The following is a 282,522-nucleotide window of genomic DNA, read 5'->3' as shown; positions in this document are numbered from 1 at the left end:
TGTTCACCTAACTGCTACGCTAGAAGAACACAGTGCAGCTCAGCAACTTTGCCAGACCCCTTCTGAAAACACGGCCAAGAGAAAACTAGCAAGAGTCACAATCCTAGGGTGACACCAAAGAGCAGCTGCAATTACCAGTCACTTGGGAGCTCATATTCTGCCTGCAGCTTAACTGCACTGCGGATGCAGGGAGCTTAGCTGGCTCCATGCAGAGTCTGGCTGGGTTTATGAGCTGAGGCACAGCACTGCCTGCTCCGGCCTGGAAACGTTACAAACACTTTCACAGGTCACCAAGCCTAAGCTAACAAGGACCAGATGTGCCTAGAGAGATTGCTTCAGAGACTCTGCAGACACGTTCCTGAGACTAGGAGCCCAGGGGAGCAGGGGGCTATGACACCCGAGTGACGCCCCACAGACCCATGAAGGGACCAGCTCTGCCTCAGGGTGAGCCATGCCACACTCTGTGTGCCAGCAGCACTCTGTGGTCCAGGAGGGCAGGCAACCTCAGGCTCAACACTGCTTGGATGCACAGAGCCAGCTTTGGCCTAGTACAGTGACAGAGCTATTTGGCCCTTCAGGAACTGGCCTTGGTTTTTTTTTCCATTACGTGGGATATCCCCAAACTCCATGAGTTGACATGTATGAGGATTTTGGTTTCCATTTCTCTTTTTATGGAGTACCTGAAGAAAATTGCTGAGCCATCTCTTCTGAGGGACAAGGAGCTTCAGTGATTTCAGGGCTGATGCTGGAGCTAGTGCCAGGTGTTGGCATGAGCTTGTCAAACTCTCTTGGCTTGAGTGCTGGCTGCCTCAGAAATCGCCTCTCTCCATGAGGGACCAAGTGAGCACTGTGGTCTATTGGCTAACCAATGTACGCCACCCTAACCTGATGGGCAAATTTTGTGTGTGGCTTGGAAGAGGATGTAAAGACATGCATGACCCGTGTGTTCATTTTGACATGGTTGGTTGTGCATGCATTGTAAGTATCTGTGGCAACAGTGCAACTTTCCGAAAGCTGGAAAAGATCACAGATACTACCAGAAAAGGTCTGCTAGGAATGCACACATGTGAAATATTAAATATGCTACTTCTGTCATAAAAAAATACAAATGGAAGTTCATGGTGGAAATTCATAAAGCTCAAGGTTGTGATAAACTCACCTACCTCTAACTGAAAAACTTACATTACTAAGGAATAGGCCTCTTTGGAGATTTCAAATTGAGACGTAGAACACTCTTAAGATACGATGGTGACACTCAGCTTGCAATGGACCAAGTGGAGATTTGACGGGAAAGTTTCCTACAGGATAATGTGCAGTATGCATTTGTTTACATGCTCCATTCCAGTGACCCGGCTCTGACAGCAGTAAACGTCACCTGAGATAAAGTCAAGACATGGGATGGTACTTTCCTAAACTGCAGCAGCTCTGTTCACTAGAATGTGCCTGTCAACAACTTCCTCCAAAGACGTAAGCCATATGTGACAGGCTGACCCTAAGCAATGCCTGTATCTCTTCTCCAGAAGCCATTTCCCGTCCTACGTATTACTTCACCTCTAACTCCACAAACAATATTGCTTATACCTGTGACCCCTGAAAGCCCATAGTGAATGGACACACACTCATTGCAACAGCTATAATTTCTTTAACCTGTGATTCTCAGTCACATACTCCCCATCATGCAACCAACATCAGTGAATGGCACAGGGGTATAAAACTAACACAGCTTGAGATATAAGAACATAGCATTTCCTGGGTCAGGTTCTCTTTCAGTCTGCCAGAGATTGCTTTTCCTGCTCCAGGCTTCATCATCTCCTGTGTACTGCAACAGCAACATGGCATGCTGATCTGGATTTCCCACAGTTTGGGAAAAGAGATGCTTTTGCTGTGCTGTGACAGCTTCACATCGTGTTGTCAAGCCACAGGTTAACCTTCTCTGAGTGAGCTGGCAACAGAAAGCTGGATGTTGACGGCTTCCAGTTTCCAAACACCCAGGGCTTGAACTGCCTCCTCCTGCTGCTGCAGTGTCCTAGGACTGGATGAAAATGGCATGCTGCACTGCTGAGATAACACGTCAGCCCTCCCATCACAGAGTGGGAAGTCTTTACTTAAGGCCATATCCTGGGATGGTGGTTGCCCTAAGAAACAGCCAGTCCCTTCCTGGGAAGCTGCCCAAACATCTGCTCTGTGCGACAGGAGTGCATCCTTGCAATGCACAGCACGAGCCACGCTCAGCACCACCTGGAGCACCAGCTTCACACATGCAGGGCATATACTGCCACAAAATCACAGCTGGGGGGAGTCGGCAGAGCCCTGTCAGAATGTGGCTGTGGGCCCACACCTGAGCTAGAACAAATCTGCAGCATCTACCGATGACCAACAGGACTGCCTGGGTCTGCCATTAATGGTCAGGGGTCTGCTGGGTAATTAATAAGTATTATTAATTACAGGGGTCTGATGGGGTTATAGAGGAAGCAGGTTAGGTAACTAGATTGGTAGACACCCAACGAAGAAAAGAAGAAAACTGATGACTTTGATTGATGTGTCCACAGTCATTTTGCCTTTTGAGCACTCTGGCCATATTTGTTATTTCAGTGAAAGATTAGATACCATGATGAAAAACATGATGAGAGATCATCAGCAGGTAGGTAACTCAACCAGGAATGCAAAACATCTTGTTCTGACAGCTCAGTCATGGGACATATGAGTCATAATGTTTTAGTTCCATTTATCTCATTCAGTATGCTGCTCTTTATTAGTCAATGAAATAGAAACGATAACATAACTGCATTTTTGTGATTCATTTTCCTCTTTTAAAAGCTTGCAGAGTATCAGGGAATGTTTCCTATGCACATATTGGATGTTCGTCCCCCAACAGCTGGGCCTTTCTGTCCCCCATATCTATTTGGGATCTTATTAAGAAGCCTTTATCACCTCCCAGAGTTGAATAGGATAGGAGAATCTGTACCAGCCAGAAGCTTTATAGGAAACAATTGTCACCAAAACCAGTGTATCACAAAACTACAGCACTCCCTAGCACATCTCTCTGTAGCTTCTTGGATGCTGTTGACCTTTGCTGTCAGGTTCTGAAGTTTTTCCTTATATCTCAGCCCCTCTAGCCTCAGACCTGCGTCACAGCCGCTCATCTGACATTATATATTTGTCCAGGCCCCCGGGACAAAGAACAGGAGGGACAATTCAGAGCTCAAAATAAATACTCCAGGAAAGTTACCGGTTCCTGTTATTAAGCTTGTTTCCTTGTTTTATAAGGCACATGCTGCCCTAATGATTTTCAAAGAGTTTGAATTGGATGACAATGGGAGCAGACAGTGAAATAGCTTCTGTTTCGAAAGCTGATGTTTGAAGAAAAAAAAAAGGGAATGGGAAAAGTCTGCCTGAGCAGTGCAATAACATAAAGGATTTCCCTCACTCTTTAAAGGAGATCTCTCTTTTCTGCATCATCCATGTGCCATCTAGACACTTCTCTCCTCACTGCCAAGAGACTGCCCTGAACGGTGACACTGCCCTTCGGTTGCTCCACCTCAATTAGCTGGTCAAGGAAACTCTTCCCATTAAGAGGGAACATGAGTCAGACAGAGGCAAAGAAAGCCAGGGTGGGATACAACACATCTCTGTGCAGCTCTAGTTGTCCATTTGCAAGGCCCTTCCATTACCAGAGGAACTTCTTGGAGACATTTGTGGTAACAGAAGCCAGTCCGCCCCTCAGCACTGCACAGCTTCCTCCGTGCCACCCCAGAGGCAGCAGGCAGCTGCCTACACATCCGTGGCACGGCAGTATGAGGGATGGGCCAGCAGAGCTGAGGAGACCCGGGCAGGATTGGCCCCTGCTATAGCCTGTGGGATAGCCTGCACCAGGCACAGCCGGTGGGGAATCTGCCTCCGCATGCTGGGGCCATCGCTGCTCCTATCCCCAGCCTGAAAATGCCCCATCTCATTCCAGCCCATGGACAGCCCTTTGCTGCACCAGCACCTGGGGAAACCCTGCCTGCCCTGTGCTTCAACTCCAGTGTCTGCAGGCCTCTTGTCGGACACAAATACACGAGCATCGCAGAGGCAATGTAGCTAGGCAGTAGAATTTGTCTCTGATCTCTGTCCCCAAGTCAGCCCTGTGTCCATCTCCTCTCTTGAATCTGTGTGTCTCCAGAAGGAAAATTCAAGCTTCAGCAGTGGGTAGTAGATGAGTGAAAGGCGAGATGGGGATAAGGAGGTTCTCTAAGGGCATGGTGGCTGTGCAGGGGATGGTAGGGCCAAGGGTTTTGGCAAAAGCCCAGGGCGAGGGAAAAAAATCCCAATTCAGGTCAAATCTACTGTGAGACAGGGAATGAGAAAAACTTCATTTTCTTCTCTCTGGCACAAGGTTGTCCTGGGTCTTTAGCCTTAGAAAGATACAATATGAGCCAGGACAGCTTTATCTTGACTTCAAGCAACAGACTGTGTCTATACTGGGATTTTGTAGTGATGCCTAAAGGAGAAGGAACAGGTGAGTTGTGAAATGGGCTCAAGTCCAAATCCCAAAACAACAGTCAAAGTTGCTTTATTGGGCTTGCATCATATTTTTGCAGATGGTTTGAAGCAGGATAGCTCCACTTACTACAGCACAAGTTGTTCATAGGGCTGCAGCAGGACTATCCCTGGCTGTCTGTTATTGCTGTTCTGCTGCCAGTTACCACCCTTGCAGTTCTGTTATTGGGAAGGACAACATGAACGGTCTCTCTGTAGATTTTTTTTAATGTTTAATTCTAATCCAGTTCTGCAAGAGGCAGTGAAAGAGCTTGGAGAGCAGCTCTGCAAAGGAACAGATCGATTTTGGCCAAAAATAAGCAGGCACACAAGCAAACCAAAATGGAAAGCTGCAACGTGATATGAAATAAGGCATCACAAACTTGGGAAATTCCATTTTCCCAGAAATACCTTTCCTGACTGACTTCAGCCAAGCTTGAAGACAGCTGGCCAGAAATCAGCAATTCTGTTTCCTGAAAAGCATCACCCTGATGAGATGTCTTTGTTATGACTCACAACACAAACAGGGTCCCTCCTTCCCTTCCCTCCCAGTTTCACTGGCTTCTCACCCACACACTGTGCTGTCCTCTGAAACAGCTGATAGCCTGTGGCATGCAGCTGGGATGCCACAGAGCCAGGTTTAAAAAGGGGTGTGAACCTGAGTCTCACCTAGGAATGGCTACCCAATTAATATCTTTCTTTTCAGCCTAGAGAACCCTTCCCAAAGAAAAAAAAAAAAAATGAAAACCAAAACTTTTCACAGAAACCTTTTGGTTCTGTCCAAGCAACCTTTCCCTATGGAAGCCAAAGAATCCTGGCCAGCTCAGCCCGCATTCCTGCATGCACTGCTGTGTCTCCAAGATAGAAACCAACTCAAAGGGCTTCAGAAACAGATTGTCCTTAACTGAGGAGAAAAAAAGCTAGGACTAAGCACATGCAGGGGATTTACGTCCTGACAGCTTCATCTTCAGAAGGCGGAGGCTCTTCTTAAGCACTGTATCGGACTCTGCTGCTGTAGCCAGTACAGCTCCTACCTTTTCTTCTCCTGCTGTCCCCCACCCCTACTGTCTGTCGCTGCTACTGGGGCAGGAGGGCACAGTTCCCTGAGGTGAGTCTCTGAGTTTTAAATAAGGGGTGAGCACTGCCAAGGCCAAAGGGACTGCTAAGCTGGTTAGTGTCCATGGCACACTGAAAATAGTATGGATATTCAGCATGATAGTGTAGGAAAGTCCTCCTGTCCTCAACAGTGAATGGCCATGAACTAAACCTCACTGTGCCACAGCCACAGAACCTCTGCTTTGTTGGTGCTAACGGATACTCTTGTCTCCTCCAGTCTGGGATCCTGTCATCCTTACCATCAGGCAGGGGCTGTGACAGGTGTATTGAGCTTTCTTCTAAGACACAACATGTTTTGACACAAAGAGCATCTGCAAACATTGAAACACCTGGAAGTTGAAGATTAAAAAACTATTGTTACTTTGGCTCCTGTGAGCATGCAAAGAAGCCTGATGCAATCTGACTGTGATTTGGGAGGCAGAGTTGGAAAGCAGATGAAGCTGCCAGGTTGATACCATCCCCTGGTTTGCTTGGAGAGATTGCCACCATGCCAGAGAGACTGTCACAGCAGCATGGTTGGTGGAAAGTTCTCAGCACTGATGCCCTTGACAGTGCCCTCAGTGGTGCCAATACCGTGCACGCTGAGAGTACCTAACTATCCCCACAATATAAACGGAAAATAATGAAGGAGAATCATAAAACAGAACAAGAGAATTCTCCCTCTCCATAAGGAAAAAAACAAACAAACAAACATTAATGAAAAGAAAACAGAGCAGAAGGGAGCAAAGCAGAAGTCTGCTCTACACTGGTACGGTGCCTGCATCGTTGTAGCTGATGGCAGCTACAATTACAGTCATATGGGTGCAAGCAATGGGTGCATCAAAATCAACTCTATCAGCAGCTATGTTCGTCTTCAAATGAAGTTTGCTTTGGTTACTGGCCAGAGACTGCTGCACATCACACAGAAGCAAGGAAACAGAGCAAGGAGATACAGAGTCATGAAGGAAAAAAATACGGGGAGATGAGAATTTAAAATGGCAGGCTATCTGGAGAACGAAATGAACAGGAAAAAATGCATGAGAGAAATAAAAGCAAATAAGAAAGAGAACAAGAATAAGTAGAAAAACCTGAGATGGGCCAGGCACAGGAGGCTCTCGTGGAATGCCACGCTTCCATCCTTTCTGTGCGAGGGGAAGAAAATGCTGGATACCCCATGCTACAAGGCTCACTCATCCCACGCGCAGAGAAGACAGATCAGAAGAGCATGATGGGTGGTGGAGGAGAAGGAAATCCTTCTCCTAGCTCAGCTGAAGCCTTTATTCTTTGCCAGCCTGGCTTCTGGCATACGTCCCAGCCCTGCCAGGAACTCTGTTAGCAACAACATCATCCTAAAGCAGGGGAAGTTTGGCCTCATTTCATATAGCCTGCTTGATTCCCAGACTAATGAGCCCTCCAGGAGCTCAGGCCACGCTCCCTCGTGGTTTACAGCCTACAGATTAAGATCTTCAGAACACATTTTAGCTGAAGGGCTTATTTGCACAGGAAATTTCCCCCAGTCGTGGCCTTTATTGTACAGGTATCTGTCTAGTGGAAACTCTAGTGCATGAGTCACTTACCTGCAGCACGGGTAGCAAAAACAGCACCCACAGAGAATTTGAATGGCCTGCAGCAAAGCGAGGAGCTGGTAACTCTGTCATGCTGAAAGAAACACAAGTAAAGAGTAGTGAGTCTCAGCTGCCACTGAGAACAGAACAGCTGAGTCAACACCTCTGCAAGATTTCTAGTGGCACGTTCAGCCTTTCCTTTGCAAAAAGACAGTTACAGTCTGGCATGTCACCCTAGAAAGGATGCTAGTCCCTCCCTGTGCAAACAAGCAAAGATGTGCATTTTGCACCAATTAAGCTAGGCCCAGCTTCCAATGCAAATACCAGTTTATAGAGGTTGTGTCTGGCACTTGCTGCCAGCAACAGAAACCATGTCCAAAACACACATGCAGGTGAGTGCTGTGAGCCTGGAGAAGAGAAATCAAGCTGGGGAAGAGCAGAAAGGCACAAGAACCATTGTGCAGGGGGGGAAGCTATGTTTTCAAGCTTTTTAGCTTGGATGCAAAATGAGTAAGTAGAATTTCCTGGATTTATGTGCTGTCACGGCTGATATCACAGCATATCTTGTTCAGGTTCACAACACTCTCCGGATGTCTTGTGAAGGTACCTGAAATTGTCCTCTCAGGAATGGTCTTCAGGAGCCAATCCTGTTATGAATGAATACACAAAACAAGAGGAGAATAAAGGAAGAAAGCTCACGCCACTAAATTCCCCAAGATTTTCCTCACATGATAGCAGTGGAGAATGCCATGAGAGAAAATGCACAGCATTCCCCCTTCCCAGGAGAGGGACTTCTTCATCTGGATGATGTTTCCCCATTTGTCCTGTCCCTCAGCAGCAACTCAGCTCTTGTTTTGAGGCCTGGAAAGAGTTGTGTGTGGGGAGAGAGGCCCAAGTTTGTAAAAGACCTCTGCAGTTCAAGCCTGTCTTACCCTATGTATGGAGCAGCCGTTACGGAGGTCTGTGTCCATGGTGCCTTGCTGTGGTGTTCATTGCAAGCCGGTGGCCAAGAAGAATTTCTCAGTTGCTGAAGCAGGGAGTAGTTTTCCTTCAGGAAGCTGCCAGCTTGGGATCTCCTGGAGACTGTCATTGAAAGATGGGAAGGAGGGAGGCAGGACAAACGCTCCCAGCGTATCTCAGCCCTGTGTCCAAAAGGCGCTGGGGCACCCAGAGCGAGCCCACTGTCACTCTGAGCTCTCTGCATCCACTCTCACTTGGCACCACCTTGCCCTGCAGTAGTCAGGGGGGTAACCTACTGTCATGGTTTAACCTCAGCCGGCAACCGAGTACCACCCAGCCGCTCACTCACTCCCTCCTGGTGGGATGGGGGAGAGAATCGGAAGAGTAAAAGTGAGAAAACTCGTGGGTTGAGATAGAGAGAGCTTAAAAGGTAAAGCAAAAGCCACGCACGCAAGCAAAGCAAAGCAAGGAATTCATTCACTGCTTCCCATCGGCAGGCAGGTGTTCAGCCATCCCCAGGAAAGCAGGGCTCCATCACGCGTAACGGATACTTGGGAAGACAAACGCCATCATGCCAAGCGTCCCCCCCCCTTCCTTCTTCTTCCCCCAGCTTTATATACTGGGCATGACGCCATACGGTATGGAGCAGCCCCTTGGCCAGTCTGGGTCAGCTGTCCCGGCCGTGCCCCCTCCCAGCTTCTTGTGCACCCGGCAGAGCATGGGAAGCTGAAAAGTCCTTGACTGGTGTAAACTCTACCTAGCAACAACTAAAACATCAGTGTGTTATCACATTATTCTCATACTAAATCCAAAACACAGCACTCTACCAGCTCCTAGGAAGAAAATGAACTCCATCCCAGCTGAAACCAGGACGCCTACCCCTCCCAGCTCACTGCCCCTGCCTTGTCCAGTCCTTCTCCCCCGGCGGGACACCGCCAGCTCCCAGTCCCCTCACCGGCTTTGCTTCCAGCCCCTGCCCACCTCACTTGCCACATACTCAGCGACGACGAAGGTGGCGGCGGCTCTAAAAACGCCCTCGCCACCTCCGAGGCCGCAGGTCAGCGGCCCGCCGGCGGCGGGCGGGCGGGAGAAGGGGGCCGGGCCGGGCCGGCGCCTGCCCCGCCGCTCGGCGGCCGCCGCGGCCGTCTGCTGCCCCTCGGTGGCCGCCTGAGAGCGGAGCAGGGAGGGCCGGGGGGAGCCCGCGCCCCCGAGTTCATCCTCCCCGCGGTCTGCCCCAGAAACCCGCTGCCGCGGGCGGCCGGAGGGTGCGCCGGCTTCCCAGAGCGACCCGTCTGCGGAAAGCTGGCCTCGGGCACCTTCGCCCCCCTGCCCCATCCCTGCGCCCCAGGCTGCCCCTCACGGCAGGGCCACCGTCACCGGGCCCGGGCAGGCTCCGAGCCGCGGGGCCGGTCTGCGGACGGGGCTCCACCGCCTTCTGTTGGGGCGTGAGATGGAGCTGACTCCGAGGAGCTGCTTGCTCGGGCGAGCGCAGCTATGCGGCGCGGTGCGCGGCGACTGGCGCCCTGCCTGAAACGGCGTCCGTTCCCCCGGGCTCCGACGGGACGCGAGCGCCGCCGCGCCGCGCCCGGGTGGGGGCAGCTCCCGCAGCAGGCGGGAGCGCCGGAGGGGTGCGCGGCGGCTCCCTGCGGCTGCCTTTGGGGACAGGGAGCGGCCGGCTGCCACCCTGCCCTCCCGGCGGGGCATCCCTCCCAGCGGCCCAGCGAAGGTCTGTGGGCCTTGTACGTGAGGAGCCCAGGCAGCCTCCTGCCCCGCTCCGGGCCGGGCCTGCGGCTGCGGCACAGAAAGCGGCAGTGTCACGGCCTGCACGGCCTGCACGCTCTTTCTCTAAATGCAAGCAGCAGCCTGGGCAGGGGGCATTGCCAGCGTGTGGTCCTCAGGCCAGACGTTCACCTCTTCTCAGCGTGAGAAGGCAAGGTGTCAGAGACACAGGGATCACCCGATGCTTGCTCCAGGCCTGGCGGGCCACCGCGAAGCCTTGTGCCTCAGTTTTCTGCCATCTGGGGAAAACAAAAAAAAAAAATAGCAATAGCAGTTACCCACTGCTATGTGCACTGCTGAGGGTGGGGTGGGGAGGTGGACAGAGACCTGTTGTGGGAAGTGATTAATTAGGACTGTATTTTCCTTTTGTCGGCTATACTGAGGAGATAATGTTGTGCTATTTTCAATCCTTCCCCTAACCTGATAATTTAGGTCACACCAAGCCAGGCCATGGGTAGATCATTTTGCCACAGAACTACCCAATGTAATTGCATTGCATTTGTTTGCATTTTGGACACCACTCCTTCAGGTCACTGCCAGAGTACCTAACCAGCATCTCAGCCGGGTTTTACAGCTTCTTAGCTTCCAACTGCCCAAACTCCACCATTAGCCATAACCAAGCCACGGAGTTAAGTGCTGGCTTGGAGATGTACCCTAGAACAGCAGTCCCTGTGGTAAGGTAAGGTCTTTCCCTGATATGAAAAGCTGCCTGGAGCTGAGTCTGTTGATGAACGGGGGTTTGTGATGGACCCAGCACAGTGGGATGGTGAAGATCTCTCAGTTAGCCTGGACATTTACTGCATTCTAAGTACACCACTTCCTAAAATACTGGATCAGACCAGCTGGCCAGTTATCTTCTTCTGGCAACTCATACAAAGAGAAACCCTCCTCTCCTAACTAACCATCAGTTAGCAAACAGTGTTGGCAGCCTCCAAAGTCAACTGACCACAGCACCAGGACAGAGCTGGGGAATGTTTCCCCTACCCCTGTTGACCTGCTTTTCTTTGTATGCGACCCACGTTTTCTAACTGAGGCTGCCTTCTACTTACCAAACTGCCCAGTTCACGGTCTCCTCGATGTACCCAGCAGCTTCAGACCAGCATACAGAGACTCCTTTAAGGCTCTAAAGGTAACTGCTGGCATCTGCTGGTGTCAGCAGTTCCACTTTACTGGTACAGGGGAGCTCTCTAACCCTGTGAAAATCTAGTCTAAGCAGGAGGCAGAGTTGTCTCTGGAGTCATAGTAAGGCTGTGCTACAACATACCCTGATCTCTCCGCTTTGCTTTCCAAGTAGAAGGTGCACTTCTCCAACACATACCTCGAATACAAACAGCTGTGAGCACGTTATGAACAAGCCCTAAACCAAGCCAGCTAGCCCAAAGTGAAATCCTCCACAACATGTGCAGTTCTCTCCCTGCGGAGAGGATGAGCAAGAGACAACGAACCGCATGTGGCAGATCTGAGTCAGGGCACTGAATACTCCACCGGAAAATGCTCAGACACCATAACGATGAAGGCAATCTAGGAACCTAGACGGAATAGACTCATTTTCTGTTCTCTTTTTCTCTTTCCTCCCCTCTGCTTAATGTGGCCCATCTTTTTCTCACTGTGTTTAACTTTATTTCTTTGTCCAGGAATGCATGTATTGTTGCATTTAAATAAAGGGTCAGATTGTGCACTCAGGTACACTGTTACAAGCACAGAAAAATTTCAAACCTCAGTGCCGCCCAAGCCGATGTGAAACTGTCTTTGACTGTCATGGGACCAGAATCCATCCCTGCTGAGGAATTCTTCCGGTTACACAGAGGGGAACAGAAATCAGCACCTGGCCCACTGGGCTAATCCCCTCTCTTTTGGCCTTAACTTCAGGAGGCTGAAACCAGACGTTCATGTGTTTCACCATAGGGGAGGTTTTAAAGCTAGGAAGAGGATGTTACATAGAACAGCCTGATTGCGAGCATTTTCTTTTCCTCCTGTTTCCTGGTGCTACAGCAGATTGCTGTCAAGCAGGCTGCCAGCAGCCCTTGGCATTTCCATGACTGCATCATTCAATGCTGCAAGGGACAGGTTCAGGTGCCCCAAGCAGATCCCTCAAGCCACTGGAATGTCAGTACACAAACGACACATGCAGGGGACAGGCGTTGAATCCCATGACCAGCGTACACCTGTTCTCTGGGGATGAAATCATGGAAGAGGAGTGCAACAGGGGTTGGCCTTCATCACTGAGCTGTGCTGGGGAACATGCTGTTCAGTAGCCTGCTCTGGCTGCAGGGCAACGCTGCTGCCTTGTCCCCGTACTGGGTGCAGCTGGTGGACGGATCAGAGATCAGACCTCCAGCTGGGACCTGCACATGGCTTCACGGAGCAGATGGGTACTGACAGAAACTGAAATCTTCAGTGGTTTGTGTCAACGTGCTGTCTGTGAACTGCAGTGGCTGCGGAGAGATGAACTACATTCGGCTTGACCATTTCTGCTGCAGAGGTGGGTAAGTCTGGTGGGTGCAATAAGTGAAGAGAGACAGCTGAGGTGTTACCATGTCAGAGGGTCCTGCTGGATCACAAGTCAACACGTGCATCTTTGCACCAAAGCCATGCAACAGTCTGCAAGGTTACTTTGCATCTGCAGGCACTTTTGACACTATTATTAGGCTGTTTACAACTATAGTAAAGCAACTTAGTCATGAGTGGGGTTAAGAGAAGGTGTTCTCAGGCCTATCTTAGCCCCAGAGTTTGCATGGAGGACACAACAGGGGTTAGAACGGGAATTTTTAGCAAGATGTTGTTCCCAACACAGACAGTCATGGCTGCCGCTCCTCCTTTATGACTAAGCTGTGCTGGGGAAGAATTTTTATTTTGTCACAGCAGAGTCTGGGGGTCTGGAGTTCTTTCACTGTATGAGTCTGTGGCTTTTTCTGATCTCTCAGCCTGGGCAGAGACACAGTCAATAATACAGTCTCTTTGATTCTTTCTTTGCTGCCCCAAAAGATGTGCTTTCACAGCCTAATATGAGCTGGTTCTCCATGGACAATCTGAAGGAGATGAAGTACAGATCATTTTTACCTTTATGCCACTAGCTGATGTCAATGCTATATTCCCCTCCCCAGCCTCCACCCTTCACTGAATTCAATTCCTAGACAAATGACATACAGTTAAAAAAGCTACAGCCTCTCACTGTTGGTCTCTTCTTTGTCTCTTTTTCTTTCCATCTCAGCCAAGCCGGCCATCTAAATATTGTCAGACAAAAGCAGGTAAATCTTTTTCTTCCGTCAGTCCCAGACAACATCCACTTGCAGATCCCATTCCACAGCCCTGGGCTTCACCAGCTCTACCATTCAGATGTAGAGCAGGTGCCAGCCAGGGAGCCTCACGCTCTAACACTTGCTAATCACGCATGAATGCATGTGCAAGAGCCAGCCTTGGAGAAAAGGAGAGGGTGGACAAGTGGGGGTAAGGGCCAGGCAACATGAGGATCCCTGTCTCAACCCCTGACAGATTTGAAAGATGAGCACCCTTTTCCCTAATCCCAGCCTTCCCTGTAATTAGACACGTGCCTCACAGGTGATCTGCTCTTATGGGGACTTTCTGGGGCTTAAAAAATCCAGGTGGCACAGAATGGGCACAGGGACCTGCCTGAAAAGTATGTGCTAACTTGGAAGAGCTTGGTTAGTGGGATGTATTAGCAGCACTTGCGGACTGTGTGGCCACTTACAACCTGCACAAGTGTAATTACAGTCACCCACTTGCCACCTAATCCTCATTAGTTCTGTTCTGATATGCATTAACAATGGTGAAATACATGGGATCAGCATCAGATGAGAGCTGTGGAAGGAAGCAGGTGACACAATACACAGTGAACTCGAGAGAGACTTCAACAGGCATGGAACCTAGCTGCCACTGCAGCGTCCCGCTCGAACCGAGGCCTCTGGCAGCTGTGGATTTTGCAGAGGCTTTTCCCGCTGGATGAGTGGTAGGAAACTGTCCCCACCAGAATGGGGAAGACGAGCAAAGAAGCCTCAGGAAAAAAGAGCTTCTGCTTCATTTCGAAGTTCATAAGCCGTGTGTGCTTGGGGAACAAAAGGCGAACTGCCTGATACAGAGCATCCTTTCGGAGGAGATGTGGGAGGTGACTCATGTTTTGAGGCTACCTAGAGCCTTTGTACACTGAGAAACACAGGACTTGCTATTCCCCTCTGGTGGTGGAAACGGCAGAAAGCATTTGGACACAGCTATGTCGGCGCTGCTTGCTTGTAATAAGAGGACCTCTAACTGAGCCTGTAGGAGCAACCACACTATGGCTGGAGGGAAGAGGGGAGAATTCGAGCAGAGAGGATGCTTGGAAGGTTTTTGCCCAATATGCACAATCTCTCCATGTTCCCCAGGACTTTGCACAATCCTGGCTGCGAGCTGTGCTGCTTGCAAGTCTTCCCTTGGGGAGACTATTCCATGTTGCAGCTGATGGGCACTGGTAGGGAATGCTTCTTGAGATGAGCGCTTACAACTGTAGCACTCCAGCATCATGTGAGTGGCAGGCATGGATGAAGCATTGAAAAGAAAGAGCAGACCCACCAAACTCTAGAAATTTGGGCTGGCTTGCTAGCCTCCTTCCCACCTGTTTTTTGACACTCAGCTTTCCTGCCTTTTCAGGGAGTCGCTTGGTTTTGTGCCATGGCTCCTCGGTCCCAGTCTGCCTCTCGCTGCTAACAAAGGGCCACATCATCCAGTAATTCTCAGGTGATTGAGAGACTGGGTTGTTAATGCCAGGGACAAGCTTTGTCCTTTTCTCGACCTGCTCCCCTAAAGAGTCAAGAGAAAGGAAAACTGTATTTTAATATGAATGAGGGTCTGATTTTTGTTATTCTTGCTTGGCCGCCTTCTTTCCACAAACATGACATCTTGGGTCCAGACCGTGAGCTGTGACCACGCTACAGGGGGCAGGCTGTCTGGAGCCAAGCGCTGGGCCAGCACTGAGGGCTGCAGGGCAGGAGTGTTTTCGTACACCTAACTTGAGGAGTGTTCGATTTAAAAAAAAAAAAAATTAAAAAAATCAAAGGTTCCTGCTTGGGAGAAAAGACAGACAAGCTCAACAGAATACAAGGGAGGGATTTCTGCCTGCCTTCCCCGGCCACGCACATCCCTGAAAGAGGAGGATGGCTCCCAGGGAAACCTCTGAGGGGCAATCAGTGGGGCTCAGGCCACGGTTCCTTGTTCACTAATACCAAGCCTGCACCCTGCCGCCTCGCTGAGCCCCGCCAGCACAGAATGACACAGCGACACTCAGTGACACTTCACAGTATTCTCCGAAACACAGACGACCCACGTTTGAGATAGCTACAGGACAGAAGAGCACCTAATTTACATAAAATTTGAGACAACCCCTACCGCTATAACATTAACCTGCCGAAGAAAACGAGTTTAGCAATGCTCTGAGGTAGGAACCCATAGCATTTCTGACCCAGTGGTATGAGCTCCAGAGCTGGATTTACAGTATCAGCCAGCTGCTGCTTCCCCAGCACCAGTCTATGTAAACTGGTGTGTTTGCACCACTTCAGCACAAGGTTGAGCTCCAGCCCTCTGAAGGTAGTGACCCTGCTGACACTAACGGGGGATCCCTTGTAGGGGGAACTTGCTGGATGAAAACATCTTCCAGTCACAGTCCTGTCTTGCCTGTGCTTAGGCCAAGACTGCTTTAGACCTGAGCTTCTATCTTTGCTGCTGAGGGACTATGGAAAAGGCTTGTTAGGGCATGCTTCAGCCCAGTGAGTGGCTCCATTCACTTCCATATACTTAATGAGCCAACTTATGCTTACTCACCTGACATGCTCCACAGCATTAGGCACGGGATGAACTGAGGACTGCAAAAGAGGGGGGTGGCCACAGCATGGAGGGAGACAGGGACACAACCTTGGGCTAAAAACCAAATTGTTGCTGCTATTTGGCCCTGCTGGGAAGAACAGGACTAGATGAGATCTGGACTGTGTTGCTGTTCCAGCTGAAAACAGCTCCCAAAGAAACACGAGTGGATACTTGCATCTGCTCTATGAGTCATTACCAACAGGTATTTTTTTAAAAGCACATCAGCTCTAGGCATTCATGGGCGGTATATCCAGGTTGCAGGCTGAAGGTGCCACAGGGCAGATGTCCCGGACCTAGCACCCTGGGGAGCCTCTCAAACGTCCACATTGTGCTTCCCATAGCATCCTCTGTGGCTGTATGACTTCTGGATTTATCTTCCCAAGTGTTTTTATGTGTATCATTTATTTGGCGGGAAATAACTGGATTTCTTTTCCTAAATAAATTCTGACTTTAGATGGTATGGTTTTATGCACTCACACAAGTCTTATTTCTCTCACAAAGACATTAAAAAGGATGTGTTTGGTCACCTGATTCGAGGTGTGGCTGGGGAGAGGGAGCAAATTATCCTCACTGGAAGGGGATATATGGAAAAGGAGAGAGATTTGGTGGTTAAAGCATAAAAACAAAGGGAATGGAAGACAAGTGGGATGAGAAAATCAGGATATGAACAAAGACAGAAAAAAAAAAAAAAAAGAAAAAGGAGAGGAGAGACGAAATCGGTTCCACACACACTACAAAGCAGGTCTGTCTCTGGCAGGGAATCCGATCTATACCTGAAAACTGATCCATAGACGAAAATTGCGAACCGCGAGCAGTCCTGCCCACAGACAGACACGCAGCTCCCCGCGGGAGGACGCGCCGGCGGAGGCGGCGTTACTCCGGCTGCAGCATGCCCACCCCTTTGCCCGGGTGTCCCCGCCAGCCGTGCCCCCTCCGGCGGCTGGGGGGTCCCCGCTCCGGCGGGGCGGCCGCCCCCGGCCGGGCCCCGTGCCGACAGCAGGGCGTCAGCGCAGGTGATGCGGCCCGGGGCGCCCCTTCAGCTGTCACTGCCGAGAGACCACCAAGGACAAGGGCTTTGGTTTGCGGACACCGCCGTCCCGTCGCACCCCGACCCTGCAGCCCTGTGCGTTTTTCTCCGTCTTTGCAAAGGGCTGGTTTGGGTGAGCTCGGGGAGCCCCCGCGGGGAGCCCCCGGGGCCGCCCCGTCCGTGGGGACCGGCAGCGCCACGGCTTCGCGTCCGAGGGGGAAATCCCTCCCCGTGCGGGCCCCAGCGGGGCCGACGGCCGCGGGCAAGCGGCCTGCCCGAAAGCCCCAGCCCGGGGCTGCGAGGGCAGGGGCAGCCCCCCGGGGCGGCGAGCAGCCCCCCGAGCTTCGGGGGGAGAAGCAGGCCCTGGCTCTGGCGCTGCATTTCGTCACTCTCGCCCGATTACGGTCCCTTTCCCCGGCATTCCTAATCGTCTCTCCCTCTGGATCCTGTCCCGATTCTAACTGGGAAATGGGATCACCGTAACTGGGAGGCGATCAAAGGCAGGCCCCAGAAGGAGCCCTCCAGGCGAGCGGGCCGCTGCTGTGGGGCGGCGGGCTCAGGGCAGCAGCTGGGGCTCGTTCCCCTGATGACTCAAGAGGGAGGAGGAGATATATGGCAGTCAGAGAGGCCCTTCTTTGTCATCTCCAAAAGATTTTTAACAGTGCAAGAGGTTAGTAGCGACTCCCCTGCCTTTGCAGACAGGTAGGTGCCTGTGCCTTCTTTCCTTGCGCTGGGGGAGGTGTGTCACATGCCCTCGTTTGTACTTCTTCCAGGTGGTTTTCCAGGTTTTGTAACTCCCGGGCTGTGAGATCCTCCCAATGAGCTTTTAATTTCCTTAAAGGAAGCAGTAACAGTTGGGGGAGGGGGGGGAAGGAGTTTATCTTCCCCAAGCAGAGTGTAGGCCCTAGCTTCAAATCCTTAAGCTCTATAAGGCTCTTTTATAGCTGCACTGCTCTCGTTTCCTTTGGGATCTGATTGGGTGATTCCCGCCTCTCCCTGCTACATAGCAAAAATAAACTTTTTTTTTTTTTAAGCTACCCCTTCTTTCAAAAAGAAAAAAAAAAAAAAAGGCGTCAAATGGCGAAGGAAAGAGGCTTGAAAAACGTGAAGTGCCACTTCTCTGTGCCCCTGCGAAACAGGCCTGCCTGTCTCAGCCTTGGGCTAGCCGCTGGAGACGCAGCTTGCCTTTCTTTGAGTCTTCTTCCCCGCACTGCAGACACCGCTCCGTAGCGCCGTGCCCCCTGCCCCCAGTCTGTATTCACTCGCGGGGAGGTGGAGGGCTTATCTGCGTGGCGATGATGGTGGCGATCTGCAATGCAGACGCGCAGAGCCTCCGCATGCCCCGGGGCAGGCTCCGGGTTCCCCTCCATTCTTTGCATTTGGGTGGGGACCGGTGAGGAGGCGGAGGGGGGGAGAAAGAGTGCTAAACGCGGGGGCGGGGGTGCCCGCCAAGCCCCCTCCCGCTCACCCGGCGGCTCTGCCCAGGCCTCCCGGCCCCGAGGGGGAAGGCGGCTCTTCTCCCGCCCCCCGCGGGCACCCGGGAGCCACGCTGGGAAGCGGGGCCCGGTGTCCCTGCCCTCCCCCACTCCCTGAATGCCCCCAAGGCCCCTCCCCTCCAATCAACCGACTTTTAACATGACAATGGCCATGACAATCCCTTCTAGCCAAGGCCAGGCTGGGGAGGACATAAAGCATCCCCCCCACCCCCGCCTAATGGGGTACCTGCCTGCGGGCCGCCTGCAGCCTTCACCGCCCGCTCGCCGCCTGCTCGGGGGCTGGGGGTCCCGGCCCGGCCATGAGTGCCCACCTGGCCATGCCGCCCTGCCTGCCCTACCCCGGCGCCGTCAGGTATGGGGACTATTGCTGGCTCTCCCCAGGGAGCATGGACAGCGTGCCCGCCGAGGAGGCCCCGGCGGCGGACGCCCTCCCCTTCCCCGCGGCGGAGAAGACGCCCAGCCAGCCAGGTACGCGGCCCCGGCCCGCCCGACAGCGGGGAGCGATCGGGCTGCCCTCGGCTGGGGGGTGGCTGTGTCCCTTGTGTCCCTCCGGGGGTGGGGGGCGATGCCGGTGCTGCCGGCGGCCCCCCGCCCCGGCCAGGGTGCGACGGGCGCTGCGCCCCCGGCCGCTCCGCTGGAAGCGGCGGCGGGAGCCGGGCGCGGCCCCTGCGTCCAGACGGGACGGGGCAGAGGGGCGAGCAGAGGGGGGGTCTGGGTTCCGCTGCCCCAGGGTGCCTGCCCCCACCTCTCCGCGCCGCGCTGCCTGCGGCTGCCGAGCCCCTGCAAGTCCCCAGGGCACCCGCAATCTTAAATTCTCCCGAGAAGCTGGACTTCGAGGTCTTTGAGTCTTCTCCACCTGACCCTGCTCACCCCAGTTCTCTCTTTTCTCCTCAGATGTCTCTCCGGCTTCCTCCAGCTCTGGGACGCTCATCCAGTACACCCCCGACTCTGCCACTAGCCCCACCGCAGAGCGCCCATCTCCCCATCCCTCTTTCCAGAAGGCCAAGGAGGAAGGTGAGGGTGTGGTGAAGAAGGCCAAGAGCCGCACAGCCTTCTCCAAGGAGCAGCTGCAAATCCTGCACCAGCGGTTCCAGAGCCAGAAGTACCTCAGCCCCCAGCAGATCCGGGAGCTGGCTGCTGCCCTGGGGCTCACCTACAAGCAGGTGAACATCTTGCTCTGGGCAGCTGAATCGCATCCCTGCTGTGAAGTGATCTTGGGAGCAGTGGTTTTTTTGGTGGTTTTTCTTATTTCTTAGACCCCCAAGATGAGTTTCTTTAGTTGCATTTATGCCATTGCTTACGTGAGAGAGCAGAGGGTGTGAAAACTTATGACTCAGGCTTCCTCTTGGTTCCAGCACTACCCACCCACTCCGTGCAGGTGTTTGAAAGTGCGTACAGAGCAGGGCTGTGCAGTCAGGTTACTGTTCTGTGTGGACATGTGTTGTCTCTGAACGTGGAAAGTCAGATACTTGGGCACTGCCATGCAAGTTGCCTTTCTTAGTCAGGGTGGCACCTGGGTCTCTCCCTAGAGAGAGGGTCCTTGCCCCGCCAGCTACTCGTCTCTGACTGAAGGAATGACTCGCTTCTGAGTCAGCACGGATCTTGGCGCAGCAGTGAGATGCTGCTGCTGCTGCTGTACAAGCTGCGTTTCTGCAGTTGTCTTGGCCTGCCTTTCAGGTAGGGTTTTTGATGTCATGAAGGATCCCATGGTGATCTGAGGAGTAAGAGTGTTTAGTTTTCAAGTCTCGGCTCTGTGATTCTATGGCTACCTGGGTCTGCTGCATATTCTTAGCTGCTGAAATTATGTACAGTATTCGAAGCCAAGCAGCAAATGGGTTGTAGTAGAAGGCAAAACATCTTGAGGACGTGTCGTAAGCTCTCAGAATGAATTTCTAACGCCTTATGTCCTTTCCCCATCACTTCTAGGTGAAAACATGGTTTCAGAATCAACGGATGAAATTTAAACGTTGCCAGAAGGAGAGCCAGTGGGTGGAAAAAGGGGTATATCTACCACAGGTGAGAGAATTCCCCTGTCCCCCATCACCACCAGTCATGGTTCCTCCGGTCTGTGGGGAGAAGTGCATCATGTCCGATCTGTGAACTCGAATGATGCACAGGACTCGATATTGCCAAGCCAGTTGTATTTCTCGTAATAGGGCTTGCAGTGGCATCTATTTTAAGCCTGCCCTGGCACTGAAAGAGCTTTGTTTCCAGTCCACTAATCTCCCAGTTGAGACTAGATAGAAAACAAAATAGCCAAAGAGAGCCAGCAAGGCTACTCATGCTGTTTTTCTCCCCAGCATGGTGCTCCCAGACACGTTGAGTTGGAGATTACTAACTGAAGATCACCGCTATTATTAGTCTATAGCGAGGACAATGAGTACAAAAAAGACACTATTGTTTGGCTTGGGGAAAGGGGTGGGGGAGAAAGGAGGACTCATCCAAAAAAAATGGGCACAGTTGGTGTGGTGCTCTGCATTACTGAACAGCCTTCTCTGTCTCTCCTAGAATGGGTTTCATCAGGCTGTGTACCTGGACATAACCCCCACATTTCACCAGAGCTTCCCTGTCAGTGCCAGCAGAAACCTTCAGGCTGTGACCAACGTGCACCAGGCTTACAGCAGCGGCCAGACTTATGGGAATGGGCAGAGCCTGTACTCGTTCATGGCCGTGGAGGACGAGGGGCTCTTTGGAAAAGGTGGGACAAGCTGCAATACCCAGCAAGCCATGGGTTTATTAAGCCAGCAGATGAACTTCTATCACGGCTACCCTGCTGATACGGATTATGTCAGCCTGGAGTCAGAAGACACCTATGGCTTCCAGAGCACGTCTGACAGTGTCACGCCATTCTCGAGCTCTCCTGTACGGCATCAGTACCAGGCCCCCTGGCATCCCCTGGGGACCCAGAGTGGTTATGAGTCTTAGGTCTAATTACTTTTTTCTCTCTTCTCCTGTTTTCTCTCATGGGGTTTCTAGGGTCTTGACTCAGGGATCCAGTTTCTGTTCCTTTCTCTTGCCCCTCCTCCCCTACCCCTGTTTTAACTATTGGTGGGGCTCAGCACCCTGCTGCCTTGGGCTAGTTTTCTGTTTAAAGGCATCTGTCTGTTCATAGCTAACCTCTGGCAAGGGTGTTTTGTGTGTGGATAGACGAAACTTCATTCATGGAGGGGAACGTGCAATGCCACAGCCAGGAGCAGCACAGGTGGTAAAGGTCTGTGTTTGCTGTCCAAGTCTCACCTTCCTCTGCTGCCTCTTTACCATGTGGTCTCTGATCCTTGCCCTGTGTGTCTTGCAGCAGAGCTTTGCTGGAGAAGAAAACCCTGTACTTCAGCATATTTCTGCTAGAAATACCCTGTTGTAGCCCAGAATCTTTCCTGCTGTCTTGCCTGTTTGTGTTTCTACCTTAGTCAGCTAACTGCTAACAGGCTTTTCACCTGCATCCTCTCCTCCCTCACCAAAAAGCTACATGAGATCATCTGATTTCAGATGACTTGATCCAGTTACTCTCAGCAACTCCACCTGGAGGGGTCAGCACCTGCCTACCCCTTGCCTGCTGCCCTCCTGTGTACATAGGGCAGAGGAGAGAAAGCGGGGTAGAGTATTGTCCGTATCTCACATGGAAACTTTGGTTTCCAAAGCTGCTAACTTACTTGTGCCTGTCAGCTCTCTCAGGATGGTGTCTCTGGGACTGTCCCCACCCAGTTTAGATCTTGGCTTTCTACATCTCTCTGCTGAGAGACTGTTGACTTGTCCGCAACCTGCAAATTGCAGCAGAGGGTAGGCCAAAGTGCCACTGTTGGAAGTGGGAGGAGTGGCTGTGTCTAGTCATCTTTGGAGTGGTGAGAACAGCCTGCTTATCTGTACATGATGGTCCCCTAGCACTTCACAAAGACAGCACCACTACAGTGCAGCTTTCTCTGGGCAGCTAGGTAAAGGACTCGGTTATTTTAAAGGTGATGTTTTAATGTCGTTTATCCTGGAACCCGGATGCTGGGTGTGGGCAATCCTGTTGGGTCCCAGTGGAGTTGTCATCCAAGGGGCTACAGCAGGATGGTTCCCCACTCTCTCGTCTAATCCCAGTTTTAAGAGTATAAGCTAGTAGGATTTTAGTCCCTTCCCCAGGGCTAGTTGGATCTCTTCTGTATTATTCTGCTGAAAAGGGGCACTGGCTGCCTCGTCTGACATAAGTATCCAAGCTCTGGGGGAGGCGAGAAGTTTAGAGAAACCTAGTTAGCCAAAATGAGGAAAATGCCAATTTAAACTTTCAGTTTCTTTTTTAAAATAACTGAATCCTTTCCAGTATGGAGGAACTGGAAGTCAGCTCTGACCTATGTGAAACAGACTTTTTTTTTTTTTACAAGATGTGGAATTGCAGAGTCCAGTCTGCCACTGCCCAAGAATACAAAATGACATGAGCTGGCAAGAGTAAATGAGATGGTAAAAGCATAAGTATTTCTGTGGCAGTGTTGTTTGGTTGTTTGTTTTTTTTTTTTGTGGTTACTGCACAATTTTTACTGCAACCCTGTCTTCAAATGTCTGCACAAGGGTTGTATGTTGTAGTTAAACTTTCACTGCAGAGGAGGTGAACATTTGTTGTTCCAGAATAATTTTTCTTAAAGTGTATTTTCTTGCAGTGATCTCAATCATGTTATGTTATGTGCATGTTGTCTTTTATTACTTGTTTCTGCTTAATGTTCTTACAAACTTGTTTGAATTGAAAATAAATTACTTTATTTTTAAATGTTGAAACAGTGTCACCAGCTTGCATTGGAACAGCCTGCTACGAGAATGGTTATTCTGCACAGGTTAGACCAGCAGTACTCAGGAAAGGAGGAAAAAAAAAAGTAACCCTACTGTGTTTCTCCCAGGAGTAGGATCAAGCAACTGTTTAAAAGGAGTAGGTCACAGAAGTCCATCCGCCTTGTTTGTCATGTGCAGGTGTGTTGCCTGGTGCAAGGAGGGGGCTCCAGGGGCAGGCAACTGAACTGCTAGCTTGCAGTAATGTGTGGCCCCATTACATGCTTGTATTAGTCCTTAAACTGCAATGGTTCAAACTAACTACTTAAATATGAGGGTAGGAGCAAAAGAAAGTGTCTTCTGAGATTGTGTGGCCACCCGCCGCTGCTCCAGAAGGTCAGAGTTAGAGGTCTGGAAGTCCTGCTTCATTGAGGCTGCAGCTCTCCTGGGGTTCTTGCGCTAACCTCAAATGGCAGCGGAAGCTTGTGTGTAAGTAACTGAATCCTGCCTCCAGCACTGAAACAAAAACTTATTTCTTTCCCTGCTTTGCCCCAAGACTGCATTTGTTTCCTCTTAGCAGCTGGGAGCAACACTTAAAAGGTACCGAAACATGTGAGACAGACACATTGGGACTGAAGCAGTGCATCAGCAGCCACCAATTTAGAGACTTGATGAACCTCTTTCTGCTCAGTGAGCTTGGGTTCATCAGAGCCTTGCTTTCCTTATATACCTCTTAGTTTGAACACGTGTGCAACTTGCATGCAGGCAAGGGCTGCAAGTGTCCATGGACAGCAGCACTAATGGAACAAAGGAGCTGTCTGTGTTCAACGGCCGATGGATCTGCTGACACAGCAGTAGCAAACTTCTGTTAAATAGCCATAGTTTAAACTAGCAAAAGTGATCTGTTTGGGTTTAATTCCATATTCCTTAAGCTACAGTACACCGCTAAAGCCTTTTTATCTGTCTGAAAGGGGTAGTTCAATAGGTACTCCCACTGAGCACAGTTAGCTCAACTGGCAGCTGGCTGCTCAGTCTCAAACTGCTACAGGTCCTTTGCTGACCAGAACCTGCTGGTGTGGGTGCCAAAGCCTGTCTGCTTTCCTTTGGCAATACTGGAATGCTCTGCTTCCTCGGGTGAGGTGGAATATGTGCAGGAAGGAGAGGCAGTGGAGGTGTTTGAGCCTGTAGAGGAAGAAGAAGGGCTGAGTTGTCCATGTGTGGATTGCCAACCTTGAACAGTAGAAAAACGCAAATCTGTCCTGGAAGAGGGAGAAATGCCAGGTTCACATGGTTTCCTGTATTACAAAACAGACATCCTTTCTCATCCTGACTTGAGCCTCGCGTCTCAACAGCATTCTGGATGAATTCTGGGTAATGCTCTAGTAGCAGTGTTAATTTCAACAATTCCCTTGAAAAAACAATGCTGAACCATATACCTATAAAAGTCATAGATACTAAAGCCTTGCCTTTCAGCTTTAAAATTAGCAGATTCCATTTTTAATTTTTTTTTTTTAAGATGCAAACTTAAGCTCTAAAGAAATAAACAAAGTGTGCAGGTCTTTGCAGAATGATTGCAGAGGATGCTTGCTACAGATTACTTGTGTTGCTTGTGCGTGTTTCTCTTCCATGTTTCTGCCACAAGGGTAAGGAGGTAGCCAGAGCTCTGCTGGCAGATACCCTCCTGCAGAAACAGATATTGTTGCTATCACAGCCCTGGGACTGAGATGTCTTGCTCTGCATGTTCTGGTTTCTGTTACTGCACTTACCATGGGACCATTCTGCAGAAATGGAGTGTTCCTTCACAGGTGTCTTATTCCCCTGGTTGCTCAGCCTGGGTTGCACGCAGGTTTGGCAGGCCCACGCAGTTGCAGAGCTGGAAGGAACATGTAGAGTGGCTGCTGTTGGAATTTTGGCAGGTGGATTTTGGAATTTTGGCTAGCAGATCAGGAGGGGTTTCTAGAAGCTGTGGAATGAAGTAGGACTCTGCCTCTCCACAGTGCTGGAGATAGGTTACCTGAGTCACCTCAGCGTGTGAAACAGCTGCACAGGTAATTGCAGCACTACTACCAAAACGGTGGAGCTGCAGCTACTCCCTCCAGACTAGTACTTTCAAAAGGGTTTATATCAGTTCCTCAGAGGAAGTAAGTGCCTGTGAGCAAAGGCTCTTTCTGCTGTGATAATTACATCTCTGTTAGGACTGCTGCTTCTTGTGACTGTGCTGTGTAACAGTGATTTCTGCACACTGCAAACATGATTCACCTTGCCAGCAAATCTTTTTAGGCTCAAGCTGTAAGCTCATATGGAGCTCTTTATATGTATTATAGCTTGTGGGAATACACTGCGCTTTCACATTGTCTCTGCAGTGTCAACACTCCAGTATGTCAGTGCTGCAGATGAAGCTCCAGTGGCACACAGAATCCCACTCAAACAGAAATTAGATCTAGTACAGGCTATGTAGACCAGGGTTTGTGCTCTAGTTCACTGCGTTCCAGCCTTTGCTGTCCCATAGGCAAAATACCAAGCAAGCAGAGTGGTGCAAGCAACCTCATTCCTTGATCTCTGTGTCAATGTGGCCTGCAGCAATGTTTTACAAGCTACATATTTCTTCTGAGTGGCCCATGAGCAAGGGCTCACAGCCCCAGTTGTCTCTCCAGTGCAGATAAAAGGCGTGATCTTTGCTTTAATAGGGTGTTCACTACAGGCCTGTGTAAACATTATATTTGGTTATCTAACTACACTGCATGACTCAAATGCTGAGCTAACAGGGTTTTGGAAATTTTCAGTAAAGCATTGCCACACATCTCTTGCTTCGCCCATCAGCAGTGGCCAGCAGCATCTTGGTTGATACTGAGCGGTCAAGAGGTATGAAGGACCAAAAATCATGGTGCTGGTCTCAGACAAAAAAAAAAAAAAAGTTCTTCCTTTCCTGTGATGGCCATGTTATTTTCATGCTGTCCGAAGTTTTGAAGTACACCCTCAGGTCTTATCTGTAAATCTCTTTCATAACCAGGCTAGAATTGATTTCTCACATTTCATGGAAGTCCATTTGCTCACAGACAGGGTGTGTCTCTAGCAGCTGGGCTGTGTCTGAATCACTAAATCTTTTACAAATTATAACATCGGGACTGCTGCATCTTTGTGAGCCCCAAGATCCACCCAAGTCATTGCTAGATACTAGGGAAAGACCAGAATAGAAAGCAAGTCCCCAGTGTCCTTCTCCAGCTGGCGGTGGTTGAGGGACTGCTTGCAACAGGAGCTGCATTCCTGCTGTTACTCCACAGAGCATTGGGAATGCAGCTGCTGATACAGCAGACATCAGTGTGCTCCCTTCATGGAAGTTGCTTACTTGTGTGTTTGAATTGCTGCAGGCTTTTGGTCTCCAGAACCACCTGTGGCAATAAGCTCTGTCTTTGAATGATGAAAAATTTACGGGTCTCTTGAGGAAACTGCAAGATTTGGTAGTGTTTGTTAGCACAGCTTTGCTGAAGGTCAATCACAGGGAGATCATAACTGTTGCTCTTACGGCCAGCATCCTTCTGCAAGCCAGTCCCAGAGACTTCACACCAAGATCCTGCCTGTCCTAAAGCATCCCTGAAGGAACAGGGCGTAACAGGTGACTCCTTTTCCAGAAAATTATTAGTGAGGAGCAGTCACAAGCTCAACTTTTTCACCTACAGCAGCCTTTGATGGGGTGGCATGCAAAGGTTCCAGATGATATTTAGGTCAGTAGCAGCACGGTTGGCTCCAAAGGAGCTGAAAAACTCCTTCCACTCATGTGAGAGCCCTGATAATTGCTGCTGTTGTAGTCCACCTTCAGATGTTAACTAGCACCTTTCAGTTAAGTTAACCCAATCGATCCCCACCCCTCTGACGGTGCAATGGTTGCAAGAACATATCAGTTCCCAAGCTTAGGCACTTGTTGGGTGTAAGACATGTGTGTTTGGACTGTGCTTTCAAATGAATCTCCAAAATGATATGACTTAGAAGTTTGCCCTCCAGAAGGCCTTATTTTTTCCCAAATCATGCTGGTCATATGGTTTACAGTACAGCTCTATAAACAGTGTAGCTGAACAACCAAAGGGTCAAAGAGTGGCTGCATGAGGCAGTGGGGGTGGGAACAAACAGCTGTGAGGCACAGGAACATAAACCAGCTTTGCCAATAAAAGACCACGCCAGTTGCAGGCATCAATTGCCTTCATTTTATGCTCATTTTTTTTAACCATGACAGCAACTTCATTAAGATAAAGTCATTGTCGTCATCAAAGAGTGATAGAAAACCTGTGACTCAGGGAACTGAAGCTTTGTTATTAAATATATTTTGATACACACATCTGGTTTTAGGTACTTAAACTCTTTCTTACATAGTATTAAGTTTAGAAATTATGGTACCTCTATGTTTTAGCCAGTGCCAGTATTAAATATTGCTGGGTAGGGGAAATTTCTTAAGGTGAGTGGTATTTACTCACCTCGTCCTTTGACTCTAGATATCTGGCATTGCCAAGAGTCATGAAGCTGATCCAATAATAACACAGAAAAATCTGTTTATAGTTTCAGAGTCAAATCAGTAATAACAATGACATACGGTTGCTACGGCTATTTATGCTCCATCTGGATTTCATATTGCAATGCTCTCTTACAGTGGAAAAAAAGATACAGAAAAATACATAATCCATCTTAAAAAATATTTTATTATTTGCCAAATTGAATGCACTGTTTGGTTTTCTTGTGGGGAGGCACAGAAAGATACAGACTAGAACAAAGGGCTTATTTATCATTTTGATGCTTCTAAGATCATCTTACCAGCCTTTCTGCAAGCTACTTGTCACATCTCCCTTCACTAGACACTTCATCAATTCTGTACTTCGTGGCTGACCCACAGAACTGGTGGTCTAACCATCAGATGGATGCCTGGCGTGTGACAATAACTTCTGCAAATTCAGTGAAAGGTATGTATGTGACCAGCACCTCTCCATATAGTCCATGGCTTCACGTGTTATGTATACACAACTGTACAGCAATATGTATAAATGAGATCCCCAAAGGACCCTCTGCCTCATCTGAGACAAGTTACAATCATTTAGAAGATCCAGGGGATAATCTAGGTAGCCAGATCTTGGGTCTTGCTATAAAGGAACTTAGTTGTCTGTGCCAACAGTTGTGTGCAGGTGTAAGGACATACAAATGAAGGGCTGTATGTACGTATATGGGCAAACTGGCATCTGCATGTCTGTGTGTCTGTGCATGCTTGCAGGTGCATATTTGGATGCCAAAACAGGTTCTAGCTACATGATGCCCCTGAGTTGGAGGGCACATGAATAACAAAGGGAGAGATGAGAGTAAGATTTCATTCCCAGGTGCCCAAGTACCCCACATCCACAGTGCTTAGGAATGATAGAGATGGTGGCCAGCAGTGGTTGGGAAAGGAGCCCCCACGGTGGCCAAGTGGTGAAAGTTACAGTCATCACCTGTCTTTGTGCCCGGATATTCCACACTGCCAGGACAGCTGTGGTAAAAGTCTACTTTGTGCTGGGCAATGAAGCCCACTGTCTGCTGGACGCTGCAGGTGCCCCCGCCTTTTCCAAAGACTCCTCCATCCTCGCTGGTCACGATTGTGTAAGCGTTCTGCCCTGCTCCGTAGTGCTGACGGGGGGGAGGCAAGGGCTGGATGTTGCTGGCTGTGGTGATCGGGTAGCCCTGGTGGAATTTGGGGTGTACGTCCAGGTAAGTACTTGGCTGGAAGCCACTCTGAAAGGGAAAGACAGTGAGTCAGAACACATAGCTTCTCCACTGGTGCCCACAGGTCTGACACGTACTGGGGCTCTGTCCCTTCACATTTCATGTCGTCTCTTGATCAGCAGCAATGGCATGGGAGGGCAAGAAGAATCATATCCATCCCCATAGCTCAGGGGTGGTTACACAGTCATACCTATATATATATATATATCATACCTATATATATATATGTATATATATATGAGGAAAACAGCTTTTCTCTGGAAGCATTTCAGTGGCATAGTCAGCCCATTGCTAGGCTACCTACAGAACATGGAGAGTCGTGCCAAGTCTGTGCCTCTGTGCTGAACAAAGCAGAAGGCAGGGTACACGGATACTTGTGTGCTTACATTGCTCCCTGTGGAGGAAATACATCACAGGACATATCTGCCCAGACAGAAGGGCCATGCTGGGCCATGTGCTATGTTCTTACTTGCGTAAGGCACTGAGCCCGTTCAGTCCATAGGCTATGCTTCTGGCACCTTTTCAGCTTCATCCTCCGGTTCTGGAACCAAGTCTTCACCTGGGTGGGGAAGGGAGAGCAGAGAAAACATCAGCAAAGGAGAGGGAAGAGCAAATGTTATCAGATGCACAAGCAGCAAAGAGTGACCAGATGGCATAGATATATGGGCAGCAGCAGATAAAGCCCTTTAAGAGCTCCCTGGGGTTGTTGCCAAGGGGAGATGTCTGTCTAGCAGCCTCAGCAGGTGGCTAGTGCATCTGCATGGCGGGGGGAGGGAGCCGCATTATGTCCATGGGACGGTTATAGCTGTGACAAATTGCCTCATTTCAATCATGGAGAGAAATCACTGGCGCATATTAGACCACCCAGGTCTCTACAAGCCCCCTGCACTACAGGTAAACTTCGCAGACACTGTTTCTGCACGTTTGTGAGCGGAGAAGGGAGAGGCTTGCTTCTTGTACCCAGCAGTTCCCAAATTCAAAGCTCCTTGCTGGGGTGAATTCCAGAGCCTTTTCCCCCCAGGGCTGTGTCTGCGCTGTGAGAGCAGCCTTTGCAGGGATGTGGATTGAAGGAAAGAGCAGATTGTCTCACCCATCTTGCTCCTGACAGAACCAGTTCAGTGTGTGCGTGTGTATGTGTGCACGGACAACGCATACGTAACTTTTTTAGTCCCAGGACATCCTGGGGCACCCAGGCCATCACGCCCAGCTCTGAGATCCAAATTCCACGCAGATTTTGGACTTGTAACTGCAAGCACTTGTGCCCCATTGCCCAGCCCCCTCTGCTTTAGGAAGGCATCATTTGAGCCAGCACCAGTTCACTACACAAAACCTACCTGGAGATCTGCAGAGACCCTGAAGGGCTGCAATGTATGAACCTAGCAGTAACCACATGGAGGGGGAAGCAGGTGTCAAGCAGCCAGGCAGTGCTGAGTGTGGGACATTATTAGATATTGGACAAGATCAGCCCTGGGAAATGTTAGCAATAGCTTTCAGCAGGTTGCAGCCCTGGGATTCAGAGAACTGATGCATGCCAGGGTTTCTGTGAAGTCCACCAGTTCATGGAAAAAGTCTGTGAAGTGCTGTCAAGCCCAGGGTAGAGGCTGTTTGTGGCAAACAACATATTCATCACTGTGTTTGCAATTCTATTACAAGTGTTGGCAACAGTACCCTTAACTGACCCCTCACTGTGGAGGCCCAAATCAGATGCCACTGACTCTCCTGTCCCCCAGGAGTGCTTCAGATCTCTGGGCATGAAAAGGCAGGAGAGCAACTGTTAGCTGGCACCTTTGCCTCTACTCTCTGCTAGGGACTCATCTTTCCATCCCACTGGCTTATTTGACCATTCAGCTGCTGTGTGACAGATATACCATGGGTCAAAGTCTCCATGTTCACCTGCTTGTAGGTGAGCCCCAGAGCAGCAGCCAGCTCCCGGATCTGCTGGGGGCTGAGGTACTTCTGGCTCTGGAACCGCTGGTGCAGGGTTTGCAGCTGCTCCTTGGAGAAAGCCGTGCGGCTCTTGGCCTTCCTCACCCCCTCCACGCCATCTTCTCTGCCCGTCTGAGACTTAGACGCAGGTTGTGGGGATGAGGATGCCGAATGTGGACTGGTGGCGGAATCTGGTGTGAACTGGCTGAAATTCCCAGAACTGGACGAAGCTGGGGATAATTCTAGAAATAAAAAGACAGTGGGAAAATGTATACAAGACATAATGCACAGCTGTATGGTTATGAGCATGCTCCCTGCCTGCTGTAGGGCTCCTTGCCTACCAGACAGGGGCTTTCTTGAAGCAAAGGCTTGTGTCACCCTCCTTCCTTCATGGATCTGTGAGCACAGACAAGCCCACTGACAGCAAGCAGCTTCCCAGCTCAGTCCTCTGGGATGCAGTGGCTCCCTTTCGCCAAGTGGAAAAGTCAGGGCAGGGAGGGGAGAATGGTGCACATCATTGGCTCACAGTGTTACTATCCTCCTCCAAAAGGCCCTGGTAATATTTTGGTCCCAGTGTGGTGTAAAGAGGCCTGGTCATGACTGCAAGCATAGCTTTGGGTTGGTGACTGGGCTCCCTGAAACTGCCTGCCCAGCAATCTCAAAGCATTTGGTAGACAGTGGCAAAGCAACCTCCAGCCAGGGTGTATGGTGGGGCAGAGCAGTCGGTGCTTACAACAGTGGGGTGGCAGGTGAGAGCATCAGTCAGGCCTTGGGTATTGACTCAATCCTGTCTGCTTGTGGGTCCCACCACAGACCATCCCACTGCTGGAAACACGTGTGTAGATAGAGGGACCTATTTGGCTGAGGGGGGCTTCTGGCAAGAGAAGAATGAAGGAGGGAAATTTGACATGGAAGTGGGGAGGCAGAGAGGAAAGGTGGATGTGTGGGACAGGTGAGAAGAGCCAGTAATCCTGTACCAGGGACATAGGGGACAAAATTCAAGAGTGCAGAGGAAGGTGTCCAAGCCCCTTCGCATTTGTCTGGTACGTGTCTTAAGGGAGTCTCAGCTGAGGGCAAAGTTGAGATAAAGATCTAAAGGAAAAACTTCCTAAACAATCTGGGCTACTAGTCCAGACAAAAGCTGCCAAGATGCGAAGTCATTCAGGCTGCCTGAATAGGAAAATGCTAACAAGAGAGATTACCCCAGCACCTTTCTGTCAGGTGCCTGGTTGCTGGGGTCTGTGAGAGGCTGAGACCTTCTCAAGCCAGCCCTGACTGAAGGGCTGCAATGCCAGTCTCCCCCCTTCCCCATAACTGCAATGGTAAATCTGATGATAACCACCCAGAGTACGGGCTGTGTGAAGAGGCAGGTGTGTAGCGGGGCAGGTTTCTGGTGGTGCTGAGCAGGGCCATGAGGATTACAAAGGGATTCTGCCTACACGGAGAAAGGGGCTGTCAACAGAAGAGGTGCAAGGGCCTGAGGTGTTACGTGCATGGGGGTAGACTGCAGAGCCTGAGAGGAAGCTGAACATCTGTGACCTGGATGCACGGGAAGCTAAAATTTCGTGTGGGACCACAGGATGCTTGGCTCCTGCAAGCTGTGCAATAAAAACCTTATAGGTAGGAAATGAGCATGCTGAGAATGTGGGCTTGGAAAACAGGAAAGTCTTCTGTTAGACAGGAACCACAGCAAGACACCATAGAGCTAAAAGTCCCACACGTTCCTGCTCGGCCTGGCATCCCAAAGCCCCAAATAATTTACCACCTGCAGCTCAAGACAAAGGCGCTCCCTCTCCCATGAGAAGAGAGTGAAGGAAAGAGGAAGCAAGAAACATAAACAGCAGTGCAACAGACATAAACACAAAAACCTAAGACAGACCCACTCCAACAAGTCCTTGACATCCATGGGCCTCTGCTTCCACGACTGGGTTCTCTCTGTAGAGACAGGCACCAGAGGAGAGTGTTTGAAGACAGGTTTTAAGTCTATATACCAGACCCGTTGGGGGCACGAATGAGTCAGTCTGCCTGCTGCCTTTGTGGAGCAGGCGGCATGCAGAGAACCTAAGCCTTTCTCCAAACTACATGGCAAGTAGCCACGTGTCAAGTAGCCACTAGTCACTCTGCCCGAGCCCATAGCTCTCTATAGCATCTGACAGCTTGAAACCAGCACTCCAAAAGCTCACTCTCCTCCCACCCATTAACCTTACAAGAGCTTTATCCTGCTGACCACACAATGGGGCTGGGCAAAAACCTGCTTTCATCAGCCATTCTATTGCCACTCACTGGAGTGGGAGAGGAATGGCAGGAACAGAAAATGCCACCGTGGTGGGGCCTAGGACTTTTCTGCAGAGAGGGAAAGGCAAGGCAACAAGAGCACAGAAAGGAGAGGGAAACAGAGAGAGGAAAATCGCAAACTAAAAGAAGCAGAGAGTAACAACGCTGCATTTAAAGGGAGCAGATTTCCTGGCACAGTGATTCAGAGCACGCCTTGGCTCAAGTTTAATGAGCACATGAAGGGCACGAGGAGTTTGTAAGGGGATAAGGGATGCCACAAGCAGAATTTCCTTCAGGATTTGTTTCTCTCCATAGCACACATGACAGCATTTGACTAAAAGGAGGCCCAGACATTCCTGCCCCAAGAACCATGAACTTCCATGAGACCATGTTGCCACACTGCCCTCCAGCCTGGAGCACAGACCTGCCCATGCCTGGATTCTCGCAGGGTCTGTGGAGGTTTAGGAAACCAGTTCACAGTCACCAAAGAAAAGTGGCATGGAAAGGTGGTGTGACTGCCCAAAATCAACCATCCTCCTAGTCTACTACATCGCACTTTGCCCAGCTCACACATTAGGAAACCTAAGGCGGCAGGGAGAGAGAAAAATCTGCTCAAGGTCATTAAACGAGTGGCTGACCTCGGACCACAGGTACCCTGGGGATCATCTCTAGGACTTAGCTGAAATGCCTTACCTGCTGTCTGCCTCTTCCCTCCTGCCTCCGAAGACTGGCTGGCACTGGTGGCTCCCGCTGGCCCAGCCAAAGCAGGGGCATGTCCTGCCTCCCCCGCCGAGTTCCAGTAAAACTCCAGGTACCCCATGCCAGACCCGCTGGGGTAAGCCTGGTGGTAGGGGGGCAGAGCCAAGTGTGCACACATGAGGGGCAGATGAAGGGGTGGTTCCCCCACCTTCCAATAGATGCCACCTCCACCTGGGGGGGGGCAGGTCTCACCAGCAAGCTGAGGTAGCCCCAAAGTGTAGACAGGTAGTCACCTTTATAGCTGGCTATACCCTGCCTGGGACTGCAATATCCACCATCGTCCTTCAGGCTCTTTGTCATGTTAAAGAGGCTGATGGGTGGGGTGGGGACAGAGCAGGGTGGAGTGGGGGGAGAGAAAGCCACACATGGCATCAGGGCTAAAATATGCCCCCTCTGAATTCTTCCCATTCTGCAGGTTCCTCAGTCACACCTGAGCAGGGTTCTGACCCAGAGCCCCAGGAAACCTCTTCCTGCTTGTTTCTTTGGGCTCAGCTCAAATCGTCCTGTCACAAAATAATCCCATGAGTGCAGATGTCCTGTAGAAGAGACCTGTTCGCTGCACTGGGAGAACAAACCCCAACCAATCTCCACCACATGAGAGCAGACAGGAGGTAGATCTGGTGCTGAACTGCACAGTACCATGCCAAGCAAACCCAAGCCCTGGCTCCAGGTTATGGGGAGGGTTCTGAGACCTTTGCTTCTTGGCTTGTGTCACACTGACACCCCTACAAGACCCACACACACATGCACACACCCTCCCCACCTGGCAGCACTTCCCACACTCTTGGTGCAGATGTCAGAGATGGAGCAAGGGGGGCCTGGGGGCTAGAAACCACATTTTTTTTGAAACTGAGAAGGAATTTCCTTCACACAGGCATTTGAGGGAGCCAGCTGAAAATGTGTCTGGCCCATCTTCCGCATGTCTGCCAGAGCAAGCTCAGAAACACTGGACAAGTCAGATGCAACACCAGATCTCATTTTGCAGAGCAGACTCAGAAATCTCAGCTGATTGGTCTACAGAGGGACAATCGTCAGAGACTTTTTCACTATGGAGGCAGGAAAAGGTTTAGTGCAGATGAGGTCCATAGCTAACAGATTTGGTCCCCCATGGCCTTTCAAAGACACATTTCATTTGTATAGTCTTGGCCTTTGCCAGGCTGTCCCAGGCTGTCTGTAATAAAGAAGACGAAGTGTTTCCTTTAAGGTAGCGTTAGCTGATGTTTGCTGACATACGGCCCACCCAAGGGGGACAAGCACCTGCAGAGCTGTTCACTAATAACTAGAGGTAAGTGAGCGAGCCACAGAATTCAGCTATGGGCCTGCAGGTTGGTCTGCTCTATGGGCTTGCTCCAGTTCCTTCCCCTCAGGAGGTTTTGCCTGTGTTTAGGAAGATTTTAGTAGTTTCATCTCTAGAGACATTGCAAGTCTCTAGCTAATGTCTGTATTTCTCAATGCGCAGACAGAAGCCCCAGAGTTCATTCAAATATTTTTTGCTAGAACCAGCTCTGCCTTGGCACCAGGACACGTGCATGTCTCATGTCAGAAGCTCAGAGCTGGGGGTGCAGATCCACAGAAGTGTAAAATGATTTAATCTGGAATGTCCGTGCACCCCTCTGCACCTCATTGCTCCACACGTTCTTGTTGCTGCCTTCTTCCCAAGCCTGAGCTAGCACCCAGTACCTGCCCAACAGGCCAGAGAGGGCAACCTGCTTGCTGTGAGAGTGTTCAAGTATCAGCAGGGAAAAGAAACAGAGAGGTGAGGGTGAGCAAGACCATAGGAAATAGGATTTAGATCATTTTAAAAAGAGGCAGAGCACCACTTCTACCAGCACTTCTGCTGCTGCTCTGTGTCCCATGGCAGGTTACTAGTCCTGGCTTCCCTGTCTGTAAAGCAGAGGCAACTTGGGAGCGTTCTGAGAACCTGCATGGGAAGCCAAAAGGAACATCAGGACTGGCCTGTGAGTGAACCTGAAAACCAATGCAGCTGCTCTTGAGCTGTCACGGGCAGACTATTCAACTCACTTACCACATCACAGTATGATTCTGCTGCCTTGGGACCAGCTACTTTCCCATGAGGTGCAGACTGTAGGGAAATAAGGGCCTTGCTAGGGTGTCTTTAACTTGACATTCGATATTATGCTTTCTGTTTGTATGAAATACTTTTCTATGCCTACAAACTGCAGGGACTGACATCTCTCTGCACAAGAAATGCAGTTTTAAATACGAAAGTCACTTGAAAAACTTAAAAATAAGAAAGGGCTTTTGAGTACATCTGCCCTGATGGAATCCCAAGAGCATCCTGAATATGGCAATTACTCTGCAACAGCCTCTACATGGTGGTTTTGGCTCGTGCCTCACTTCTGAATCATTCCATGTTTCAGAGCTCCAGTGCCACAGATCACAGTCCCTCATATCTGCCCTCGGTCCCTAGCTAATTAAGCAAAGGGAGAGACACCAATGACATGAGCTGTACAGAGCTTGGGACCCCACTGGGCAGCTCCAGTGCCACCAGTCAAGGAGAATGACATGTGCTCCTTTATGGTCATGTCTGGCTTGTTTCTTGGTGTTCAAGTTTTCATGGCCTTAGGTGCAGTTAGAAAATGAAAACAAGGTAGTAGACCTGGAGGATACCAACATATCTTCTAAGACTGTTTAATCTGAAGACCTGGCAGAAAACATGGCAAAGGTCTGGGGTGCTGGCATTAGTGGCAGTGGGTATCTGTGGCTTCACAGTGCTTGTCTGGAGTCTCACTGGCTTAGCACTTCGCACTTGATCTCCTTGATTTCAGCTACTTCTGAAGGTGTCTGGGATCTTTCTTGCAAAGTGCCCTGAGGCCATAATAAACTAGCATAGTCACCGGCACTACAAAGTCCCGCTGGGCAGAAGCCAGAAGCCAGGGATGAGGGTGGTGCTCCCCCCTGGAGCAGAGCCACCCACCCAACTGGACCAGTGAGTGGGGCAGCACAGAGCGGGTCACCTCCCCAGGGGCAGGAGGGGGACTGAGAGGTAGAGGAGCTGAAGGAACCTCAGGGCATCACCCCCCAACCCGTGGTTTCAGAGCAGCACCACCTCTCTCTCACGGGGCAGCTTATCTCCCCCGTGCAGCACGTGATGCAGCCTGTGGCGCAGGGAGCAGCTCCCTAAAACCGGCACTGCAGGCAGCTGACACATGTGGCTTGGCATCAAACTGAGCCAGACCCTGGTTGATTTGCTACTGTGTTATTCCAGGCTGGGCCTGGCTACTCACTGTTGTCCCACAATAATCTCCATGAGAGCCTTCCCAGGCTCAGGCTCTTGGCTCAGAGGACTTTCTAGTATCTTAGCCTTTATCTGCTCTTCTGTACCATGAACCTGAAAGCACATTCCACTAAAAAGAGGGTAAATTATTCACAGGCATGTTAGTAACATGATCTTTCATCAACAGCTAAGTCCTTTGCTTTTTCTGAGATGGCACAGGACTGTGCAACAGTCACAACAAATTAAATAGTAGCTTGTAAAGGACCAGATTTCCTCCATAAAGGCAGTGAGGTAGGAAGACTAGCAGTTAGAGAGAGGAGGGGGAAAGAGGAAAAGTCCTCATTTTCTGTCCCCATGCCCTCCACAATGTGATTGTAGCTCGTGCTGCCTTGCCCAAGATAGCCACAAACCAGTGAACGCAGGTGCTACTGAGAGGGTAACTGCAGTGACATGGAAGGCAGGAGAGGCTGCAAAAACAACCTTGAAAACTAGGCTGGGATTATGGACATCATTCAGAAAGTGCACAAGCAGAGCAGAAGATGGTGAACATGCTCACAGAAATGGTTTCTGTAACTAGCCCCTTTCACTGGCACAGTCCATATGGTTGTGACAACCTGATTTTCTTATAACAATCCCTGCCTAGCCATGTGTTGTCACTGCCCCAATGTCTTCTACACCTTTCATAGGTGTCCTCAGGAAAATCATCCTTCCAGGCAACAGCTTTTGATTTGTTTGGGGTTTTTTTTTTTTGCTTCTGCTTTTCACTGGGGTTTTAGGTAATAAATTACCTTTCAGACCTCTTCATTTGTCAGTTGCTGCTCTTTTGTCCTAAAAGAGGAATCAGACAGGGTCAAATGAGAAAGCTCAACTCTGGATAAAGACACCGGATGGACCTGACTCTGAGATGTCTGTGCTCTGGCAAAGTGTCCCATGACAGCTAACACGCAAACAAGGCTTGACGTGTACAGCATGAATGTAACAGAGCAAGAACTGAAAGTTAAAGCTGAGAGCATCCTGACTCGGCTCAGGTGTTCAGTCACAGCTTGAGCCCTTTTGGCTCACCTCTTGTTGGTGTAGCTCTGCTCAACAGCGTCTTCAGTGAAGATACAGCTGATGCCACCAACAGGAGTATTGCTACATCTGCATTCAGGTTTAGCTGGCAGAGCTTTGGCAGTTTGGGCTGCAACAGTTTAGAAGTCCTTATTGCTACCACTATACCAGGAAAACGGCAAGTTTCTTGGAGGCTTGGTCTCACCAGACCCGACTCGAGGGGTGCGTGGGGAGTACGTCTGCCCAGAGGGACCTGCGCTGCAGGCTCACTTGCTGCTAGCAGCAGGCGAGCACCTGGAAACCCTCCGGAGGCTTTCTGAGCCATACAATCACTTTCTGCGACTAGTAATATTGGCAAACAAGCATTTTTTTCTGTCCGAGTTGGCTTTTAAAAAAAGTATGCTTTTCAGTCCTTGAACTTGTTGAATGTGGTTTTGGTTAGATATTGAAAGATAATTAATAAAGTTGTTTTAAGAAAAAGGCTTTGACAGTCTTATTTTGTCTCCTTTCTTTGAAGCCTTAAACAAATTATCTGCTTTGTTTGAAAATTTGCGGGGTTTTGTGATTGACATTGATAGTAATGGCTTAATCTAAAGACATTTTTAAAAGCAAAAAAGTGGAACAGTAATACAGTTTGAATGATAGGAAGCAAAATAGCTGAAACATTCCCACATTACAACATTCCCACTGTCTCCCTTTTAACCACTTAGATCAGCATGTTAATTCTTTAATTGTGACTTGAACTTGAATTTACTTCTCTTAAAGCACCATATTTTTCTCCAAAGACTTTTCTTTTTTGGTGATTGATCACTTTCTACATTTTTTTCTTTGCTTTGTGTGAGACTGTGCTGTAATCTAGTCAGATCCATGTGTGTGTTTGCCTGTTCTCACAATGGCCTTGTCCTCCTTGCAAATACTGTTAATGCGTCTGTACAAGAAAAGGAGGGGTTTTTTACCCCTAACACATACTGTTTTGCTGTACTGAGGATAGGCAGTGGAAAGGAAAAATCATAAACATGCTGCTGCTTTTTTTTTTTTTTAATGTGTGTCGTGACGGGCTGAAAAATTTCTGAAAGGGGTAAAATGTATTCCCAGTGAGAGAATATAACCAAGTTTCAGCTGGGTAATAAAAAAGAAAAAGGAAAAGGATTCCCTTCTCTTCTTAGGCTATTCTGGGCCTAGAGCTAAATAGGGTCAGAGCTGGTACTTCACTGTACATAACAGCCATCCAGAGCCACAAAAAAGTAAGTTAAGACCTCTCAGGGCTGGAAGATGTAAGGGGAGCTATGGTAACACCTACCTAAAAAAGACTGGGGGAGGGGCTAGGAAGTCTGCAAACCTTAAATAACATTCATCAGTATTTCCTAGCTGCCTTCCACTTTTCCTTCTGTAAATGTAATTTAGGAGTCAATTTCCCATGTTAAGTGGTTTTGGTTCATGAAGGAAGGGAACAGTCTGCAGAGGCCCCTTCTCTTAAATTATTCAGAGTAACAAAAGCCCAACTTATTTTGCTGTGCAAAATTTTTCAGTAAAATCAACAAAAGGTAAAAGTGAAAACCTGTGACACGCATACACATATATATATTTAAATCCTCTCTCTGTCTCTCTCTCTCTCTTTTAAAAAATCTGCCCACTGGAAAAAAAATGTAAGGGCCAAGAAATGAATGGGTTTAGTTTCCAACAAAGTGGTTTAGGACAAGTTGTTGATCATTATCATGAGACAGATTTTTCTGCTCATCATATATCCTTCCTGAAGTCTTTCACACAGTGAGGCTCTCCAGAAGTGTAACTTGACCCTGACGCCAAGAGGAAGGTGAAATCGGAAGAAAAGAACCTGCCAGTGTTGCCAGCACTCCCACAGTCTCCTGGGTCTCACCTTTAAGATTTTACTTCTCTGATCTGCTAAAAAAATTGTGATGAGAGTAGGTTGAAAAGAAGGCCCTGGACAGTGTTGCCATGTCTACCACTTTTAGCCTCATTCCAATATCTTTTGGAATGTAGTGGATGATTCCTCTGCTCTCAGCAATTGCTCACAAAGCTTTTTCTACCTACCTTCTGTCTCTTGACTTCATGTTTAAAAGTCATCTGTGGTAACTGGCCAAAGCAACTTCTCTGGCTATATGGCTACAAGCTTATGGGCAGTGTGCAAGTACAGCAAATTCTCGGCCAGCCTGATGCTGCTATGTGTTTCCCACTTGCCAAAGTGCCTGTCCATGCAATGTGTGTGCCACCAGCAGAAAGTGGTGCGGGAGTCCAGCATCTGAAATAGAAGGTGCACTTTCCTCCTTTGTTGGTCTGTCTTTCCCTACTCAATGTGTGTTTTGTCTTTGAAGTTTGTATATAAAGTATCAGCAAGGTTATGCTCCAGGTCAGTCATGACTAACTCCCCTGGAATAATGGATCTTAACTGTTGTTAATGTTCTGTGATATATTTTCTCCCTAAAAAAGAAAGGGGATGAGGGATTTTTCTAATAAATACTTACATTTTTTTAGTACTTGAACTGTTTCTCCTTCTCTTTAACAAAAGCTATGAAGATTTTTAATGGTGGTTATTGCCATGGCTCCAAGCTGTCTGAGGTCTTGAAATCTCAAATCTTGTTTAACCATTTCATGTAATGCAGAGCATTTTAATCAAAATGTGCACATAGAGAAAACACTCTCCCACCACTGGAAACCCTACTTGGTCCTACAGAGATGTGGTCCCTGTGTGACCCCCCCCAACTTGTTCCTAGGCAAATCTTCCAAAGAATTCCCACTTAAGCCCAGTTTGCAAAACCATGGGTCTCCATGGCCCCTCTTTCAGCTCAGCTGTCAATAGCTGGGAATCCATCCCACTCATCCAACCCTTTGATATTAGGCTTGTGACCAAGGTATTTGAGATAGGCTAGGCTCAAGCTAGGCTTTCCATGCTCCTTTCATTGTTTTCACTCATCCTGCTTCATGACCAGTGGATCAGTGCACAGTCTCATAAAGGAATGATGAAAGGGTCCTCAATATCTTGTGAGCTTGTGACACACAAGCAGAGGATGAGCTGGTAGGGAAATCTGCCCACAGAACGAGGCAGGAGGAAGATGAAACTGTTGGGACACCTCTGCAGGGGTATAAGATACAGAGAGAGCAGGTGACGGATTTTGGCAGGTGGAAGAAAGTTAGAGGTTTCTCAGTTGCATTAAATGCAGACAAAAGCTATCTTAAGGGGTTTATAGGCCCTGGAGCATCAAACCTTACAGACTCTTTCACATATCTAAGAGTTGGAGAAGAATGCAGTGTGCTCCTTTTCCAGTCACCGGCTCTGGTATCTGGGATTCCACCAGCCCAAATGTGCCAGGAATTAAGTCTCCCCAGACAAACAGAGATAACATAGCAGAGCTCTGATCAAGGGACTGATATCAAAGGAGCAAATCTCTCAGCCCCAGGGATGAATCATCAGAGCAGTTTATTCCAACCTTTTCTCCTCCTTTCAAGTATCAGGTTCAATTGCAGCAACAGCAGCACAAAAGGCTTCGTCATTCTAGGTGCTGCAAAGACAGGGAAAACACAAGCAGGAGGAATGGAATTCACAGGTGATACAAGTCTGGGAGGGTGTTGCAAATACCACAGAGAACAAAGAAGTAATGCAAAAGGAACCTATCTTGCTTGGGCAGAGAGGAAGAAGGAAAGATGGGGGCTAGTCATGCACCTGGGGAGAAAGAATCCCAAAGGTAAGTAATCAAAGCAAGATGTCTAGAAAGCACAGCGTGGGGAAAAAAAGAAAAAAGAAAAAAAAAAAGGAAAAAAAAAGAAGGAAAAAAAGAAAGAAGGAAAAAAAAGACAGGCAAAAGAGATGTATGTTTGCCAGCTGAGGTATACCAAATTAAAGCAACAGCGATACTATTTTGCAGGCATGCAAGCACTTGACAAATATCCATATAATCTCATTTTCATGGGTGGGGAAACTGAGGCACCACATGAGCTCAGTAAAGGGCCTGTTATTGTGCAGCACTGGCCACACCTCGGCTGCAGAGAAAGACCAGGTTGTCAATGCAGAAAACTTTTGTCTTAGAGCTAAAGGGCAGTATTATGCGCAGTTATGGTGAGATTACATGAAGAAGGTTACATTCTGGTTTGTGTGCCCTGCAAAATGAGAGGAATGAGGAGGAGAGGGAGGCCCCAGGGAAGAGCAGCAAGCACAGCTTCTCTCTGCCAAGCGCATATCAAACCAGAATTGCAACATCTCATCCTCTCTGCTTCTCAGCAATCTGTGGATCTAATCTCTGTGTACATGTAGGGGGAGATCTGTTTTGTCTGAAGGCATTCCTGCTCCTAGCTCCACTCAGGCTGTCCTTCCCACAAAGCAGGTGAGGACAGGTGGAAAGGGCTGAACTGGCAGACACAATGCCAGAGACAGGGCTGTGATGAAAGTAAATAAGGTTGTGTGTCACTTCAGCTCCACCAGTTCTTCACAATCATCATCTCACCTGTGTACCAGCCCACTCTGTAACAGAGACGAGCTGGAGAGCCAAGGCGGGTCTGGTCCTCTGCCTCATCACCATTAGTAACAGTTATGTTGGATGATCCTCCAGCAGGCCTTACCAGGGCATTAGTCACATCATTGCTGGATCTTAATGAGAAATGTTGTTAATGAGTCTGCTTCCCCACTGTGAGCTGTGCTAGCTCTGCAGGGCGAACAGGAGCAAGACTGTCAACTGTAGAAAAATCAGTTGATCTCTGAAGCCAGTAGCTCTGGCTCAGGTGGACACCAGGAGCCACAGAAATGTTGCTGAGCCATAGTCTGCTTTGGGTTGTGGTTTGGAGTCTGGGGATTTGGTGGGGAGGGGTGAGGGAAGGGGTTGCATGTTTTGTGGGGTGGTGGCATGGCATTCATATTTCAGAGTAGCCCTGTGCTTTGGCATGTCAAGATTTACCTCTTTGAGCTATCAGTTACTCTAAAAAATTGTTACTGATAATTACATTGCAGATGAATCTAAGCTTTGCAAGGAGAATTGTGGGATGTGGGTGGATGGCAACCACCTATTAGGACTATTTGCTAAGGGGGAGGCACCTGTGAGGTGAGGCATGTTTCCATGCTACAGACAGGGTAACACAAAGTCAGCACCCTCCACTGAGGCTGCACTTGGCAGCTTGTGTTTCCCTCTGGGCGCTGTGCTCTAGCAGGAGTGAGAGACCTCAGGAACAAGGAAGAAATTCATGGCAATTCATGGTGATCAGTTTTGGAGAGGTAATGTTCACTCATTGGGAAGACAACAGAGAGAGTGGGAGACTGGTGGCCTGTGGAAATGTCAGCATGAAAAAAAAAGCAGGAGAGAGTTTTTAAAAGGTTGTGATATTCTTTTGGAACCCACGTGAAGAAACAGGTTTTGCTCACAGCAGAAGAGGCATGTGGCAAAAGTAGCCTGGGCTCACCACAGAAAGCAGAGCCCTCAGGTTTCTCCCAGCCCCAGGCTTGGGGGCTTTACTGGAGCGGTGCCCAAGGAACTGCGGGCTGCAGAGCCACCTGGGTGGCACGGCCACACAACGAGCTGCAAGGCCAGCACAGCATGCACCCCCGCCTCCAGCGGCAGCCCTGCCGGCATCCCCGCCGGGCATTTCCCTCTCCAGCAGAGCAGAAGCCATCGTAAGGTAACTGTGCACCAGGGCAGGACTTGAAGTATGGAAGGATGGCAGTAGGGGTATCCACTGGGCCATGGTCCCTGTGAGACAAGGCTTTGGTTTGGATTTAAGCTCAGCAACTCCCCTGTGTCATGCAGAGTTTGGGATGGGATTAACGCAAGTTTAGTCACTGCCGAGGATAACGTGCCTCAAACCTCCACACCCTCCCCCAAAGCTTTGTCCACAGAGCTATACATCTTGAAGAAAACCTGAGGCAGGGGAAGGACAGAAGCATGAAGAGGGGCTTAAAGAATGGCTCTTTAAGGGGAGATAGGGAAGAGAAGGGAGGAAGCAGAAAAGTGGGGAAGAGCAGGAGGAATGGGCTGAAACATGAGGGAAAATACAGAGAATCCCAAAAGCGTGGAGTGTGACACCAGGTCACCTTCAGCTCTGTATACAGGCAGACCATGCAACACAGGGCACGAGGCAGAAGGAGCTACAGGAGAAATGGGGCCATCAGAAAGCAGCGGGAAAATGCCATGTGGTAGAAGGAAGAACCAAGTGAGGTTCAGGGGCACAAGAGAGGCCTTGAGGTATGAGAGAGAGCCCGGAGCTAGCCAGATAATGCAAGCCCAGCTCCATCTACACTTTCAGTCTACCCATCTCTGCCCTTCCTACGGCTGAGAGTTGTCAGCCTGCTGAAAGTGGACAGCGATCACCCCAAAGGTGTATTGGTCCCTAGTTCTGGGCATGCACAAGGTTCAGAGGCAGGTATATCAGAGAGCCTGTGAGGAGCAAGAAAAGCCACTATGAGCTGGAAGGAGGAGAGGAGGTTAGTGAAATTCTAGCTACTTCCAAGGCCCTGGGACATCATGGAAAGGAGAGGAAGGGCCCTGTTGGTGCCAAGGAGCATACATCATGTTCAGCTTATAGTGACTCTGGTGATGCTTGTGGCGTTGGAGAAAAGACCCTGCTCCACTGAACGGAAAGAGAACCTCCATCACCCTCACTGTGCTGTTTCACTCCTTTTCTTTGTGGTAGCTGGGTCCCTGATGGAGACAAACAACCTAAGACAGTGTTAGTAAGGTGCATGCGGTCTTTTCAACTCTGGTAATTGAGGCTTCCACATGGAAAGACATGATCTCAGGTCTCTGGCTGCTGCTGGAAGAGAGTTTGGCACTGCATTGCACTCTTCCTGCAAGTCACCACATACATCAGAGGTGAACCACAGCCTTGGCAGCAATTTTGTGGCCCCCTTGCCACAGAGACCTGCCAGGCTGTGGTGCGGGGGCTAGGTCATCACTGGAGCTGGGCAAAAAACCCCTTGATTTTCTCTGCTGCAAAGCTGGGCATGTGTGCGTGGCTGTATGATTACAGTGATTCAGCTTTTGACTTACTTTCCCCTGCAGGAGAAAGGAGGATGCAGACCTGCAAGCTGTGATCAAGGCTCTCAGAAGGCCTCACTAGAGCTGGCTGGGTGTGTGGACACTTTGCACCTGTTTATTACATTGCTGGGGAGAATCAAGCATACTGTATGTGTGCAAACAAAGTGCTCACACCCACAGATCACACATCAGATATGTGGTCATCACGGCTATGCCCCAAAACCTTCCTGGGAACACTCAGTTCTGAGAGCCCAGACCTGCCCAGTCACCCTGCAGCCCTTTGCACTGGCACCAGGGACAGTACAGCCCCCTTCCTTGTGCCCCCCTGGCACCACCTTGCCCTTCCATGCCAGGCAACATAAGGGGATGATGAATCATAGAATCATAGAATTGTTAAGATTGTTAAGAAAAGACCCTTAAGATCATCAAGTCCAACCGTTAACCTAGCACTGCCAAGTCCACCACTAAACCATCTCCTCAAGCACCACATCTACCCGTCTTTTAAATACCTCCAGGGATGGAGACTCAACCACTTCCCTGGGCAGCCTGTTCCAATGCCTCACTACCCTTTCGGTGAAGAAGTTCTTCCTAATATCCAACCTAAACCTCCCCTGGCGCAGCTTGAGGCCGTTTCCTCTCGTCCTATTGCTTGTTACTAGGGAGAAGAGACCGACACTGGCCTCACTACAACCTCCTTTCAGGCAGTTGTAGAGAGCAATAAGGTCTCCCCTCAGCCTCCTTTTCTCCAGACTAAACAACCCCAGTTCCCTCAGCCGCTCCTCATAAGACTTGTGCTCTAGACCCTTCACCAGCCTCATTGCTCTTCTTTGGACACGTTCCAGCACCTCGACGTCCTTCTTGTAGTGAGGGGCCAAAACTGAACACAATATTAGAGGTGCAGCCTCACCAGTGCTGAGTACAGGGGGACGATCACTTCCCTGATCCTGCTGGCCACACTATTCCTGATACAAGCCAGGATGCTATTGGCCTTCTTCGCCACTTGGGCACACTGCTGGCTCATGTTCAGCAAGCTGTCGACCAACACCCCAGGTCCTTTTCCACCAGGCAGCTCTCCAGCCACTCCTCCCCCAGCCTGTAGCGTTGCATGGGGTTGTTGTGACCCAAGGGCAGGACCCGGCACTGAGCCTTGTTGAACCTCATACAGCTGGCCCCAGCCCAACGACCCAGCCTGTCCAGGTCCCTCTGCAGGGCCTTCCTACCCCCCAGCAGATCAACACTTCCACCCAACTTGGTGTCATCTGCAAACTTACTGAGGGTGCACTCAATCCCCTCATCCAGATCATCAATGAAGATGTTGAACAGGACCGGCCCCAACACTGAGCCCTGGGGAACAAGCCGTGCTATGCCTCCACAGTCTCCTTCGTGTTGGGGCACTGCACAAGCAAATACACCTGGTGTCTGTGCATCTGGTGTCAAGTGAGTGCATTTGGGTGTGACCATTCCTGTGTACCTTTTGGCCTCCAGTCCAGCGAGGGTGCACATCACTCCTTTAAGGCTTCCCACGAGCTTTAGATTTTCTCGGTCTCCACTTTTAAAGTGTTACTAATTCGGCCTGACCTTCCTTCAGCAGGAGAAAATGTGCTCTCTCAGCTCACTTTACTTAACAAAAGGTTAAGTCCCAGCAAAGGGAAAAACCCCAAAACTATCTTTTCATGAGCCACCACTGTGCACTGAATCTTTGCTAAAGCTTAATTTCTAGCCAGCCCCGCCTCTGTGCTTTGGCTGCTCTGTCCTCACACACATAGCCCGTCAGGACGTGGACCTTCCATACCCAAGGGAAAATGTCTCTGTTTACTTCTACTTCTTTTTTTTTTCTTCCCCCCTTTTTTTTTTCCTTACTAGTTTATTTTTTTGGCTTCAATTGCACTTGGAAAAAGAAATTAGACTTGCTCACACAGCAAAATTGCCCTAGACGATGTTTTTGGAAACACTGAAGCCTTCCAATAATACAATCCTTTTAACCTTTTTTCTTTTTATGTGACCAAAACAATACAACATAGATGATTGATTACCTATGAGCTACGTATGATCAGTGTGAATATTATTCTTGCATCAGAATGAGAAAAATTCAAACAGGAAAGGTGGTGTGATGCCACTCCATCACTCCCAAAAGTTTTGACTGTGGCACGAAAGAAGGAAGCTGGAAAGCATTTCTTTCAACACTTCTGCACTGACAGTTTTTCTCAGGTGGATGAACCCCTGCAGATTTGAATGCAGTGGTGGTATCTGTCCAAACTGGGCTTTGCTGACATTTGTCTTGGCTGGTGCTGTTTCTCAGGACCTTGTCTTGCATTACCTAATGCAGTTAGGAATATGCCTTTATGGAAAGGCCGCTTCTGATGTGCTACTCTGCTAACTTTAGCCTGGAGGAGCCAGCTGTATTTTGCATGCCCATCAGTTCTTCCTGGCTGTGGCACTTAATAGGTCCTGAGCATTTATCAGTTTGCCCTGAGCCCTTTATGTCGGAAGCTCTGAATGGTGGCTGACAATAAATTCCAGCAGTTGCTGCTGTGTGAAAAGTGTGTGTTTTAGTCGTGTTTCTCTTTGAGTTCATGTGAAAAATCTCCTTCTGCAGGCAATCGGGCATCCTAATTTCTAGTCTGCAGGATGTGAGTAACGTTCTGCAGAGGTTGATTGCTTATATCCTGTGGGGCAGTTGTAATCTAGCCTGCAGGGAGGGTAAGGTACAATCTTGAAGGTGTTTCTTTCATAACCCAGTGAAAATATAACTGTGGTGTGTTTAGTCTAAATTTTCAAAGGCCACTCATCGCCTTCCACCACACCCAGCTCCCTTATCAGTGATGGTTGTTAAAATTTGGCAGTGCTGAATTTATCAAATCAAGTACAATTTCTGTGGGAACATGATGCAACTACATTACTGAAGAACTCCGCTGTGATGTAGCTGGAGATAGGACCAGGACAGGTCCTTCAGAAAGCCCCCAGTTAATAAGCACCACAACCGAGAAATGTGTCATGCCTGTGTGCAGAAACCCAGTGAGAAAGATGTGAAAAGATCCAGACAATATTTGTCCTTCTCCCTCCAGCAGTGACCATCACCTGAGTGTAGCTCTGCACTTTTATTGGACGATGTCAAGATTTAATTTAGATGGGCATGAACTTCGCTCACCGACTTCCCTAGGGTCATGATTTTGTTCACAAAAATACCCAGGTGCCAGGAGGGGAAGTGGTTTGCTCGAGATCACTCAGCCCGTCAGCAGCAGAGCGGAACGCGAGCTCTGCAGCTCACGGCCCCGGCTCTGCCCGGGAGATGGCACTGCCAGCTTTGCTGGCTGAAGCTGGCCAGACTTTTGCGCAACCACGCTGCATGGCCAGCAGCTCCAGTTCGACCCCTGCATGCCGAGCACCACCCCATGATAAGACCTAGGCGATCTACCTTGCTCTGTTTGCTAAACTTTCACCCTGATTGTTGCTTCTTCCAATGACGTCGCTCAGGTCAAAAGCCCAGAGAAGAAAACGCACGCTGGCACATTTTGCTATAGCCAAAATACCCAGTCACCCCTCCTCTCCCTATCCATGCCAGCCCCTTCCCTGTCCCTGTTTTCCCCCGCTTCTCATCTCAGACCTGTCGGAAGAAGTGCGTAGACTCTCCAAACAAGTGCTGTGTCATGTAGTATTGCTGTCTGCTTTTAACCAGCGGACTCAGCACTGCACTTGCATATCCAATGTATTTGCAAGCACAGTGGCGTTTTCCCACCCTTCTCATCAACTGCTGTCAAGCTCTGCTTTAGCCACAGGATAAAGAGTCCCAGAGCACATCAAGTCCTGTTTCTAGCTGCTGAAACAAGATTAGCCTTCAGTATATCCCATACTGCAAAGCTGTCTGCATTTTTTTGTTCATTCCCACCACCTCAGTATGCTTGGCAGCCATCTCTTTGTACCCACAGAGCACTGTTGGATGGGCATGAAAGAACTCTTTTGGATGGAGCATGGTGACAAAAAGACAAAGATTGCTGGGTGATAGCAAGTGCTAAGCTGCACATTCTTGGAGGATATTTGATCTCTTCAAAGATCTGCTCAGAAGAGTACTATAGGATAAAGCCCTGGAGGGAAGAGGGACCCAAGAAAGCTGGTTAATATTCAAGGGTTACCTCCTCCAAGCTCAGGAGCGATGTATCGCAACAAAGAGGAAGTCAGGCAAAAACGCCAGAAGGCCTGCATGGATGAACAAGGAGCTCCTGGACAAACTCAAACTCAGAAAGGAAGCCTACAGAGGGTGGAAGCAAGGACGTGTAGCCTGGTAGGAATACAAAGAAATTGTCCGAGCAGCCAGGGATCAGGTTAGGAAAGCTAAAGCCCTGATAGAATTAAGTCTGGCCAGGGATGTCAAGGGCAACAAAAAAAGCTTCTAGAAGTATGTCAGTGATAAAAGGAAGACTAGGGAAAATATGGGCCCTCTCCAGAAGGAAACGGGAGATCTGGTTACCCAGGATATGGAGAAGGCTGAGAATGACTTCTTTGCCTCAGTCTTCACCAGCAAGTGTTCTAGCCACACCACCCAAGTCACAGAATGTGAAGGCAGGGACTGTGAGAATGAAGAACTGCCCACTGTAGGAGAAGATCATGTTCAAGACCATCTGAGGACCCTGAAGGTGCACAAGTCCATGGGACCTGATGAGGTGCATCTGTGGGTCATAAGGGAATTGGCAGATGAAGTTGCTAAGCCACTATCCATCATATTTGAGAAGTCATGGCAGTCCCGTGAAGTTCCTACTGACTGGAAAAGGGGAAACATAACGCCCATTTTTAAAGAGGGAAAAAAGGAAGACCCAGGGAACTACAGGCCAGTCAGCCTCATCTCTGTGCCTGGCAAGATCATGGAGCAGATTCTCCTGGAAACTATGCTAAGGCACATGGAAAATATGGAGGTGATTGGTGAAAGCCAACATGGCTTCACTAAGGGCAAATCGTGCCTGACAAATTTGGTGTCATTCTACGACAGGGTTACAGCGTTGGTGGATAAGGGAAGAGCAACAGATGTCATTTACCTGGATTTATGCAAAGCATTTGACACTGTCCCACATGACATCCTTGTGTCTAAAATGGAGAGGCATGGATTCGATGGATGGACCACTCAGTGGACGAGGAATTGTCTCTCAATCCCTTCATCCCCCAGCCTGTACTGATACCGGGGATTGCCCCGACCCATGTGCAGGACCTTGCACTTGGCCTTGTTGAACCTCATGACATTCACACAGGCCCACTTCTCAAGCTTGTCCAGGTCCCTCTGGATGGCATCCCGTCCCTCAGGCGTGTCGACTGCACCACTCAGCTTGGTGTCAGCTGCAAACTTGCGGAGGGTGCACTCGATCCCGCTGTCCATGTCATTGATGAAGATATTGAACAGCACTGGCCCCAGTACAGTACGGACCCCTGAGGGACACCACTTGTCGCTGATCTCCATCTGGACATCAAACCATTGACCCGTGTCGCTCTGGATGCAACCATCCAGCCAGTTTGCCATCCACCAAACAATCCGCCCATCAAATCCATATCCTTCCAGTTTAGAGAGAAGGATATTGTGGGGGACCGTGTCAAAGGCTTTACAGAAGTCCAGATAAATGGCATCCATAGCTCTTCCCTTGTCCGCTGATGCAGTCACTCCATCATAGAAGGCCACTAGGTGGGTCAGGCAGGACTTGCCCTTGGTGAAGCCACGCTGGCTGTCTCAAATCACCTCCCTGTCCTCCATGTGCCTTAGCATAGCTTCTAGGAGGATCTGCTCAATGATCTTCCCAGGCACAGAGGTGAGGCTGACACGTCGGTAGTTCCCAGGGTCCTCCTTTTTACCCTTTTTAAAAATGGGTGCAATATTTCCCTTTTTCCAGTCCCCAGGGACTTCACCTGACTGCCATGACTTTTCAAGTAACATGGCGAGTGGCTTGGCAACTACATCAGCCAATTCCCTCAGGACTCTGGGATGCATCTCATCGGGACCCATAGACTTGTGTATGTTCACGTTCCTCAGGTGGTTGTGAACCTGATCTTCACTTACAGTGGGAGGACCTTTGCCCCCCTGACCCCCGTCAAATGGCCCATTGACTCGGGAGGTGCGAGGAGAGAGGTTGCCAGTGAAGATGGAGGCAAAAAAGTTGTTGAGTACCTCAGCCTTCTCCTCGTCTGTTGTTACCAGCTTGCCAGTTTTGCTCATCAGAGGGGGTACGCTTTCTTTAACCTTCCTTTTCTGGTTGACGTACCTGTAGAAGCCCTCCTTATTCTTCTTTGCGTTTCAGCCGAGCCTTGGCCTTCCTGATCCCATCCTTACACAACCGGGCAGTGTGCCTGTACTCTTCCCAGGATACCAGTCCCTGCTTCCACTGCCCGTGCATTCTCTTTCTGCCCTTTAGTTTGACCCACAGGTCATGGCTCAGCCATACCGGCCTCTTCCCTTCCTTGCCTGATTTCTTACACCTGTGGCTCAAGAGCTCTTGCGCTCTATGGAAAGCGTCCTTGAAGACCTGCCAGCTCTGTTCTGCTCCCTTGTCCCTGAGGGCCATTTCCCAGGGGGTCCTGTTGATTAACTCCTTGAAGAGCTGGAAGTTTGCTTTCCTAAAATTCAGGGTCCTGGCTATACTCTTCACCTGACCCTTATCTCTCAGGACTGCGAACTCCACCAGCGCGTGATCACCGCAGCCGAGGCTGCCTCCAATCCTGACATCACCGATGAGCTCACTTGCACTGGTAACCACCAGGTCCAGTATTACATCCCCTCTGGTAGGGCTGTCTATTACCTGCCTTAAGAAGTTGTCCTCCATGCACTCCAGGAGTCTCCTAGATATTGCCTATCACCTGCCGTGTTACTTTCCCAGCAGATGTCGCGGTGGTTGAAATCTCCCAGCAGGACAAGAGCCTGTGAGCACGAAGCTTCCTGTAGTTGGAGGAAAAAAGGCTTCATCAATAGGCTCCCCTTGATCAGGCTGCCTGTAGTAGACACCAACTACGAGGTTCCCTTTGTTTTCTTGGTCTCTGATTCTTCATAGTATGCTGCTGGGAGGAGACAGTACTCAGGGAAATTAGGCTTGCTTTAGACTAGGAAAGACAATAATTTTGTTTCCTAAAATACATTGCTAACACAGTTCAATGGGTGCTACTTAAAAGCATGCCATATCTGGTGGTGGCAGGCTGTGTAGCTTTTAAAACAATTCACTTGCTGTGGTAAACCTTGTTTCTATGCTATACCCCACTGAAACACACAGTGTTTACAAGAACTGTCTTTTCCTTCTCTGTGAGGCACAGCTTCAGTATGTCTGATAGACACATGACTGACCTGCTAAGTCTGTTTTCTGTTCGTGTTGCACAACCATTTTTTGTTTAGCAAATGGTCACATGGATTTATGTAAGGCAGTCACATTGGTGCACCAGTCACTGTGGCATGCAGTATGGGACCACTGCAGATCGTGTTCTGAACAAGTAACCAGTCATTCATCCACGCAATGATCGACCTGAACAAACATCACCCAGTCTTTCATCTCTGCTCTGGTCTCTGTTTCATCCTGTTCTCTTCTCCATCACGAACAAATTTGCCATCAAGTACTCAGATGTTTATTGCTTCTTTTATATTCCTGTCACCAACTGCTATTGTCACCCAGACGGCATATTAACTTGGTTTTAACTTGTATTCATATGTAAAGTACTTTGTGGTCTGGACTATCTTTGTTCCCCTCTGCTTTGCTTATTTCTTTCAAAGTGCTCTCTCTGATATGGATCAAAGCTCTCAGTGACATGTCTTAACCTCATAGTTCTGCTTTGAGTCTAGTCTATGACACAAGTCTATGACCTAAAGAGGCCACAAGGTTTAGGACAGAGTCACCAGAATAATTTTCCACTGAGCAAAACATAGGGATGCAGAGCCAGGAGAGGATGAAAGCTGGGAGCAGTGGTGAAGGTGTGGAGGCATACATATGCAGCAGGGTGGCTGGAGAAGCTTACAATGTATGGAAGAGCCTGTAGGAGGCTGAATACAGAAGGGAAACAGCGAAGATAATGAGGATGTACTGAAGCAATCAGTAAAAACAGAACACTGGGTTGCTGACCTCCAAGGAAAGGAGGAATGAGATGCAAGCTAAAAAAAACCCAAAATCTCAAAGGGAAGTGGGGCATTCAGAAGCATGAGAAGGTAGAACAGGGCTGAGAGAGAGGAGTATGAACTTTGACAGAAGCAGGTGAGAGAGCGAGGAAGAGAAGGACCGAAGAGAATGTGCGGTAGAAAGGCAACAGCCGCAGCACCAAAGTATGGGCCTTTGAGCAGCATGCAAAATAACCTGAAGCCTCATAGGACTCTGGTAGCTCTGGTAGTGATGACCTCAGGCAGCAGGTCATCGGCTCTTGAGGGAAAGGGAAATTCAGGTGTCCTCTCCGCCAATAATGCCCATGAGAACCTTTGCAGATGAAGCAAATAGCTATGTCAGAGCCACAGCCTTCCTAGCAGTGGGACCTCACATCTTGGTCCACAAATTTGGGGTTCTGCTTGCTTGAAGGAGGGCATTAAAAATGCCTATTAAGTGCCACAGCCAGGAAGAACTGATGGGCATGCAAAATACAGCTGGCTCCTCCAGGCTAAAGTTAGCAGAGTAGCACATCAGAAGCGGCCTTTCCATAAAGGCATATTCCTAACTGCATTAGGTAATGCAAGACAAGGTCCTGAGAAACAGCACCAGCCAAGACAAATGTCAGCAAAGCCCAGTTTGGACAGATACCACCACTGCATTCAAATCTGCAGGGGTTCATCCACCTGAGAAAAACTGTCAGTGCAGAAGTGTTGAAAGAAATGCTTTCCAGCTTCCTTCTTTCGTGCCACAGTCAAAACTTTTGGGAGTGATGGAGTGGCATCACACCACCTTTCCTGTTTGAATTTTTCTCATTCTGATGCAAGAATAATATTCACACTGATCATACGTAGCTCATAGGTAATCAATCATCTATGTTGTATTGTTTTGGTCACATAAAAAGAAAAAAGGTTAAAAGGATTGTATTATTGGAAGGCTTCAGTGTTTCCAAAAACATCGTCTAGGGCAATTTTGCTGTGTGAGCAAGTCTAATTTCTTTTTCCAAGTGCAATTGAAGCCAAAAAAATAAACTAGTAAGGAAAAAAAAAAGGGGGGAAGAAAAAAAAAAGAAGTAGAAGTAAACAGAGACATTTTCCCTTGGGTATGGAAGGTCCACGTCCTGACGGGCTATGTGTGTGAGGACAGAGCAGCCAAAGCACAGAGGCTGGGGCTGGCTAGAAATTAAGCTTTAGCAAAGATTCAGTGCACAGTGGTGGCTCATGAAAAGATAGTTTTGGGGTTTTTCCCTTTGCTGGGACTTAACCTTTTGTTAAGTAAAGTGAGCTGAGAGAGCACATTTTCTCCTGCTGAAGGAAGGTCAGGCCGAATTAGTAACACTTTAAAAGTGGAGACCGAGAAAATCTAAAGCTCGTGGGAAGCCTTAAAGGAGTGATGTGCACCCTTGCTGGACTGGAGGCCAAAAGGTACACAGGAATGGTCACACCCAAATGCACTCACTTGACACCAGATGCACAGACACCAGGTGTATTTGCTTGTGCAGTGCCCCAACACGAAGGAGACTGCAGAGGCATAGCACGGCTTGTGGTTCATCATCCCCTTATGTTACCTGGCATGGAAGGGCAAGGTGGTGCCAGGGGGGCACAAGGAAGGGGGTTGTACTGTCCCCGGTGCCAGTGCAAAGGGCTGCAGGAGGTGCTGGGTGACTGGGAAGGTCTGGGAGCCAAAGGTGACGTGTCCCCTGCTCCCAGGCTCTCAGAACTGGGTGTTCCCAGGAAGGTTTTGGTGCATAGCCATGATAACCGTGTTTGAAATGGCTTCCCACCAACACTGCAAAACTCAGTTCAGACTCATATTAGAGGCCAAGTCTTTCTTCTGAGATAAAAAAATATCTGATGTGTGATTTGTGGGTGTGAACACTTTGGTTGCACACATACAGTGTGCTTGATTACTTGCTCAAGGTAAGGCATTAAAAGTGCAGGTCAAGGTAGTTGGGATAGAAGATATTTCTGTGTTTAAACCAGACTTTCATTTTGAAATAACATCATCTAAAATTATGTCCCCTTGCCTCCTGCCCTTGATCCACACCGAAACTTTGACAGACAGGTATAAAACTCTCAGAACTGTTTTTATCTCTTTTCTTACAGAACTCTAGAGACTGAGAGGTGCCAATGTCCTGCTGGAGGAGGCAAACGAGACAGCAGAGGAATCAGTCACACTGAAAGACACAAAGACCAGCTGCATATGGCCCATTACCATCCCTCCCAGCCTCAGTGCCAACACTGCACTGGTAGAGTTCAGTGCTGTAGGTGGCTGTGGTGTGACCAGTAGTCTAATGGGCAGAGAGGGAGCAAGTGTCTCAGGGGGTGAGGAGGGACTGGCCATGAGTTTTTAGCAGCTAGATCTGTGCTGATCATGAAGAAAAATAGTGTTTCTGGAAGGTAAGCTTAAGAGGGACAGGTGATGGGTTTTTATGAGTGAATTGTGGGGAGGTCTCAACACTGGAGAAAACTTTGTCATCACCCTGCTCTGCCTCCTTCTCCCTATTTGCCTTTTAAAATCAAATGTTCCTCCAAAATAGTCCTGCTACCTGGGGTTTTCCATTCTACCTTGATCACCCTAGAACTGGGAGCCATAAGCTCCCTCCTCTCCATATTTCCTGTCTGTGCCTTTAATGCCGGCTCCTCATTGTCAATGGAGTGGGACAGAAATCTGAGCACAGGGTTTCTTTGCTCTAAGGAAACTACATTGCCTTATTCTCTGAAGCAGCCTGTCACGTGGGTCAGAAAATGGACCAGTAGCTACTATGGGGTCCCATCTCCAGCTATTCAAGATCCATACTAATCTGCAGATATTGGCACACTGCTCTTTGCCCTTCTACCTCACAGTGTCTGACCCATCTCTTCTAGTATTGCTCTAGCCTGTTCCACACCCCAGTACACAGAAAAATGCTAGTCAACCTGCATGGCCTGCTATCTTAGTTCTTGCCTTCTGCACTGAAGCATCGTGTCCTGCACTGAAGCTGTCCCACCATGGCCATCACTGTACCAGAATAGGCTACTGGGCCCAGCAGCTTGTGCCTAGATAGATGCACTGCTGGATTTTTCTTAAGGAATAGCCTGTGACCATTATGCATGAGCAGAAGCTAGTGTGAAATCTTTCTTCCTCACTCTGTCTCCCTGGTTATGAATTCTTCACTGACATATCCTCTGGCCTCATGGAGCTGCCAAATGTTTCATGGACAAATGCATCCCTACAAATTACATGCTCAAGAAAAACAGCATTTAGTGGATGTACATCAGCAGAACATCAGAAGTATGTGGTGGAAATAGATGTGGGATGCTTCTTCCATTTCCATATATTGCTCATGAAAAGGTTGGGAGAAATCTGCTAATATTTGTTCAGTTAGTTATGGCTTTGTACATGAAAAGGTTGGGAGAAATCTGCTAATATTTGCTCAGTTAGTTATGGCTTTGTATAGTCTATCTAGCTTTTCCTCTGCCTCCAGTTCAACCTTCAGTGCTACAGAATACTTTAATGGACAATCAGCTGGTGTAGGTGCCACGCTTAGTCTTTCTGCTGTATTCTACTCTGTGTCAGGGTACTGAAGAGTGTGATGGGTTGCTCAGGGCACTCTTTAGGCAATGTCACGTTGCCAGGACACACACACATGGAATTAGGAAGAGCCAGTCTGCTGGTGGTGTCATTCTTCTTCACTGGGATATTTTACATCTTCATATTTCCTAGTATGCTGAGCAGTGGTTTGCTGCCATACCTCCCCCTCCTTCCAAAGGAGCATGCTGTGGGAGACAGTACCTACAATGTAACTCCAGTCAAAGTATATTACATCAGCCACTCTCTCCTATTCCATATAGCCAGCCCTTTCATTTTAAAAGGCAGTCAGTTTTCCCTTGGTAAACCAGTATCAACGTTTCCTGATTACATTCTTGTCTTTTGCATGTTTGGCACTGGGTGCCAGTAGGACGTACTACTGAGGTAAGGATGGCTGGTCTGGAGTTCTCCAAGTCATCCTGCTTGCTTTCCGTACAGTTGGGCACAATATCGCCCTTTTCCAGCTGTCAGGGATGACAGATGAAAGACTGTAGCCTCATAATCACATCAGGCAATTCTTTCAGCAGCTTCAGGTGTATCGCAGCACCTTTGAAGTGTATCCTATCTGATCCCATGCATTGTGATACATCCAGGCTCTCTAAGTAGTACCAAAACTGTCACTGCCCCAGTCCTGGCTGTGCCTCAACTTTTCAAACCATTATGATATGTTTGGAGAGCTGGGAGCTGGCTTTGCTTCTACAGACTGTTGCAAGGAAGGCTTTGAGTGCCTCAGCCTCTTCTAAGGCTGAGGCATCCATCACTAGTTTTTCCCTCATTCTTCAGCAGACCTGTATTTTCCCTGGACTGGCTACTAGGATAATTACAGAATAACCTCTTGTCACCCATCCTATCCCATGCAAGTTTTTGCTCCAGCTGGGCTCTGAGAGGTCTTTCTGATTTTGTCCTTCAGTACCCAAGCAGTGCTTCTGTCCTCCTCCTCCATAGCCTATCCTTTGTTTCCACCTCTTGCATACACAGTTTTTGCATTTGAATTCATTGTGAAACTCCTTCCTTAGCCAGGATAGCTTTCATCCAGAATTCCCAGACTCCCTGCACAACAAAATGGTTTGAAGATGCTGTCTTTCATTTCTCATCTCCCTGTACCCAACAGGATGTTAGGCCAGGGTAAACGGATGCTGCTGCTGTGTTACTGTCTCTTTACAACTCTCTGATGCTGCAAATCAGTGGAAGAGTGACTAATGCCACAACTGGAACTATGGATTTCTGGGACACAAACAGTTGGCTACCTTCCTTCCCTGCTGTTATATGAATGTGGACAAAAGGGAGACTCTCCATGCCGAAGGACAGTGCGTTCCCAAAGCCCAGCGAGCACTTTCCACTGTCTCAGAGCAGTCAAAAGAATACATCAGGCTCAGAGAGGCAGCACAGAGCTGGTGGAGCAGGGGCAAGGTTGAACTGAAATTGAAGGTGATGTTTAGGGAACGGAACAAGAGGAAGCCAAGGAAGGATGGAATGGAGCGAAGCACTGAGAGATGATGCGGCAAGAAGGCCTGCAGAGACAGCAAGTGACTCCAGAAGGGAATCCTAGAGCAGGCAGGAGGTGGTTACTAGTGAACTAGCCAGGAGGATCATCATATAGCCAGAGCATGTCACTTGCTGGCAGTGTGGCTAGCAGTTAAAGCAGGAGACAAGACAAAGCTGTGTGTGATAAGGAGAGGGAAGAAGTATGCAGTGAAGAGTGGTCAGGTCTCTGAAGGCAAAAGTGATTGATTGAAAAGATCTCATATGGGAGAATCCTTGAAAGCATTGTGGCTGTGAGGGTTGCTGAATGAAGCGAGGTGGAGTGGCTACCAGGTTGTGTTAGCTAGCTATTAGGTGTCTCAGTAGGAGACCCCACCTTTTAGTCATGGGATCATGACTACAAGCTGGATTGGGAGCAGGCAGCTGCAAGGCAGAGGAGGTAGGTAAACAAACTCTAGCCTATATCATAGAATCATATGGTTTGGGTTGGAACGGACATTAAAGATCATCTGGTTCTAACCCCCTTGCCATGGGCAGAGATACCTTCCACTAGACCAGGTTGCTCGAGGCCCCATCCAACTTCTTGAACACTTCCAGGGATGGGGCATCCACAGCTTCTCTGGGCAACCTGTTCCAGTGTCTCACCATCCTCATAGTGAAGAATTTCTTCCTTATATCTAATCTAAACCTACCCTCTTTCAGTTTAAAGCCATTACCCCTTGTCCTATCACTACATGCCCTTGTAAAAGGTCCCTCTCCATCTTTCTTGTAGGCCCCCTCTAGGTACTGGAAGGCTGCTATAAGGTCTGCCTGCAGCCTTCTCTTCTTCAGGCTGAACAATCCCAACTCTCTCATCCTGTCCTCATAGGAGAAGTGCTCCAGCCCACTGATCATCTTTGTGGCCCTCCTCTGGACTTGCTCCAGCAGGTCCATGTCCTTCTTATGTTGGGGGCCCCAGAGCTGGACGCAGTACTTCAGGTGAGGTCTTGCCAGAGCAGAGGGGAGGGGCAGAATCACCTCCCTCGACCTGCTGGCCACACTTCTTTTGATGCAGCCCAGGATACAGTTGGCTTTCTGGGCTGCAAGCATACATTGCTGCGTCATGTTGAGTCTTTCATCAACCAGCACCCCCAAGTCCTTCCCCTCAGGGTTGCCCTCAATCCATTCTCTGCCCAGCCTGTACTGATACCGGGGATTGCCCCAACCCACGTGCAGGACCTTGCATTTGGCCTTGTTGAACTTCATGAAGTTTGCACAAGCCCACCTCTCGAGCCTGTCAAGGTTCCTCTGGATGGCATCCCTACCCTCCAGCGTGTCGACCACACCACACAGCTTGGTGTCATCGGCAAACTTGCTGAGGGTGCACTCAATCCCACTGTCAATGTCACTGACAAAGATGTTTTTCATCCCTCCTTCCAATTGCAGGCAGGAACATTGAAAGGAACAAACGGATCCAGTCCATTAATACATGGCTCTGTGGCTGGTGTCATCATCACAGTTTTGGGTTTTTCAACAATAGGATGGCCTATACGGCACCAGGCTTGCTGGCATCTGACGGGATTCACCTTTCTTAAAGGGGGAAGAGGGTCTCTGCTCAGGAGCTTGCGGGGCTCATCGTCAGGGCTTTAAACTAGATTTGAAGGGGGAGAGGGTTGATATCAGGCTTGCCTGTGGCAGCAGTGGGATGACATGCCATGGTTAGAGGGACAGGGTACTAGCAGGGGATGGGGTGCTAGTGAAGGCCCTCAGCCTGTTGATCTGAGGCATGCTGGAGACACTGCAGCACAGCTGAACTCTTACAGGGATGAGCAGGGTACTCTTGAGGTAATAGGAGTCAACAGGGAAATATCAGTGAAATTCCTCAAGGGAACCAAGGGGTGTTCCTCCAAGAAGGTGACATGGACGACAGCCCAGCTGAAGTGCCTCTACACCAATGCACACAGCATGGGCAACAAACAGGAGGAGCTTGAAGCTACCATGCGGCTAGAAAGTTACGACCTAGTTGCCGTTACTGAAACTTGGTGGGACAGATCCTATGACAGGAGTGCAGCTATCGAAGGCTACAGGCTGTTCAAAAGGGACAAGCGAGGTAGGACGGGCAGAAGCGTTGCCCTCTGCGTCAGAAATGGATAGAGTATGAAGAAGTGTCCCTAAAGAATAGCCATGAGCAGGTTGAAAGCTTATGGGTAAGAATTAGAGACCAAGAAAACAAAGGGAACCTCGTAGTTGGTGTCTACTACAGGCAGCCTGATCAAGGGGAGCCTATTGATGAAGCCTTTTTTCCTCCAACTACAGGAAGCTTCGTGCTCACAGGCTCTTGTCCTGCTGGGAGATTTCAACCACCGCGACATCTGCTGGGAAAGTAACACGGCAGGTGATAGGCAATATCTAGGAGACTCCTGGAGTGCATGGAGGACAACTTCTTAAGGCAGGTAATAGACAGCCCTACCAGAGGGGATGTAATACTGGACCTGGTGGTTACCAGTGCAAGTGAGCTCATCGGTGATGTCAGGATTGGAGGCAGCCTCGGCTGCGGTGATCACGCGCTGGTGGAGTTCGCAGTCCTGAGAGATAAGGGTCAGGTGAAGAGTATAGCCAGGACCCTGAATTTTAGGAAAGCAAACTTCCAGCTCTTCAAGGAGTTAATCAACAGGACCCCCTGGGAAATGGCCCTCAGGGACAAGGGAGCAGAACAGAGCTGGCAGGTCTTCAAGGACGCTTTCCATAGAGCGCAAGAGCTCTTGAGCCACAGGTGTAAGAAATCAGGCAAGGAAGGGAAGAGGCCGGTATGGCTGAGCCATGACCTGTGGGTCAAACTAAAGGGCAGAAAGAGAATGCACGGGCAGTGGAAGCAGGGACTGGTATCCTGGGAAGAGTACAGGCACACTGCCCGGTTGTGTAAGGATGGGATCAGGAAGGCCAAGGCTCGGCTGAAACGCAAAGAAGAATAAGGAGGGCTTCTACAGGTACGTCAACCAGAAAAGGAAGGTTAAAGAAAGCGTACCCCCTCTGATGAGCAAAACTGGCAAGCTGGTAACAACAGACGAGGAGAAGGCTGAGGTACTCAACAACTTTTTTGCCTCCATCTTCACTGGCAACCTCTCTCCTCGCACCTCCCGAGTCAATGGGCCATTTGACGGGGGTCAGGGGGGCAAAGGTCCTCCCACTGTAAGTGAAGATCAGGTTCACAACCACCTGAGGAACGTGAACATACACAAGTCTATGGGTCCCGATGAGATGCATCCCAGAGTCCTGAGGGAATTGGCTGATGTAGTTGCCAAGCCACTCGCCATGTTACTTGAAAAGTCATGGCAGTCAGGTGAAGTCCCTGGGGACTGGAAAAAGGGAAATATTGCACCCATTTTTAAAAAGGGTAAAAAGGAGGACCCTTGGAACTACCGACGTGTCAGCCTCACCTCTGTGCCTGGGAAGATCATTGAGCAGATCCTCCTAGAAGCTATGCTAAGGCACATGGAGGACAGGGAGGTGATTTGAGACAGCCAGCATGGCTTCACCAAGGGCAAGTCCTGCCTGACCCACCTAGTGGCCTTCTATGATGGAGTGACTGCATCAGCGGACAAGGGAAGAGCTATGGATGCCATTTATCTGGACTTCTGTAAAGCCTTTGACACGGTCCCCCACAATATCCTTCTCTCTAAACTGGAAGGATATGGATTTGATGGGCGGATTGTTTGGTGGATGGCAAACTGGCTGGATGGTTGCATCCAGAGCGACACGGGTCAATGGTTTGATGTCCAGATGGAGATCAGCGACAAGTGGTGTCCCTCAGGGGTCCGTACTGTACTGGGGCCAGTGCTGTTCAATATCTTCATCAATGACATGGACAGCGGGATCGAGTGCACCCTCCGCAAGTTTGCAGCTGACACCAAGCTGAGTGGTGCAGTCGACACGCCTGAGGGACGGGATGCCATCCAGAGGGACCTGGACAAGCTTGAGAAGTGGGCCTGTGTGAATGTCATGAGGTTCAACAAGGCCAAGTGCAAGGTCCTGCACGTGGGTCAGGGCAATCCCCGGTATCAGTACAGGCTGGGGGATGAAGGGATTGAGAGCTGCCCTGCCGAGAAGGACTTGGAGGTACTGATAGATGAAAAGCTGGACATGAGCTGGCAATGTGCTCTCACAGCCCAGAAAGCCAACCATATCCTGGGCTGCATCAAAAGAAGCGTGGCCAGCAGGTCGACGGAGGTGATTCTGCCCCTCTACTCTGCTCTGGTGAGACCCCACCTGGAGTACTGTGTCCAGCTCTGGGGTCCTCAGCACAGGAAGGACATGGACCTGTTGGAGAGGGTCCAGAGGAGGGCCTCAAAAATGATCAGAGGGATGGAACACCTCTGCTGTGAGGAAAGGCTGAGGGAGCTGGGGCTGTTCATCTTGGAGAAGAGAAGGCTGCGGGGAGACCTTATTGCAGCCTTTCAATACTTAAAGGGGGCCTAGAAGAAAGATGGGCACAGACTTTTTAGCAAGCCCAATAGTGATAGGACAAGGGGTAATGGCTTTAAACTAAAAGAGGGTAGATTCAGACTAGATATAAGGAAGAAATTTTTCACGATGAGGGTGGTGAAACACTGGAACAGATTGCCCAGAGAGGTGGTAGATGCCCCATTCTTGAAAACATTCAAGGCCAGACTGGATGGGGCTCTGAGCAACCTGATTTAGTTGTAGATGTCCCTCCCAATTGCAGGGGGGATGGACTAGATGACCTTTAAAGGTCCCTTCCATCCCAAAGCATTCTGTGATTCTATGATTCTATAAGACAACTGTCTGTTATCTGGTATCTCACATTGTAAAGACAGGGCCAGGCTAAAGCATAAGCATGACAGACCAGAGCCACGTACCCCAGGTTTTTCAGTAAGCATCTCACGTGTCTTCAAAGAGTCCTTCTCAAAGTGAAGAAAACCTTGGAACTGTGTCCTTAGTCTGGTCTGCAGAAAGCCTGGAAAAAAAAACCAAACAAACATAGGGGTGTAAATTTTCTGTGCAACTCAATGTGTGTTTGATCTATCTGCTGGCAGGACCTTTCTTATAATGTGTACAGCAGGAGAAAAGGCTGTAGTGAGTCACATCCTGCTGCTGCTCCATTGTGGCTCCACCACAATGGCGTCAGCAGTGTCCACACCTTCCTTCCTCTCAAATGAAACCAATGATGGCGCAGTCTCCCACCAAACTAGCAAATGTCCCTTCTTTGAGGGCTACTTAGCAGCTTTGCTTGGAGGTAAGACTGCAGCACTGCTTGGAGTCTCACCCACGCACCTTCCCAAAGAAGAAGCACCCCCATGATCTTCCCAGCTACTGAGATGTCTGGAACTTAAAATGAGCACAAAATCAGATATAAAGATTTGTGCACAGGGTACACAGCAGTGAAATTTACCTCCAATAAAATGTTTGGGGTTTTTTTTGCATTTCTTCTCACAGAAATTAACTGCTTTTCTTGTCTGGTGCACAAATATGTTCATCAGAAATAACACATGCAAAAAGCGACAAATGTTGGCAGTGATGTTGTGACACTCTCTACCATGCTCCAGCCTGTAAAAATGGCACTGAAACCTTTGATGTGGTTGATGTCACTTGTGACTCTTGGGGATCTTCTCTTGTCCACTCAGCAGTGGTTTCTCTCCTAGAAGGGTTCTCCAGTGATCTAGTTACTCATACACAACCCAGGGCCTTCTGGTTCCGTAGACACATCAAAAATTTCCATGCCATTTGGGATGTTTCTGGTGGTAACACCTCTGCCAACCACTGCTCAGATGGGAACGTACTGGAATAGAGATGGAATCCAGAGTGGTCCTGACCTGGCATGAACTCCATCTCTGCCAACAGCGCGACATCTGAGAAGGTGCTGAGAAGCTCACAGGTTTTGTAATGTAGGCTGTTGGGCAAAGAGAGGGGAAGTAGCAAAGGGAGGGGAGTTCCTCCAAGACTTATTCTCTGATTAATTTTTCACTTCCTTCATTATCACATTCTCCTTTTGTACTCCCTTGCTGCCTTCCTCCCTTCCATTTCAGGTCCAGTTAGGGATGAGATGCAGAGACTTGGGGTGTTCTGCTTCCCACCAGAGGTAATAATTCACCAGCTCTGAGTATACCCAAGACGTAATGTGGGGATATTAGCAAGAAAAAAGGCCTGCTGCAGCTAAACCTTAATCTCATGCACTGCTCTGGGGGCTAGCTTGATTTTCAGAGGCCTGTGCAATGCTTTGAAGGTCTCTGCAGTGGCACTTGCACACAGCAATCCAGAACAAAGTTCTGTGGTGTCGTGGTTTAACCCCAGCCAGCAACTAAGCACCACACAGCCGCTCGCTCACTCCCCCCCGGTGGGATGGGGGAGAGAATCAGAAGAGTAAAAGTGAGAAAACTCATGGGTTGAGATAAAGACAGTTTAATAGGTAAAGCAAAAGCCACACGCACAAGCAAAGCAAAGCAAGGAATTCATTCACTACTTCCCATCGGCAGGCAGGTGTTCAGCCATCTCCAGGAAAGCAGGGCTCCATCACGCGTAACGGTTACTTGGGAAGACAAACGCCATCACACCCAATGTCCCCCCCTTCCTTCTTCTTCCCCCAGCTTATATACTGAGCATGATGTCATATGGTATGGAATAGCCCTTTGGCCAGTCTGGGTCAGCTGTCCTAGCTATGCTCCCTCCCAGCTTCTTATGCACCTGGCAGAGCACAAGAAGCTAAAAAGTCCTTGACTAGTGTAAACTCTACTCAGCAAGAACCAAAACATCAGTGTCTTATCAACATTATTCTCATCCTAAATCCAAACACAGCACTCTACCAGCTACTAAGAAGAAAATTAACTCTATCCCAGCTGAAACCAGGACAGTATCCACCCCTTATTCCATACCATTTACGTCATGCTCAGGTCCCACATTATCCAATACATCCTCATTAACCACCACCCCACTTATTCTATGGACCACTCCTGTAAAATGTCTGTAAAATGTCCATAAACATCCACAAATGTCCACATAATGTCCATTGGGTTCATTTAGTCCGTGACTGGGCTCCATCGGTGATGGTGATCACTCAGGACAGGAGAGGTGGTGTGTTGCGTGGAGTTATTGGGCACCAAAGCCAGCTCAGGTCGGGTTACTGCTGCACTTGCACTGCTTCTTGTAAGGCTTCTCCTCCATTTGTTCAGGTGGTTCCTGCTATGGTAATTCCTATAACATGCAACTCAGATCATGGGTTACAACAATTTAAAGGTATTTCCATTACAATCTCCACCCCTGGCCACTTTGGGCCAGGATTAACATTGCAATGAACTCCTCCCCTTGCTCCTAGCCTGGCTAGCAACAAGGGGTTCCTGTTATAGTAATTCTCATAACATGCAACTCAAATCCTGGGTTACAACAATTTAAAGGTATTTCCATTACAATCTCCACCCCTGGCCCCTTTGGACCAGACCATTGGGTTTAACACTGCAATGGACTCCTCCCCTTGCCCCTGCTTCGGCTTGGACTTATCCACAGACTGTAGTCCCTTAGGGGTTTACCTGCTCCAAGCGGAGCCTTGTCTATGAGCCACAGTCTCTCCAGGGGTATACCTGCTGTGGCATGGATTTATCCACAGCCACAGTCACTTAGAGGTGCACCTGTTCCCACATGACCTTCTCCATGGGCCACAATGCTTTCAGAGATATACCTGCTCCAGCGTGGCCTTGCCCGCAGCCACAGTCTCTTCAGAAGTAAACTTGCTCCACCATGGCCTTACCTGCAGCCACAGTCTCTTCAGAAGTAAACTTGCTCCACCATGGCCTTACCCATGGCCACACGCTTTGAGGTGCTCCAGCATGACCTCATGCACAGCCACTGATGCTTCAAGGTGTACCTGCTGCAGCACGGACTTATCCACAGCCACAGATGCTTCGAGGTGTACCCTCTCCAGCGTGGACTTATCCTTGGGCCACAATCCCTTCAGAGGTATACCTGCTGTGGCACAGACATAACCATGGCCACAGACTCTTCGAGACATACCTGCTCTGGTATGGGCTTATCCACGTCCACAGGCGCTTTGGGGTGTCCTGCTCCCACATGGACTCATCCACAGGTCACAGTCCCTTTGACTCGAGTTCACACTGGAGTTCCAGCCTGTCCAGTACAGCAGTGCAGAAACAGCAGCGATGCCCTGGCCATCTGCCAGCCCAGGGCATGGCCGTTGTTGTTATCAAAATGTTCCCAGGCACAGCACAGTAAGATGATAAGCAGTTCAGCAAGTAGCAAAAGCAAAAAGCAGCCACTAACGAGCACTATACTCTAATATACAGTAAGGCAAGCAAGCCCCATGGCAAGTACAGAAGCCTGCTGATTAATACCTAAACAGCAGTAACAGCTATAAATTCAATCTAGCACATTCCAATTAAATCTGTCATTATCTCGAACCCTTCGAGTCCCTGTTCGGGCGCCAAAAAGGACTGTCGTGGTTTAACCCCAGCCAGCAACTAAGCACCACACAGCCGCTCGCTCACTCCCCCCCGGTGGGATGGGGGAGAGAATCGGAAGAGTAAAAGTGAGAAAACTCATGGGTTGAGATAAAGACAGTTTAATAGGTAAAGCAAAAGCCACACGCACAAGCAAAGCAAAGCAAGGAATTCATTCACTACTTCCCATCGGCAGGCAGGTGTTCAGCCATCTCCAGGAAAGCAGGGCTCCATCACGCGTAACGGTTACTTGGGAAGACAAACGCCATCACACCCAATGTCCCCCCCTTCCTTCTTCTTCCCCCAGCTTATATACTGAGCATGATGTCATATGGTATGGAATAGCCCTTTGGCCAGTCTGGGTCAGCTGTCCTAGCTATGCTCCCTCCCAGCTTCTTATGCACCTGGCAGAGCACAAGAAGCTAAAAAGTCCTTGACTAGTGTAAACTCTACTCAGCAAGAACCAAAACATCAGTGTCTTATCAACATTATTCTCATCCTAAATCCAAACACAGCACTCTACCAGCTACTAAGAAGAAAATTAACTCTATCCCAGCTGAAACCAGGACATGTGGGTAGTCTCAAAGACATACCTGCCCAAGCTAGCTCTGCCACACCTCTCAGAGTTGAATGATATTTTTGTGGGGGATTGTGGTGGCCATAAGAACTGCCTACATGCTCACTTGAATGTGATGAACTCTTTCTTTCAACTGAAAACAACCCATCTTCAAGCATTCAAACCATTTAATTGCAAACAGTTTTTCCTTTTGAAGCTTCCTTACAATTTTCAGAAATAAAATAACCACATCTAAAGCAAAGACTCATTCCCCAACCAAAATTTTATCACAAAAACTATACAAAATGTTAACGTACGGCTCAGTGAATTGTGTGCTTTGGCCCTGAATGATTTTGCTCTCCAGTTCCCATTTTGACAAGAAAACAGAAATATTAGAGTTAAGTTTGACCTAGATATGCTTACGGGTTTGGATGGCTGGGTTTTATTTTTTTCCAGCTCAGTCCCAGAGTTGAAAAACAATCAATCATACACAGCTTAGCCCAGAGCACTCCCCAGCTCTGAGGCTGGTTGCACAGCCAACTTTGCAAAACACAGGCATGAGCTAGGAACATGCAGCAGTCAGAAATGTCAGGCTTCAGAAAGCCTGTACTGGCTCTGTGTTACATTGAGCTCTTTCAGACTTTACATTATACCCTACTGTTTCCTGGTTACTTTGTGCAGTCTGCTGACTCCAGAGTTTTATTAGTCTGATTCTTCCTCTAGGGTACTTTGGGTTCAGTCATCTTTTTCTTCCTCTCGCCTCCCTCCATCCTCGTCCTCCGAAGGATATCTTATCCCCTTACTTTCTGATGAACTGTTTCTTATAGTTTCTGCCTGTGAAACACATGTACAGACTCCTTGGGCTTGAAAGATGGCTGTAGGACAGGGGAGAGTGCACTAGAACAAGAGCTTGTTGCTTCATGGCAATAGGTGGGTGCTCAGTACTCCCTAGGCGAGAGGGCCTGCCCAGGAGGTCAGCAACGCCACAGCCCCTGGGCCAAGGGAGCAGCTCCTGGGGACCGGCCTCTCTCCAGGCAGCGGGGTTTCCTCTTCACCACCCCGCTCCTTTCAGGCACCCGGTACCGAGTAGACACAGGCAAGATTTCTGAGGAGGCCATTAAGGTCACTTGCCAGACAGTGGGAGCACAGCATCATTTATGGGGAGGGCTCCCTCGTCATCTTGCTGGCAGAGAAGAAGAGGGCAGGGGCGTCAGGTGTTTCAGCTCTGGGCAGGATTCCTAACCTCCAGCCCCTTCCCTCTCCCCTCCCCCTCCCATTACTGACAAATACTGGGAAACTATTTGGATGCAAACACAAAGATCTGGGCAAACAAGAGCCAGAGAAGCACATCTTTTTTAGTTTAAAAACTCCTAAGGAATAGTAGTAAGGGAATTTAAGGTGATATGCATGGAGGCTGAGAGAAATGGTCATTTCCACCAGAACAAAACAGCAAATCCAGGGTGCTAGGCCAGCCAGAAAGGTTGCAGGGCAGAAGCTGGGGACATTCCAGGATGTAGTTCCAGGCTGTGATAAAGGAGTAAGAAACAGAAGACCTACAGGATAAGGGTAAATTCCAAACCAGATACTTAGTTCTATAGTTTTTATTTTAAAAACGGGAAACAACCACATTAGGAAGCATATAAAACACATCCAAAATATTCACAATGCTATTACAGAAAAAGAAAAATAAAGATATACCATGTGAGAAAGACCTACACATTTCGGTCCATATGGAATGCTCTTATGCACAGCTGTAGGAGGAATTTCCTAACATATAGATGCCCATACAGACATCATGTTTGGAAGTGCTGGAGGGTCAAAGGGCACAAAAAAAAATCTGTATAACTGAGCCAAAATATGAAAGTTGGGAAATAAGTCTTATATAATACTTCTGAGAATAAATATCTGTCATGGAAGCCTGATAGAGAGCTAGGGAAAACTGGATGTAATAGGATTGCATTGTGCAAAGCTGGAGTATTTCAAATGAAGCCACGAGAAGTATTTCACAGCAGCAGATTTCACTGATCTTTGCAACTGTTTCTCATTAGGGAAGGTAGAAACATCATCACTCTAGTTACCGAAAATGCCAGATACACGCCCCCAGAATATACATCAACGTGAATTTCTCTGACCTGCTCTGAAGCAGCATGTTGTCAAGAAAGCTTGGCCTATTCATGCTACAACAATTTTGCTCTCATTCCTGCCTTTCTGAGCCTTTCTTCCTTTTACCCACCTTGGAGTCTGTGGGCCTGCCTCTCTTCTAGGATATCCAGCGATGAACTCCAGCACGAGTTTGCAGGTAGACCCGAGTTTGATCAAGTCCAAAAACGCAGATCTTGGAGCAGGAGTTTAAAAATTGGACCTACCTCTGTGCTACCTTTAGATAGCTTGTGGAGGCCTGGACATGTCTCCAGGGCCTGGAGTCTCTCTCGACAGAGTGCTGCACTCAGTGAAGCAAAGCTCCCACCCCTTGATTGCAAGTGTACCATGTGCTACCTTTTGCCTTCCTGAACTGCGCTAGTCTGGCAGCAAGGGTAGGTGTATACATACTCTCGATTGCCTAGCGATATGACAAGCGGGAAGACCAATATTTACTGATGTACAATTACTGTCTGCCGTATCCCTTTTCACAGAGGCATTATTATAGAGCTGTACGCATCTGCACAGCGTGCTGTGCACTGGTGAGCATAACATCATCATGCGGATCTTCCGGAAAGCACACATGGGGCAAAAACATTCGGCCTGCAACCAGCCAATGGACTGAGCACTACAGACCTTTCACACTGCTAAGCTAGCAAGTTCCAGTAGCTCTAGCCTCCAGTTCTGCATGTCTACCTTTATGAACTTACGCATGCCATAACTGACCATGCCTGTGACCAGAAGGGTCATACTACATGCCTCCGTCTAATATTTATAAGAACTGCTAAGAAAATACAGCTTTGGAAAATAATTATCCTCACACAACTTTAACAATCTGCAAATTTCAGACTTTCTTACCTACTAGAATATAGCAGAGAAGCCAAAAAAATTCAAGAGAAGGCAGGAAAACTTAACTTTCTGATTTGCAATCACCACCCTCAATCATCCCACACAAGGCTTAACCATGACTGCAAATACAACCTAACAACACCCACTTGCTGCAATACCACACTTTCCAATCAACACTTGGGAATATTTAAAATTGCCATCCAAAAAATCCCAAACAACAGATTTCGGTGAACAAACATACTTCTTCTCACTAGTACACAAGTCTTTGAATTTCTTTCCAGAGGGCACAAATAACTTAAAGATAATGTGCATAATTGGCTCTGTTATACATACCATCCAAAATACCAGTCTCCTGTTTAGTACCACATTTCTCCTTTACAGTCTTATTGCACTTCCAGTCTACAGCATCTTTTGTTAGAATAGCTATTTCTCTGAAACATCTTCAGTTTCATTAACTGTACATTTGTGTAAATTATTAAAAAAATAAATATTTACAAAGTGACATACAAATAAATTAACTTAAAAGTATGCTTTCAGTCTGTCTATACAAAAAAATAAAAGAGCAGGAAAAAATATCCGTCTAACTTGGTCCCCTTTTTCCTGAGGCTGAAAAAAGTGCACACTGGATAGGAAAAAGCAAGGAGATGGCTTTTTGGTAGGCTTGTTAAATTCCAGTGTAACACTGCACACACACACAGAGTAGACTCAAAGGGCCGGGGACTTGTTTAGTGGGTAACTTCAACTCACTATAAAAATAGTAATTAGATTCAAATACATAATGGTCACTGCGTGCATAAGTATGTTAATCCTAAATAGCAATTATAGGTGAGAAAAGCAAAAATATTGCCAGCTCTTCTCTGTTCTCCTGATGTTTGTGACAGGGAAGATGAGATTTTTTCAAGTGCCAGGTGCCTTCCAGTACTTGAAAATGGGATCACCCATATCAGATTTGCTTAATGCTGGTAAGCCTGGCAGAATGGGGGAGTATGTGGGTGCAAAGAAGACAATAGCAGCAATTGAAGGGGGAAAAAAAATGTCCCAGTTCTCGTGGTTTTCTTTGCTCATTCCTTTAATGACTCTTTAAGCATGTAAGAGTCGAAGAAGGGGTGTGTCGTGAATCTTAGGCAACTTCTTTGTCAGGCTGTACGCTGTTCAGCTCCACCATGGGGTTCTTCTCTACAGGTGATGCGGGGCTGGCTCCTGCTCGTCCTTCAAAGCCCCGGGAGATGTCTTCAAAAGTCCTGCCCTTGGTCTCCGGCACTTTGAAGAACGTGAAGACAAAGAAGATGACCAGAAAAACAAGGAAGATGAGGAAGACGTAGGAGCCACATAGTTTCTGCAGGGAGGACAAAAGCAGGTGGTTTTAATTTGAAAAGCTCAAACCTAAATGCAAGGTCATTTGCTGTTGATAGGTCAAAATTCTAACACCTTTCTCCAACAATGCCCTTACTGACTTTTTTTTCAACACAGCATTTTTTTAAAATCAAATCAGGTTCCTGCAGGCTTCTGAAATGCTTTAATGTTCCTGAGGGTGACAAAAATTGATGCTTTTAAAGGGAAAGCCTTGATATGCTAATTAAGGTGGCTCTTCCAATTATTTGTAAGCTACAAGAAGTTAAGACAGCAGAATGTAAGGTGAGCCACACCACTCTTAACCTTCAGTAAGAATCAAAACACAGAATCAGGGACCTCTGAAAGACAGACCAGCCCTCTGCTCAAAGCAGGGACAACTTCAAGGAGACATCAGGTTGTTAAGGATCATACAGTCATATTTTGAAGTCTCCAAGGATGGAGATTCTACAACCCTGGACACCTATTCCAACACTGCCAGCACTCTCACAGTGCTTTGCAAACTGGGTCCTTACCTCTGCATAGGGGAAGAGCATTCCCACCAAGAAATTAGAGGTCCAGTTGGAACAACCAGCCACTGCCATGGCTGCAGGCCGTGGGCCCTGGCTGAAGAGTTCTGCCACGATGAACCAGGGGATAGGGCCAGGGCCAATCTCAAAAAGAGCCACAAAGCCAAAAGTGGCAACGATGCTGATGTATCTGATCCACTCCACAACGTCCTGGCAAGGCAACAAAACAGGATCAGCTGCAATTTGAGGCAAACATGGCACAGCACAATGCCATCTCCAGTATCACAGCTTTTTCAGCTGCACTGTGAACACTGTGGCACAGATTCCGCAGTTAGGAAGTTGCACTCTCCACTGCAGACTCGCTGTAGCCCCAGCTGTACCTGCCTACAGGGCAGAATTGCAGGGCAAAGCAGATGTATGGTCTTATAGGTCCCCTTCTGGGGTCAGCCTGGACAAGAACACTAATCACTCACCTTCAGAGCTAAAGCGACAGTCATGAGAACAGCACACACAGCCATGCCACCCAAACCAACTAAATGGAGGGTTCTGCGCCCTGCACGCTCCACCAGGAACAGCTGGAAACATGGCAAAAGGAAAAAAAAAAATCAGTGACTTCAGCAGCAAGAGCAGAAGAGACTCCCTTGCTCAGTGTGCCCTGCACCTCTTTCTTTTATCTGCCTGTAGCCCTCAGTGCCAGCAGTGATATCAACGTACCTCACCAGGCTGCTCCACCCTTGACACAAGTTTTTTCCTCTGGTTCTTGCTACTGCCTTCTTTCACCATTCTTTTCCCCCCCATGGACTCCTTTTCACACTCCCTTTCTTCTAAAAGGATAGCAATACTTCTTTCTCCCCCCTCTCCTCCCACAATGCTTTTAATGCATTCTTTTCTTTGCTCTTATAGGCCATTGCCTAGCCCAATGCTTTGCCACAGCCTGGCTACTTGTCTTCAGTCACATTTCCCAAAAGCGCCCAGGTAGACAAGTTACCTCTTACCATAACACTCACTTACCGATATAACAGTGAAGACTGTGTTTACCACACCAGCTCCGATGGTAGCATACACAGGCTGTGTGATACCAGCTCTTTCAAAAATCCCTGTAGAATAATAGAATACCTGGGAAGAGAAGCAAAAGTTGGAGACCGTCACAATTCCAGTGCTTGAGAGCATGCCTCTTGTTCCCTGCCTAATGGCTTGCAGGCCCAACATGGAGTTTCTAAGAAGCACTCAACAGTATAAAACAGCATGCTTCCAGTCAAGGTTCATTCACTTGATGCAAGGCTGCAATGTCTTGCAGGGGTGTGTATGGGAAAGTGAAAGCCAATATAATCTCCACCTTCTGTCTTAGCAATCTCTGCAGTTATCACAGAATAGTGACCTCCAGTCAAGGTGCAAAAAGGGGTTTTTGGAAGCACAGTTCTCTCAACATTAGTGGCAAGTCCAAGTGTAGCCAGAAATAAGGGAGGGCCAGCAGACGGGACAGGAAGATAACTCACAGCATTGATGCCCGAGAGCTGTTGGGAGAGCTGCAGCATGATGGCAATGATAATGGCTTGACGGTAGCTTGGAGAACGGAAGAGCTCTGGCACAGTTGCTTTCTTTTCCTGAGACATTTTAGCACTCTCTTCTTTCATCTCCAGGATGTCTTGTGACACATCTTGTGTACCACGGAGCTTCTGGAGAACTGGAGGGAAGAATAAAAAAAATGCCAGGTATAACACACCCACGGCCAGTAGGTTCCCCCCACCCTGCCCTGCTGTTTCAGGGAGGGCACACTGGGAAGACTGGACCACCTGCCAGTCAGTGTTTGGGACTGCTGCATGGGAAAGACCAAGCCTCTAAATGCAACCTTGCTCATCTTTTCAACCCAGAGGTCAGGGTGCTGTGATCATGTGCTCCTCATGTTGCTTGATCTCCAGACTTACACTTGATCCCTACTTCTGTTCACACCCTTGCCAGAGCTGACTACAGCCCTCTGCAGTAGGAGAGGGAAACACCCTCCAAGCTCCCTGTTAAATGCCTTTCAGGAGGAGCTGACAGAGCTGCAGCAGCTGGCCCTGCTACATCCCACCAGGCCAGGTGCCACTGCTCATGTCTTAATCCCACCTGGAGTCTCTGCTGGGATGCCAGGTTTCTCACACTTCCTGGCACTGGTGCAACCTAAAGGATGGGAGGGTAGGGCTGGTGCCCTCCAGGAGTCACACCCTGATCCACCACAGGCTCCGGAGTCAGTCCTAGCCTCCCACTCAAGTTCAGTGCAGGCTGGAAGCCAGAATACAGCCCTGCCCCTTCAGTGATGAGTTCTTACCTGCTTGTGCTTTCTCTTCCTCCATCTTGTTGATCAACAGGAAACGGGGGCTCTCAGGGCAGAAAAGAAGAGCCACGCACTGCAGGATTGCTGGGAGGACTGTGAACCCCAAAAGCAGTGGCCAAAGTGCTTCAGTCCCCATGATTCCCTCCAGGCCAAAGATCTACACCAAGAATTGGAGAGAAATAGGGTGATTTAAATATACTGGTGTGGGGGGTGAGGAATTGGTGTGACAGGACCACATACTACACACCTGATGGCAAGTGCAGCCCACCTCACCCTCCCCCCAGTCCCTCTTTCCCCTGAGGGCAGGATCAGGTTGTATCAAGCCTACCTGGGCCACCAGGATGCCCACAACAATGCCCAGCTGGTTGAGGGTGCCAAAGGCTCCACGGAGGCTGGTGGGTGAGACCTCACTGATGTACATGGGCACAAAGCCAGTGCAGAGACCACAGAAGAGGCCAATAATGAAGCGGCCAATGATCAGCATCTCCACTGCCTTTGCCATCTTGGAGAAGCCCATGAGAGTGCCACCAGCAAAGGCCAAGACGTTCACCAGTAGCATGGAGTTCCTCCTGCCAGGGTAAAGATGTCAAGACTGAGCTTAAACCGGCAATAAATTCGGAAAATCATTGGGAGAGGGGTAAACCTACCCATGAGCCCCTGTCTCAGGGCTGGGAGGAGAACAGAGTAATACTTGTTCAGCTCCTGCCTTGGCCTGCAATCCTTTCTTTCTGCAGCCCACACATTCTTGCTTCCTCTCCAGCCTCCTCCTACTCTCTTCCTTTCACCTCTGCCCTTTTCCTCCCAACACTGCATTGTAGAAGGGAAACTTCCCTAATGCCTTGAATCCCTCTTCCCAACTTACCTGCCAAATCTGTTGACGAACAGGCTGACTGAGAAAGAGCCGATCATACCTCCTACTGAGAAGATGGCCACAGAAAGGGACCACAGAGAGGTAAGGAGCTCTGGGGAGACAGCCTTCCCGCTCCGTTCTGACAAGGTTCTGTTGAAGAACCCCTGGATGATCTGCAAGAGAAAGCAGGTGGGGACAGAGTTACAATCCAGTGCGAGGCATTTTACACTGGGAAGAGGGGAGATTACTTCTGAGGTCTTCCTTCTGTTTTCATGGAGGCAAAAAGGATAGACCCTAAAAATTCAGTAAGCAGCAACAAGTCATACAAGGGGAAGATGAGGGTGCAGAAAGAGGAACTTTCATTGAGAAGTTCAGTAGACGGGTAGCAGTATGATGAGGGAGAGATTGCTTCAGTGAACATGGTGGTGGTGGGCCAGTGATGATTAAGGAAAACAGGCTTATCTTCTGAAAGTTTCTGGATGATGTGAGCGCTGGTGGTGCTTGGGGGGCAGGTGCAAGACAGCTGGGAGCAAGAGGGAGCAAGAAAACATGACCAGAAAATGGAAGGGAACATTTCTGGCAATACCAGAACTCTAGCAGCAGGGACGGGATTTCTGGGATGGAAACAGTTTAAGAGACACAGAAAGTTTCACTGAGGTAAGCCTGAAAGACTGCAGCATTACATAAAACAATCCTTCATTGTCCCATGGGGATGTGATAGGGCTGCGTTGCTGATTTCCAAGGCATCTTTGATAATGAGGGAAATTCTGCAAGGGCTGAGGGGGGCATGGTCTGCCCCCAGCAGATGGCAGCAGGACATTAGCTCAGGAGGACACCCCTCCCCCTCAGCGTCGTCATCGTGTCGTCCGTCGTCCGCCCCCCGCTCCCCCCCGCCCCCCCCCCCCCCCCCCCCCGGCAGTGTGAGATGTGCATCTCTTCCAGTAGACAGGGTGGATGTGGTATTGGTGACTCAGTTCCTGAGAGAGAGGAACCATCTTATAGTTACAAGAAAACCACATCTCTCTTCTTCGTCTCTTTTTTTCTTAGGCTACACTCATGAGATTATTTGGTCAGAGTGCCCCAGTCACAAGTACTGAATCTACACTTAACACAAGGAATGAATAAACAAATAAAATAAAGAAGCCTGAAAAGGTCCCTGAGATAAACTAAGCTAGAGCAACTGTAATCCCTGCCAACTCTCAACTGTTTTCTGCACACTGCTCTTTAAATTCCTTCTCCCATGGCTGGTTTATTCTGACTCAGAACTGAAGTGGCTCACATTCCTCCACACACTCAATATAGACCTACCAGGAAATGGCAGATGGACCCCTCCTGCCCTAGTCAACTCTCTGCACTCCTAATTAAGAGAATTAACCTCTACGCTCTCTTCTCCCCAAAACTTTGCCCTTCCTGTCCATTGTTGTAGCAGAGAGGGGGTTTTAAATGTCTTATTTCCTTGACTTCATAAACTAGAACCAAATTGTTAGCTGCTTGGGAGACAGCTCCTCTCCTTTCTACACCTTTGTTTTCTCATCAGCCCCTCACTCACACTATCTCCCCCACTCATTCTCCCTCTCACCTTCTCGGGAGCATTGATGACACCAGTATTGTACCCAAACTGGAGAGATCCAATGGCAGCAATGGAAACAGCATAGATAAGGGGTGATGTGATTTTCTGTGGAAAGAGAGAGAAAACAATTTAGTTATTTTGGTTAATCATGCTTTCTACAGAACTTGAGTTTCTGTTCAGCATAAACAGCAGCTGCAGCTCATAGGTGCCATCTGCAAGTGTGCCACAGGCAGGGAATGGGCTTTTATCCAGCAAGGGTGGGTACCAGTAACAGAGACCCTGGAAAGGGAGATGCAACTGTACATCAGGAAAAATTTCTGTGACTAAAAGTAGGACGGCCTGTCAGGACCTCCCCATTATTATCTCCTGACCTTCATCAACTATTCTCAGTTCATTAGTAATGAATACACTGGCTGCATTAGTGGCTGTTATTTTGGGTTGATCTGCTTTACAGAAAAGCTTTTACTGATCTCTGACATGTCATGAAACAAGGGTCTAACTCTTCCCCATGCCAGCTGACAAGTTCCCAGAAATTGAGTCTCAGATCTGCCCACGAGCTATACTGGCAGTCACTCCTAACAGTTAAAACATGCACTCTTCAGCAACAGGCTTGCTTTTCCCAGGCTAGAGCTTCCCAACCCTGCCCCAGGGCACCTGGCACAGCAGCCTGCTGCCTTGCAGAGGCGGCAGCAGTGCTGCCAACCTTCCCGTTTATTTTTCTTGGTGCTGTGGCAATACTTGGCATTTTAAATGAAGCACAGTCCCTGGAATTTGAGTATATGTGAATCTCTCTTTATTAAAATAAACTGCTGAGCCCTCAGAGCCATAGAGGAAGCTTGAAGGTCCAACCTCAGAAGTCCCACAGACAGAAATTTAAGTATCAGTGAAAAGCATCTGACATTTTCTACATTTTTAAAGCTTGTGGCATTTAAGCCAGCTCTGTTAGTGAGGCGTGGGGGAGCAGGTGACTCAGGAGTTGGCACTTAGATGGTCAGTGCTTGAGTTGGCACAACTTGGAAAGATCATGTTTCTGTCTCAGGAGGGATTGGAAGCTTTTCCAAAAATATTAACAGTCCCTTTTCCAAGGCTTTCCAATTATTGTCCTAAGGCTGGCAGGGGAGAGAGAAGTACTCCATGGGGCCAGCTGTCACAGCTCTTCCAGTCTCTTGTTTTCCGGTGCAGCTCCAGGAGCAAGGAGAGCTCCCAGGGCCGCCCAAAATTTTTGCCAATAACCTTCCGCCAGTGCTCACACCACCTTTACCAATCTTTCAAGCCAAACATGTAAGTGCTTCTGGCCTGCACAACCCTTACACAGCGACAAGTTAGGCTCCAGTAAACAGAAACTGGGGAAATTACTCTCAGGCATGGTTTCCCCCACCTACATCATGTAAATGTGTCAGGCTGAGCTCTCTTCCTGCGGTGGTTAGTGATGAAGACAAAGGGGCCAAGGCCCTTTTCTTGCAGGGGGCAGATGATACCCGAGGTAGCATTCACACCTGAACACACCCTTGGCAGTCTGTGCTTTTTTCTCCCTGCCACCCTGTGACCACTCCCCTCATTTTTGTCACAAGGAAATTTGGCGTAGAACCACAAGGACACAGCTCCTTCAAAGCACCTGGATGCCTGTAAAAGGGCATTAGACATCTAAGCACTTTTAGGATTCCAGGCCAGTTCATCCCTAGTCAGCAGGTACAGCAAAGCTGAGGGCAGAACCCAGCTCTCCACATTTTCACAGTGACTCAACAGCATCTTTCCCCCGAGGGCTCTGCTTTGTCATGGCTTACAGTGGTCACAGCTGGCCTTTTTCTTCTGGGTGCAGCAGGGACCACAGAGTTATCTGCTTTGTGGGTACCCCTTACCTACATGGTACACACATAAGCTATAAGGAGGTTAGTTCTTCTACCATCTTTCATACTCCCTTCCCCTGGCTGTTGCCTGCTATTCATCTCCTACCCAGTCTCACACCACCTAGACATCACATGGCCTGACCCATCCCCACCAGTGAGCCAGACCGTGATCTAATGTATGGATCATTTGTCACTGCTGGAACTGCCTCACTTCCCAAAAGGCAAACAGGGAGCTCAGAAATAGTACAGCTACACTCCCCCCTAGCTAAAGGCTCAAGGCTGAGGTCTGTACACCGGCAAGGAATTCCAGCCACCGTCCCTCCCTCCGACCACAGGCATCAGCAGCGTTCATTATCCAGGAGATGCCCCCTTCTCCTTCACGGACTGGAACGTCAGAGCAGTACAACTTGTTGAACCCAGCTCAAGCGGCCTCTCAGCCCTCCTCTGAGCGACCTTGCTCTCCTTTCCTCTGCCCCATCCTCTCGCACTACCCGCATCTCCCATCAATATGGCGGTGAGGGCCCCGGGCTCCCCCGGTTCTGCTGTTCCCGTGTAACTGTAATCCCCCGGCATCCCGCACAGGGTTCAGCTGGATATTTGCCGTCTCCCTTTCCTCCCGCCGGCCTGCTTTTCTCCCTTGATGCATTCAAACACACGCAGTCATTAGCGCACTCAACCGGGGCACGACTCGCTCGTAGCTGCAGATGAGCTACGATACCGATAAGGCTCTGTCCCCGGCTCTCCAAAGGAGAAACGGGGAAAGGGTATGCTTTGCTTTCTTCTTAAGATTTGAAAATACCTTTATTATAAGCCATACCACCACCAGCAAAAAAAATGCCTTTTAAAGTACTCCCCCTTTTAGCATCCCGAGTCCTGGGACAAACGAATGCCGCCCTGCCAGCAAAATAAACCTCGTAATCAATATGACAAAACACGGATGGCATCATGGGGATCATCAGGCCACAGGCACGAAAACAAATCCATCTTACGACCTGCAACGACCCCTCCCAAACAGCCTGTGCCCCCCTCCACCCCCCCGCAGACGGGGCTTGTCCCGAGTCACCGCTAAAGGACGGCAGCCGCGGCCTGCCGCGCCGCATCCATCCCCGCCGCCACCAACAGCCGCCCGGCGGCAGCGGGCAACGAGGCGGCGAGCAATCCCGACCACCCTCCAGTCGCGACCACATCACATCACCCCGCTCCCTCCCTCCCTCCCTCCCGGCCGGCCCGGGGACCCGAGCGGCGGCTGCCCCCGGCCACCACCCCGCACCGGCCCCAGCGCTGCCGCCGGGGAGGGGGAAGAGATCCGCCCGCCCGCCCACCCTCCCTACCTTTTTGGCATCCATCGTCGGCGGCGAACGGCGAACGACTGGCGGCGAACGGCTGCCGGCCAACGGCTCCCCCGCCTAACGGAACCCGCGAGGAGGCGGCGGCTGCACTCCGCGCTCCACGCCCCGCGCCCGCCCCGAGCCCACGCCTCGGCCCCGCCGCAGCCGGGGGCTTTATGGCCTCTGCCCCGGGCGGGGGTGGTGGGAGGGGCCGGGGCGGAGCTGCCCGGCGTCCCGCCGTTGCGAAAAAAGAAAAGGCGAAACCGTGCTGTGGGCTCGCTTTCTGACTTCAAACTGACATCAGCGGCTTCCCGCCGGCGTGCGTGCCGGCCGGCCGGGCCGCCATGGTGCGCGGCGAGCCGGCGCTCCCAGCGGGCGGCCCAGCGCCGGAGAGAGCGGCTGGGAGAAGCCGCAAGCGGCGGGGAGAAGTGCTTACCGCGCCTGTGGCAAATGTTAGCTAATGGTAGCGGGCTGGTGCCTCGCGTGGAAGGAGCTGCGCGGCATAAAGCGATTTTCGATCTGCAGCTTAGAGAGGGAGGCAGGCGCACGAACAGCGCGGGCCGAAGCCTGAAGCCAAACGCCGTGCCCCAGGGATGCTCTTCCCACCCCCCAAAGCACAGTTCTGGATAACGGGGTTGGGGGGATTTTTCGTTTGGTTGTTTTGTTTTGTTGTTTAAAAAATACACTTCTTCCTACAAAGCTAGAATCTATGCGGGCAAAGCTTGAGTTGTGGCTCTGCAGCCGCATTTAGTCCCAAACTTGTACCCTTTCAACCAAACAGCACTACTGTGCTTCGTACTTATTTGTTGTCCATCATGGTTGACTTCAGGTCAAACAGTTGCCAAACTCTTCCAGGAGAGGAATGAAGGGCAGTGCTTTGAATCTCAGGCGAAACCACTGTCAAACAGTAAAAGTCGTGCCTGAACTAAGAATCTGCCAAGCATTTTCACTCCTTAAAACGGCAACAGCCCAGAGCTGGGGCTGGGCGCGGGAGCAGAGGGGAGAAAGCCGACTTAACGGCGTTTTTCCGTTGTTAGGAAAATTACCTTGGGACCAGCCATTTCTTTCGTCACCAGATTCCGAGGAACTGCAACGACCACGTTTTAATTTCACTTCTGCTGTTTATTTGGCACGGTCGCCTGACCACGCATAACAGGTCAAATGGGGTGACTCCCTCACTCCCTTCATGGGCATTTCTGGGGTGGCGTTAAAATATTATTCCCAACAGAAAAACAGCTGTGTAAAAGGGCACGGGCGGCCCGCGCAGCCCTCTTTCTTAGGCTGCGCGGTAAAAGCTCATCCGCACACCCCCGGCGGAGCAGAGGGAGACAACGGCGGGCGGAGGGGCCCGAGGCACCCGGCCCCGGCCGCCCCGGGCCGTCCCGGGAGCCATCAGCACATCAAAGGCGCCATTCGCACACGCTCCGAGGAGCGCCGGGGCACAATGCCGGGTGGCGGCCCAAATTAAGGACTGAGAGGAAGGGGCGCCCTGCCCGGGCCCGCCCCTGTCCCAGGGGAGCCATCAGCCCCATTGTCCGGGCGTGAAACCCATCACGAAGAGCCGAGGGCTGGAGCACCTTTCGCATGGGGGTGCTGCCTCCAGGGGCACCGGACACGTTACAAGGTGCAGGGGAAGAGCATTTGGGGATTGCACAGGGCTTCCCGTGGGATGTTCAGGGAGGACTCAAAAGCGGGGGATAAGGAAAAAAACAGGGCCAGTTGCATGTAAACTGTGGGCTGGCCAGCACTCGTGTCCAGCCTTGCCCTGCACTTGATCAGCACAGTCTGCCCTATCGTCTTATTAAATTTGATTTCTAATTCTTTCCCTGGGTGAGGTACTCTCTATTTGGGGTGATGTGGTGTGGATGGGGGTCTGAGTGCCAGGTCACAGGGGGCCCGTGTGCCGGTGGCACAGCGAGCGCGGGCGTGCAGGTGAGGCTGGGAGCACTAGTAAAGATCCAGCTGGCAAGCAGGTGAAGCGGCCTGGGAGCCGGAGGGGTGCCTGTAAGGGAGAAGCTGCCCATCGGAGGAATCGGGACAGTCCCAGCCAGCTGCTGGAGAGTGTGGGGTCTGGGGGTCTATAGGGATGAGACCCACTGGTGTCTGTGTCTCTAAGGGTGAGGCCATGGCAGGTTGGCTACTGGAGGGACCAGGGGAGTCCTGGCCATTCATGCACGCACACGCGCTTGTGTGTGCATTTGTGAGTGAGGGGGTCTGTACCAGCAACAGGACTGGGGCTGCAGCCTTGAGCTCTCAGTATGCCCAGGTGCCAGCAACCGGGGAGACTGGGATCTAGGGACAGACTGTGTGTCTGAGCCCAGCTTCTGGAAGGATCCACCTTATGCACATGTATATATGTATATATACATAAATGTGTATTTCCCACTAGTGGACCTCCATCCTGCTCAGTCTGGGAGGGAAACAGGATGAGGCCATTGGTGCTGTTTGTGTAAATGCTCTGTGTCTCTGTGTAGATCTGTGGGGCGGCCATGTATACGTGTGTATATATGTGGTGTATCTGTGTGTTTGTGTGAATGTGCCTACTGGGAATACATGCTCAGCCTTGCTACTCATTGTACCTGGGAGCAAGGAGCTGTGGCAGCCTTGCCTCTATCAGGCTGCTGGATCTGGCCCTAATTCCCTAACGCTCTTTGTTTGACTAATCTTGGCTCACACTTATTTTCTTTTTCCTAGCTTATTTTCCGTTTGTTTGCAAGCATAGCAAACTCCACCTTGAATCTGATCAGCTGTCTCAAACCCTGGCATTAGTTCTGGAAATATTCATTTACTGGTAGAGTGTGGGAAGTTGCCATATTTGGGGAGGCTCTAAGTATATCCAAATTTCAGAGGCAATCTCCGGACTGTGAAAACCATTCTTCTGAAATGGCCTCGTTCCTAGTTTATTCTTGATCCACATGACTCTGTTGTAAGTGCCGAGCAACCCAAACTTCAAGATTAGATTAAATACATACGTATTATCAGTCCAACTCAGAAGCAATAAGAGTTTAGCTGAAAATTAAATCTCTAACACATGATGCAGAACACAGTGGGTTGCACTGCCTTATCTTTACAGAGCTGGTGGAGTAAGCAGCAGTAAGGAAGAGACACAAGTTCAAAATGCATCACCGAAAAACAAATTTCCCTAAGGAATGTGGGGGAAATACCCCACCCTCCCATTTCAGTTAGTTTTGTCCCAGTCTGAATTCATCTGCTGGTGCTCAAATATTTAAATTTGAAGTTTGCATCACAGCCTGTTCCTTCTAAATATCAGTTTTGTTTCTGCCCTAGGACACACACCTACCTCCCACATCACAGATAATTCTTCTGAAGATCAGCTGTCGGAGGAAGCACCTTAATACCTCCTTAGCAGAGCTATCTGATACTGCACCAGCTAAAACTATCCACCTAGTCTTTTTGCGAATATAATATTTGTATATTATGCAAAGTGCATTAACTGCACTAGGATGGAGGCCTGCTGCAGGTTGCCAGTGGCCAGCCAGACACAAGATTTCTAAGGGAAGGGCCAGGCAGAACTGGCCCCAGGCAGAACTTGATGCTGGCTGCCCCACATTAAACACCAGTATCCTAACCACAGAGCTATGGCGATTGGGAAAGGCTCATCTTTTGCTTAACAAGCTTTTTTCTTTTTAGCTTTGAGAACACTTGCATGTCTAAATTAGTACATGCCAACTAACATTTCACTTCTAGGGAACTTACTTACATTTTCAGAGGAAAGCTGTTTTAATCAGAGAATGTTTATTTAGCATTAAGCAAGAGCCCCAACAACAGGCAAGCCTGTTCTTATCTTTATTTATCCCAGAGGCTGGAGCTGGGAAGTGACGCCACAGAAACACCTTACTGTGGCTTTTTGAGAATGTCAGTGGAACTCCAACAGGTATAGTTCTCTGGCAAACACATTCCATATACACAAGTCCTTGGCTCAAGGGACAAACGGGGAGACGGCACAATAAATTGGGTGCTAAAAAAATAAAAATAAATTTTTTGATCTTGTCCATGCCTCCACAACCTAATAGGAACAGAGACTGATCAACAGGGACTGATCAACCACAGGGTCATCACTCTGCTGTCCAAGCTCCTGGCAAGCTATATTGCACCTCACACTACCTGCTTTGTGGTATCTACCCAACTTTCAGTTCGGTGGTGCTACCCCATACCATGAAGCTCTTTCCAGTCTCTCTCTTTTCCCTCCAAGTTTAGTGAATCCTTTTTCATGTTTCTTATTATTTTGCCTGGAGAACAAATTCTTCAGAGATAAGAGGAGCAGGGACAAGGAGGATTATTATGCAGTGTTTGCCTTGAGAGATGATTTTGTGCTTTTCTGTTTGTTGTGTTTATAACAAAAGAGCATTCAGAACAAAGGAGAGAGAATGAGAGCCAGCATGGGCCAGATGCTTCCCCCACAAGCCGTGAGTAACTTCCATTGTTGAGAGGAGCTGAGAAGGAGTGGGAAAAAGGAGGAAAGATAAAAGAGAGAAACAAGATGATGGGTGGGGCGTAGGCTGGCCCGTAAACAGCAGGAGGTTAAGAGAGTGAGAAGAGAACCAATGGAGAGACAGAAGGCAAAAACAAAAAGAAAAGAAAAGGCATAATGAGGCTAAGAAAGAAAGCACTAAAACAGATTAGAAGGCAGGGCAGAGGAATAAAAGAGAAAAGGAAGGAAAAGGCAGCAGCAAAGTACCTGAGGAAAAGGGATGACGGGTGAGCAGATTGAAAAGATGAACACAGGAAACTGCAGAATTACCCAACTAGGAGAGCACAGACACAGCACTGGAGAGATCATGGCATTAAACCTCTGACCTCTACCACGGTGAAATATAGGTTGGAGCTAATGTCTCTGAAATTTTCCTAATTGACCTAGTTGATTAATCAAATCACTGAAGTCAAAAGTTTTTAATGCTTTAACAATTGCCGGCAAAGGGGAAATAACCTTTGTAAAAAAAAAAAAATCTGCGGAAACCAACATTGAATACCTTAACAATCACTTGCAAAGGGGAAGTAACGTTTGTAAAAAAAAAAAAAAAAAAAGAATAGTTCTGCAGAAGCCAACACGCTGGAGAGTAAACCACAAGCAGTAGCATCATATTGAAAATTCTGTTTCCTGTACCTATCTTGGTGCTACGCGAGAGACGTGACAACCACCCAGAAAGTCATCTAAGATTTCCTGGTCCCAGTTCATATAATACTTCAGGCCTTGTCCTCTTCTTTTGCTCTGATTGGAAAAAGACTCCTGCCCAGTATCTAGGCCACAAGCCTACTTTTTTCTGATTGATGTTGCCTGGGCAACTAGGCTTTCTAGCGAAGAGAGGAGCTATATTACTCTGTGTTTGCCTTTTTCTTGTGCTATTTATCTTGTTTTATTCTAACCGTTGGTCCACATCTAAGAATAGCAATAATGAAGTACATGCATGTGACTCACAGAGAATGCTGTAAATATGTTGTTTCCATGAGCAACTGCCCTCCTTATGATCTCTCTCAGTTTCTGCCTCCTTTTCTTTGGAATGTACAGGCAACAGGTGAACTACATCCAAAACTGCCCCCAAGCCCACGTCCCAGTCCCAGACTGGAATGCTGCAGCAGCTGGGGAGGTGGAGGCATCAGCAAAGCTGTGTTGGGAGCTCAGGGGTGAGACAGCAGGAGGCTGCAGGGCAAGAGCGAGAAGCTTTGGCCAAAATATCTGTGGTGAGGGTTTTTTTTATGTATCAGCCACTGCATCTTGTTGTGGTTTTCTCTACCCTGAGGAAGAAACTGAATTTGAAGGGCAATGTAAGAAAACAACCTGGCTAATGAAGTTCAATTAAAAACCGTCAACATAAGTAGAGAAAAAAAAATTGTACCGAGGAGTAAAATTACAAAGAGAATTTCCTAGCAAAGCCCTGAGCAGCAGCATAGCAGCCTGGTTCAGGAGAGCAGTTGGGCTGGGGGTCGGTTCATGAAGACATACATATACCAACACAGCCTGGAGAGGAATGGTAGGTATGGGATAGAGGGAATTAGGGTTGCCGTTCAGCTGAGACCTCAGATGACCCTTCCCTCCTTTTCCCGAGGGCTAAACAGCACATGCATAAGGAGTGGGTTGTTTTTTCAAAAAACTCATCTTTACTTCATAATTCTCGAGAAAATACTACATTCAGATGGAAAAAAAATGTTATTTCTTAAGGATGTGAAACAATTTTTCTCTGGAAGACATGAAAAGAATCCCTCTTTGGTACGTGCACGGCACCATGCCAGCCCGACGAAAGGATGATGGCAAGTTTGACAAATTCAGCCAGACAATGTTCTCTAGCTGCTTAACCAGCTGCAGTGTTTCAGTCACAGAGATACCGATCAGAAAGCATAGGCTTCCTCACAGCAGCATTTTATGCCTAGCCTGGTCAATCCAGCACCCGTGCAATAGGTGCTGGGGTATGCTGCCTGCTGGCACATGGAGCCAGTCTGGGCCTGCACACCGTGGTGCAGGCTGGAGGCGTTTCACCAGTGTAAGCTGCCTTATCTCACGTCCCCATTTAGGCATACTTCTCACACTCCAACATTACTAAGAGAAAACTGCATGGACAGCCAGCACATACATATACAGAATGCAGAGTTAAACCCACCCACTATACATACACACTCCCCAGCAAACACACACACTAGACATACATATACCAACACAGCAGCTCAGGCACAGAAACACACTGACACATAACTGGGCACAAGCAGAGCTGCGGATTCACAAACACCACTTCTGGAAGCATTTCTCATCAAGCCGTGTTCTGCTTCCAGGTACCCCGCCTGAATCACACTACATTTTCCAGCAATGGCGTGAAGGGTTGTAGCTGGGGCACGGGGAGGGAGCAGAGAGTGTGAAAATGGCTCACTGACATCACATGTGATTACAGAAGGATTCACAGGAAAGAAACAAAGCCCCTGGCTGACCCATCTCCGCTCCCCTTGCTGCTGTAATCTAAAATTAGCTGCCGTCAAGCTGGAAACACTCAGGCAGCAGGATATAAGCCTCTCCCTACGCGGGCTTGTTTCACTTCGTGGGCCAACAATGGCTAAGCCAGTCTAGCACAGGGGTTTATCACTCCTCTCCCAGCAGGAGATGCTCTGAGCTGCCCTGTGGCAGTGCTTCCCTCTACCCATCCACGTACAGCACCCAGTGCTTGCTGCTCCGTAGCAAGGCGCACACGGACCAGCCCATGCAGGACAAGAAAGATGACAATGTGAAGCGTGCTCTGAAACGCTGCGCGCCACTCCTGTGCTGAGATCCACGAGGAGCAGATGAGGAAAGATGAGATTAAACACATCTTTAGGAAGAGCTGCCTTAGGCAGCCAGTCCCGCTCTGCATTGCCAGCAGGGTCAGCTGCCAGAAAGGGTGAAGGGGGGATCCCGGCATGCAGCCTTATCATCCCATCCTGGCAGTTCTGCCTCACTCCATCTTGGAAACAGGTACCAGGAAGCCAGGGTGGGCATCTCCCCTAAACCGCCTCCTCATTTTATACACTCTTTTCAGGGGAAGACCACGCATCTCCTGATTCATGCGCTCTGTCTCTTCCCCAGCATCCTTTCCTCACTCCCTAGTGATACCGCCCTGCTCATGCAAACCCGTCTGGCTCTTGCATTGCTCCCTCTGGATGCTCCACACACCCTTTGTCCTCCCCCAGGATCATTCCTGCACCCTTCACGGCTCACTTCCACTCCTACACGCACATGTATCTGCTTGCCCGTGGCCCTCCTCATCTTTTTGAAAACTAGAATGGTTACATTCAGCTAGCCTAGCTGTGTGAGGATGCTGGGTACACGGCTGCTCAGGTGTGCTTCTGTGGGCAGGTGGAGGATTCTCCGGGGCTTGTATTACAGTTGTATTTCTATATAAAATGTTCATATCTGAGTAACTTTATGGTCTGATACATAAACAGATATGTAATGTGTGCTATTACATGCCTATGCAAGTCCTACCATGTTTGAGATTACCAGTGCATGAATTCATAATATTAAAATCTGTACATGTGTATTACTTTATGTCCATATATATACGCACACGCTTTTATTTCTGAGCATATGTTTAAATATCTAAAGATATATGCACACATGCTACTTTGTATGTACAAAGGCATGTACATATGGATGTGTTCGTGTGAATGTATACACAATATATAGCTGTATTTTTGTTTGTGTTTCCATATCCGTGCTTGCTTGCATTCATGGGTCTACTATATTTGTTTATATGAATGCACTTCTATGTACCAATATTCACCTGTTCACTATTTGAAAGCCTATATTCTTATTGTTTATTTCTACTGGGCACAGTTTGTCCAAAACCAAACATTAACTTTCACATTAGCATTCACATTAACAAAAATAAAAGCAAACTAAAACCCTACACGGAAACTTCTGTAGGTAATGAAGGAGGGTTTTTTCTTAGTATTTTGTTGTGCAAAAAATATCATTCTTTGCAGTGATAAGGTCTCAAAACCCGGAAAGAGAGAGAGCTTGAACAGCAGAGATAAGAGTTTTGTTGAAAGCATTAAGAAAATTAACACTACTGACCAAATCCTCAAAAGAAATCTGTACTTTTCCAACAAGATGTGAAGGACAATACTTCTCATATTTTACATCACCATTTGCAACAGGGTAGGCCACAACTGCTGTTCTGCACAGCTACCCTTTGCTTTACATCTAAGTGTAAGGAGAGGTCCTTGGTACCCCCCAGCGGCAACCCCCAGCAGAGGCTGCTGTGGGAATCGCACAGGAGCTGTGGCTGCTCTGTCCCAGGCCTCTCCCAGAGAAAGCTTTGGAAACTGGAGAGGTCACAGTCCTGGCTGCACGGCTCCCTTCTTCCAATCCACGTTACTCCAATGAGAGTCCTCCCCCCCAAATATTTTGTTTGTTCCGAAACGCTGTGGCCCTGTTTCTCAGTAAGGAACAGGCCAGCTGCTGAGAGTTCAGGGACTCCTTCAAGAATAGGCTTAGAGGCAGAGATGGTTTAAATATCTTCAGATCTGAGCTCCCCAGAGATAACACACATTGTGGGACAGCTGGGAGGAAACAGGCTCCACACCACTCTATGGCTTTTGGTCTATGATACCAACAACTTCATAAAGCATCTACACCACTTGTTCCAACAGGGGTTTCACACTTGGAGTCATTCCTTCACGGGATTTGGGAGGATTGTATAGGTATGATATCACACAGAAAACACTATCACAGTTGGCTCCGACCCTGCTGTGGTCTGCCTGAGCAGACAGGCAGTGGACAGTGGGGATGAGCTGTCCATCCCACAGCTCCAGGTAGGGCTGAGGTGGTGTTCACAGGGGAAGCCATCACACATCTTTCCAGGAGGGAAAGTGCTTGGCCTCAGGTCAGTGCTTCTGCACAGATTTGTACCAGTTTAATTGACCAGGTGGGAACAGGGTGCACTTTGTTTGAAAGAGATTATACTCCTGAATTAGCTCTCCTGCCAAGTCTGTTATCGCTCTGCAAACAATGTGAGTATGGGGAAATGGACCTGGGAAAGCAGAGACTGGATGCATGAGGAAGAGCGTAGATTCCTCTGTTGATGACACAGATAAGTAGAGCTGGCCATTCCCCAGCTAAGAAATTAAACTAAAGAAACGAGATGGCGGGTGCAGGATCGTAAGGAGCCATAGTGCAGGGACTACATGCTGGCCAGTCCATTAACCCTGGCTACTGACAGAGCTACCAGAGTGCTAACGAGGGGACGTACAGAAGGGAAACCACGCACAGGGAAAGCCCAAGGGATCCATCCAGCCTTTAAACCCAGTCTCTTCAGCCAGAGGTCTTCTCCCCACTAAGCAGCATTTTTAAACACCAGTAGTTCCCCTTCTACAAAACTCTGCCTTAGGCAGGGCCAGACACCATGTTTGTGCCCACTGGCTGGGTGCCTTGGTTTCGGCACGTCACATAACCCTCCTCTAGCCAGTTCTTGGCATCTCCTGTATTCCTGCCTTCTCCCTGTCAGGCCATCTCTCTTCTTTTTCCCTTCTTTCTCTTTCTTCAGGTCTCCTTCCACCCCTTCATGGTTTCTCCATCTGTCCTTTTCCCTATTGCTGTGCCTGTTTCTGAGCAATGTACGTCTTGCTGTACACTCCCCCCTGACATGTACTGCCTCTTCGCCCTGCTACTCATCAGTGGCTCCTCCTTTCCCCAGCTGCGCTTCTCATCACTCCTTCCGTCATCATTTTTCACTGCCTGTGCCTCCCCATTCCTCTCCCAGCCTCTGCAGCTGTACTTCCCTCACTTCTGTCCCAAAGTCCCTTGGGAAAGGATGCTATGGTCACCACAGGGTTAAAAGCATGAGTGGGGGTGGGGAGCTGCCCTTCTCTGTCCTTGATTAGTGCCATCAGCCTTTTGGGAGACAGGAGGTGGCTGGAGGGAGCTGGGCTGCATCCTCGTGCAGTCTCTCACGTCCTCAGCATGCAGGGTGAGTGCAGCAGTCCTGCTATCAGCTGCGCCAGTGCCAGGCAGGAGGGAGGCCAGGTAAAGCAGGCTTTTTGGCAGACACAGCCAGCACCACATGTGGAAGCCTCAGAAACATGAGGATTGAAGGGGATTGATATGGTGAGCGACTGTTGCTTTTTTAGACAGCTGGAGCATATTCAGTGTCATTGCCCTTGTGCTCAGCCGCTCTGCTGAGGCCCCTCCGTCCTGCACGCTGCTCATGTGTTCCTCTAGGCTGCAGTGAGGCTCCTTGTCTTTGCCTTCCCACAGTATACCACGGAGTGCCTCTCAGTAATCCTCACTTCTCACGCACCTAGGCGTGCACACGCACACGCACACTCACACATACATATGTGCATATCTCAGCCCTGCAATCCCCAAGCAGCTGAATTTCTAAAGAAGTGAATACCTCACAGCAGTCAGTCTGACAGACATCCTCCCTGGGAAACGGAATCTCCCTGGCAATGGAGAGAGCGAAGGGACAGAATGAGATTTTTCAGAAGTAAGAGCAAGGAGCAGACATCTCCCGTCGAGACATCCACACATTCTCCACTCAGAAATACAGTAGGAGAATTTAGGGGGTAGAAATAAAAGAAATGCCCAAACCAAAGAGGACGTGGCTGAGTGAGACTGAGCACAGGAGTTTAGGTGTGCTGTCAGGGACTGTGCCTTTGAGCCAAATGTCCCCAGCTGAAGGACTGCTGGGTTATTCCTGCTTCTGGTACAGCCAGTTGGAACCAGACACAGAATAGAGCAGTATCTTGCCAGATCCTCAGTCTTCAGGGGATTGCAGAACAATATGTCAAGTGCTTCAAAAATATGTCAGTAATTGCACGCCCCCCCATCCATGAGGCGTGTATCCATATACACCTCTTCTGCAGCACCGTAGGATCTGGACACCTCACAGCCTTGATTTTTCACAGCACCCCACTGAAAGGAGGAAAGAGCCTTTTTCAGATGCAGAACTGAGACAAAGAGAGACTAAAAGTAGATCCCAGACGGAGATGCCACAATGCTGAGCCCTGCAGCATAAGCATTCTCAGTCCCTTAAATGGAAACCAAAAGCCTGTTAGGAGAGATGAATATTGCTACTATGAATCCAAAATGCCAGCACCCCGGGGGAGCTGTAATGCAAAAGGGCACAGAGGAAAACAGTGAAGTCCAGCACTCTCCAGTGCTGTACTCAGCACTGCTGGGAGGTGTCTCCCTTCAGAGGGGACCTGCAATCTATGCCTTTCTGAACCTGCACTCACCCCTCACTCGACTTCTAAAAGAGCAGCTACTAAAGAACCTGCTCTTTCTCTCCATTGACAGAGTAGCTCTATGGTTAGCACAATACCCCAGAGCATGAGACCTGTGTTCAGCTGCTCCATTAAGGGACCCTTTTTCTATGTTCCTAGACATGGTGTTCATAGATCCACAAGTTGCCATTGGAGGACAAACCCATTCACCATGCTGCTCTGAATGCCTGCTCAGGTCTCAGAACTACCTGTGGTAGTCCTTAAAATATACATGTGCTCTGCCTAATAAATTCAAACATGCTTATGGTGAAAAAATGACTGGAGCAAAGACTAGAAGCCAAGATCACCTGCTCTCTGTACCTATGCCAGGTAAGGCAGGTATCAGGCTGCCTCGTGTCTCATACCCAATGCATCCTTTATTATTTTTTTGTATGGGGATGTGTTCTGACCCGGAATTTGCAGTTGCTAACTTCTTAGGGCCTCCACCACTCCAGTTGCCTCCAGTGGTGAGAAGGGCTTCCCAAGGAGGCTTTTTTACAAAACCACACTAATCACCACTGCATTTCATGTTGTGTCTGATCTAGTAGGGATGCAAACAGTATTTTCAGAAATAAAGCAATAACAGAAATTTGCCTCCAGTACATGACAGCGACCGAGTGTGTTTTTTGGGGAACGTGTTTTTTAGGTGTAGTTGACTAAACGCTGCCTATATCCCCCTTCGGATTCATAAGTCCCTGTACTGAAGTCTGTCTTAAATAACAAGCACTACGCTACCCGTTTGTAGAACAAGCAGCTGAACAAAGGGTGGGTGAACTATGACAGACATTGATGTGGGCCTGGGAACCTCTCTCAAGGGAGGATGTTGTGTGCATAGGCGGTGGTGGGGTACAGCCTGTTTAGACCTATTTCTTAACTCCAGCCAGTGTCCTGGCACTACAGCCACTGTAGCACTCCTTTTCTCCAACTTTAACTCTCATCTGTTTTTCTAGATCTTCTCGTGGTCGCACAGTGACTGAGACAGAGAAATGGAAAAAGTGATGAAGAAGAATTGAAGCAAAAAATAAGGGAAAGAAATATCTGTCTTACAGAAAATGAAGGAAGGACGGGGAAAAAAAGTGAGAGAAAAACAAGATGCAGGTTAAGACAATGTAAAAAAGGAATAGCTGTGCAAAAGAAATATATGTGTGAAAGAAAGGACAAGAACATAATAAAAATGAAGAAAAGGAGAAATAGAAAGAGACAGCTGATATAGAAACATCTCTCTTTCTAGTAGGTCATATTCTTCAGACTTTCAGAAAGTAACTGGGTACAAGCTGCATGACAGTGTAAGGGAAGGATGTTCTTGCAGCATTTTTGTGTGAAGTGAAGCAATTGGTGCAGCACTGAGCCATGGGGACAGAACATGTGCAGGATTCCTCCACTGCCTGCAGAAGGATTTTCTTTTTGGTTGAAAGCCCACTACTTCAGTGACTCAGTAATTTTTGGGTCTTCAAAGTTTCTCTTCGTCAAGAAGTATCTCCTGCACTATCCCAGACGTTAGATGCAGGCTCTGTGCAGCTCTGTGTCACAAAGGCGCAGGGCACCACAACCATTCAGCCTAACCTATGCCAAGAGTTCAGGTTTCCCTGGGAATTTGGGACGCTGAGCCAAACCACCTTTAACAGGTCCAAAGACTTATCAGATAACACATTCTTCAGCCTTTCAGAAGAATCACTGGATCAGAGACAGAGAGGACAATGTGCTAGTCACATGAGACCCTAAATCCTGAACTGACCTAAAAATGCAGTGAAGCTCAAATCTCCATAAATAACATATTTATCTGCAACTGATTCCTAATCAAGTGTTGATGCAAGATTTCTGGGAACACCTTAAACTGTGGGGTGAAATGTAGTAGTAAAATACACATCTGACCACTGTTGCCATTATCTGAGACAAACAGATGTTCATACAGCAGACCCAAGCCTCCCTGAATCCCATCCCGTTCTGTGCCAGGCTCAGGGTAAGAATTACTTCCCCATGGCAGCCACTCCCCCAATTTATCCCACAGAGCTCAGAATATTGCAGAAACCAACAAATGAAACTACTGATGACATGATCTTCAGAGCCTGGAGCCAGCTAGGGATGGATTATTAATAGGACTAATTAGTCCTCCTAAAGGGTCCAGCTTCAATCAGGATGACGCTGTAGAAAGCACTGCATATAAACAGTAAGAGATAGCCATGTCCTGAAGATCTATCTCAACACCTACATACATAACAGAAAAGAACTGGTGTTATCTCTATTTTGCTGATATGGGAACCAGGCATGTAGTGATTACATTGTTTGATCCGAGAGAAGATCTGTGATGGAACCATAAACCAAACCCAATATCCAGAGACCTAGACCAGTGCTTCACCAGCTAGGCAATCCACGATCTTCCTCTGGACTAAAAGCAGACACCATGACACAGGTGGCTGCTAGGTCTGCTAAACAGAGCCACTACAAATGCTGTATTTTCAGTGTGGTTTGTGTTCATCCTAGATTTCATGCTCCTTTACTTACTTGAAGCCTCTGGCACCAAAGAATAATTTGCTGGGAAGCAAGAAAGTGTAGTTATGGATCATAAACCCTCACTTGCCTGCTGGGAATGTGCACAGCCGATGCTATCAGGGGAACTTACACATGTCAGATTCTGTCCATCTAGCCCAGACCAGAAACAAGACAATGACCTTTGGAGTTGCACTCCAAATTTTCATGCTTAGATAACTGGGAAACTGGTGTTCCAGTAGGACACTCACCCTAAAGTGGGAAGAAAACCAAAGCCACTCACTGGGTGGTGTTATGCACCAAAAGAAGCTGGGGTATAGCCCTTGGGATATTGCTGCGCAGTACACAAAAGTATTGTCGTGACCGCCTATGTGAGCCCAAGCATATTCTTACTTTTTACTGAGAGCAATAAGAGCTGCTCAGTACTGTGACATTGCTCCTAAACTGTTGTTGGCAGAGACAACCTGGTCAAAGAGAGGACCAAACTAACACTGAAGAACACATACCTAAACTGCAACCTACTCTTGCAGCCCTATGGACTGTTCTCTCCACAGGGACCTTCAAAAGGCTAAACAAAACCTTGGTGGCTTGTAGTGCAGTAAAGACCTGCCTTGACCCCAGTTACAGCAAATCGACATGACATGCTCGAATACCGTACATCTTTTTCTGTCTCTAATTTTGGCTCCCTAACCGCCTAATTTCTGGACCTGATGTAAACTGCTGTTGTGAAGCAGGTTTATATGAGTTCAGTACGCTCTGCAGACATCGGCTGTCTCCTCCCACTAGGCAGCAGGCATGGATGTTCAACCTGCCCAGCCCCTTCTGTCAGTCAGTTTTCAAGGTGCCCAGAAGACAGCAGGGAGGTCAGTTTGGGTCATCTGTTTTCTAGTACAAAAAAGGCTACAGAGATCCAGAGGGAGATGTGGTTGATAAGCACGCATGGCTCTCGGGCAATAAACCGTGGCCACGTTCCCTGACAGACACCAGCCTTTCCAGTTCCACTCTGCTTTCCCTCCCCATCACAGGCTCAGCTGGCGGGCAGTCATGTTTCAACTCCCACCAAACCAATGAAAGTGTCTGAGATACCTCAGTGGGGTAACACTGTACAGGCAGAATCCCTGATATGGGGACATTTTGTCTTCCAAATTCCCATTTGAGGCCGACTTGTAAGGTGAATAAGCTATTCCCTATGCTCCACTGTAAGTTTCCATAATTAAATAGCTTACCTTAGCTTCCTCTTCTATTGCCTCTGTACCCCTTTTAAGCAGGGAGGCATGATCAGAATAGGAGCAAGTGCATATGTACACAAGAGTTGGGGGCATGTTAAGCAGTGGGAGTAGGACACATGGAGCAGATATGGATTTTGTCCATGGCAGGGAGGATCTTACAATTGCCCTGACTTCACTCTGTCTCTTCCCCAGCTGGAAAGATGCTGCAACATCTGGCAGCAATCAATGGCATTCAAGTATTGTGTTCCCCCCCACTCTGTGTTCCCTGTATCCCCACCTTCCCTGTAGCTTTGGAGCCCCACCAGAGCTGCCCTGCTTTGTGACCCACCACTGGGAATCTGTCAACATCCATCGATGTGAAATTAAGATGGACCCACAGCAGTTTAAGTGACAATAAATTTAACTCCCTTTCAAACAGAACAGGAGAACGTATGTCACCTATCCCACCCGCTGCACAAATCAGGTGAACACAAGTTATTACAACCTGAAAAACTGGATGGAGACTAAACACTGCAATCCAACGTGGACAAGACTGTGTCTGCTCACCCCAGATACCACCTCTGTCATTCCTACCTTACAACAGCTCTCCCACGAGCCCCTTTCCCTTGGGGCCCCCTCTGCCTGCAGCACCACTCTGTTACGCACCCAGGTAATCCTTGTGGAGGAGCTCCGTTACTGTTTGAAATCTTTGTCCTCACCACCTGCCCTATGACATTTTCTTCAGCTGCCTTCCTAATTCCCTGGCATGCAATCACCCTCCCACCTTCTAAGCACTTTTCTCAGGGCAACACCTCCCACTTCGGAGACTGTGATACTGGTGTCCCCCCAGGCTACCAGCCTCCCCTCCTTACCAGCCTCACCTGTCTTCACCAAGGAAAATAGGAAGGTGTAAGGCAGCACAGCAAAAGGAGGAGCTACATCTGGGTCAGCATGTTAGCTCTGCCGTCTGCAGGCCTTTGCAACCCTCTACTTCCAGGAGATCTTCTCCCATTCTGCAGAACAGAGGGGCTGATCTCTTTATACTTGTCCCCTAAGAAAGCCAGTCTTTGCTACCCAGCCACAAGTACTGACCAAACGTGACTGCTTGTCCTGCTGAACAGAAGGCCAAGGGAACCGTGATATGGCTGCACTGGAGACAGTAAACCAGACTCCAGCACTGCTGGGTCTCAGATCCAACCCAAGATCAGACCTTCAGGACCTCCTCTCCGTTGCCCTTTCACTTGTTCCTTACTTTCTTCTCACCTGCACTCTCCTTCTCCCCCTCTCACCTCCAACAGGCTGGGGCACACGTGTGGCCGAGGGGATCTCACTGTCACAGTGTGCCAGCGCTGACCTGAGACCAGCGATCCCAGACAGCCATGGGGTCTGCAAGCTCTGCAGGGTCCCTTGGCTTTGCTGTCCTTTCCCTGCTCCCACAGAGGGGCTGGAGGGACAAAGACACAGACCCTGCGAGGCCAGGCTGGCTCGTGACCTGTGAGCAGGCTGCAGCAGTTCCCTGGTGCCTCTGGGCTTGCCGCAGGGCACGGTGCAATCCATCTCGCCTCACCAGCTCATCCGTTTCTACAAACACCTGGAAGCACCACAGGCCACTTCCTCCCCTTTAGAGCTTGCCTGGCCGGTTGTCCTCACAGCTGAAGCAATCAGGTGTCCTCACTTGCTCCACCTGGGACAAGGACTCTGCCTTTAGGTACACAACAATTATGACCACTTCAGAGTTACGCTGGCTCATGAATTTTGTAAAAGGCTGACAGTTTTCTTCCTTTCAGACAAGGAATGTTGGTATCCGTGACCATGCTAAAACATTCTGAGCTCTCCCAACGGTGCCTCCTTCGACCCCACTGCGGGCCAAATAAGCACAAAAAATGTTTCTGAATTGGATCACTTTAGGCTTTTTATCTGCATTTGTTAAAGTGTAGGTGACAAACGGGCAGCTTTTGAGAAGTGTAAACAAATTCCTCTTGTAGTTTTTCCTGTGAGTCATCTTGTCTTAGATCTGTTATAAAAATCTCTTATCAGCCTGTGTCACAATGAATGGTTATTTTGATAGTTCTATGATCTGTTTCTGATGTGCATGTTGTTCCAAAGAAGTTCTACGCTTTTTTCAAACTAAAAATGGCTTTGGAAGCAGGATACTTATTACTGATTGAGGTAATTTTTATTTTCTATAAAAACAGATGTAGGGATAGCCATAGCAGAATAATTATCCCACCAAAATGAACACCAGTTTATTTCCCCTCATAAATAAGTACGGCTAGATTGAATGACAACACAAGCCATTGTAGCCAGTAAGGCCTTAGAACAAGGGGATCTTCTTGGGCATATTAATATCTCTCCAGACAAAGTCAGCCTTTGTCATTAAGTCCTTTACTCAGAACACCATGTTAAGGACTGCACAGAGAAACTACCACAACAGCAGCAACTAATATTCCCAATAGTTTACAAAGGTCAGAGTTATTTAATGCCCTTGCCATATGACAATTCATTCCAGACCTGGAAATAGACTTCAAGCCTTCTAATTTTGTAATCCCATTATCCCCCGTTCCCTACCTCCACAGCAACTGGAATTCCTGGCCCTTCTTCTGTTCTCTTCCACCTTAGCATCTCTGCAGCCAAAGCTCCAAGAAGGGTAACATGATGGGAATGTGCAACTGGATCCCCCAGCCTCCCCTTCTCACCACACGCTCGTGCATCTGCCCCATACTCGCTCTCTAGGAGAGGTCCCCTTTCACCCCCAGGCTTCTGTGCTGTGCTCTGTACCCATCACTGCGCATCTCCTGCATTCCCTCTCTTGCACATTACACACCCCCCTTGCCTTTACAACAGTTATCTTCCACATCATCTCTTCACCATCATCTTTCTCCTCTCCAGCCTCATTTTTTCCAATGTCTACTTCCTCCTCTCTTTCTCAGGCTTAATCTAGACTGAGTTTAACATGTGATGTTAGCCACAAAGGATAATCTGGTCATTTAACCAGTCTAATATGGACATAGCAGACTGGCTTTAAGTCATGTTAAATGGATCAAGTTAGAACCTAAGAGGTGCACTTTAAATCCTAATTGAGGCAAGAAATCAGTGTTTCTTTGCATATCTCTCAGTTTTTATCAGTTTCTGACATCCTTTTCAAGAGCCTATCCTCATTTTTGTTCTGGTCATGGTCTTTGGAACCCATCTCTTTTTCCTCCCTTTCTGCCCCAAAGAGGGTCCTTTACACAACTTCATCACCCTAAACAGGATGCAAGTCTTGGTTTTCCTCTTCAGACTCAGCTACCCACAAGGTGTTTTTTTACCCAGTCTCAGGCGAATCACATGGCTTTTCTCATTTAGATACTTCCCCTTTGTATGTGTTTATGTTAATATGTGCTTGCTTCTCATTCCAAGTTTATCGTTCCTGTCTCAAAGTCAAAGACGGTATTTTATTTTTAGAAGAACAAAGAACTTCTTTTCCATCTTAGATACGGATAAGGAGAGGCCAGGATCTGGGAGGACTGTCGCTAATCATACAGGGAGGCAGAGAGGGAACAAAAGACTAGAAAATAAGGCTGGAGTGAAAGCATGAAGGCAAAAGGTTACAGATAGGACTGAGTAATAGCTAACACCAAGAACAAGGAGGAGGCCTGATTCCACCTTCTCAGTGGTGCCTCTGGTCCCCAGGAGAGGGCAGGTGGTAGCAAAAACCGGATTGCATAGATAGCGGGAGCCAACCCACTCCAGCACTCTGCTCTGCTGGCCAGTGCCTGGGGACACCGGACAGGGCGAGGTCTGCTGGGAATAGGGTGCTCCGGATTCCTCCCCTTTCCCCTGCAAGACGATGGGTCCCCCATGAGCACCAAAACCATCTCTGTTAGCTGAACCACAGTGTTCTTGTTTGAGGCTGAGGATGGCTGAATTATTGGGGGAACTTTAGGGAAATTCCAGCTATTTATTTTGCGTTACTCATTCAACTTTAAGGTCAATTAGTAGGTCTTTTATGTCTTTAAAGGCACACTAATGTACTGCAACACTCTTATCTCCTTTTGGCACCTAATCGTTTCCTCCAGTGGCCTTCTGTTAAAAGAGGGCAGAAGCTACGAGAAAATGATACACAGGAAGCCCTAAAACGCCAGATCATTTACAAAACAACATGTAGGCACATGTATCCATAATGTATTGTGGGTAATATTAAATAGCATGAAAGAGAGTTATTTGTTTTGCTGTATCCTTTTGTACTTAAAGAAATACTGATGCATGATCTGGGTTTAACTGGCATAAAGAGCTGCTTGGCTCGCTCCCCAGATGTGCACAGACCTGTAAAAATTTCCTACAGCTTTTCTGTTGACAGTGCAATATAGAAGGCACTATTATTTGGCTACAGCTGTTTTGTTGTTTTGTTGCAGGGGATCTGCAATGTGTGTCATATCTGTTGCGTGTGTAGTGAAGACAGTTTCCGAATTTCCTTCTTGTGCCGTAAGACTGCAGACTTACAGCCAAGTCCCATTTTTCTAAGGTTGCCAGCTCTAGGTCTTTTTGCAACTTAAAATTTCCTTTATCTGGCTTTTAGCTACAGGTTTCAGACGGGTTTCCTGGGGTACTTAATTCTTGGTAAGCATTCATTTCAACACACGCTCACCCCCCAAACCTCCCCCCTGCAGCTGCTTCCCACTCTCCTCTCTGGCGCCTATCACGCAATTTCACGCAATTTCCCGGCTGCCCTCCCAGTCGTCCCGCCCCGCTGCCTCTCCTCGTCCCAGCTCTCCCACCCACTCCCTCTTTTTCTTTCCCTGTTTCCCTCACCAGTCTCCCCTCCTTCCCTCTCCTTCCTTCCTCCCTTTCTCCTCCTTTTCGCTTTCTCTGAATGACTGTAACACTGCCAGGACTTGGCAGATGAGCCGCCCCCTGACTCCAAATTAGCTATATTAGCCACATTAGCTGTATGCGCTACAGGGAAACCCTCTTTCGCAAGCTCACCTCTGCCAATCCCGGACAAGAGAGGGCCATTTTTAGGAATTCAGTTTCCTGCGGTCATTTAGCTGCCTGACGCTGTTTGCTTCTGAACCAAGCCCTGGTGCCCAGCTAGGGCAGGCTGTGGGGTGTGCGGTGATGTGCCCAAACAGTTATTTGTGATGTAAAAATGTGCCTGTTGCTCCTGGAAACCGGCTCTGCTGCTCATCTCAGGCAGGGGTTGCTAAGCAATGCGCTTGTGCTTGGGGGGTAGCGGGGAGCAGGGCTAAGATCTGGCAGTGCTTCTCTTAGGAGTGATCTGTTCCAAAACAGGAGGGCAGGGACAGGCAGGACCACCTCCTGCCTAGCGGCAGAGGCCACAGAGGGGATGGCTGACTTATTGTAATGTTTGACTGACAGCTAGTTGCTCACCAGAGACAATAAGTGGATGGGGTGGAGGGAAGAGCAAACCGGTTCCCATGGCAACCATGCTCAAGTCATCTGAGGTCAAAGTGATGACTGAGGCTGCCAGAGAAAACGAATTTTGATGCGAGAATAAATCCCACAGCAGTGACTGCGTGACTCAGTCTGCCAGCTCTGGGTGCCTGAGCATGGAGTCATAGAATCGTTTAGGTTGGAAAAGACCCTTAAGATCATCAAGTCCAACCGTTAACCCAGCGCTGCCAAGTCCACCACTAAACCACGTCCCTAAGCACCACGTCTACCCTTCTTTTAAATACCTCCAGGGATGGGGACTCAACCCCTTCCCTGGGCAGCCTGTTCCAATGCCTGACCTGGAGCAGCCCTGCATCCCCTCGGCCCCCTCAAACTGGACTGCATTTCTCCCTGCTACCGTGCTCCTCGGGGCTCTCCCAAAGCCTGATCATCTTTCTCAACGCCTGTCCTGAATTCACCCCTAGCTATTTTTGTTCCTGGGTCACTGAGAACACATCTGCATCACCAGCAGAGGTTGATTGCAGTGCGGGCTGGCACATCCACGCTCCTCTTAATCACAAGCAAGGGCTGCCCACGGCAAAGCCTGCCCACGGAAAACCTGCCCATGGCAAAGCCTGCCACCAATCCACCACCCGCTGCTGGGGAAGGCTCAGCTTGCCAGTCACCACTCCTTCACTGTCCCCAAGTACCCGACTTCATAAAAAGCTAACGTATACGTGCCTAGTGACGATAAAATCACGTCGGGTTGTTTCTTTCTTTTTTTTTCTCTCTCTCTTTTTTTTTTTTTTTTTTTTTTTTTTTTTTTGTGGTAGGCAGGCAGCCTTTGCAGACCTCCTGCAAACCTTTCAGCCAGGAAAGCAGCTGGAGTTGAGCAGCCCGGGCAGAATCCTGCGGCGCTGAAACGGATTTCTGTTGCCATCTGGCGGCGACTGACGAGCACCTGGAACTGCGGAATAAATACCAAGATCCACCCTCCCGCCGTTCTCTGAGCGGGGGCTTCTTTTCCTCCATTTATTCCACAGGCCTTTACTCTGACCATATCACAATCTCCTCACTTTAGAAGGGAGCAGGGGAGAATGTTGATGCTATTAGGTTATTTATTTATTTATTTAATATTTAATCTAATCTAGATTCCAGGTTATACCTGTCATTGCAAGCCTTCTCCATGGTTTTCAGTTCAACACTGACAATTTTCTTGACTACTCCGTGTGCTGTAGTCAAAACTCTCTCCTAACCTCTGCAGCTTGCGGTTTAGCTCACCCTAAATTAGAAATCTTCACTCTAGCCCCAAGAGTTGCTGGATGAGTCATCCACAGTGGGTCAGTTAATGAACGTAAAATTACCAACCCCATCTGCCTGTTGCAGAAATCTCCTTACAGGATTGCACCCCTGCTTACCGAGGAACATACAAACCACCAGCCAGCCTCGGACTCCCTCTCTATCTAGTCCAGGGCCCCATCGCTGGCTTAGGGGCAGTGGCCTCATGGAAAGCAGAGATCTCATGTCAGATGGTTTGCCCTGACACGTTCCTTTCGTGGGCGCTACTGCAGCTTCCGCTGGAGCCTGGCTTAAACTGCAGCACAGGAGTTTCTGCAAGTAGCCACAAATTCACCCTCTTGTCATTCCATTATTCCCTGGTAGTGAATAATTCCTTTCCCATTTAAGGAGGGCACCAAACCCAAAGACTGCATGGACAATTCAGAAGCAGGGCATCCTGATGGCACTTAATTGTAGACGTCTTTCGGTTTTTGCTCCCACTTAGGCGTAGCTCCTTGTCGGAGCCCTGCCTTTGTGCCTCCCCTCATGCCAGCCTTGCTCTTGCCCCTGTTCCCTGCTCCAGCCCAGCCACATCTGCCTGCTAGAACCACCCAGCCTCGTTCGTGACCATCTTGCCTAAACTCCAACAAACTGACTTTACCAGTCAGGCACAGAGCCCCCTGCGAATTTCCCACTCCAGTATTCCCAGAGGCAGGGATGACTCATGACTTCTTGTCACTCCCAGTAACTCAGCTGATGAAATCCCAGGAGCAGCCAGCCACGTTCCAGCTGCGCGCGGATGTCGGTGCTCCAGCACCAGCTTCTGTCCCATGCAAAACTATCTGCGGAAGTGCAGCAGCTGCTTCACTAGGCCCATCTCAGAGCTGAACCTTCCCTTGCCACGCAAAACTAATGAAGACCACCAAAGTTGTTTTGGCACTGTTCACCTATGTCATAGGTTGGTTTTGACCTGGTCTCCTGTGTGTGCTGTTGATGGCGTCATGAGGGCCCAAACAAGCCCTCCACTGCAGAAGGTGAAGCATTTCTTTTAACGGTTTATGTAGACCCCAGGAGAGGGCAGTCAGCAGAAGCTGCACTCACAACATCAAAGCAAAGGCAGAGGGACCGTGGGGGGATGTTTGGCCATACTGTGACCCTCAGCGTGGTCCCAGGAAGGAGCCCTGCAATGCAACATCCCCACTTCCAACAGGGGCATATTGGAAAAGTCCTGGTGCGGCTGTAAACATCCTTTGCTTTAGGTAATTTATTTTTTATTCTCTATATCAGTACTGACATCCACTGGCAACACAGGAAGGCTGAGTGTTTGAGGGGCTCGTAACTGGCAGTGATGCTCTCACCCAGCTCTCTACAGCTGCATGTTTCAGCTTCATCTTCAGTCCAGTGCATTCACAACTGTTACCTCAGGCCACAGAGCAGAGACAGGCAGTAGAGAGTTGTTTGCCACCACGCTGCTGGAAGGCTGGTGGTCCTCAGCCATTGTGAGTTACACACCTGATTCCACAGGCATCACAAACCTAGGCAGTCCAGGACACCCCACCAACCTGTCAGCCCACTGCTCTGCTCCAAAATGAGGTAACCTCGTCTCACAACAGTATGATGGCAATGGGTCTTATGGGTCTGAAAGACACAGGAGTCTCTAGAATCTTCATAGACACAGGATTTATTTAACTTATTATTTTATTTTATTTTATTTTATTTTATTTTATTTTATTTTATTTTATTTTATTTTATTTTATTTCATGGCTTTAAACTGAAAGAGGGTAGATTTAGATTAGATACAAGGAAGAAGTTCTTTACTATGAGGGTGGTGAGGCACTGGAACAGGTTGCCCAGAGAAGTTGTGGATGCCCCCTCCCTGACCAGGTTGGATGGGGCTTTAAGCAACCTGGTCTAGTGAAAGCTGTCTCTGCCCATGGCAGGGGGGTTGGAACTAGATGATCTTTAAGGTCCCCTCCAACCCAAACCATTCTATGATTCTATGATTTTATTAGGAATGTTAATGTTTTTTTACAACTTAGGCCAGGAGCGGATCTTCATTCTCTCCCAATTATTTTGTGACAGAGATTATTTGGTTACACAACTACAGTGGTAAATGAAATAGTGGCTGGGAGTGTCCCCCAGCACTGAAATTTGATGTTTTAAAGTTTTGTTAGCAGCCAACTAGCAATCTTCCAAACAGTTCTGTTCATGGTTTAGGAGTCAGCACATGGCAAGGAATGGTCCATGAAGGAAGTCTGCATGCAGCCAGCCTGTTATGGAGGGTAAGAGAGTTTAACAGTATGGCCACTCCATGCCCATTAGCCTCAGAGCCACAGAAGAGTCTCGTTTAAGTTACTACCACAGAGTCAGCCTTTCTCTCTGAGTGGGCACAGAGCCAATTTATAGACACTTTGTTCACTTTTCATACTTCCCAATCACTTTAGGCTCTCTGCATGGTACCAAAATCATTTGGGGCAAGGGACTAATGCAGTTTGGGTCCAAAGTCATCTTTCACTAGCGTGTCTCTACATGTAATTATTGATTTACTATGAAGACAGAGCCAAGTTTATTGATTTTTTAAGTTGCATTGTCTTTAGAAAATTAGAGTTTGTTGCTGGTTTTCATGATCCAGGTTACTGCAAATACTGGTTAATAGGTCAAATGGATTGCTATACCACAGAGCCGTGCTTTACCACACAACTCCTATTGATTTGATCCCAGACACGAAGACTCCCTAGCAGAGCCAAAGCCAATGCTGCTTTGAAACAAAGCCAGGTTATTCTGAATACTTAACATAGGGTTCATTTGTTCCCAGAGCTTCATCTACAGATCTCCACGTTCTTTCCGAGCTGGAAAGGAGAGCTTCCTTAAATCGTGTGCTGCCTATCAAGAACCAAAGAGGAGTACTGGGAAATACAAGTACCTCTGTCATTGCATCCCTGAGCTACTGGCTTGCATGTGGCAAAAATCACTACAAAGCTAGAGTTGGAGAAGCATAGAAGTTCTAAATCCAATAGGAAACAAATGGTAAATAAGTCTGCCAGGCCAGAACTGGTCATTTTGAGTACATGGTTACTCATCTTGCTGACTCATTTGTCTTCCAGAGGCTGCAGGCTAACTTAGCTCTGAATATTTTGCATCATCACCAAGTGCGTGTCATAACTGCAGCAATGCCATTTTAAGCAACCCAGAGCAGAACTGCTGGCTTATACCAATTCTTAAGAAGGACTAAGGATAATTCGCGTTAAGATTTCAAAGCTCACAGATTGAACCAAGCCTACTGGTGTTAGGGACTCTGCAAATGTTTACTAGTAATTTGTTACCAAGTTATCAACTAATCTCTCTCCCTGACACAGACTCCTTAAGCAGAGGGCAGTGTTTTTGGGACAGCAGCCATTCAAAAATCCTTTGAAAACCTTACACAAGCCTTTGTAAACGCTTTTTTTTTTCCCCTTCTATTCATCCTGTGTCTCCTCAAATGTTTGAGACAAAAATCTTCTGATTATGCACAGGAACACAGTTATCCCAGTTCCTCGTTCCTTGGACAGAAGGGCATCTGATGCTGACTATTCCTATAAACCAACAACTTCAGAACATAACTAGCAATATTGTCAAAAAACCCTGCAAGTAATTAGGACCGTGACTGGCCAATGGTAACACCATATGAAGGAGTATGTTGTGCTTTCAAATGTGGACTGATCAGAAAGCTTTAATAGTTCAGAGAAGAAACTGAATTAAGTTCAAGTTAAATGGCTATTTCCTTTTCCTGTTTCCACCTCTCCTCAGGCTGAGCAGAAGAGTAGGACAGCAGATGCCTGTCCATGAAAGGAAACGTTAGTCAGCCCCCTTCTTGAGCTCTGTATCTTCATTTTAAATTCAGTTATGTTTCAGTGTGACTCACACACCTCTGGGACATCCTTCGCTACAGTCTCTCCTGGGCCTCAGTCACCTACCAGATAATTCAGCATCCTCAGCCAGGATGTTCCCCCTCACAATCTCGCAACAGCTCGTGGGGACATCATAACCCTAACAATTGCCCCTGTCCCAAGTGTATTGTCATTGATGACAGCGCTAGACACTTGCGAGAGCTACAAAAATCTCCAGTTCTTTGTGAAAGCTAGTGAAGTATTTAGCTCAACCGCTTCCTTCGGCAATGAATTCACCAGTGTAATCTCACGCTATGGAAAAGTGTTTCCCCATTTTCACTCCCCAGTTTCATTGAATGGTCCCTTTGTTCTCATATTATCATACAGGAAGAACAGAAGCTCTCAAGTCTACTTTTCCTACTCTAGCAATTGTTTTATAAACTATCTGTTCACTTTTATATCTCTCCTTTCCAAAATAGCAACCTCAGTTTTTCTAATATCTCTCTCAGAGTTTTAACGTGCCTTAACTGCTCATGTCACCATTTCCTGAAGTCTCCTCTTTAAGGGCAGACTTCTGTGTCCTCCCCAGAGCATTCAGACAAGATTGTCCACGCTGGTGCTGAAATCTCATGCCTATGATTATTATAGAGTTAATTTAACCCCCAGAAGGGGTAACATCACCCCTTGCCATTGCACTGTTGACAATGCATTTCAGTTACTGTTGTGCTGCCCAGTCACCTTCCCTGTTTAGGTCTGATTGACGTCTACCGGAGACCTCTCTAATACGGCTACTCTGAATTACTTTGTCTTCTGCAGAGGCTGTTGCTTCACTGTTCGCTTTTCCCTCTTCTTTCCAGATGAACAATAAAGAAACACAGCACAGGACACAAGATAAATCCTTAAGACATTTTGCTTTTAACCTTTTGCCATGATGAAAAATAATTGTTCAATTCCACCCCTTGCTCGCTGCTTATAGGGCAGTTCTTATTCAAAGACAATTCTTCAATTTTTTAACATTTTTTGTTTGCACAGTTTAGGGAAGGCCATTTTGGAAAGTCCCTACATAATTCTGGATTTTTTTTTCTACTGTTCAGACTAACTTTGGCCACTGTATACCTATTTGTTTTTAAACTAGTAGCATCCTTCCAATTAAAAGCTCCTTTCCCTACCTGTTGCTTACCATCAGGTGTGTTTCTGGCCAGCCATCAGATCCCTTCCCAGTCTCCATTTTTCTAGGCAAGGTTTTTAAGCTAAAGTTCTGCTGATAGGATCTTCATTCTCCAGATAATCCTAGAAGCCATTCTTACACCTATTTCAGTTTGAACAAATCTTTATTGAGAATGAATGATCAGAATTATTCACAATATTCTATGTGAGATTTTTTTAATAGAAAATTCTCTTTATACTTTCCTGGACCCCATTTACCTTTTAGCAGTTCATGGTGTGTGACCAGCTAATACTCAAAGATCCTTGTCTTCCTTCTCTCTCATTTCCAATCGGGGAGTTCCCAGGGGGAAGAAAAAAAAAAAAAGTTATTAGTCCCTATATTCATGGCACTAAATTTTGCATACCTGAATCTCATCCAAGATTTCATTTCATCCAAATCTCAGAGGTCTTTCAGTATTTGTTTATAACATCCTGATCATTATGTCCTTGTGCCATCAACAAATTTCATCCCAATGCTCTTTTCATTTACACCAAGGCCATGAATTCAAATATGAAACAAGATAAAGCCCCAAAGTGACCTACATTAGTAATCCCTTTTCCCTATCAAGATTCTGTCTTTGTGGAGCAGTCTCAAAGGCCTTTTAAAAATCTAAATATATCAGATTAAATGTTTCTTTTTTATTAACTTCTCTATTGACACATCCAAAAAACTGAGAAGAGAATTTATGAGATATTCTTTGCTTAAAGAATTCATCTCAGTTATCATAGTCTTCCAGGTGTTTTCACATATTTTAATTAACATTCCAACCAGCTTTCAAGAAACAGATAAAAGTTTCACTATTCTACTTCTCTGCATCATCCCTAGCACCTTTTTAAAAATTGTGGGTACAGTCTGTATTGTCTCCCCTGATGCTCCTGTACCATGGCAGCTCATAGAAAATGAGAGACCACGTATTTTCCTAACCCAAGAAGCCAAGCTGCCCAACTACTTCTCACTTGAAGTTTTCTGGAATTCTTGGAGGTATGCCATATCAGGTTTTAAAATTATTAGTTTGGTCCAACATTTCTGCTTATGAGATCTCAATCTCCAAAAGCTGCTTCATTGTATAAAACAGAATGGATGCAGGACAAGCATATAAAATCCTCCTACATCCTCAAAACAGAAGGTGGATATGAAAAAGCAAAGTTTTTCTTGATTGTTCTCTTTAACCTCCCTTGATCCAACACATCCACTAATTCTTTCACAGGCTTCCTGGTTCTCACACCCTGGAAGACTCTCGTTTATACTTTTCATTCATTTCATTGTTTGCTCTGCAACTCCCTGTTCTAGCTTCCCTCCTAATTATTACATGCTGCAAATTCAAGCTTCTCCCTACTGTAAATTTTGAAGAACCTCTTGCATGACTCCCAGTTTTTCAGAAATTATAACTTAAGTCACACAGGTATCCTATTTTCCTTTTGATCCACAGGAATGCTTGTCATCCGAGACTATTATTATTGCTGATATCATAGGTATCTGCAGCACTTCTAAGGATTTTAATCTTTTACTATTAACTCTAATGTCTGCTTCTCAGTCAGAACGCAACGGCATGAACTGCTCATTAGTTTGAGCTATTGCGATCAAACTTTATATCCTGTCTGCATTTTCACACCATCTGCTTTTGAAGCTGTAGACAGGCTGTTAATCAGACCTACTGTGCTTCAGTGTCTGTGAAGTGTAGTGGCTCTTTGAAAAGTGACTTGAGGTGGTTCTACATTTACTGTTTCACAGCAACTTCTGTCTGCGCTTACAGGCAGACAGAGCTTTCCTAGCTGCCAGTCCTGGGGTATGACCACAGCTTTACTGCCCTGGCACCGTTGCCTAATAGGAAGACCCAAACTTCCATGCACAAAACAGGGGTTTCCTTTAAGGGCATCTGCTAATTGATCTTTTGGCTTGTTCACTATAACTATCTGAAAGTTAGAATACAATTTTGTCAATACTAAAAGGAGCTGTATCCAGCTTTCTGTCTCAGAGCTATATTAATTCTGCAGGGCTAACAAGCAAGAAAAACAGTAAAAATTATTTCAGCTTGTCAAGTCAGAAGATTAGTCAGAATGCATCTAAGCATCTTAACTGCTGAGTAAAAAGGTACCTTTTAATGTACATCTTTTTAGCAGAGAATCACTTTATAACTTTGCTGCACTTTGCTTCGTATTCATTGAGCCTATAGTAACATAACATGTGTAACAGTACCTCTGTGAGCTTTTGGGCCCTAGAATCTGATGTTCATTATCAGTTTGTCTGTCTAACTACTGAAATGTCTCACTTGTGAGTACTTCATAATCCTTAACATAGTAACACTATGTAAACCTTATGAGTCAGGAAAGTGCAATTATCACAGAAATAATTTTCTCATGGAAAACTTAGATGTTTTACTCTGAAGGAAAACCAGCATGAATTGAAAATGTATGTAGAACAAATCCACTTCATTCGCTGACACCCCCTTCTCTTCCCAAGAAAGCTCCTTTGTCTCATCCAAGCCTGCTAGAATAGAGCACAGCAGACCCTAGGCCACTGAAAATGTTTCAGAAGACCTCGACACCCTGGTCTGCCAGACCATGACAGCCACGAATCTCATCCCCAGGGGTCCCCTGCTCTCCTGCCTTACAAGCACCGAAAGTGTGCAGGAGTCTGCATTTAAGTATTACTTATTCTCATGTAAGCACTTGCTGACTCTGTCAGCTCTGACTTCACCCTCCAAGCTTTTCAGCTTGAACGGAAGCTCCAGAACAAGACTCCTACGTATGATTTTCCCCCACCAATCTGTCTAGAAGATGTCGCTCCTGGAGGCCCATTCAGAGCACATCTTGGCCACAAGGAGCCCGCAGGAAGGGCTGGGGCAGACCAAGCACATCATGGTTAAACATTTTCCCCAGCTTGTGGGAGATCTCGATCCCAACTCCTGCCCCCCCACATTGCTGTCTGTCAGAGATACCACAGTCTGAACACAAAATTAAGTATTTTACAGTAAGTATTTGTCATTGTGTATCATCTCCCTGGTATCTCCCATATACTGACTGAATGTCCTGAAGACAGGGGTTTATAATCCATCTATTTTTGTCTCCGTGAATATTTAATCATTCACACAAAGAAGAAGAGCTTCAAGGAAAAAAAGCCTTAAAAAAGCATCTGCCTCCAATTATCCAAAGTTGGGTAACAAGAGCATTTACCTAAGCTATGCTGCACATCTTGCTTTCAAATAGGGCGTTGGGCCTTGGGCAGACACAGAAGGAGCAGCCCCCTTCTGCTCATGATCCTTGGGAATGAGCACTGCTCTGCTCTGGTACCTACCTGCAGCCACTATGCCTGTCTGAAAGATCAAGGGAAAAGCAGGTGACCCAGGTTTAAACGTTTGCTATAAACCTATGAGAAGAATGAAAGTCCCTTGCAGAGATCTGAAAAACCAAGAACTCATGTAGGGTTCATGAAAATACGAGACCAAATACAGGAGAAACACTTTATTTTTGTCCTTGCAGAGGGAAAGGTCATGGTACAAACTAAAGATTTAAAAGGCATAAGAGAAGCAGAATGAAAAGAGACATTACAAATGCACCAATTAGGGGAAAAGCTTCAGTTAGAACTTGTGCCTTATCAGTTGTCAAAGAATCCAATTACGAGACCAAAACTGATAAGGAACCAGGCTTTGTTAGTTCTGCAGTTCACAGAACTACCTGCTTCAAAGCACATTAAAGTGCAGCTGTAGCCTGAAAAATTACTATCACAACCACGTGTGATGGCTTGGAGCCTGCACAGAGTCAGGCTTGGAGGAAACAAAGAGCAAACCATCAGTCACTAAGAAATGAAGGCTGGGACTTTCCTTCTTTTGAAGAAGACTTTCTGTATTGACAGCACAGCCAACGTCCCTGTCTTAAGATTTCTGAGGGTTTTAGGGAAGGGTTCATGTAGTTCATATAGTTCATATGACAAGGTGACCCGCTTAGTGGATGAGGGGGAGGCTGTGGATGTTGTCTACTTGGACTTTAGTAAGGCCTTTGACACAGTCGCCCACAGCATTCTCCTGGAGAAGCTGGCTGCTCACGGCTTGGATGGGTGCACTCTGTGCTGGGTTAAAAACTGGCTGGACGGCCGAGCCCAGAGAGTGGTGGTGAATGGAGTCAAATCCAGTTGGCGGCCGGTCACGAGTGGTGTTCCCCAGGGCTCAGTGTTGGGGCCGGTCCTGTTCAACATCTTCACTGATGATCTGGATGAGGGGATCGAGTGCACCCTCAGTAAGTTTGCAGATGACACCAAGCTGGGTGGAAGTGTCGATCTGCTGGAGGGCAGGAAGGCCCTGCAGAGGGACCTGGACAGGCTGCATCATTGGGCCGGGGCCAACTGTATGAGGTTCAACAAGGCTGAGTGCCGGGTCCTGCACTTGGGTCACAACAACCCCATGCAACGCTACAGGCTGGGGGAGGAGTGGCTGGAGAGCTGCCTGGCGGAAAAGGACCTGGGGGTGTTAGTTGACAGCCGCCTGAACATGAGCCAGCAGTGTGCCCAGGTGGCCAAGAGGGCCAATGGCATCCTGGCCTGTATCAAGAATAGTGTGGCCAGCAGGACCAGGGAGGTGATAGTGCCCCTGTACTCGGCACTGGTGAGGCTGCACCTCGAGTGCTGTGTTCAGTTTTGGGCCCCTCACTACAAGAAGGACACTGAGGTGCTGGAGCGTGTCCAGAGAAGGGCAACGAAGTTGGTGAAGGGTCTGGAGCACAAGTCCTATGAGGAGCGGCTGAGGGAGCTGGGGTTGTTTAGTCTGGAGAAGAGGAGGCTGAGGGGAGACCTTATTGCTCTCTACAACTGCCTGAGAGGAGGCTGTAGCCAGGTGGGGGTCGGTCTCCCTAATAACAAGTGATAGGATGAGAGGAAACAGCCTCAAGCTGCACCAGGGGAGGTTTAGGTTGGATATTAGGAAGAACTTCTTCACCGAAAGGGTAGTGAGGCATTGGAACAGGCTGCCCAGGGAAGTGGTTGAGTCTCCATCCCTGGAGGTATTTAAAAGAAGGGTAGACGTGGTGCTTAGGGACGTGTTCTAGTGGTGGGCTTGGCAGTGCTGGGTTAACGGTTGGACTTGATGGTCTTAAGGGTCTTTTCCAATCTTAACGATTCTACGATTGTAAGAGGGATACTGTGCTCCCCCATGTACCATCGCCATCACCCACCGAAGTACGTTTGATCACGAAGCAGGAGGACCCTGGTGTGCGCCTGAAGGCCTGGCAGCTGAACAGCCCCGCTCCGCTCGCACCCGTGGCACACCGAGCACGGGCGCTGCTGTGAGACAACATGGAGCCCCTTGCTGCCATTTTGCAGGCGCCGCTCCGCAGGCCGGCGGGAGCGGGGGGAAGGGACTGCCCCGCACGGCCCCAGCTGCGGGGGGGCTGCGGAGGGGAAGGCGGGCCCCGCCGCAGCACAGCTCTCACCGCACGGGGACGGGGCCGCAGCTTCCCGCGGGAGCGCCGGGCCCGGGGCGGAGCGCGGCCTTCCCAGGCCCGCCCACGGCCGCCAGACGCGCCGCGCCCCGCCGGAAGGCCGGTACGGGAGGCGGCCCCGCGCCGCCCGCCCGGCCACCGTCCGTGACGTGACGCGACGTGACGTGCGCGGCGGCGGGAGCACGGCCAGGCGGCACCCCCGCCCCCGCCCCGCATGCGCCGGCCGAAGGACGACGACACCCGCCTCAGGCCGCAGGGTTAACCGGAAGGCGTCGGCCCCGGGCAGGAAGTGACCCCCGCGCGCTGTGACAAACAGCCCCGCCGCCGGGGCCCGCTGCCCGCGCCCCGCTCCCGCCGGCCGCGCGGCCCTTTGTGACTCATTTGACTGACACGCGGGGGGTGACCAATGGGAGCGCCTTGTCCCGTCCTGTGTGGCCCACCTTCTCTCGGGCCACGGCCAATCGGACGGGCGAAGGCTCCTCCGTCGCTGTCGCCCTTTGATGGATGGACGCAGAAGCCAACCAGAGAGTGGGCTGCGGGCTGGCCCTGCCCCCGCCTCCCGCCAATGGGCGCCGTGGAATGAAGGCGCTAGCGGGACCGGGGGGGAAGGGAGGGCCGCGCTGGGCGCCGCCGCCCCAGCGGACCCCGCCGCCGCCCGCCCGCCTCTGCTCGGGGGAGCCGCCTCCCGCCGCCCGCGGGCGGGGGCAACCCCGGCGGCGCGTCCCCGCGGCGGGTGCCCGCGGCGGCTCCGCTCCCCGCCACACGTTCCTAGGCTGGATGCGACACGGGGCGGGGAGGAGCCGCCCGGCCGCTGCGTGCGGGGGCTCCTCGCGCTCTTAAGGTGGCCCGGCGCGGGGGGGGCCGCCGTCCCGCCGCTCCGCCCGCCCCGCCCTGCCCGCCCGGGGGAGCCGGCGGGAGCGGAGCGTGCGGCCTCTGCCCGGGGTGCGGGGCCTGCCCCGGGGGGTGGGGGCGGTAACGGCGGCCGACGTCGCGTCAGCTGCCTGCTGCGAGGGCGGCGTGCGGGGGGCCGGCGGCTTCAGCGCTTCCCGGGGGGGCTTCAGGGCGGCTGGGGGAGCGCGGCCCGCTCTGCCGCCGGGGTGAGGGCCCGGGTGCAGGAGGAGGAGGAGGCCGCTCCGGGCTTTATCTGGCGGGAGAGAAGAGCCCGTCCCATGCGGCTTCCTGCCGCCGGGAGGGGAGCCGCCGCAGCGAGGGAAGGGCCGCCGGGGGCGAAGCGCTGGCCTCCAGGCGCATCCCTCCCCGCTCGCCCGGCCGCCGGACCCCCGGAGCTGCCGGCTGGCCGGGCTGGCGCTGGTGGGGGCGCAGGGTGCGGAGCCTTCCCCCGGTCAACATCCTAAACGCGCATTGAAAGCGCCCGGGTTTAAACCACCAGGTTTAGCCTCTTGATGGTGCGAGACGCATCGTTACGTGGGGCTGTCCTGAAAAGGGGGCAGATGGATACATCATTTCCAGATACTACTCTGAGAAGTGATTCAGGGGACATACCGTGAGCAAGTTCAGTGAATTTCTATATATATATATTTACAGGCAAATACATAAGATTTTCCTGGGTAAAAAGATGTTTTGAAAAAAAAAAAACAAACCACAGACCAACCCCCAAACCGCGCTCAGGGAGAAAAATACGTTAGGATACCTGCATGTTACACTGGATGGCTGAGGTGCCTGCTTATTACTAGCTGCAAATGGAAGGAACACTCTTTCAGCTGGGATGTGGAAGAGAATTCCTTCCCGAATACCGTAAGTTTCAGTGTCCTAACTGCCAAAAAACAAAGCCACCTCCTACACCTTCCTGGGTACCAGAAGCCTCAGCTGCCCGCTACCCATCTGTCAAAATTTATAGCTTTCCCTAGACAAATATTAACAATTCAGTCATGCACAAAGCCAGTGGCATCTTGAAAAATTGGGAGAAGGATAAAATACATTGAATGTAATGTAAAAATAAAGTACGTGGTGACTAGTTTACTTTTTTTTCCATGTCTCCATCTGCTAGCCCCTATCTTCTATTTAGCTTGCAGGGGCTGTGGAATAGGTCTTTTTGTTCTCTGAATGCTAAATACAATGATGGGATCATGATCCATTCAGTCCTGTGCGTTTCTGCAACACTGATTCTTTGGCCTGCCTCCCAAGGGTTTTTTTTTGTGTTGGGTGGCATTTTTGTATTTATGTTCTTTCAAGTAGCAGAGTAAGTTAGTTTCATCAAATCTTTTTTTTGTCTCTAAAAAGCAGAGACTATTTCGGACATTTCGTTTTGGGGAGAGGATCCTGAAAACCAAAAGGAAAAATAAATGGGGAACACGCGTTGGATGCCTGGCACGTGTTGAGTCCAACCACAGTTTTCTAACACCTCTGCAGTTGGCTACAGATCAAACAACTCGCAGATACCACCCATCCGTGCCTCCCAGCACAATGCTGCTTCTGCCTCGTCTCTCAGTAGAGTTGAGAGGAGCCTGTGCACAGTATGGACACAAATCCTAGCTAGAGGGGAACTGGAGGACTTGGTGTGGGAATGGCAGGGAGACCCAAAGACCACCTAGCCCAAGGAGAAGCCCAAGGAGACGCAGAAGGCCAAGGGAACTGGAGCTAAGGTGTATACCTAGGACTGGAGCGAGGCTGGGGGAAAGGACGGAGTAGGATGGAGCTCTGCTGTGGCCTGTGGAGGTGGGAGGGAAAGAGATGGGTGTTGGCCCTTGGTAATGATTAGGAACACTGTAATGGGATCTGTAATGAGACAATATTAATAATATGGGGAAAGGGGCAGGAAACCCTCCTGGACAGAAAGGAGAACAGGTGGTAGCACAAGGAGAAGAGCTACGGCCAGAGCTGCTGGCGTAGCAGCAGAAGAAAGGTTTGGTGTGAGAGAAGAGGACACAGAGCATCCTGAGAGGATGGAGGCTGAGTGTTCGTTCTTGTGACTTTCTGAAACGAAGGCATGGGACTTCGGCATAGCTTTTGACCTGTTGGAGCAATGCAAGGAGTAGTTGCAGGTGCGACAGTAAACCAAGCCCTGTAAAAGCAGGAAGCCTTACAACACCCCCGCTACTATCAGAACAATTTCTATATTACAGTTTCCAGAAGAAAACAAAAAGAAATTTACTCAGAAAATGCCATTTTCTCCCAGCATGTGTCCTATCCTCTACTCCAAGCCTTACAGCGGTGTTACCATTTGGAGGGATGCAAATGTGAAACTACCCACAGAAAGAAGAGCTTATTAAATACAGAGAGTCTTTCAGATAACTGGGGTAGGGACGCCAAGGGAGGTTGTTTCGTGGTCGTGCATTTCAGATTTCCACATAGAAGTGGCCTGCCTGCGACATTGGCCTCAGGTGCAGGGGCATCCTGGGCAGTGCCTGTTTTTTCTCACACACATTTTGGAGTATTTGGTCTAGTTTACTTCACTGCACAGTCCCCTTTAACATTGTAAAATAATGGACAGTTGCCCCATTCTGCCCCCGTAAGACCAGCCTTGCGACATACTGATGTGAGACTCCCAGTTTTCAGCCAACTGGGTGAAAGCGGGACAACACTGTATGTAATTCGTGGGGTTGTCTACGTGGTTTCGTCTGGTTGTAACACATTGCAGAGATAGTGATGAGACTTTTAATGAGGTTGTGGCAGAAACGTCTCTTAAGATTTGGGGATGTTACTGGTTATTAACAAATTCAAGGCATGAGGGAAGATGACCAGGGATGGAGATGTGAATTTTTGGGGGGCGGGAGGAGACCCTGAGCATCCTGGGCTGTAGCAGGGCACAACCATTGCGCGGCTGGCAGAAGCACAACAGGTCACCCAGGGCGGTGAGCCCGACCCGCGGCGGGGGCTGCCAGGCCCAGGCCCAGGCCCAGGCCCAGGCCCAGGCGGCCATTTGGGAGCGGCGTCCGCGGGCTGGAGGAGATGACGGCCGGGTGGGTGAGCGGCTGTCGCAGGGGCGGCCCAACAGCTGCCGCTGCCAGCTGGGGGGCGGCAAGAGGCTGCTGCTGGCGGCGGCCTGAGGGGCGAGGGCCCCCCGGCCGGCGGCCATCTCCGGGGCGAATCGAGCCCCCGGGCCGGGGCGGACGCAGGGGTGCCGGGGGAGGCCGCGGCCCCGGCTGGTCCCGACGGGCAGCCAGGCTCCCCGGGCGGCGCCGGGCTCTCCCTCCACCGGGTAGGGCGGGCGCGGCCCCCGCTGGGCAGCCGCAGCTCCCCCAGACCGGCGCCTCCTTAACCCGGGGAGGCGGGGGCGGCCGCGGCCGGGGGGAGCCGGGGGAGGCGGAGCGGAGGCCGGGGAGGAGCCGGGGCCTGCAGTGGAGCCGCAGCCCGGAGCAGCCGGAGCAGCAGCCGCGGGAGCGGCGGGGCCTGGAGAGACTCAGCGCCACCCGGCCGGGGCCCCCCGCACCGGAGCCCGGGGAGCCCCCCGGGGACGAAGCCGAGGCCCGGCGGAAGGCGGCGGAGGCGGCCGCTCAGCCCCGCGTAGGCCCGTGAGCCGCCGCGGCCTCCCGTGGTAGCCGGGCCCGGGCAAGAGGAGCTGGGGCCTGGGGGGAAGCCAGGGACAGCCTCCGGGCAGTCAGGGTGGGGGGACACCCCCGTAGCCTGCCGGGGTGGGGGAGAGACCCTGCCCGCCGCCCCCCGCCCCATCCGCAGCCGTGAGGGGACGCCCCGTTAGGCAGCCCCGCTCCCGGCGGGGGGGACGCCCCGGCGGCCCCTCGCCGACCCCGCCTCGCTGGCAGGCCGGGGCGCACCCGCCTGCCGGCCCCCTTCCCCGCGGCTGGTGGGGGAGCCTAACACTTGCCCCCTTCCCTGCTAACGAGCCAAGGGTGGGCAGAGGCCCCCGGCACCCAGCCCTGGTAACTATCTAGAAGCAGGTCCGCTCTTCCTCGCTGTGGAATAGAGCCTCCTGGAGCTCCCTCAGTACCTCTTTAGGGGACAGGCGTCCTCAGACCCCAGTTTCTGAGGGTTGTGAGAATAACCCTTACCACCTACTCCCCCCCTGCTACTGAGGAAATTCCTCCCCCAAGCAGAGGAGACAGCTCTTCCCCAGACCAGGTAGTAACAGGGGAGTCTTCACAGAAGAAACCCCGTATGCCTAAGAGAGGCAGTCCCCAAGATAGAAATAAGCAGGAGCTCCAGGTACTTACCTAGTAATTTTAATTATTTACATCTGCTCAGCAGGCAGCAGAGAAAGCAAAACAAGGGAGAGAAAGCAGAGGCAGATTTAGGTATTATTCTTCCCTTTTCCAGTTGCTTTTAACCACTGGAGATAAAGGTAATTTCCAATACTGACCTCATCCTCCTTCATCCCAAGGAAGATCCCTCATCCCCTAATCCCAGGAGCGTTTTCTTCAGATATCCTGTGCAAGGAGAGAAGACACACCTTGCAGTTACAGGGAAAGGAAGAGGCAGATTTTACTGATAATATCCACAGAGATAGCAAGAATTTTTTCAGAGAAACAGATTTGCCCATCCTTAAGGACAAGGTGCACCTAGAGGAAAGAGAACGGAGATTTACAGGCAGGGAGATCAGAGAAATTGATCTCTGAAATAATCTGACAATCGGTGAAAAGGCTGTCTCCCAGGGGAACATCCCTTTAGTAGTTAGCTGCCAAAAGGGAGAGAGGATCTCCATCCTGGGATAAAACCAGCAGTTTTAGGGGACTGACAATCCCAAGCAGATTGTTTTAATACTCAAGATCCTGATTTCATCCACAATCCTTTCGCCGTCAAAATATTTCTTGAAGAAGCTCTTGGAATAGCTGACAGCAGCGCTCTGAGGATGGGTCTCAGAGAAGGAGTGTGAAGGGCAGCACCCCAGAAACCAGCACTGAAGATAATCCACCTCCCTCCAGAAAATCTTCCAGACAGAGTGAGTGACCACATTATATCACCTCTCTATTCCTAGCTGTCCTTCTCTTTCGCCTTCTGTCCTTGTTTTCCTTGTCTCTTCTCTCACTGTATCTGCTTCCCTTTTAATCTTTTCTCTCTGTTTCTGAACCTCTCCCCAGCTGCCTTTTTTCTGCGTGTCTTTCTCCATCTCTCTCATTTAGCTCCCTTATATGCTATATGGAATTGACCTGATTCTTTCTCTCACTATTTAGCTTATGGGAGACCTTAGCCCTGTTTAATTGTAAGAAAGAAACCTCTCTGTCCTTTCCCTTCTACTTTCTTTCACTGATGTGTTCATCCTAGGCTCAGCCTTTATCATCACCAGTATGAAATTAATTTCTGTCATTTAGGGGTCATTGAGAAGGATAATACTGGCCAAAAAAGCATTGAGGAGACAGGAGCAGTGACTTGTAGTGCTAGCATCCAAGGATGCACCCGTGGGGTTGGAGTGTCAGTTGCTCTCCATGTGGGTCCTACTATGCTCGTAACTGGGGGAATAAAATCATTGTGCGACGCAGACCTCACTGTGCTTGGGAGCTGAATGTGCAGATCCCAGTGCTACTACTCCGAGATGTGTGTCCTAATGTACCTAGGGGCTGTGGGATGAATTCTGGAAAGAGTGCCCTTGAGAGTGGGTTCTGTGGTGCTCAGGGGCCTGGGAATGAAATCATGGCAGTGCTGCTGGAACCTGCTTGGAAAGCCGAAAGAAGCCATTCCGTTGCCACTAGTCTTCATCTGTGTTTTATGCTGTGTTCAGGGGCTAGGAATGTGAATCCTAATGCTAGTGCCGTGGTGAGCCAAGCTGGCTGCTTTTTGTAAATGAGGCAGTTAATTTCCAGTCACAAATGAGTATTCTGACACTAACGTAGTGATTTCCTGAGAAATCGAGTCTGAGGGAGACTTCATCTCAAATGAAGCCAAAGCAGATTCCCGTAGCAGAAGAATCATGCCTGAGGATATCTCACCTGAGATATTCCTGTTTCTCTTCTCCAGCGAGATAGCAGTGAGGAAATCCAAGATCAAAGGGTCCTTGGCCAGGACAGGAACCCTTCGGGAATCCATTTGGGAGCACAATGGTTAACAGGGAGTCCCTGAAGAAGGAACTCCTTGGTGTAATTTGCTGGCAAGATCAGACAAAAGATGCCAGGTCCCTCCAAAGTGATTCCCCATTTTGGCAGAGAATTTTGATAGTTATCCATAGCTTCAGGAGGTGCGTCTTTCTAAGGGAAGGCTGAACCATGAGGCGTACATATGTGCTGGGGGTACTGTTAGATGCCCTCCTACCTGTTGCCCTACAGTTATGCAATCGGCCTGTTTTGAGTACAGCTGTGTTATCTAGCACAAGGGAAGAGATAACTAAGGCATTTTGGCCTTTGTACATTCAAGGGGGTAACTGACTTCTCATGCTCTTGAGGTTAATTTACCTCGTGCTGCCCCCTTCCTCACAGTAATGACTTGACATTTTTCAAGTGCTTTTGGCTCTGATGGATGCCAGGGCACTTTACAGAATATATATGCCAGCCTTACAAAATGCTGTTCTCCCACAACAGTTGTCTTTCTGTATATGGAACATTTTTTTCTTCATTATTAATGATAAAGATTAAGATTTTGTATTTGCTGCCTGAGCTTTAGATATTCATGACAGACATACAAGACTGAAACTTGTATGCTGTAGAGTAATTGTTATTTATTTGTTAATTGCTGACAGGGCATTCAGTGCTGACTTGGACACACAAAATTAAGATAATCTCTGCTTTGAAGATCTCGTAGTCTAAAACACAGCTATACAAAAACTAGGACATACTGGTAAATTTAAGGAAGGGAATATTTTTTAGAGAGCATAGCTCTTCAGTGTGATCATGGTATTTACATCAAGTGTTTATCACAGGCAAAAATGCAGCTTCCTCTGAGGTGGAATACTGCAGCTGTTCTGCACCATTTATTTTATACAAAAGTATCCATAAAAGAAAAAGGGAGGGTATTATTTATCTTCATAAAAGTGCAAGGTACTTTATAGACACATTTAAATGAAAGCGCTATGTCTTTAAGAGTTTACATTAAGAATGTTAAACCCAAACACCTAAAATTAGACTTTAAAAACCACATTTAGGTACCTAAGTAAATAGCCTAATTTGTGTAAGTGCCCAGGAACATAGAGGTGACTTCAACAGAAGCAATGAAGTCTTCAACATTTGAGTAAGAGACACTTAGGTATGCGTGTATGGGTTTGTAAATTTAAATTTGGACATTCATGCTTCCAAAAGTTGACTTTTAAGGTTGAAGCAGTCTGATCTTGTCCTATGTGCACTCTGCTCCCATCTGAGAACTGAGTGTGTGGCATTTCTCAGGTCAAGCCCTTAAGTAAAATGAAATGAGAAGGTCTAGAGAGTTATGGGAAAAGGATTACGTTACTGAAAGATCATGAGGTTGTATTAGTGTTTAAGTATGTGTTTTGTAAGTTCTTGCGTTTTATCTTGAAATCTGGTTCTGTAGGCAAGTTTCTAGGATAGAATAAGGAGTCAGAAAAGTTGAATGAAATACAGTAAACAGTTGGAGGAGTTTGGATATCATTTCCCAGTCCAAGATGGGGTTGTGACTACTGTAGTACTTTCCCCCCCCCCCTAAAAATACAGCTGAATACTGGTGTCTCTGGAGAAGTTTTTTCTTACCCCAGAGGTACAGGTATCTTTGCTTACTACCTCCCCCCCCTAAACTTCAGCTGACCTTCATATAGTGGGAGACTCACTCTGCATCACAGTTTGGATCTTTGGCCCTTTACTTCAAGTGTCAGAAAGGAGGTGTGGTTAATGGCAACTGTGATATGGACAGCTGTCCCTCAAGAGCTGGACCGAGCTGATTATCTCATTTTACAGAGCTGTCAGACAGGAGTTACGTCTCGGTCATTAGCAACCAAAAGATGCGATGCTTTTGGACTGATTTTTCCATTTGCTTCTCCCAACCTTGGGTAGAATTGTAACCAGTGACTTTCATACAGAACCCTCTGTTTCGTAGTACTCTGTTTGCAGAATCTGCTGCTGAGTGATGCTTCAGAATTGAAACTTTTAAAAAATGCTGTTTCTAGCATTTTTGGTCTGGAAGACAACTTTGAAGGTATGAGTAGTGCCCAGATTAATGGACAGCCTGAAATGGTATCTCTGAAATGTTTGAACTCTCCAGTTGTGTTAACCCTGAAGCCTAAACAAAAGCATTTAAATCTCTGTATTGCTGGCTGTTCAACGTCGTGTTATTTTAGCAAGAATATCCAGTTGATGTGTTCAACCTCCAAATGCTTATCATCTTAGTAGGAGTCGGTATTGCTGCTTGCTATCTATTCTGCTGTTGTTGTTTCCTTCTTCCTTCTAAGGGATGTATGATGAACTTAAAAATCTATAACATATTTCTGCCTTGTACTCATGTTTTCACTTTTAAAGGCAGTCTGTGCATGTGTATTACTGAGAGAGAGCAAGCATGCTGCAGTATGTTTTTGCAATTAATTAATTGCAGTTTTACATTTTAAGTTTGAAATGCAAATGCAAAATACTGGGAATGTTTCAAAATTCGGAGACCTCACAACGGAGTTTAGGACTGATTTAATGTTTTGTCCTGTGGTGCTTTGCCAAGATTTGGACTAGACTGTCATTTTATCCTTGTGTCTTGAACCTGCCCCATCCTTTACCCCATGCTATTATGAACCTTGGAGTTCGTGTCCTAAAGGTGGACCACGAACAGATTTTCCTAGTGCCTGACCATTGTGAACCCTTTCCTGAATCCTGTCCCGGGCTTCCTAGCATCGCGTCATGGTCAGGTTCCTCTCCTGCACCTTTAAGGCCCAGCATGTTTCCACTCCGCCTACTTCTTTACTCTCATTTCCTCCTACACCCCACTCCTCCTCCCAGTTCTCTCTGTACTGCTCTTTGCATCTCATTTTCCATGCTGTCCCTTTGGCTTTCTGTCCTATTGGTCCTATAAGCCTAAAATGCCGCTTCTCTCTTCATCAAGCAAGCATCCCTCATCTCCTCTCCAGGATTCTTCACTGGCAGGAATCCTTTCTTACTGTATCTAACAGGTCCTGCTCTTACTCCCACACCTGCATTTTGACTTGTTCTTGGTTTGGCTTTCATTAGATTATATGCTTGTGGACACATAGCGTTTTTTTGTCTGAGGTTATGTCAAGAAACCTGTTCTTTTTTACCACTATACAATAAATAGAATTTTGTTCCTCTGAAAATATCCAGTTCTGCTAGGCTGGGGAATAGCGCTTTGTCTCCATAATCCATCTGAGTCATTCATTCACCCACCCTCCCTTCTCCCCTGCCCCTTTTTCTTCCTCAGGAATAGCTGGATTTTAGTCTTGCATTATGTTCTCTGGTTCCTTCCAGCACTTCAGGAACTTGGTTTTGAGAATTGGGGTGAACAATTTGTGCAAGGCCCAGTACCTTATTCCTCATCTTTCTAAGCTGGTCAGTTTATGTTATATGAAGTCAAGAAATAAGGGAATGTGTGTTCTTTTTTTGGCCCTTTTTTATGTATGAGAGAGACTGAGTAATGAGGGAGAGGGGAGATGATGAGTGAGAGCTTTTATACCTCGAGGAAAAAAATACTTGCTTTTTTGTTTTTTTACAATTAGCAATTCAGATTTTGTTTATGCTCTCTGCTGTATAAAGACTGTGGCTGATTATAGCAGAAATATGTAATTACTGTTTAAAGTTCAAATCTGAATAATTGGGAAGGAATCTGAACTTTTTGTGGTCACAAATTAAAGGAGCAAAGTTTCTGAATTCTCAGTTTCCCCCAAAAAACTATTGTTAAGTAAAACCAAAACAATTCTCCCTCCCCATCAGGAACTTGCCCAGAAAAATAAACAAGCTGCTAAAATAGTTACCTCTAAAATTCCCGTTATCTCTACCTGAACAAAGCAGACAAACTCTGAATGTAGAGAACTGGTCTGGGATTTGAGAGACCTGTGTTCTCTGCATGGTTCTGCTGCTTCTTTACTGGCTGACCTTGGGCTGCACGCTTCTCCATGCGTGGCTTCCCATTTATCCTGGAATAGGTTATTGATCCTTTATAAGGGTTCTTCCTTCAAAGGGAAGTTGCAGAGTATAAGGATGAAAAAACACTTTATAAAGGCTGGCTGTTCTTCTTGCTGTTGATTACATAAAATACAACGTGATATTGAACTCAAAATGCCACTTTTTGTGGCATTAAGAAACAGTGAAAGCATGATGCCCCAATACATTTTTGTTTCATGGAAGGACCTGTGACTCTAAAACTGAAAGATCCTGTACCATGTCTGCAGCCTAGAACTGTTTTTTAAGTTGACTTAAGTATAGATATTCTGACTCCCTTGAAGCTTCTCCTAAGATCTCTAATGACCTTTTCTTGGCCAGGTCTCAGGGTCTCTATTCCATCTTCATCCTTCTTGGCTTCCCTGCTGTTTTTGACACTTGATCATGCCCAGTCTTGAAATCTTGTCCTCCCTTGACTCTTGTGTCAGTATTTTCCTGTTTTCCCTCCTACTGTTCTAGTCATTCATTCAGTAGCTTCTGCACTAAGCTATTTACCTTCCTCCATTTTTTTTTTTTTTTCTGTAAGTTAGACACAAGGACCCACCTCTGGTATCCTGTCTGCTTTTCTTTACCTCCTTCATGCCAGTGATACTAAATTATGCAACTTGGCATGCTACCTTAACATCTTTTTTGAATGATTTGCTGCAAGTTTAAGACCGCTGAGGCCAAGATGGAACTCCAGAAAGCTCCTTTGAGGTTTCCCTTTGTTTCCTGCTTTCCTCTCTTGCGAGCCTCCACAGTTGGGCCTATAACATGGGTTTTCTTGCACTCTTCTTGCTCTGCACATACAGGATAGGGGCTCATCTTCCAGTTTCATGGCCTGTATTTCCCGCTTCTTCTTTCTTAGTCTCTTTGGGTAACCCTTATGCTTTTTCCTTCATTTGTGATCTCGGTTACTGCTAGCTGTTCTTGCTGGCCTCTGACAATTGTGTTACCTTCTTGTCTTGTGAAAAACACAGTTACTGAAGCTATCCTCCTAGCATGTTTTCTCAACATGTTGCCATCTCCTCCTTGACAAGCATGTGCGTTGGCTATCATCCACCACATAAGGTTCCAGCTTCTTGTACTCACTCACTCTAAGGGGCCTTCACATTTATGTTTCTCCACGATCTGTCACTGTCTCTTACTGTCCTTTGCTCTGCCAGCAGCACAAGCATGACGTTGTGCTTTTCCATTTCTTGCATGAGCATCTCTTCACATTCTTCCTCAGCTGACTCATACCTCGATACACGTAGGAAAATTGCCAGCCAATAGAGGCCAGACATACTGGAAACTGCTTATTTGCATATTTGAAAATTATTCAAAAGGTCTAACTGATACTCACAGGTCTTATTACATATACCCTTCTCTCCCTGGCTTCTTTTGTAAAGAAGGATGATTACAAAAGTAAATAAAGATCATCATAAGCAAAGAGATGACCTCTTAAAGACTGGGAAGGTCAGGGTTGGAGCAGAGTAATATTTACTCGCAGTTGCAATGTGGCAACTGTGGCAAGTATGTGTGTGGAAGAAAGGGGCTACTTTCAGTATCTGTAAGGAAATGAACGGGAGGTTTAGTCTGAGGATGATACACAAAATGGAGCATTTTATGAGTAGGGTGGAGAAAGCCTAGTAGCGATACTAGTGTTTTAAGCCAGAAGAAACTGTTAGTCGTCGTGTGTTTCCTTGCTAGGGTGGTTCTGAATCGTCTTGACCTTCAAGCTTGGTACAAATCTTTACAAGTCGTGGGCCTGGCTAGGGACTGTCAGGTATTTTGTCCCCTGGAAGACAGTTCAGTCAGTTTAGTTCAGAGTAACAGCTAACAGAATAGTGAAAAGGAATTTTGTTAAAACAGTGGTTGAGACCTAATTTGTGAGCTTCGCACAGTATTACTTGATTCTTCTGATCATTCTCCAACTTCAATTTCAGCTGCACTTTTGCTTCCAACCAGGCTTTTCTGCGGTGCTTTGGTAATCTTAACCCTGGGAGCATCTGCTGTATGTACATTTTGGCCACATGGTATCCGACTAATCTGCACTTGATACCAATTTCCTTATTTTCTATGAATTCAGTACATAGTTCTTGCTAGTATCTTGCTTGATACCCATTTCCACAAGTGTGATGGAATGGGTTGTGGCTTGTTTCAGCAACTATTGCAGAGTTCATATCGACTAATCTATTTTCAGTGGTTCAGCCTTTGGTGAACAGGTTCTGACCACTTGCAGTCAGATTTTCATTTTCACTGTGCCTGGCTGGCATTCATTTAGCCCTGGGAGCTCTCTTACATAGAAGCTTTGGAGTATTACTATTATTAAACTGCAAGGTTAGCAGTCATTTTTCACTGATAGACCCATTTTTTTAATGAGAGTAAGAATACAGTTTTCATTTACAAGTTCATGTTGCATTCTTTTAACTTGGGTTTCTGTACCTATCTTTGCAATGATGTGAAGATGTTCTGAGCAAGATACTCTGCATGCTGATCTACTTCTGATGTTGTCTCTAATTTCAGAGACAATCTGGCTATCATATCAGTGTTTGCATATCCTGTACTGAAGGTTTACTACTGGATGTGATTCTGATAGGCAGCTAAATTTGAAATCCTTCTCTTCAGCCTGGGTGCCTCCCACAAGGTGGTGGGAAATACCTTCTCCTAGATACAGTTTCTCTACCACAGACTTCCTGGTTTCCAAGGGAAAATTTCATTCCAGATATGTGCTCATAAATTTGAATTATTCCAAAAACAATACCCAATACCTTTCTCAGTGTAAGAGTAATTGTTCTGTTAATATTCTTAAAGCAAATGCCAAAGATTTCTCTTGCCTGCCTTGGCATAAGTTTAGAGTTACAGCTCTTAACTTCCAATGGTAAAATATTGCATAGTGGTACTGAGGGTGGAGGGATGCTGTAGAGACTTCTCTGCTATGGTGATGTATTTTCATTGTGCTTCTTCAAAGTGCTTGGTTTACTTTTTACTTCAAATCTGTTATTGGGAGGGTTGTCATGGGACATTTGGCTTATTATTAGAATAAATCTTTTATAGCGGTCTTATTACAAAGAAAATAATTTTCGGCTCAAAAGTATTTTAGGCATACCAGTATTCTCAATATCGTTTCTTGTTTCTTTTGACAGGTGTTAAATATTCCCCACTTTCATTTATGCCACACTATAAATAAGCAAAGTAATCGTAACTTCGAACACATATTTTCGGACTGTCTGAGGGGTCCCTGCAATGTTTGTGTAGTATTTCTCTGCATTTTTGCTGCATGTTTATGTAGCAGACAACAAAAATATTTGATTAGTTGGTCTTATTAAACTCTGGCAAGGCACTAGCTATGCTTGATCCTAGCCTTTTATGCCTGTAAAGATACCATCTCCCTTGACATGAGAATATTTTAGACTTTGGCTGTAATGCCATCTGTTGATAAGTTTAAATAAGCAGGTCAGGCTTTGTAAACTATACCATTTTGTCAGTTTCATACAAGACTAGTACGTAATTGCTTTTGGAATTGGATCCTGATGCACTTCCAACATGGGGGTTTTGGTGACTTTCTAATCCCTACAAGACTTCACGCTTCATTATTACCAAGAATGCATGCACAGTCAGTGCCGTTCATTCACTAAATTCAAAATACAAAGTTAGACCATGCTTGTGCACCTTTCACAAAATGGAGGGAATTGCAAGGTCCCATGTTAAAATGCACTGTTATGATATTTATGTAATTAGTAACTGTTATGAAAAAAAATTTTTATTTTTCCTCAAGACTTAATATGAATCTTATGTTGTTGAGATTTCTGTTTGTTAAAGGAAAACCATATCTGTATAACAATTTAATTGTAACAAAACAATAGTTCAATGATTTATACATGGCCTAAAAGTTTTCATCTTCCTCCAACTCTGATTTTTCACCTTGAACACCTTAGTGTGTTGTAACCTCTAGCAAGTTTCCAGTTCAGGATGCCATAATTACTGTACCACCTGTGCTCTTTTACACCAAATAGCATCAAACACTCGAAGCCATTCTGTCTTGCACACTAAGTAGTTTTGAGTAGGGGTATGGAGTCAGACCACTGTGACATGGACAGGTGCAGGTTGTGACAGCTCATATTCGTACAGGTGATACCACGCTGTGCGCTCTTAGGTGGCAGTAACTTCCTTTGGTTGAATTCTTTTTTCCTTTGTGGTTCGTGACTAGTGAGAACTGTGTGCCCCTTATTAACACATCTGCAAGCCTATAGTTTATTGGGAAAACATTTTTCAGTTTGTTCTACTGCTCCCAAAGAAGGGAAACACGGTTCTAGGATATGTCTTACCTCTCTCCCCCAGGGACTGGTTTTCCTCCTTTCGTATGGCACTGCAGACAGAAGTGCACTTTCAAACTGCAGTGCTTTTCTTTTGGTTTGCTGATATACTACGATGATACCTACCACTCCTTCCAAGTTAAGTTTCATTTTATGAACAATACCCAGCAGCCTCTCTCTTCCCTCTGGATTTGATTCCAGAAACATAAATACTTCCTGAAGGGTTCTCACAAGTAGTTACCAAAATGATGGATAACAATTTCAGACTATGCAGGTAATCAGTATCTTTTTTTTCTAATTCTAAGGATGTTTGCTTAGAGAAGATAAGATTTTTAAGTCTCTTGTTCCTGCCCTCTTAGTTCACACCTCCTTATTTTTGAGGGAAGGCACACGTCTAAAAATGGCAAATTTCTCTTCCTGCCAGAGTTAGCAAAATTGATTCTTTTCTACTTTCTGTATTGACATAAGAATACAGGTTTCTTGCATGTATAATTTACACAAGTATGTCAAAATTGCCTTTTTCCATAAAAGTAGAAGCTGTCCGTTTCTCAATGCATGTGGTATTCTTATGTGTTACTTTTCTTCCTTACTTTTGGAGGCAGTTTCCTCTAATTGGCATCCCACTCACCTTTGTGTTTCAGAAAGGTTGCAGTCAAATGGTTCTTTTTTGCCAGTTTGTTGGGTTTGAGGTTTTTTTGTTTGTTAAATACCTCAGAAGCTAGGTGTATCTCTGAGTATATTAGATGGATATTGTTAGTTAGATCACTGGATCTGTGTTTCAGGCACCTAAATAGAAGTGGCCTTATTTTTATACGTGTTCTACAGCAATGTCTCTCACTGCTTGGTAGGTTGTTGTGCGTTTCTTCCTTCTCAAAGTTTATGTTGAGAAACCTAAGTTGAGTCTCCTTGGAATGTTTTGCCAGTAGTGTTTCATTGGATTGGAATAGCAGTAAGTAAAGCAACAGTGAAAGTAAATATTGGGATTTATTCTAGAATATGCGTCTTCTGTAGGCTGTGCACAGCATGGTTTCATTCACTGTATGACTCTCTGCTTCAGTCATAACTGCTTCTGACTGGCCAGCCTTTGAGTTCAGCCTTAGAGAATGTTTTAGGCTATAAATGTTTATTAACTGCATTCAATATGACCCTTAGAGTGCTGTTCCTCACATTTCATACATTTTTTTCAGTCCTGATATATAAGTAGCAGTGATCTTGGATAAGATCTGACTGGCTTAGAGCAAGCATTTGCAAAATAGCAGGGCAGGCAAAGTACAGATTTCTTCAGTCCAGTGGCAGGGATAGTACAATCTGATAGACAGAAGGCTGCCTTGCATTTTCAGCCTGAGGTTCGATTTGCTAGTTGCAAATATTCAAAGTAAGGCAGTAGCTTTCCTGGAAAGCTGTAGTGAAGTATTACTAGTCCCAAGTGAATTAGTGGTTGTTAAAAGGTATTCAGTGCTAGGATTTTCTTTAATGATTAATATATTTTCCTTATGAATTAGACAGATTCTCGTCTGTTTAATTGTAGTTTTGGATCAGTGCTTGGCTGTCATTTTTGCATCTCTCTGACCTGCCTTGACTTGGGGTTGTACTGCAACTAGTTAGTGCTTGAGAAATGAGGACTCTGCAGTCAATTTCCAGCTGTTGATGGTGGTTATGACTTGGCTACCTTACCCTTGGTTTTTAAAGTCAGCCAAATACATAAACAGATACCATTTACAATGTAAAGTTGGAGATTACGAATTCTGGTCTTCAACTCTCTTCTTACCTCTTCAAAGTTAATTCTGGCTTGCTAATCTGGTAGGATTTTTTAAACACCCTTGATTTCAGTTCAGTGTGTTTGTTAGTCATTAGCTGGTTTTTGTTTTGGTTTTTTTTTTTCTTTGTTTGAGTGGGATCGTAAGTTTGAAAGAAGATTTGCCAGGCAATAAACTGGGAAGGGAAAGTTGGAAGAATCATCAGCTGCTCTGGTTTGGCTGCAGTCTTGTTTTATCGTACCATTAAGTAGTGTCAAGCTGGTGTACTGCTTGGATTAGGTGAATGAGATATGCAGCACAAATTATAGCAAGTATTACTGTTATAGTAAGTATTCTTTCAAATAATTTACTAGCCAATTACACCAAATTATTTTTGCACTGACAGTGTTCTGGAATTGCCACCCTGCCTGAGTTTTGACTATGCCCGATTATTACAGATCCCGTTTTGCCAGGATACAGGCTTATAAATCCAGTAATGTGATCAAGTTTAAACTTGGAAAAAAGTCTTATTCCACTGCTTTGAAATTTCCCATGTGATTGTTATTGGGTCTGAGTCTTCACTTTCTGTCCTAAATTACTGTCTAGCATATGTGTTCTTAAAAAGCTGCTGTATTTTACGGAAGAGTAGTTGTTTCAGTACTGGGTGACTAGTGCATATGTATGCACAGATTTGTTTTTTTTTTTTTATTTAAGATTTTGGAATTTTGTTTTCTTGTCAAAGATTTTTTATAAACCAAGGAATGAAAATATTCAGATTCTTAGTGTGGGTGTAATGTGGCCCAATTCTAACCTTGCTTGTCTCCCTGACAAGTATATTTTACACAAATAGGCAAAAGCTTGTGTACTTGATGATTGGCGTGTTGCATATCAACCTTGCATTTTACTGCATAGCCAATCATCCCAAATGTTCTACCGACATAACCTGGGCAAATCTGAAGCTCTGTGAAAACTGCAGTGTTTTCTTCTGCTTTTTGAATTTCTGGTGTTTCAGATTTGTATCTTAATCTGCCATAGGCTTTTATAACCTAATTTTCTTGATTTCTGTGCTTGTCTTAAAAAAACAAAGGGGGGGAGGGGCGGCTGGGAAATTTGTATTTATTTTACTTTGGATTTGTATTGTTAGCACAACTGATATTTCATAATGGTTTAACATGCATGTGATAAGCAGCAGTAATTTGTTCTCTGATTGCACTATGGAAATTAAAATTTATATGAGGCACACTTACAAAATAAAGCATTCAACTGATATTTAGTTCGTGTTTGGTTTCTCCCAAGTTGAGTACTACTTTTAGCGAGGGTTGTACCTGTAGAGTTACCATGCAAATGTAGCTGTGTTTAAGTTACATGGATACCTCAGTGGTCTGTCCCTCCCCACTGGATAAAAATACGTTGTTGCTTTACCTTTGTATAATTCAGGAAGGAATAGTGCTGCCTTTTTTTTTTTTTTATTTTTTTTATTTAAAATGTTTGAGATTAGATCATTTCAGCCAAAAAGAGCTATATTCAATAAACAACAGCTTGAGGAGGGTAGATAATGGAAAGCCTGTTGCAGCTGGGATTGTCTAGTTAGCTGTGTAGCAAGTAGTCATCGCTATCATCTGTGATAGTGTGGCAGATGAGTAGATAGATAAGTTAGTAGCAGTTGGGCTTTTCCTTTCCTCCACATACAGAAAAATGTTTCCACTCGCTACAGATACTGTAGTGCTACAATTTTACTTTTCAGTCTGTGCATGCATATGAGTGTGAGCGATAATGTTGGCTGAGCAATTAGGAGGTGTTTTCTGAGCCCAGGGCTTTGGAGCCACTGCTGGTGGTGGTTGAGGGATGGATCTGGTTGGGGTATTGCGTAGGTGTTTGAGCCCTAAGAGGTGTGATGAGCACATGCATGAAAATGAAAGGTTTAGTGCATACAAACGTGTTGGAGTGTAGGCTCTGAAGTGCTTTTGTGCTGTGAGAGCACTTCAGTGCAGAAGTGCAAGGTATAATGCATATGGTTGTGGGGGAAGAACGGGGAGCTTCTCTGTCAAAATGCTGGGTGCATCTGTCTCTGGATCTGTGCATCCACACTGTGTTATTGTCAAACACCTATTTTTAGAATGAATATCTAATTGGTATTCATGCAGATGGGTGTCTCCCTGTCTCATCTAATCCACTCATCTGAGTGATGCACTTGGTGGGAGGTGTCTGCTGATGAATCTTTCCGAAGCAGAGTGTGTTCGTGTCGGTCTGTTCTCTCTTACATGTATGCATTTAATTTGTTACATGAGTGTGTACATAAGTATGTGCCTGTGTGTTTGTGCATTTACCTTTTGGATGCACTAGCATGCTCAAAGACAGTATCACCTAATCCTCTAAAAAGATTAATTTCAAAAATGAAAGATGCAGAACTTGCAGCCCTTCAAGACGTGGTTCTTCTCTTTATGCAAAGAATAAGTGCAGAGCAGTGCAGGTCGTGACCATGGAAACTTAGCTGCCTCAGTCCAGACTTCAAGGGATTGCTCCTAGTATAGTGATGCAGCCAATTATGAGTAAGAATGATGATCTTCCTGCTGCCTTGACTATTACAAAAGACAGCATACAAGTTTGTGTGCTAAGTGTACAAGTTCATACAAGTTCACGCTGGTAAATATTTTCTTCATATAAAATAACTGTTAAGTAGAAAACCCTGGGTACAAGTGCTAGCCATGTTGGACAGGTGTGTTTTATTTTTATGAGGGGAAATATGTAATACTTATGAGAGGAAGGATCCTCAGTCTGTTTCCACCCTGTGGCAAACTTGTTGTGTGACTTTGGACAAGTAGGTTTTTCTTGTGTCTGAGATTTGGAGAAAATACTTCCCTGTTATATTGTGAATTAAGCAAGATTTAATTCAATAAAATGATATGCATATTTAGGAAAAATGGGTTATGGTAGGCAAAGCTTTAACTATTATGAGCTTAATATAGTCTGTTCCACCTCGACATGGTAGATGTAATTATCTATATATAGTATTATGCATGATCTTGGTGTTTTAAAATGAGATATGTAATTCTAGCTCTAAGGAATAGATTCATTATAATGTCACCTGATGCAAAAAGACGGGCTAGGCCTTAGAGAGAAGTGAATTTCCCCCCAAATTAGGATAGTCACAGTCCTGACTTTTCCAGATGATCTAATAAATTGTGGTTTGTATATGGCAGGAGGGAATATTCCCTTTTAGCTATGATTTTCCTCTTACCTGACACAGTAAACCTACTGGATTACAGGTAATCTTGGTGAAGGTTATATTGCTTATGTAGTAAAGGAGTGAATATGATACAGCTGCTGAAAAGGCTCCACTTCTTTTAATAGATGTTAGTTCTTTACCTGGGAACAGCTGGGCTGCTCTGGGTAAGACTGTCCTAGCAACGTTACCATCAGCACTGTCCCAGCTACTGTCAGCAAGGATGGTCCTCCCAGAGACACAGTTGTAGGCCTTTTTGGATGATTCTGTCTGGCTGTGAATAAGGTATATGAAGTAGGATATACCTATATATCCTATCACAAATACCTATATCCCCTATCACAAATACCTGTGATAGGTATTTGTGATAGGGGGAGAAGCAGAGGAGGAACGCAAATGGAAGTTTCTGTTCTTAGGGTTCACCTTGTTTATATTTCAGGAGTTCCCTTTCTGCTCCTTTCTCCTCACAGATATTCCTGCTTCCAGCATCATGGCCTCTGACCTGGAAAGCAGCCTCACGTCCATAGACTGGCTCCCACAGCTTACTTTAAGGGCTACTATTGAAAAATTAGGGGGTTCCTCACAAGCAGGACCTCCAGGGGCTGCCCGAAAGTGTCCCCCAGGCTCACCAACAGATCCCAATGCCACCCTGAGTAAGGACGAGGCTGCAGTGCACCAAGATGGGAAGCCACGTTACAGCTATGCCACTTTGATCACATATGCCATCAACTCATCACCTGCCAAGAAGATGACGCTTAGTGAGATCTACCGTTGGATCTGTGACAACTTTCCCTACTACAAAAATGCTGGTATTGGTTGGAAGGTGAGGACTTGCATCACTAAAGTACCCTTTTTGCCTAATTACAAGACTTATTTTCTTAATTCTGTGCAAAATATCCTCACTGAGCAAAATAAAAAGACAGATGTGAAACTAAGTTGACCAACTGGAGAAAATGCAGAGCCAGAAGTCCCATTTTCTCTGAGAATTTTGTTGTAGGTATGTGGTGACCCCTTAAGAAGGAGCCTGCAAAAAAACCCACCAACAACCACCAAGAAAAACAAAACAAAAAACTCCCACAACACTCACATCACTACCAAGCTCTGCATCACACTAATACTATTTTTATTCCACTTTCTGTAGATGTATAGGTGGTTCAGCCCCATATTATTCATCCTAATCCATCCCTCTCCTTTCCACAGCTTCTGTTCTGCTCCATTCTGGGTATATGTAGTGAGCTTCGGCTTTTGAGTATGCACCATTCTTCTATTTACTCTACTTGCTCCCGAGCATACTCAGAAGGCTGTATGTTTCTGTTGTAGCACTTACCTGTATCTCTTACTCTCTCATCAGAACTCTATTCGTCATAACCTCTCTCTGAATAAATGTTTTCGGAAGGTGCCTCGACCGAGAGATGATCCTGGGAAGGTAAGAAATCTGCATGCTCCTGGGCAAGCAATTTAAAACTGTAGGGAATAAGCCGGTTGCCCTTTCTAACTCATGGTTGGAATTTGAAACCTAAAGTGTAGGCAAAAATGGAAGCAGTAGTAAGATTTACTGCAGTGCTTTGGCTACAGAAGCATTCACTTAAAGGGAGCCTGTAAAGGGGCCTTAATGGTTTTAGCAATTATTTTTCTTACCTTCAGTTGACTTTAAAGATACTGGAAGAAGGAAAAAATGGGGTTGAATGTATTTTATTAGTTTTGTTTCTTTCTTCTTGATCTTTATGTGTAAAATGTGGGTCTAGTCCAACCTGTTCTGTTATGAAAGACATAGTAGTGGCTGCTGATGAACAGCAGGACTGTGATGTGACATCATGGGTTTTATGGAGGCATGATCCATGGAAGTGAGAGCAGAACTGCTAGCTATTTAGACAGCAAAACATTTGATGTTGGGAAAAAAATGTCACCATCAGATAGTTCAAATCTGTAGAGATCATTTACAAGTAAAACTCAGGAATTTAGGAATTTGTTGGCTAAGTAAGGGCTAATAAAGCTCTGTTAGTATATATAGATTGTAAAGGGGAATTGCTAGCAAAACCAAGACTTGGCATGCAGATATTATTAGTGTTTAAAAAAAAAAAAACAACCAAACAAACAGAAGGAGATGGTGGGGACAAGAAGCTATGTATTTAAGCAGGAAGATTGTCTCTTCCCCCCCATCCTAAAGTTACCAGAAAGGGCCACTTGCTCAGGCCTTTTATTTTGGGTTATATTTAAAGGACTAAGTGGTGCTCAGTTGGTGTCTATAAATGGAAGGAGTATATCTTTGAAGATCACTGCTCAAAAATACCATTGATTATGTGGCTTATTCCAGGAAATCCTAACTGACTTCAGTGTATATGTTTACAGGTGTTCATTGGCATGTTGGACTGAGTTTATAATGAAAACCTGTCCTGTGCTTGTCACTGATTATTCAGATTTCACTTGGAGGTTAAAATGAGCTAAATCACACTCTAGAGTTCTCTTTATACTTACTGAGAAAGCAACGGACATAATTATAGGCTATTTTATGTTGAAAGGGACTTCTGGAGGTCAACACGCACCGCCTGCCCAGACAGGGACAATTAGATTGGGTTGTTGAGGTCTTCGTTGCGTTTTGAATATCTCCAAGGATGGAGATACCACAGCTGGGCACTTGTTCCAGTGCTGCACCACCATCATTGTGAAGAATTTTTTCTTTATATCTGATTGTAATTTCCCTTGTTGTGACTGGTGTTTGTTGCTTCTTATTTGTGTGCTGTGCATTTTTGAGAAGAGTTTCATTCTGTCTTCTTTATAATCTCCTTACACAGTTGAAGATGGTGGTTAGATCCCTTTTCTTGTCCAGGCTAAACAGATCTCTCTGTGTGAACTGCTTGTACATCATGTGTTTTAGTTCTTAACCATCATGGTGGCTCCTCCTAGGATGCATTCTAGCACATCAGTGTCTGTCTTGCACTGGCAACCCCCCAAATGGGCACAATACTCAGTGAAGTCTCACAAGCATGGGAAAAGGATGATCCTTCTAGCTGTCTCTACCCAATCTGAACATTGAGCTGGTTCTCATCAGTCAATAACAAATTCATGTTGTGAGGAAGGTACTGAAGGGGGTGTGCAGGCCTAGAAGAGTTGGCCTAGCTTGGATCAAAACATCCTTTGCTCTTCTTGGTGTCCTGTCTCGGAGCGATGGAAATGTAGAGCATTCTGCCTTCCACCAGTAGCATCATACCTCATTGTTCAATACAACCCAATGCAAGAGAAGAATCTCTTTCCAACACTCAAGTCTTGGTTGTCTGATGTTCTGGCGGGTGGTCCTTGTGGTCCTAATGTTTAGTTAGTGCTGCATTCTTTGAGTCAGTAACCCTCTGCTTCAGGAAGCTCTCTGGTTTAATCATGCATTCACCAATGGGTCTTCTTTCCAGGGCTCTTATTGGACAATAGATACGTGTCCAGATATATCTCGCAAGAGGCGGCATCCTCCAGATGATGACGTGAGTGTTGTTCTTTCCAGACAGCATGGAGCAGGAGGGGGAATTCCCTTCTTGTTCCAAGGAGTCCTTCCGGCACCAGATCATGGTATTGTTTTGGGGGCAGGGTGTACAGATGGGGAGACAAAAGCTAGGACTGAATGAACTAGCATGTGCATCCTGCTGACTGGCTGTTGTTGCTGCTGTTCAGTAGCAAGTTAATCTTGTTTAAAGTCCTTTATCCTGACTCTTCAGTGACTAAAGCCCAGTCCTCCTCTTTTCTAAGCCATGAACTTCTACAGCAGGGGAGCTGGCTTCCCATCTGCAGTTTCACTTCTCCATCTGTTTTTGATTTCTGCTCCTTTCCTTTTCTCTTCCTTCCCCATCCACAGATACCACAAGACTCCCCAGAGCAAGAGGCAAGTAAAAGCCCCCGAGGGGCTGTTCCAGTCAGCACAGAAGCCTCTTTGCCACCTGAGGCCACCCCTCAGCTGTCACTCCAGAGCACCACCCCTATTGCCAACTACAGTCAGGTGAGCAGCAGGGAAAAGGATAGAAGCCTTATGGCGCGGGGAGGGGGAAATGAGAGGGGGAGGAGTGCGTGAATGGAAAAGCGAAGTGGTGAGAAGAGAGGGAATCGTGAAAATGGTGATATAGAGGCAAAAATAAAAAGAAGGGAAGAAGCTGAAATTGCAGAGACGGAAAATAAGGAGGAAGTTAATTTTAACAAAGGGCTGGATGAGGATAAGGGTAAAGGCATAATGGTATTAGATAGCCGAAGAAAGGGCTGGAGCCAGTGTGCTGCAGAGGGAGGGTGGTGGTTGGTTTTCCTCAAGGAGAATGGCATTTGGGAAGATTCGTTGGGAGATGAGCTAAGTGATATGGGGTATCAGTGCGTGTTCTACCTGTATCTAGTCTCTGGATTCCTCTCTCAAGTTACAAAACCCAGTACAGGCTAAAGGCCTTACTTCTGCCTTCCTTAGCAGGGTGCAGGGCCTGTGGATGTTGCCTCTACTGTAGCAGGGGGGCAGGGCCGTGAAGGGGCCGATGTGCCACCCCCACTGTACAGTGCCAACCATGACTTCAAGTTCTCCTACTCTGAGATCAACTTCCAGGATCTTAGCTGGTCCTTCCGAAATCTCTACAAATCCATGCTGGAGAAATCATCTTCCTCTCAGCACGGTGAGTAACTGTATGCGTCATGTGGGGTGGGCAGGTATCTGCCCACACAGCCTTGTCCACTGATCTATCCTTGGTATCTCTCAGATCTTTCTTCATTTAGGAGCCTGTGCAAACAGACTTTCCTTCTTTGGCATGCTGTAATTAGTTCTGCCAGGACCAGATAAGAAATCTGCATGTCCTTTATCTATTGCTCCCCCTAGTTCTCTCAGAATAAAGAGGATAATGATTTAAAAATACCTTGTGTTGATACAAAAGCAAATACTAAAATGGCAGAAGCTTAGAGAAATGAAGTCCTCAAGAAAAGCATGTTGGAGAAGTATTCACAATCTGTCAGGCTAGAAACCATAAGAGGGAGGGGATTGTTGCATGTGGAGTTTCTCCAAAAGGAGAGTGGAAAGTCGTCGTTGCTCAGATCTGTTAAAACTAGGAGTGTACAAGGCCTTGGAGAATTGAGCATTGTGGATTAAGAATGTGGAAGAGAGAGCCTACAACTCCATTCATAGCTTGCATTTCTGGGATTGAGGAAGTAGCCACCAGAGGGCAGAATCGCTGTAGGGATGAGATGAGACGTCCACGGAAAACACTTCGGAAAAATCTTTGGTTGTTGTTCCTACCTTGAAACATTCTTCTAAATGTCTGGTGTAAAAAGGAGTATATTATTAGATGAGCCTCTCACCTATGCTGTCAGCCATCATACAGTGCAGGCAAAGTTTGCTACTCTAGGAGGAGCCTCCTGAACTTGTAGCTCCAGTGAAATAAAAATGTATTACTTTTACTGCTTTCATCATGCTGGCACTTGAGATTCCTAGTAGGAGCCTGTTGTGTGAGGTGTTGTAGAATGAGCAAGCTACAAAAATGTAGAGAAGAGCCTTGACTCAGTGTGTGCCCCTGTTTGTAAAAGCTTAGCAGCAGTCTTCCCCCCCCCCCCCCCCGCCCCAAGTCTTCAGCTGTAAGGTAGTCTAGGAAAGCTTGCAGTTTTTGAGGAAATTTTGTGGGCAGCTTTTGAGTCAGGGTGGCAGTATTCATCCTTTTGCCCCATTGAAGTAGTACGGTGCTCTAAGGGTTGATTTTGGATCTAGTGAAAAACTGAGGCTTGCTTGCGGGTGGTCAAGTAAGGGCACTGAAAGTAAGAAAGGGGTATCTCAGGTTAGTGGCATGTAATGCCCTTCACTGTGATTTTTCCCAGAGGTTCCACAACATAAGGGGAGAATGAACCAGGGAAGTGGACATAAGAGATGCGCTGAGCTCCTGATGTGGGGAAGAATGGAGAACACCTGATGCTCTTGCATGTAGGGGCTATGAGAGGATAGAAATGACACTCCTCATGAGTCAGGAGGAATGAAAGTAATAAAGGAGCCCTGATGCATGCAATATGCTCTGTGTACAAAAGCAGTAGAATCTGTGACCTCTAATGAGCTGTGTGAGAAAAATTGTGAAGGTTCCCGACCAAGCCGCTTGTAAGATGGGAACTGAAGGGAGCTTTTGGAAACAGCAAGTCAGGTTATCAAGTTATCTGTTTTCTAAGTGTTTTTTTGTTTAAGTTTGCTTAATAGTCATTTCTACAAAAAAAAAAAACATGTGCATGAAATTTCAGGAGAACATGGGTTACTTTGGTAAATACAGGAAAAATCCAAGGAGGAATTTAAGTGCCTAACTGTACTAGAAGTTTAAATCCTGCTGGAGCTTTGTCGTATAGCCTTTTGTTTTGAACAGAATCTGGAGCACACTGATGGCACAGCTGTGCAGGTGATAGTTGTTGGCAGCCATAGTTATTGGCAGCCTGCAGAGGGCACTCCAAAAGCTTCATAAATAGCAGAATGAGCAGTGTGAAATTAGAGATGGATAATTTAAGCAGAGGTCTGATCCAGGCAGCTCTTAAAGCTCCCTCCTCTTTCTTTTACTCGGCAGGTTTCTCTTCTCTCCTTGGTGACATGCAGCCCTCCAACCACAACTACTACATGTACCAGCAGCAGCAGCAGCAAGGCCCCTCATCAGTGGGTGCTGCTCCCCCACTCCACACTCCAACCCCAGAGGGTTGCCCATCCCAAGGGGGAAAGCAGCAGGGTGGTGAAGGTTATGGCCCTCCACCAGTGATGTCCATGCACCCACCCCCAATGCAGCATGGAGGCTACCACCAGCATCAACAACATCACCCGCACTCCCACCCACAGCAGCAGCCACATCAGCACCAGCAGCAGCAGCAGCAGTCACAGGCTTCAATCAACAATGCTGGCTTTGGTGAGTCAGGGGTGATGGAAAGAACAGCTGGGGAAAAGGGAGCAGAGAGGAGCCCCCAGACAGAAATTCCACAAGTGAGCTTTCCCTAAGTAGTGCCTACATTGTGTGTGGGAAAAGGGTGAAAGCCAGTTATGACTGGAATCTGAGAGGGAAATTGCTTCCTTACTGAAGGAAAGGAGGATGCATCCACACTGGGTTTGGGATTCTGTGTAGGGATGCAGGATAAAGTCAGGGGCTAAATGAAAAAGGAGGCACCATCCCCGGTCTTCCAAGGGAGAAAGGATTGCTAGCTACTGTAGCATCAGGCTCTTTGGTGAAGAGGAGCCAATCATTTTATATTAAGGGGTGGAGGGAAACGGTGGTCTGTATTGGAATAATCTTGTCCCCATTTCATTCCAGCATTTCCCCCTGATTGGTGCTCCAACATCGATTCCCTGAAGGAAAGCTTCAAGATGGTAAACCGGCTGAACTGGTCTAGCATTGAGCACTCCCAATTCTCAGGTCAGTGTTGGCCTAGTGACTAGGTCTAGTGACTCAGTGGCTAGGGCTGTAGTCTAGAATACGTGAATGCTGTGCCCAGATCTTTTTTTCAGTGTAACTGTGTCAAGTCCATGGGTGTCTCAGTGATTCAACTCTTCTATTTGTAAAATGAGGTGTCCTACTTCATGGGTTGTGTTAAAGACCCTGAAGCGCTTGAACAGTGCAAGAATTTGGGGCAGGGGGAATTAATTCATAAAAGTATGTCAGAAAGCTAACTGAGATTTTTCCCTCCTACTCTTCCTTCCCCTCCCTGAGTCAGTGAGACAGTATCCTAGATATGGAGCTCTCCAGGAGTTTGGTGACAGATTCGAAGCAATGAAGTTGGGTTTGTGGGGAGAAGGTAGGATTTAGGGGTAGAAGACAGAAACTCTTTGCAGGGAAGACCACAGTGTGAGTGCTGTCTTTGACATTGTCCTTTGTCCCCTGCAGAGCTGATGGAGAGTCTGCGCCAGGCTGAGCGGAAGAACTGGACGCTGGATCAACACCATATTGCCAACCTCTGTGACTCCCTTAATCACTTCCTTACCCAGACTGGTCAGCTCCCTCATCTGGTTGGCCCACAGCAGCCCCCCCGAATCTCTGATTCTTGTGCCCTGAACAGTGGCAAACAGGAGCAATCCATGAACCAAGGTAATTAGGAAGGAGACTAAAATGACATGTAAATGAAGGCCCAATTCTGTGAATATCCTAAACTACTTGCTGCCTTGCCAGGCAATGTAGCACCAAGCAACTCAGGGCTGGGCTGTCAGAGCTGTCCGTAGCAACTCGGCTTGATCTGGCTTTAAAGAATTAGGCTGTCCTATGTTTGTGGCCTAGACAGACCATTATTATGTGATGCATACCATTGACAGGCAACCTCTCCAGGCAGAAATACATTTAAATGTAAACCCTTAAAAGGAGAAGGGGGTGCTGTTTTTTGTAGGTGACCAACAGAAGAGAATGGCAAGGTAGAGAGATTACTATTCCAAATGGCAGGAGTTGTAGGAGCTGTAAAGAAGAAAGCTCTTGCACCCACGTTGGAGAAATACTGACTGGACAAGGAGTAGGAGGATGCACTCTGAGGAGAGCACAGAAGATATCATGGTCTTGATACAACTGTGGTGGTGTGTGTCATCTAGTACCGAACTAAATATGGATGATATTGAGCCAGCTTGTGGTGTTTCTGGATGAAAATTTTCTTCTTTTACAATAATAGAGAAACTCCTGCTGATTCCAAGAACAAGATCCCTGACCAAGCTATAGCTTGCAGTTAGAACCCAACAGCTGAACATCTCCTCAGTATCCCGTGGGTCTGAGTGAGTTGCTCTGTGGCTGAGCTGCCACCCAGTCAGGGCCAAGACAGCTAACCAGAAGGTTAATAGTTTGTTTTTTGTTTTTGTTTTTTAATTCCTTTCCTTTCACAGTGAACTCCTATGGTCAGCCCCAGCCTCCCCATCTCTTCTCCGGGCCATCTCCTATGTACCAGATTTCCACCCAGGACTCTCCAGGATATAATCGCCCAGGTAAGGGGTGACATTAAGGCATATTATACCAATGAACATTAAAGAACCAGTTCCCAAGCCCTTTGTGCATTTCTCCCAAAGCACTTACTAATCAAACGGAGCACTGAGGGAGCCTGGACTGCAAAGAACCCTCCATTTAGGGCTCTGCCATAGCTCTGGCAAGGTTTAGGATTTCAGCAGTCTGATTTCTTTCACCTCACGTAAATAGTCTTCTAGCTCAGCCTCACCCTCGGTTGCTTGAAGGCAACTTTACATGAGAAGCTTCTGTTGATGAAATCCTTTGTGCTCTATCAGCAGTCAGCTGTAAGGAAAGTTAAGGAGGCTGAAACTCAGCCTCCGTAGAAGCAGCTGTGGAGAATTTCACAGCAGACCACCTACAGACATTGGTAGGTGCTGTCTGACAGGGAGAAATTCATGCCAGTAATGTGGTTGCTTGTTAGACTGTTGGAAGGGAGAAGGCCTGAATTCCTCATGCTTTCTTTTGCCCAAGGGCCCACTGTGAAAAAACGTGACATTCATTACTCTAACTGTTCTCTTTCCTTTTTCTTCTTTTTTCTTGTTTTTGGCTCAGCTCACCATCTGGTCCCTCGGCCTCCAGGGCCTCCTCCAGGCGCCAATGAGGAAATCCCCGATGATTTCGACTGGGACTTGATCACCTAGCGAGTTACAGACTTGATAGCCCGTCCTTTGTGAAGGACGCGGGAGGGGAGGGGGATATGGGGTGAATGGTGCCAGCACCACCCTCCCCAGCCTCCCTGCCTTGCCTGTATATAGATATATATTCTCTATCTCCGCCAGAGAAGCCACCGCAAGATGCTGCCGAAGATAATCCTTCCTTGCGTCCTGTTTTATCTTCTTTTTCTTCTTTTGTTTATTATAATAATTATTGTTATTATTATTACTACCAATAAGTGAGCACAGGCCTCCCCCTCCGCTGGTGGCCTCGAGCGCATCAGATCGGCTCTTTCGTGTTGCGTGGTGCCCTGTGGAGGGCGGAAAGATGGGTCCTTGGTGCCATGAAAAGACCTCGGAAGGCTGAATCCTCGAGTGCATCTTTCTCTGCCTCCATCATTTTGCGTTTAACAATCCCTCTTTCCCTTCAAGGTGGCCGGTGAATCTGTTGTATTGGCTACTGGAGTGAGAGAGCCTAGTGGACCCTGGGAGCCTGTAGTTATGTTGTTTCGTAAATGTTGTAAAGGTCGGGGGGCTAAAAGGACACTGGAGGGGTGATCTTAGCTCTGTGAACTTTCTCGCACCAGCAGGAAAAGCAAGAGAAGAAGTAGAGTTCCCGAGTACAAAGAGAGGGTAGTCCCTGAGGTAGGGAGAGCTGAGCTGAGCTGAGCTGGGCGGGTAGACCTGAGTTTGGAGAAAGGAGAAAGTAGCAGAGGCGGTATTTCCGCAGAGAAGTTGGGTTTCAGAATGCAGTGCCATCTGTGAGGACTGAGAGAGATTTTGAGGGAATCCTGACCTATTTTCTACACGGCATTTGCAGTCTCCAGGTGAAGCCTACGTACCCAGCAGGTAAAAGAAGCGGTCAGGGGTGCCACATGCGATTCAGCAAATTCTGTTTCCCCAGAGCTTTTAATTTCACCCCCCACCTCTTCCAGCCCTTCTTCAAAATATGTAGTGAGGCTCTTACTTGCATATGCAAATTTGGAAGATTTCTCCCGTCAGTATTTGTTCAGTTGTTACTTGGCCCTCTGCCCCTCGTATTTCTTTGGAGACTGTCCTTGCCTGTGGTTGGGGCGTGCCAGCAACGGGAGTCTTGCCGCATAGGTGCGCGCTGTCAGTCAGCGGTTCCCGCTTTGTGAATGGGCTAACGGTGGGAAGAGGAAGCTGCTGCTCAGAGTGGAGGTGAATTTGGGGACTTCTGGTCAAGGGGCTGGACCCGCTGGTCAAGTACCTGGGAGGCCCTCACAAGTGCTTTTTGTAAGAGGTGCATTAGAAGAGAGAGGACGAAGTGGGGCAGATTTTTAAACCGAACAGCCAAAGAGTATAGCATGAAAGGGAGGAGGGTGGGTCAGAGCCCTTGCAGTTCAGCTGGGGAGATGATGGGATCTCATGTAAATCCTGAAGGATGAGTTTTGTCAGCGCTTGCAAATCAGGAAGGTGGAAAAGGTGCAGGAGCAGGAGTGAGTGTTGAGATGCCTCCTCCCCAAAGCTGTGTCCTGTGTTCCCCTTTTTTCTGGTATGGCTCTGTTCTGTCAAACCTCTTGTTTCCTCTTAATATTTTGTAAAGCCTCCCCCCAGCCCTTATTTCCTGTTTACCAGTGAAGGGAACCAAGATGGAAATAAAACATCATGGCTGCTTGGCAGACCTGGGGCAGGGGAGTAATAACCTCTACTCTGACTGCAGGAAGGTGGGGAACTAGCATTGCTTTTAAAGTTTGCTGTAGGGATAAACCAATTGGATCTTTGTCAGGGAAGTGGACAGAGTCTCGTTGTATGGGGGGAGGGGGGGCATTTTTGTTTCTTTTTTTTTTTTTTTTTTTTTTTTTCCTTTTTGAAGTGTGTGTTTGGGGGGGAGTTCATCATTGAGTGTTCCAAGAGAAATGAGGAATCCCAGAGCCAATTTCAACATGGAGTCAGCTGTTCTCTCTGCTGCCTCAGGATGGGAATGATACAGCTTGGAAGCACACGTGATGGGTTTCTGTGGAAGGTGGCACCAGAGACAACCGTGAGAGACAACCTCTGGTAGGTGCCAGTTAGTGCTTTGCAGAGGGTGTTACTGAGAGCCAGCCCTGTGGAAGTCTGAAAACACCGGAAGAAAAACAAACCAAGATGGCTCCTTCTGCGTATCCAAGTGCTCCTCATTTGCGTATTTGCCTCATTTGCGTATTAAGTTGCGCCTCATTTGCATATGTAAATACATGCCGGTCAGTGTGCAAATTAGCCTCGTTCCTCTGCCCCTGAAATAAATGTGCGTTGTTAGTGCGTGAGAAGGCACGGGGTGGGTGGCGTGGAGCTCTGCAGGGTGCGCGGGTGCCGGCCTGCAGGGAGGGCAGGGATGCCAGCCTGTCCCGGAGCGGGGCTCTTGCAGGCCCCGCCAGCGTGGTGTGGTCCCCGTGCTTCATGTCAGTGGTCAGGGAGAGAGGGGCGTGGTCTCACGAGTTTATTTTTGTGCATGCTTTCTTAATAAAAAGAAAAAGTGAATGTTTATGGTTTAACTCTTTTGGTGCCAGTATTGAATTTTTTTTTCAGCGGCGCCTGTCCGGTGGGCTTGGTTCCCGCCTGCTTACCTTAGAAGCAGAATTTGGGTGTGGACATGGGTAAATTAACAGCCCACACCTATCTGTACTTTACGACTGAAGCTTTTTAGGATGTCGAGAGAAAGCTGAAAGTTCTCACAGCTGGCTGTTCTCAGGGCACTGAGATCAGGGAGTCTTTCAACTCGTGCTTGCCAGAAAGGCAAGGTGAAAACTATACCAATGCTTACTGGCTGTTTGTCATGCCATTTGTTGACCATACTCCTTTAAGGAAGGACTAACACAAAAAGCAGATTTCAAACCACTTCCTAGTAAACATACTTCGGCTTTTCAGGATAGGGAACATTCAAGCTTGGGAAACACCCCCAGCCAGCCCGACTGGATGGAATTTTTATCTTCCTCCACCAGAAAGACATGAGAAGCACATCTCTCTTGTAGAGAGCAGGACATGACTGTGCCGCAACAGGCTCGTTCGCCACCTTCTTGGGGTCAGACTAGAGGTTATCGCTTCTCAATTCCAAGGTTTTACCAAATGGCTGATAGTCCAGCAGCCACCTAATCTGGTTCATCAATGACAGCAGTTGCTCAAATTCTGCTCATGTGCCATCTTAAAATGCAGTAGGTCCATTTGGATTAATCTTGGAGTACTTCCTAAAAGGAAGATTTGGGACTCTGGTGGTGGAGGGAGTGTTAGGGAGACAGCGAGTGCATGCTAACAAACATAGCTACAGCATATGCATTAGACCAGTTACTACTGTACAATGATGTATTTGCTGGGACAAAGAAATGTCTTGGGCATCTACCAGGGCATGAAAGTCAGTTCAATGCAGCTGACTGGGGCAAGTGCTGTTCTCATGCACTGCGCTCATAAAATGTGGCACTACCCTCTAGGGAAATCTTCAGGAAAAAACCCTCAGACCCCAAGTGTAGTCAAAGGAGAGGAATGATGGGATGACAGATTCCAGGGAGAGACATCAAAGTTAGTTTCATCTGCAGTTTATCAGAGACAGGAGATGTAGAACACAGACACATGCAAATAACTCTAATGACATTCTCTTCTAGCAATTCAGAGGTTAGGTTACATGATCCCACCACAAATTGTTCTGCAAGCCTGCTTTCTTCTTTAAAGTACTCTGTGTCTCCTGCTTCACCAAAGTCTTCCCTCTTGGCACATCCAACTTCCCATCTCTCTCGAGCAGGATGTAAAGGGGGTTAGCTGTTCTGATCTGAATCGCCCCAGTGCCCCGTGTGTGGATCTGCAGATTAATCAAATGTGTAGGAGCAAAAAAAGCTGTTATGTGGAGAGCAATTGATGTGCAGGGCCACAGCTCGCTCTTTCTACAGTGGCGATAGGAAGTCCTGCATTACACTGTGCTGCTAATGTCCTTCTCCGTTGAAGTCTTGCTTCTGTCAAGGGAGTAAGGGGTCGAACGCGTCGGTTCCTCAGTAAAGGCACCTTCCAAGATTCCTTGCACCGATTGCCGTGCCTTTGCCCTGAAGTCTCGTCCCACAAAAACATAGAGCAGGGGGTTGATGCAGCTGTTGGCGTATGCAAATGCTGTAGAGAGGTGATCCCAGAGGACCAATGACTCCTTCAGTCCTGTCCCAAGAGTAGGTACAAGACTGAGAATCCCAACTACATGGTATGGAGCCCAGCAGATGAAGAATGCAGCTACCACAAGCACAATTGTTCGCAGCATCCTGTTGTGTGGCTTGTGAAACTGATTTGCACGCATTCGGAAAGCAATAAGGGCATAGCAAACTGCCATTATGCCAAAGGGGAGTACAAAGCCAAAGACAGCCCTAGTGATGTTTATTACCACTGAGGCAAGGGATACAGAATAATCATCAGTTTCATAGAAATTTCCCCACGAGTCATTACCATTGTAGGCTGAAGGTGAGTATGTTCCCAATAGCTCATTTACAGAATCATCCATATAATCTTCGTCATCTCCAAAATTGTACCCACACTCGGTTTTGCCATCATGAGTGCTAGTCTCACGGTAGTGAAAGACAGGACAAGAGAAAACGAAGGCCAGGATCCAAATGCCACTGCATATTAGTGATATAAATTTCACCGTTCGATGATTTTGACACCAGACAGGTTTCATCACAAGGAGGCACCGGTCAATGCTGATGCCCACGAGTAGAAAGACGCTAGCAAACATGGTGAAGATTATGACTGATGGAATGACTTTGCAGAGGAACCAACCATACGGCCAGTGTTCATGGAGGGCCAGGTGAACAACGGAAAATGGCAAGGACAAGCAGCACATGAAGTCAGCCACAGCAAGGTTTAGGAACCAGACAATGTTCACAGACCTTTTCATTTTCAGACCAGCTACCCAGATCACCAGTCCATTGCCTGGGATACCTGTGATGAAAATGACGATGAAGATAGCAATGGAGACAATGGATTCTGGTGGATAATATATAGCAGCCTGTTCATGTGAACTGCTATTACTCAGGAGTTGAGGCATTCTGTAGCTATAAAACAGAAAGCAAATTAGTAGGCAATTCACACCCTCCTCCCCAAATTCTTGTCGTTATCTGTACCGAAGCACCTCTGAGTCAGGTGACGGTACAGAGCTGTCAGGATACAAAGGCACCGGTCTATACCAGTTTGTGCTAAAGGCTTACTCATGTGACCATTAAACACCACCATCGTTCTCATGGTGGCTAAGCTACAAAAGCCCCACTATTCAAGCCGAGGGGTTGTATGCACTTAAGTTCTCCTACCTATCATCCGCTTTGATTTCAGCCTGTTCTTTTTAGTCTCCACGCTGAAGTGGAGCTCTCTATTCACATGCCTGCACTATCACCAGCTGTCTTTCCTGATCGATTTCCAGCTTTGTATACCATTCTCTTCTTCAGAAAGGTAAGTCAGCATTTTTCCCTTTAAAAGGAGTGCTTTCTTCTGGCATAACCAGTGAAATAGGTTTAGGTTGAGAAAGCAATGCTTGTCTAAATGAAATAACCCTGTTCCACTCTCTGGACATTATAAATAGAACAGACAGGACTGCAACTCTGTTTGCTATGGGGTATTTGTTAGGGCAGTCTCAGTCAGCACTTCCTTCTCCCTGCTTTTGTTCTGAGCTCTCTGCTGGTTCCTTAGAAAGCTAGTCTTGATGACAAGAAAGGCAAGAAATGAATGGCTTAAGAACAACAGACAGAGATTTAGTTGTAGAAAAAGAAACTAAAACACAGAGTAATAGCAGTAATGTTCTTGAGCCATTTTAGATACAAGAAAAGGTGTCTTATTGCAAGACACTGAAGCTGAGCCACAGAATACTTAAGTGACATTTTAAAACTATGAGAACAGTAGTGGAAAAACTTTAATTGCTCAATTATTCTTGGACTTAGATATTAGTAAATTTAGAAAGGAAAGTGAAGGAAATCTAGCAAAGTCAAGATAGAACTGAGAAAAAGAGCCTGGTCTTCATCCTCTAGGCATTAATATAATTGTTTATAAAATCCCTGCTAACTAAACCCTTGCTGAATCAATAAAGACAGTTGTGTTGCTGAAAGGTGCCTAACAGCATTACCAGAATGCAAGGAAACTGCTTAGGTACGAGCTGAAAACAGCCCGCAGAAGCAAATGAGGAGAATGAATAAGACAACCCAGACTGATTCTATTTTAACCTCTATTATGCCAGTACCTAAATGCCAGTCAGGGACTGTTACGTGCAGGACTAAATATCTATATTATTAAAAAAAATATATTCCAAATCATCAATCTCTTTCTTGCCTAACATATAGTCTAAATGTGGAGCAATGCGTAAGTGTTAGAACCGCTTCACCATGAAGAAATGGAGATAAACAGTTGTAACAAACACTGTAATTTACTGTAATTTACCAGTTTTTGGTAACAATTGCTAAGAGGCTTTTAGGTGAGGGTGATCTCCCAGGAAAGCTATGAAAGAAGTTACTGGAAGGCAGCTGGGCACTTAAAATCCTAACAAGCTTGTTCCATTTCTCGTGGTCTTGCTGATATATGCAGAAGCGACTTTTACAGCGACAACTGGAGAACAGTGCTGCAAGAGCTGAATCTTGCTGCCTCCCCATAGAGCTACAGAAGATGGTATGAAGAGGACAGGGAATCAAGGAATGCTGTAAAGACAGTAATACAGGTCCTACTCCAAGCAAACTCAGGGATGAATCAGTAAGAAGACACTGCCCACACCATGTTTTCAAGAGTGCTAAAAGGGCTGCTATGTGGTTTTGAAGACTGAAGGGGGAAGTGGAGGGGAGAAAGAGGTTTTCAGGAGTGAAGAATAAGAAATTGCAAGTTGAAGAGGAAAGCAGAATTCTGCAGCTTATTATACCTACCTGAGTGAAGCAGATCTTTTGGTGTGTGAGGGAGCAAGTACCATCAGTCCTGTCTCTGGAGTGACTGAAAAAAGAAACTCACATGACGTTTTAGGAACTGCCTTTTTCCTGTATGTGCACATGTGTGCGAAGTATTTCACCCTGACGGGAAAGCTTAGAAACACGCATATTTGAAGTTTTAGATATGATCTGCTAATAAAATAAACAGTCAAACCAAAAGAAGCTGTCTCAACACCATCAAAATAAAATAGTGCCCTGAGTCAAAGAATAATAGAAAGCAAGGGAATGATAGGCACAGACATATACTTTACTATAGTTTCCATAAGACAACTGAATCAGATGTCTTGCCTGTTGGCATAACACTGACCTTTGCTTGATGTAATTCATAATTCCAAACCCTGCCATGCCACCATCAGGTGTCTGATCTGTTGTCGTGTAGCCACTTCCATGTTTCATCAGATCAGCACATTCACCTAGCTAATCCCATTTCTGGGATTCTTAGCAATCCAGATCAGCTTCTGTCCCAGCCTGAGACAGCTTAGTTCACGAAATACAGAACATTGTAAGCAGCAAACCATAATTGGTCATGTCAAAGGGATTTTAATCTGATTTTTGACCTTTTGGGGTATTTACGGTCTTGTTGGCTTTTTTTTTTTTTAAAGAAGGAACTCGACCGATGAAAAGTTGGTAGTGGTTAACTGAAATGCTGATAGCACAAAATGTGGAAAGACTATAAAAAGAAAAGACATCTAGGGCAAGGCATTTCAAATGTGCAAGAACAGGGTTCCTGCTCACCCCTCCCAATTTGGGAAATCAAGACTGCTAGCAGAAATGACAAAGCCCAGACATAAAAGAATCAGCCTTGGTATTTTGGTTTTGGTCTGGAAAATGAACCAGGATGGAGCAGAGTTCTGCTCCTGAGCATGTCTCCCTGAAACACACGAATGCCGCCTCCAACACAAAAACCATGAAACCAGAAAGAGGAAGGCAGGCCAGGGCTGGGCTGTACCCCCAAAAATGGAAGGGCTGTCAGCAGCCTGCCAGGACAATTCCTCTAGCTGCATCTTATTTTCAGCTGCCATCTTTCCTGGGGGACTCCTCAGACCCAGGCAGAAAGTGTTGATAGGAGGGTACTGCTCCTGTTGGCCAAGGGATGTGCAGCCTTTTCACCACCCTATGACTCACTAGCTCCAGTCAAACCCTCCTTTGGAAGAAGGTCCTTCTCCCCAAGTTGGCCGGCTCTGATCGGTTAAAACCTCTCCCCTGCAGCCAACCTTGACAGAGCAAGCACTTCATCTTTAGACCAGCCAGCTCACCCTGGACAGTGATGAGATGATGTGGCACTTCTCTGTATAGGTTTCCAGAACCTTTTAAGCAGTTTGACTAGTGAAGCATTTTGCACTTCAGCTGTTGTGGTTTAACCCCAGCCAGCAACTAAGCATCGCACAGCCACTCGCTCACTCCCTCCTGGTGGGATGGGAGAGAGAATCGGAAGAGTAAAAGTGAGAAAACTTGTGGGTTGAGATAAAGACAGTTTAATAGGTAAAGCAAAAGCCGTGCACGCAAGCAAAGCAAAGCAAGGAATTCATTCACTGCTTCCCATGGGCAGGCAGGTGTTCAGCCATCTCCAGGAAAGCAGGGCTCCATCACACGTAACGGAAGACAAATGCTATCACACCGAACGTCCCCCCCCTTCCTTCTTCTTCCCCCAGCTTTATATGCTGGGCATGACGCCATATGGTATGGCATAGCCCCTTGGCCAGTCTGGGTCAGCTGTCCTGGCTGTGCTCCCTCCCAGCTTCTTGTGCCCCGGGCAGAGCACGGGAAGCTGAAAAGTCCTTGACCAATGTGAGCGCCACTTAGCAACAACTAAAACATCAGTGTGTTATCGGCATTATTCTCATACTAAATCCAAACCACAGCGCTATCCCAGCTACTAAGAAGAAAATGAACTCCATCCCAGCTGAAACCAGGACACAGCATAAAGGGCCTAATGATGTAGACGCTCAAAAGAGATGGTGCAAGGAGGAAAAAAGACATTTTGTTACTTTCATAAAATGGTTACTTAGATCAGACCAGACTTTTGACTTGCAGCTTTGATGGTAATCCCAAATCACCACACTGCACTCTTGTCTTCTGGATCTCTCCCTTCCCCTCCTGATAAACAGACTGAGTTAGCTTAGATAGATAGGCTCTAATTCACAGAATCGCTGAATAGCTGAAGTTGGAAGACCGCCTGGAGACTGCCTAGCCCAGCCCCGCTGCTCAAAGCAGGGTTAGCTGGAGAAGATTGCCCAGGACTGTGCCCAGTCGGGTTTGAGTATCTCCACAGAAGGAGACTCCACAAACTCTCCGGGCAACCTGTTCCAGTGTTCAACCACCCTCACAGTAAAAAAATGTTTTATTGTGTTCAGATGGACCTTCTGTGTTTCAGTGTGTGCCCGTTGCCTCTTGTCCTGTCACCAGGCACCACTGAGAAGAGTCTGGCTCCATTGCCATTAAATGGGACTTAGTTCTTCTGATCACCACCCTCTGAGCCCAGCAGTTCAGCCACTATTCAATCCGCCTCACTGTCCACTTATCCAGCCCATACTCCATCAGCTTGTCTACGAGGATGTTCATGTTGAAGTTTATCTTGATGTATAGACTCAACTGGCCACCACAACAAGTTGGCTAAAACCTTAATGCAAGTTGCCATTTATACTGCCCTTTCAGGTTTGTTATTACAAAACTGCACCAGTCTATCAGTTACTAAATAGTTACACCCATATACAATTCTAAAAATGTGATCAATATATTTAGAAAAGCCTCCCTCCTGCAAGAGTATGCAGGTTGTCTCCAAAACACTTCGGCAAGAACTGAGAATTCCACCTGTATTTCATATTTCTACTACTTCTGCAGCTCTACAAAGCTTTGCAGCCCCTCTCAGATCTCCCATTCGTTTCTCTGCAGGTGGAGTGACTAGCTAGCTATGATCTCTCACAGACCCTGAATGTTCCCTGTGTTTATGGCAAACCCATCTTCCTAAAAAAAACCTGTCCAAAAGTCTCCCTATAAAGCTTAGCCACAACTAGCACAACTGTTTCTCTAGAAAGCATACTGCAGTGGTCTGGTGGCCGGTCTTCCCTATGCACTTGTTTTCATCGTCACAACTGTGCACGTAGTTTCATAGGGACTCTCCAGTGACATCAAGTATCTGCAGGGTTGCCCTGCACTGGTTTTCCTCAGACTCTCCTCTTTTGAAAATCCACTGAATGACCCCAAGGCATTTTTGTACATTGCTGAGCAAGCTCAGGTAAGCACAAGCTTTGGACACCAAGCAGGGAACAAAGCTTGGCAAAACTCATACATACATAGATTATACATAGTTAAAAAGTAGCTCTTCGCAATAACAGGTTCTCAGTACTGGGTGAGTGTTCAGGTCAGATGTTTTGCCAGGGCATTTTCAGTGAAGGAAGCACCATTTGAAATAGTATTTGGACCGTTTTGTAAAAATGCTCATCTTGGGATTAACCTTTAAGTCACCTAATGACTTGTTTTGTGAGACTGGTTTCCCCTGTACCTTCTGCACAGAGAAGGAAAATTCCAAATGTTGGGTCCCTCCATTAAGTACATTCCTGAACAACACCCTATTTTTTTTTCTTAAATAACCAAAGCAAAAAGCAAAGCAAAAGCCCAAGTGATCCTTCTGCATGGTTTATTATCAGCCTACCTATGGATTGGCATGAACTGTGCATTTTACCGTACTTGCGTAGGCCTTTTTATTTGCACACCTCATATGACTGAACATTGTGGCGTTCCATCCAAGATTTCTGCTATTGCTCAGTTTTCATTCATTGAAGATTTCTGTGTGGGAAGAATATGGATCCTCCATTGCTTTCATAGTCTGATTTTAAATATGTTCTCCTTCAATATTTCAACCTTGCTGCTTAATCCTTTTAAAAAAAAATTTTAAAAATGTTAGCTGTTATTGGCAGTGCTTTGTATTTTCATCATCCAGAGACGCTTGTTTGAAAAAGACAGAAGAATGTTATGTTCTCTGCTGGTTAAGTCTCAATGGAATTGAATGCGAGATGTATTCCTGATGTCCTGGTGCTGCTTGTGCATCTTTCCTCACATGCCTTATAAAAGCTGGCCCTTTGCCACTCTCTCGTCCGAGATGTTCTCCTTCTAGAAGAACTGTAGGAGGATTGTGGCACGCTGAATGACAGCACAATAAAGACACAGGCAAAATTTAATATTGCTAGTTGTGAATTATTGAATTTGGAAAAGCAACCATAACTATACAGAGTGAGGTACTCCAGATAAGTTATTACCATTCAAAGAAAAAAATTACTAGTCACTGCAGGAAGTTCTATGAAAAATCATGTCAACACGCACTAACACAAAGTATTCAGTTGCTTCTTGAATACTGAATGCTGTGATGGTCCTTGATCTTAAAAACCATTATAGAATCAGAAATGATACAGAAAGTGATGCCTGGACAGCCATGGCTCAGAATGGCGGCTTCTGGTGGACAAGCTAAATAGACGAGAATGCTTCACCTTGGGAAAGGGACATCTATGGCAGTATGAGAGACACATGGAGAAGGTGACACATGAATTCTTATAAGAACTAGGAGGTATCAAATGAAATGATCAGGTAGAAGTTTGAAAACAAAAAATCACACTTCTCCATATTGCACAATTAGATTCCTGGCTCTGGCGATGACATGGGTAATCAAAAGTATAAATAAGTTTAAAAAAAGCAATTAGATGAATGCATAGAAGGAAGGTCGATAAAACATTGCTAACAAATGCACACCAAACCCCTAGCCCACAAAGTCCTTACACTACAGATTACTAGGCTAGTATACTAGGAAAGTGTAATTCTGTACTGTTTTATAGGCTTTCTTCAAGCAGCTCTGTTCTTCTCCAAGGTTTGCCTCTCATTCATTTACCTCTTTGCCTTAACTCTGGCAGCCTAGCAAGCAATGTACCACTGGCATACTGCAAGCAGGGAGGCAGAGCCTTCTCTTACACCGTGGCCCATATCTGCATTAAGTATCGGTGCCATGTATTCCTACTAGCTCTTGTGCAGGCTGCATGAAAGGGTTCAAATCTCTCTTCCCAAGCAGGTATCTGTCCGCTCCAGCGTGCAGCCTGGCAGGGCACCCACGCAGCAGAGTGTGGGCCTCTGCTCCCTGGGGCATCAAGATCTGCCACAAAGCAGAGTGTGTCAGCCCTTCCCTCCCGCTGCAGGGAGGCAGAGCAAGCTGGCAGAGGGGAAGGGGAAAAGGAAGCTGCACATTTATGTCATTCCGTATCTGATCAGGTACTTAGCTCACACCAGTCACACGTCCTTCCTGTGTATCAGCTCATACAGCTGTCAGCATAATTTCTGCGGAAAGCTAGGCCAGTTACATTTAGATACGCTAGTTAAATTACAAGTATCCTACTTTGTTAGTCTTAATAACCCAAGACTATTCCTGTCCTTGGCTTCAAAATAACTTCACTCATCAGGTCTATGGAATCAGCAGCACAGACCCCCTTTCTTTGTTTTAAAGTTTTTCTGCACCGGGCACTGTCAGAGATAGAACGCTGGGCTGGTTGGACTTGTGACCTGGCAGAAGGACAGCTTGTTTGACTGCTATGATTGAGGTTCGTTACCATCCTGTTCCACTTATCTTTGGAAACAGCAAGAAACAAATCTCCAGATACCGTTTCAGCTCTCACTGCATTAACTAACAGTATTCCACACCGGAAATAAATAATTCCTCAAATTTCGTGCTGTTTCATTCACTTTCTGCTTTACCCTCAGCAAAAAACTGTGCTCGCTCGGTCTTCCATGGACAGCTTAAATTACTTCCTAGAACAATTAGCTCACGCTATGCCCACCCCTGGCTCTGTGGATATGTAACTCTGTAGCTTACACCTTTTCTTCCAGTTTTCAGAGTAAACATGTAGTATTTTCAGAGACTCAGTCACAGGCTACTGCATAGCAGTACACTTCAACACCAGTCTTCACTGGGAAGTCACCGACTATTACAAAAGTAGCAGTTTAAATGCTACTAGTCTTTATCTTATCATATTTGATAAATAAACAAGTGTCTGTACACTTATCTTGGCCACATTTCTAGGAAGTCACCCTCCTGAAATTAACCTTTACGTAGCAGGCATTTTCGCCACTTCTAGCTGCAAAACTTGTAATGGTTTGCGCTGTGTTTTCTCTTTGGTTTGCTGTTTTACCAAAGGCCTCCTGCTCCCAGCACCACAGGCCACACGAAAACCCACTTCCCCTTAAAACCCAAGCTTTGACCCAAGGCTGCAGGAAAGCACAAGCACAAGGCAGAAGAGAAGCGCGCCAGCCGGCTGCCGAGGGCAGGCAGGCACCCACAGCCCCCTCACAGACTCCTGTGGCAGCACAGGAGTGGGCTCTCAGCCCCACGCTTCGGCACAGCCCAGCCCTGCCTTCCCAGCCTTTTGCTCGGTGCCACCGTGGTCTGGAGCCTCGGCGTAGCGGGCTGGCGGGAGGCCGGCAGCTCAGGGCCTCCTCAGCACCCCGGGCGCTGGCCCGCCGGGCGCTAGCCCGCCCTGCGCTGCCCGCTGCCGCCATGGCTGCGCCCGGGTCCAGCATCATCAGCCCGAACCAAACATGGCCGCGCCAGGCCCCGTGGGTGGGGGGGACGACTGCCAGGGTTCAAGATGGCGCCGGCTCCCGCTGCTGTGTCAGAACCGGCTCCAAGAGGGCCGCCTCCCCGCCCCCGCGCTTTGCTGCCAGGATCCAAGATGCCTTCCTCCACGCCTTCAACGTGCCTTGCTTCTCGCACGGCCGCCCCAGCGCCCCTAGGCGGTGTCTGCCCTCATCAAAGATGGCGGTCGGAAGCGCCCCCGGTTCTTAGGCTCCCTCTCTCTCTCGCCCGGTTGTTCGGGGTTCGCGGCTGAGATGGCGGCGCCTGAGATGGAGTACGAGTCCGTCCTCTGCGTGAAGCCCGATGTCAACGTCTACCGCATCCCGCCGCGCACCTCCAACCGCGGGTACAGGTGAGGGAACGTGCGGCGCCCGCGACCGCTCTGGCTTGGCGCGGCCCGCAGCTCCCGGCTGCCCTGCCCGCCCTGCGGCCGCAGCCCCAGCCCCGCGGGCCGGGCGGGCAGGGCAGCCAGCGGCCGGGGCCCTCGCCCCGGGCGGGGCCTTGGGGGACCGCGGCCTGTGGCTGCAAGCAGGTCAGGCCTGTTCTCTGAGGCCTTAGCCCCCGCCGCTGCAGCGCTGGGGATGTGCCGGCTTGCGTCGCCTCTCGTGGGTGGTCTGTGCCTGAAAGCGGGAGCCTTGCCTGCGCAGGGGGTGAGAACGCCTGAGCAGCTTGCGCTGCCAGGCAGAGCCGACCTCCGCTCCCAGTTTGCCCAGTTTGCGAGTCCGATGTGGTATAGCGGCATGTTGGGTTTGGCCTGTTGGCTCTCGCAGGAGCGGGGAGGAAGCCAGAAGGAGTTCAGCGTGATTCTTAAGAAGAGATTGCAGGACCAGGAGTTAGAAATGCCTTCGCTCTCTTTAGCCGAAACCAGCGGAGCATGAGTTTGTAAGCTGTGCCCACAGACTTTCAGAGGAAATGGGTTTGTGCTCTGAAGCGCTGACGGGTGTTGGTGGTACTCGCTGAACTTGGCAAACTGTCGCCGCTGTGGATGCTGCGCCTGGCCGCAGGTGTTTTGCTTCCAGTTGTAGGATCCTGTAGGTTGGGGTTTGTTTTCTCTCACTTTTTTTTTTCTTTTCTTTTCTTGTTTCCCTTCACAACAGTCTGTAGCAAAGAGTTTAATGGACTAGTCAAGATGGCTGTGTGTGTGATGTTTTACCTAGTGCAAGCTAGCTGGATCTAGGTTCAGAGGTACTTGATATTATTTTACATCAACAGGGTAGAATAATGGAGTGGCTTTTCAGCATGCTATGAATTAATTTTTAATTATTTTTAATTAATTTTTCCTGATGCTCGCAAGTCACTTATTAGTCACTTCTGGGTTTACTGTTCCAAGTGAGTTTCCAGGTTTCGATCTCCTCTCTTCTGCAAGCTGATAAAGGTAAAGACAGAGTTGATGTTCTCTGGACTGTATCTATTCCCTATACCCTGAGGAGAGGGTCAATCAGAGCTATGTGTGTCAACTGGCAGCAATGGAGAGGAGCTGAGACATCATATATTGTTTGGGGAGAGAAGTGGAATAAGGCAGCTGCAGGTGTTGATGGTTTGGGAGCAGAGACTTTTGCTGAGATGGTTGGGCAGAAGTGGAGGGGTTGATGTATGGTCAGTGAACAGTTGCTTTTCATTTCAGGGCATCTGACTGGAAACTGGATCATCCGGACTGGACAGGGCGGCTTCGTGTCACCTCCAAAGGCAAAACTGCATACATAAAACTGGAGGATAAGGTTTCAGGTAAGGGAAAGGCTGTGACTTGGCAAGACTGCAATGATGATTGCTGCTTATGAGCCTGTGCTTCTAGGCCTGCTCAGAGCTGTGCATGGCAGCCCTGGCCATGCTTTAGCAAGAGGTTGCTCTCCTTAACACCCGATTCGTTGTCTGCAGGAGAACTCTTCGCCCAGGCTCCTATAGATCAATACCCTGGCATTGCAGTAGAGACAGTGACAGATTCCAGCCGCTATTTTGTCATTCGAATTCAGGATGGGACTGGTGAGTTGAGAGGTCATGTATGTGCCAAGTGGTAGGGGTGGAGTACACTTAGCCTGGTGGAGCTGGGTGTATGCCAGGTGGATTGAAATGGTGTTGGGAGTGCTGAAAAGGCTGGGTAGTGTACCTGGAGGGGTAGGAAGGCAAGATTAACAGAGGAGGGTTCTCTACATTGTACAGAGTCCAGGGGCTGGGAAGGAACATTCAGTTTCTGAGAGTGCCGCATGGGAAGAAGGGTACATCCTGAAGGCTAGGAACAGTTAACTGCTGTAAGCTGCTGCTGTCCAGCTCCAAGTGTGTTAGAGGGAGGTTGCACAGAGTGGTTTAGGAGAAGCAGAAGGATTTTGGAGTGAATGAACAGAAGGGCCCATTTGCAGGGCACCTCCAATGACTCCTCCTGTCTCCTTGCTAGGACGAAGTGCTTTTATAGGCATTGGCTTCACGGATCGTGGTGATGCCTTTGACTTCAACGTCTCTTTGCAGGATCACTTCAAGTGAGTTGTGCTTTTCTGGAATGCCATTTTTCCTCTGGCCTGTAGAACGTGGCGGGTGGTGGTGCGTGTTCGTTTAGCGCAGAATTCCTTGGGATGGTCATGAAGCCCTAATCTGGCTCCATCAGGGACACTTGAGTGTGCTGCCAACTGCCATGCGAGCTGAGATCTGCAGGGTCAGATCTGTAAGTCTTAAGCTTAGGTCCTGTGATGCTACAGGTGCAGTGTTAGTCTCCTGGGTTTGTGGTGGTCCCAGGTTTTTGCTGTACTACACGGGGAGTAGGGAGGTAGCTGGTTTGTCAAGGCAAGGTGGTGGGGAGAGGAACCATGCATTTTTTCTGAAACCCTGTTCTCCTTTGCCACAAGGTCTTATGTCTTCCTCTCTTCTTTTTAGGTGGGTGAAGCAGGAGACTGAGATCTCCAAGGAGTCCCAGGAAGCTGACACACGTCCCAAATTAGACTTAGGGTTTAAGGAAGGGCAGACCATCAAACTGAACATTGGGGTAAGCATCCCAGTTTATCCTGCTTCTTTCTCTGGGTATGCCAATGGAGACTTATTCCTCACTTGTCCTTTCTTTTTATACAGAACATGACAACAAAGAAAGGAGGAGCAGCCAAGCCCCGCGTGTCTGGATCAGGGGGCCTAAGCCTGCTGCCACCCCCACCAGGAGGCAAAATTGCAGTCCCTCCTATACCTCCCCCTTCTTCCACAGCCATTGCCAACCATGTCACACCACCACCTGTGCTGAAATCCAGTAACATGAGCAGTGCAGGTAAACATTAGCATAGAGCGAACAGTCTGTCAGACACTAGTAGGTGCATAGAGAGGACTGAGGCCTGCTTCAGGGAACCAGTGTTCAATCTAGTGCCAACAGTGCCCTGTGAGACATGATGTGTCCTGGGGGCTTTGATCTCTCTGACCTGAGGATCTCCATGCTTGTTTAATAATACCTGCTTGCTCTCCTTGCAAGGAGGACAGCGTTGTAGTTCCTGTCCTTGCAAAAGGAGAAACCAAGTGACTTGGTCAAAATGACCTAGGGGACAAGGGGTGGGTATGAAATTTAAATGGTTGGATTTTTCTGAACTTGTATGTGCTTTAAGGGCACTGGCAGAGCTGTGTAGGGTGTTCCAAAAAGTACTGCACAGTCAGTTGCTTTCTGCAGAAAAATATAGATAGACTTGTGGTTGTTGAAAGATGCAGAAAAAGCACTTCTTGAGTGGCTTTGAATAGGGAGAGAGGAATCTTTAGTATGAGCAGCAAAAAGAGGTGCAAAGTATAGTGGGATTGTGGGTATAGTGGGTTATTTTAAAAATATGTATATAATTTTATAAAATAGATATGTTTAACTTCCTACATATATATATATATATATATATATGTAGGAAGTTCAACAAGGCCAAGTTGAAGGTCCTGCATCTGCGGTGGGGCAATCACCAGTATCAGTACAGATTGGGGGATGAATGGATTGAGAGCAGCCCTGCAGACAAGGACTGAGGGATACTGGTGGATGAAAAATTGGGTATGAGCCAGCAATGTGCGCTTGCAGCCCAGAAAGCCAGTTGTATCCTGGGCTGCACAAAATAAGTGTGGCCAGCAGGTCGAGGGAGGTGATTCTGCCCCTCTGCTCTGCTCTGGTGAGACCCCACCTGGAGTGCTGCGTCCAGCTCTGGGGTCCTCAGCACAGGAAGGACATGGACCTCTTCAAGCAGGTCCAGAGGAGGGCCACAAAAATGATCAGAGGGATGGAACGCCTCTGCTATGAAGAAAGGCTGAGAGAATTGGTGTTCTTCAGCTTGGACAAGAGAAGGCTCTGGGGAGCCCTTATTGCAGCCTTTCAAGATATAAAGGGGGCTTGTAAGCAAGATGGAGAAAGACTTTTTACCAGGGCCTGTAGTGAATAGGACAAGGGGCAATGGTTTTAAACTGAAAGAGGGTAGATTTACATTGTATATAAGGAAGAAATCTTTTATAATGAGGGTGGTGAGACAAATCAGTGCGTGATTTGTACTGTTAACAGTTGCCAAGCAGGCACCACCTGATCATTGCTGAGCTTGGGCTGAGTCTGAGCCTTATTTCTGCTGGGAGAGGTAATATGTCACAAATCTGCCAATTGGTGTGCTAGGTGGAGACTGAATAGTTCTTGAAGATGACGCACCCCTGTGGTAGGAGCTGGAGGCTCCATGCACATTCAGCAAGAGGAGCTGCTGTTATAACAAAATTCTTAAAAAGTTTTAATTCCTTCTTCTGATGGGAGAGCTGGAGTCACTTCAAAGATTCTCTGCCCCTGCATCCAGCAGTTTGTGTAAGATGACAGTTTAAATGCCTGTGGGGTTTTCTTCTTGATTAGCTTGATTTTTTTCTTTTTCCTGCCTTAGATATTCTATTAGACTTAGATGCTCCTGCATCTGCATCCACGGCACCAGCATCAGCTACCACAGACCTCTGGGGAGACTTCAGCACCGCATCAAGGTAAACTGTGGTGAAGGGAACTGCACACAAGAAATGTAGTGTCCTGATGGGCACTGGAAGAGCCATAAGTTAAGAAGTCTTATTAGATCTGCTCCTTTGATTGTCCTTTCTTTATTTCAGTGCTGTTCCCAATCAGGCTCCTCAGCAGTCCAACTGGGTCCAGTTCTGAACAGTCAAAGCAGTGGAATGGGACAAACTGATGACCAAGAGGCTCTAGAGGCACCAAATGGGATCAGAGGGGGCACAAACCTCTCTAGTCTTCAATCAAAAACAAATCGGGACAATCCTTCCTTTTTAAACCAGATCTTCACTTCAGTCAAAACTTACTATTTTTGATCCCACAGTGAAACCACTGAACCTAAAGAGAACATACTGACTCCTCATAACGTGGGCAAGGAGGAGAGAGGTAGCCTCATCTCTTCCACCCACTTGGCCATTACATGGTACATCCTAGCTCTTTTCCCCCATCTTTCCATACAGGGAAAGCAAGAATCCTGAAGAAGGTGGGTACAGGAGGAGGCTGGGTAGGTGCTTCTGGGTTCCTTGTTCTTTAAATTTTGTCTGGTTAGACTGTTGCTTTTTGTGGCTGCTTTCAGTGGTGGCTCAAGTCTCTGCAGCTTGGCCTGCAGTGCTGAGGGGCAGCTGCATTTGGCTGCAGCTTGTAAATGGAAGCTGTAAGGAGATAGGTCTTGTCCCAACACAAAACCCTCTTTGATAAATTACGTCTGCGGTGAGGAGTGAACCTCCCCGTGCACACACTACTCTTCTCTTTGGTACAGTTCTTGATAGTGCTGGATGTTCCTGTGCTCTTGCGAGAGGAGTCATGCAAGTCCTTGAGTAGACCTGCTGCCATTGTGCTGTAGCTCCAGATGGGCACCCCATCTCGAGGCTCCTTGTTTGGCTTGCAGGTTCACTGGAGGAACTTCTCTCATTTTCACTCCTTTCTCCCTCCCGCCCCATGCAAAGGCCTCATTGTCATTGAGCTGTTTTAACTGGAAATAGCTTTAAAAAAAAAAAAAAAACCCTGTTTTAATAATTTGGTAGTTACTTGCACTAGATGACAACCAGGTAATCACACCACTCAGCATTTCGTGTTCCTGCATCACTATCCTGAGCCCTGGCCTTGTGATGTGACTTGGCACTGTGTTACAAGTATTGCATATCCACGCCACAGCAAGAACTGTGGCGGGACAGTGCATTATTCTCTGGTGAAGGGACAATCTCCTTCCCCTTTTCAGCTCACACTTATCATTTGGGCAAGAAATGTATAGTAGGCCCAATCTTGAGAACTGTGGCAGTGAAATTCTCCCACTTGCGTTCCCTCTTGCGGCTTTTCTTCTGAGGCTAACTTTCTAGGGTTGTGAGCTGGTTTTCGTAACTTGGATATTTTTTTATTTTTAATGTGCCCCAAATGCCCTCTATTTCTTGTGTGGTTTAGGGGGTTAGAAAGAGGTAGAAGGCCCTTGCTCTGTGCTGTTCTCTTTGAGAGAGTTTCCTAAGGCCCTTTGATCTGGACACTATTCTATCTTCAGCAGCTATGGATGTGAGTTGGGGTGTAAGTCTGCCGATAACTCTGGGCAAAGCCCGCGGGCAGGCTGGAAACCTCACAGTGCTAGCCACCCTCCATGCTAGCTGATAAGCCAAAACACTAGCTGGGAAGGTGGTCTCCGTGACTCTTCTACAGCTGTACCCAGTTACCAGAACACTAGGGTTTTGGTACTTCACTGGAAGGCTTCCTCCTGTTTTGAACACTCAGCCAGCAGCAACACTTTAGTAACTGGGATATACCCTCTGCTAGCACACCTGTGCAAGTCAGTTTTTCCCTTTGGGCAAAGATTTCCTGGTGAGGTTTTTAAAAGAGAGTAGTTAGCTGTATGCACCTTGTACTTACAAAGGTCTCTTGTCCTTTTTGTCTTCTTACTACACTGAGGGCATTTTGGAGACAAAGTTTCACTTAGACCATCCTTCTGGGAAGCAAAATTATTGAAAATAGCTCTAAAGCTGCTGCAGTTCCACTTGTGGAAGCAGGGACCAGACTGCTCTTGGATGTATTTTAAGTAGTCATTTAATCCTGATCCCCTGGCTCCCGTGGTGTTCCCCCTGCTGCCCCTCCCCTGCCTTCACAGTCACTCCTGCAGTCTCATTGTACTTAAACTCCTTGCCTCCTCTGAATTTGTGGGTGGCTGTAATCTGCTAGCGAAGTCATGGACTCTGCTGGTTGGCTTTTTGTTTTCTTTTTCTTTTTTTGCTCAAATCATTGTGAGGTCCTGTCATTTCAACTATGTATCAGTTCCCCAAACCAAGGAAGTTCATGGCACCAATTAACAACTAACTAGGAGCCTCTTCTGTATTGTCTTAGTATTCTGGAGATAATATATTATGTATTTGAAAAGCTGAAGAAGCAAAAATTAAAGATATATGTATATAAAGCATAAGATGTACTGGTGCAAATGGTAATTAAACAAGTAATATTGGGGAAAAGGATGTTGTGAGTCTTCTAAGTTGTTGAATTGTTGTTGCTTTGGAAGCCCTGCAGATTGAAGGTCTTTATGTCTCCAGCAAGATCCTAGTAGCCTACTTATCCTTCTGCAAGTGCGTTATGGCCTGCAGACAGGATAAGAGCAACTTCAGGAGTGAACGGGTTCACGCTCTGTCTGGGCAAAGAAGTAGGAGCATGGAAGAAGGACACAAAAATGACCTATGGCTGTTCCAAATGGGGTAAAAAAAACAACCCCAAACAAACAACACGGAAACAGGCCTAACTGTAGGGGTGTGTGTGGTGCTTGATAAGAATGTGGATAAAACTAGCAAGTGAGAAAACTTAGTTGCCCTGCCATTTCAGACGTTGGAGGCTTCTACACCCTGCAGATGTTTTCAGAATTGATTCTTGCCGTGCTTGTAAATGTGAATGCAGTCTCTCTCCTGACTGCAGAGATGAGCAAGGTGAGCTGAGTGGGCCCTTTGTCAGGGAGCAGGAAGGGCAGGCTGCTCTGAAAGGAAGAGCAAGCTGGAAGCTGAGTCACAGCAAGGCAGGCAGGGGCAGCGGCCTCGCCGACAAAGGAACAGTCCCACAGTACCTGAGCAGGAAGATCAGAGCAGGTCAGGATGAGGATTTAGATCAGCAGGGTACGTGGCCGGGCATGGGCATGGCTGCACTAGCTCAGGTAGGGATCAAGGGTGAGAATGAAGTATTCTATAAACAGCTGAGAAAAGTCTCATGATCGCTAGCCCTTGTTCTCATGGGGGACTTCAGCTTACCAGATGCCTGCTGGAAATACAATGCAGCAGAGAGGAAACAGCCTAGGAGGTTCCTGGAGCGTATGGAAGATAACTTCCTGACACAGCTGGTGAGGGAGCCAAGTAGGGCAGGCGCCCGCTGGACCTCTTGTTTGCAACAGAGAAGGCCTGGTGGGTGATGTGACAGTTGGAGGCCATCTTGGGCATGGCGATCCTGAAATGATAGTTTTCGATTCTTGGAGAAGTGAGGAGGAGGGTCAGCAGAACTGCTGCCTTGGACTTTTGGAGGGCAGACTTTGACCTGTTTAGGAGCCTGGTTGACAGAGTCCCTTGGGAGGCAGTCCTGAAGGGCAAAGGAGGCCAGGAAGGCTGGACATCCTTCAAGAAGGAAATCTTAAAGGTGCAGGAGCAGGCTGTCCCCATGTGCCGAAAGAAGAGCCAGCAGGGAAGAAGACCGGCCTGGCTGAACAGAGAGCTTTGGCTGGAACTCCGGAAAAAAAGGAGAGTTTATGACCTTTGGAAGAAGGGGCAGGCGACTCAGGAGGACTACAAGGATGTCGTGAGGTCATGCAGGGAGAAGATTAGAAGGGCCAAAGCCCATCTGGAACTTAAACTGGCTACTGCTGTAAAAGACAACAAAAAATGTTTCTAAAAACACATTAACAACAAAAGGAGGGCTAAGGAGAATATCCATCCTTTATTGGATGCAGGGGGAAACATAGTAGCAGAGGACAAGGAAAAGGCTGAGGTACTTAATGCCTTCTTTGCCTCAGTCTTTAATAGTCAGACCAGTTGTTCTCGGGGTACCCAGCCCCCTGAGCTGGAAGACAGGGATGGGGAGCAGAATGAAGCCCCCATAATCCAAGGGGAAAAGGTTAGCGACCTGCTACACCACGCAGACACACACAAGTCTATGGGGCCGGATGGGAGCCACCCAAGGGTACTGAGGGAGCTGGCGGAGGTGCTCACCAAGCCACTTTCTATCATCTCTCAGCAGTCCTGGCTAACCGGGGAGGTCCCAGTGGGCTGGAGGTTAGCAAATGTGACGCGCGTCTACAAGAAGGGCCGGAAGGAGGATCCGGGGAACTACAGGCCTGTCAGCCTGACCTCGGTGCTGGGGAAGGTTATGGAGCAGATCATCCTGAGTGCCATCACGCAGCACGTATGGGACAACCGGGGGATCAGGCCCAGCCAGCATGGGTTTATGAAAGGTACGTCCTGCCTGACTAACCTGATCTCCTTCTATGACAAGGTGACCTGCCTGGTGGATGGGGGAAAGGCTGTGGATGTTGTCTACCTGGACTTTAGTAAAGCCTTTGACAATGATGTTTCCCACAGTGTTCTCCTGGAGAAACTGACTGCTCATAGCTTGGACGGGCGTACTCTCTGCTGGGTAAAAAACTGGCTGGATGGCCAGGCCTAAAGAGTTGTGGTGAATGGAGTTAAATCCAGCTGGCAGCTGGTCACAAGTGATGTTCCCCAGGGCTCAGTACTGGGGCCAGTTCTGTTCAATATCTTTATCAACGATCTGGACGAGGGGATTGAGTGCACCCTCAGTAAGTTTGCAGATGACACCAATTTGGCCGGGAGTGTTGATCTGCTGGAGGGTAGGAAGGCCATACAGAGGGACCTGGACAGGCTGGATCGTTGGGCTGGGGCCAACTGTATGGGGTTCAACAAGGCTCAGTGCCAGGTCCTGCACTTGGGTCACAACAACCCCATGCAACGCTACAGGCTTGGGGAGGCGTGGCTGGAGAGCTGTCTGGTGGAAAAGGACCTGGGGGTGTTGGTTGACAGCCGCCTGAACATGAGCCAGCAGTGTGCTCAGGTGGCCAAGAAGGCCAATAGCATCCTGGCTTGTATCAGGAATAGTGTGGCCAGCAGGACCAGGGAAGTGATCGTCCCCTTGTACTTGGCACTGGTGAGGCTGCACCTCTAATATTGTGTTCAGTTTTGGCCCCTCACTACAAGAAGGACGTCGAGGTGCTGGAACGTGTCCAAAGAAGAGCAATGAGGCTGGTGAAGGGTCTAGAGCACAAGTCTTATGAGGAGCAGCTGAGGGAGCTGGGGTTGTTTAGTCTGGAGAAGAGGAGGCTGAGGGGAGACCTTATTGCTCTCTACAACTGCCTGAAAGGAGGCTGTAGCCAGGTGGGGGTCGGTCTCTTCTCCCAAGTAACAAGCAATAGGACAAGAGGAGGTGGCCTCAAGTTGCGCCAGGGGAGGTTTAGGTTGGATATTAGGAAAAACTTCTTCACCGAAAGGGTAGTCAGGCACTGGAACAGGCTGCCCAGGGAAGTGGTTGAGTCTCCATCCCTGGAGGTATTTAAAAGAAGGGTAGACGTGGTGCTTAGGGACATGGTTCAGTGGTGGACTTGGCAGTGCTAGGTTAATGGTTGGACTTGATGATCTTAAGGGTCTTTTCCAACCTAAATGATTCTATGGTAACCTTAGCTGAGATAAGCTCGCAGGCAAACCTTGCTGAGGTTTCTCAAAGCCAGACATCTATATTATTTAAGCTGGACCTGAGTCCAGGCAACCAATCCCCCGGAAGATGGAGGCTCAGGGCCCTGGCGTTCTTCTATCAAGCCTGCTCACAGCTATCTCTTCTTACACAGCCATGCTTGCTGGGTGTTCCTTTGCCAGACAGCAAAGCTCTACGTATGGTTATGTTGAAAGTACAACGGAAGTCTTGTGGCCTGGGTAAAGATGAGAAGTCTTAACCTTTTAAGTCAGCTGTTTGAATGACACCAGTAAACGCTGGTGTCATTGTCAAATATTCTAGCACCTGTGGTGGCCAAAAAAAAATCTCTACATTTCTTCAGATCTAGGAGCAAAGCTGTTACGCTGTTTTGGTGAATAGGGTAGATATGTTGCGTAGGTCCTGGCCAGGCAGAAGGTGAAGAGTCTTGTCCGTGAGCTATGGTGAAGCTTCTCTGACTTTTCAGTAAGTACTTGCAGTAAAAAGATTTGAATAGCCTAAGAGGGTATTTCTCCAGGGTAGGAGGATTTTCAGGTGAGGGTGTACCTAAGGGAGGTTCTGGGATATACTCCTGCTTGTGCATGGAGAAGCATAGAGGATTGGGAAACAGTTCATGAGGGAGAGCTTAGTCCTTTCTGGAGATCTTTCCGGTCCCCGTGTCTTTCCTCACAGTGAGACCTACTGGAACGCAACAGCTTGGTGTGTCTTGTGTAAATCCTCTCCTCCGTCACGTTGGCGACCATCAGGAACAATCTTTCCATCCCCAGTGGGAGAAGTTGGCTGTGATGGTAAGTTACTGGTGAAATCACTTGGCCTTTGAACTGGCTGAATCCTCCCGTCTCTTCCTGCACTTTCTGTTGCCAGTGGTTTCTTCTAATTTAGCAGAAGCCAGTATGCAGGCTGCTTGAGACCTACAGTCTGAGATGTTGCAGACAATAGCGTTCTCTAGGTAAAGGATTAAGGCCAGGCCTTTAACGTGGATCAGCAGAGCAAACTGAGCAGTATCTCCTGAAAATTTATTATGTTCCACCTAATAGATCAACTGGTTTCCTTAGGCAGCTGGAAAGAGCTGCCCTCAGTCTGAGAGGCATAATGGTCAAAGGGGGAGAAAAGTTCATGCCAAATGGGGGAGACACTGTAGCACGTAGAAAGAGTCAAGAAACAAGTGTCAAAGGGAAGATCCCAGTTTTGTCTAGTTATTGCTTGTAGTTTCTTTTGCGAGAGCTGTAGTTGAGGTGGGATGTGAGTGTTTCCCCTCCTTCCCCCATTAATTCTGTTCTTTGTTCTGTGACTTAAAACTCCTGTCCCACAGGTACTGCGATAACTGGTCCTACTACAGGCACATAATATGGATTGCAGGCACAAACTTGCTAGCTCTAACAAAGCCTTGGTGCTGTGTGTGGACTCCCGAAGAAATGGAGAGGAAGAGATGTCCATTGGAGGAAATCAAACAAAATAAAAACCAAACAAGAAACCAAAAACCCCAAAGTCTTCCTGAGGTTTGGTGATGAGGGAACAGGATCTGAACCTGAACTCATCCTGTTAAATCAGCATAAACCTACAAAGCTCTAGGAGGGAGCACAACTGGGCTATTAATGCATCAAAGCAGCACTGGGGCCTACGTAGTTAACACATGTAGTCTCAAAGTCTAGGCAATCCATTGAGTGCTCATTGCATTATGTGAACAGTAGATTCTCAGACCGTTTTAGGTCTCTTTCTTCCAAGTTAATAGCTTTGTCCATGCTAATAGTCAGGAAAAGCACATTGGAGGATGTAGTGCCCTTCTAGTTTGATAGCTTAATTTTGCCAGCTGCCATTAGCTATAGCTGTGCATCCTCATCCAGAGCTGGGGCTCTGACAGACATTCCTTGAAGCTGCCTCTGAGCATGGGAAGATCAGTCAGCAGCAGCTGGTGCCTGTAGTGGCTCCCAACCAGAGACACATTTTGCCAGCTGTCACTGCTGGGACCCTGTGGTGAACTTCTTGCATCACTTGTGTTTGGGGCAGGCCAGCTGGGTAACTTGCAATATGGCCTGCTTTCCCTTTTCTTTCCCAGGCATTGTAGGATGGCAACTCCTGCATGTTTGGGCAGAGGCAGCTGGCTTGCTTAGGAAACCAGCTTTTCAATCCTCAAAGCAGTCTGAAGAGACATTCCCTGAAGGAGGGAGCTGCCTGTAAGTTGTAGCCTGTGTGTTAAGCCTTGTGCTTTAGGGACGTAAAGAGGTGTGGCGCTCCCCTATCCTCCTAGCCTGGTCTGCAAGGCTGGCTGAGTTGGTGACACTGGCGACAAGGGCTTGCAAGTTCAGTCTCACCCATGACCATGTGCAGTCACCTGCTGCCAAATCCCCTTGTTGCAGGGCTTTTGGCAACCTCAGGGCTCAGCCGCCGTCTCCAGGGACTGGTTGGGCCCCCAGCAGTTGGGAAGCGGGGGATGCAGGCAGGCATCACCTGGGACCTGGCTAGCTCTGGTGAAGTGCTCTCTGAAAAGAAATCGCAGCTGGCATCTGTCAACAAGAGCATGCTGACTCCTGGGTTGGCTGCCTGCAGTGACCTCCCCTCGGCAGGGGAGATCTGTGCCTGGGGGTGGGATGTGGGCAAGGACTGGACCTGGGTATGGAACAAGCTGCAAAGCAGAACTGCAGCATCTGGAGTTGTCCCCAGGAGCATCTGAGATGGAGGGGAAATGAAAGGGTGTCTTGACTTCGGCACACAGGAAGCACAAAGGAGAAGAAGGTACGCAACCATAAGATGACAGAACAAGGACTTTGGTGGGTCTGGTTTAAAACAGACCAGAACAGCTTTGGGTGACAGCAGAGTTTCTATTGGCTTTTATTGAACACTTCCCTCAGTCCAATAGCAACTCTGCCTTTATATTCACCAGTATCATAACTTGTCATTCAAATGCTTTCCTGAATGATTTAAAACTGACCCCTGGTCAAGTTTACAGAAGCACGGTTTACAGATTTTTTTTTTCCTTTTTTTCTTTTTTTTTTTTTTGTTTTTTCCTCTTCCTCCCTCTTGACAGTTTGGCAATAATGGAACTGGTGCTTCCAAATGGGGACATGTTCTGCTATCCTAATGCCCTCTGCACTTCAGTGCCCTCATGCACAGTGTAGTGTAGGGCTTGGAATCAAGGTGTTCCAGTCTTGCGGTCTGCCAGTGCATATACATGTGTGTATGTGTGTTGTCTTTAAAGTTTGGCCTATAGGAACTGAGCTCCTCCTGGTCTTTTTTGAAGTGAAGTCTAAGCACTTGTCCATGAGGTTAGGGTGTTAAACAAACTGTCCAAAGATGTGTGGAAATGCTACATCAGTAGTGCTACACAAACCATTGCTTTGGTTAGCTGGCAGGGACAGGGAACTGGATTCCCGTGAGCAGCAGTGCCAAAAGAAGAGGGGTAGGAGAGCATTTTCTTTGGAGAATATGTGCTAAGGGTCTATAGACACAGCAGCATAGGCTGCATGTCTGGCCCAGAGTTAGGGGCTGCTCTCACTAGTACCTCAAGCTGAATACCATGGGTACATGTACAAAGCATGCTTGGAAATGACTTTTTGGGTACTTTTTGGGTAGAAGAACAGGAAAAGTCCTTAAGCAATATATTCAATACAGAAATAGGATTTCTGTAAGCAGAGAACCTGCCCTGAGTAGTCTGGTCTAGCTTCAGAAGTAGCCCTGCTTTGAGCAAGGCCTGAATGAGATACCTCCGGCCTGAACTATCTCCTAGCACAACTTTTGTGCTCGGCTGTGGTGAGGTGGGTCCTGAGGTGGGCCAGCAGTGTCTGGTGAGACATCTGACATGGGGGTTTGGTAGGTGCTGGGGAGCGCTGAGGTCTGATGGTGATCCTTCAGCTCAGGAAGGGCAGAGGCTGTGCAAGGACCAGCGTGGTGAGCTGTGCCCGCCCGGTCTTAAAATGCTGAATATGCAAATAAATGTGAATTGGAGGCAGAGTCTAAGAGATGTGGGCCACAGTGCTGCGGGCCGGCATGAGTCAGCAAGGAGCACTTTGCCCTCTGCGTCAGTCCCAGATGGCAGCTCCGGGGCCTGCAGGGAGTCAGCAGCAGGGGCCCTTCACCCTCTTAGTCAACACCGGCTCCATGCCGGCTGGCACCTGGGAGCGCCATTTGCCCGCCCTTCGCTTTACTGTGCCAACACTGGCTTCAATGCCCTAGTGTGGTATAAATGGCTGATGTGGGCACCTGGAGAGGAACAAAAAGTGTCCTTCCCCATCTGACCATGTTGACGTCTATGTCGTGAGAAGGCTCCTGCAGGCAGTTGAACCCCAAAGCTAGAGCCCTCACTGCCTGGCATTAAAACTTCTCCAGCGTATTTCAGTGCCAGGGTGCCAGGGAGTGTCCGGCTGAGGTGACTGTACTCCCTGGGTTTAATTCAGCTTTCTACGGTTGTTTCCAGATGGCTTTTGCGTAGGACGGCTACGCCACTCTGGAGGCAGGTGGTGTCCCTCACCCCACTGCCAGCTGGCGAGAGCGTAACACACGATGGGTGCAGGGGCTCCGAATGGCGTGCAGGGCCTTCTTGGCTATAGGGCACAGGGTAAGGGCCAGCGCAGGCTATTTGCAATCTTCCTGATAAATCTACCCTTGAGGGTAGGAGCAGCATGAGGGTACCAGGCGATGCCAGTGCTGAGGCAAGTGCTGCAGGGCCTGGGAGGTTTGTGCTGCTGTTCCAGTGCCATCTGGTGGGACAGCCTAACCAGTGCAGCTCTCCCCAAAACCTCCCTCCGAGAAGGCTTTACTGCCTGTGCGTGGAGAGGATGTGAAGATGGGGAGGGAAACAGCTTGAGATCAAATGAGAGTGGCCCTAAGGTTACAGCATGGGTCTGGGTGACCTTACCTGAGAGCCCCCATGCTTGCTTGGTGACTGTGGTTGTTTTGCATTTTTGTGCTTTTCTTTCCACTCCCCCTGCTCCCCTTCACCTCATCTGAGGTGTAGCCAAACTACCTGAGGTATAGCCAAACTGAATTCAAGGCCGCTGAGATCTGTGCGATCCTTGGACAGAACTGACAATGAAGCATGACGGATTGCTTCTGTGGGTAGGTGTTACATGGCTACAGCTCGTTCATGCAAATCCCATGTGCCCACTCTAAGAAACTAAAATTCGCAGTCCTGCCTCTGAAACAGGCCACTGGGTCTGACCAGGACTTGTATCTGGCCCAGCTTTGGAGTCAGATGTGCAGCTGTGGCAAGCAACTGCAGTATCTGGATCTGATCTCTAATAATTTCTGGCCTTGAGACTTGTGGCTCAGACCCAAAAGAGGAAGGGGGTTGAAGGTGTGGTGTTCCCAGTAAAGGCATAAAACAAAGCTGTGATATAATGCATCTGAATGTGTCCTCTGTTGGCTTTTGTTGGATAATTTGTTAATTCTCTTCTGAAGAAACAATCCTGGGTTAATGATATATGTAAAGAGGCAGGTTGGGGGTTCTTGTCCATTTGAAGGTTACCTGGATACTGTTCTTCCTTCTCTTATTCCTTCTCTTACACTGGAGAGATTTTGGGAGCCTGTCATCACAGGTGAGCACGTCTTTCCCTTTCTGAAGCTAACTGAGTTTGAGCTCCCTCAGCTCAGATAGCTTTGGGACGTGGTGTGTTCTGCTTGAAACCCTTAGCTCTTCCTAACACTTGGCAGTGGTGTGGGTGGGGGAGGAATGCACAACCCCTTTTGGGGAGGAACATCTCTTTCTCATCTCTCCTACTTTTCTTTCCTTCCTCCATGTTCTGCATGGTACTGTAACCATAGCATTTTGGGGAGCTGCTGGGCTTTTTCAAAATGCTAGCATGCCACTCTAGGTGGTTTTGTTCAGGACACAAAGTGTTGCTGCTGACTCAGGCCTTCCTGTGGTGATGTGCTGCCACTTGCCAGAAATCAGTGTGGCTTTGCAGTGCTACCTCCTTGGTTTCTCTCTCCCATTCTTTGCTCTCACCTCCCTTTCTCACTCTCGGTTCAGTTCTTCTCTGTTTCCCCTTCACCCCTGGCTGCTCAAATGTCCTTTTCTCTGAGCTTTCACAGCTCCATGTAACCCATTTCCTCCTAGGTCTCCTAATGTATCTGTATGACACCCTGGTTCACCTTCTGTCAGGGGTGACTGCCTTCCAGAAGAGGCCTCTTCTCCCTGCAGCTCTGGCCAATGTTGTCAGCCATGCGTGAGAAGGGTGTAGGGTGCTTTTCTCTCAGGTCCCAGCAGGCTGCAGTGCTCTCACACTGTCCTGGAGAGCTGGGGGAACTCAGCTCCTGCAGCGAGAGCTGCAGCATCCTGCCCCTCCCTTCCCTAGCCAGTTCCTTGCAGCAGGGTACACAGTGGGATCACTTATTGCTAGCTCCCCTCTAACCAGCCAAATCCCTCAAGAGCTCTCACGGAGCTCTTGCTGCCTGAATCCCTTTGATTAGATATCTGCTGTCCCGTACTAACCGCTCAGTGCCAGGCCTTGGGGCCCCATGCTTCAGTGCCTTTTTATGCTCTTCCCTTGGCTGCGAGGGCTCTGCTCTCCCTTTATTACCTCTGTGGCCAATTCTGCCTTAATCCCTAGGAGAAGAGCAAGGTGATGTGGAGAGGCAAGACCAAGAGGGTGGTGTGCATTCACTTCTGATGCTCTCCTCACCCAGGTGTAGGGACAAAAAGCTAGGACTGGGTTTATGCTGCCTTTTTCTGAGTGACCTGGAGGACTGCGCTAGCTAGAGGTGCCATAAGAGCAGGTGATCGCAGGACTGTCCCATCAGCAGGCAGCTAGGGTCCTAGCGTGGTAGAGTTCTGTAGGTGCTTTCTAACTACTGAGGGAACTGAGCATTAATTCCTACCCGCCTTTCCTGTCTGCTTACCATGAAAATATCTTCTTGTCCCATGGCTGCCCACTTTCCTTAGAAGTGTTTGCTGAGGAACTTCACATGTAGCTGGATTATTCTCCTGCATATGATTACTGACCCCTTCTAAGAACTACAAGAGGCAGGATTTCCTTACAAGAGTTATATTGACTCTTCCCAAAGTGCATTATACTTATACACATGTCCATTAATTTTATTCTTTTGTTATAATTTCTGTTAACTTGGCCACTATGGATGTCAAACCTTTACCTTCCTAAATCTCTCCAGACTTCTCATCTCCTCCCTCTTTGCTATGTTCCTTGTCATCCTGCAATTCAGTGATTAAAAGGCAATTTAAGGCAAGAGGCCACCCACTGCTCTTAGCAACTGTTTCACCCCCAAGTTTCTTGGGAATGCTTGGGACTATCTTCCCCAGACCTGCTATTTCCATACCTTTCGCACAATCGCTTTTATTTTGGACAGGTCCTTTGGTTTTGTCCCCCCCAAAACAGGGTTCTTTTGTGAGAATTTCTCCAGTTTCTTCCACTGTCACAAATAATTAATTTAGCTTTGTTTCAATGTCCTTGTTCTCTCTGACTGCTTCTTTTATACCCTGCTCTTCAGTTGTCCTCAAAGCTTGTGAAAAGGTTTCTGCTTTCTGTATCTGTAGGAAAGGATTTATTACTAGTTCTGACAGCTTCTGCTAGTTGTTTTTCAGACTCTTTTACCTTTGCTTTGTTGTGGTTTTACATTTAATTGAGGTCATGATCATTTCAATTTTCCTCATTTGAATGCAACGTCAGCTTGTTGAAGAATGCACGCTGATAATCCCTTTGGCTCGACGTTTTAGCTACAGCAGCTTCCTTTTGCCTTTTGTCAAATCTTCTAAAGAGGTGCTAGGTATTGACTTTGGGCCGTCACTGTGATGTCCCTGTATAACCTCTGCGCTGCCTGTGATGACTGAATTCCCTCAGCTGCCCCTCTCCATTCTGACTGGCTTGTAAGAAGTGTCTCACTTCCCTGCAGCTTCCACTACAGCTGTGCTCAGCTTCAAAAGGGGATATTTTTTGGAGCGTGTGGGGTCACAACTTTAGGATTCAAGTCCTTCTCTTCTGAATTCAATTTTAACTCTACTGGTTCAGCTTGATTTTCAAAAGACGTAAGGCACGTGCAATGGTGCTGTCTCCTCTGCTGTTACATGGACCTGCTTGCTAAATTGGGTGAAACTGGCAGTGAGTTGAAAGACTTGCAGATACTACCTTACTCAAACTTCATTGACAGATTGTGGTGGTGCATCCCCTGCCCCGCCTCCTCTGGGGGCTTTACGATCACAGGGACTCCTGTCAAGGCTTGGCCTTTGAGCAATGAGTCTGGCGGTTAAGCGCCCCTTGGCCATACCAGGAACCCTTGCATGGCTGAGCTGGGGAACAAGAATGCCTTGATCTCACCTGGCATCATCGGTCACCCCCTGACAGCCTTGGGACATATCACTGTGGGTCGTAACTCGGGCAGATTGGTACAGAAGGATTGTACCTGTGTTGCTGAGATTGATGAGAACTCCAGCAATTACCAACCTGAGTTGTGGCCGGAATGGAAATTCGCTGATGCCTAAAGTCAATAATCTCACAACCCTGTAAACAGCGGTACCAAGTGAGACCCTTTGAGCTCTTCGGGACTGCAGCGGGCTGCACCAGTATCTCGCTCTGAGCAGGACGCCTCTCAGAGCTGTGAACTTTTAAGTTTGCATACAGAGGCCTGGCAACAGGACCTGGGCTGATCTCCAGCACCTGTCACTGAACTCGAGGGGAATTTTTACCAGGTACCTTTATATATGCGTATTGTGTGTATTTCACTAAATTTGCGATAAATTACTAGGTACCTTTATACAGGTCTAGTGTGTGTGTGAATCAATTCGAATACTGTAGTAAAACCTATTTAATCACTTTGTAAATGCTAAATTAACCCATGATTAATTACTGCTAAATTCCTGTGATTCTCTCTTAACTGTGAACAAACCTTAAACTGCTGTTAAACATATATAATCCTTAGACATAAACCATTGACCAAGTCTGAGACTAGGATTGGATCCAGCTGCACCTAGACTCCTCTCTGAGAAACAGTTTAGAAAGCAATGGGGTCCATTCTGAACCTTGTGACTCAATGGGAGGGCCTCCTTTACCCCCTTGTATTTTATTCTACCTCAATTTTCTCTTTCTTTCTCTTTTTATACATATTCCATTCATTTAATAAGTAATAGAGTGAACCTTGCCATCGAACTTCATTAAATCACTTTTGCAAATATCTTTGACAGTGATTCTTTAAGCGATCTAACCACGCATCCATGACACAGGTAAGGGGAGAAGGAGCATTAGTGCCTCTGCTGCCTTCTGTTTGGGTCAGCTAGCCAGATGGTGCCTGCACAGCTTGCAGAGCAACCACCAGAAAGCAGCAGCTGGAGCATGAGTAAGGAGGGAAAGCAGGACTGTTGTGGTGAGCAAACATACGAGTCCTAGGAAGGAGCTGGGGCTTGCGAGGTATGTGGGAGTTAGGAGCATGGGAGGTGCCTGGCAGTGCTGAGTGGGGCTGAGATGAAAGATATCAGCGGGGAAACACAGGTATTGTGGGAGGACGAGGGTGCACTGCATGGGGTGGGTAGAATACAGGTGGAGGGGGAAGGGAGGAACTGAGGAACAGCAGTGGGAATGCAAGGAAACAAAATGTGAGGTTTGGGTTTTTTTTTTTTTAAGCAAGGTTTTCTTTTTTTCTATTTTCAGCCCTGCAACTAACTGCTGGGCTCGATTCTCCCTACCTCCCACCCATTTACATGCCGTAAGTGCATAGGAAATTCAAAGCACAATTTTACCCTCAGGAATATCACCTCACTGTGATGGGCACAAGAGACCAGCATTGCATCCTATGGAATTATGGTTCAGGGTTGAATTTTGACAAGCAAGCAACAACTCTGATGGCTGAGAAGGAAGAATTGAGCTGTCTCCTGATGTTTGAGCGCAATCTAGTGTATTCGAATAAAATCAGATGTTAGATCCTGAATTTACATTTGAAATGCCTCAGCTGTGTTTAGAGATGTGTTTCAATGGCAAAAAGCTCATGAATCCACACTGTGACTTCCTTCTCTGTCTGCTGATTCTATTTCCCATTTCTTCACAGTGGAAATTTTGAAACCCTGCCAGGAAGTAAGCCTTTTCCCCATGAGACCGAGTCTGTTGTGGCTCGGTTGGCTGGGCACAGGGGGAAAGCACGCAGAGGATTACTCTGCCTGAAATCTCGGCATGAAACTTGAGGGCATAACTAGGTTTCAGCAAACACTTAGGGAGACTTAATTCCAGTGAGAGGGCCAAGCCTGAAGACAAAGGAAAGTGCTGGAAGGATGTTGGAAAGAAAAGCAGGCAGCATGCATCTTCTCAAGGGACCAGGCTCCTGTCCTGCAGCTGCTGCTCTTCTTGCAGACAAGTCACTCTCTTTGCACACAACACAAAAAGGAGAAGTGAAGCCAGCTCAGTGCACACGAGACATGAGGAGGCTCCTTGGTAAAGAAATCCAGCTACATATGCCCCATTCTGTTTAGGGGCAGTTCTCCGTAGTCTGTGTTCAGATGTCCACCACATCCCTCCCTTGCCCTTTACCTTCTGCCCCATTGTTCTCCTCTGTTGTCTGATGTTCTTCCTTGCATTGTCCTATCTCACCTCCAACTCTGCCCTGTGTACCCTCTGTGCTAGCTCCCTGGGTGTCCTGCTAGCTTGTCATTCTGGTCTGCCTTGAGGAAATTCCAGCTAGCCAAACTAACCAAGCAAAACTTCCTCCTTCTTCCTTCTGGTTGTTTTGGAGACCTTATTGTGGTTTTTCAATACTTAGAGGGGGCTTATAAGAAAGATGGAGAGAGACTTTATACCAGCACCTGTAATGACAGGACAAGGGGCAAAGGTTTTAAACGGAAAGAAGCTAGATCTAGATTAGATATAAGGAAGAAATTCTTTACGATGAAGGTGGTGAGACACTGGAACAGGTTGCCCAGAGAAGTTGTGGATGCCCCGTCATTGGAAGTGTTCAAGGCCAGATCGGACAGGGCTTTGAGCAACTTGGTCTAGTGAAAGATGTCCCTGCCCATGGTGGGGGGGGGGGGTGGACCTGATGATCTTTAAAGGTCCCTTCTAACCCAAACCATTCCATGGTTTCTGAGTCCTATCTGCTGACTGAACCCTTCTCACCCTTTTTCTCCAGGGTATCCTGACTCATTGGCATTTCTTCTCAAAAGTCTTTCTGATTCAGCATGTATCTCAGCAGCCATTTCCCTTGTCTCCTTTCAATAACTGCCCCAGTTTGAAATCAGACTAAACAGTAGTCTGACATTTTCCCCAAGGTAATATCCAAGGCCTTTACCAGAAAGCTGAAAAGGGAGATAAATGGCAGTGTTGGAGCAAAAAATATAAACCAGCCCTTTTCAGCCTTCAGAAATGGAGCCTGACTCCCTGAAGCAAGCACTGCTCTGAACTTCCACAGGCTGTAAATCAAGTTGTGATAGAGAGGTCTCTATGTGTGCTCTTCCCAATAACCTCTCAAACCATCAACACAATTTTTTTTTATTCCACTCTGCTTGTTCTCCTCCCTGACGCTGGCCTCATCCTTCTCTGTTTCTCCTTGGATATATCAAACTTCTGATTATTTCTATTCCTCTGCCTAAGGCTGCAACTCCCCAGTCTCACTTCTACAGGAACAGTTCCACGTTTGAAATTTGTTCTAGTGCTAGCTGCCAACTGGGGCTGACTTCCCAGGATAAGACATGGCATGTGATATTTGATGTAGCAAATGCAGTTTAACCACAAGAGACAAGTGAGGGCAGAATGCATTTTGTATTGGGCTGTGCTGCAGATTAAACTGGCCTAAGACCCATGATAACTGCAAACCTAAGAGCAATGGCAGAATTACTAGCAGACAAAGAAGGGCATGAAGATAAGGGAAAAGAGAGAGAGTAAAAACAGAAGAGTGAAAAAAGAAAAAAAAAACAAACCCAAAAGATCTTAAAAAGGAAGCCTAGCAGCTGAGAATCGGATATGGGGAAGGAGGAGTGCAACTTCCTTTTCAGTTGTTAGGTTCTCATTTTTCTTTTATCTCTCAGAAGTTTCCATAGTGCCGGGGCTGATTTCCTGGGCTAAGAAACTGAAGATCTGTTCAGAGCATTTCTGAGGTCCCAGGAATTCTCAGGTTATCGCCAGTGCTTCCAGTGTTCAGCACAGCCTTCTTCGAAGACAGAGGGTGAATGAGCAGATGGGAAAGGCTCAATAACTTATTGGTGTCTCCCTCCAGGGACCAAAAAGGTGCACTTTTTACATAGCAAAACTAAGGACGGGGATCAGTGATCACACTGTGATTAAATGGCATCGGAAATCACTTACGCTGAGGTGAAGTTCAAGAATGCATCACCAGCTGCAGTGGTTGAAGGTAAGGAATGGGTGTGTTATTCAGGGGAAGGGGACCTGGAGGGAGGGGAGCTGAAGAACAGGGAATGGAGACTTTTCTTTCGGTGACTCTGGTTCCTACCTGGTTTTGACAAATTGGTCAGAAAAAGGAGTTGTCTACCACTACATGAGCAGAAGACTAGAGGAGTTTTGAAGTAAGAGGGTCAAGGAATGTCTACAAGAGGACAGGTGGGAATCTTTAGGTGGTTGGAGTTGCAACATGAACAAAGATGACTGCTGAGAGCACAAACAGTACGTTTCAAGTGAGCATTCATTAAGGAGCGTATTTGGGATCCCTTAGTCCCCTGGTTGCAACACCCATAGTGGTGAGCGGTAGAGGGTCCAGAATGAATGCTTAGCCCTGGTACGAGGCAGGCAGTAGCTGCCTCTCTGTATGTTAGCCAGTCTTGGATGAGACAATACCAACAATAGAGACTATGGCTTATTACAAACAATCTGATCTGTCACAAAGGTGGAGGGGCTCCCAGGGCAGCAAATGGCAGCAAATAAGCCCAAGCCCTGGCTGCTACTGGTCTTGCCTCTGAAAAAGTGAGCCTACAGATTCCTGCTTATGGAGAGAGCAGGAGTAGAGAACCAACATGCCTCCCTACAGTAGAGCAGTCAGTTGCCCTCTGCAGCTTTGTGAGAGGTGGCACTGGCTGCAGAAACTTATAGCCCCATTGTCCTTGGTTGATTGAGAAATGGTCCTTGGAGAAGAGAGACCAAAAAGTTAAAAGGAAGAATGGGCTTGAACAAAACACCCTAAAATACACAGATGAAGAATTATCTAAGATCTGGAGGAAGATCCAATTCTGTGATTGATGTCTACCACTCCTGAAAAATAATTAACACACCAAACAAACAAATCTTTATTGCTATTAAAAACCATGGTTCTAAAATGGTGCCTTTACTAGGCTTCGTGCAAATTTAAGACATGTTCTGATCAGTATGTATTCTGTAGTTCTTATGCCACAAGGACGAACACAAAGAGATGTTCCATGTATGGCTTATTGCTTCCACACTTAGATGCAGGACCCTACACAACAGCAGGTTCCAGAGCAGTAAAAGTATGTGTGCATGAATGAGTGAAAAAATAAAGAAATAAATTATTATTGCTGCTAAGGATATTAACTTGCCTATTTACCATTTTACCTCAGTTTCACAATCCCAAACAGAGCTGGTATCAGCTCCAGGTTATTCCTGGCCTGCTCTGAGGCATGAGTCATGGAAATAAAGAATGTACATACTCCTGACTGACTTGAAAGCTCACTGTTTTCGATGCACCAAGATTAGCTGCTTCTGGTTACAGCTAGTGTTTCCATCATGGTGAGGTGGGGGTGGTGGAAGTTCCCCATTGTGTTCCCAATGACCTATTCCAAAGACACCTGATCTAGCCATGTTTGCTTGAGCTGCTGATGGCATGCTCATGGTATAGGTTTGGGTGTGTGCTCAAGGTCTGTCTTTGAGTGTGCCTGTCCAAGCGATCACACACTTAGCTTATACTTCGAATTCAGAGAAGTGTCCAGTAGTACCACTGCACACAGTGCTAATGTCTCTCACAGCCTTATAGTATGCTCATAGCATGAGAGTTATGACTGAAAATTATTGAAAGATTGAGGGAGTCTTGCTGCTCTGTTGTCCTTCTGAGTGGTTACTCTGGCCATGCAGGCTCCTTGTTGGTAATGGCCAAGCTCACCTGGCTTTTCCCATTCTGTAGCCTCTTCTAGTTAGGGTCTAGAGATAACAAAATTGTCAGTCATTGGAAGATAGAGAGGAGAAGGCAGCAGCTAATCAAACAACATATAATCTGTGGCAGGAGGTGGCAGAGACTACTGGGGCGGGTTTCACACCACAGTGCAGTTAGGGTTCCTGCATTTCCAACCAGGATTTCCCAGGTAGAAACATAGGCATCTGTGCTGCATAGCACTTGTTGCATGTGCCTAGGAGATGTTGGATTTACATGCTGAATAACCAGCACATGCCCATCAGGTCTGTTGTGTTGTGATCATGCTGGACACATTGCAAGCATGCAGACTAACTGTAGGAAGCATTTTGCAAGGAGATTAACCCACTGAGTATGCACAAAATCTACTGCACTTCAGTTGTGTTGGTGAGGTGCATGCATACTGGCAGTGCTCTCTGTGCCACCTGGGTGTGAGTGTGGGATGCACAGATCTGGCTGGGCACAGGTTGAACAGTCAATCTGTGGACATGCAGCACATCAAAAAATCATTTGGACTGATCAGATCTATTGTCTGAAATAGGTGGCTGGACTCCAGATCATGATCCAGGTCCTTGTTTTCACTACAGACAAAAGCTCTGGCTGGAACAAAACATGATTCGATCAGGGAAATCTACATCTTGCCTGTCTATGAATGTTTTCTCCTCTGATAATGAAAGATGATGCTTTATGCCCTGCTGTAATAGCCTCCCCCAAGGTTTTGGGAAGTAGTTAGAGGGCTTCCTCAAACAGCAGGTTTCTGGAAGTCTTGCTCACTAGGCATGGCTGGCAGGCACACGTGGCTGCTGGCACACTTGAGAATTTTGTGCTGAACAATGAATGAGGTCTCTCTAAAGCTTATCATTAATATCAGTCTCTCTCAAAACTTCTTTATTCCTGTCCTGCAGTGAGTGCTGCTGTTTCTTTACCATCCTGTTTGCCCTGGCTTGTGTACCTGCCACAACCTAGAACAGTCTCCTAACAAGTGTTTGCTTCTCCTTTGTATGGCCCATTCTCCTGCCTGCTCCCAAACTTCTTCAGTACTGGCAGTATCCCTCTAGATATCTCTACCAGGCGCTGCAAGTCTGAATCTGAGTAGGATACTACTCAGATTGGTGGACACAGGCATCTGTTCTCCTCAGGCATGCAGCCTAGCACAGCCTAGTTTTAGCACAGCAAATCTCTGAACCCTGGCTTGGAAAGCAGACAGAAGGGAAAAAAAAATTTTTTTTCTCTTCCACTGATTCTGTGTCATCATCGCTTTGCACATTTTTTTGTCTCCTGCTCTCATTCAGCTTACACCAACCTTCTTCTACACAGCAAGTCCACAAGGAACTGAAGCAGGTGTAAAACGTTTTCTGGGGAAAAGTCAACATGAAATCTTCATGTGAATGTCTCAAGTATCAGACAGAGCAATGTTGTATTTGGCAGCTCTGGGCTCAATCTAGAAAGACATGGTTACACTCTGGATTTTAAGGTCATGTGAAGGCCTTACCCCCAAACACCAGCAATTAGCATTGCTAGCTCACCAACAGGGCTGGGGCTGTGAACAGTGTCACTGAACCTGATCTTCTGCAGAAACCACAGAGGTCCCCTGCTCTGTCTCAATCTGCCCCTCTCCCAAACTGTGTAACTTCCACATCAGAAATGAAACTGCATTTTTTTTGAGAAGCTCTCCCTTGAGTTGTACATCCTTGGTATGCGGGCTGACTGAAGCATAGTTGACTGTGGTTTGGTGTGTTCCTTCACTTTTAGTACCTCCTGAGACGAAGAAGCATGAGCACCATCCCCAGAAATACCCGCCTTGGCTCCCATGGCTGATCTCACTGCTGCTTCTCTTGGTGTGCATTGCCCTCGTTATTGCTCTCCTTGGTGAGTATCTGCAGGTTGGTTACAGGAGAGAGGTCTGGGGGAAATGCTGGGAGAAGAGCAGAGAGATCAGAGCCCAGAGGGGAATATCTTCCAACCAGGAGGAAGCTTTTACTCAGGAACTGTTTTGTCACGAGAAAGAATGCAAGCGCCAACATTTGGGCTCGGAAAACCTGAATGTTGAGTATTTGAAAGGTATGTTTAGGAGTGAAACCTTTCCTGATTACTTAAACATTGGGCATTTAAGGGTACAGTTGCGACATGACACAAATTTCTCTTTTGCAGGCCAGCCAAACCAGAGGTTTTGGCCAACTGGTATGCGGGAGCTAGGAGTACCACAGCATTATGCCAGATGGTTCTGTTGTACGCATCCTCTTTCTTAGAATGACAGAAAGCGTTAGGTGGGAAGGGACTTCTGGAGGTCTCTAGTCTAATGCCCTACTTGAAGCATGGCCATCTTCAGAATTTCAGGGTTGTTTGGGCTTTCTGTAAGGCCTCAGGCTGTTCTGCCCTGATTTTGTACATGCCTGCATACATCCCCCAAATCTTCCACTGTTTACCCTGCGGCCTTTTCAGTGTTCACAGATTGTACATCCCCATCTTGCATGGCCTCTTTGGAACCATGAAAAAATTGTTTACTTGCATACCACACAAAAAGAACTTAATTACATTCAGCAGAGGAGGAAAAGCCTGGAGATGGCAGCACAAATGTCTATACAGGCAGCTGGACCTGCACTTGAGCTCTCTAAGGTGCTTTGACACACTGTGTCCTAATGGAAAAAAAACAACTTTTCACAGTTAGTCCTGGCATCTCCAGGATTAACAGCGCAGTGCAAACTCTCACACCCTTTTAGTGTTAACTGAGTTCTAGTAGAATAATTCATTAAAAGTGATTCTTGCACATGCAGTTTGTGGAGACTGTGATCACTGTTTCATTCTCCTTTTCTGCTAAGGATCATTCATGGATTGTTTGCACAAATTGTCAATAAAGATGATTGATTCTGGAAAAAGGCATGTTGTTAGGATAAATTGCTGCCCTTCCTTTTGCTGTCATTAGTTCCCAATTCCCAGAAGTTTGTGTTGCTTTGTTCCCAAATGTATAACTTTTCACAATACTCTGTTAAATGGTTGGGCAGGTTTAGGGTAGGCTGTTAGAGTCTAATACTGTCTGGCCAGGTTCTTTTAGACATTCCACACATGGAAGGTTTAATCTTTAATGGCAAATTTAATTATCCAAGTTAATTGATGTTACATAAGATTTTGATTTAGCAGAGTGATACAGCAATGCATTTAAATAAAAACACAAGTACAAATTGCACTTAGCAGAGGGTAGCAATAAGGTATGAAGAAGGAGTTTTTCAGGTTGCTGGTGAAGAAACAATCCTCGTGGCTGAGGCCACCTGGACTACCACAGGCTCGTTCCCAGTGAAGGGTTGAGACTGCTTCAGGAGACCAATTTGGGGTTTGTTTAAAGACGGGCATCAGGATGCGTGACCAGAACAGGTCAGCAGCCCCTGAAACAGTGCATGGGAGTTACTGAGCGTGATCTCCAGTAGCATCCAACGTTCCTGTCCTTGTTGGGGCAGGATCCAAACTGTAGGGGAAGTCACTGCCCGGCACAGTGAACTGGAGAGAACAGTTGAGCATTGTGGCTGGAGAACAGGGATCCTTGCAGTCACCATCTCTCTCGTTATTAGCATTCATCTCTGCAGTCTCTCCCCACACAGCGTGAGGCTGGACATGCTGCCTGAAGGGCTGGAGATGCTTTCAAAAAAGCTGCTATTATCTGTCGCACGATGAGGTGTCCTGGGTTGAGGGCAGCAATTGCAACGCCCAGTTGAACGACAATACAAACGCGATTCTCATTAGTAGTCTCTGCAATATGCTCAACATCAAGACGCTCAGTGACCCAGAAGGAATGTGTGGGTTAAAGCCAGCTCAGGCCCATTGCTTTCTTCAGACATGCTTTTGCTAGTCATTCAGTTTTTTACACTATATTGGGCTGAGCCACGTATACACTCGCCCTGTGCTGGTCTGGCTGACTTAGGAAGACATTCCCTCTCTGATTTTTCAGAGGGATGAACAGTTACACAGCTGGTCAGTTCACTCACCTGATACAACTGGCTGATTCACTCAACCGAACCAGAACAAAGGCCACCATCTGGTCCCCTTTGGGCTGAGATAAGGTCACCTTCCTTTGCAACAGCTGTGGTCAGCCACGCATCGCCCTTGCCCATCATCTCCTCTGAGCCCTCTTGCATTGTAGGAATTCACTCATCAGTCACAGAGGCCACTATGATTACTCTGCCCTCCTCACTAGGAGCAATATTTCTAAGGGAAACGGTTGATAAAAATAGACAGCTCTCTTACTTAGCACACCCTGATCAGCTTCCAATCACTATGGCTGAGTGTCTGAGTCAGTGATAAGTGCTTCGGGTTGTGGATGTGGCCTGCTGACGCCTATCACCAACACTGTATTATTTGCCATTAACCGGCTAGTGAGTCCTAGGAGTTTACCTTCCACCCTGGTTGCAGCAGCTCTAGCGGTACGTGATGACCTTCACCTGGAGTGTCTTTGTTGCTGGTGAAAGAGACCCATGCAAACTACTGTCACTCATCCAAGCTACTGTTGATGTCTATCTTAGGAAGAGATAAACTGTGCCACTGAAGTGCTGCGCTTAATTCACTGGTTGTAAAGAGACTTAGACAGGCAGCTTGGCCGTAGGCATGTACATGGTAAATGCCTGCGGTTGGGTGGAATCAATCCCACCCTGTCTAGCATGTCCTCAGTGTGATGTCCTTCCAGCGGTCCTTCTGCTCTCTGACATGGAAGATGATTGTCTCTTTCTGCCTGGGAAGGCAGCCATACCACTTGTTCGGGCCAGTTTTCTCAGAGCTGTGGAGCAGGGATCCACTAACCCCACACCTTCCGCTCCACAGCACCCGACGGGGCCTGATGGCAGCTGCTCGGTGCTGGGACAGACTCTGTTGACAAGCCACAGGCTGGCTACAGCCACCAGGCACTGCTTGGGTGGGTCTCAAGCTTCTCTGGCTGTGTTGGCCAGGTCATCCTGCTCTGATGACTGATCTTGTCAGTCAGCGGGCGGAGGAGTCCTTGCGGGCAGCTGGGGGATGCTGGGAGCAGAAATGCCTGTTCCCTTTGCCGAGACGATGGCAGTTACCACTTATGAAATGGGAAGAGACAGCGCGAGGAGAGGCGATGCTGAGACAGTGCTCGGGAGGGAAACGGGAAAGAAGAGTGAAGCCCAGAGATGGTGCGTGCGGAGCCGGGAGGAAGGGGTAACCCTGCCGCCTTTCCTCTCCCTTTCCAGTCGTGCCCTTCTCCCGCCGTGGTGACCAGCCCACAGCCCTGCAGCAGGCATTCATGGAGTGGCAGTGCACCTCGGCAGAGCCGCAAGGCAAAGGTCAGTAGCGCTGGCAGGGGAGCAGGGGGTCTTTGGGACGGGGACAAGGAATGCTGGGGTCTGCTATGACAGCAAGCAGCAGCGGGGGCAGGCTCCGGAGAGGCAGGCTCCAGAGGAGAGGGGTGGGGAGAAAAAGGAATTCCTGCGGACTGCTTAGGGGGAGGAGAGGGCCATGTTCATGATGTCCTGGAGGGCAGGATGGCTGTGAACACTGACAAGACAAAAGGGACAGGTACAGCCGCACAGGGAAGGTTAACAATGGAGCAATAAGTGCAGCTCTAGTCAGGGAAAGAAGCAATATTCCCTGTTCCCTGGGGCTAAAGGCCTAAAGGAGACTGTGCAAGCAGAAGTCAAACCAGATCACCAAAATAACTTTGTCAAGACCTGAGATCACGATACAAGGATTACCATGGGTACGCAAAGCTCACTGGTCATACGCCAAAGCAATTGGAAGAAATAGCTGTACTAGCCTTGTCTTTTCAAGCCCTTTCTGTCAGGAAAAGTGCTCTAAGGAGAACACGAGCATTGTCCCTGGAGCAGTGGGACCCTTGCCGCCACCATCTCTCTTGTTATTAGCATTCATCTCTGTGGTCTCTCCCCGCACAGGGCGAGGCTGGATGTGCTGCCCGAAGGGCTGGAAACACTTTCAAAACAGCTGCTATTATCTGTCGGCTGATGAGATGAGCTGGGCTGAGAGTGAGCAGAACTGCACTGGGATGGGCTCCCACCTGGTGGTGATCAACACCGAAGCAGAGCAGGTACGTGCAGGGCTGAGAGAGGGGCACAGCAGCCGCGGACACGGTGCCAGGCCCTGGAGGGGACTCAGAGCCCCTCCTTGCTCCTGCAGGGGAGGGGGGATGTCCTTTCTGCATCCCTTCAGCACCGGCTGCTCCCCTCTGCCACCAGCCCCACCCCACGGGGACTCCTGCCGCCCCCCTCTGCTCAGTCCGGCACCTCACGGACATTGCACTCTCTCTGATTTCCAGGCTTTCCTCACTGCGGAGCTAAAAGTTTCAACAGGAATGGATTATTACATTGGTCTGCGGGCACACGTGGTGGGCCAGTGGCAGTGGGTGGACCAGACTCCATACAGTGAGAAGGCCGCGTGAGTATCCCCGGATGGAGAGCGTTTAGTGCGGCTCCTGGTAGTGCAAGAGAGCAGGAGATGTGAGGGTGTCTGTTGGTGCACGAGAGGGAGGTGAGACAAATCCCCATGAGAGGACAACGATGGAGCAGGAGAGGGCTGTGTCGGACACCAGCTTCACACGGCCCCATCCGTGCTGGTTAACGGTTGTTAGTTAACTACCTGTGACATGGCCATCAATGCTGCAGGCACAGAAGCAGCTGCATCTTGCCAGCAGGAAGAACCCTTCTGAGATGACCAGCCTTGCCTGACCTCCATGCTGCCCCCACCACACAGATGTGCACGTATTTGCGCGGGCCAGTGCTGTGAGCAGGTCCCTGTTGTGTTGGCTGTAGGAAGAAGGCAGGTTTCCGCATGAGACTGGTGCCAGTGGGACAGCAGAGTGGGAGGAAGGGCACCGCTTCTGCCCGTGAATTAACATCTGGAATCTTTCTCTCTCCCTTCCAAGCCTTGCGTCCCGCTGTGGCCTTTTCCAGCAGTGCTCTGCGGGGTACACTGGGAGTAACAGCCTGTCTCTATCTCAGGTTCTGGCGGGAAGATGAACCAAGTAATGTGACTGATGAGATGTGCGTTGTAATCCATAGTAGTTCACGTACTTCCAACTGGAATGATGTCCCATGCACAGCACAACCTCATCGAATTTGTGAAGCTTCAGCAGTAACTGTGTGATGGAGCGACCCTCATCCTGAGTAAAACTGAGGGATTAGCAGTGAGCTGGGAACAGCTCAGGGCTGTGTTGGGAGGGATGGGGGGCCCTGGGTCCCGCATCTTCCCTCTGCTGCGTGGGGCGATGTGAGTGGAAGTGATATTACCCTGTGTCCAGCATCCCCAGTGCACGTATCGGCTCAGGGAACACATGGAAGGCTCAGCATCACCAGAGCGCTTCCTGGGCTCTGGTGTCCTCTTCTCCCTGAGTGGGTCCGGCAGCCACTGGCTGAAAAGAGGTTGAGTTCTCCAGGAAGAAGACACAGGAATGGAAGACAAATGCTCGGAGCTGCAATTTCCTTTGTCTCCTTGAGCCGAGGTCTCCGCTTTTTCCTGGGGCACACAGAGAATGTCCTCTTCTTGCATTGGTTTTGCTGAATAAATACGGATTTCCTGTACAAGCGAAAATACAATATTAGACCAACGAAAAAGGCGTTGTGCTCTGTCTGTGTGTGTCTCTCTCCCTTTCTCTCTCTAAGCAGGGAGTGGTTTGTATAAGCGGGATCAAAACGTGTTGCTGTGCCAGGATAGAGCCTTACACAGCTACTGCAGTACACGCTGCATTCACCCAGTGAGGGTAAACCCCTCAGAGACAACCTGGCTACGCAGCCCCATTGCACACAGCCAAAGCTCTGGAGGGGACCGGGCACAAGAAACCAGCTCTAGGGATATTATCACTGTTTGTTTCCATGGCTGAGAGTAACAGGAACTTGTGCCAGGAGTCTGACCGCCTCGTGGCTGACCAGGTATGAGGGGAATCCTCTCTCTGTGTCCGAAAGAGGGGGAAGAATTTGTACTGGAGACAAGGTGACCAGGAGATTTGCCTTCCTAAGCCAACCAATGCGAGTAGTGCCGTGAACGGCAGTGGGTGGTGGCAGGAGCTGCTGAATCCCATAGACCAGCAGAAGCTGCAGCTGCTGCAGCTCCATGTCCCCAGCTCCAGACGGCAGTGAGACTGAGCGTGTATGTACAATATGTATAGATACATATGGAAGAAAAAGAACATGCACATGCAAGGAGCCATGCAGGTCAACGCAGACAGAAAGCCCTGATGTAAACATAAACGTGTGTTGTAATTAACCGGAAGGCAGAAGTACACCACAGCCAGCACAATCATCTTCCACATGAATGAGAGCCATTGTCTTCAAATTTCTGAAGCTGCAGCATCAACTGTCTGAAGGAGGAAGCCTCATCCTGTGTAAAACTGAGAGACCAGCAGTGACCTGGCAAGAATACAGAGGATTCTTCGGAACGGGTGTGAACACATCTTCACTCTGGGGGGTGGGAATATGTGAGTGGAAGTGATACTGTGAGGCAGTCCGTGAGCACCAACCTTCTTTTCTCCAGGCTGAACAGTTCTAACTTTCTCAGCATCTCCTCATATGAAAGATGCTCCAAAAGATGCTCCTTTTGCCTTTTCAAGACATAGGAAACTTCCCTCAGTTACTGCAGCCTGTCAAAGATACTGGTTTTGCAATGAGATTGGCCTTTTCCTGTAGCTTACTCGGACACATGGTTAGTGGCATGGTCAGCTGCCTGGGTGACAACCTGCAGAGAACAATCCAGCGTTGTGCTCATGACTTTGGTGACTCTCCAGACAACAGGCAATATTCCTTCTCTGTCCTCTTGGTAGCGTTCACTCTGTGGCCTACTTGGTGCAAAGCGGGATGTGCTACATGATGGGCTGGAGATGCTTTCAAACATGATGGTGCTACATGTTGGCTGAACAGGTGTCCTGGAATAAAAGCAAGGACACCAGCGCAGGGTTGGGGTCCCACATGGTAGTGATCGATACAAAAGAAAATCAGGTAACTGGGAGTCTTCCCATGGGAGTCTTCCAAGCTGATCCTCAAATTGGCCAGTGTCTGCTCCCCTGAAGTCTCTGGTTGTGATCCTGGGTTTTGCCCTGCTCTCTCCTCACAAGATCCTGAACTCCAACATCTCACAGTCACCACAGCCAAGCCTGCCCTCAGCCTTTACATCTCAAACCAGTTCTTCCTCATTTTTAAGTGTGAGAGCCAGCAGAGCATGTCTCCTCATCAGGTCCTCCATAACCCGTGTCAGGAAGTTACCATCAAGGCACTCCAGAAACCTCCTGCATTGCTTGTACTTTGCTGCTGAAAACAAAGCTGCACAAACTGCTAAGCCTGCTGGCTGCCTCTGTTAGCTGCGCTCTCATACATGCTGCTGGGGACTGTGGAGCTGGTCTTTAGCTCTTGAAAGTGCAAAGCAAACAGGTACATTGGGAAGAACTTCCCGTGGGATTAAGTCTCTCTTCCTGTATTGTCACGGCTGGTAGCACTTCCTCTGTGTTTTCTGCCTTTCACTTTGTCAGTATTCCCTTCTAGACTGCTTGCCTTTATTTGACTGTTGCAGATAAGTCTTTCCCTTCAAATCATTCTGAAGTGAAGAAAAATGGAAAGCAGGACTCCCCAGAGGATTCAAGTTGATGGAGAAACTGCCATCAACTCCTGAGAATGGGTTAAGTAGATCCAACAAGTTCATTTCTGAATGTGAGCACACTTGCTGTTCTTTGTTGGTGCTTGGAACTCTCTCATACATTCTCCATCCTGCTTCAGGTGGCTGGTTGCTTCTGTAACCAGGCACCTTCAGTGCTCCCAACATGTGGTTTGCTGTTTCCACCTCTTAAATAGGAGCCGCAACTGATTTCTTGTGTGGTATCATCTTGCAGAAAAGGTGATGAAGTTTTGTCTTCCAGTTTCTGGCTTTCAGCTTCTCAGATCCCGAGTACCTCTGAGGGAAGTTGCATTCTATGTCTTCTCCTGCAACCTTGAGTCCTGCAAGACACCTTGTAACTGCAACATTTTCCTTAGCTCATGTCCTGTCGATCTTGTCTGTATCCATGCCGTGCTTGTTGACTCTTGTCTGTACTGCAAGGGTCTGTGAAAGGTTCTCCAGTGACTGTTCTAGGAGTGTGCTTGTTATAACCAAGTACCACTGTCTTCAGTGGTTCAGGGGCAGGAGTCCCTCGCAATTCTGCATTGCCAGGTGCCACCCTGTTGTCCCAGCACACTGATCTGACATATATATTTGTGAAGTGAAATAACCAAGGGTCACTCGTGAGGCTCTTCATAACTGGAGCAAGTAGAAAACAGCTGAGAATCTTTACTTACAGAACCATGGAAAGACATGCAGGAAGACTGAGGTCATTGATACATGCTCTCCCCAAGCATGCTGCTGGAACAGCATGGAGCAGGGAAGAGAAATAAGTTCCTGCCATTTTGGAAATAAAAGATATTTGCAATGGTTCCAGAGCCTTCCACTGAGGAGGTAACCTCTCCCATCACTGGTCCCAGCTGCCTGGCACCAGGACTAGCAAGAAGTTTCTGTGCAGGCCAATGCAGAGTTTGTCTGCCATCACCACTTTGAGACTCTCTATCCCAGAGTGGGACAGAGCTGTTTTAGTCACCTGAATGCTGTGAGGTCAGCTGTTGATTTGCTGGAAACAGTAGCTTGGTTTGTGATGCTGAAAAGAAAGTCATTTGCTGTGTCTCTGCTTTAGACCCTGTGCACACGCCAAAGTGCTTTCACGTGAGGGTGCTTGCACAGACCTTCATCTTGGTCAAATGGCCTGGGTAGCAACAACTGATAAAACAGGAACACAAACATAAACAGCTGTGTGAACTGAATACCTGAAACTATCTGAGAGGGCATTTGCCCCAAACCCACTATTGTTAAAGAAGAACATGACCATCAACTGGCTTAACAGTAACCAGGGAACTAGCAAAAGGCTTTTGAGACAGAGAAGAATCAGTCTGGAAAAAAAAAAAGTTTAGAATAAGCAAGAACATTTTTAACAGAGAGAAGAGAGGAATTGGGAAGGAAGTGGCTGTCAAAATCTGGTTTGACAGTTACCCTGCAACTTTGCAACCTGTCTGGAACAGAGAATTCCTCCCTGTCGGATGCCATGGGTAGCCTGCATTCCTGGCAGTAAGGGGTGCAACATGTACAGACCCACAATTTCAGTGTGAATATGTGACCTTGTGCTTTCTCACTGACCTGTGGGTTAGCAGACTGTAGGAAGTGGCATGGATACACATGAACCCTACATCTCCAGCAGGAACTGTGTGAGAATAGGGGAACCCTTGCTGCCAGGAAAGGGGATGTGTTCTTGCAGCCTGCACTTCCTGTGGCAAGGGTGGGAGGTTGCACAAGTAAACATGTGAGTGTGTGTGTATGTGGGGGTTAGAGCTTTTGGGAATCAGTTACATAAAGATGTTTAGAAATTTGTAAGTGTTTATTAATATTTTGTGGCTGGTCCTTCATCTGTTGAATTGCTGATACTGATCCTGAATTTACAGGTCATGGCTTGTCAGTTAATTACCTCTCATGAATAAATCATTAAACTGCTTAGATCCATCCTGATTAGATTTAAACCACATGAACTGAGCACATTTTCCTTCTGACAGTTTTGCACCCTCTGCATTCTCCATACTGATCAGCCGAAGTCAGCTCCCTGCCCGTATGCGCAAAAGCAAGTATTTTAGAGCAATAACAAATACAATGAATTCTCATTTTTGGGCATCTGTGGTGCAATTCAGTTCTGTTTTCCAGCATGACAGCTGGGAACTTTTTAAAATGTCACTTGAGAGTCTCTCACTGCACTGTGAACCCAGTAGCTAGTGCTTTCTAGTAGGTCATTACCTTCTATGACAACACCAGCAAACACATGTATGGACCATCTTTCCAATGCAACAGAGCTGTTGGGTGGTTCAAGCCTGCCTGCAGCCTGTTGTGCACGAAAAAACATACTCAGAGGATGTTTTCTACATGCAATTAGGCTTGTCCTCATTTGTAACCAGTTTTGTGCCCTGCTCTTTTGAGACTTCAACTGATATGCTTGTGCTATTGTGTTAGCTATTCTATTCCTTTCTCAGTGCATCCATGCATGCCTCTTCACAGGGAGAAACTAGCTGATGCAACATGGAAGAGCAAAGGCTGCGTACCCACCCCAGTCCATTCAGAGTACAATGAGATCCGGTAGCGATTCTTTATCCTTAGGTGTATGCTTAGGGACACTTTATCCTGCAGGGTTTTGAATCGAGTTGCCTTGAGCAGTGCTAGAACCATGACGTATGGCTGTGCCTTTTGTAGTCGTGACCAAGTAAAACATCATGATCTGTAATGCACAGGGATTCTGGCACCGTCTAGTGATCCCTTCTGACCTTCAACTCCATAATGACAGGTCATATGCAATCCCTCCACTCAAAGCTCCATCCTCTTTTCATGAGCAATTAGTTAAAAACAGTGTTGGCAAGTTCTTTGTTGTGCTGTGGGTTACTGAGCTCAGGCTTCACATGGCGACTTGCCCAGACTGAGTCACAGATATGCTTTCCTGCCATTTTTTAACACCCTTTTGCAGGACATTGTGAGTGGGTTTAGCCCTTTGCTAGCAAATACCAACAGCGTAGGCATTTTCACTCACATACTCACTCACCAGGGAAGAAAAACCACCAAAGAGGTAAGGCCAGTAGTATGTCCTGTGAAACTGCTTGGATACATGCAAAAGGAGATTGAGCTGGAATGATAGTATTCTTCATTTGTTTTAATTTGCCTCTGTGAGTGTCTGTGTTGCAACGTGCATCTTGTGAAATGTCCTGGCAGAGAAATTATGAAAATTCCCCTGTCTCCATGTGCTGTGGGCAACACCCAGGATATGTTTTTTTCTGCACACTGGATTAGAGACAGTGAAGGCTCCTCACCAGTGTGGGAGCTGCCCTAGTGCAGTCTTCTGTGCAGGATGAAGGCTGTATTCATGGCCATATTGGTAACGTGGACTCTTGGTGGAGAAGAGTGATACCATGGTAGAGATAATGAGTCACCGAGGGAGCGTCAGTCCTGGAACTGCAGGTAACACAAAACTTTCCTTTCTGTCCTCCTGTAGAAGAAGGAGGTGGCGGGGGAATATACAGGGCCGGGATAGATAATGGGCATGGTACAGTGGCTGGCCTCATACCAGGAGAAGGAGCTTAGGACAATAGCAAAACAACAGATGAGGGAACCGAGGAGTGCCTGGGCTGGGAGAATGACCTTTTTCCCAGAGCCAGGGAGAACGAAAGTCCAGGCAGACTATGGTCTGCTATCCCCTTCAGTGGTTTTTCTTTAAACGATGGGACTGAAGAGTGCTATCCTACTATCGTTATCCAGGTAAAACTATCTGCATCAAGATAAGCACAAGTCACTGGTCCCATCTCTGGTGTCTCTAAGGAGAACCAAGCAAGGGCTCTCCCAACATCTTCAAAGTGCTCATTCTCCCTCTGGAAACAATCTCTTCTGTGTATCTGCCTCTGCAAACACTGAGCTGGACAGTCACTCCTTTGAGTGACTATACACTGTTGCATAAAAGGGCTTGCAGGATAGAGTCAAAATAAAGGCAGTTGAGAGAAAGAAGCTCTAAAGAGAGATGAAGAGGAGGGAGGTTCGGAAAGAGCATTCAGTGAAAGACGGGGTAATGGAGGGCAACAAGGAAGATGTGTTGAGGAGAAAGGAGGTGTGACAGGACAAAGAAAGGAGGAGTGCAGTTTGGGGAGAGTACAGGCAGGGCTTGTGATAAAATGAAATAAAAGAGCAGCTTCAGGGTAGCCCCCATGTTGCCCTACTGTGTGGGTCTGACCCACTGCTAATGACAGGCAGCAGGACCTGGATACAGCAGGACCTGGATACAGCAAGACCTGGTTACAGCACCTGTGGGGCTCCCCAGTCCTTGGAACAAGGGTACCAGCAGGTTGTTGGGGTACGGAGCCACCTGGGTTATCCTTCCCCCAACGCCGGGCTGGGGGATTCCCACTCTTGCCTTGTGTTTTTCAGCCCCGGCAGAAGAGAGAAGTTGCTCCTGGCTGAACCCCTGGGTCTTCCTTGTTTCTGTCCTTGCCATCAAAACTGCCTTTGTAACCGTCTGCCTTGGTGGGTTCCAGCATCTCTTAATTCCCCTGGGATGAAGGGAGCAGTTGACTGCCTTTTGTCAGATGGAAAAACAATATCCTAGTCTGTCTGCCAGCAGGCAAATGCTCTTCGCTAAAACAGCCTGTTCTGCTGCCCCTCTCCTGCCTCTGCCCTCTTAGTCAGGGAGTAGGGTCCCTTCCACAGTTAAAGCTCATTCCCTGACAGGGCCTTCCCACTGCTCCTCTCACTTTCCCACCTGCCTGAATAAAGCCAGTCCTGGATGAAACCAGTCCATTTCTCCCCTCCCACCAAGAGCTGAGAAGTATCTTTAGTGTCAGAGGGCATCTGAGTAGATTCCCCGAAGGCTGGCTGTTGGATGTTGGCTCTCCTGACCTGGTCTCTCTCTCAGAGCTCCCTGTGACGATGTTGCAGCCAAAGAGCCAGTGTGATCTCCTTGGAAATACTGGTACCAGGCTGCCCATATTTTAGCAGGGTGGGGGTGAATCCATTAAAATGCTCCAGCTGCATCCCACCCACACTGACTGGACCAACCAAAAGGGAAATCCTTTGCTTGTACTGTCCTGGAGTATCTTATTGCTCTGTGATGACTCGTCTGTGCTTCTTCTTAACTCCCTTGGGTGAGGCCTCAACACTCAACAGTTCTACCTCTTCTTGATACGGCTAAAAGTGGTGGTCTAAAGCTGCAATGCCTGGGGAGATTAAGAGGGAATGTATATTAATATTCCACCTTTATTAAGCCTGTCCCATGACTTCTTTGACCCTTTCCTGACCCCATCCTCAAAGGATGTCTAAGCTGGTTTTGTCAGCTGGGAAAATGAGTCTCTCAGCCAGCAGAAGTGAGAGGAGCTCATCCGATTAATTCCTGTTCAAAGGAGGGAGTGACCAGTAGTGGGAGAAATGGCCTGCTGCTTCTCATCTCCTTGTTCAATACAGATTTCAGAGATTGTTAACATAATAGAGTCTCTGTGAGGGCTCTAAGCCAGAAGGCGGAGGATAGGACAGGTTGCTCATGAATGAGGAGGAAAGGATGACAGTAGCACTTTCTTTCTCTTTCCTCTCCTCCCAGTCGTTTTGCTTGATGGAAGCTATGGCCAGTACAAGACTCTGCTCCAGAACGCTACAGAGTGGCACTGCGTCCCCAGCGTATTTGCAGGCAAAAGTGAGTGATGCTAAGAGCCTCATAAGCAACACTAAGAACCTCATCAAAATTTACTTTGGTGTCAGTCAGCCTTTGAGGTTGGGAATGTGATTGTCAGCCAGAGCTGGATTGTTTTAAGGAAGGAAGCTGGAGAATTGAGGAATGCAAATGCTGTATTGCACAATTTTACTTAGGATACTATGAAAGCACGGTTTGGGCCAGTGGAAGAGGATGGGTTGTTCCAGACCTACCTTTGACCACCCTTCCTACTCTTCCCCTCTCACTGGCCCTCACACAAACCCTCAACTGCTAGTCCAGTTCACTAATCTAGCTGAAAGTGCTTCATCCTTTTGTAAGGGCTGGTTTGATCCAGCTCCACTCCCTGTGCTGGCTCACTGCTTGTTCATGCAAGCATCATGGTCAGTGCAAGGGACAGAGGTAAGAGTGGTAGGAGAATGTTGTTACGCAGTTTAGAGTAGCTGGAGAGCTGGGCTGCAGTCACACATGAAGTGATGGAAATGGCAAGTGCTAGAAGTGATGGAAATGGCAAGTGCTAGAATTGCTGCAGTGCAAATTCCCAAACTCAGTTCAGAGCTCTGTTCTTACTTGTGCACTGCATTCAGAAACAGGTTGCAGTTTGCACTGAGGCTAACACTTACATGTTGAGTACATAGCTAGCTGTTCAGACTCCCTTTACAGTCCTTGATAAAAAGGTGCTTGCAGGTATAAAATAGGCATGGTCCACCTGTTCTTTTGGTGGACATCTATAGAAGGCCAGACAAGCTGTGTTCTACATATGCTTGATTTTCTGTTCCATGTAAAAAAAAAACCTGCCTAGCTCCACAACACACAAGCATGTACATCGAACAGCAGACAGACTCTTCCAACCAACACACTTAAGAATTCAGAAGAAGTTGTCCAGCATTGCTTAGTCATGTGGGAAAACTTTAGCTTTCATTGTGGAGTTAGGAATGGATGGAAAAGTTTTGCAGAGTACATGATGGCTACAGGCCATCCTCCAGCAGTTCAGTGAAAGATCAGGGTGGGCAGCACAGAGACAGAGAGCTCCAAGTTCCTTAGACTTCTTGAACTTGATTTTGCATATTTTCTGATGCTCTCTAGTGCCATGGTCTCTCTACAAAAGTACATAATGATCCACCTTGAGTGGATCTAATATATAAGAGCACAGGTAGGTTAACAAAAGTTTTCCTAGCTCTTCCACTCACTGGACTCTACTCCCTCCATTTGGCGCTAAGAATGGGGTGTGAGATTCTGTGCTGGGAAGACAGCTCTTGAAGGGCAAAGGGTTATTTGGGTCCACCTTGTAGTATGAATATGATGTGCTTGCTTGCTTTGGGTGGCTGGAGCATTGGCTTGACCAGGGCATTGTCACTGCATGCGATCTCCTGCAGAGCGCCTGACTGGGAAACTCAAGAAGAGAGTCCCTGTGAGGCCTGAGATTCAGAGCAAGCATCTAATGCAGCACATGCTCCCACAGCATTCTCCTGGAGAAGCTGGCTGCTCACGGCTTGGATGGGTGCACTCTGCGCTGGGTTAAAACTGGCTGGACGGCCGAGCCCAGAGAGTGGTGGTGAATGGAGTCAAATCCAGTTGGTGGCCGGTCACGAGTGGTGTTCCCCAGGGCTCAGTGTTGGGGCCGGTCCTGTTCAACATCTTCATTGATAATCTGGATGAGAGGATCGAGTGCACCCTCAGTAAGTTTGCAGATGACACCAAGCTGGGTGGAAGTGTCGATCTGCTGGAGGATAGGAAGACCCTGCAGAGGGACCTGGACAGGCTGGATCGTTGGGCCGGGGCCAACTGTATGAGATTCAACAAGGCTCAGTGCCGGGTCCTGCACTTGGGTCACAACAACCCCATGCAACGCTACAGGCTGGGGGAGGAGTGGCTGGAGAGCTGCCTGGCGGAAAAGGACCTGGGGGTGCTGGTTGACAGCCACCTGAACATGAGCCAGCAGTGTGCTCAGGTGGCCAAGAGGGCCAATGGCATCCTGGCCTGTATCAGGAACAGTGTGGCCAGCAGGACCAGGGAGGTGATAGTGCCCCTGTACTCGGCACTGGTGAGGCCGCACCTCGAGTGCTGTGTTCAGTTTTGGGCCCCTCACTACAAGAAGGACGTCGAGGTGCTGGAGCGTGTCCAGAGGAGGGCAACGAAGCTGGTGAAGGGTCTGGAGCACAAGTCTTATGAGGAGCGGCTGAGGGAACTGGGGTTGTTTAGTCTGGAGAAGAGGAGGCTGAGGGGAGACCTTATTGCTCTCTACAACTCCCTGAAAGGAGGCTGTAGTGAGGTGGGCGTCGGTCTCTTCTCCCAAGTAACAAGTGATAGGACAAGAGGAAGCAGCCTCAAGCTGCGCTAAGGGAGGTTTAGCTTAGACATTAGGAAAAACTTCTTCACCGAAAAGGTGGTCAAGCATTGGAACAGGCTGCCCAGGGAAGTGGTTGAGTCTCCATCCCTGGAGGTATTTAAAGAACGGATAGATGTGGTGCTCGAGGACATGGTATAGTGATGGACTTGGCAGTGCTGGGTTAACGGTTGGACTCGATGATCTTAAGGGTCTTTTCCAACCTTGACGATTCTATGATTCTATGCAAGGGGGTATTTGTTTGTTGACTTTATTGGATGAACTTTTCAGCCTGATATATTCTATACAGAGATATATTCAGAGTATAATGTACACAGCTCATAGATAGAGAGATATAGCCTCAAAGCATGTAGCCTCATGCTTTGAGATAATATATCTGTGTTTTTTTAATCCATCTTGTGATTTTCTGGCTATAAGGCAGATCTCTAGGAAAACCTGGCTACTGTAGGGAACTACCTGCGGTGGTAACAAGGCTGTCAGAGCAGTTTACTGTACATGTATGTCAGTCTGCATGAGTTGAGAGCTAAACACTTGGACAACATTTCTCTGACGGAGGTTTTCCCAGGGGAATGTAAGCCAGCTACTTCCCATCTCGCTTCCTCAGGAAGGGTAAGGCAGAAACTGTGTCTCTCACCAAACAGGGGTCGCATGGACATGACAGAACAGACAGAGAAAGGGAATGGCACTTCAGGCAGGGGCCTTGTGACAGGAGTCTGTCAGGCTGTTGACAGCTTTACTTGTGGAGCATGGAAGAGAGCATTTACTCTATCATCTGGATTAAAAGTGTCGTTCAAACCTCTCCCCTAACACTGGGACCCTACATTGAGCTCACTAAGATGAAGGACAGCACATCTTGTTCAAAAGCAGAATTTTTTTTTCCCCCTCTAGAGGAGAGCTGGATGTGCTGCCCGAAGGGCTGGAAACGCTTGCAAAACAGCTGCTATTATCTGTCGGCTGATAAGATGAGCTGGGCTGAGAGTGAGCAGAACTGCACTGGGATGGGCTCCCACCTGGTGGTGATCAACACCGAAGCAGAGCAGGTACGTGCAGGGCTGAGAGAGGGGCACAGCAGCCGCGGACACGGTGCCAGGCCCTGGAGGGGACTCAGAGCCCCTCCTTGCTCCTGCAGGGGAGGGGGGATGTCCTTTCTGCATCCCTTCAGCACCGGCTGCTCCCCTCTGCCACCAGCCCCACCCCACGGGGACTCCTCTGCTCAGTCCTGCACCTCACGGACATTGTGCTTTTCCCAGGAATTCCTCTTCAACTGGGCGAAAGGAGTAGTTATTAACGCCTATGAAACAAAATACTACATAGGCTTAACTGCTTACGAAAATGGGCAATGGCAGTGGGTGGATCTGACTCCATATAAGAAGGCATCCACGTGAGTAACCCGGGGGAGTGAGGAAGGTCCTGTAATTCACATCCCTCAGTCCAAGTGACCAATACACTGTGAAGGCACATATGTGTCAGAGAGGGGTCTCTGTCCCTAACTGCACTAAAAGTCAGAAAACTTGACTAGTTTTCTAGTCAAAACCATGACTAGTCTTTCCCTTGCCAGAGCTCCTGATCTCTGTTCCAGTAATCTTCTGCTTTCTCTTCCACAACGGTTTGAGGTGTCTTCACTCCCATTGTCATGCATGCCAGTGCATTCCCAGTAGAGGAACTTTCTTTTACAGGTTCTGGAAACCTGGGGAACGCAATTTACTCTTTGCAGAAAAATGTGCTGCAATTCACATCAAGGGAAACACAGACGCCAGCACTTACAGTAACTGGAATAACATCCTTTGCTTCACAAGTTGCTATCGAATTTGTGAAATGGAAGTCAAATTTGTCTGAGGAAGAAGAGTCCACTTTGGATGAAGGACCTGAAGGACTATCCTTCAGAAAGGGCAGCTCATGAAAGAGCTGATGAAAAGCTGGTCTGAACCCACACACGTGCTTTATCTTGCAATGTAGGATGAGCAAGCCTGCCACAGAATCCCAGCTCTGAAGGACATCAGTTCCTAGCCTGTGTCCCTACATCTCTTTCCAAGCTGAAGATCAGTCCTGGATGAAATCGCTCAGGCTGATGTCAAGGACCTACTGTGCCCCTTTTCAGCCTCCTCCTTCACAGATGGGTGCCCTGATCCTCCAGTACTTTCCTTGACTCCAGGTCCAGTCGATATCTCAATGATGCAGAAAAGGCCCGCTCTCTGTTTCATGAAAGGATACTGGTCCTACGAATCACTGGAGCAGAATTTGAAAGAGCATTCAGTAGAGTGTGCTTGGCCCACCGCTGAAGGGCACAATTATTCATGGCTTATAACTTCAATGTTTCCTTCTTCCTTCAACAATATTCTGTGTTCGTAAGTTAAAAAAAGCATATCAATAAATGTTAATTCTGCTCTTTGCATGAGGCTCTCTTCTGAGTGACAAGTCCCAGCCCCTTGCCAACCCAACCTCTCTGCATGGTGGATTTAACTTTTCAGTGTGTTTGGCACCTGCAGGTGAGAATATTGCTGTGAGTGTGCTGGACTGGCCAGGAACAGGAACAACCTAGTGTTCATCTGCAGAGCATCTCCGAAGATGTGAGAAAGGCTGTGAACGCTTTTGGAGAATCATGTGTGAGGGAAGCAACAGAGCAGGCTGTGTAGTAATCAATGCCAACAACTGTTTGCCCAGGATGCAGCAGAAAGGAGATGGATTTTGGAGATCCTGCTGAGACATGTGACAGGATTAAGCACGACAATGAAGGGGAGAGAAAGCAATCAAATATCACATGAAGTATAAAAGCCAGAGTCTCCCCAGGAGGGATTTCTAATGTGAGAAAAGGGTAGAAGACCTCTATCAGAGGCATCACTGCAAATCAGTCACACAGAAGTCTTGAGCAAGTGCTCTGCTCCCCTCAAATTCCCCAAACCTCTGTCTGTATATTCCTCCCCTTTCATCAATGATATCCATACTCCCTGAAGAGCTATGAGTTTCCAGTTTGGGACTAAAAATACACCCGGAAAAATCAATTCTGGGTGATTTTTTTATTATTATTATTCATCAAATTCTGAGCACAATTTTGTGTCATTTCCACCTGAAGCAATGTACCTGCCAGGTTTCTGTTTTCTGGACCAAAAAGCTTGGCTGTTGCAAGGTCTTGGTCTCCTGTTTTCTAGAGTTACCGGGATATTTTCATAATGGTGAAAACTTTGTTGTCCTGTCCAACAAGACAGCAAACAAAAACATTGCAATGGACTTCTCTTTTTGATTTCCCCCAACTTGTTTCTGGAAACCACAGCAGCAGGATTTTGAGGAAGCAAATGGGGCAGATAAGACACACAGAGAGTGACCAATGTTTTACAGGAGGTTTTAGAGGCAGCTGCAGTTCTGACTGCTGGGAGGTGGTATGGGACAGAGCAAAACTCGCACCAGAAGATGGGTCTGCAAGAAAATGTAACTTGCTAGAAACAGTCTCCATGCTCCAAATTTGGAATGCAAAGTTTTTCTTGAGATGTCCTGACAAAAGAAGGATCTTGGGAGATGATACTGGGTTTGCCTGCAGAAGTGTTGAAGGGAAGTTCCTGATCCCATCTCCCTGCAAACACACACATATACATGCATACACAAGTACAAACCCATTCTCTTACATTAGTTTTACAATACAGCAAATGAAGGTAGACAGAAGAATTGGTCCCTGTCCCTGCTTTGTGCAGCTGCTGTTGAAGGATAAGTGGTAAAACATGAGGGCATCTGTAGTCCTCGTTTTCAGATGGGCATCCTGGCCACATCCCAGCTGCCTGTCAGAACAAGACCTGGATGCTCACCACTCCTTGGCACATTAATTTTTCCTTTGAAAAGGAACTCAGGTCTGAGGATAGGGAAGGAGCCACAGTGACATTCAATTCTGAGGATACATACGCCGAAGATATGGTCTGACTGCAGCAAAAAAAATTCTGTTGTGGTTCAAACCTGAGCTAGCTTCTGGTTTTTCTCAAGAAACCCTGTGATGCCCAGTCTTTGTGATGCTGTCCTCAGCTGGAATAAACATCAGAAGAGCCATATTGGAAGGACAGCCTGGGAATACATCTCATTCTCCTGCATATTGCTTCTTTCTGCAGAGGAAAACACAGCCAGCTCTCCCCACTCCCTCAATCCTACTCTGCAAGTCTCTTTTAGAAATTTACCAGTGGGAATCTTGTTATGGGGGAGGTGGTGGTGCCCTGCTGGTTTTGTCCCACCTGCTCAGATAGCAGCCTAGGTAAAAAGGGAGGTTGGTTTCCTTTCTGCTGCTGGCAAGCACTACGTCCACTGATGGCATTATAAGCAAGAGATGGAAATAAAATGCCGGTCATTGCTGGGGGGAGAGAGAGAGAGAGAAGCAAGAGTGGGAAAGAAACACTACTGCATTCTGTTTTCAGAGAATGTGATAAAAACGTGTATCCTCTGTGAGCTGGTGCAGAAGAAGACACTCATTTTGTGCATGGATGGCATTAGGCAGGAGAAGGCAAGACCGGTGCAAGTACTGTCATCTGGCTTGTAGGATCACATGGATATCCTGTGACTTTAGGCTTTATATCTCTACCTGGTTACAGGTTTTGCAAACCAAGTCAGATTCTGAGCTCAGCTGCCAAAGGCCTTTTGTGTGCTATCCAGCAAGGGCCAGCCGAAGAACCAGTACCAGACACAGCAGCAGTATCAGACTGCTGTTGAAGGATCTTTTGATCATGCAGCCAACTGATACTCAGCCATATATCTCAAAGCAGCCATGAAGGTCTGGTCTGAGTGGACTTTGGCCGAGGAATCCTGAGGTTTGGGAAGCATTGTGCCAGAGCAATGCAGTGGTGCTTTCTTATCTACAGTTTCTGTACTATGAGAGTGCAATATGAAACTGTGCTGCCATTTGGTACCTTTGATGAATCATAGAGAACTTTAGGTGGGATTGCACATCTGGAGGACTTTAGTCCTACCTACTGCTAGCAGCAGGACTATCTTCAAGGCCACATGGAGTTACTTAGGTCCTTTTCCTGTTGAGTTTGGACAGTCTCAAGGATGGAGATCCCACAGTCCCTCTGGCCATGTGTTACAGTGCCACACCACTCTCAGGTAAGAATTTGTTTCTTGCACCTGATCCAACTTTCCCTTGCAGCAATGCATGAAACTAGTTTTGCTGCTGTTCAGCATACTGACTTGGTGGGATGCAAGGGAATGTATGGGTTAATGAGCTTATGGAGAAGGAATACCCACAGCCTGTGCCTTCTCAACTCCCTTTACATTGAGCCATCAATACATATTTCCAGAGTGCCCAAATCTGTTCACCATTTTACAAAAGAAGAAATTAAAAAAAAAATCTCTTCCTCTCTCCTCCCCAAGCAGATGTAGAAGAAGTCCTCTGCAGATGACCAATTACAGTTCAAGGGTGCTTTTCATCTACCTCAGAAAATCAGTTATTTCAGACTTTTGCGGTGCCAGTTGCTCAGTGGCTCCAAACTAGAACCACTGGATAAAGCCATTTCCAGCTGTGGGCAATTATAAGGCCCAAATAAATGACCTGAGATACAACGAAATTTAATTTTCAACCTAAAATGAAATGGTTAGATCCTTCCAGCTCTTCCAACAAGGACTGGGAGCCTCTGGGTGGAAAAGGGGTATATTTCTTGGCTAGAAAACAAAAAGGGTCTACAGGGCAGGAGTGGGAGCACTGTCAGAGCTATGTGAGGGGCCTGGAGCTAGAGCAGTAGGTAGTCCGCAAGGCAGAGGTTTCTTGGATCAGAAAAAGCAGGAAGGCAGCTGTTTGCAAGGGCCTTTGACCAAAGGTCTGGCCTGCCTTCCTCCTAAGCAGGAGGCTGCTGCCTCACAGCCCTGCCTGGAGCATGGCGGCCAGCGCTATCCCCGCAGGGCTGCAGGACACCTGTGCTTTTGTGCAGCTTGGCGAGAGATGGGGAGGAGATGGAAATGGCCTGAGTGGGATGTACTTGACAGGAGCCATGCAGGGGGATGCCAGGAGACAGGAGGAGGTGAAGGGAGCTGGGATAGGGCTTGTGAGACCAGCAGCTGTGGCTGGGGAGAGATGGGGAAGAAAGGCAGGGGTGGAGGCAGCTGACCAGGATCTGCTGGGTGGAAAGGGCCCCCTTTGTGAAGGAAACACGTCCTCCTCCTGCCAGAGGAGAGAGAGAAAGACTTCTGTCTGTTCCCTCCACCCCTGCTCAGCTACCAGGTAAAGTACCAACCAGCCCTGGGCCATAAGCCCGTGCCATGGGAGTGTAAAGGGCCGGTCATGGCAGGCTGCTGGTGCAGCTCAGGTGGTCGCTGGGACTGCTTGGCACTTGTGCTGCATGGGGAACAGCTGCAAGCTTGTGACACGAAAGCTGTGATGCAGAAAACTTCTACCACATCTCATGGCCCTGAGGAGACAGCTTTTCAAAGCTGCAGCAGCAAAATGCTGCTGCTTTACATCACCAGGTTACCCCAAAGCAGTCTCACCTGCTCAGCAGAAATTTTATTCTCCTGCCCAGAAAGGTGCACCTATCCCACACCTATCCATCCCACACAGAAATATGTACAGCAATCACAAGTTTTCATGGTCAGGTCCTGCGTGACTACACCTGTAGCAGACACGTTTACCTCAGAGGGTTTCTGCCCTGGTGCGTGCACTGCCCATGGATCAGCCGCCCACAGGCTTGGGCTGGCTGAGAGACAGTGTGAGGCCTTTTGCATGTGACAAACTGAGACAGAATTTGAGCTGGCTTAGAAGAAGACAGGCTGCACAAAGTTCCTGAGTAGAGGCTATGAGACAGGCCTTTGCTTCCCTGTTGACATCTTTCAAATTCATTATAAGATGTTAGAAACTACTGCTGTCCCCAGCTGGAAACATGTACTCCACCGGGGCCAAGCAATTAAGTTAGAAGTTTGGTCCTTTGTTGCCCAAAAGCTGAATCTTTGCTTTCACAGAAGGTTTGCAGACAAGAGGAGCTGCTCCCTTATTGCTACTTGGATAAACCTGTTGGATTCACAGCATTCACACAGAAGATGCTAAGTTTAGCAGCATTGGTCTCATTTGCCCTGTATTTCTCAAGAAAAATCTGTGTCCAAGCAGCCTCTTCCAGAACGTGTTTGGATACTCATAAGAAGTGTCTACACAATAGGTTGGCCACCCTACACTGCCACATCTTATGTGTTTGAAATGTGCTTAAAGAATAAGGCTTGTTCCTTGATTTCAAGGTGGTGAAGCAGGTCACCTCAGCCTCTCTTCCTTTGGCATAATAAGAGCCAGGATTCAGGGTTTCCCCAGGTTCTCTCTCATGAGATTCCTTCAAGAGAGCCAGGGTGGTCTCTCTTGCTGTAGCCCCACATCCAGGGTACCCAATGAATCCTTCACAGATGTTTTTCTGGAGTGTCACAAATGTGACAGCTCTCAAGGAAAAGCAAGCAATTCCTGTTTCCATTCTGGTATGTTATTGCTTTCACAAACACAAGAAATCCTCCCCGTCTGTATGATACCTCTAGGTATCAGCCTCTGCAAGAGGGAAATGTCCTTGCATCAGAAAGGAATTATCAAACTTCTCTTTTCCCTGCCTTCCAGTCGTGTCAGCACCAATTCCCAAGCCATTGGGTAGTTCCAGCCCATACAGCATAGGAATCAGTATAGACTGTGTTAGCTCCGGCTTCAAAAGCTCTGTAACAGCTAGTAACTCAGCTCATTGTGTGGAACTTTTTATTTCCTCATTTAACTCTGTTTTTCCATCTGCTGAAACGGCTGCAGCTTTACCAAATCAAACACGCTCTTAGTCATATGGTTTAGTTTTAGGTAGTCCTGCGAGGAGCAGGGAGTTGGGACTCGATGATCCTTATGGGTCCCTTCCAACTTGAGATATTCTATGATTCTATGATCCTGCAAAACTGTAGCTGTAGCTCTAGCTGGAGGGGTGGGAAAGGTCTCAGAATCATGCAGAGAGGTTTCTCTTCTTTGCCCTGAGAGGAGTTGATAGTTTCTCCCAATGCAGTCTTTGCTGTGACAGCAGAAAGACTTCATTCCAAGTAAAGAGAATGATCTCTTTCACACATGCATCAGCATCGAGCTGCACACATGCCCAACATCATCTTCAGCCCTGCTTATCTCTGGTGTGCTCTGACAAATGGTTTCCGTCATAGAGCATACACACATTGCAAAGTGGCAGACCCAGTGGCTTTGGTCTTCTGCCTTCTCCACACCCAGACCAATGCAGAAGTTTACTTCTTTGCTGCCTGTGACAAGTACCTAGAGCCAAACAGAAAAGGAAATCTTGATAAAACATAAAATTAATTCTTCAGTGCTTGAGCAGGGGTAGGGGCAGGGCTTGAGCAGACAAGAGTCTCTGTGGGTTGACGGTGGGCCTAAGGGCAGAGGCAGCCCAAACAGAGAGGGTCCAGCTCAGGAGCAAGGTGGGAGGTGCAGGACCCCACCAGAATTGCTAAGCTCTGTAGTTACCTTCTTCTCAGCACCCGTACAGATCAGGTGGGAGCCCATCCCATTGCAGTTCTTGTTCCCATTGCTGGGACATTATATCAGACAGTAAGCACAAGTAGCTGACTTGAAGACCTCTCCAACCTATTGGACAGCAGATCCTGCCTCACCCTGTGTGTGGAGAACAAGCACAGAGCAAACACTAATGATTTCCATGGGATGTCCCATAGTCTGCGGGAACCACACAGGATCATTTCCTCCCTATGTCTAAGGATTTGCCATCTTGTGTTTAGGCCTTTGCCGAGACTGGGGTAAAATATGGTCTATGAGAAGATCTTCCTAATATGTTTAGCAGCTCTAGCTACATTAACAAACTGATTATTGTGTATCTAACCACTCATGTAGAAATCTGTGCCTGGAGAAAACCAGTAGTATGTCAGTGCAATCAGACTCACCCCTGTCACTATTTCTCCACTCCCTGACTTGAAATGCAGTCTGTTGCTTTTCTTTGTCCCTACGTCCTACCTCATAGTTGACTCTCCCTCTGTTTTTAGGAACAACAGTTTTGAGTGGGAACATGTGGGAGCAAGTTAGCCACCTGACTAACACAGGAGGTGTTAAGAAGAGGCAATATCTACATCATTCCTGGTGAGCAACTTTTGCCACAGTCCTCCATTCTAAGGTACTGCAGCAAAGCTTTGTGCTCTTTGCAGCTTTGATGTCCTCCCGGATGATATGGAAGAGGACAAGGAGAGGAAAACAAAAGGGGAGAAAACCTTTTTTTGTTAATTTCTGTAGTTAACCTAATGTCCTCTGGCTATGTTACTTGCAAAAGTGCCATGTGTCACTTCCCTCAGGAGGATCCTTGTGCAGTTCATCTTCCCTTCTTTCCCTGCTGGCTTTTGGGAAGCCATTCTACTGTGTGACACTGTTCACCCTGTCAAAGAGGAACGGGAAACTGAGAGTAATACGGAGCAGGTTGGGATGAGTGTGCTGTGGGACAGATTAATGTTGTCCTGATGTGGAGGCCATATAGTGTGGCTGCACCCCAGAGCCAAAACATGATGAGTCATTTCCAAAATTGTGAGACTGTTTTGCAGCTCTGAAAAGCAAGAAGTGGTAGCTTCCTGTTTCCAGAGTGCTGCGAGTTTTGCTCCTGGAGTGCTGAGGTTTCCAGCCATCCCTCCACAGCTACTGAACTCACCAAAGGTTGAGTTTAATTAAAGCAAATGAAAGCAGTAGATGAAAACTGTCCAAGTAACAAACACTATCACACTGTTAATAGGAGTGTGTATCTCCCCCGCTCTGGGTAGTTCCAAACAACAGAGTTATTCATGACTTGTATCCACATGACAACAAGCATCTGTGCCTCCTGCACAAACATTCAAGTACCATACAACAAAACGAACATAACTCCATGAGGGAGGCTCTGCCTATGCCAAAACAGTCCTGTACTGCCATTGCAACCCCATTCTCTCCAAATGCCTACTTATGTCTGTGAGCTAGGCTGGCAGTTCGGGCAGTTCTGGCAGGAAGAAGGCAGAAGGACACAGCATATATTGCTTCAACAAGGCAGCCTGTGCAGTTCTAGCTCTCCTGCAACTGATAGGTAGCAAGGCAACCACAGAGCTGCCATTGCCATTTATTTTTCTTCTGGCACAGCCATATGGGCAGGAGAATATCCCATATTTCTGCTAGGCATGTGGATTGAGTGGTGGTAGAACACTGCTGGCTCCATGCAGGTACAACAGTGCTGGTGTGTTGTAGAGCACGGGGGAGCTAGATCTTCAGGCATCCTGGTGGTGTCCCAGGACAGCTGCGTTATTAATGCCCATCTATCAAAGTAGCACAGAGCTGAGGTGCTAACCTGCTGCTCTGGTTCCCTTTTGGATCTCCTAGACAGACTCAAGGTAAGTAAGTGGGAAGTTTTCTTGAAAGTGATCTTTGGATCAGAAGGGGTTGGATCATCTCTTTGTTGGGGCCACCTCTGCCTCAGTGGACAATTCTCTGCTCCAGGGAACTGAGGTCCCCATCTACCAACCCAATACATCATCTAGACAGGTTTGCTGTCTGCCAGGGGCTTGCATTCGTGATGTTGTGGAAAGATTGTTAACACTTCTGTGGCCCTCAGACTATTACTCCCTGCTGCTCTTCCATGTGGGCAACAATGATACTTCTGGGGGAGACCTGGGGCATATCAAGCAGGACTAGATGGCTCGGGGAGCAAGGGTCAAGGGCATGGGAGCCCAAGTGATGTTCTCATTAATCCTGCCAGTGAGAGGGCAGGGCCTGAGGAGGAGTGGGTGGATTCTGTGGGTCAACAACTAGTTGTGCAGCTGGTGTTAGTGTTTTTTACCACGAAGTGCTGTTTTGTTATGATCCCAGTAAGAAAGACACTCAGACTCTGTAAAGTACGAGTTAAAATGCTATTTATCAGAGATACCACTGTAAAGAAAGACTGGGTAGTAGAGATAATCTTATGTCCCTTCAGATTCTGGGAACCCTGCATTGTGCAACACTGAATGGGCCTCTGATCAGGTCACAGGACATTGAGCAGATCCCATCTTTGCAAGGGTTGCCCCATTTTGCTTCTCTGAGCTCTTATAGTACTTACAGTACAAGGAAAACAATTCTATTAATCATTTCTTCTGTCCAACAAAAGGATGTTCACATGGGTACTTCTTGCTGCAGCCTTACACACAGTTGGTGTAATTGCTGGTACCAAGTGGGAGCTGCCTGCAGGCTCAGGCTCCTGTTACAATCGACCAGCTAAGTTTATCCTGTGGACAAGAGATACAGGCAGCACAACACAGCCTGAAGGCCTCACTGTACGCACATCACAGAGCAGCGCAGCACAGCACAGGCCTGAACTTACTCAGGTTAACTGTTATGTGGATTGCTAACTCCTAAATGGTCTTCTGGTCAGGACCACTACAGTTGGCAACAGGGTTTTGGTTTCTATGACCATGGGACCCTCTTTGAGGATCGACAGCTGCTTGCAAGAGATGCTTGCAAGAGATGGCATCCACCTAAGTGGGGCAAAAACACCTCTGCCAACAGGCTGGCCAAGCTGGTAAGAAGAGGGTGGTGATCAGTAGGCCTAGAGGATGGTGATCAGTGCTGCAAAGTCTAGTTGGAGGCCAGTAAATAGCGATGTATCCCAGGGGGTCTAAACTAGATCCAATCCTGTTTAACAACTCATTAATGACCTGGATGATGGAGCAGAGTGTACCCTCAGCAAATTTGCTGAGGACACAAAACTGGCAGGAGTGACTCCTCCTCCCTCCTCCAGAGAGTTAGGCTGCCATCCAGAGGGACCTCAACAGGCTGGAGAAACGGGCTGACAGGAACCTCGTGAAGTTCAACCAGGGAAAGAGCAAAGCCCTGTACCTGAGAAGGAACAACCACATGCACCAGTTCATGCTGGGGGCCACCCAGCTGGAAAGCAGCTTGGCAGAAAAGGACCTGGGGTCCTAGTGGACACTAACATGAACATGAGCCAACAATGTCCCCTTGCTGCAAAGAAGGCTAATGGTGTCCTGGGCTACATTAGGAGTAATGTTGCCAGCAGGTCAGAGGAGCTGATCCTTCCCCTCTACCCAGCACTGGTGCAGCCACAACTGGAGTACTGTGTCCAGTGATGCGCTCCTCAGTACAAGAGAGACATGGACAGAGTGGAGAGTCTGACAAAGGGCCACAAAGATGATGAAGGTACTGGAGCGTCTCTCCTATGAGGAGAGGCTGAGAGCGGGCACTGTTCATCTTGGAGAAGAGAAGGCTTGGGGGGATCTTGTCAATGTATATAAATACCTAAAGGGAGGGTGCAAAAAGACAGAGCCAAGCTCTTTTCAGTGGTGCTCAGTGACAAAACCAGAGGCAATGGGCACAAACTGAAACACAGAGAGTTCCCTCTGAACATCAGGAAACACCTTTTTACTGTGAGGGTGAGCAAGCAGTGGCACAGGTTGCCCAGAGAGTTTGGGGTGTCTCCATCCTTGGGGATATACAAAAACCATCTGGACATGATCCTGGGCAACTGGCTCTAGGTGGGCCTGCTTGAGCAGGGGGTTGGACAAGATGACCTCCAGAGCTCCCTTCCAACATCAACCATTCTGTGATTATGTGATCCTGTGAAGAGCTTTAAACCAGGAATTACAAAGGAGGGAGCGGATGAGCAGCAATCATGTTAGATTAGGAAGTGTTTTTTCAAGCAAAGGTTCCAGGGTGATGTGAACAGAAATAATGAACATAATCATAATCAACCAAACAAGGCCGAAGTGGCATCCCCACAAGCACATGCATGTAAATACAGAAGTGCTCATGAGATACATTAACAGAGAAAACTTTCATACCCTTTCTGGGAAATCAGCATGCTGGGGTGCCTGTCTGATGTGCCAGTACACCAGTGCAGGTGGCACAGGGAACAAACAGGAGGAATCAGAAGTCTGTGTGCGGTTACAAGTTTACAGTCTCATTGGGGTCACAGAGATGTAGTGGGGTAGCTCACACAACTGAAATGCTGAAATGAGCAGCTACAGGCTCTTTAGGAAGGACAAGCTGGGAAGGCAAGGAGAGTGAAGAGCACCTTTATGGGGAGAGCATCAAGGATCGATGGAGCTCTGCCTGGCAAGAGGACATGAGCCAGCTGAGAGCTTACAGGTCAGAATCTGGGGGCAGACCACCATGAGTGATGGTGTAGTGGGTGTCTGCTAAACTGCCTTATCAGGAGGAAGTAGATGAGACCTTCTGCAGACACCTGGCAGAAGCCTCATGTTCACAGGCTCTGGTCCTTGTGGGAGAGTTGAACCACAATGATATTTGCAGGAGGGACAGCACAGCAGGTACAAGCAATCCAGGAGGTTTCTGGAGTGCCTTGATGATAACTTCCTGACACACGTTATGGGGGACCTGATGAGGAAATGTGCTCTGCTGGATCTCACACTTAAAAGCAAGGAAAGTCAGGGATGTGACGGTTGGGCTCAGGATCCTGTAGGAGGGAGCATGGCGAAAAGCAGGATCACAATCAGAGACTTCAGGAGAACAGACTTTTGCTTGTTCAGGGATCTGCTTGGAAGGATCCTGGATGCTTGGAAGAATCCAAAGAGTTTGGATACAACCATGGAGAGAAAAGGGGTCTGAGGAAGCTGGTTGATATTCAGGGATCATCTCCTCCAAGTTCAAGAGCAGTCCATCCCAATAAGCAAGAAGCAAAGGCAGTAGGAGGCCTGCATGGATGAACAAGAGCTCCTGACAAAAGTCAAGTATAAAAAGGGAGCATACAAGAGGTGGAAATGGGGTAGGTGACCCAGGAGGAATATAGAGACACAGTTCAGGTGTGCAGGGATGGGGTTAGGAAAGACAAAGCCTACCATCTGGAGCTGAATATGGCAGGGAATGTGAAGGGCAACAAGAAAATCCTCTATATGTTTATCAGCAGCAAAAGGGCAAAAATTAAGGCAAATGTGGGCCTGGTGCTGACTGGGGCACGGGACCTGGTAACAAGGGATACAGAAAAAGACGAAGTACTCAATCCCGTCTTTACTGTTAAGGCCAGCCTTCAGGAATCACAGGCCCCTCATATGAGAGGGAAAATCTGGAGCAATATAGATTTAGCCTTGGTGGGGGAGGACTGGTTTAGAGAACATATAAAGAAACTGGCCTATGGAGCCTTGCAGGATGCACCCACAAGTGCTGAGGGACCAGGCAGATGTCATTGTGAAGCCACCCTCAATTATCTTTGAAATGTCTTGCCCATTGGCAGACATTCCTGAGGCCTGGAAGAAAGCAGATGTTACGCCTGTCTTCAAGAAGAGCAAGAAAGACTATCTATCTATCTGGAGAACAAGAGGCCGGTCAGGCTCACCTCAATCCCTGGAAAGGTGGTGGAGCAACTAACCCTTGAAACCATTTCCAGACACATAAAGGACAAGAAGGTGATTAGGTACAGTCCACATAGATTTACAAAGAGCAGATCGTGTCTGACCAACCTGATAGCCTTATACAATGAGATGATTTGTTCCATGGATGAGGAGAGCAGTGCATGTTGTTTATCTTGACTTTAGCAAGGCTTTTGACACGGTCTCCCGTAATACCCTCATGGACCAGCTGATGAAGTGGGGACACAAAGTGGAGAATGAGGTAGATGATTGAAAAGTGGCTGAATTGCTGGGCTGAAAGGATTATGATCAGTGGCATGAAGTCCAGCTGGAGGTGCATCACTAGTGGTGTCCCGGGGGGGTGGATTCTGCATCCAGTACTGCTTAACATTGCCACTAATGACCTGGATGATGGGTCAGAGGACATCCTCAGCAAGTTTGCAGATGATACAGAATTTGAAGAAGACTGATACACCAGGTGGTTGTGTGCCACTCAGACAGTGCTTGACAGACTGGAGAAATGTACAGAGAAGAATCTCATGAAGTTCCACAAAGCGAAATGCAAAGTCCTGCACTTTGTGAGGAATAACCCCATGCATCAGTACACACTGGGGGCCAGCTGGCTGGAAAGCAGCTTTGCAGAGAGGACTTGGAGTTCCTGGTTGACAACAAGCTGTCCCCACAGGGAAGGCCAACAGCATCCTGGACTACATTAGGAAGAGTGCTGCCAGTAGGTTGAGGGGAAGAATATTCCTCTACTCAGCACCCCATCTGGAGTGCTGGGTCCAGGTCTGGGTTCCCCAATACAAGATATGGACTTACTGGAGCATGTCCAGTGAAAGGCCATGAAGATGCTTAAGGTACTGCAGCATTTCAAATATGAGCAGAGGCTGAGAGAGCTGCCATTGTTTAGCCTGGAAAAGGAGAGTCTCGGGTGGATTTTACCAATGTGTAAAAACATCTGATTGAGGGGGGTGTAAAGAAGATGGAGCCAAGCTCTTTTCAGTGGTGCCCAGTGACCCAACAAGAGGCAATGGGCACGAACTGAAACACAGGAAATAATCTCCTAATTCCACAAACTTCTTCCACCAAGTTAGGAATGCAGAGACAGAGTAGACAATTTTCTTTCCCTTCTTTCCCTTCATCTTCTGCCTGCTGCCTGTGGAATTCATTTTACTAATGAAATGCAACTACAAACATCTGGTCAATGAGGTGAAAGAACATAACAACTTAGATGCAATGTGTACTGTGAGAGATGATGTAGTTTCTGGCCAAGCAGTACTAGACCTTGCCTTTCAGGTGAGTTTCAATGTCAGAGAATGAATTAGTGAGGCAGCATGTGGGCCTCCTCTTCTGCACCTTGCTTATGTACTCCAGTGTACTGCTGCATACCATCCCTTCCATAAGGATTCATGAGGCAGTCACCACCACCAATTTCTAGGTACCTACTCAGATTCAATCACTGGCTCTACCTGGTAAGAATCTGTGCGGCCAAGGTGACCCCAGTAAGTCTGCTGCAGAAATGGCATCAATGCAGAATACATCCCATAAGCAAGGGAACATAGAAAACTCAGTAAGTCAGTGTTCATACCTGTACTGTGAGGCTAAAGAGACATCTAGCTGTACAAACACCATGGCTACTTTTCACAGCCTAAGCACATAAACCTTTGGTGGAAGTAGCAGGGGTGCACAGGAGAGAATTAACACTGTCAGGGTAATATGCCATGGGATAGACAGAGCACAAGCACTCAAAAATGTAAACTCCACCTCCAAGTCTTTTAAGCATAAAAGATGTGGAAAGAAATGAACTTTTCAGCAACTTGTATTTAATCTCTAGCAGCTGGGTAGTAAGCTAGAGGAAGAGCAAAATCCCACTGAAGAAAGCAGGTTACTTGGAGTTACTGAACATCTTTCTCCCAACCTCCACAGGAGTACTGCAGAGTATTTTGAGTGTTTGAAGAGAATAAAAGTAGTTGTGCTCTGTATTAGGGACCCCATTTGCTGTTCTATGGTTATGAATCATGCCAGCCAGGAGACAAACCCTAACTTTGCAGAGGTCAATGCTGAAAGGAGGTTGTAACAAAGTGGGTGTCAGTCTCTTCTCCAAAGTAGCAAGTGATAGGATGAGAGGAAACGGCCTCAAGTTGCACCAGGGGAGGTATAGATTGGATATGAGGAAAAATTTCTTCACCGAAAGGGTTGTCAAGCGTTGGAACAGGCTGCCCAGGGAAGTGGTTGAGTCCCCACCCCTGGAGGTATTTAAAAGAAGGCTAGACGTGGTGCTTAGGGACATGGTTTAGTGGTGGATTTGGCAGTGCTGGGTTAACGGTTGGACTCGATGATCTTAAGGGTCTTTTCCAACCTAAATAATCCTGATTTTATGATTTAGGCCACTCTGCCAATGTGTGGGTGTTGATAGGCACCGTGACATGCCATAATACCAAAGCAAAGGACAGAGGTGGCTGGTTCTTTCTTTTCTGCTGGTGGAGAGTGCTTTGAAAATGCAAGTTCAAGGAACCACAATTTGGAACTCATCAGAAAGGTCTGTAAAAACTACAGTTGGTGCAGAAAAGACTCCACTGAGGATGTGGTAGCTCTAATTCAGACCTCAGTCAGTCAGACAAGGGTGAATTGAAGCTGTTGTTACAGAAATCACGAGGGTGGCTTAACTCCTCTGGGAGTGCTGTACACAAAGAGCTCTGAGTTTCCCTGGACCAGCATGCTGCATCTTGGACTTGTAGGACTGACAGTCCCTCACCTTGGCTTCACATCTAAGAGGGGAAATAAGAACAGAGGTCTCTGTCCATCCAGGATTTCAAGGTCTTCGACGCTAGGACAAACACAAGAAACACTGCGTGTCATGTTAAAGTCACAAAGCTGAAAGATCAAAAACCTCAGATGAAAAAGGAGCAGAGGTTGCTGTGACGGCCCTTGAGGCCAATTGTTGGTCCCTGAGAGGCTGACAAGGCTAAGGTGAGGTGGGCTCAGCTCCAACTCTGAGAAAGCAGCAGCACAGCAACATGTGGCTCACAGCAGAGACCAGAGCAGACCCAGCCCAGCTGCGCTTTCCCCAGGGACAGGCTGTGTTTCTCCGGGAAACTACACTGAATTACTCAGAGGCAAGTAAGTGACCAAAACCTACTAACCCCTTCACGTGGAACCTGTTGGGAGTTGCCAAATCCAGCAGTCTGAGAGAGGTGAGGCTGCCACAGCTCTGTTTCCCCTGCTCCAGCCAGTAATGAGGCTGAGCGTTTATTGCCAGTAAGAAAACACGCATACACAATACACATTCACAGGCAGACTGGGACAGTCACACAGACGTAATAGACAGCATACAAATAGATGGCACAGACAGAAACACTCAGCACTCCTGCAAACACAAAGAGCACCAGAGGTCTTATCCCATTATCAGCTCTTTGGCTGATCAGGATGAAGGTCCATTGGTGTGTAGCTACCCAATGGGGGTCCCCCCAGTAACTAGACTTAGACACTCAGTCTACCCGGCAGCTGTCCCGTGGATCCTATTGTCTTCAGTTGCCTCATGCACAGACACACAGACACACACACAAACGGATTTTTCAGTCAAGCCCAAGACCTTACCAGGAGTTGGCATAGACCTCCTGGTCCCTCCAGTAGTCAAATCACAGACCCTCAAGTCTCCCCAGTAGCTGGTCCAAACTTACGGTTGCCTTGATTCCGGACTGCCAAGTGGCTTACCCCATTCACTAGCTGACCCAGCTTGGCGTTAGCTAGGGATCACTCTCTGACATACGTACTCACACAACACATACCTGTTCCAGTCTCTCCAGTTGGTAGCACCCCAGACACACAAGCCCCTATAGTTCTTGTTCCCCACTCCAGTTGCTGACCCTCAGACCCTCATTCTCCCACTCCCATTGTTTGCACCAAAGATGCACGGACACCTATGAACCACGGCTAGACCACAGCCCCTAGCACATCCACTCTCACCTGCTTCTTTCTCTCCAGTTACTGGCACCACACATCCATGGTCCCCTGTGTCCCCGGGTCCCACTTGTCATTGGCACTTAGACCAAGACAGAGTCCCGTCACCCAGGAAAACAGTCAGAAATTAAGTAAGTAAGTCGGATAAGAAGACAGGACAGACTGCAGTGCTCAGGCACAGGATGCGGCCAGACAAGTGTACTGACAAGCAACCCGTTTACACGGGATTGCTCCCTCTTATCCCCTTTTCCCTCTCTTTTCCCACACTTCTTCCTCCCCCAAACACCTTGATCCTTCCCTTCCCCCACCTTGGTTCCTCACCTCAACATCCCGTAAAAAGTCTCGCACAATCCCAAAACGCTCTTCCCAGCATCCCATAATGTGTCGCGTACCCCTGTAGGCAGTAAAGCCCCTCAGTCTGCCAGGTGGTGTGGGGAGCCTTACCCATGGAGTCATCTTGATGGGTTTCACACCCGGTCCCTGGCCTGGTCATTGTCCTGTGACAGCGTTGGGAAGAACCAGGCAGGCGTACTCTGTTTCTCTGACTAGGTTACTGTGGTTCCCCTACCTGCCATCATTCCTCTGTGCTCCTCTGTGTTTGGGGAGAAGATCCTCCAATCACCTAACCAAACCGAATCCTCACATGTGGTGGATTCAAAGCTCTCTAATTTTAGGCATGGTTACCAAAAGCACAGTGCATTTGGAAGGAGGAAGCTACCAGTCAGAAAGGCATTTTCCTTATACTGCCTAGACATCTTTAACAGGAGCGACAGAGGAAACCGCACGTTATACTGGGGGAGCTGGCAGCCAGTGCAGGAGTTAGGATGTTGATGAGCAAGCCAGTAAGTGAGAAAGCTGAAACCTGCTGATGTCTGCGAGCTACAGTATCTCAAGTGCACAGTGGCCAGTGTTATAATCATCACTGCTCCGGAGCAGATACCGCTGGTGTCTGTTGTCCTCAGGTAAATCAAGCAAAGAGCAGACTCAGGGAGAAACCCTGGGACAAGGGTCTGACTACAACACTGCTTTGCAGGGATGAGCTTGGCCCTCCTAAAAGTCCCTAAAGAGAGGAGGAAACTCCTTGTCCAACAGCGGGTCTCCAGGGGAGGCATATTAATTCGAGGGCTAGATGTATGACATAGGGGGAAAGAGGTAAATTGTGCTGTTCTGCTCACAGCTAGAGCATTGGGCTTAGCCAGCATCAGAGGGGAATAGGAGGTGTCCGAGGCAAAGCAAGAAAAGCCATGAAAAGAAGTCTGTTAAGTAGGACCTGTGAGGAAAGATGAGGCTTGGCGCTGGGAAAAAGCAGTTGGAAGAGGAGAGGTGAGAAGCATCTTAGCCACAAAGAGGCTGTGAAGAACACAGTGGTCATGTTTCCACCAGGGGACACTGGAGGACATGAACTCAGGGGGAAGCAGGGAAGGATTTTGTTCTACATCTGACACACCACCATCCTGTGAAGCTGGAGACGACCAGCGCACCAGGAAGGGGAAGGGAGGCAATTTCCAGCACTGCACTTCTCCAGTTCCCTGATACCACCACAAGTCTCTGCTGACCGCCACTTTTTGACAGCTGTCTGTGACACTGCTTTGTGTTGGCTTGTGTTATTGACAGGATCCTGTGGAATTAAGTCAAAGCCCTACAAGCGTCAGTACTACACCAGTGGAAATACTCCCGTCAAAAAGTGGGGGTGCCTAGTTTCCAAAAAAAGGACTCCTGAATCTTCTCACCTTGTCAGATTACGTGGTTGAACAACATCAGGCAGTTATGAACCCCAGGAACCTCATCACTGAAAAACAGATCAGGGTGTCCAAGCCAGCTCCCAGACAGACATGGGGGTCTGGGAGACAGCTACTGGGAAGACCAGAAGTCTTGACCAGCTACCGGAGACCTTTTTCTCTCTGTGTCTGGCATGAGGCAGAGTATAAGGAAGACCAGGGAATTTAGGGGCCAGCTATGTGTCGTGGTTTAACCCCAGCCGGCAAGTAAGCACCACACAGCCGCTCGCTCACTCCCCCCACCCCAGTGGGATGGGGGAGAGAATTGGAAGGGTGAAAGTCAGAAAAACTCGTGGGTTGAGACAAGAACAATTTAATAATTGAAGTAAAATTAATTGCAATAGTAGTAGTACTAGTAGTAGTAGTAATAATAATAATAATAAATAATAATATAATGCAATAATAACATACCAAGCAAGTGATACACGATACAATTGGCTCACCACCCGCTGACTGATGCCCAGCCTGTCCCCGAGCAGCGATCGCTGCCCCCCGGCCAACTCTCCCCAGTTTATATACTGGGCATGACGCCATACGGTATGGAGCAGCCCTTTGGCCAGTCTGGGTCAGCTGCCCTGGCTGTGCCCCCTCCCAGCTTCTTGTGCACTGGGCAGAGCAAGGGAAGCTGAAAAGTCCTTGACCAGTGTAAGCACTACTTGGCAACAACTAAAACATCAGTGTGCTATCAACATTATTCTCATCCTAAATCCAAAACACAGCACTCTACCAGCTCTTAGGAAGAAAAAATCAGCTCTATCCCAGCTGAAACCAGGACACTATGTGTGGACTGAATGACTAAGCCTTGCTGCTGGAGGGGTCCATACTGCATATGAGTAAACATACATTTTTTCTGCTAGCAGGCTTTCATCCTGTTAGCAGCCAGAGAGGGGAACAGAATCAGGTTGTTCGTATGGTTTGTGTCTGCATCAGGGCTTTCTGTCTGTGCTGACCTGCGTGGCTCCTTGCATGTGCATGTTCTTTTTCTTCCATATGTATCTATATGTGTACATATTGTACATACACGCTCAGTCTCACTGCCGTCTGGAGCTGGGGACATGGAGCTGCAGCAGCTGCAGCTTCTGCTGGTCTATGGGATTCAGCAGCTCCTGCCACCACCCACTGCTGTTCACGGCACTACTCGCATTGGTTGGCTTAGGAAGGCAAATCTCCTGGTCACCTTGTCTCCAGTACAAATTCTTCCCCCTCTTTCGGACACAGAGAGAGGATTCCCCTCATACCTGGTCAGCCACGAGCCGGTCAGACTCCTGGCACAAGTTCCTGTTACTCTCAGCCATGGAAACAAACAGTGATAATATCCCTAGAGCTGGTTTCTTGTGCCCAGTCCCCTCCAGAGCTTTGGCTGTGTGCAATGGGGCTGCGTAGCCAGGTTGTCTCTGAGGGGTTTACCCTCACTGGGTGAATGCAGCGTGTACTGCAGTAGCTGTGTAAGGCTCTATCCTGGCACAGCAACACGTTTTGATCCCGCTTATACAAACCACTCCCTGCTTAGAGAGGGAGAGAGAGAGACACACACGCAGACAGAGCACAACGCCTTTTTCATGGGTCTAATATTGTATTTTCCCTTGTACAGGAAATCCGCATTTATTCAGCAAAACCAATGCAAGAAGAGGACGTTCTCTGTGTGCCCCAGGAAAAAGCAGAGACCTCGGCTCAAGGAGACAAAGGAAATTGCAGCTCCGAGCATTTGTCTTCCATTCCTGTGTCTTCTTCCTGGAGAACTCAACCTCTTTTCAGCCAGTGGCTGCCGGACCCACTCAGGGAGAAGAGGACACCAGAGCCCAGGAAGCGCTCTGGTGATGCTGAGCCTTCCATGTGTTCCCTGAGCCGATACGTGCACTGGGGATGCTGGACACAGGGTAATATCACTTCCACTCACATCGCCCCACGCAGCAGAGGGAAGATGCAGGATCCAGGGCCCCCCATCCCTCCCAACACAGCCCTGAGCTGTTCCCAGCTCACTGCTGATCCCTTAGTTTTACTCAGGACGAGGGTCGCTCCATCACGCAGTTACTGCTGAAGCTTCACAAATTCGATGATATGGTACCATGCATGGGACATCATTCCAGTTGGAAGTACGTGAACTACTATGGATTACAACGCACATCTCATCAGTCACATTACTTGGTTCACCTTCCCGCCAGAACCTGAGATAGAGACAGGCTGTTACTCCCAGTGTACCCCGTAGAGCACTGCTGGAAAAGGTCACAGCGGGATGCAAGGCTTGGAAGGGAGAGAGAAAGATTCCAGATGTTAATTCACGGGCAGAAGCGGTGCCCTTCCTCCCACTCTGCTGTCCCACTGGCACCAGTCTCATGCGGAAACCTGCCTTCTTCCCACAGCCAACACAACAGGGACCTGCTCACAGCACTGGCCCGCGCAAATACGTGCACATCTGTGTGGTGGGGGCAGCATGGAGGTCAGGCAAGGCTGGTCATCTCGGAAGGGTTCTTCCTGCTGGCAAGATGCAGCTGCTTCTGTGCCTGCAGCATTGATGGCCATGTCACAGGTAGTTAACTAACAACCGCTAACCAGCATGGATGGGGCCGTGTGAAGCTGGTGTCCGACACAGCCCTCTCCTGCTCCATCATTGTCCTCTCACGGGGATTTGTCTCACCTCCCTCTCGTGCACTGACAGACACCCTCACATCTCCTACTCTCTTGCACTACCAGGAGCCGCACTAAACGCTCTCCATCCAGGGATACTCACGCGGCCTTCTCACTGTATGGAGTCTGGTCCACCCACTGCCACTGGCCCACCACGTGTGCCCGCAGACCAATGTAATAATCCATTCCTGGTAGAACTTTTAGCTCCGCAGTGAGGAAAGCCTGGAAATCAGGGAGAGTGCAATGTCCGTGAGGTGCCGGACTGAGCAGAGGGGGGCGGCAGGAGTCCCCGTGGGGTGGGGCTGGTGGCAGAGGGGAGCAGCCGGTGCTGAAGGGATGCAGAAAGGACATCCCCCCTCCCCTGCAGGAGCAAGGAGGGGCTCTGAGTCCCCTCCAGGGCCTGGCACCGTGTCCGCGGCTGCTGTGCCCCTCTCTCAGCCCTGCACGTACCTGCTCTGCTTCGGTGTTGATCACCACCAGGTGGGAGCCCATCCCAGTGCAGTTCTGCTCACTCTCAGCCCAGCTCATCTCATCAGCCGACAGATAATAGCAGCTGTTTTGAAAGTGTTTCCAGCCCTTCGGGCAGCACATCCAGCCTCCCCCTGTGCGGGGAGAGACCACAGAGATGAATGCTAATAACAAGAGAGATGGTGGCGGCAAGGGTCCCACTGCTCCAGGGACAATGCTCGTGTTCTCCTTAGAGCACTTTTCCTGACAGAAAGGGCTTGAAAAGACAAGGCTAGTACAGCTATTTCTTCCAATTGCTTTGGCGTATGACCAGTGAGCTTTGCGTACCCATGGTAATCCTTGTATCGTGATCTCAGGTCTTGACAAAGTTATTTTGGTGATCTGGTTTGACTTCTGCTTGCACAGTCTCCTTTAGGCCTTTAGCCCCAGGGAACAGGGAATATTGCTTCTTTCCCTGACTAGAGCTGCACTTATTGCTCCATTGTTAACCTTCCCTGTGCGGCTGTACCTGTCCCTTTTGTCTTGTCAGTGTTCACAGCCATCCTGCCCTCCAGGACATCATGAACATGGCCCTCTCCTCCCCCTAAGCAGTCCGCAGGAATTCCTTTTTCTCCCCACCCCTCTCCTCTGGAGCCTGCCTCTCCGGAGCCTGCCCCCGCTGCTGCTTGCTGTCATAGCAGACCCCAGCATTCCTTGTCCCCGTCCCAAAGACCCCCTGCTCCCCTGCCAGCGCTACTGACCTTTGCCTTGCGGCTCTGCCGAGGTGCACTGCCACTCCATGAATGCCTGCTGCAGGGCTGTGGGCTGGTCACCACGGCGGGAGAAGGGCACGACTGGAAAGGGAGAGGAAAGGCGGCAGGGTTACCCCTTCCTCCCGGCTCCGCACGCACCATCTCTGGGCTTCACTCTTCTTTCCCGTTTCCCTCCCGAGCACTGTCTCAGCATCGCCTCTCCTCGCGCTGTCTCTTTCCATTTCATAAGTGGTAACTGCCATCGTCTCGGCAAAGGGAACAGGCATTTCTGCTCCCAGCATCCCCCAGCTGCCCGCAAGGACTCCTCCGCCCGCTGACTGACAAGATCAGTCATCAGAGCAGGATGACCTGGCCAACACAGCCAGAGAAGCTTGAGACCCACCCAAGCAGTGCCTGGTGGCTGTAGCCAGCCTGTGGCTTGTCAACAGAGTCTGTCCCAGCACCGAGCAGCTGCCATCAGGCCCCGTCGGGTGCTGTGGAGCGGAAGGTGTGGGGTTAGTGGATCCCTGCTCCACAGCTCTGAGAAAACTGGCCCGAACAAGTGGTATGGCTGCCTTCCCAGGCAGAAAGAGACAATCATCTTCCATGTCAGAGAGCAGAAGGACCGCTGGAAGGACATCACACTGAGGACATGCTAGACAGGGTGGGATTGATTCCACCCAACCGCAGGCATTTACCATGTACATGCCTACGGCCAAGCTGCCTCTCTAAGTCTCTTTACAATCAGAGAATTAAGCGCAGCACTTCAGTGGCACAGTTTATCTCTTCCTAAGATAGACATCAACAGTAGCTTGGATGAGTGACAGTAGTTTGCATGGGTCTCTTTCACCAGCAACAAAGACACTCCAGGTGAAGGTCATCACGTACCGCTAGAGCTGCTGCAACCAGGGTGGAAGGTAAACTCCTAGGACTCACTAGCCGGTTAATGGCAAATAATACAGTGTTGGTGATAGGCGTCAGCAGGCCACATCCACAACCCGAAGCACTTATCACTGACTCAGACACTCAGCCATAGTGATTGGAAGCTGATCAGGGTGTGCTAAGTAAGAGAGCTGTCTATTTTTATCAACCGTTTCCCTTAGAAATATTGCTCCTAGTGAGGAGGGCAGAGTAATCATAGTGGCCTCTGTGACTGATGAGTGAATTCCTACAATGGAAGAGGGCTCAGAGGAGATGATGGGCAAGGGCGATGCGTGGCTGACCACAGCTGTTGCAAAGGAAGGTGACCTTATCTCAGCACAAAGGGGACCAGATGGTGGCCTTTGTTCTGGTTCGGTTGAGTGAATCAGCCAGTTGTATCAGGTGAGTGAACTGACCAGCTGTGTAACTGTTCATCCCTCTGAAAAATCAGAGAAGGAATGTCTTCCTAAGTCAGCCAGACCAGCACAGGGCGAGTGTATACGTGGCTCAGCCCAATATAGTGTAAAAAACTGAATGACTAGCAAAAGCATGTCTGAAGAAAGCAACGGGCCTGAGCTGGCTTTAACCCACATATTCCTTCTGGGTCACTGGGGACACCCAGCGTCTTGATGTTGAGCATATTGCAGAGACTGCTAATGAGAATCGCGTTTGTATTGTCATTCTCTCTTCCCCTGTGATGTTCATACCTACGCTGCCCTGAGAGGACTCCACCTCTCTCTTCTCCTTAGTCACTGCATAAAGGCTCCCGTTTTCCTCTCCTCAGGAGTCCCACCCAGCCCTGTCCATCTGCTTGACCTTTAGCCACACCCTGAAGGGCCCTTTCACCTGGCCCCAGACTCTCATGTCTGCTCATTCCCGTCTCCCAGGCACTGACCGTTGCCTTCAACCACGCTCAGAGCTGTGGTGGAGGGGGACAACTGCAAAGGGAGAGGAAGCGTTAGAGAGATGGTTGAGGTTGGAAGGGATCTCTGGAGGTCATCTTGTCCAACCCCTTGCTCAACCAGGGCTACCTAGAGCCAGTTGTCCAGGAGCGTGTCCAGGCGGCTTTTGAATATTTCCAAGGATGGAGACGGCACAACCTCTCTGGGCAACCTGTACAAGTGCTCAGTCACCCTCACAGTAACAAGGTGTTTCCTGATGTTCAGGGGGAGCCTCTTGTGTTTCAGTTTGTGCCCATTGCCTCTGGGCCTGGCCACTGGGCACCACACAAAGGAGCCTGGCTCCGTCTCCTTTGCACTGTCCCTTCAGTTCTTTACACACATCATTGGTAAGATCCCCCTGAGCCTTCTCCAGGCTAAACAGTCCCAGCTCGCTCAGCCTCTCCTCATAGGAGAGACGCTCCAGTGCCTTCATCATCTTCGCGGCCCTTTGTCAGGCTCTCTCCACTCTGTCCATGTCTCTCTTGTACTGAGGAGCCCATCACTGGACACAGTACTCCAGTTGTGGCTTCACCAGTGCTGGTCAAGACAGTTTCCAAAAAGGCAATTGAAGCTTCTCTAATCACATCATCTTCTCCCACTACTCCCCTCTCCCCCAGTAAATGAATAAATTCAAGAACCCACCAAAACAGATGGATATGAGAGTTGCTTTGAGGACGATGGCAGAAATGAGCAGGACCCAAGAGCAAAGCAGTGGACAGCTTCTCTTCTCTGCTGGGGCTGAAAAACAAAAGGCAAGAGCAGGAGTCACACATCGCCCCAAGACAAGGACAGGACTGACCGGGAAACACAGCAGCCCTCACCGGACAGATGGCCTCCTGCAACACAGTGTCCAGAGAGAAAGGTGCGGAGTCCCACAGACCCTTTTGTAATATGTGGGCACTGAAGGGGACAGCAAGCCATAGTAGACACTGCTTTGCTGCAGCTCCTCTCCTTCTCCTTTTCCCCTCAGCACTTGTCCAACCCTTCACAACCCGGCGCCCTTCTCTCCCCTCTCTAGCCATTGCTCCCCTTTCTCATGCTCTTCTTTCCCATGATAGCCACAGTCCACATTGGTTGCAGAGGGAGGGTCCCTTGCACTCATGATAACCACCAGCACTGGTTCCAGCTAGGTGGCATGTGGCACTTGGACACTGCTCACCTTAGCATTGCTTAGAAGCTCTAAAGAGTGGACACCTGTCCAGTCTCCCAACACCAGTTCCCAGAGCCTCATCCCTCCTTGTTCCCACCCTGCCTGGACACGACAGTAGAGGCAATCCCCACCATCACCTGCAGTCCCTTGACTGGGGCTCCCTCCCGGGGTCATCGTCTCTGATGAACAGTTGCTTTTCTCTCCGCAGAGTCCCAGGAACACAGGGCGTTGCTGGTACACAGCTCTCGTATTGCAGAGACAACTACACACAGCTGGTCGTCCCTCAGTACGGAAGTGCAATGACTCCTGATGCAATGTTGTGGCAGAGGCTTAGAGAACAAAAAGAACAAGCACCCTCTAGAGTAGGGACAAAAGAAAGAGACTGGACAGAGGAACTCTGCATCAGCCCTATCATGCACTGCTCGTGCACATTCAGCTAGCTTTACCATCTGCAGCCTTAACCTTGCATCTGCTGGTTTGCTTCCTGCAAAAGGAATGGTTAATAAAGGAACAGCCCCATTCTTCACTTCTGGAGCGCCAGTAATCATTCGTGCAAACCGGTGATTTCTGGGCCACATGCGCTTTTTTCATGAATACAAGAGCCAATGGTGAGTGGAGAGTGCTTTGAAAATGCAAGTTCAAGGAACCACAATTTGGAACTCATCAGAAAGGTCTGTAAAAACTACAGTTGGTGCAGAAAAGACTCCACTGAGGATGTGGTAGCTCTAATTCAGACCTCAGTCAGTCAGACAAGGGTGAATTGAAGCTGTTGTTACAGAAATCACGAGGGTGGCTTAACTCCTCTGGGAGTGCTGTACACAAAGAGCTCTGAGTTTCCCTGGACCAGCATGCTGCATCTTGGACTTGTAGGACTGACAGTCCCTCACCTTGGCTTCACATCTAAGAGGGGAAATAAGAACAGAGGTCTCTGTCCATCCAGGATTTCAAGGTCTTCGACGCTAGGACAAACACAAGAAACACTGCGTGTCATGTTAAAGTCACAAAGCTGAAAGATCAAAAACCTCAGATGAAAAAGGAGCAGAGGTTGCTGTGACGGCCCTTGAGGCCAATTGTTGGTCCCTGAGAGGCTGACAAGGCTAAGGTGAGGTGGGCTCAGCTCCAACTCTGAGAAAGCAGCAGCACAGCAACATGTGGCTCACAGCAGAGACCAGAGCAGACCCAGCCCAGCTGCGCTTTCCCCAGGGACAGGCTGTGTTTCTCCGGGAAACTACACTGAATTACTCAGAGGCAAGTAAGTGACCAAAACCTACTAACCCCTTCACGTGGAACCTGTTGGGAGTTGCCAAATCCAGCAGTCTGAGAGAGGTGAGGCTGCCACAGCTCTGTTTCCCCTGCTCCAGCCAGTAATGAGGCTGAGCGTTTATTGCCAGTAAGAAAACACGCATACACAATACACATTCACAGGCAGACTGGGACAGTCACACAGACGTAATAGACAGCATACAAATAGATGGCACAGACAGAAACACTCAGCACTCCTGCAAACACAAAGAGCACCAGAGGTCTTATCCCATTATCAGCTCTTTGGCTGATCAGGATGAAGGTCCATTGGTGTGTAGCTACCCAATGGGGGTCCCCCCAGTAACTAGACTTAGACACTCAGTCTACCCGGCAGCTGTCCCGTGGATCCTATTGTCTTCAGTTGCCTCATGCACAGACACACAGACACACACACAAATGGATTTTTCAGTCAAGCCCAAGACCTTACCAGGAGTTGGCATAGACCTCCTGGTCCCTCCAGTAGTCAAATCACAGACCCTCAAGTCTCCCCAGTAGCTGGTCCAAACTTACGGTTGCCTTGATTCCAGACTGCCGAGTGGCTTACCCCATTCACTAGCTGACCCAGCTTGGCGTTAGCTAGGGATCACTCTCTGACATACGTACTCACACAACACATACCTGTTCCAGTCTCTCCAGTTGGTAGCACCCCAGACACACAAGCCCCTATAGTTCTTGTTCCCCACTCCAGTTGCTGACCCTCAGACCCTCATTCTCCCACTCCCATTGTTTGTACCAAAGATGCACGGACACCTATGAACCACGGCTAGACCACAGCCCCTAGCACATCCACTCTCACCTGCTTCTTTCTCTCCAGTTACTGGCACCACACATCCATGGTCCCCTGTGTCCCCGGGTCCCACTTGTCATTGGCACTTAGACCAAGACAGAGTCCTGTCACCCAGGAAAACAGTCAGAAATTAAGTAAGTAAGTCGGATAAGAAGACAGGACAGACTGCAGTGCTCAGGCACAGGATGCGGCCAGACAAGTGTACTGACAAGCAACCCGTTTACATGGGATTGCTCCCTCTTATCCCCTTTTCCCTCTCTTTTCCCACACTTCTTCCTCCCCCAAACACCTTGATCCTTCCCTTCCCCCACCTTGGTTCCTCACCTCCAAAGCCCTACAAGCATCAGTACTACACCAGTGGAAATACTCCCATCAAAAAGTGGGGGTGCCTAGTTTCCAAAAAAAGGACTCCTGAATCTTCTCACCTTGTCAGATTACGTGGTTGAACAACATCAGGCAGTTATGAACCCCAGGAACCTCATCACTGAAAAACAGATCAGGGTGTCCAAGCCAGCTCCCAGACAGACATGGGGGTCTGGGAGACAGCTACTGGGAAGACCAAAAGTCTTGACCAGCTACCGGAGACCTTTTTCTCTCTGTGTCTGGCATGAGACAGAGTATAAGGAAGACCAGGGAATTTAGGGGCCAGCTATGTGTCGTGGTTTAACCCCAGCCGGCAAGTAAGCACCACACAGCCGCTCGCTCACTCCCCCCACCCCAGTGGGATGGGGGAGAGAATTGGAAGGGTGAAAGTCAGAAAAACTCGTGGGTTGAGACAAGAACAATTTAATAATTGAAGTAAAATTAATTGCAATAGTAGTAGTACTAGTAGTAGTAGTAATAATAATAATAATAAATAATAATATAATGCAATAATAACATACCAAGCAAGTGATACACGATACAATTGGCTCACCACCCGCTGACTGATGCCCAGCCTGTCCCCGAGCAGCGATCGCTGCCCCCCGGCCAACTCTCCCCAGTTTATATACTGGGCATGACGCCATACGGTATGGAGCAGCCCTTTGGCCAGTCTGGGTCAGCTGCCCTGGCTGTGCCCCCTCCCAGCTTCTTGTGCACTGGGCAGAGCAAGGGAAGCTGAAAAGTCCTTGACCAGTGTAAGCACTACTTGGCAACAACTAAAACATCAGTGTGCTATCAACATTATTCTCATCCTAAATCCAAAACACAGCACTCTACCAGCTCTTAGGAAGAAAAAATCAGCTCTATCCCAGCTGAAACCAGGACACTATGTGTGGACTGAATGACTAAGCCTTGCTGCTGGAGGGGTCCATACTGCATATGAGTAAACATACATTTTTTCTCCTAGCAGGCTTTCATCCTGTTAGCAGCCAGAGAGGGGAACAGAATCAGGTTGTTCGTATGGTTTGTGTCTGCATCAGGGCTTTCTGTCTGTGCTGACCTGCGTGGCTCCTTGCATGTGCATGTTCTTTTTCTTCCATATGTATCTATATGTGTACATATTGTACATACACGCTCAGTCTCACTGCCGTCTGGAGCTGGGGACATGGAGCTGCAGCAGCTGCAGCTTCTGCTGGTCTATGGGATTCAGCAGCTCCTGCCACCACCCACTGCTGTTCACGGCACTACTCGCATTGGTTGGCTTAGGAAGGCAAATCTCCTGGTCACCTTGTCTCCAGTACAAATTCTTCCCCCTCTTTCGGACACAGAGAGAGGATTCCCCTCATACCTGGTCAGCCACGAGGCGGTCAGACTCCTGGCACAAGTTCCTGTTACTCTCAGCCATGGAAACAAACAGTGATAATATCCCTAGAGCTGGTTTCTTGTGCCCAGTCCCCTCCAGAGCTTTGGCTGTGTGCAATGGGGCTGCGTAGCCAGGTTGTCTCTGAGGGGTTTACCCTCACTGGGTGAATGCAGCGTGTACTGCAGTAGCTGTGTAAGGCTCTATCCTGGCACAGCAACACGTTTTGATCCCGCTTATACAAACCACTCCCTGCTTAGAGAGGGAGAGAGAGAGACACACACGCAGACAGAGCACAACGCCTTTTTCATGGGTCTAATATTGTATTTTCCCTTGTACAGGAAATCCGTATTTATTCAGCAAAACCAATGCAAGAAGAGGACGTTCTCTGTGTGCCCCAGGAAAAAGCAGAGACCTCGGCTCAAGGAGACAAAGGAAATTGCAGCTCCGAGCATTTGTCTTCCATTCCTGTGTCTTCTTCCTGGAGAACTCAACCTCTTTTCAGCCAGTGGCTGCCGGACCCACTCAGGGAGAAGAGGACACCAGAGCCCAGCATTCACTCAGGACGAGAGTCGCTCCATCACGCAGTTAACTGCTGAAGCTTCACAAATTCGCAAATGGCTCTCGCATCGGAGATCATTCCAGTTGTGTATAACTGAACTACTATGGATTACAACGCACATCTCATCATCCCCACGGTTATTTGGTTCACCTTCCCGCCAGAACCTGAGATAGAGACAGGCTGTTACTCCCAGTGTACCCCGCAGAGCACTGCTGGAAAAGGCCACAGCGGGATGCAAGGCTTGGAAGGGAGAGAGAAAGATTCCAGATGTTAATTCACGGGCAGAAGCGGTGCCCTTCCTCCCACTCTGCTGTCCCACTGGCACCAGTCTCATGCGGAAACCTGCCTTCTTCCCACAGCCAACACAACAGGACCTGCTCACAGCACTGGCCCGCGCAAATACGTGCACATCTGCGTGGTGGGGGCAGCATGGAGGTCAGGCAAGGCTGGTCATCTCAGAAGGGTTCTTCCTGCTGGCAAGTTGCAGCTGCTTCTGTGCCTGCAGCATTGATGGCCATGTCACAGGTAGTTAACTAACAACCGCTAACCAGCATGGATGGGGCCGTGTGAAGCTGGTGTCCGACACAGCCCTCTCCTGCTCCATCATTGTCCTCTCACGGGGATTTGTCTCACCTCCCTCTCGTGCACCGACAGACACCCTCACATCTCCTACTCTCTTGCACTACCAGGAGCCGCACTATACGCTCTCCATCCGGGGATACTCACGCGGCCTTCTCACTGTATGGAGTCTGGTCCACCCACTGCCACTGGCCCACCACGTGTGCCCGCAGACCGATGTAGTAATTCATTCCTGGTGGAACTTTTAGCTCCGCAGTGAGGAAAGCCTGGAAATCAGGGAGAGTGCAATGTCCGTGAGGTGCCGGACTGAGCAGAGGGGGGCGGCAGGAGTCCCCGTGGGGTGGGGCTGGTGGCAGAGGGGAGCAGCCGGTGCTGAAGGGATGCAGAAAGGACATCCCCCCTCCCCTGCAGGAGCAAGGAGGGGCTCTGAGTCCCCTCCAGGGCCTGGCACCGTGTCCGCGGCTGCTGTGCCCCTCTCTCAGCCCTGCACGTACCTGCTCTGCTTCGGTGTTGATCACCACCAGGTGGGAGCCCATCCCAGTGCAGTTCTGCTCACTCTCAGCCCAGCTCATCTCATCAGCCGACAGATAATAGCAGCTGTTTTGAAAGTGTTTCCAGCCCTTCGGGCAGCACATCCAGCCTCGCCCTGTGCGGGGAGAGACCACAGAGATGAATGCTAATAACAAGAGAGATGGTGGCGGCAAGGGTCCCACTGCTCCAGGGACAATGCTCGTGTTCTCCTTAGAGCACTTTTCCTGACAGAAAGGGCTTGAAAAGACAAGGCTAGTACAGCTATTTCTTCCAATTGCTTTGGCGTATGACCAGTGAGCTTTGCGTACCCATGGTAATCCTTGTATCGTGATCTCAGGTCTTGACAAAGTTATTTTGGTGATCTGGTTTGACTTCTGCTTGCACAGTCTCCTTTAGGCCTTTAGCCCCAGGGAACAGGGAATATTGCTTCTTTCCCTGACTAGAGCTGCACTTATTGCTCCATTGTTAACCTTCCCTGTGCGGCTGTACCTGTCCCTTTTGTCTTGTCAGTGTTCACAGCCATCCTGCCCTCCAGGACATCATGAACATGGCCCTCTCCTCCCCCTAAGCAGTCCGCAGGAATTCCTTTTTCTCCCCACCCCTCTCCTCTGGAGCCTGCCTCTCCGGAGCCTGCCCCCGCTGCTGCTTGCTGTCATAGCAGACCCCAGCATTCCTTGTCCCCGTCCCAAAGACCCCCTGCTCCCCTGCCAGCGCTACTGACCTTTGCCTTGCGGCTCTGCCGAGGTGCACTGCCACTCCATGAATGCCTGCTGCAGGGCTGTGGGCTGGTCACCACGGCGGGAGAAGGGCACGACTGGAAAGGGAGAGGAAAGGCGGCAGGGTTACCCCTTCCTCCCGGCTCCGCACGCACCATCTCTGGGCTTCACTCTTCTTTCCCGTTTCCCTCCCGAGCACTGTCTCAGCATCGCCTCTCCTCGCGCTGTCTCTTCCCATTTCATAAGTGGTAACTGCCATCGTCTCGGCAAAGGGAACAGGCATTTCTGCTCCCAGCATCCCCCAGCTGCCCGCAAGGACTCCTCCGCCCGCTGACTGACAAGATCAGTCATCAGAGCAGGATGACCTGGCCAACACAGCCAGAGAAGCTTGAGACCCACCCAAGCAGTGCCTGGTGGCTGTAGCCAGCCTGTGGCTTGTCAACAGAGTCTGTCCCAGCACCGAGCAGCTGCCATCAGGCCCCGTCGGGTGCTGTGGAGCGGAAGGTGTGGGGTTAGTGGATCCCTGCTCCACAGCTCTGAGAAAACTGGCCCGAACAAGTGGTATGGCTGCCTTCCCAGGCAGAAAGAGACAATCATCTTCCATGTCAGAGAGCAGAAGGACCGCTGGAAGGACATCACACTGAGGACATGCTAGACAGGGTGGGATTGATTCCACCCAACCGCAGGCATTTACCATGTACATGCCTACGGCCAAGCTGCCTGTCTAAGTCTCTTTACAACCAGTGAATTAAGCGCAGCACTTCAGTGGCACAGTTTATCTCTTCCTAAGATAGACATCAACAGTAGCTTGGATGAGTGACAGTAGTTTGCATGGGTCTCTTTCACCAGCAACAAAGACACTCCAGGTGAAGGTCATCACGTACCGCTAGAGCTGCTGCAACCAGGGTGGAAGGTAAACTCCTAGGACTCACTAGCCGGTTAATGGCAAATAATACAGTGTTGGTGATAGGCGTCAGCAGGCCACATCCACAACCCGAAGCACTTATCACTGACTCAGACACTCAGCCATAGTGATTGGAAGCTGATCAGGGTGTGCTAAGTAAGAGAGCTGTCTATTTTTATCAACCGTTTCCCTTAGAAATATTGCTCCTAGTGAGGAGGGCAGAGTAATCATAGTGGCCTCTGTGACTGATGAGTGAATTCCTACAATGGAAGAGGGCTCAGAGGAGATGATGGGCAAGGGCGATGCGTGGCTGACCACAGCTGTTGCAAAGGAAGGTGACCTTATCTCAGCACAAAGGGGACCAGATGGTGGCCTTTGTTCTGGTTCGGTTGAGTGAATCAGCCAGTTGTATCAGGTGAGTGAACTGACCAGCTGTGTAACTGTTCATCCCTCTGAAAAATCAGAGAGGGAATGTCTTCCTAAGTCAGCCAGACCAGCACAGGGCGAGTGTATACGTGGCTCAGCCCAATATAGTGTAAAAAACTGAATGACTAGCAAAAGCATGTCTGAAGAAAGCAACGGGCCTGAGCTGGCTTTAACCCACATATTCCTTCTGGGTCACTGGGGACACCCAGCGTCTTGATGTTGAGCATATTGCAGAGACTGCTAATGAGAATCGCGTTTGTATTGTCATTCTCTCTTCCCCTGTGATGTTCATACCTACGCTGCCCTGAGAGGACTCCACCTCTCTCTTCTCCTTAGTCACTGCATAAAGGCTCCCGTTTTCCTCTCCTCAGGAGTCCCACCCAGCCCTGTCCATCTGCTTGACCTTTAGCCACACCCTGAAGGGCCCTTTCACCTGGCCCCAGACTCTCATGTCTGCTCATTCCCGTCTCCCAGGCACTGACCGTTGCCTTCAACCACGCTCAGAGCTGTGGTGGAGGGGGACAACTGCAAAGGGAGAGGAAGCGTTAGAGAGATGGTTGAGGTTGGAAGGGATCTCTGGAGGTCATCTTGTCCAACCCCTTGCTCAACCAGGGCTACCTAGAGCCAGTTGTCCAGGAGCGTGTCCAGGCGGCTTTTGAATATTTCCAAGGATGGAGACGGCACAACCTCTCTGGGCAACCTGTACAAGTGCTCAGTCACCCTCACAGTAACAAGGTGTTTCCTGATGTTCAGGGGGAGCCTCTTGTGTTTCAGTTTGTGCCCATTGCCTCTGGGCCTGGCCACTGGGCACCACACAAAGGAGCCTGGCTCCGTCTCCTTTGCACTGTCCCTTCAGTTCTTTACACACATCATTGGTAAGATCCCCCTGAGCCTTCTCCAGGCTAAACAGTCCCAGCTCGCTCAGCCTCTCCTCATAGGAGAGACGCTCCAGTGCCTTCATCATCTTCGCGGCCCTTTGTCAGGCTCTCTCCACTCTGTCCATGTCTCTCTTGTACTGAGGAGCCCATCACTGGACACAGTACTCCAGTTGTGGCTTCACCAGTGCTGGTCAAGACAGTTTCCAAAAAGGCAATTGAAGCTTCTCTAATCACATCATCTTCTCCCACTACTCCCCTCTCCCCCAGTAAATGAATAAATTCAAGAACCCACCAAAACAGATGGATATGAGAGTTGCTTTGAGGACGATGGCAGAAATGAGCAGGACCCAAGAGCAAAGCAGTGGACAGCTTCTCTTCTCTGCTGGGGCTGAAAAACAAAAGGCAAGAGCAGGAGTCACACATCGCCCCAAGACAAGGACAGGACTGACCGGGAAACACAGCAGCCCTCACCGGACAGATGGCCTCCTGCAACACAGTGTCCAGAGAGAAAGGTGCGGAGTCCCACAGACCCTTTTGTAATATGTGGGCACTGAAGGGGACAGCAAGCCATAGTAGACACTGCTTTGCTGCAGCTCCTCTCCTTCTCCTTTTCCCCTCAGCACTTGTCCAACCCTTCACAACCCGGCGCCCTTCTCTCCCCTCTCTAGCCATTGCTCCCCTTTCTCATGCTCTTCTTTCCCATGATAGCCACAGTCCACATTGGTTGCAGAGGGAGGGTCCCTTGCACTCATGATAACCACCAGCACTGGTTCCAGCTAGGTGGCATGTGGCACTTGGACACTGCTCACCTTAGCATTGCTTAGAAGCTCTAAAGAGTGGACACCTGTCCAGTCTCCCAACACCAGTTCCCAGAGCCTCATCCCTCCTTGTTCCCACCCTGCCTGGACACGACAGTAGAGGCAATCCCCACCATCACCTGCAGTCCCTTGACTGGGGCTCCCTCCCGGGGTCATCGTCTCTGATGAACAGTTGCTTTTCTCTCCGCAGAGTCCCAGGAACACAGGGCGTTGCTGGTACACAGCTCTCGTATTGCAGAGACAACTACACACAGCTGGTCGTCCCTCAGTACGGAAGTGCAATGACTCCTGATGCAATGTTGTGGCAGAGGCTTAGAGAACAAAAAGAACAAGCACCCTCTAGAGTAGGGACAAAAGAAAGAGACTGGACAGAGGAACTCTGCATCAGCCCTATCATGCACTGCTCGTGCACATTCAGCTAGCTTTACCATCTGCAGCCTTAACCTTGCATCTGCTGGTTTGCTTCCTGCAAAAGGAATGGTTAATAAAGGAACAGCCCCATTCTTCACTTCTGGAGCTCCAGTAATCATTCGTGCAAACCGGTGATTTCTGGGCCACATGCGCTTTTTTCATGAATACAAGAGCCAATGGTGAGTGCTAGCTGTGCAGCAGTATCACGTCCGCCCATATCTTCCCACCAGGAAGGCCTGAAAAGAAAAATGGAAAAAAATAGAAAGCTATTTCCTTTCTGTGCGGGTTACTTTTGACTGGGAGGGAGGGGATGAAGGGAGAGAGTCTGTCCTCTCTCTTATGATTTTTTGTTTCATTATCTGCATGCACTTTGCTACTGTCACTTTCTGGGAATTCTTGTGATGTTTCACTTCCCAAAGCATCTCCAACCCTCACCGCTAAAGCCTCCTTCAAAAGTTGCAAAATAAATAACAATGTTCTGCCAGCAGTTCCTAGCAGGTGAGACAGTTTGTTTTTAGTACCCCAGCTCCACACATCTGTTCCTTCTGTTTCAGCATTTTATGGACAGTAATGAAAGGAGATTCCCAAGTACAGGTGGAACATGGGAAGTTTAGGACTACAATGAACAAACCAGGAGATGTTTTCATCTGGCATGCTGATCTTGGAGCAAGAATCGAATCCACCTATTGTTCCACCTCTGGCTGACATATGGAATTTTCCTGCCACTCATCCACTTGTTCAAAAAGATAATCTGTTTTTTCTCAGTAATGTAGTAAAATGTCTTCAGATACCACTGAGCTGAGTTGCTCAGTGTCAAGCTACTGTGCCAACTACTGTCTAGCTGTTCTGTCCCTTGATCTTGGAGGAAGCAGTTGTCTTCCATCTTCAGTCCCCTGGCAGAAAATAGGGGCAGACATTATCCCATTTCTTGGGTGGTTCTGAAACTAGATTCCAGCTTTGCCCAGCAGTCTTATTGTCTCTGGAGACAATACCTTGGCACTAAGTTTCATTTCCAAAAGGAAAACCCTCTCAAGGGGAAACCTCACCTAGGATTTCCCTACCTGCATGTGGAGAAAAGGGGTGGTACTCCTCCACCTGCCTAGCAGGAAAGAACTCCTCCATCCAGCCTTGGTAGGGAAAGAGTTACCACTGGACATCTGCAGAGAGTGACTGGTGACTCCTCACAGCAAGGAGGCTCCTGTGAGGTAGGCCCTCTGGGAGTTAGAGGCGAGAGAGAATATAAAACTCAGGAAAGAGGAGAACCGTCGTAAAGCACTGAAGATGTGGAGCCAGCTGAAGTCTAGTGGAAGGCAGAGTCCCACTGGAGAGCAGTGTGTGGACATACATAATATATGAGTTGCTGGGAGTGAGGGCCCACTAGCAGTAAGGGGGTGGGTATGCACATGCATGTGCTGTATTAGGTTGAATCCAAGAAGACATGAGACCTTTCATGGCACCAGTGCTTGTAGAGCATGAGCAGGGAGCCTGAAGCGAGATGCCCTCAGCCTTAAATAGCACCACTGCTCTTCCTCACCTCTTGCTGCTGTCACAGCTTTCCTGTTTATCCACTGCTTTGCAGAAACTAGGGTTCACTGAGAAAATAATAATCCATGATAAACTGGCTAATTCATTTCAGATTAGGCTCACTGATAGGTTCCTCACAAAAATGAGATCTTCTATAACAGCAGCAGTTTGTGGTTGGTGGACAGTTTCAGGCCTAAGCTGGCAAACTCCAACCCAATTGTTCATGTCCTCACCACCACTCAGAGACACTACAGCAGTGCAGCACAGTAGACCCCAGCAGAGGCAGAACACTGCAGCATGTCTTCTCAGCCTTGGCTACCGCAAGCACACCAAGCACTATGTTCCAGACCATGCACTACCTTTCACAGAAGAAGAAACTGACTTCTAGGCCTTGGTTCTTAAGATAGCCCATGCCTAGATGATCTGAAAGATCAGATAAAGCTGTGGGCTTACGGCCATGATCAACAATGCATTCCTGAGATAGATAGGAAACAGCTCTCTCAGGAGCCTGTCCCAGAGTGTCAGACAGATTCTCCGAGTCATCGTGAACCTTCTGCCCAGAGTGGAAGGCACAATTCCTTACCTTCCTTCCCCCTTTTAATGTAAAGAAGCAGTAATGAGTACCTACCTATGCCTGAACACACAAGTGTGTGTGTTACTATTTTAAAATAAAACATCATACTACTCAGACTCCTTCCCAGGGGAGAAGCCAGGGAAACAGGTACAGAGCAGGTGTCTGTTATGCTGATAAGGCCAATTTGGGGAAATCTGAAGATCTTCCTTAGCTCCAGGCCAGCACCTGACAGCACAGGCAGATCCCCGAGTGTATCTTCTGGAAGGGGTTCCATGCAGTTACTGCTGTTGCAGACATCTGAGGTAGGTTTCTGCCTCATTTCTGGAGTTTAGCCCTCCAATGCATTCATAGAGAATAATCATAGAACCGCTCCCAGGCTTTAATTTTTCAATGCTTAAGCAAACTATGTTTAACAAAACCAATCTTAAGGCTGGTTCCTCACTCCAACCCCCCCCCCCCCCCCCCCCCCCCGCCCCTTATCTTCTGCATTTATTTCAGTTTCAGGATATCATAAGCTATTCAGTGACCCACTAATATGCCCAGATTTTTTCTTCCCATACTATAGTCTTCAGTGACATCTGATTATTTTCAGGTAATATTCATATGGTCTTTGCCAACAATGCCCATGTATTTGTGGCATCAGCAAGACTTATTAGCATGAGATCATGATGAAAATGCTAAATTAAATTTGTGCCTAGTACAATTCTTCATGCTCTGCTGGTACATTATGAAGGAAACATTTCTAACACCTTGGCTATAACTGCTGAATTGCAGATGTGTTAACAGTATAGAATTGTAGAATCATTTAGGTTAGAAAAGACCCTTAAGATCATTGAGTCCAATCGTTAACCTAACACTGCCAAGTCCACCACTAAACCACGTCCCTAAGCACCACACCTACACTTCTAAATACCTCCAGGGATGGGGACTCAACCACTTCCCTGGGCAGCCTGTGCCAGTGCTTGACCACCCTCTCGGTGAAGAAGTTTTTCCTAATATCCAATCTAAACCTCCCCTGGCACAGCTTGAGGCCGTTTCCTCTCGTCCTATCACTCATTATCTAGGGAGAAGAGACTGACCCCCACCTGCCTACAACCTCCTTTCAGGTAGTTGCAGAGAGCAATAAGGTCTCCCCTCAGCCTCCTCTTCTCCAGACTAAACAACCCCAGTTCCCTCAGCCGCTCCTCATAAGACTTGTGCTCCAGACCCTTCACCAGCCTCGTTGCCCTCCTTTGGACACGCTCCAGCACCTCGATGTCCTTCTTGTTGTGAGGGGCCCAAAACTGAACACAGCACTTGAGGTGCGGCCTCACGAATGCCGAGTACAGGGGCACTATCACCTCCCTGGTCCTGCTGGCCACACTGTTCCTGATACAGGCCAGGATGCCATTGGCCCTCTTGGCCACCTGAGCACACTGCTGGCTCATGTTCAGGTGGCTGTCAACCAACACCCCCAGGTCCTTTTCCCGGGCAACTCTCTAGCCATTCTTCCCCAAGCCTGTAGCGTTGCATGGGGTTGTTGTGACCCAAGTGCAGGACCCAGCACTGAGCCTTGTTGAACCTCATACAGTTGGCCCCAACCCATCGATCCAGCCTGTCCAGGTCCCTCTGCAGGGCCTTCCTGCCCTCCAGCAGATCAACACTCCCAGCGAACTTGGTGTCATCTGCAAACTTACTGAGGGTGCACTCAATTCCCTCATCCAGATCATTGATAAAGATATTAAACAGAACTGGCCCCAAAAGTCCGGGTAGACAACATCCACAGCCTTTCCCCCATCCACCAGGCAGGTCACCTTGTCATAGAAGGAGATCAGGTTAGTCAGGCAGGACCTGCCTTTCATAAACCCATGCTGGCTGGGCCTGATCCCCCGGTTGTCCCGTACGTGCTGCGTGATGGCACTCAGGATGATCTGCTCCATAACCTTCCCCAGCACCGAGGTCAGGCTGACAGGCCTGTAGTTCCCTGGATCCTCCTTCCGGCCCTTCTTGTAGATGGCTGTCACATTTGCTAATCTCCAGCCCACTGGGACCTCCCCGGTTAGCCAGGACTGCTGATAGATGATAGAAAGTGGCTTGGTGAGCACCTCCGCCAGCTCCCTCAGTACCCTTGGGTGGCTCCCATCTGGCCCCATAGACTTGCGTGTGTCTGCGTGGTGTAGCAGGTCGCTAACCTTTTCCCCTTGGATTATGGGGGCTTCATTCTGCTCCCCATCCCTGTCTTCCAGCTCAGGGGGCTGGGTACCCCGAGAACAACTGGTCTGACTATTAAAGACTGAGGCAAAGAAGGCATTAAGTACCTCAGCCTTTTCCTTGTCCTCTGCTACTATGTTTCCCCCTGCATCCAATAAAGGATGGATATTCTCCTTAGCCCTCCTTTTGTTGTTAATGTGTTTTTAGAAACATTTTTTGTTGTCTTTTACAGCAGTAGCCAGTTTAAGTTCCAGATGGGCTTTGGCCCTTCTAATCTTCTCCCTGCATGACCTCACGACATCCTTGTAGTCCTCCTGAGTCGCCTGCCCCTTCTTCCAAAGGTCATAAACTCTCCTTTTTTTCCGGAGTTCCAGCCAAAGCTCTCTGTTCAGCCAGGCCGGTCTTCTTCCCTGCTGGCTCTTCTTTTGGCACATGGGGACAGCCTGCTCCTGCACCTTTAAGATTTCCTTCTTGAAGGATGTCCAGCCTTCCTGGCCTCCTTTGCCCTTCAGGACTGCCTCCCAAGGGACTCTGTCAACCAGGCTCCTAAACAGGTCAAAGTCTGCCCTCCAAAAGTCCAAGGCAGCAGTTCTGCTGACCCTCCTCCTCACTTCTCCAAGAATCGAAAACTATCATTTCAAGATCGCCATGCCCAAGATGGCCTCCAACTGTCACATCACCCACCAGGCCTTCTCTGTTGCAAACAAGAGGTCCAGCGGGCGCCTGCCCTACTTGGCTCCCTCACCAGCTGTGTCAGGAAGTTATCTTCCATACGCTCCAGGAACCTCCTAGGCTGTTTCCTCTCTGCTGCATTGTATTTCCAGCAGGCATCTGGTAAGTTGAAGTATGTTATCATATTGGGTACAAACAGATAGGAACAATCAAAAAGCCTTTATTAAAGACACCACAAAACAGCAGAGGCAAAAAGAGGTTCTACAGAAACATTAAATATCAGTGTTAAAAGTACCCAATTTGGAAGAATATCCTCTGCTGTAGAAAAGGGAGGAGATAATCATGCACTGCTAGGTTTTAATTCCTGCGAATGAAATCATAAAATCTTCAGCTCTTTCTCAGCTTAGAATCCCCAAAACTTCAAAACAGAATAGTTGTAGGACTTTGCCAGAAGAAAAAAATCATAGCATTTGAACATTTGGCTTCAAAGTATAGAATAAAGATTTTCAAGTTCAGGGTGGTTGAAGGATTTGGGGGATCTTTCTGGATAACATTTGCTATTGGATGTACATGTAAACAATTTGTAGTGTTATTAGTGCAGGTCACTTCATCAACTTTGGATTATTCATACTTTTGACATATGTTTATCTGGGCACAGTAAAAAGAAATGATTGATCCTTGTATCCCTTACTTCCCAGGTTTTCTGCTGAAGAATCTGCTCAGCTATGGCCATGAGATCTGAAGGAGTTGCAGAGAGCCTCTGACTTTGTCACTGCTGTCTCTTGTGGTGCATGCCAGTGGCCTTAACAGCAAGATCAAGAACTCTGTAACATTCACTAGAAAAATAAACCACAGCCACAAGACAAGCAACCATAAAATGTGGCTTGTGCTATAGTCTGTGTTTTAACATAGGGGAAATTCAGGTGTAGCATTTAGGGAAGGAACATTGATCTGATTATTTAGATTGGAGATCAAAATAGGCCATTGTAAACACACTCCAGTGCTGCTTTCCTGCCAACACATTCAATCCTGTGAGGTGAGGCACCTGTTGTCTTAGATCCTTAGGCGGAGTGAGTTGCCAGAATTCCACATTCACTAGATGTCTGCAGATTTATTCTAGCTGAGGATCAAGGTGGTAACTTCACTGCCTGGACACTGTTCTGCTAAACCAGCAAACTCACTACACAGCTACCCCTTTCAAAACATTAAACAAAGACCAAGGCCTTTCCTATGCTGTCCATCAAGGTTTTCCTTTGAATGATCATTCTCATTTCTTGTTGCTGTAGCCGTAATTTCACCTTAGTTCTTCCATTTATTTCTAGCTTTATTGTCTCCTAACATGTCTCTGTTTTTAAAGTGACTTTTTTCTCCTTTTCCTACTCTTCTTCTAATGATCTTAATTAACAAACTTTGCATATCTGTAACAAGAGTAAGTCTGGAACAGAGAACCTTTCAGAGACAAGAAAACAGAGAAAGAAAAAAATGGGAAGTGGTTGCTTTGTTTCATAGGTATTAAAACAGCAAATGTTTCCCCTTCTGTGTTTAATATTACTCCTATTGGGAAAGGAAGCAGTGGGACCCTAACACACAAAGGCAGACTTGGGAGGGAGCCAAGAACACACTCTTCTATCACATCTACAATGTAGAGCTGCTTCTCAGATTCATTATAATACCATACCATTCAGACACCACTTAAAACAATCATATTTTCATTTGCATGAGCAAAAACCTGCTTAGGAGATATATTGCTTCATTGGATCATCTGACCAACTGGGGAAAGAAACAGCCAGCTGCTGGGAAAGGCTCTCCTTGGTTGGCCATCCCCAGGCCTTAAAGCAAGGAGTCAAATTCTTCTTCACCAGATGAGAAAAGGTTTCTGCCCACACATTCATTTTTGAGTCCTTATCACCTGGGAACTCAGGCATATTTTGGTATTCAGAAAAGATTTCAATGAAGGCTTCCTTTCCAAAGGCCTCTTGTGGCTATGAATCATAAGAAAAGAGAAACAGTACAAAATATATGTATAGAAGTTTAGAATTCTTCATTCTTTAGAAAATCTTTTACTAAATTCAGTTAGTGATCTTTTCACAGGGTATTTTTCTTTCTTTTTTATAAGCGTAGCTACCCGACAAATTCTAAATGCCTACTGAAGAATCAGAGTAGCCCTTTAACACCATCAGACTATTCAACAAGCCTATATTTCTAATATTCACGGAAAACCAAAAATCAAGTATTTATATAAGTGCTTTTCATCCTGAAGGACACAGCCATGCTTAGAGGCTTGATTGCTACATTTTTTTTTTTACAGTTATTACAATTGTTCAAAACAAGATTGATACAAATATCAACCCACCTCTGCAGGCTTATAACTATGCATACTTATAATATCTCTGTACACTTATAATACAGAAGACTCTCTTCTCTCAGTACAAAACACAGGCTCCTTGCTTGGTGACCCTGCACTTCATGTTTGTACCGTCAATTAATCCTGAGTGCTACTGAATGAAGTATTGCACCAACAAAACTGAAAGACTGGCTTAAATTAAAAAAAAAAAAAAAAAAAAGAAAAAGAAACAATTACCAGTGATCGGAAGTCATCTTTGGTAATGCCTAAAAGGCTGTGGTTTACCATTACATCCCAAACCGGTACATTTCACAGACCAATGACCTTTACACTGTGCTGAGATCACAAATGACTCAAAACAAGTACATTTTTTGAGGACTGCTTCAAAACCTTTTCCCTGCAGCCCTGGGTCTCCTGCTGAAGTGTGCTACTCAGAGTCAGATCAGGACTGACTCATGCTGGTTTGTGGAATCCTATGAGCTGGCACACAAAGACGCTGTTGGAGACTAATAGTCAACAGAGAGACATAATCCAGGGTAGGGATCAAGTGGTTGCAGAAAGTGAGGAAAAGGAAAGCAGCAGCCCTGGATTAAAATGATCAGTTTGTAAATCTGTTGCAAGCTTAATTTGCCTGCAGATTACCTGCAGGTATGTCTCCAGGGCAGTAAATACTTCCCAGTCCTTCAGCTGTGCTCCATTTTCAATGTAATCTTGAATCCTCTTCTTTCTAAGTTCTAGTGCAAGTGCATTGTGTGCCTTATTTCTTGGGATGCCCAACACAGTCTCTTTCACATAAACAGACCAGAGATTGCAGGTGGCTTCAGTGCTGTGAGGGGGAAACTCCCATTCAGATTGCTGCTGATTGTGGCCTAGCTCACGAATGGCACCCCAAAGTCCATTGGCTTGGAGGGACTGCACATCTACCATCTCTGTCACTGACTCCAAATGATGCATGACTGGGTAGCCAGCACGCATCCAACCTGCAGGGAAGGCAAACCACAAACAATCATGGCAATCTGTCTGGGAAAGCTCATGGGATGGAACATCACAGCGAGGAAAATGCAATTAATTCTTTTTACGTTAACTCATTCTTTGAGTTGTTTGTCACGAGTGGATGCTGCTCATGATGTGCTTCCACTCCCTGTGCTGGAGTATCAAATGTATAAACCACAAACAAAAGTTTAATGTGCATATTTTATGCTCTTCTGCTCCATTTCCACTCCTCAGCACTACCCAACGCAAAGAGCAAAAAAGGCCAAATGATTTTTGCCAGAGCTACAGACATTGCAGATGACTGTACTCCCAGCTACAGGAGTGGAGAGGAGGTGTGGAAATCTAATTTTGTCTGTAGAAGAATTCTCTGTTAACACTGGTCTTTTCTTATTTTCAGATCTGGTGAGGAAGATGCTATTGCCAGGACAGTTTTTGTCCTTGTATAGCCAAATAACTGCATGGTTTGTGTTGATGAAAATGAACCCAGCACCCTGCCCAGCTCTCCCTAGAGAGAGAGTAATCTAAGTTCTGGCTCTGGAGAAAACACATGGGGGAAAAAACTCATGATAAATAGCAGACACAAATAAAGTAGAAAAATGGATTATTTTTCCTAAAATGCTCCCAAAGAAGAAGCAGATTTTCATCTTGAAGGCAGGGGACTAAAATGTTTCATTGCAAAATTTTGTGTCAGGGCCCTGAGTGCACCAAAAGGCTTTAATGGCCTTGAGCAGCCCCACCTGGGGATTCCACCCGCACCTCCTGTTGGTGGCCCCAGGGGCTGCATTTCAGCTCAGCCCTAGGTCATCAATCCCTGCCTGAGCTATGTTGTAGGTGTGCCTGTCTCCAGCTCTGTCGCATGCCTGTGTCTGGCCATGGACCCTGTTGATCCAGACAGGGAGATCACTCAGCAATTACCATCACAGGCAAAACAGACTCGACTTGGGGAAAACTAATTTAATTTATTACCAACCAAATCAGAGTAGGATAATGAGAAATAAAACCAAATCTTAAAAACACCTTCCCCCCACCCTGCCCTTCTTCCCGGGCTTAACTTTACTCCCGATTTTCTCTCCCTCCTCCCCGCCAGTGGCGCAGGGGGACAGGGAATGGGGGTTGCGGTCAGTTCATCACACATTGTCTCTGCCGCTCCTTCCTTCTCAGGGGGAGGACTCCTCACACTCTTCCTCTGCTCCAGCGTGGGGTCCCTCTCACGGCAGACAGTTCTCCCTGAACTTCTCCAGCGTGAGTCGTTCACACAGGTTGCAGTTCTTCATGAACTGCTCCAGCGTAGTTGCGTTCCACGCAATGCAGTCCTTCAGGAACAGACTGCTCCAGCATGGGTCCCCCACCGGGTCACAAGTCTTGCCAGCAAACCTGCGCCAGTGCAGGCTTCCCACGGGGTCACAGCCTCCTTCGGGCATCCATCTGCTCCTGCGTGGGGTCCTCCATGGGCTGCAGGTGGAGATCTGCTCCACTGTTAACCTCCATGGGCTGCAGGGGGACAGCCTGCCTCACCATGGTCTTCACCACGGGCTGCAGGGGAATCTCTGCTCTGGTGCCTGGAGCACCTCCTCGTCCTCCTTCTTCACTGACCTTGGTGTCTGCATAGTTGTTTCTTTCACATATTCTTTGAAATATATTCTTTTTCACATATTCTTTGAAATATTCACATGTTCTTTCACTCCTCTCTCTGGCTGCAATTTCTGTGGTGCAGTAACATTTTCCCTTCTTAAATATGTTATCACAGAGGTGCTACCACCATTGTCAATTGGCTCAGCCTTGGCCAGCAGCGTGTCCGTCTTGGAGCCGGCTGGCATTGGCTCTATCGGACATGGGGGAAGCTTCTAGCAGCTTCTCACAGAAGCCACCCCTGTAGCCCCCCTGCTACCAAAACCTTGCCATGCAAACCCAATACAATAGCATAAAGGTGAAAAGCAGAGCATGAGCAGAGCTTACCCTGATATGAAACCAGTGAGGAGAAAGGAAGCTGGGGAAGGGGATAATGTCCCTGTTTCTAATAATTCACCTGCTTTCCACACACTCTCTGAAACACTGTAATGCCCACATGGGCCAGCCATCAGTGACCGAAGACATCGGAATCCCTGGTTCCCAGACTAGTTCTGCCCAATTCTGCCCAAAGCTTGTCCTATTATTGTTCCTTTAAAGAGAAAAAACAACGCACCTTACTACGGGATAATATTGTTTGGATAACTACCTCTACTGTAGTGTTTATCCTTTTTCACTTACAGTTACACAGAGGCTGGTTTCAGAGTCAAGATATAAACCCCACAATTTTTTTTTTTTATAGTCATCTGTCCTGATGACAAAGGTAATAAAACTTGAAAGAAAACAGAGGCCTTGAAATGAGGCAGGATGACAGCAGAAGACAGCAAGGTGGGGCAAGTAAGATATTTTTATAGTGGGCAGAAATACCTAGTGGTCTACTCCACATAGACAACATTCAACCTTATTATTTCTCATCCTATTCACTGTCAATACAGGGATTGTTCCTTTAATCTTGAAAGCAACAATATAGGTATTTCTCTTGTTTGACCTCTGCCTTCTCTAGGGGAATAGAGAAGAGCACAGAGGAGGTATGAGACCAACGTGAGGTGGCCACAGTATGGAGCAGATGAAAATCAGAGGTGTGTCTATTATTGCTGCATAGGGCAGTCATTTTTCAGGACAGAAGTGAGAGAGTATAACTTGAGAAATGTAGAAAGAGGTTTATGATAGAAGAAACTTGGGGAGAAATTGTTTGTGATTCATGTCTCAGTAAGGCCAAGACAAACTTCAAAGAAGTAAGGAGGGAGCTAGAGAACCATGACTGTGAGAACAACGAACTCCCAACCAACCCTGAACTTGTGCGGGATTTGCTGCTCCAGCTGGATCCCTTTAAGTCAATGGGGCCCAATGGGATTCATCCAAAGGTACTTAAAGGGCTGGCTGATGTCATAGGGAGGTGCCCCGCTGGACCTGCTGTTCACGAACAGAGAGGGCCTGGTGGGCGATGTGGTGGTTGGAGACTGTCTTGGGCTCAGCAACCACGACATGACAGAGTTTTCAATTCTAGGAGAAGTAAGGAAGGAGATCAGCAAGACTGCTACCCTGAACTTTAGAAGGGCAGACTTTGGGCTGTTCAGGAGTCTGGTTAACAGAGTCCCTTGGGAGGCAGTCCTGAAGGGCAAAGGAGTCCAGGAAGGCTGGATGTTATTCAGGAATGAAATCTCAAAGGCACAGGAGCAGGCCGTCCCCATGTGCTGTAAGTCAAGCAGGCAGGGGAGAAGACTGGCCTGGCTGAACAGAGAGCTTTGGCTAGAACTCAAGAAAAAAAGGAGAGCTTACCACCTGTGGAAGAAGGGGCAGGCGACTCAGGGGGACTACAAGGATGTTGTGAGGTTATGCAGGGAGAAGATCAGAAGGGCGAAGGCCCAGCTGGAACTTAAACTGGCCACCGCCATTAAAGACAACAAAAAAAGTTTTTATAAATATATCAGTGATAAAAGGCGGGCCAGGGAGAATCTCCCTCCCTTGTTGGATACAGAAGGAAACCTTGCTACGAAGGATGAGGAGAAGGCAGAGGTACTTAATGCCTTCTTTGCCTCAGTCTTTCATAGTCAAGCTAGTCATCCTCGGGTTTTTCAGGCCCCAGAGCTGGGGGATGGAGATAGGATGCAGAGTGAAGTCCCAGTTGTTGAAGAGGTGGCAGTCACTGACCTGCTCGTCCACCTGGATGCGCACAAGTCCATGGGCCCAGATGGGATCCACCCGAGGATGCTGAGGGAGCTGGCAGAGGAGCTGGCCAAGCCACTCTCCATTATTTATCAGCAGTCCTGGTCAACTGAGGAGGTCCCAGATGACTGGAAGCTAGCAAATGTGACGCCCCTCTACAAGAAGGGTCGGAAGGAGGATCCGGGGAACTACAGGCCTGTCAGCCTGACCTCGGTGCTGGGGAAGGTCATGGAACAAATCATCTTGAGTGCCATTATGCAGCAAGTGCGGGACAACCAGGGGATCAGGCCCAGCCAGCATGGGTTTATGAAAGGGAGATCCTGTTTCACTAACCTGGTCTCCTTCTATGACAAGGTGACCCGCTTAGCGGATGAGGGGAAGGCTGTGGATGTTGTCTACTTGGACTTTAGTAAGGCCTTTGACACAGTCTCCCACAGCATTCTCCTGGAGAAGCTGGCTGCTCACGGCTTGGATGGGTGCACTCTGCGCTGGGTTAAAACTGGCTGGACGGCCGAGCCCAGAGAGTGGTGGTGAATGGAGTCAAATCCAGTTGGTGGCCGGTCACGAGTGGTGTTCCCCAGGGCTCAGTGTTGGGGCCGGTCCTGTTCAACATCTTCACTGATAATCTGGATGAGAGGATCGAGTGCACCCTCAGTAAGTTTGCAGATGACACCAAGTTGGGTGGAAGTGTCGATCTGCTGGAGGGCAGGAAGGCCCTGCAGAGGGACCTGGACAGGCTTGGATCATTGGGCCGGGGCCAGCTGTATGAGATTCAACAAGGCTCAGTGCTGGGTCCTGCACTTGGGTCACAACAACCCCATGCAACGCTACAGGCTGGGGGAGGAGTGGCTGGAGAGCTGTCTGGCGGAAAAGGACCTGGGGGTGCTGGTCGACAGCTGCCTGAACATGAGCCAGCAGTGTGCCCAGGTGGCCAAGAGGGCCAATGGCATCCTGGCCTGTATCAAGAATAGTGTGGCTAGCAGGACCAGGGAGGTGATAGTGCCCCTGTACTCGGCATTCGTGAGGCCGCACCTCGAGTGCTGTGTTCAGTTTTGGGCCCCTCACTACAAGAAGGACGTCGAGGTGCTGAAGCGTTTCCAGAGAAGGGCAACGAAGTTGGTGAAGGGTCTGGAGCACAAGTCTTATGAGGAGTGGCTGAGGGAACTGGGGTTGTTTAGTCTGGAGAAGAGGAGGCTGAGGGGAGACCTTATTGCTCTCTGCAACTGCCTGAAAGGAGGCTGTAGTGAGGTGGGTGTCGGTCTCTTCTCCCTAGTAACAAGCGACAGGACGAGAGGAAATGGCCTCAAGCTGCGCCAAGGGAAGTTTAGGTTGGATATTAGGAAAAACTTCGTCACCGAGAGGGTGGTCAAGCATTGGAACAGGCTGCCCAGGGAAGTGGTTGAGTCTTCATCCCTGGAGGTATTTAAAGGACAGATAGATGTGGTGCTCGAGGACATGGTATAGTGATGGACTTGGCAGTGCTGGGTTAACGGTTGGACTCGATGATCTTAAGGGTCTTTTCCAACCTTACGATTCTATGAATCTATGATAGCCAGACCTCTCACAATGATTTTTCAATGCTCTTGGGAATCTGGAGAGGTCCCAGTTGACTGGAAGCTGGCAAACGTCCTAATCTTCAAGAAGGGCAACAGGGATGACTCTGGTAACTGCAGGCCTGTCAGTCTCACCTCTGTGCCTGGCAAAATTATGGAGAAGATTATTCTGGGACTTATTGAAAAACACCTGAAAGACAACGCAGTCATTGGCCCCAGCCAGCACGGGTTCACGACAGGAAAGTCCTGCTTAACAAACTTAATTTCCTTCTATGACAAGGTTACCTGCCTAGTTGACCAAGGGAAGCCAGTCGATGTAATCTTTTTGGACTTCAGTAAAGCCTTCGATACTGTCTCTCACAGTATCCTCCTGGACAAAATGTCCAGCATACGGCCGGATAAACACATAATGCAATGGGTGAGCAATTGGCTGACGGGTTGGGCTCAAAGGGTTATAGTAAATGGGGTTACATCAGGCTGGTAACCAGTCACTAGCAGGGTTCTGCAGGGATCCATCTTAGGGCGAGTGCTCTTTAATATCTTCATAAATGACTTGGATGAAGGACTGGAAGGTTTGTTATCAAAGTTTGCCAATGATACAAAATTGGGAGGAGCTGTTGACACTCAAGGGCAGAGAGGCCCTGCAGAGAGATCTGGGCAATCACCAACTGTATGAAGTTCAACAAGGGCAAGTGCCGGATTTTGCACCTGGGACATGGCAACCCTGCATGTACATACAGAATGGGGAACGAGAGGCTAGAGAGCAGCCCCGTGGAGAGGGATCTGGGGGTTCTGGTCGACGGCAACTTGAACATGAGCCAACAGCGTGCCCTGGTGGCCAAGAGGGCCAGCAGAGTCCTGGGGTGCATCAAGCACTGTATTGCCAGCCGGTCAAGGGTTGTCCCGCTCTACTCAGCACTGGTGTGGCCTCATCTTGAGTACTGTGTGCAGTGTTGGGTACCACAGGACCAAAAGGACATGAAGCTACTACAGAGTGTCCAGAGGAGAGCCACAAAGATGGTGAAGGGTTTAGAGGGGAAGCTGTACGAGGAGCGGCTGAAGTCACTTGGTCTGTTCAGCCTGGAGAAGAGGAGACTGAGGGGAGACCTCATTGCGGTCTACAGCTTCCTCACGAGGGAAGGAGGAGGGGCAGGCACTGATCTCTTCTCCCTGATGACCAATGATAGCACCTGAGGGAATGGCAGGAAGATCTGCCAGGGGAGGTTTAGGTTGGACATTAGGAAAAGGTTCTTCACCCAAGGGGTGGTGGAGCACTGGAACAGGCTCCCCCAGGAGGTAGTCACGACACCAAGCCTGACAACATTTAAGAAGCATTTGGACAACGCCCTCAGACGTATGGTGTGACTTTTGGGGTTGTCCTGTGCAGGGACAGGAGTTGGACTCAATGATCCAAGGAGGGTTGCTTCCAACTCAGGACATTCTATGATTCTATGATTCGATTCTATTCTATTCACAGCACTGGGCAGGAAAGGATCACCTATGTTACTGAGTCTAGTTGACTCCACTGCCAGGCATCTACACAATACACTATATCTAGTGGGGAATGCACGGCTACATCATGGAGCCTGTGTGGACAATATCCAAGCCTCATGGATCCACAGTGTCTGCCCCATGCTTCCCAGGCACTTTGAAGTGCATCCTGAAGTGCAGCAACACCCTATAACAAAGCTAAGAACTCTGTTACAAATGCCTTAAAGTCTACGCCATGCCACAGGAGATTAGCAGGAAAGACAAAGGTCATCTTTTGTGTCCCAGGTCCTGCATCAGGAAGGATTTAAATCCTCAGGAAGTGGCCCCATAGCTGTGCTACTGACATAGTGGGGAAAAAAAATGCTAAAACTGTGCCATAGTGCTGCAGATCAGACCCAACAAAAAGTTTCTTCCTAAATAGTCATCTGTTGAGTATTTTAACGTGGAGCACATGAGCCAAGCTTCTTGGTAGTTTCTCAATAACCTGTAGAAGCACCTTCAACTCCTGCACATCCACCTCTATTCATGGTCATTTCTTTTGGGGGACAAGGAGAAGAGATATTTTTCGTTCCAGCAGGCCAATAGCAGAAAACCCAAGGCAGAGTAAACACTATATACAATCTAAAGACAGTGCAAACACATATATTTAAATACTCACTGGGTGATCAGAGGAATCCTCGGCATTTCTTTGGAGACTGAGAAAGTACCAGTCTCTCCCTTGCTGCCTGTGAAGTGCACACCAGCCACACGGGTCACCTGGTTCCCAGGGAATTCAAACAGCACCTTCTCCTTGCCATGTCGACTAGCCCAGTGCCAGGCTTGGCCTCCGATGAGCAGCCCTCCACCCCCTTGTACAAAGCCAACCAGGGCTTTCGCCTGCGTGCTGTCATAGGCTTCCATACAGTACACCCCCAGGGAGCAGCTAAAGCTCTGCCCCAGCCTGTACTTTGGTGCCAGCCCTGAGCAGCAGCTGGGAGAGGGAATCCAAATGAGGATGGACCCCAACCAGGGCCTCGGGGGAAGGCTTGAGCCACTCCACAGCATTTCTGAGGAACTGGGAAAACTTGGAGTCCTTCAAGATTCCTTCATGAGAAACAACCACCATCCGGCCCTTCCCATAACAAGATGCTGCAATTAGCACTTGCCCATTGGTGCTCACCAGAACTGGGAAGGTTTCATCTCCAATGAGCAACAGCTCACATGGATGATAGTTTGTTGTGAACTCAAATGAATTAACATCTTTCACCAGAGAGGCATAGGCTGCTCTGGAATCCATTAACCTCTTGTTAAAGAGTACTGAAAGAGAAAGAAAGGGAAGCGCTTTTTAGATTACCTGTCAGAAAAGTGCACTCTTGGTCACACACAACAAGGAAGCCTGTGAGGGTGCAAGACAGTACCCACACACCGTGTGGCCATCTTTGGACCTGGATTTACAGACACAGCCATGTGCTTCAGTTGGGAGGATCCAGCAGGAGGATGCTTCAACTGGAATTTGCTCTGACATGCAAAATCATGTTATGGTTTAAGCCACCTGTCACCAAGTCTTTTATACTATATAGATGGCATTGTCCCCTGCTACAGCAGTCAAGCATTTCCTCTCAGACCACAGAGGTTTGGTAGGTGCCTGACTTACTCATGTACCCTTCCACAGCCCAATGACATCCATGTCCCTCCCCTCCGAAGCTGCTGCTATTTGACACGTCTTTGAATCTCTCCTCTGTGTGACCATTCTGGGTCATCCCAAAGCACAGCTAAAAATACACGTCTCCATTGACAGAGGTCTCTAAGTTTCTTCCTCTCTTCTACAATATTAACATAAATGAAATTGTTCTTCTGTACTTCCACACTGTATTTCCTCAAAGAAAAGAGCCATTCCTGCATTCCAGTAGAGGGTTTTTTAGGGAATACTGTGTCCCATTCAAACTTCAGTTCACTCTCATAGCTTGCACTCTCCACAGTTCCATCTGACTGTTCAAAACCTCTTAATCTGCAACAGGCTTCTTTTCTTTCTTGTGTAGCCTTAGGCTATGAAGTATTAAATCACTCAGTAAGATTTTTCATCCCGCTCTTTCTACTCCCACAGAAGTCCCTGGACCCCTAACACCCCACTGCTCTGCAATGGAAATTCAACTTCTGCTCAGCTCTGACAGTAACCAACTCATATTGCATGTTTTCAAATGTCACTTTCAGTCATTCATCCTCTCCAGCCATTATTCCCCATTCTCATGTACATTCAGCTTTCCTGTTATTGGCATGGTTATACTACGCAGGATCGTGTGGGAAGAGTCAAGTCCCCAAGACAGGTGCACATAGCACTGAACACCTGAGGAAAGTGGGCAAAAAAATCATATATGTCACTGCCATACTGCAGAGTTCACTTTCTTTCATGCTAAGGTGATTCATCTAAGCTATCTTTGAGAGAAACAGACCCGCAAAGGGCAAATCCTCTGTGCCATCTTAGGAGATGAATTGCCCTCTGCAGGTGCCTGCTTCTCTGCGTTGGCCCTAAAGGGACCCTTGGGTGAGCAGCTCAGACTGAGATGGCTAACTTTTGGAGGCCTAAACCAAGGCAGATGAATCCCATTTTAGCTATGCTTGTTTTGTGGATTACTTCCTACAGCTGCTGCCAGAGAATCACAGGCTAAAATAATCACTACAAATAGCACAAATTTCTCTAGTTGTCTAACCAAATTTTAAGAAATCAAAATGAGCGGAACCTGTTATCAAATCAGCAGCTCACCCAATGCGCCTGAGTTCTTTATGACTAACATGTTTGAAAATAATTTGCTGCTAGCCAGAAAGCTTATACAGAAGCAGTTAATAAAATTGACAGTCATCAGCATTTTATTTCACATTTGCTCTTGAAGAGGTATTGTGCCTCTGTGTGTTTCTCCAAGTGTCTTGGCAAATCTGATACTTCACCTATTGGTGAAATCACCATTAGCCTGATAACAAAAGGAAAGTCTTCGTCAGATCTTTGTTGGGCTTCCAGCTCCCTACTAGCAGGAGCATATAGCAATAGCAGGCAACTTTCCAATAAAAGCAAGCTGACTGTAAAAATGAAGACAGTAAGTCTATATGTAATTTGAAAACCTCACCAGTGAAGCCATTCATTCTTATATTAGAGCATGAAAATCCTGTTTCTGGTTTTATTTTTGCTAAGGTCCATGTGGCCTCCTCATCTATTTTACTTTTTTCCCACTTCAGCTCCTGCTCAGGTCAGTCTCAGGTGTGTCCTAGGATTTTCCCAGACTGCATGCTGAATTGTTCTGTGACTGCTGCTTGGATGACATTTTCACAGAAATTATTGAATGTTTCATGTGTTATTTTGCAGTCTGTCTCTGGGATAACATTTTCTTGTCTTATTGCCACAATTTCAGTTTGGCCTTTCTGTTTTGACAGGCTATTCCAGCATTGACCATAACTAGTGGATAAGCAATTGCGGAATTCAGGCCTGCAACATGCCAATCTTTTCTCTGATTTATTCTACATTGCTTTTTTTTTTTTTTTACTTTATGGAGGAGAACAGACATCATTCTGAGGGTGATGTTAATTTGAGTTAGTCCAATTTTGAACTTCTTTACTATGTATGCCTAAATATTTCAGGCTGCATTTAGAGCTGGTGTAAATAAATAGCAGCTTCTCCACTGGAATCCCTATGGTTGGACTAATCGATCCTAGCTCAGAATCCAACCCATCACCTTTTTCTTTTGTCTTTTTTTCTCTTAAATATTTCATGGTCCATTTTGTTGTGCCATTCATGAAAAAGGAATAGATCCTGCCATACTTAGGTAACAGATCTGATAATATTTTGAACATTTTTTTAATGTACATGAACTCAACTTTTATTCATAAACTCCTTAGGGGTGAAATCTGCTTCTGTAGGTAGGGTCAGGTCTAAATCTTCATACCGTGTAAATTTTCTTCTGAATCACCAAACCAGGACCAAAACAGTACCGAAACACTGTCTAAGCTATGATTAGCCTCTGCACTTATTTTATTGGAAGAACAAACTCATACTAGGAGTGAATAAGAATGGAAAGAAAATTTGAAAGACAAAGCAAAATATTAGGCCAATGAATCACAGGGAAATCAGAATCATATCTGAGCCACAACAAAAATGAAAAGCTGCTGTAACAAATCTTTGGGTCACTTGTATTTAGGCTTTTTTTACAGGGGATAGAGACATGACAGTAGGACCACACACACAACCTGAAAGTCCACAATGGTTGTTTTATTTATTGCTCATACACAAGAAATGGGTTGGGAGCGGTATGCTATTAGGCTAAGCACTAACACACTTGCCAGCCCTGTGTAGTCACGAGTGTGGTGTGTTAGCCAAGCAATTATGAATGAGGTGGAAGAAAGTTTAACTTCTGTTGCTCCTTGGCAAAGGCTGGTACTGTGTCTTGACAAACTGCTGTCTTCCTCATCTCTGCTCCCTCATGCTGTCAGGTCAGCGCCTATTTTTTTAACCTTTGATGAGTATATGAGTTAAACCATTACTGACTACAATCAATCAAGTCACCTCTTCTTTGCTTCCACTGTCCCATCTTGCATGGCATGTGTCTTGCTGTCAGGCCACAGTAAGAGTGACAGCTACAACTTATAACTGACTTATTCACACAAAGCTGGATGTTGGGTCACACAGCCATACAACGTAGGAAGAAATCTACAGCATTTCAGTATCAGTTATGTATTACATAAGCATTATAAGGTTACTTTCATGATAGGAGGTGTGGAAGTTCTGCATACTTAGAGCGATTAAAGATTAGGGATTTCAGGGTAATCAAAACCATAGTGAAAATCCCATGTTACTGAGATTATAACTGAAGGATACAAGATTGTGGAGGCTACTATTTGCTTTACAGATCCATAGTCTATTGGTATTGTCCTTGAGACTGCTCCAGTGACAGCTCCATTGACAGCAGGAAGCTAAAGAATTCAGTGTAAAGCTAAGGACCCAGTGAGCTATCATGCAGCATGCAAGGAGAAAAAGATAAGCCACAGCTGGTCTGAGAATCCAGGTTTAGATATTTTTCCTTCATGGTCTATAGGATTTCATTGGGTCCTGTTCCCAGCTGGGTAAAGAGGACAGTTCCACAGACAGCTCTTTCTTGATAGGCCATCCCCAGGCTGTAAAAAAAGGAGCCAGGTTCTTATTCACCTGCTGAGAAAACTTCTGTGCCCACAAGTTCATCTTAGAAGGGTTGTCTTCTGGGATGGTGGACATTTTCTGGTAGTCAGAGAAGAGGTGGATGAAAGGGTCCCAACCAAACCCTTCCTGCAACTGATGGAGAAGAATACAGTGTAAAAACGAACTTCTCATTTCACTGGCATTATTCTGTTACAAGCAGTAGAAAATTCCATAGGTTTCCACAGTACCTTTTAGAATGAATGTAAAGTTAGATGAAGGAATCCAACTTTCAGGCTTCAGAGCATAACTTACAGCACTAGAGTACAGAAAAACACACCTTCCCATTATACTGGCCTGTCAAAAGAAATGGAGATGAAAGATGCATTTGGAGCAGCCAGAAATGTCAGCAACCAACTATACAAGCTGCTGATTTGGGCAGAAGAAAGCTTCTTGTGCAGTGAAAAAGCATCACAGAGGACACTGACAGAGAACCTGGGAAGAAAGAGCACAGATCAAGGAGTAATCAGCAAACAGGAAGGAGAGATTGTGAGCAGGGCATGCTTTGGCTAGGAATAAGAACAAAAGGGATTCAGACAGAAAAACTGCTGTTGCATGAGTAAAGAGTTTAAAGTAACAAGGGAGGGGAAACCTACGATGTTGCTCAAGATGAGGTTAATATGAAGAGCTGACTTGGAACAACAGCATGACAGGATGCAAAATGTCTACTCAATGTCCGTAGTTCCTTACCAAGCCAAGACCTACATCTCACTTTCTGATACTAAATAGAATCATAGAATCATAGAATCATTTAGATTGGAAAACACCTTTAAGATCATCAAGTCCAACCATTAACCTATCACTGCCAAGTCCACCACTAAACCACGTCCCTAAGCACCACATCTACCCGTCTTTTAAATACCTCCAGGGACGGAGGCTCAACCAGTTCCCTGGGCAGCCTGTGCCAGTGCCTGACCACCCTTTCGGTGAAGAAGTTTTTCCTAATATCCAATCTGAACCGCCCCTGGAACAACTTGAGGCCATTTCCTCTCATCCTATTGCTTGTTACTTGGGAGAAGAGACGGACCCCCACCTGGCTACAACCTCCTTTCAGGGAGTTGTAGAGAGCAATAAGGTCTCCCCTCAGCCTCCTCTGCTCCAGACTAAACCGCCCCAGTTCCCTCAGCTGTTCCTCATAAGACTTGTGCTCTAGACTCTTTGCCAGTCAAATAGATTGACACTAAATTGCATTCCACAAATCCTCCATCATACTGGCACAGCTAAGCAGGAGACACCATTTCTACATTAGGCAGAACAAACAGGCAGGTTATCTACCTCTGATAATCCCCTATTGACAGGGAAACTCTTCGTGCTGAGACTAGACATGGACTAGGCAGTATCTTTTTGTGAGAAGGCTGGAGAGCCATGAGGAGGCTGACTGGAAGGTGGGAGATAAAGGGGTCTGGTCTTGTGTCAGGTCAAAAGCAGTAAGCCAACTTATACTGGGGAGGCTCCACACCATGTTAGGTTATGTCCGAACTGCAGAATGCAGGAGCATCTCCTGGACCCTGAGTTCAGGTATCTATCCCAGACACTTCCCAACCCCTTGTCACATGTCCACGGTGAAAACTGTCTGTTCCCTCCCCTGCTGCCAGTTTTCTGTGGAAAGAAAACACGGGTACTTGTGGGGGTAAACTGTGGCACATCCTGGACAACGGGGGGAACCAGCACCCTGGAGCATGCTGCAAGTGCTTCTTTTTCCTAGTCTAGACAGAACCCTGGAGGTTTCTGACTTTACTCCAAAGCAAACAGTGAGGAGCTGGAGACAGAACAGTACAGACAGGAGTTTTGTTGTTCCATTTAAATCTGTAAACGTCTTGGGACAATTAACGGATTTTCTAATTGTTTTATACCTTTTTTTTTTTTCAAGATCTGTGTTACAGGCTTTAGTGACCACTCTGGAGAGGTAAATGGGTATCCAGGCTGAACTCTAAGAGATGGTATGCTCCATCAGGCAATGGCAAGACCAGAGGACAGTGTGCTGCCATGCAAGTGTAAGAACCAGACAGGAGTTCGACCTAAACAGGCCCGAAGAAGGCTGAAGACTTCCTGGATTGAAGGAATGTGAAAAGTGTCTAAATGGCAGCCAAATGTGGGGCTTAAAGGAACATGGAGACCATTCCATAGGAAAAAAACCTCACACCATTATGGCTGTAATAGGGACAGTATATAGACAGAATTGTAATTGTTCTTTCAAGTCACATTTATCCCAGCAGTCCTGTCAGTAGCCAGACACGAGATGGGAGATCCCAGCCTATAGGGTGTGGGTTAGGCAGTGGGGCAGTGGCCAAACTGGTAAGGTAGTGTGGGAAAATTTCCCCTTTTGAAACTGTTCCACTCTGTATAACTATTTTGATATTCATTGCACCAGGGAAAACAGAGGTTGACTCTTCATCTTGATGATTCAGGCACTTGTCTGGGATGTGGAAAAATCAGGATCAATACTCCTCCAATAAACATTTTCTTTTTCCTATAATATGTGAGAGTTCCAGACAAGGGGGCTGAGGGATACTGACCTCACAACAGTCAGTAGCTTAAGCCATCATAACGGACATTCGCCTTACAGTCCCCAGTTAAAATCAGGTAGAGTGCTCTCTCCATTAGAGCACTAGTTGCTACAACGATTAAGGGGAAGGGGGAAGGGAAAAATGTCTCTTGCGTGCTTCCCAAGAGAATGCACTTTAATCTAGGACAGGGTTCATGATTTAGAGTCTTGACCACAGTGAGGGATTCAGTTACATGTGCAGGAGGATAAGCTGAACCTGTCCCTGTGCCGCTTGATGGAGTACACTGGCTCCACTGAGTGCATCGGCTGATATGAACGCTCTTTGCTATGTTTTGTAAAGAGAAGCCTAGCCGTGTAACTCACCAGGATACCGCGAGAAGCCTGGCTCTTCTAGACACTTTACAATGCCAGGTTTTTTTCTGCCAACTAGCCCAATGTCCCACAGGAAATCTGCAGCAGATTGAAGAGCTGTGCCCAAGTTTGATAATCCTTTTCCCATGCTGTATAACAAGAAGCAGTTCCTGTTTCTCTCCTAGAGAGAAAGATTAGTATATTGCACTAAGCTCTCTCCCTGAGTGGCTAAGCCCAAGTCTGGCAAAGGAAGGCTTTCAGGAGACATCAGCATTAGATGCTCTGTCTGTATACCTCTCAGGTGCTTTCTGGACCCAAGATGAACCCAGATTGTAAGCAAACACTTGCAAGGCATGACAGCTACAGTCACAGGCTGCAGACATTCTTCTGACACAGGCTTCAGTGATTGCACTAAGAATACACCCGCTTTTCCCAATTACCTGTAGGTATGTCTCCAGAGCAGTCCACACCTCCCAGTTCTTTAGTTGAGCACCTTTCTTCAGATACTCTCTTATCCTTTCCTCCCGACACTGTGGCCTAAGCGCCTGATGGGCCTGATGCCGAGGAATCCCCAGCACCTCCTCATGAACATAGACAGACCAGAGGTTACAGGTGGCCTCTGTGGTATGAGGGGGAAACTCCCATGCTTGCTGCTGTTGATTGTGTCCCAGCTCATGGACAGGACCCCAAAGACCAGTAGTTTGCATGTGCTTTATGTCTAACATCTCCTTCACCGAATCTAGGTGGCCCATGATGGGGTAGCCAGCATGCATCCAGCCTGCAGGAAAGACAGGTACCAACACACGTCATAAGCGCTCAACCCAGTGCCTCTTAGACATAAATGACTGTATTTTTTTTTTCATTTCTCTAGTGCCTTTCCTCCATCTCACAAACCACACTGTATTACCATGAATGACAAATTTTTCCCTTTGTGAGATAAGGAAATACCACAAGTTTCACCCTAACAAATAGTCAAATAAGCAGCGTAAAGGTAGTACTAAACTATCAGTTAAGCAGTTTCGCCTGCTTTCCCTTTTTATACATAAGCATACACTCATGATTAGACTGAGGATGAGATTTTAGGAGGAGGGAAAAAGCCTGACCATTGCCCAGGTGTATACCCGTACTCTCACAAACTGAGCGCAGTTGATGCCAACCCAACCATGCAGTAATGTGATTCAGCACCATGGCAGAGCTTGAGTCTTCCTATGTAGAGCGTGGATATTGCAGGTCAGCATTCCAGTAGTCAGCAGTGTGGATGAGACACATGAAAGTCACAGTTTGTCATGCTTAAGGGCTGAAAGGCTTGTCATGCTTCAGCCTGTTCTTAACCTCATAGGATAGTTATTCTATAAACAACTTCCCAGCATCATGCTAGGCAAGGATCTTCCACTGCAAGGGATGTTACTCATGTCTCCGTGGTGTCTTCATCCCTAATTTGTCCTTCTTCTTGAAGATTCCCAAAGCTTCATACAAGAGTTGCCTCCCCAAACTCAAACACCTATTGTAGCAGGGGATAAACAGCCCTCTACACTCACTACATAGGGAGCCTACACAGCTGGCTTTGACTGAACGCTAAGCTTGTAGTCTACCCAAGCTGGAGAACATGAATGGTAACCCCCTTCCTGCAGGAACTATTTAAGATCTTGAGCTCCCTCTTTTTTAATAAGAGGGATGCATGCATTTAGCAGCCACTGGCGCCCAAAAAGTTCAGGTCCAGAGATGTGAGTGAAACCATTTAGCCCACCCAAAACAGAAGGAAATTTTATGTCTGCAGACTATGATCTTTTTAACTGGCATTTACTCAGGATAGCAGAACATAACACTCCCAAAAGACGTGCAACAAATGCTTTCTATGTGGCTTAGCAAAGATTTAGGACAGCAGGGTTCACGCCAAGCCCTTGTCTCATTGTGGGAAGATGAATTTAGTCAGTCTATTTTGGAAAACAACTGAACAAAACTTGTATTGCAAATTTTCACATTTACCATATAATTTGACTCTGGATCAAATGCACTCAGTTCACAACTGGAAAAACTGGGGGGGGGTGGGGGTGGGAGGGTGGGTGAGCATCAGCTGCAAAACTACAAACTCATGGGCTTTGACAGTGATATTGGTTCTACTTCTCCATTGCCATCAACTTAGGCACACATCTCTTCGGGCTAAGCTTTGCCCACAATAACCTTTGTAGAGCCCATCTCCAGCAGGTAGGCACACACAGGTTTAACAATTGTCACTGAATGCGTGAGAATAGTCCTGTAGCTGGCTGAGGCACGGAAAAAACAGAAATCAGGTCGCTGTCTCCCACCTGTACTGACTCTGCAGTTCATTCAGGAGGGAGAATGAGTAACTACATGTGAGTGACAGCCACTGCAGTCAGCAGCTCTGCCCCTTAATACACCCAGGCAGCAGAACAGCTGAGTGAGACAACACCAGTTTTGAGAGCAGGGAGGCATCTGAAAGGGTCAATACATTTTTTAAAGCCCTGCCCTACCATGTTTCCATCGTGACAGAGTTGCTCACAATTATGCAAGGGTCACAGTCATTTAACACCTTACATATGTTCCCAGTCTGGTTTTAGCAAAATAACCTTGAAGGAATACACATTGCTGCTAGAGGCCACTTGTCTCTTAGCTCTTGAGAAGGCCATATGGCAAAGCACCTACCAAATGAGATCTGGACATCTGTTACAATCCTCTCTGGCCTTGGGAATTTTGTTGGTATGGCTGCCAATTTGCTTATTGCCACCATGATCTCATTCCACAGGGTCAGCAGCGGCTGTGGGCTCTCCATGTGGCGGATGCTGTCAGATGGCACCGTCAGGATGAGATTCTCAACAGCCAGTTCTGCCCAGGGAGCAGGGTAGTGCCGGATACAGGCCTTCCACTGGCTTTCACAGGTCTCCCCTACATTGACAACACAGAAAATTGGTTAAGCACAACTCTGACTTTTGAGCACGCTCCCAGAGGTCAAGCTGGAGAAAGAGACCACAGTCGTGAAATTCTCTTGGAAAACAGTATGTGGTACTTGCATGACTGAGGGTGGTGGCTGTTAACTAGTTAATCCTCATCCTGTGCTTGGAAAGTCTCCTCAGACTCTTTTATGGATGGGAGACAGACAGAAGAGGACTGGCATATACCATAGTAGCATAGCAAGAACAGATCCCTGTTTTCCATCTGAGAACAAGAATCATCAGGCTTCTCCAGCGTCTCTTGATGATCTCATTTCTTCTTCTCCAGCAGAGATTTGCTGCTTCATATAACAACCCTGGTTTTGTTTAGTTGGACAGAAGAGCAAGAAGGAATTGCACACAGGAAGAGAAGCTGACGGAAACGCAGGAAATTCAGCAGAGAGATTTACTGCAGGGACCGGAGATGGCCATGTAGGGGCACAATAAAGCAGGCAGAGCGCAAGGCGAGCTTTGTCGTGGCAGCGGTTAGCCTCTCTCCCTCCAACACGATGGTTTCCATCAGAAATGACAACTCCAGTCTCCAAGAAATGTCGGTTTGGACAAACCCTGCCCATTTTGTGACAGCTCCCTCACCTACCTCCTGCCACGTAGCAGGCACAGAGTGACTAAGTGACCTACTCAGAATCCTAGAGGACGACAAAGCAAGGAAACTAAATCTGGGTATTCCTAAACCCAGGCATTCCTAAGACGTTCCTAAGCACAAGACCATCTTTCCTTTCTGTTACAGGGATAGCAGCATCTATGAGCAGCGCTGACGGAGAAAGGCACCAAGGTAAACAAACTTACCAAGCTTGAAAAAAGGAGCTCTGACTGCCCCTTCTACCGTGATGGGCACTTTCCCCAGGACACTCTCTGCTGGTACTACGATGTAAATGAGGCCACCCCAGAGACAGGAAATAGACTGTTTCTGGCAGGCAATATCACAGCTGCGTGTTACCATCGGGGCCCGTTTCAGCTCTGTGGCGTGAGAGAGGTCATCTGTGTGACACCCAATCTGCACCTGGCAAACAGAAGGGTAGGAAAAGCTGGTTAAAGGGCTCAAAGTGTGATCTGCCAGACCAAGCCCAACACCCTGAGCGGCCTGCTGCAGCACTGTCCCTGCAGGGCACACACGCATAAGCAGCCTTCTGCCTCCAGCCTAGTTCAAGCTTTCAGCCTGTCGTGACCAGAAGCAGCAAAACAAGTGAAAAAAGCTGAAGTTCACTGCTGTCCCCGTCTCAGACATTCTTACTACTATACTCCCATTATTAGTGGATCAACATCCTTCACCACCAGTTCAGGTGACTTCTTTCACTGCACTGTACTTGCATTGATCATTCCTTCACCCTTCACCAGCATTAAAGTCACATCCTGTAACATATGTGCATTGGAGAGATGTGATCACCACTGGCTTCTTTTATTGTGCCTCTTCCTTGGTCCTCATACAATAAAACAGACAGCATGTGGCTGCAGGATCAGACGGAAACACCCAAGTTAACTTTGCAGTTCAGCTGCAGGGAGCTCACTGCAAAAAATATCCAAGCAGGTAAGCATTTATCATCTGCTTCGTACTTTGCAGAGAACAGGATCCCTGGTAACCAGTTTACATCTGATCGGGATACATCTTTATGAGCAATAGTGACAGCACTGTGAAAGTACCTGATGGGAGATCTTGAGAGACAGAACTAAGTTTGGTGCTTAGAAGGACCCAAATACTTATCTTGGGCCTGAAAATCACCTTGATCAGTTCTCTTTGCACGATAACAAAATAAATACAGCTGCCTTCAGGCAGCAGCCATACTCAATTATCCCGCCAGCACACAGAAATAAGAGGAATGCAACAGAAGAGAGTGGGAAACCAGGTGAAAAATTATGACAATACACTGAAAGTGCCACAGGATGGCAGCAGTAGGAAAGGACTGAAAAGGCAGCAAAACCAGTAAGGGGAAAACCCTTGTCCATGCCATTTTTGAGTGCTCACCTGACAAATACATCGGTGTAAACACAAGCCAAACCAGAGACAGCTTACCTTCAGACCAGCACCGACCACCAGGCAAGGGAATGTTATAACTGCTGTGTGCCCTTCAGGAAGGTAGAGTCCTGTACTCCTCCAGGCTGTCTTACCTAAAAGGCAAGAGGACATGCAACAGTCAAGCACTTCTTCAGCCTGCCGTTATGGATTCTGGAGATTTCAAGCTGCAACAGAAGATTCTTCCATCCTTTTCTTTTTCCTTGCTCTACACTCACAGAACTCTCTCATGTTTTACCCAACCTGTCACAAATATAGTTTTAAAGCAATAGGGTAGCAGCATGAACAATATCATCACACCATTAGCAAGGAAGTCCACCCAAATTTGAACTTCTGGAAATGCCAAGCTTAAATGTGTTTACTAGTATCTTTTAAAAATAACAAGGAAAAAAAAAAGAAACCAAAACCCCAACACCTCCTCCACTCAGATCCTCTTACCCTAAAGCCCTCATAAAAGGTGCATACTGTGGTGGCATTAAACACAGTTGAAGTTGTGATGGTCATAAAACATCTCCTAAATAACAGACTGACAGTGACATCACATTTTTACTTACTGACTGGTCCAGCACAAGCTGGGGCCTGCATGAATTACCACTTCTAGCTGACTGAAGTTATGAGAAAGCCTGAAAGGACTGTCCTATGCTAGGTGTAACTGTAAGATGGGTACCCCACCATACCACTACAATTCAGCATGTTTCTAGACAGTCTTCCCGTGGAAATGCAAGTCTCCTCTGCCTAGATCTCTGTAAATACTTGTGACACACAGTGCAAAACTGATCCATCGCTACTGTAATGATCAGGCAAAATCCACTCCCTAGTTGTGACATGAAGTTTACTCAAGCATATTTCAACACAAACAGCAAAAGTCCTAAAAATAGATGAACTGCACCCAATTTACAACCTTTCTTGTCCTCCAAGAAAGCAGGATCGGTTTTGTCAAGCAAAACCTAATCCAAGGAAAAATGCAAATTAGACCATATTACAATGTTTCACCAACTCATCTCAGTTTTGCTGAATTTGCACCAAAGGCAGTTTTGAAATGGTGTTCAGGGTTTGCCAGCATTTCTTTCTTTTTTCTTAATGTCAGATGACACAAATTCTGAATATTTCTTGTCAAACAAAATACTGTGTTCAATCCAATGCGTTCAGTTCAGCCAACCCTAACAATTTTTCCCTTTTGTCCTGACTCAGTGTTAAAACCAGTGAGCAGTTGTTCTGCAACTTTTCTCTCCACGTATCCTCTGCACTCAGACATCACCGCTCCAGAACAGTCTCCTCCATCTCATCAGAACAGTTTGGAAACAACCCCTCTCAATCATATTCCAATACAAAAAAATCAAGATTAATCTCCCCTGGGGATAATACCTTACTAGTGGAATTCAATCTAGAGTTTAAGCATATCAGCTGTGAGCAGAAATCTCAGCAAGGTTGTATAGATACAAGGCCTAAGCTTAGACAAATCATTCAGGGTGTAATTACTAAACACCTTGGCTTCAGTGGTGGTGTCAGCTCAAGAAGTTCCCACCATGCTTCCAGCCTCTTGTGTTCACCCCCAAAACCAGACCTTCGCTCCATCAACTGTGCTGACACAATTGTGAGACTGTGCTACAACTCAGGCTGAAATTATCTAGATAAAAAAAAAAACCTTTTGTTCCTAACTCCTACCTCTTTGTATGATGGCCCCATAGACAGCTGCATCAGCACAACCATGGCAACAACAACCTGCAGCATAGAGCCTAGGGTTTCTCAAGGAAGCTTTCTTCCCAAAGCCATTGTGCTGTGCAAGTATCCTGAGGTGCCTCTGTTAGGTGGTTCTTCTCCCCCAAGTGCCCGCGCACCAACAGCGAGGAAGCAGGACTTTCACAGGGTGTTTCAGAGCACTGAAATCAGGGCTGGCCACAAAAGGAGCCTATCTGCCACTACACAGAGGTCAGCCTCCTCACAAGCCCACAGTGAAACTGCACATCTGTGCCCATGTTCAGACATACACAGACACATGTACACTGAGGACGGGCACCCTATCGATCCCAGCAACTGGATGCCTCAAGAGGAAGGGAGATACACTCCTCACCTGGGTTTGTGCCATCAATTTCCACAGTGATGGGGAGGGCACAGACCCCAGCAGCAGATTTCTGCACTAGGGCTGCACTGTCTGTCATGGTGAGGGACAGCTCAGTCGCCATGCAGAGAAGCACTGCCTCTTTGGAGTTGCTCTTGACAGGGCAGTGCCTGCTGACATGTGGGATCCCGCTTCTCTGAAGCACTTTGGTCAGGATGCGGTGGAGCGAGGCATATGCAGGGCAGTCTTGGGCTGGGATGTGCAGAAAGGCAGTGCAGTCTTGTGCTAGCCTTTGCAGCCAGTCCTTCAAGGGGGCCTCGAGCTCCTCATGCTTGTCTACGTGCCTGTTGAAAAGCGCGAGCGCCTTGCGGAAGTGGTAGTGCTCCCCAGGCCCCACGGCCGGGAGCTTAGCTGCCTGGACGCTCTGCCCCAGGATGCTCAGCCCAAAGCGGTTGAGGATTTTGTTGCCAGGATATTTTGCTACAGCAGCTTGGCCACTGTTCTGGGAAGCCCAGTACCAGGCCTGGCCTCCAACCAGTAGGCCACCTCCCTCTGCCACGAAAGCGTGAATCCTCTCTGCCTCTCTGTTGCTGTAGGAAGAGCAGCAGTACACGCTGATGTCACCTGTCAGCTGTGACACCTGGGACTTCACCTCTTCCTGAGAGAGGAGGCTACACAGTTTCTTCAGGCTGGCATCCACACCCACCAGCCCCTTTCTCCCAGCATCCAGCCAGCGCACAGCATTGAGCAGGAATCTGGCCAGCTTTGGGGAGAACAGCTGGCTCTCGTGGGTTGCCACCACAACACGGCCTCGGCCATAGCGTGCTGCAGCTAAGAGGCAGCGGTGCGAGCTGTCCAGGCAGAGCGGGAAGGAGAGTACACCGTGCACCAGCAAGATGGAGGGCACGCCCCCTGTCACCAAATCCAGCTCCGACACACCACGCAGGAGAAACTCAGCATCAAGGCCAAGGTTGGCCTGGTGCCTGCAAAACCAAGAGAGGTCCAGGTTAGCCCCCATCCCAGCATTCTTTGCACAAAAGGCCACCTTGTCCATCCCTACCTCTTCTTCCTCCCTCATCCTAGTATATAATGTTGCCAACTCTTTCATTTAAAAAAAAAATCCATTAATACCTCATTTTTCTCCTTTTAAAGCCTCGTTTTTTGCAGCCAAGCAAATCGATAGGAATCTCAGCACTCATTTAAAAAAGGAGAGAAAGGAGAGGTCAAAAGGACGTTTCCCTTCGGCTGGGGCTGCACGGCTAGAAGGCGCGTCCCCTGGGTGGTGGATAGGGGATCCCTCTCTGGAGGGTGCACCGGATAAAATTGAAGAAGGTGCCGTGAACAAACGCAGCCTAAGGGAAGGCCACCCTGACAGAAAAACCACTGGCCCTCCAAGTCATGGGGGTTGGGCAGGAGGCCAACTACCTCCTCCCGGGGGGGGGGGGAAGTTGCAGAAACGACGAGCATCAGAAAGAGATGGAGAAAATCGGTAACGAAGTGAGGAGGAGGAGATGGAGCTGGATCGGTCGTGTCCTGAGAGGGAAACCAACGGAAGACTGCGCTGTGGCCCTTGACTCCAGAGCACGCAGCCGCAGACCGATCGAAGTGGAAGAACGATGTTCGCGCCTTGTGTGCTTCCTGGCACTGAGAGAATTCAGATTCAGAAAAGGACGTTTCTAGACCTCTGGCTTTGAAGAGCAGCTTGAAAATATAAATACCTTGCAGAAACTCAAAAATCAGAAGACTTTTAATATTTTTAAAACTGCAGGTTTAAACTGCAAATGATATGGGAATTGGCACATCTCCTATAACAAAAACTTTCTCCATTTACCCCACCCTAGTCATTATCAACTAGCTAAGCCCAAAAGATTTCTCTGTGTCTTCTCCCAGCCTCCGCCACTGTTGAGAACTGAAGACAGGACAGCTAGGCCAGATGGGCTAGATGGACAGGCAGACACACAGCTAGACAAATAATGAGTGACTAGAAGTTGAATCAGGGCCCTAACACATAGTCCTCACATTACCACTAGTTGGTCTCCACAATATAAAGAGATTATATTGTGCAAGGCCCTCTTGTCTCTGCTATTTCCCTATAACTCCTATATGTCACTGTGGAGAAAGACATGTTGAATTACTCTCATTTGCATTGTTTACACTTTCTCCTGGTTCTGCCAAACACAGTTTTCCCCCAACACCTGGAAAGAATCTGTTGTTATGCGGCCATTGCAGCCAACTCAATAAGAATATTGAGATGAATATTGAAGATGCTGCCCTTCTGCATGCCCATAGGACAGAAATTAAATCTGCAGCTCTCCTTTGGTTATTACTTTACTGAGACCCTTTGTCACACAGAGTATGTGCCCAGGCACCTGCCTTAGACTGCAGTCTGATTCTCTATGGGTTAAGCGAACGCGAGCAGGAAGGCCCAGATGCACAGAGCTGCTGTGTTGCATGGAAATTAGGTATCTCAGTTTCTGGTGGCTCTGGATCCAATCAAAAACACCACAAAAGCACCCTAAACAAGGTGTAATTCACCCTTAGTTACCATTTAAAGTATTGTTAATTGCTATATAATTTTTCTCTGCTGAATTCTCTGCCCTTCTCCCTCTTCCCCGCACTGTGCATGAGGCAGCGGGAACATGCCCGTGCACTGCAGGTGGGAACAAGACTCAATCGGCAAATTTTAATTAACTACATTTGTTAGCTGTGTCCTAAGCACTTTGCTGAATTCAACAGCAGAGCTTTCTATTACCTTTATTGGGAAACAAATTGAGCATCCAGGAAGTATCAAATCCAATTATTTGTTTGAAAATGTTAGAAATTTAGTATTATATATCCACAAGGAAAAGGCTGTGAAGGAAAGACTTGCAGGGAATTTTATTGTAATTGTTGCAGCTTCCACTGCAGTGAAATGAAGCTGCCACACAGAGGAAGCGCAGCAGCGCTCATGCTCCTCGGAGAACCCACCGTGCCTTGTGTAACCCAGCAGAAAGCGGTGGGAAGCACAGCCTGGCACCCCTGCCAGCAAGGGGAGGTGGAGGAAGGCGGCAGAGCAATGCCCAGGACTCCACTGCTTGGTCGACTGTGCGAGAGTCACAACAGCCCTGAGTTTTACACCTGCTGCTTCAGGACCAAAGGGGCCAGGCTGGAATCCCAAACAAACTGGGAGCAGGGAGATTTCCCCCGCCCACAGCCTGTGTCAGAAGCTGAGAAGGAAGGTGGCACCCAGCCGGCCCCTTCAGCTCTGCACCAGCCTCAGGATTTCACTTGCAGAAGGTGAATTTCTGCAAGTAACAGGCTGAACAGGTTTAGCAGCTGCCAGACAGAGCCTGGCCCAGAGCGCTGGCCTGGTGCTCCACCTCCAACCTGGTTTTGAACTGTGGGAAAGTTGCCCTGAATGTACACGTGTGGGGAGAGGGAGAGGAGTTCCTCCTCCTGTCCCCGTGTTGCTGTGTGTTGCACTCAGGCACACTTGGTCAGGCAGGCTGCTCTAAAAGATGGCTCCCCTCATTTTCTTCCCCTTGAATGAATTCCCCAGGCCTGGCCCAGCTGCCCTGGAAGCAAAGACACCATTGTTTCCAATTGCAAACAGCAGGAAGGTCCCCCTTAAACTGGAAGACAACAGTTGCATCCCATCCTGGCTATTAAAGAATCAGCATTCACCATCATCCTCATCTCTCACCTCAAGAATCTTCTATAAACAACTCGCCTGCATAACCTGATCAGTTGTTTATTAAATAGAGAGCAATTCAGATACTCACGGGACAATTAATGGGATCTTGGGAATCTTCCTGGCAACTTTGAAGATGCCTTTCTCCACAGCGTTTCCTGTGAAGTACACACCAGCCACAGCGGTCACCTGGTTCCCAGGGAATTCAAACAGCACCTTCTCCTTGCCATGTCGACTAGCCCAGTGCCAGGCTTGGCCTCCGATGAGCAGCCCTCCACCCCCTTGTACAAAGCCAACCAGGGCTTTTGCCTGCGTGCTGTCATAGGCTTCCATACAGTACACCCCCAGGGAGCAGCTAAGCTCTGCCCCAGCCTGTACTTTGGTGCCAGCCCTGAGCAGCAGCTGGGAGAGGGAGTCCAAATGAGGATGGACCCCAACCAGGGCCTCGGGGGAAGGCTTGAGCCACTCCACAGCATTTCTGAGGAACTGGGAAAACTTGGAGTCCTTCAAGATTCCTTCATGAGAAACAACCACCATCCGGCCCTTCCCATACTGTGAAACGGCGATCAGAACCTGCTTCTTAGAGCTCACAAGCACAGGGTAGGCATCCTCTCCAACAAGTAGCAGCTCACAAGGAACAAAACCGCCAGTGAAATCCCATGGCCCAACACCGTCCACTAACAGCTCATAAGTGGCAGAGGGTTTCATCTTCAGGTCACTCCTATCTGGTGGAGAGAAGACCAACATTCATTACAGCATGGCTCAGCAATAAAGAACAGCTGTAACAAGCCCGTGGGGCCATTTCTTTCTTGTCTAGTAGGAACTCCAAACAAATGGGAATCCTTTACAGGAAGCAGCTTTGTGGACACAACTTTTTCAGGGATTTGGGATTTTTTTTGTTTGCTTGTTTGAATCATAGAATCATAGAATCGTCAAGGTTGGAAAAGACCCTTAAGACCACCAAGTCCAACCGTTAACCTATCACTGCCAAGTCCATCACTATACCATGTCCTCGAGCATCACATCTATCCATCCTTTAAATACCTCCAGGGATGGAGACTCAGCCACTTCCCTGGGCAGTCCGTTCCAGGGCCTGACTACCCTTTCGGTGAAGAAGTTTTTCCTCATATCCAACCTAAACCTCCCCTGGCGCAGCTTGAGGCCCTTTCCTCTCGTCCTATCACTTGTTACTTGGGAGAAGAGACCGACGCCCACCTCGCTACAGCCTCCTTTCAGGCAGTTGTAGAGAGCAATAAGGTCTCCCCTCAGCCTCCTCTTCTCCAGACTAAACAACCCCAGCTCCCTCAGCCGCTCCTCATAAGACTTGTGCTCCAGACCCTTCACCAGCTTCGTTGCCCTCCTTTGGACACGCTCCAGCACCTCGATGTCCTTCTTGTAGTGAGGGGCCCAAAACTGAACACAGCACTCGAGGTGCGGCCTCACCAGTGCCAAGTACAGGGGCACTATCACCTCCCTGGTCCTGCTGGCCACACTGTTCCTGATACAGGCCAGGATGCCATTGGCCTTCTTGCCTACCTGGGCACACTGCTGGCTCATGTTCAGGCGGCTGTCAACCAACACCCCCAGGTCCTTTTCTGCCAGGCAGCTCTCCAGCCGCTCCTCCCCCAGCCTGTAGCACTGCATGGGGTTGTTGTGACCCAAGTGCAGGACCCAGCACTGAGCCTTGTTGAATCTCATACAGCTGGCCCCGGCCCAATGATCCAAGCCTGTCCAGGTCCCTCTGCAGGGTCTTCCTATCCTCCAGCAGATCAACACTTCCACCCAACTTGGTGTCATCCGCAAACTTACTGAGGGTGCACTCGATCCCCTCATCCAGATCATCAGTGAAGATGTTGAACAGGACCGGCCCCAACACTGAGCCCTGGGGAACACCACTCGTGACCGGCCACCAACTGGATTTGACTCCATTCACCACCACTCTCTGGGCTCGGCCGTCCAGCCAGTTTTTAACCCAGCGCAGAGTGCACCCATCCAAGCCGTGAGCAGCCAGCTTCTCCAGGAGAATGCTGTGGGCGACTGTGTCAAAGGCCTTACTAAAGTCCAAGTAGACAACATCCTCAGCCTTCCCGTCATCCGCTAAGCGGGTCACCTTGTCATAGAAGGAGACCAGGTTAGTGAAACAGGATCTCCCTTTCATAAACCCATGCTGGCTGGGCCTGATCCCCTGGTTGTCCCGCACTTGCTGCATAATGGCACTCAAGATGATTTGTTCCATGACCTTCCCCAGCACCGAGGTCAGGCTGACAGGCCTGTAGTTCCCCGGATCCTCCTTCCGACCCTTCTTGTAGAGGGGCGTCACATTTGCTAGCTTCCAGTCATCTGGGACCTCCTCAGTTGACCAGGACTGCTGATAAATGATGGAGAGTGGCTTGGCCAGCTCCTCTGCCAGCTCCCTCAGCATCCTCGGGTGGATCCCATCTGGGCCCATGGACTTGTGTGCATCCAGGTGGAGGAGCAGGTCAGTGACTGCCACGTCTTCAACAACTGGGACTGCGTCCAGCGGGGCACCTCCCCTGGTCAGCTCACTTACCAGCTGCATCAGGAAGTTATCATCTCCCACACACTCCAGGAACCTCCGAGACTGCTTTCTCTCTGCTGTGTTGTATTTCCAGCAGATATCTGGTAAATTGAAGTCCCCCACAAGAACAAGGGCTAGGGATTGTGAGACTTCAGCCAACCGCTTGTAGAATACTTCATCTGTTTCCTCGTCCTGGTTGGGTGGTCTGTAACAGACTCCCACCAGGATGTCTGCCTTGTTAGCCTTCCCCCTGATCTTAACCCATAAGCACTCAACCTTATCATTACTGTTGTTGAGCTCTAGACAGTCAAAACACTCCCTAACATACAGGGCTACCCCACCACCTCTTCTTCCTAGCCTGTCCCTTCTAAAGAGCTTGTAGCCATCCATTGCAGCACTCCAGTTCTTTGAGTCACCCCACCGTGATGGCAACCACATCATAGTTTTCCTGACGCACAGTGGCTTCCAGCTCCTCCTGTTTATTGCCCATGCTGCGTGCATTGGTGTAAATGCACTTCAGTTGGGCTATAGATCTCTTCACCCACACAGGCATGCTACCCCTAGGCTCATCCCTAGCAAGCCTGGTTTTATCCCCTTCCCCCTTCGCATCTAGTTTAAAGCTCTCTCAACGAGGCCTGCTAGCTCCTGAGCCAGGATCCTTTTCCCCCTTTGCGACAGGTGAACCCCATCTGTCTCCAGCAGGCCTGGTGCCATGTAAACTGCCCCATGGTTGAAAAACCCCAAATTCCGCCGCTGGCACCAGCCTCTGAGCCACGTGTTAATGACATGGGTCTTCCTGTTCCTTTCCATATGCCTCCTGGCTACTGATGGGATGGAGGAAAACACCACCTGTGCTCCTGATCCTTCAGGAATCCCCCTAGTTCTCTAAAGTCCCTTTTGATTGTCTTGATGCCACTATCAGCTACCTCATCACTGCCAACTTGAACAACCACTAGTGGATAATAATCGGAAGCTTTCACCAGCCTGGGGAGCTTCCTGGTAATGTTTCTTATCCTTGCCCCAGGGAGGCAGCAGACTTCCCTATGGGATGGGTCCGGTCGGCATATTGGGCCCTCTGTTCCACTCAGAAGGGAGTTACCTACAACAATTACCCTTCTTTTTTTCTTGCCAATGGCCATTGTAATGCGTGGGGCTGACTGCTTCCACCCAGTCAACCCCTTGGATGGATCCCTGTCTGTATCTTCATCCTCCCGGCTCTCAAGTTCCAGAGCCTCATACCTGTTGTGTAAGGGCACCTGGAGGGGTGAGGTTGGCCAGAGAGGATTTGCCTGCTGCGCCAAGCTGGGATCCGCATCCATCCTTCTCCTTCTCCTGGGTCCCCTTCCTCTGCCTGATGGCATGAGGGCAGGGGAGCCTCTCTCTCACTTGATGCTTCCGTCTGGCGTGCTCGTCTCAGGGGTGGTAGGGAGTGGCTCCACCAGTCTGTCTCCCTCCCACACTCCCTGATACTCCTCAGTCTTTCTATTTCTTCTTTCAGCTCTGCCATCGTGCTGAGCAGATCCTCCACCTGCTTGCACCTCACGCAGGTGTTGTCACGGCAGTACCCTGTCACCGGAGCAGGGCTCTGGCACTGCCTGCAGCCAGAGACCTGGGTGACTGCATGCTTGAGCGGGAGCTCCACCTGCGTCGCCACATCCCTTCTGGCGATGGCTCTTGCCCGAGCGGAAACCATGGCTACGTCTCTTCCGGGAGGGCGCAGACCACAAGGAGAGCTCGCCAGCTGCCTGCGCGCCCTGCCTGCGCGAACTGCCGCGCAAACTGCCGCGCCACGCCCTTTCTGACGCGCCACGCCCTGTTTGGCTTTGTTATCACTCTATTTACCATTTAAACGACGTGACAAGTCTATCAAGATGATGGAGGAAAAGAAAGTGACTGTTTCAACAAATTCTGCTATGCATCATGGAGCACAACAGGGAAACAAAAGTATTCACATTAACAATTTATTTGGAGAGGGAGACTGCCAGAGGCTCCAGGAAGTCTACTAGGAATTTGCCTGGTAGAGGTGGTTTACGTAGAAATAGCCAGAAAATGTAAAGACCTTATCAACACAACATATGGCATAACTCAAGCATGCAGTTCACATTTTAGTTCCTAACTGGATATGTACAGAGCTACACACAGTTGCTGTAATATGGTATTCCAAAGTTGTACTTTTCTACGTCTGTTTAGGCATTATAAGCCCTTGCTTAGTATTAAGAGGTGCTGTGAGTGGGAGGAGAGTCGACGGAGACAACCAGCTCCCCTGGAATAACTGTCAGCTTAAGTTGCACAGTACCTACGAGAGCAGGTCTGGGCACAGGAGATTCATGCCCTAGTTCCCTGATACAAACTTCCGCGTGATCTCAAGGAAATAAATTCCCTTTTCTGTAGCTTTGTTTCACCTGTTTTCCCATCTACTAAGCAAGGAGAGTAGTACTGACCTCGATTGCCAAGCCCTTTGAGGTCTATGGGTGAGACGTGCTCTAGGCTCCCTCAGTTTGAAAATCTGGCGTAGCTCTTCAGCAAAATTATCTTCTGCTGAGCTGGGGCTGCTGTGACTGTGCAAACAGGACGGTTTTGAGGCAGAGAGCATAACTCAGTCCCACCCACTTTCCGTCATTCAGGGCACGCAGGGCTGACTTGGAGCACAGTGCCTACGGGAAGGGAAGGAGCTGCTCCAGGGCGGGCCTGTCCCTTTCCCTGGCAGCATCCCGTGCCAACACTGGAGCAGTGTCCTCTCGTGTTCACATGCATTTCATATTGGGCTACCCTGAAAGCAAATCCTTGGCATGCAAACACAGGAAAATGGAGAAATCCTGGAGAAGCTGCATCCTTGATTTGGATTTGTTGCAAGACCCAGGGTGCTCAGAAACAGCAACCTCATGAAGAATGACAGTATCATTCCCATTGCTTATCCTCTGGACATGCCTGGAAGCTCCTGTTCTTCACCCAAACTCTCCTGAGACTCCACTGTTGTTTCACATACGATTTATGAGTCAAAGCTGCTGATTAACATAGGATAAAAGCTACATTGCCCAGTAATTTAGTGCTTGTTTGCTGGCTTAGTCTGAATTCCAGCTTTGTTTCCCTGGGTTTGAATAAGCCCCACATTTAAAGGCAAATACATGGTCTAAGTGGTTTAGGTTGTTTTACCAGGAATCATGTAACAAAGTAGTAACACAGCTCGGAAAAATACTACTTTTTTTTCTGGTGGCTTCTGTGGATTTGATACTAAGGTACCCATACTGACATACTGACCACGGTGTAGGGGAGAGGAAAATCAGGTGGATAGTTTCAGCAACTTGTATTCTACCTGAGGACTACCCTACAGGACTAGGTTTGAAGCAAATTCAGTAAAAAACAACTCTTACTTCTTAGCCCCCACCCTTCTTATCACAGGATTTGAAAGCTAAGATCCTAGACTTAGGACCCATAAAAGGATGGCTGTTCCCTGGTGCTTATCCAGAACAAGGTCTTGGGAAGGGTTTTAACTCTCTCTTAACTGAATGCAATTATCACCGTATAACAGAATTCCCAATTTCTATGTAATCACAATTTCTCCATTTCCATTGTATTAACCATTTCAGTGTGGAGAGAAGGAAGGAAGGGTACCCATTAGACCCAGGAGAACTCCTCTTTCTAGAGAGAGAAGGGAGAAGACACAGCAGGGACAGAGAGCACCCATGTCTAACAAGAATTGCAGGAAGCTGCAGAAGACTGAGCTGTATGTCTGCCATGTCAATTAGGAGGAAACAACTACTAGATCTGGGCGCACCCAGAGGGAAGGGGAAAACCTTGGCTCCTAGCTGCCTCCCTTATTAACATGGAAGTTCAAATTCTCCGTGACAGTGTCTCAAACAAGTCAAAGACTCTCGATTCCTTTTCTTCCCTCCTGCCTCTTCCACCTCTCAGCTCCAGATGGTTCCCGCTCCCCACAGAGCTGAGAACATTGAGAGTAGGTATTGGAGCACAGATTTATAAATCCTGCCGGATGACTGATTCTCTCCTAGCCTTTCTTCTGCCTCCGGAAAAGGGACAAAAATGCAATGGGAAGGTATTGGGGCTTCATTAAATGCAGACTTAAGACTCCATCATCTGCTCTCCAGAAGTCATCACATCCAGGCAAAAGGGATGTGGTACAAAGGAAGGAACACCCCTTGGTCCACCCCGGAAGAGTATCTCTGGGAGACAGATGACCTGGGGGAGCTCTAAGGGTGAATAAGGGAACAGACTTTGTGTGTCAAGTGCTCAGTCACTTTAGGGTGAGTCTTTAAGGTCCCTGTAAAGCCTGTGAGGATCTGCATGAGTAAAAAGCATGGGATTATGCAACATCTGAGAGGAACAGGACAAAAGGCACAGGACAGCCACTTGTTAAGAACACAGGCAGCCTAAGTGAGTGAGGGAGAGACAATTCCTAGGGATTTGGCTGTTCTTCCTAAATAGGGGGGACTCTTGGGTTTTCCAGTCTTTCCTCTCTTTCAGACTTACAGTCTAGCTGTCTGCACAGTAACCAAGCACCAAGCATGCTGCAAAGTCTGTAGGCAGTAAAAAATCAGTGGGCTCTTGCTTCTTAACATGTTTATCAACAAATTGAGCAAGGAGAGGAATGCTGACATGTGGCATTTGCTGAAGAGCCAAAAGTATTTATATTCATTATGTCTGTTCATCATCAACAAGGTTTTAAACTGAAAGAGGGTAGATTTAGATTGGATATAAGAAGAAATTTTTTATGATGAGGGTGGTGAGATACTGGAATGGGTTACCCAGAGAAGCTGTGGATGTCCCATCAGTGGAAGTGTTCAAAGTCAGGTTGGACAGGGCTTTGAGTAACCTGACCTAGTGAAAAATGTCCCAGCAGGGCAGGAGGGTTGGACTAGATGATCATTGCAAGTCCCTTCCAACCCAAACCATTCTATGATTCTGTGATTCTAGGACTCATGTGCTGTGTAGAACAAACGCAAACTTAACATACATAAAAACGGCAAGCATACTTCAAAGTTCTAGGGCAAATTCTTACAAAGAAAGGCGGTGTCTACACTGCAAGAGTAAGTGGTCTCTAGAGTTGGCTTAAGCATCTAAGTGAGAGCCTGGGCTGTTGTTGGGGCAGTGATGTGCTCGGGCTCTGCCCTGCTGGAGGATCAGGAACTCGGTCTTAGCCAGTGTGTGCTCACATACCTACAGCATCCAGGGCAATTGTGAGGGTGGACCGCTTGAGAACACGCTCAAATTAGTGTTAACCTGAAGATGGAGACAATGACTCTTAGGACTGAACATCTCGGGTATGTTCTGCATGCTTCTTCACCCTTTTCAACACCTGTTAAAGCATAAGTACCATGAAGCCACCAGTGGGGTAGGCTAAAGCAGTAAGCCATGAAATGTAAACATCAAGTAACATGCAAGAAGGGTGATGGGATGAAGCAATCAATTCAGGTGCAATGGATTGCACACAAAAGAGAATACAACACTTAAACTTAGACAACAACATTTCTTAAAGAACTGCACAAAACTATGGTAAAAGAAGGCACCTAGGGAGATCATAGAATCATAGAATGTCTCAAGTTGGAAGGGACCCATAAGGATCATCAAGTCCAACTCCCTGCTCCTCACAGGACTAGCTAAAACTAAACCATATGACTAAGAGCGTCGTCCAGACACTCCTTGAACTCTGACAGGCTTGGTGCCGTGACCACTTCCCTGGGGAGCCTGTTCAGGTGACCGACCACCCTCTCAGTGAAGAACCTTTTCCTAATGCCCAATCTGAACTTCCCCTGACACAGCTGGAGAAGTGGGATGAAGAAGTAAGAGGCAAGCAAGCAAGAAAGCTTGCATGGGAAAGACAAAGTTAGGAAAAAAAAGGTCAAAAAAAGCCTTCCTAATGTTACATAACAAAAGTCAAAGAAACAAACCTAAATACATCAAAGGGAAATAGAGCTAAAGCAGTAATAGATTAGGCTGTAAATTAATGACAACTCTAAAATTAGGTCAAGAAAGCAATTGCCAAAGGAAGTTACTGTATTTATATATTTTTTTTACAATTACAGTGTTAAGAGTTATTAGAACACAGATCGAAAACCAATAAAAACTGGAAAAAAAAATTTTGAATAAAAGTGCAGCAGAATAAATCAGGCAATTGCCATCTGTAATTACTGTTATTGGTGTTATTTTCATATGGCACTTTACAGCAGTAGATTACAAAACACTACAATTTCCAGGCCTAGTAAAATGCTGCTGTGTTTTAAGGAAAAAAACAGGAATTTCCCATCCTTTCTGGTGGTGTTAACATGCACACATTAGGGTACGCTCACTGGCTAACAGGATGCAAAGAAAGAGAAAACCTGAGTGTCTAAACATACATCTGTCCAGCAATCTAAATTGCTTTTAAAGGTAAGGCAAGGCAAGAACAAAATGAAAGCAGCTGATGACATCTGTCTGGGTATTTTAAAATAATTCTGCATTTGGAAAGGTAATTAACATCTTAATTAAAATTAATTTTACTAACTTCCTACGAACTGAAAGCAGGCTGATGGGCTATGACCAGTAAAGACAGGGATACACTGAATCAGAAGGGATGTCTATAAAAAAAGAAGTGCTGTTTAGTCTTTTTAAAAATCTACATCTGTGATCTAAAAAGGACAGCACATATCACATAAATGAAATTACCAAATAATATAATGTGCAGACGCACAGCAGAAGAAATCATAACCTTACTAGAAAATAATTTGTAAAAAAAAAGAGAACTTGCCTAAATGCAAGTCCTATGGCCTGTAGTTTTAGCAAAGTGTTGACATCTGTTGGTGAACAAGGAGCAGAGCAGCTCAGAAATCCCGGGGAACTGCAGATAGAGCCCTTTTCCAGGCCCGCGCTGGAGGGGTTGAGCCTCATTTGCACGCCTGCTATATAACAGCTCAGATCATTTCCCTTTAAATGTTGCTAGGTTTTAAAGAAGGGGATGAGTGTAACACCACTGTTTTAATTTGAAAAGGAACAGAGAAGAGGTCTAACGCTCTCTGCATGTGAGCCATGCCAATCTGCTATAGTCTGCAGTGATGTGGTAAAGGATAAGGGAAAACAACAACTTTATCTCTTCTAAACTAAAAGGACAGCACAGGACTTGTTGTGCTATATACTGCGGGGGAGCAAGGGAAAGCGGGGATAGCGGGACAGCTCACTGAAGCTGCGAATGAAGAACAGGCACGGTGTAACTCAGGTGATGGGCAGCGGCTGACATCCTTAATGGCCTATCACAGACATGTCACGCAAACTGACAGTGTAGGGTTAGACAGATGAAGTTTGTGCCCTGCTGTGGACTTCAAGGGTAGCACTGCTTCTTGCAACAAAAAGATGTGCAATTCACATAAATTGAACATTGCTTCCTCCTTACCATGCACCATTGTATTTTATAATGCAACAAGCAGAAGTATTACAAGCTATCCCTGATCTCTTAAATCATATTTGTTTCCAACTCAGTTTAAGTGTGATACACCAACAGAGGAGCATCTGGAGTTTCTTTTGGGTTCTTTCTGAGACTAACCAAGCAATCACTCAGAGGAAATGTATGCCAAGTGAAAAAAAGTAACAAGTTTACTTAGTTCTTCATTACTGTCGCTATTTACAACAGATGATTGATGTTTTAAGGCCTTATTTCAAATAACATAGGTGCACAAATTATCGCTCTCGCCCATGTCCTGTGAGCTATCCTTCCAGTATTCGTTTCCCCAGGAACGTCCTCACCACACTCAAGCTGCACTGGGTCGAATCGTGTCTTCCCTGGCAGCTGGCATCAGGGGCGTCCCTGCCGATGGCTGGGCTGTCAGTCCACGTGCCAGCGGGCGCTAAGTCCGAGTCGACACCAAGTGTGTGTCTTCTGTCGTTACTCCTTTCTCATGCCCCGTGCTCGGCCCTTTCAAGCCAATCAAGCGTGAACCCAGTGCTCATGATGAGCTTGGGTTCAGTTCGTTTTCCAATCACAAACGAATATTCAGGGTCGTCCCCTTTTTGGTTAGTCTGTTTGCTGTTATCTCCTATCGTCATCTCTGAGCTTGTACAGATCTGCAGTCCTCACTTCTTCTTATCCCCATTCGTGTGAGTCTGCGGCGCCAGCTTGATCCACACAACTGGGGAAGTGAACCTCCAGGCCACAGCCTGTCGTGGCTGGGCTTTGGTCAACCTACAACAGTGCAGTGACTCGAGCCATGACACACCTGGGAAGTCAACCCTTTGACAGCACCCCAAAGGTCCTTCCCTCTTGATGGGCTAGGCCACCCCGAGTTCTGCCCTTGCCTGTGCAGGACCTGTCAATAAAGCTACGGCTGAGCTGTGTTGCCCTACACCACCTTTCACAGGTCCAAACCTTGTTATCATCTGTAGCAAGACTTTATATAAGCCTATTCACAAATCTAGCACGTTGCAGACCAAACAGTTTTAGATAGGCTTCATGTCCTGTGGGGCTGTTCCAGACTCTTGCTGCAATTAGTTGTTTTTCAGGACATTTCACTGCCCAGGCTATTCTCTGTTATTTTAGGCAATCATCTCACTTGTCTTTTGCTCTGCCTGAAAGCTATTGCCAAAATTTTCATTTTCACCTCTCCAAAGTGCACCCATCAAGTTCTGAAATCTTTCCTTTGTATTCTCCCCACCTTGCTTAGTTAGTTACTCTCTTTAGTTTCAAAATTGTCTCTATTGTGTATCTTCTGAAAACAGGTCTGACGTGACATTAAGGCTCCTTTCCAATGCTGTGGTACTATAAACATGCCTTAAAAGAGGTTTAAAACAAGGCTTAAAAGACTCTTCTGACCTGCCTTCCACCCATACATACCCTAGCGAAAGCATTATGGCATTGACATCACCTAAAACACTCACTGCCTTTTTTCTGCTACCTCTGCTCCCTTTTCCATAAAGCCCTCCACATATGGCCAGCTTTCAACTTTTGCCTGTCGCACCCTAAGGGAGGCCTTTAAACAATATGTAAGCAGTCTTTGAAAAGTTACTGAGACATAGCCTGCAGTACTGCATTTAAATTGCTTACGTAAGAGTTTGCACTTCTATACTGAAAACAGGCTGAAAATGAGATATGCAACACCTGTGAGAGATCTCCACTAAAAGATTTCCTTTCCTTTTTACTATTTATCGCTTTCCTAAACTTGGTTCTAGCATGTTTGGAAGTTTAAACTTGGTTCTAGCGTGTTTGGCAGTTGTAGGTAATTTGGCACCATTTCTACATACTGCAATTTTTAAATGCTGGATTATGAAGTATACCACATACAGCTGAAAAAGTACTAGTCACAAACAGAAACTTCATTGCCAAACGTAAGGCAGATAACCAGCAAAAACTTATTTCAAACCAACACTGGTTGGTTTATTAGAAAATCTAGGTGAAAAGAGAGGTCAGACCTGATGAATTGGGAGCGCAGAGCACTTCCATGTTAGTGCTGACTGGAGAATGCAAATTCAGTACGATACAAACTCATTAGTCAGGGGACAGATGAAGAAGGATCTCCCACGTTTTTGCTGTGCCTCCCCTAACAAGACCTGCTAGACCAGAACCAGCTTAGATGCTTCTCTGTGTGTTCCTCAGTGCATCAGGGTCTAGGGTCTATGCACAGGACCAGCTTTGTACCTCCTACAGATTTAATCTGCAACCAAATTAACTCATCCATGTCAAATTGCAAATTGACAGCAGCTAGAAGCTTCTAGACTAATTGCGCCCAGAAACCACAATTCTTTCTTTCCCTCTCCACCTTCCTCCTACTTACTCAGTTTGAAAGTGCACTAAAGCATATGTTTGCCTGGGGTTGAAAAGCAGGCTTTTCAGAAGAAAGCTGTAGATTTCACAGTTCACACCCACCTGCTGAAGTAACTACAGGTTCTTTATTTGGGCTCTTTTGCTACTACTTTCCTTTGGCATTGGCAGAGCCATCCAAAGGCTGCTGGAGTCACTGTGCACCGCACACAGATGCGGCTTTACACTGGCACAGAACCGCTCCAGGCTGCATGCAGAGCCAGGACAGATGCAACACGCATACTCACAGAGCAATCTCACATACTGTTGGCAAACCTTCTGCAGCCTTTCCAGGGATCCCTTCTGAACTTAAGAGGTCTGCATTGCACGGGCCCACGCCCTGAGGTGGCAACGCCGTTTGGAAAAGCAGCTCTGGAAACACTGAGCACCAGCCTGTGAGCCTCTTTTACCTTCAGTGAAAGATCAAACATCAGGCTGAAGATGCAAAGGCAGAAGGCGCACAACGAGCAGGCGCCTGGCTCCCCCGGGGGGGCGGGGGGAGGGCGCGGCCTGCCCGCGGCCGTGCAGCCCCCGCTCCCTTCTGCAGCCGGCGGCGCGGCGGCGGGCGGGCGGGCAGGGGGGGCCGGCGGGCGGCAGCCCGCCCAGGGCCCGTCGGGAAGGCGGGAGGAGAGCGGGGAAGGGAAAGTTCAAGAAGGGCCGGGAAGGCGCCGCCCGAGGCGGGGAGCCGAGCCGAGCCGAGCCGAGCCGGTGCGAACGGCTTGCGGTGGAGGGCTGAGCGCGTTTAACGCTCTTGCTTTGTGCCCGAAACGATTGACAAGGTCCTGGTCTGATTTTACATGGTTGGAAGTTGCAAATGATTTGGCCAGAAGCAGCACACAGCTTGTGAGGTTTATACAGATGCTGAGTTAAGCCCAGAACCGAGTCTCCTAATTCCTCTACGCTTGCACTAATGCTCTTCGTATTCAGAGGGGGCATCTCTTTTTACTGATGCGTCCCCAAACATTGCAGCAGCAGGTCAAGGCACAACACGGGGCTACTTACCCCGATGGGTTTGGATGGGCAAGCCCCAGAGCTTACACTGTGCCCTAAGCATGGCTTCACCTTTCCTGGTCCGGGGTAACAAACCGTTCTCAAGCACATGGTTTCCAATGGGATCCCCAGCCCGGCAAGCCCAGGGATGCCCAAGCTCCCCGGGCTGCACGCTCGCTGCCGGCACGTTGCTTCCGTGCTTGTTTCTACCACCTTTCCTGTAATCATCCACAGGTGTGTGGTGGGCAAAAACAAGCCCACGCATCTGCAAAGGACTGCCAATACTGAGGTGGCAGGAGGGTTAGTTTTGCTCTTAAATGCAGCTTAGATCACAAGTCTTACAAGGAGCATCTGAGGGAGCTGGGGTTGTTTAGTCTGGAGAAGAGGAGGCTGAGGGGAGACCTTATTGCTCTCTACAACTCCCTGAAAGGAGGCTGTAGCCAGGTGGGGGTCGGTCTCTTCTCCCTAGATAACGAGTGATAGGATGAGAGGAAACGGCCTCAAGCTGTGCCAGGGGAGATTTAGGTTGGATATTAGGAAAAACTTCTTCACCGAAAGTGTGGTCAGGCACTGGAACAGGCTGCCCAGGGAAGGGGTTGAGTCTCCATCCCTGGAGGTATTTAAAGGACGGGTAGATGTGGTGCTTAGGGACATGGTTTAGTGGTGGGCTTGGCAGTGCTGGGTTAACGGTTGGACTCAATGATCTTAAGGGTCTTTGTCAACCTAAACGATTCTGTGATTAGAATAAAACTTGGGCAGGGCAGGGTGCACCGGCTCCCCTTCCCTGGCGGGCCGCACCCCCTGCGAGAGGTGGGCGCACCTGCCCTTTGGCGCTGCCGAAGGGCGCTCGCCCTCCTCTCCTGGATGGACTC

At 48.0% G+C, this 282,522-nt stretch overlaps 12 protein-coding genes and 1 long non-coding RNA gene across 21 annotated transcripts in view; 5 read left to right on the top strand and 8 right to left on the bottom strand.

The window, feature by feature from the left end:
* LOC309590239 overlaps positions 1–8,307 on the bottom strand; it is an 18,156-nt gene extending 9,849 nt beyond the window's left edge. Inside the window, exons 1-2 of the long non-coding RNA XR_014228131.1 lie at positions 8,111–8,307; positions 7,191–7,272 (exon numbers count right to left, since the gene is read on the bottom strand). This is a non-coding gene — a long non-coding RNA (uncharacterized lncRNA). The remainder of the gene's footprint in view (positions 1–7,190; positions 7,273–8,110) is intronic.
* Positions 8,308–18,574: 10,267 nt separating this feature from the next.
* LOC309589546 (homeobox protein NANOG-like) lies at positions 18,575–21,218 on the top strand (the record flags this gene model as incomplete). The annotated part of the gene is made up of 4 exons (XM_082309771.1): positions 18,575–18,761; positions 19,188–19,456; positions 20,220–20,309; positions 20,802–21,218. The coding sequence occupies exons 1-4, from the start codon at positions 18,593–18,595 to the stop codon at positions 21,216–21,218; spliced, it is 945 nt and encodes a 314-aa protein (XP_082165897.1). The 5' UTR covers positions 18,575–18,592.
* Positions 21,219–28,412: 7,194 nt separating this feature from the next.
* NANOG (Nanog homeobox) lies at positions 28,413–33,843 on the bottom strand (the record flags this gene model as incomplete). The annotated part of the gene is made up of 4 exons (XM_082308048.1): positions 28,413–28,775; positions 29,236–29,325; positions 30,660–30,934; positions 33,660–33,843. 4 exons carry the CDS (start codon positions 33,841–33,843, stop codon positions 28,413–28,415), a joined length of 912 nt encoding a protein of 303 aa, XP_082164174.1.
* A 34,896-nt stretch (positions 33,844–68,739) lies between these two features.
* Positions 68,740–80,015, bottom strand: SLC2A3 (solute carrier family 2 member 3). Its single transcript, XM_082308666.1, has 10 exons — positions 79,880–80,015; positions 76,711–76,806; positions 75,144–75,304; positions 74,610–74,850; positions 74,276–74,438; positions 73,464–73,651; positions 72,979–73,083; positions 72,441–72,542; positions 71,974–72,177; positions 68,740–71,444 (listed from the first exon to the last, which is right to left on the bottom strand). Exons 1-10 carry the CDS (start codon positions 79,892–79,894, stop codon positions 71,229–71,231), a joined length of 1,491 nt encoding a protein of 496 aa, XP_082164792.1. The 5' UTR covers positions 79,895–80,015; the 3' UTR covers positions 68,740–71,228.
* Positions 80,016–116,767: 36,752 nt separating this feature from the next.
* FOXJ2 (forkhead box J2) lies at positions 116,768–144,723 on the top strand. Of its 2 annotated transcripts, none has more exons than XM_082310988.1 (11): positions 116,768–118,323; positions 133,119–133,471; positions 134,000–134,074; positions 136,050–136,118; positions 136,487–136,627; positions 137,081–137,276; positions 139,185–139,514; positions 139,914–140,015; positions 140,484–140,684; positions 141,458–141,556; positions 142,128–144,723. In XM_082310988.1, the coding sequence occupies exons 2-11, from the start codon at positions 133,139–133,141 to the stop codon at positions 142,214–142,216; spliced, it is 1,635 nt and encodes a 544-aa protein (XP_082167114.1). In that variant the 5' UTR covers positions 116,768–118,323; positions 133,119–133,138; the 3' UTR covers positions 142,217–144,723. The 2 variants fall into 2 exon arrangements, with proteins under 2 accessions (XP_082167114.1, XP_082167113.1); XM_082310987.1 differs by having other exon boundaries at positions 116,769–118,323; positions 137,078–137,276.
* A 1,137-nt stretch (positions 144,724–145,860) lies between these two features.
* On the bottom strand, positions 145,861–155,650 carry C3AR1 (complement C3a receptor 1). Its single transcript, XM_082310907.1, has 2 exons — positions 149,092–155,650; positions 145,861–147,249 (listed from the first exon to the last, which is right to left on the bottom strand). Exons 1-2 carry the CDS (start codon positions 149,211–149,213, stop codon positions 146,127–146,129), a joined length of 1,245 nt encoding a protein of 414 aa, XP_082167033.1. The 5' UTR covers positions 149,214–155,650; the 3' UTR covers positions 145,861–146,126.
* A 254-nt stretch (positions 155,651–155,904) lies between these two features.
* Positions 155,905–197,256, top strand: NECAP1 (NECAP endocytosis associated 1). 4 transcript variants are annotated; one of them, XR_014228087.1, is made up of 10 exons: positions 155,905–156,113; positions 157,386–157,486; positions 157,637–157,741; positions 158,151–158,232; positions 158,624–158,732; positions 158,816–159,002; positions 160,606–160,699; positions 160,820–161,202; positions 167,088–167,203; positions 167,728–175,852. XR_014228087.1 is itself a non-coding variant. In XM_082310908.1 (8 exons), exons 1-8 carry the CDS (start codon positions 156,016–156,018, stop codon positions 160,866–160,868), a joined length of 825 nt encoding a protein of 274 aa, XP_082167034.1. In that variant the 5' UTR covers positions 155,905–156,015; the 3' UTR covers positions 160,869–164,344. The 4 variants fall into 4 exon arrangements, 1 of the variants encoding a protein (XP_082167034.1); XR_014228086.1 differs by lacking the exons at positions 167,088–167,203; positions 167,728–175,852 and adding an exon at positions 197,129–197,256; XR_014228088.1 differs by lacking the exons at positions 167,088–167,203; positions 167,728–175,852 and adding an exon at positions 164,931–165,303.
* LOC309590033 (C-type lectin domain family 4 member A-like) lies at positions 175,948–187,911 on the top strand. Its single transcript, XM_082310909.1, has 7 exons — positions 175,948–176,779; positions 178,366–178,688; positions 182,181–182,297; positions 185,627–185,719; positions 186,326–186,477; positions 186,706–186,824; positions 187,388–187,911. The coding sequence occupies exons 2-7, from the start codon at positions 178,622–178,624 to the stop codon at positions 187,530–187,532; spliced, it is 693 nt and encodes a 230-aa protein (XP_082167035.1). The 5' UTR covers positions 175,948–176,779; positions 178,366–178,621; the 3' UTR covers positions 187,533–187,911.
* LOC309590034 (C-type lectin domain family 4 member E-like) lies at positions 193,269–229,359 on the top strand. 5 transcript variants are annotated; one of them, XR_014228089.1, is made up of 8 exons: positions 193,269–193,439; positions 194,397–194,492; positions 195,559–195,651; positions 198,902–199,053; positions 199,264–199,394; positions 206,978–207,071; positions 219,632–220,067; positions 229,277–229,359. XR_014228089.1 is itself a non-coding variant. In XM_082310910.1 (6 exons), exons 1-6 carry the CDS (start codon positions 193,391–193,393, stop codon positions 199,847–199,849), a joined length of 681 nt encoding a protein of 226 aa, XP_082167036.1. In that variant the 5' UTR covers positions 193,269–193,390; the 3' UTR covers positions 199,850–203,394. The 5 variants fall into 5 exon arrangements, 1 of the variants encoding a protein (XP_082167036.1); XR_014228092.1 differs by lacking the exons at positions 219,632–220,067; positions 229,277–229,359 and adding exons at positions 199,690–203,086; positions 217,877–217,946 and having other exon boundaries at positions 206,978–207,105; XR_014228090.1 differs by lacking the exons at positions 194,397–194,492; positions 219,632–220,067; positions 229,277–229,359 and adding exons at positions 199,690–203,086; positions 217,877–217,946 and having other exon boundaries at positions 206,978–207,105.
* Positions 219,072–222,571, bottom strand: LOC309588990 (C-type lectin domain family 4 member D-like; the record flags this gene model as incomplete). The annotated part of the gene is made up of 6 exons (XM_082308825.1): positions 219,072–219,245; positions 220,106–220,205; positions 220,769–220,887; positions 221,116–221,267; positions 221,874–221,966; positions 222,550–222,571. The coding sequence occupies 6 exons, from the start codon at positions 222,569–222,571 to the stop codon at positions 219,072–219,074; spliced, it is 660 nt and encodes a 219-aa protein (XP_082164951.1).
* LOC309590036 (C-type lectin domain family 4 member E-like) lies at positions 228,486–234,787 on the bottom strand. Its single transcript, XM_082310912.1, has 6 exons — positions 234,222–234,787; positions 233,577–233,672; positions 231,082–231,174; positions 230,324–230,475; positions 229,977–230,095; positions 228,486–229,414 (listed from the first exon to the last, which is right to left on the bottom strand). The coding sequence occupies exons 1-6, from the start codon at positions 234,256–234,258 to the stop codon at positions 229,249–229,251; spliced, it is 663 nt and encodes a 220-aa protein (XP_082167038.1). The 5' UTR covers positions 234,259–234,787; the 3' UTR covers positions 228,486–229,248.
* A 6,419-nt stretch (positions 234,788–241,206) lies between these two features.
* LOC309588988 (TRPM8 channel-associated factor 2-like) lies at positions 241,207–251,315 on the bottom strand (the record flags this gene model as incomplete). Its single annotated transcript, XM_082308821.1, is given in 6 exon segments — positions 241,207–241,455; positions 242,460–242,797; positions 244,030–244,136; positions 250,245–250,510; positions 250,512–250,882; positions 251,228–251,315. Coding segments are annotated over 6 exon segments (1,419 nt in total).
* Positions 251,316–254,539: 3,224 nt separating this feature from the next.
* On the bottom strand, positions 254,540–269,066 carry TCAF2 (TRPM8 channel associated factor 2). The gene is made up of 7 exons (XM_082310930.1): positions 268,435–269,066; positions 264,686–265,656; positions 262,615–262,709; positions 261,393–261,606; positions 260,302–260,541; positions 258,078–258,415; positions 254,540–254,876 (listed from the first exon to the last, which is right to left on the bottom strand). Exons 1-7 carry the CDS (start codon positions 269,049–269,051, stop codon positions 254,631–254,633), a joined length of 2,721 nt encoding a protein of 906 aa, XP_082167056.1. The 5' UTR covers positions 269,052–269,066; the 3' UTR covers positions 254,540–254,630.
* Positions 269,067–282,522: the final 13,456 nt, after the last annotated feature.

The sequence above is a fragment of the Platalea leucorodia genome (genome assembly GCF_965183815.1).
Source record: "Platalea leucorodia genome assembly, chromosome: 4".
NCBI lineage: Eukaryota > Metazoa > Chordata > Aves > Pelecaniformes > Threskiornithidae > Platalea > Platalea leucorodia.
The sequence above is the reverse complement of the archived record's forward strand: the minus strand, read 5'-3'. Positions and strand labels throughout refer to the sequence as shown.

What these genes read in the sequence shown, in the direction of transcription:
- SLC2A3 (XM_082308666.1), bottom strand. An exon ending in GGAAGAGAAAGCACAAGCAG is followed by an intron (nt 73,652 to 74,275) that starts GTAAGAACTCAT and finishes TCTTCCCTCCAG; the next exon opens with TTCTCCAGAAGCTCCGTGGT. An exon ending in TGCTCTTCCCCTATGCAGAG is followed by an intron (nt 71,445 to 71,973) that starts GTAAGGACCCAG and finishes TCCTCCCTGCAG; the next exon opens with AAACTATGTGGCTCCTACGT.
- FOXJ2 (XM_082310987.1), top strand. Translation starts at nt 133,139, where the DNA reads ATGGCCTCTGACCTGGAAAGCAGCCTCACGTCCATAGACTGGCTCCCA. An exon ending in TGAGCACTCCCAATTCTCAG is followed by an intron (nt 140,016 to 140,483) that starts GTCAGTGTTGGC and finishes TGTCCCCTGCAG; the next exon opens with AGCTGATGGAGAGTCTGCGC. An exon ending in GGAGCAATCCATGAACCAAG is followed by an intron (nt 140,685 to 141,457) that starts GTAATTAGGAAG and finishes TTCCTTTCACAG; the next exon opens with TGAACTCCTATGGTCAGCCC.
- C3AR1 (XM_082310907.1), bottom strand. Translation starts at nt 149,213, where the DNA reads ATGTGCACATACAGGAAAAAGGCAGTTCCTAAAACGTCATGTGAGTTT. An exon ending in AAAAGATCTGCTTCACTCAG is followed by an intron (nt 147,250 to 149,091) that starts GTAGGTATAATA and finishes TCTGTTTTATAG; the next exon opens with CTACAGAATGCCTCAACTCC.
- NECAP1 (XM_082310908.1), top strand. Translation starts at nt 156,016, where the DNA reads ATGGCGGCGCCTGAGATGGAGTACGAGTCCGTCCTCTGCGTGAAGCCC. An exon ending in ACCTCCAACCGCGGGTACAG is followed by an intron (nt 156,114 to 157,385) that starts GTGAGGGAACGT and finishes TTTTCATTTCAG; the next exon opens with GGCATCTGACTGGAAACTGG. An exon ending in CCATCAAACTGAACATTGGG is followed by an intron (nt 158,733 to 158,815) that starts GTAAGCATCCCA and finishes CTTTTTATACAG; the next exon opens with AACATGACAACAAAGAAAGG.
- LOC309590033 (XM_082310909.1), top strand. Translation starts at nt 178,622, where the DNA reads ATGGCATCGGAAATCACTTACGCTGAGGTGAAGTTCAAGAATGCATCA. An exon ending in CCTCGTTATTGCTCTCCTTG is followed by an intron (nt 182,298 to 185,626) that starts GTGAGTATCTGC and finishes CTCCCTTTCCAG; the next exon opens with TCGTGCCCTTCTCCCGCCGT. An exon ending in TCAACACCGAAGCAGAGCAG is followed by an intron (nt 186,478 to 186,705) that starts GTACGTGCAGGG and finishes TCTGATTTCCAG; the next exon opens with GCTTTCCTCACTGCGGAGCT.
- LOC309590034 (XM_082310910.1), top strand. Translation starts at nt 193,391, where the DNA reads ATGGTAGAGATAATGAGTCACCGAGGGAGCGTCAGTCCTGGAACTGCA. An exon ending in CGTCAGTCCTGGAACTGCAG is followed by an intron (nt 193,440 to 194,396) that starts GTAACACAAAAC and finishes TGTGTTTTTCAG; the next exon opens with CCCCGGCAGAAGAGAGAAGT. An exon ending in CCATATAAGAAGGCATCCAC is followed by an intron (nt 199,395 to 199,689) that starts GTGAGTAACCCG and finishes TTTCTTTTACAG; the next exon opens with GTTCTGGAAACCTGGGGAAC.
- LOC309590036 (XM_082310912.1), bottom strand. Translation starts at nt 234,258, where the DNA reads ATGACCCCGGGAGGGAGCCCCAGTCAAGGGACTGCAG. An exon ending in CCCCAGTCAAGGGACTGCAG is followed by an intron (nt 233,673 to 234,221) that starts GTGATGGTGGGG and finishes TTTGTTTTTCAG; the next exon opens with CCCCAGCAGAGAAGAGAAGC. An exon ending in TCTCATATCCATCTGTTTTG is followed by an intron (nt 231,175 to 233,576) that starts GTGGGTTCTTGA and finishes CTCCCTTTCCAG; the next exon opens with TCGTGCCCTTCTCCCGCCGT.
- TCAF2 (XM_082310930.1), bottom strand. Translation starts at nt 269,051, where the DNA reads ATGAAACCCTCTGCCACTTATGAGCTGTTAGTGGACGGTGTTGGGCCA. An exon ending in AAGATCCCATTAATTGTCCC is followed by an intron (nt 265,657 to 268,434) that starts GTGAGTATCTGA and finishes TTGGTTTTGCAG; the next exon opens with GCACCAGGCCAACCTTGGCC. An exon ending in AGATGTCCAGATCTCATTTG is followed by an intron (nt 258,416 to 260,301) that starts GTAGGTGCTTTG and finishes TCTTTCCTGCAG; the next exon opens with GCTGGATGCATGCTGGCTAC.